General features: G+C 43.3%; 17 protein-coding genes and 1 pseudogene across 33 annotated transcripts; 11 read left to right on the top strand and 7 right to left on the bottom strand.

Moving 5' to 3' along the window:
* The first annotated feature begins 7,292 nt into the window (after positions 1 to 7,292).
* On the top strand, positions 7,293 to 16,062 carry LOC139379318 (probable polypeptide N-acetylgalactosaminyltransferase 8). Its single transcript, XM_071122122.1, has 11 exons — positions 7,293 to 7,488; positions 12,681 to 12,927; positions 13,378 to 13,544; positions 13,676 to 13,859; positions 13,942 to 14,139; positions 14,343 to 14,457; positions 14,638 to 14,823; positions 15,087 to 15,224; positions 15,391 to 15,486; positions 15,641 to 15,805; positions 15,928 to 16,062. The coding sequence occupies exons 1-11, from the start codon at positions 7,293 to 7,295 to the stop codon at positions 16,060 to 16,062; spliced, it is 1,827 nt and encodes a 608-aa protein (XP_070978223.1).
* A 14,052-nt stretch (positions 16,063 to 30,114) lies between these two features.
* Positions 30,115 to 34,099, top strand: LOC139378563 (probable polypeptide N-acetylgalactosaminyltransferase 8). The gene is made up of 11 exons (XM_071120850.1): positions 30,115 to 30,307; positions 30,942 to 31,188; positions 31,432 to 31,598; positions 31,730 to 31,913; positions 31,998 to 32,195; positions 32,399 to 32,513; positions 32,624 to 32,809; positions 33,059 to 33,196; positions 33,378 to 33,473; positions 33,627 to 33,791; positions 33,964 to 34,099. Exons 1-11 carry the CDS (start codon positions 30,115 to 30,117, stop codon positions 34,096 to 34,098), a joined length of 1,824 nt encoding a protein of 607 aa, XP_070976951.1. The 3' UTR covers position 34,099.
* A 415-nt stretch (positions 34,100 to 34,514) lies between these two features.
* LOC139378564 (adenosine deaminase 2b) lies at positions 34,515 to 38,477 on the bottom strand. The gene is made up of 10 exons (XM_071120851.1): positions 38,116 to 38,477; positions 37,098 to 37,488; positions 36,758 to 36,977; positions 36,418 to 36,628; positions 36,137 to 36,264; positions 35,928 to 36,018; positions 35,634 to 35,742; positions 35,276 to 35,433; positions 34,872 to 35,074; positions 34,515 to 34,626 (listed from the first exon to the last, which is right to left on the bottom strand). The coding sequence occupies exons 2-10, from the start codon at positions 37,471 to 37,473 to the stop codon at positions 34,527 to 34,529; spliced, it is 1,596 nt and encodes a 531-aa protein (XP_070976952.1). The 5' UTR covers positions 37,474 to 37,488; positions 38,116 to 38,477; the 3' UTR covers positions 34,515 to 34,526.
* A 115-nt stretch (positions 38,478 to 38,592) lies between these two features.
* On the bottom strand, positions 38,593 to 42,264 carry LOC139378566 (V-type proton ATPase subunit E 1-like). Its single transcript, XM_071120852.1, has 10 exons — positions 42,146 to 42,264; positions 41,994 to 42,053; positions 41,265 to 41,330; positions 40,850 to 40,959; positions 40,513 to 40,579; positions 40,300 to 40,389; positions 39,799 to 39,867; positions 39,604 to 39,698; positions 39,345 to 39,432; positions 38,593 to 39,072 (listed from the first exon to the last, which is right to left on the bottom strand). Exons 2-10 carry the CDS (start codon positions 42,024 to 42,026, stop codon positions 39,010 to 39,012), a joined length of 681 nt encoding a protein of 226 aa, XP_070976953.1. The 5' UTR covers positions 42,027 to 42,053; positions 42,146 to 42,264; the 3' UTR covers positions 38,593 to 39,009.
* A 3,101-nt stretch (positions 42,265 to 45,365) lies between these two features.
* On the top strand, positions 45,366 to 52,608 carry LOC139378562 (bcl-2-like protein 13). The gene is made up of 2 exons (XM_071120849.1): positions 45,366 to 45,603; positions 51,380 to 52,608. The coding sequence occupies exon 2, from the start codon at positions 51,581 to 51,583 to the stop codon at positions 52,343 to 52,345; it is 765 nt and encodes a 254-aa protein (XP_070976950.1). The 5' UTR covers positions 45,366 to 45,603; positions 51,380 to 51,580; the 3' UTR covers positions 52,346 to 52,608.
* A 4,739-nt stretch (positions 52,609 to 57,347) lies between these two features.
* On the top strand, positions 57,348 to 59,331 carry LOC139379317 (Spi-C transcription factor (Spi-1/PU.1 related)). Of its 2 annotated transcripts, none has more exons than XM_071122120.1 (5): positions 57,348 to 57,389; positions 57,545 to 57,632; positions 57,829 to 57,932; positions 58,093 to 58,192; positions 58,407 to 59,331. In XM_071122120.1, the coding sequence occupies exons 1-5, from the start codon at positions 57,387 to 57,389 to the stop codon at positions 58,904 to 58,906; spliced, it is 795 nt and encodes a 264-aa protein (XP_070978221.1). In that variant the 5' UTR covers positions 57,348 to 57,386; the 3' UTR covers positions 58,907 to 59,331. The 2 variants fall into 2 exon arrangements, with proteins under 2 accessions (XP_070978221.1, XP_070978222.1); XM_071122121.1 differs by having other exon boundaries at positions 57,357 to 57,389; positions 57,572 to 57,632.
* Positions 59,332 to 59,770: 439 nt separating this feature from the next.
* On the top strand, positions 59,771 to 61,505 carry LOC139379603 (Spi-2 proto-oncogene). The gene is made up of 3 exons (XM_071122398.1): positions 59,771 to 59,902; positions 60,206 to 60,299; positions 61,195 to 61,505. Exons 1-3 carry the CDS (start codon positions 59,771 to 59,773, stop codon positions 61,503 to 61,505), a joined length of 537 nt encoding a protein of 178 aa, XP_070978499.1.
* Positions 61,506 to 68,131: 6,626 nt separating this feature from the next.
* LOC139378561 (myosin-binding protein C, slow-type-like) lies at positions 68,132 to 105,990 on the top strand. 11 transcript variants are annotated; one of them, XM_071120841.1, is made up of 33 exons: positions 68,136 to 68,419; positions 74,256 to 74,279; positions 75,610 to 75,687; positions 79,956 to 80,150; positions 80,902 to 81,264; positions 82,346 to 82,396; positions 84,299 to 84,340; positions 84,950 to 84,991; positions 85,942 to 86,052; positions 86,366 to 86,514; positions 86,616 to 86,733; positions 86,836 to 86,884; positions 87,674 to 87,730; positions 89,816 to 89,979; positions 90,132 to 90,264; positions 93,469 to 93,593; positions 93,759 to 93,864; positions 94,159 to 94,325; positions 94,452 to 94,617; positions 94,883 to 94,989; positions 95,082 to 95,218; positions 96,622 to 96,886; positions 96,971 to 97,159; positions 97,802 to 97,936; positions 98,082 to 98,249; positions 99,923 to 100,011; positions 100,113 to 100,308; positions 100,609 to 100,748; positions 100,908 to 101,067; positions 101,547 to 101,683; positions 103,083 to 103,269; positions 104,022 to 104,060; positions 105,100 to 105,990. In XM_071120841.1, exons 1-32 carry the CDS (start codon positions 68,398 to 68,400, stop codon positions 104,036 to 104,038), a joined length of 4,089 nt encoding a protein of 1,362 aa, XP_070976942.1. In that variant the 5' UTR covers positions 68,136 to 68,397; the 3' UTR covers positions 104,039 to 104,060; positions 105,100 to 105,990. The 11 variants fall into 11 exon arrangements, with proteins under 11 accessions (XP_070976940.1, XP_070976938.1, XP_070976939.1 ...); XM_071120837.1 differs by lacking the exon at positions 104,022 to 104,060 and having other exon boundaries at positions 68,134 to 68,419; XM_071120839.1 differs by lacking the exons at positions 87,674 to 87,730; positions 104,022 to 104,060 and having other exon boundaries at positions 68,132 to 68,419.
* A 233-nt stretch (positions 105,991 to 106,223) lies between these two features.
* On the top strand, positions 106,224 to 119,729 carry LOC139378559 (cholinephosphotransferase 1-like). The gene is made up of 8 exons (XM_071120836.1): positions 106,224 to 106,666; positions 112,904 to 113,051; positions 113,325 to 113,466; positions 113,626 to 113,710; positions 114,282 to 114,413; positions 117,160 to 117,318; positions 117,612 to 117,737; positions 117,952 to 119,729. Exons 1-8 carry the CDS (start codon positions 106,427 to 106,429, stop codon positions 118,066 to 118,068), a joined length of 1,149 nt encoding a protein of 382 aa, XP_070976937.1. The 5' UTR covers positions 106,224 to 106,426; the 3' UTR covers positions 118,069 to 119,729.
* Positions 119,723 to 139,877, bottom strand: LOC139378558 (N-acetylglucosamine-1-phosphotransferase subunits alpha/beta-like). The gene is made up of 21 exons (XM_071120835.1): positions 139,590 to 139,877; positions 139,123 to 139,208; positions 138,856 to 138,975; positions 138,431 to 138,481; positions 137,756 to 137,958; positions 137,499 to 137,563; positions 137,161 to 137,295; positions 131,741 to 131,902; positions 131,255 to 131,434; positions 130,933 to 131,103; positions 130,633 to 130,756; positions 130,308 to 130,505; positions 128,613 to 129,787; positions 128,168 to 128,367; positions 127,592 to 127,811; positions 127,277 to 127,390; positions 127,092 to 127,177; positions 125,688 to 125,786; positions 125,149 to 125,316; positions 122,212 to 122,302; positions 119,723 to 121,462 (listed from the first exon to the last, which is right to left on the bottom strand). Exons 1-21 carry the CDS (start codon positions 139,719 to 139,721, stop codon positions 121,391 to 121,393), a joined length of 3,852 nt encoding a protein of 1,283 aa, XP_070976936.1. The 5' UTR covers positions 139,722 to 139,877; the 3' UTR covers positions 119,723 to 121,390.
* A 2,047-nt stretch (positions 139,878 to 141,924) lies between these two features.
* On the top strand, positions 141,925 to 147,610 carry LOC139378557 (DNA damage-regulated autophagy modulator protein 1-like). The gene is made up of 7 exons (XM_071120834.1): positions 141,925 to 142,442; positions 143,181 to 143,248; positions 144,036 to 144,178; positions 144,584 to 144,761; positions 144,854 to 144,912; positions 145,056 to 145,148; positions 145,250 to 147,610. The coding sequence occupies exons 1-7, from the start codon at positions 142,312 to 142,314 to the stop codon at positions 145,292 to 145,294; spliced, it is 717 nt and encodes a 238-aa protein (XP_070976935.1). The 5' UTR covers positions 141,925 to 142,311; the 3' UTR covers positions 145,295 to 147,610.
* Positions 144,784 to 151,816, bottom strand: LOC139378556 (WASH complex subunit 3). 2 transcript variants are annotated; one of them, XM_071120832.1, is made up of 7 exons: positions 151,600 to 151,785; positions 151,209 to 151,373; positions 150,912 to 151,052; positions 149,454 to 149,561; positions 149,304 to 149,368; positions 149,065 to 149,138; positions 144,784 to 144,888 (listed from the first exon to the last, which is right to left on the bottom strand). In XM_071120832.1, the coding sequence occupies exons 1-7, from the start codon at positions 151,648 to 151,650 to the stop codon at positions 144,839 to 144,841; spliced, it is 654 nt and encodes a 217-aa protein (XP_070976933.1). In that variant the 5' UTR covers positions 151,651 to 151,785; the 3' UTR covers positions 144,784 to 144,838. The 2 variants fall into 2 exon arrangements, with proteins under 2 accessions (XP_070976933.1, XP_070976934.1); XM_071120833.1 differs by lacking the exon at positions 144,784 to 144,888 and having other exon boundaries at positions 147,600 to 149,138; positions 151,600 to 151,816.
* Positions 151,817 to 159,187: 7,371 nt separating this feature from the next.
* Positions 159,188 to 179,072, top strand: LOC139378555 (insulin-like growth factor 1). 4 transcript variants are annotated; one of them, XM_071120830.1, is made up of 5 exons: positions 159,231 to 159,510; positions 161,002 to 161,161; positions 171,861 to 172,042; positions 173,881 to 173,916; positions 175,650 to 179,072. In XM_071120830.1, the coding sequence occupies exons 1-5, from the start codon at positions 159,463 to 159,465 to the stop codon at positions 175,707 to 175,709; spliced, it is 486 nt and encodes a 161-aa protein (XP_070976931.1). In that variant the 5' UTR covers positions 159,231 to 159,462; the 3' UTR covers positions 175,710 to 179,072. The 4 variants fall into 4 exon arrangements, with proteins under 4 accessions (XP_070976932.1, XP_070976930.1, XP_070976931.1 ...); XM_071120827.1 differs by having other exon boundaries at positions 159,236 to 159,510; positions 171,861 to 172,123; XM_071120831.1 differs by lacking the exon at positions 173,881 to 173,916 and having other exon boundaries at positions 159,188 to 159,510.
* Positions 179,073 to 189,226: 10,154 nt separating this feature from the next.
* LOC139378554 (pro-MCH 2-like) lies at positions 189,227 to 190,739 on the top strand. Its single transcript, XM_071120826.1, has 3 exons — positions 189,227 to 189,513; positions 190,192 to 190,333; positions 190,690 to 190,739. The coding sequence occupies exons 1-3, from the start codon at positions 189,271 to 189,273 to the stop codon at positions 190,737 to 190,739; spliced, it is 435 nt and encodes a 144-aa protein (XP_070976927.1). The 5' UTR covers positions 189,227 to 189,270.
* Positions 190,740 to 191,404: 665 nt separating this feature from the next.
* LOC139378551 (PCNA-interacting partner-like) lies at positions 191,405 to 200,970 on the bottom strand (annotated as a pseudogene).
* A 1,170-nt stretch (positions 200,971 to 202,140) lies between these two features.
* On the top strand, positions 202,141 to 213,267 carry LOC139378552 (nucleoporin 37). 2 transcript variants are annotated; one of them, XM_071120825.1, is made up of 10 exons: positions 202,141 to 202,456; positions 204,644 to 204,856; positions 205,066 to 205,190; positions 207,649 to 207,721; positions 207,982 to 208,076; positions 211,940 to 212,030; positions 212,131 to 212,312; positions 212,448 to 212,498; positions 212,782 to 212,875; positions 213,034 to 213,267. In XM_071120825.1, exons 2-10 carry the CDS (start codon positions 204,707 to 204,709, stop codon positions 213,145 to 213,147), a joined length of 975 nt encoding a protein of 324 aa, XP_070976926.1. In that variant the 5' UTR covers positions 202,141 to 202,456; positions 204,644 to 204,706; the 3' UTR covers positions 213,148 to 213,267. The 2 variants fall into 2 exon arrangements, with proteins under 2 accessions (XP_070976926.1, XP_070976925.1); XM_071120824.1 differs by having other exon boundaries at positions 202,141 to 202,544.
* A 4,316-nt stretch (positions 213,268 to 217,583) lies between these two features.
* Positions 217,584 to 228,049, bottom strand: LOC139378549 (tyrosine 3-monooxygenase-like). The gene is made up of 12 exons (XM_071120822.1): positions 227,408 to 228,049; positions 227,089 to 227,266; positions 226,868 to 226,956; positions 226,640 to 226,707; positions 226,435 to 226,485; positions 226,137 to 226,282; positions 225,653 to 225,788; positions 225,397 to 225,466; positions 225,218 to 225,274; positions 224,894 to 224,989; positions 224,603 to 224,736; positions 217,584 to 218,130 (listed from the first exon to the last, which is right to left on the bottom strand). The coding sequence occupies exons 1-12, from the start codon at positions 227,633 to 227,635 to the stop codon at positions 217,971 to 217,973; spliced, it is 1,413 nt and encodes a 470-aa protein (XP_070976923.1). The 5' UTR covers positions 227,636 to 228,049; the 3' UTR covers positions 217,584 to 217,970.
* Positions 228,050 to 228,193: 144 nt separating this feature from the next.
* On the bottom strand, positions 228,194 to 246,458 carry LOC139378550 (phenylalanine-4-hydroxylase-like). Its single transcript, XM_071120823.1, has 13 exons — positions 246,045 to 246,458; positions 244,709 to 244,825; positions 239,375 to 239,558; positions 238,103 to 238,191; positions 237,451 to 237,518; positions 236,798 to 236,994; positions 236,564 to 236,699; positions 236,223 to 236,292; positions 234,322 to 234,378; positions 234,117 to 234,212; positions 229,764 to 229,897; positions 229,504 to 229,619; positions 228,194 to 229,069 (listed from the first exon to the last, which is right to left on the bottom strand). Exons 1-13 carry the CDS (start codon positions 246,102 to 246,104, stop codon positions 229,026 to 229,028), a joined length of 1,368 nt encoding a protein of 455 aa, XP_070976924.1. The 5' UTR covers positions 246,105 to 246,458; the 3' UTR covers positions 228,194 to 229,025.
* Between the last annotated feature and the right edge of the window lie 21,465 nt (positions 246,459 to 267,923).

Raw genomic sequence — 267,923 nt, 5'->3', positions numbered from 1 at the left:
TGCAACAAAACATTATTTACAAAAATATGTCCTTAAATATGTTTTTGAACACTATAATTTTTGTACAAACATGATATCTGTACTTACAGTTTATGGTTGATGCAGCTTCTTGGCTCTTAGCCTATCTTAGTTTCTCAATGAGTTCAATGCATGTGAATGCATCCAACTGGTATTTACGACTTCACAACTGGTAATTACCACCTTCCCACTTTGTTATGAACACATCAATATCATCATGCTTTGAAAAGCTGGTGGTCAGCAGTGGTCAGCAGTGAGATGACTGTGTAATCTTAGTGATCTATTGGTTTTACATATTTTCATGGGGACAGATGCACAGTTTCTTCACAGAATGTGGAATGCTATTGAGCTGTGTTCTCCTTGGTCCTGAATGTAAATGCAAAGAAATAATAAATATTATTCCTGTATTTATGCTAATTTGTAGTTTCTTATTGATTTTCACCAAAGAAGGTCAATGAATATTTGTCTGCATTGACATCATATAGAGCTGAATTGACATCAGTGTAGTTTTGATGAAGTTCCGTCCTCAACTGCTCAGGGATTTCTCTATGAGTTCTCGGAGATGAACTTATTCCACATCCTCTGCCGCATGGCCAGCCCTCTCTCCATCAACTGTGATGGCTGTGAGCTATATCTATGGTAAAGTCACGGTTTCTAGGACATATAACTACAACTCACAGACAAACACCTCATAGAATTCATATGAGTGCCCAGCGTGCCATATAAAAACTGGAGATTTGAGGGCAAAAGGACTGTATTTAAGTTTAGTTAAGGGGCGGCAGGTAGCCTAGTGGTTAGAGCGTTGGGTGGATCGAATCTCCGAGCTGACAAGGTAAAAATCTGTCATTCTGTCTCTGAACAAGACAGTTAACCCACTGTTCCTAGGCCATCATTGTAAATAATAATTAGTCCTCAACTTACTTGCCTAGTTAAATAAAAAGTTGGTTTCCTTCTTTTTACTGTTTCAGACAGCCATTAAATATGGAGTGAATGCGATGTTTTTGATCCTCTGTATTTTCAAGTATTGCCGTGGCAGCATCATGTTAAGAGTATGCTTGTCATAAGCAGGGACTGGGGAGTTTATACAAAAGGGCTATGTTGTATCTTGACTCTTCGGATTAACTTTAGACTTGGGAATGGGGACCGAGACTGATACATCGTTTTAGATGCAACGAGTGTTTTATTGAAAAGTTATGTGTCTTACATTACTTCAGGAAGTCCCTTTAACAACCGACTTCAATACCCATAATGCTTAGCATTAGAACTACGGCTTCAGAAACCCACATAGTACATAAATAGTTAGTCCCAATATATAAAATACAGTATTTCCTCCCGCTTAAATGGCATATCCACATTAACATAAGCAAACTAAGCTTTCTCTTACTTGTGAGAGAGGGTAGACTGCCTCAACATCCCTCTAAACCCAAAGATGAGTATTATGCCCCTTGCTTCCAGGGTTAGCACTATGTATAACATTCAGGAGGTTTTCTTTCTCTAGGTCGGTTGCGACATAACCCGGGATCAGGCTTAGTCACAGGCTGGTGTAGCCTCTGTTGGCGGCAGTGAAGAAGAAGCTGGTGCGGTTGCTGACTTGTTCTGGTGGTGTGTCAGCTCGTCTGTGAAGGCACCTCTGCTTCAGGGATTGAAGCTGCAGGTTCTCGTGGGAGCAACTGGTTAACATGTCTCTGCCAGGTCTGGTTGTCTTGGGTGCAGACTGTATGAGGCAGGCCAAGTCTTTTGAGAACAGTTGCGGGTGGCCACCTTTCTGTAGTGGTGTAGTTGCGTGTGAGGACTGGATCTTCAACAGTGAACTGTCTGTCTTTATACCATTTAGCTGGCTGGTTGACTTGGTCTTGCTGCTTGTTTTACACCAACGTTTTGGTGGGCATGTCTTTTCATGAGCAGATAGGCAGGGGACGTTCCAGTTGTTGCATGAGTGGTATTACAATACTTTAGTGGTGCTTCACTTCTGGACGCCTTGAGTGCATGTTTGTCTGAACCCTTCACTCTTCAAGTCTATGAGTGGATGGATGATAAGGACTTGAGAGGATGTGTTTGATTCCATTGCTCTGGAGGAAATGTCCATCTCCTTGGAAACAAAAGATTGCCATTGTCCGTGACTATCTGCTCAGGCATTCCGAGACATCCAAACATCTCCAAACAGGTAGGTGATCCCGAAGATAAGATAATAAGGGTATTTCAGTCCTTGACGTGAAAGCAATGGGCTTCTCCTGCAGATGTGCTGTCAGACACGATGGCCCGAACTCCATATAGGGAAGCGTTGCAGGCCAGTGGAATTGGCAAGAACAGGTCAAAGTGAGTCAACACCTTTTCAATCAATGCTGCCTTTCTTGAAAGTAGTGTCACACTTTGTAAACAACCAGGATTTGCTCTCTCTCATTACCTCATGCAAAGGCTTCAGCTGCAGGATGAACTCATCGTAGTCATTCAGGACACCAAGGAAAGGCCGCAGCTGGCCGACTTTCTCTGGAGTAGGAGGATCTACAATGACTGTCACTTTCGATGGGGCTGTGTGGAGACCGCCAGCATCAATCAAATGGCCTAAGGACTCCACTGCGTGCTTGAAAAAGTTGCACTTCTCGAATTGCAAACACGTAAGCCTTACTCTTCAAGTCGATTTAAGGCAGATTTTTCACTTAGTTGGCTTGGGGATTCAAACCTGCAACCTTTCGGTTACTGGTCCAACACTGTTAACCACTAAGCTACCTTCCGCCCTACCTGCCACCCTTTTAAAGGTTCAGCAGTTGCTCCTCGCCATCCTTTCCTGTGATGAGGATTTCATCAAGGTAACAATATGACCTAGGGTGGTCGCTCAGGACCTGATCCATGGACCTCTGGAACAAGGCAGATGCCAACGTGATTCCAAAAGGCAAGTGGCGGTATCAGTAGAGTCCCATGTGGGTAGTGATGGTGAGGTACTTTTGTGACTCTTCATCTACATGCAGCTGCAGGAAGACTTTGTTGAGATCAATCTTGCAGTACTTTCCACCAGCCTACCTTACGCGTAGTTCCTCGATAATTGGAGGAAGCGGGTATTGTTCCACCATCAGTACAGGATTAATGTTCACCTTTATCTCCACACAGGGGAATGGAGCCAGTTCATCCTTAAAAACAGCTGCATGTCGAGTCTGCACAGCTGACAACCCTGTTTCTTCAACTGTCACCGATTCACCTTCGCCCAGTCCAGACAAATCTTTTCAAACCGTGGTCGGCATATCAGCACCTTGACCACATAGATGGGAAGTTTGGCTTTTTATCAGTTTAGTTCCAGCATGATTTCTGCCATTCCGTCATGGGGACAATCTCTCAGTGTGAATTTTTGCATGTGTCTGTGAAAGGTGGTTCAGCCTTATTTTTTATCGTTTTTCTGACATAAGTGAGACAGCTGCTCCAGTATCGATGTACATCTTTTTTGATTGTCCTCCCTATGGTGTTGTGACACCGTTGGCTGTAGAGTGTCCTTTTACTGTCAATTCCTTGATCAGTAGCTCCTCCACAGAGTCTATGCCACTGTTGCATGACTGGTCCTGCTTCACAGCATGCAGGTGTTTCTTCTTGGGGTGCAGCTGGCTGTGTTTCCTTTTCCAGATATTTCCTTATAGCTGTCCTTTGCTGGTTTCTCTCTATTTCTTTTACAAGTTCGCTCAATGTGTCCTTTCTTTTCACAATGGCGTCATGTCAGCTCCTTTGCTCAGCATTCAGATGGGTGATGACCCTGCTTTCCATGGTGCAACCTTTTTTTCTATCCTGCACTGCTGCTGCTCTGTGCACTCTTGATACAGCCCCCAGCTGTTGTGCTTATTTGCAGCTAGCTCCATTGATTCAGTGAGTAGGCACTTCTGTATTGCCTCACTCCTTAAGCCACACACAAGCCGATCGAGTGTCATTCAATGTTGCATTAAACTCAATGTTCAGTTAGTCTTTTTTATATATATTTTTAGAATTCCTTATTATGTGTCCAATTCTTTCATCTTAACAAACTTAAATCGGGGTGGGGATTTTCTCTCCCAGCACATGTTAAATAGGGTCACATGCTTCTAATCAAGGGGCGTAATCATTAGTCCAAAACATTTTGCAACAAAATTAAGAGTTTACAATGGACAAATTCAGGTAGGTCCCTCCCTGTTTCGTTCCGTTTTGGTTCAATTGAGTTCCTAGTGAATACACCCATGGTTGCTACCTAATGGACTGAGTATGGAGTGTTTGGAGATGTTTAATGTGTGATCTAGTTAATAGATGGGTTGACTGTTTAGCAACCAACCCATGTTCAACTATTGGGCAAAACAGACGGGGTTGGCTTAGATTGTTGACAACATTTCAACTATATTTCATCTCTAATGTTTATTGAAAACATAAATACAGTTGCACAATGAGCACTTGTTGCCTCTTAAATACATTGTTACAGTTGTTGTTTAGCTAGCCAAACCATTTTATCCATATTAGCATAAACCTAACCTCACTAATGTACTTTCACATACAGCTTGCATAAGAAAAGTTAGAGGAGTTACTTTCAACTATTCCATTTTATTTAGGTAGTCTACCCCAATGAGTATGGAAGCTGATCAATGTGTAAATGTGTTGAAATGATAGTCACTGAAGCGGACACAGCTTGTTTCGAAATTTAAGCAGGGTACAAAGAGGTAGACATCTGGATGGTAGAATTGTTCTCACTGAGGTGCATTACCTCTCATATGTGACCAACCTCTGTGACGCCCTGACCTTAGAGAGCCTTTTATTTCTCTATTTTTGGTTAGGTCAGGGTGTGATTAGGATGGGCATTGTAGATTTTTTGTTTCTATGTTTTCTATTTCTTTGTTGTTTTTGCCATGTGTGGTTCCCAATCAGAGGCAGCTGTCTATCATTGTCTCTGATTGGGGATCATATATAAGTTGTGACTTTCCGTTTGGGTTTTGTGGGGAGTTATTTTCTGTTTAGCTGTTTTGCCTGACAGAACTGTGCGCTTTTCGTTTTTTTTCTACTTTGTTATTTTGTTGCAGTGTTCAGTTTATTAAAAATCATGAACGCGTACCACGCTGCACCTTGGTCTCCTTCTTCAACCCACGAGAGTAATAACAACCTCCTTGATTCGGTCTTATGTAGCAACATTTCAAAGGGTCTTTTTTACATTGGAAAAAGTAGAGACTCGGAGCTACAGAATGGTATATCATACACTGGAGTTGAGGGACAGGTGTGTGCCTTTCCATAAAGACAGCTGTGTGCCTTTCCAAATTATGCCCAATCGATTGAATGTACCACAGGTGGACTCCAATCCAGTTGTAGAAACATCTCAAGGATAATCAATGGAAACAGGATGCTCCTAAGCTCAATTTCGAATCTCACAGCAAAGGGTCTGAATACTTATGTAAATAAGGTATTTATTTTAATACATTTGCAAAAGGGGGATACCTAGTCAGTTGTACAACTGAATGCCTTCAACTGAAATGTGTCTTCCGCATTTAACCCAACCCTTCTGAATCAGAGAGGTGTGGGGGTCGCCTTACTCAACATCCACGTCTACGGCGCCCGGGGAACATTGGGTTAACTGCCTTGCTCAGGGGCAGAAAGACAGATTTTTACCTTGTCGGCTTGGGAATTCCATCCAGCAACCTTTCGGTCACTGGCCCAATGCTCTAAACACTTGGCTACCTGCCGCCCGAGGTAGCCTATTATTATTTACCAGTTTCTCACAAAAGGGAGTGGTTACTGAAGCGTCATTTCAACCACACAATATAACTGAATAAAATAAAACATTTTTTACATTTCTACCTGGAATTTTCAACGCAATTGCAACGTATACATAGTTTTGATGATTATGTTGTAATCAGATGATTGATGTAGCAACCTGTTAGTCAGGTTAAGTCAATGTATTTAAGTTAAAGTTTTACCATAATTTCAATGCTTACAACACTGGTTGAAATGAGATGGACAGTACTGGTTGATTACTTTTTTCAAATCCAATGTGTTTTCCACTTTGATTCCACATCATAATACGTTGACAAATGACGTTGAAACAACGTTGATTCAACCAGTGTGTGCTCAGTAGGTAGCGACTGTATCTAGAGTTTCATTTAACATAAGAGGAACTTTATTGTCCCCAAACTGAAATACCCTACAGTGCTGATGTTTTATTGAATCAATGGGAATTAGTGATATTATGATGAGTACTAACAGACAATGTGGCATTTACCTGGTTTGAGATGATGCAGACTTCCAGGCCCTGTTTCCCTTCCTGGAGAGCTCCTTTGCATACCCATGCCAAATACGTTGGGTGTTGAACAGTAGGGCATTCAGATTTTTGTTCATCCACTTCAGTGCCCACCTTGTCTGCGTAAGTATGCATGTTTGATGTATCTCATAATAGCCTAGTTAATCATAGTTTATATATTTTTCAGGACAAAAGGCTATAAAGTTACAAGGTAAACATTCATGGGCCAAAGGCAAATATAAGTGACTGCGCTTCCATGCACTTTTCCTCAGAAATGCGCACTGTGTTTTATGCATTATCTATATGACAATTTGCTAGTTGTCACATCGACCCAAACTCCAGGACCAGAGACAGTGAGTGATTGACAGCCTAGGGGAGGCGAGTGACGAGAAACTCACATCCACTGAGTGCCAGCCAGCCAGGATGGTGCACCTCAGCAACAGTATAATGGGAATATTTAAGATGACTGAAGTTCATATTTAATTTAGAATGATCAACACAATGTTTAGCATATTTGAAGTTTGTGTAAAAAACGTGATTTCCAGTGTTTGGTTTGTAACACTTGGGTTGATGGTCACGAGACTAGAGGCTGTATGTTATGGATTAAACTCATAACTGCTGATAAGGTTGACGCCAGACTGGAAGTACAAGGACAGAGGATACACTGATCATTATTATATTGTGTGAAACAATGTGATTCTGTAGCTGCTGACAAAGTCACTGCCTTCTGTTTTGACTTCCTACAAGCCTGTCGGGCTGGTGTTTACAGAACATTTGTATGCTGATTAGGATATAAGGGTGTTCCCAGAGAAGGCCAGTTAGACATTTTCTCTGCTTCTATGCTGGAGGTTTCTCCCTGTTGCAACTTGTAATAAACCAAATAGATTTTTGATTGACTATCCTCGACTGCTTTTCTCCTTTGTTCAATTTATTTTACATCACCCCGCCCTCCTTTCAGGTGAACCTGAATCTCAGTGAGAGAGTGAGAGAGTGAGAGAGGAAGGCCATCCTGTCTGTATCCCCAGGCTGAGCACTCACACGCAGAGGGATGATGAGGCTAGGCTGGGTTCGAGGGCTGGCCCCGTTGTTGGCCATGGCTGCTGGAATACTCTACATCACATCCATTAAGCGGGAGGTTCATTCTCATGGGGAGAGACTGCAGGGGGCCCATCAGAATGAATCGGCCAGGGGCCAGGACATTCTCAAGAGGCTGGAGAAGATGGAGGCTCACATCGAGAAGCTGTGTAAGTCTCAATCTCCTTCATTTACCTCTGATTTACCTGGAAGGTAATTGGCAGTAGCTCTGTCCACGTACTGTACCTGGACTGCAATCTGCCACTGTTCTAGATAGTAGGGCAGATTTAGAGGGGAGAATTTGAGAACACATTAGAATCTAACCTGAGCTTACATGTAGAGTTGATCCCAGAAAAAGGTATTTCACACTTCACAGTGATTATTGTAAAAGGGAATTTGTACCCAGTTAATTAAAGGGTTTAAATAAACTAATAAAGGATGAAATAAAATATGCCCATAATAATTTTCGATTGTTCTTTAATCCTGTATACTGTTGCTTGCTGAACAACATTTGTTACATTTTGATCTACCAACTTCTGTGTGCCAAAGTTTACCACAATGTTTACTATAAAAATACAAATATATATTTTTACATCAGTTACTTCCAGGTAATTCTCCAAGGCAGATCAAACATTGTTAATCACCTTTTTCAAAAACACACATGCAAATAGTGACTGAAGCTCCTAACCAACTGTGCTATTTTGTTCGTTTTTCTGTGTTGTTTGTAACTTGTGTTTTTACTTATTTTGTACATAATGTTGCTGCTACCGTCTCTTATGACATAAAATAACTTTTGGACATCAGAACAGTGATTACTCACCTCAAACTGAACTAAGATTTTTTTCTGTAACAATTCTGACTCGAAGGATATACTGCTTTCTCGGGAACGAGACCAAATCCCAGGCATTTGCGTGAAGAAAAGGAGAAAAGGGGGCAGAGGTCGGGCAGCCTTCTGTGAATTTGTAGGAGAGTGAGTAAACCTCCACTACCATCTGTTCTATTGGCCAACGTGCAATCATTGGAAAACAAAATGGATGATATACGATCAAGGCTATCCTAACAACCGACGTTAAAAACTGTAATATCTTATGTTTCCTCAAGTCGTGGCTGAACGACGACACGGATAATATAGAGCTGGCGGGATTTTTCATGCATCGGCAGGACAGAGAACCTACGTCTGGTAAGACGAGGGGCAGCGGTGTGTGTCTTTTGTCAATAAATGCTGGTGACAGATGTCACCAGGTAGAGAACCTTATGATAAGCTGTGGACCACACTATCTACTAAGAGAGTTCTCATTATTCATAACCGTCTATTTCCCACCACAAACCGATGCTGACACTAAGACCGCACTCAACGAGCAGTATAAGGCCCATAAGAAAACTAGAAAATGCTCATCCAGAAGTGGAGCTCCTAGTGGCTGGGGACTTTAATGCAGGCAAACTTAAATCCGTTTTACCCCATTTCTACCAGCATGTCACATGTGCAACCAAAGGAAATACAGTGCCTTGCGAAAGTATTCGGCCCCCTTGAACTTTGCGACCTTTTGCCACATTTCAGGCTTCAAACATAAAGATATAAAACTGTATTTTTTTGTGAAGAATCAACAACAAGTGGGACACAATCATGAAGTGGAACGACATTTATTGGATATTTCAAACTTTTTTAACAAATCAAAAACTGAAAAATTGGGCGTGCAAAATTATTCAGCCCCTTTACTTTCAGTGCAGCAAACTCTCTCCAGAAGTTCAGTGAGGATCTCTGAATGATCCAATGTTGACCTAAATGACTAATGATGATAAATACAATCCACCTGTGTGTAATCAAGTCTCCGTATAAATGCACCTGCACTGTGATAGTCTCAGAGGTCCGTTAAAACCTCAGAGAGCATCATGAAGAACAAGGAACACACCAGGCAGGTCCGAGATACTGTTGTGAAGAAGTTTAAAGCCGGATTTGGATACAAAAAGATTTCCCAAACTTTAAACATCCCAAAGAGCACTGTGCAAGCGATAATATTGAAATGGAAGGAGTATCAGACCACTGCAAATCTACCAAGACCTGGCCGTCCCTCTAAACGTTCAGCTCATACAAGGCGAAGACTGATCAGAGATGCAGCCAAGAGGCCCATGATCACTCTGGATGAACTGCAGAGATCTACAGCTGAGGTGGGAGACTCTGTCCATAGGACAACAATCAGTCGTATATTGCACAAATCTGGCCTTTATGGAAGAGTGGCAAGAAGAAAGCCATTTCTTAAAGATATCCATAAAAAGTGTAGTTTAAAGTTTGCCACAAGCCACCTGGGAGACACACCAAACATGTGAAAGAAGGTGCTCTGGTCAGATGAAACCAAAATTGAACTTTTTGGCAACAATGCAAAACGTTATGTTTGGCGTAAAAGCAACACAGCTCATCACCCTGAACACACCATCCCCACTGTCAAACATGGTGGTGGCAGCATCATGGTTTGGGCCTGCTTTTCTTCAGCAGGGACAGGGAAGATGGTTAAAATTGATGGGAAGATCGATGGAGCCAAATACAGGACCATTCTGGAAGAAAACCTGATGGAGTCTGCAAAAGACCTGAGACTGGGACGGAGATTTGTCTTCCAACAAGACAATGATCCAAAACATAAAGCAAAATCTACAATGGAATGGTTCAAAAATAAACATATCCAGGTGTAAGAATGGCCAAGTCAAAGTCCAGAACTGAATCCAATCGAGAATCTGTGGAAAGAACTGAAAACTGCTGTTCACAAATGCTCTCCATCCAACCTCACTGAGCTCAAGCTGTTTTGCAAGGAGGAATGGGAAAAAATTTCAGTCTCTCGATGTGCAAAACTGATAGAGACATACCCCAAGCGACTTACAGCTGTAATCGCAGCAAAAGGTGGCGCTACAAAGTATTAACTTAAGGGGGCTGAATAATTTTGCACGCCCAATGTTTCAGTTTTTGATTTGTTAAAAAAGTTTGAAATATCCCATAAATGTCGTTCCACTTCATGATTGTGTCCCACTTGTTGTTGATTCTTCACAAAAAAATACAGTTTTATATCTTTATGTTTGAAGACTGAAATGTGGCAAAAGGTCGCAAAGTTCAAGGGGGCCGAATACTTTCGCAAGGCACTGTATAACTCACCTTTACTCCACACACAGAGCCGCATACAAAGCTCTCCCTCACCCTACATTTGGCAAATCTGACCATAATTATATCCTCTTGATTCCTGTTTACAAGCAAAAACTAAAGCAGGAAGTAACAGTGACTTGCTCAATACGGAAGTGATCAGATGACGCACATGCTACACTATAGGACTATTTTGCGAGCACAGACTGGATTATGTTCCGGGATTCATCCAATAGCATTGAGGAGTATACCACCTCAGACATCGGCTTCATCAATAAGTGCATTGACGACGTCGTACCCACAGTGACTGTACGTTCATATCCCAACCAGAAGCCATGGATTAAAGGGAACATCTGCATCGAGCTAAAGGCTAGAGCTGCCGCTTTCAAGGAGCGGGACATTAATAAGACGGACCATGAAACAGGCAAAGCGTCTATACAGGATTAAGATTGAATCCTACTACACCAGCTCTGATGCTCGTCAGATGTGGCAAGGCTTGAAAACTATTACGGACTACAAAGGGAAACCCAGCCGTGAGCTGCCCAGTGACACGAGCCTACCAGACAAGCTAAATGCCTTTTATAATCGACTCATGTCGGTAGCCATGAAGTGCTTTGAAATGCTGGTCATGGCTAACATCAACAGCATCATCCCGTATACCCTAGACCCAATATAATTTGCAAACCACCCCAACAGAGACCTGGCAGTGTGGTGCCAGTACAACAACCTCTCCCTCAATGTGAGCAAGACAAAAGAGCTGATCGTGGACTACATAAACAGGGCTGTATTGGAGCGGGTCGAGAGTTTCAAGTTCCTTGGTGTCCACATCATCAACAAACTATCATTGTCCAAACACACCAAGACAGTCGTGAAGAGGGCACGACAGAGGCCTCCAGGGTGGCGCAGTGGTTAAGGGCGCTGTACTGCAGCGCCAGCTGTGCCATCAGAGTCCCTGGGTTCACGCCCAGGCTCTGTCGTAACCGGCCGCGACCGGGAGGTCCGTGGGGCGACACACAATTGGCCTAGCATCGCCCGGGTTAGGGAGGGCTTGGTCGGTAGGGGTGTCCTTGTCTCATCGCGCACCAGCGACTCCTGTGTGCGCTAACCAAGGTGGCCAGGTGCACAGTGTTTCCTCCGACACATTGGTGCGGCTGGTTTCCGGGTTAGATGCGCGCTGTGTTAAGAAGCAGTGCGGCTTGGTTGGGTTGTGTATCGGAGGACGCATGACTTTCAACCTTCGTCTCTCCCGAGCCCGTACGGGAGTTGTAGCGATGAGACAAGATAGTAGCTACTACAACAATTGGATACCACGAAATTGGGGAGAAAAAGGGGTCAAATTCAACAACAAAAAAAAGAACAAAAAAAAAAATAAGAAGAGGGCACGACAACACCGTTTCCCCCTCAGGAGACTAAAAATATTGTCACATTGGCATCGGTCCCCAGATCAACAAAAATGTATACAGCTGCACCATCGAGAGCATCCTGACCGGTTGCATCACCACCTGGTATGGCAAATTCTCTGCATCTGATTGTAAGGCGCTAAAGAGGGTAGTGAGTATGGGCCAGTACATCACTGGGGCCAAGCTTCCTGCCATCCAGGACCTATATACTAGGTGCTGTCAGAGGAAAGACCAAAAAATTGGCAAAGACTCCAGTCACCCAAGTCAAAGACTGTTCTCTCTGCTATCGCATGGCAATCGGTTTCGGAACGCCAAGTCTAGGACCAAAAGACTCCTTAACAGCTTCTACCCCCAAGCCATAAGACTGCTGAACAATTAATCAAATGGCCACCAGGACTATTTACATTGACCCCCCCATTTGTTTTTACACTGCTGCTACTCACTGTTTATTATCTATGCATAGTCACTTTACCCCTACCTACATGTACAAATTACATTGACTGACCTGTACCCCCGCACATTCACTCAGTACCGGTATCCCCTGTATATAGCCTCGTTACTGCTATTTTATTGTGTTACTTTTGATTATTTTTTACTTTAGTTTATTTGGTAAATATTTTCTTAATTAACTCGCTTGTAAGTAAGCATTTCATAGTAAGGTTGTACCTGTTGTATTCATACTTGTTGTATTCGGCGCATGTGACAAATAAAGTTTGATTTGTTTTGATTTTAAATTAGATCCTGCTCTGTTTGTATCAAAAGGAGTGACTCATGTTGATTTTGGCAGCCTTAACACATTTATTACAATTTGATGAACAGCTGTCATGTGTGTCCACAGTGAATACAATCAACGACGGGAGCAGTCTGAAAGAGGGGCAGGCTGTGAAGGCTCCCGAGGTCAAGAAGGAGAGGAAGGTGGTGAAGAAGGTGTACCCCAACTCAGCTCTGTTCACAAGCTGGGGTGATGAGCTCTCAGAGGAGGAGCAGAAAGAGGCAGAGGGGCTGTTTCAGATGTATGGATACAACGCCTTCCTGAGTGACAGACTACCCCTGAACAGGGAAATCCCTGATACTCGCGATCCTAAGTAAATCATTTTCCTAATCTCTCCGCCACCTCAACACAGCAAATGATGGATCCGCTGAAAACTTCTGAATTCTAACCACTCTGTTGCATTGCGGCCATCCAAGGTCAATTCCATCTCCAGCACTGTGAATTAAATTTGAGCAATTGTGACCTTAGAACTAGAAGGTTCTACCTGTAAAAAGATGATTCTAAGATAACTGGATCCTAAGCCATTTTTATCATGTATTATTTTAAACTCAACAACATGGATTGGGGTTTTAGAGTACTATATAGGTAGAAAACATTGAACAGAACATGGCTATGTCAATATATACATTTTGACCGAAATGCAGATAGAACCTTATAACTCAAAGCTCTCGCAATGACATTGAAGTTGACAAGTGAAACAGCAGCTTTGGTGAAGTGAATGAATGATATGAGGTGGACCAAATGTGTTTGTTGTGCCTGTTAGGTGTGCTAAGCACCAGTATCCCCATGACCTGCCCACCATCAGCGTGGTGTTGATCTACTTGGACGAGGCCCTGTCAATCATCAAGAGAGCCGTCCGCAGCATCATAGACAAGACCCCCCGACACCTGCTTAAAGACATTATACTGGTGGATGACCACAGCTCCAATGGTTTGCCTAATTGGTCAACGCTCTCCGCATATAAACATTTGAAATTACAATTGTTAACATTTAGATTGAACATATGTGTGGCTTTCAACTTTCCTTAGGTACCACTGATTTGCAAGTGTGTGCTTTCACAGAGGATCTAAAGGAGAAGTTGGATGCCTACATCAGCTTCATCCATGAAGAGCGTCCCGGCCTGGTGAAGAGAGTGAGACACGCAGAGCAGCTCGGTCTCACACAGGCCCGCCTCTCAGGGTGGAGGGAAGCTGAAGGAGATGTGGTGGCCATCTTGGATGCCCACATAGAGGTCCATGTGGAATGGTAGTCTAAATGAAATATCTCAGTGAGATGTTTTGAATCCCCCCCCCAACATGGTGTTTTGACTCTGTGTTTGTGTGAACAGGGCTGAGCCTCTGTTAGCTCGGATAAAGGAGGACCGCACGTTGGTGTTGACACCGGTGTTTGACAAAGTCCAATTCGATGACTTGACAGTCACACGTTATGTGCCTGCTGCAGATGCCTTTGACTGGGCCCTGTGGTGTATGTATGAGTCCTTCAGACCTGAGTGGTATGCCTTGAAAGACGAGTCACAGCCAGGAAAGTGAGTTGGTTGTGATTTCATCATCGGATGATAGTCCAGTTTCACAAATCTGTTTGAATAGGCGATAAGGAAAGCACAGCATGGGGAGGAAAATCATACCTAATATTTACACCTGGACTATTATTTTGCATTATATATTCATTAAATGAATGTCACTTCTCCCAATGTGGAAATGACCATGATTTGTACTGTATGTTTGTCAGGAGCCCCTCCATTATGGCCATACTAGTGGTTGATCGCCTGTTCTTTGGGGAAATTGGTGCTCTGGATGGTGGTATGAAGATCTATGGAGGGGAAAATGTTGAACTGGGTATCCGGGTAAGCCCCTCTGCTACAGTTTCTAAATAAATGTTTGAAATCAAAGCAGACTTGTGTTTGCAGAATTACTTTTTGTTCTTGAGTCATTCATTTTGAACAAACCAATCTACGTCCAACATTCAGACACTTCAGTCCATATCTATAAACTCTTCCTTCTCTCTTGGTGTTTGGTGTGTCGAGGTGTGGCTATGTGGTGGAAGTGTCGAGGTCATACCTTGTTCTAAAATAGCCCACATCGAGAGGGCCCATAAACCCTATCTCCCCGACCTGAGCATTACAATGAAGAGGAATGCTCTGAGAGTGGCTGAGGTCTGGATGGATGACTACAAACATAATGTCAACATTGCCTGGAACATCCCACTGAAGGTACTGTACACAACAAACCAATCAAACAGTAGGTTTTGTTCAGCTGTTCCTATAGAATAGCAATGATTGCTGTTTTGCATGCCTTGTGTTTGAAAATAAGTAGACTAGACAGTCCATATTATTTTAAAAATGGTCTATTACTCAATGCCACAATAAAGATCATAGGATCCATGTAAAATGATGGCAGTAAGCAAAAGTGGATAATAGGTGGATTGCTCACATGGCCTGTGTTTCTGATTTAGAAATCTTCTTTCTCACCACAGGATCACGGCATAGACATTGGGGATGTTTCAGAGAGGAAGAAGTTGAGAAAGAGACTAAACTGCAAACCCTTCCAGTGGTATCTGGATAACGTGTATCCCATGTTAGACCCCCTGGGTGACTTGCTTGGTTATGGAGCTGTGAGTGATGCTAAAATGTTACAGTTGTTACAGTTGGAACTTTTTCCTCACGAACTGTGTTTAGTGGCATATATGGCATCCTTTTTTCAATAGGATGCAGGGTCATAAATCAGGATAGGAATCTGCACTTTTATAACTGTTTAATCTCTGTCCATAAAATCAACAGCTGGTCAATGACCAGAAGACGGATCTCTGTATAGATCAAGGCCCAGTTCCGGGGAACACACCTATTTTATATGGATGCCATTATTTTGGTCCACAGGTTTGTAGAAACATTGCTTAGTATCTTAGAATTTAACTACATGTATAATATGGTGCATCCCATGGCAAACTTGGGATTCAATCCACGCCACAATGCAAAGTACTGTCAATACCACAGACTCAGAAAAGCCTAAATATCTATACTCTCTGTCCAGAGCTGTTATTATCGAGCCAGTGGGGAGATCTACATTGGAGGCATCAAGTCTCACAAGTACAACAGTAATCGCTGTCTGGTGGACACCGGCACTCGAACCCCAGGACTGTATGAGTGCAAGGTGGCCCAGCAGAAGAGATTCCACATGCTCTGGGAATTTCAACAGGTAAGCACTCTAACATGATTTAGGGAAGTTGATGCTTAAAAATTGTTGGAAACAACAGAGATGTCTTTGACTTTTTTTATTATTGTGATGCTGTACAGTAGAATCTTTGCTGTGTTTTATAGGGAAAAGCGATCCAGAACAGACAGACAAAGAGATGTCTGGAGATTGCCCCAGGGGAGGACACTTACTACCAGCTCATCATTCAGGAGTGCAGTGGGCAGCACTGGAACATACAGAATCTGATTAAAGACTTCTAATACACTGAGATAGTTAGGCATACCAGAGACAATACAAGTGGGAAGGTGGTATTTACCACATACGACTGGTAAAAGACCACTTGAACGTCCCTCCAACTGGTAATTACTAGTGGGAAACTTGTCTATCATACCTGAGCTCCGACTTCTCCCACATGCTGACCTCTGACATCATCTACTAAGGAAATTACTTTTTTAACAGCTTTTCAGCACTTCAATGCAACAAAACATTCTTTACAAAAATCTATCTATAAATATGTTTTTGAACACTATAATTTAACAAACATGATAGCTGAACTCATAGCTTATGGTTGACGCAACTTGTTGGCCATTAGCCAATCGGCTTTTCTCAAATAGTTCAAAGCACGTGAATGCATCCAACTAGTATTTATGATTTCACAACTGGTAATTACCACCTTCCCACTTTGTTATGAACACACCACTATCATCATTCTTTGAAAATCCTATCTTAGTCAGCAGTGAGATGACTGTGATCTTAGTAAGCTGTTGGTTGTATACAGTGGCGACGAGTCATTCAGGGCAGGTGTTTTGTGCCCCCCTTGTTTATCCAAAAAATATAACATATACAGTACCAGTCAAAGTGTCACGGCTTCTATGAGTAGTGGGTGGAGAAGTCAGGCGCAGAGAGCAGGGTAGTTCACAAGATGTGGATTTTTATTTTCCAAAAACCCAGAGAGACGGTCACGCCACACACACAAGGGCGCGTAAAGACCCAGTCCAAACAACAGGACGAAACTGACCGGAAAAATAAATACCACAAAATAATCACACACCATAAACAGAAAAGCAAGCCCGCACAAAAGCCGGCGGGCCTACCGGGTTTAAATAGCCCAAAACCACAACCTAAACAAGAAACAGGTGCAACTAATCAGACAACACTAAATGAAACAGAAAAGGGGATCGGTGGCAGCTAGTAGGCCGGCGACGACGACCGCCGAGCGCCGCCCGAACAGGAAGAGGCACCATCTTCGGCGAGGTTCGTGACACAAAGGTTGGACACACCTACTCTTTCAAGGGTTTTTCTTTATTTTTAATATTTTCTACATTGTAGAATAATAGTGAAGACATCAAAACTATGAAATAACACATGGAATCGTTTAGTAAGCAAAAAAGTGTTGGAACAAATCAAAATATATCTTATATTTGAGATTCTTCAAAGTAGCCACCCTTTGCCTTGATGACAGCTTTGCACACTCTTGGAATTCTCTAAGATAGCTTCACCTGGAATTATTTTCTAACAGTCTTGAAGGAGTTCCCACATACGCTGAGCACTTGTTGGCTACTTTTCCATCACTCTGCGGTCCAACTCATCCCAAACCATCTCAATTGGGTTGAGGTCAGGTCATTGTGAAGGCTAGATCATCTGATGCAGCCCTCCATCACTCTCCTTCTTGGTCAAATAGCCCTTACATAGCCTGGATGTGTATTGGGTCATTGGTCCTGTTTAAAAATAAATGAAAGTCCCACTAAGTGCAAACCAGATGGGATGACGTATCGCTGCAGAATGCTATGGTAGAGCCATGCTGGTTAAGTGTGCCTTAAATTCAAAATAAATCACAGACAGTGTCACAAGCAAAGCACCCCCCACCATCACACCTCCTCCTCCATGCTTCACAGTGGGAACTACACATGCAGAGATCATCCGTTCACCTACTCTGCGTCTCACAAAGACACGATGGTTGGAACCAAAAATTTCTAATTTGGACTCATCAGACCAAAGCACAGATTTCCACTTGTCTAATATCCATTGCTCATGTTTATTGGTCAAAGCAAATCTATTCTTCTTATTGGTGTCCTTTTTTGATGGTTTTGTTGCAGCAGTTCGACCATGAAGGTCCGATTCACACAGTCTCCTCTGAACACTTGATGTTGTGTAGTGAAGAATTTATTTGGGCTGCAATCTGTGGTGCAGTTATGAACTTATCCTCTGCAGCCGAGGTAACTCTGGGTCTTCCTTTCCTGTGGTGGTCCTCTTGAGAGCCAGTTTCATCATAGAGGTTGATAGTTTTTGTGACTGCACTTGAAGAAACTTTCAAAGTTCTTGAAATGTTCAGTATTGACTGACCATCATGTCTTCATGTAATGATGTCCTGTCATTTCTCTTTGCTTATTTGAGCTTGTCTTGCCATAATATGGACTTGGTATTTGATTAAATAGGGCTATCTTCTGTATACCACCCCTACCTTGTCACCACACAACTGATTGGTTCAAACGCATTAAGAAATAAATAATTCCACAAAATAACTTTTAACAAGGCACATCTGTTAATTGAAAAGCATTCCAGGTGACTACCTCATGAAGCTGGTTGAGAGAATACCAAGAGTGTGCAAAGCTGTCATTAAGGCAAATGGTGGCTACTTTGAAAAATCTCAAATATAAAATATATTTGGATTTGTTTAACACTTTTTTGGTTACTACATGATTCCATATGTGTTATTTCATAGTTTTGATGTCTTCACTATTATTCTACAATGTAGAAAATAGTAAAAATAAAGAAAAACCCTTGAATGAGTAGGAATGTCCAAACTTGACTGGTACTGTATATATATATTTTTGTGCCTGTTTTGCATGTTATTTTGGAATTAATACGTGTCACATATCAGTTGGCAAACAATGTAAAAAAAATATATACACTGCTCAAAAAAATAAAGGGAACACTTAAACAACACAATGTAACTCCAAGTCAATCACACTTCTGTGAAATCACACTGTCCACTTAGGAAGCAACACTGATTGACAATAAATTTCACATGCTGTTGTGCAAATGGTATAGACAACAGGTGGAAATTATAGGCAATTAGCAAGACACCCCCAATAAAGGAGTGGTTCTGCAGGTGATAACCACAGACCACTTCTCAGTTCCCATGCTTCCTGGCTGATGTTTTGGTCATTTTTTAATGCTGGCGGTGCTTTCACTCTAGTGGTAGCATGAGATGGAGTCTACAACCCACACAAGTGGCTCAGGTAGTGCAGCTCATCCAGGATGACACATCAATGCGAGCTGTGGCAAGAAGGTTTGCTGTGTCTGTCAGCGTAGTGTCCAGAGTATGGAGGCGCTACCAGGAGACAGGCCAGTACATCAGTAGACGTGGAAGAGGCCATAGGAGGGCAACAACCCAGCAGCAGGACCGCTACCTCCGCCTTTGTGCAAGGAGGAGGAGGAGGAGCACTGCCAGAGCCCTGCAAAATGGCCTCCAGCAGGCCACAAATGTGCATGTGTCTGCTCAAACGGTCAGAAACAGACTCCATGAGGGTGGTATGAGGGCCCGACGTCCACAGGTGGGGGTTGTGCTTACAGCCCAACACCGTGCAGGACGTTTGGCATTTGCCAGAGAACACCAAGATTGGCAAATTTGCCACTGGCGTCCTGTGCTCTTCACAGATGAAAACAGGTTCACACTGAGCACGTGACAGACGTGACAGTCTGGAGACGCCTTGGAGAATGTTTTGCTGCCTATAACAGCATGACCGGTTTGGCGGTGGGTCAGTCATGGTGTGGGGTGGCATTTCTTTGGGGGGCCGCACAGCACTCTATGTGCTTGCCAGAGGTAGCCTGACTGCCATTAGGTACCGAGATGAGATCCTCAGACCCCTTGTGAGACCATATGCTGGTGCGGTTGGCCCTGGGTTCCTCCTAATGCAAGACAATGCTAGACCTCATGTGGCTGGAGTGTGTCAGCAGTTCCTGCAAGAGGAAGGCATTGGTGCTATGGACTGGCCCGCCCGTTCCCCAGACCTGAATCCAATTGAGCGCATCTGGGACATCATGTCTCACTCCATCCACCAACAGACCACAGACTGTCCAGGAGTTGGCGGATGCTTTAGTCCAGGTCTGGGAGGAGATCCCTCAGGAGACCATCCGCCACCTCATCAGGAGCATGCCCAGGCATTGTAGGGAGGTCATACAGGCACGTGGAGGCCACACACACTACTGAGCCTCATTTTGACTTGTTTTAAGGACTTTACATCAAAGTTGGATCAGCCTGTAGTGTGGTTTTCCACTTTAATTTTGAGTGTGACTCCAAATCCAGACCTCCATGGGTTGATAAATTTGATTTCCATTGATAATTTTTGTGTGATTTTGTTGTCAGCACATTCAACTATGTAAAGAAAAAAAGTATTTAATAAGAATATTTCATTCATTCAGATTATTTTAGTGTTCCCTTTATTTTTTTTAGCAGTGTATATTGAGTTATTAAAGTTGCATACAAACATGGTCTCTTTTTTGCTTTCTTGATTAAGGCAGCTCCAAAATGCAGGTGTTTCATCCTAGATCAGTGCTTTCTGTGGTGGTAGGGCAGCAGGCGGAAAAACAGTGCTTCGGGATAGGTAATGTTCTCTAGTTGTGCCGTGATTGGCTCAGTGTTCTGTCACTCATTTGGACACTATGTCACCGCAAAATCTATGGGGACAGTTTGAAAATTCAATTCCCTTTGGTGCTGCCATAGAGTTACATTAGAGGCGCCCATCCAATAAGTTTCAAGGTCATTGGTCACAGATAAAATTACGTCAAATCACGTTACATCTACAGTAGCTTTGATTGGACTGATCATGTCATCATCATACTTTCAAAATCTTAGCTAGCAAGCTAGCAGTCATCACCATGAATCAAGTCTGTAATCTACTGTCAAATCCTTTTCAATCCTTGTCATGTGAAGTAAAATTAGATATAAAACATCTCTGTGCGCATCAGCCATTGGACATAAACATTACACAACACGTCGCAAATTCAACAATGAGTGGTTTGGAAGGACGCAGTGCTAGCGTTGCAAAGCAATCACTATTTTGCTCCCCCTGCCTGCTATTCAGTGGAGAGGGTGTGCGGTCCAAGTCTGGGTTTAAGGATTTAAAATAAATTAAACGTGGCTCAGCTATACACCGCAGATAGACGAGCCATCGACCTCCACAACCAACAAACGAAGGAGAATAGGTAGGTGCTTGCCAAAATTATAGCATTCATTAAATTGTGGGGCCATGACGAGTTGGCCAACACCTTGAACCCAGGCGTTTTCAGGTGTATTTTTGAGATGCGTGAAGGAGATTACAGGCAACAAAGGCACTATGACGACCAACCAATTTTTAAGGGCACATCAGGCATGATCCAATACTAACTTTTGGATTGTATGTATGACGTGTACAGAGAAGCTATAGCTAAGGGGGTGTCTGAGACTCCTTTTGCGTCTGTACAAACAGACGAGACCACTGACATCTCCTGTAAATCACAGATGGTAATAGTGCTGTGCTATATGTTACCAGACAACAGTGTGTGTGAGAGGTTTTGTAGAGTACAAAACTGGTGTTGGCCTCTCCAACACCATCAAACAAGTCCTAGCGCAACTGAATGTCAAGGAGAAGCTGTTTGCACAAACCTACAACAGGTGATGAGTGGTAATGTACAAACGCTACAGAAGGATTTCTTTCCGATCACAGAACTCCAGTGTGTTACCAAGCTATGACCTGTGGGCAACCAGGAGAAGTTGAAAAGGGAGCTGTTCACTGTCTACCGGCATCCTGAGCTGCACACTGGAAACACAGCCCTTCTTTATTGAAATCAATCTATGAGAACCACCTGCAGATGGTCTCTCTTCTCAAAGTCCTCATCACAAGTCAGGGAGAAACTTTTCCCCCCTTAAATGGATAAAAACCTTCATACACAACTCCGTAGGCTAGAAAAGGTTAAATGCATTGGCCATGCTGTCAATCCAGCATGACTTCATCCAGAGAATGACAGACTTTGATGACATCAACATTTACCTGTATTGTGGCAATTGTGATCGAATCAAAGCAATATTAGCCATTAGCAACATACCAAAACAAAACAAACAATGCAAAATAGTTTTTGGTAGGCAGAACACACCAGAGTAGGATTCTATTGCATTGACACACACTACTCAGCCTCTATGCTACACAGACTGGTGCGGCATAAACAAATCTGAGCTGCAGTATACATGCAAATAGACCATTGCCATATGGATCTGTGCCATTTACTTTGAACTGGACTGTATTTACAGCATGAGCGGTCGTGTGTAGATTTTGAGATCACAACAAGGGCTGCATGTAGCCAAATGTGCATACTTTGTTCATATCCTTTGCTAGTTATTGAGTTATTATCCCAGTTATAGACCATGTGTAGTCAGCAAACGGGAGTGATTGCTTCCTACAAGAGCACAAAACATATACATTTCTAGACATCTTTGAAATGCGAGTCAGGTAAAGAGCTGTTTTTGTCTTAAAGGGGCAGTGTTGTATTTTGAGACAGGCTTGAATAAGCTAAGAAACCAATAGGCAGAGGGTAGCATAATTTGTCTAATTCTCTGTAATATTGGTATGGGAATAATAATTTATTTATTTTGTAAAGTGGTTTCTTGCATCAAACAACATAACAACATTTTCAATCACCTCCTTGTCTGAAGGACAAGTGGATGAAAATATTAATGTCCCTGCATGTTTTTTTCCAAAGTATCATGGAATGTAGGCCTACATTGAACACCACACATTAGCTACTACTGTAGGCTGAATGATAGAAAAGCTATTTCCATGTAAAAATGCATGGATGCATTTTCTCCATTGTTTTTGATGGTAGGCCACTCTGGTAGGCCTATATTATGATCAAATAGCCACAGAAACCTACATGGCCACTATTAAAACCGTAACTTAAAGCGAGTACAGCCTCAGTGTTCACAGTAAACATGCGCACAACATTTCACAACGTTGAAGTTTGCACACATTTTTTTTTGAGGGAACATTGGGTAAGTGCCTTGCTCAAAGGCACGTCCACAGATTTTTCATTTAGTCGGCTAGGAGATTCAAACCAGCGAACTTTCGGTTATTGGTCCAACGCTCTTAACCGCTAGGCTACCTGCCGTCAAACCTGCCACAATTTTCAAGGTTCAGCAGATGCTCCTCGTCATCCTTTCCGGTACCAAGGATGTCATCAAGGTAACACTGTGACCTAGGGAGGTCGCTCAAAACCTGATCAATGGCCCTTTGGAACAAGACAGGTGCCGACATGATTCCAAAAGGCAAGTGGTGGTATCTGTAGAGTCCCATGTGGGTAGTGATGGTGAGGTACTTTTGTGACTCTTCATCTACATGCATCTTAAGCACTATGAAAGTTGGTTGTTAGAGGTACTTCCTTAAAACCTCTTGAAGCAAGGGGGCAGTATTTAGATGTTTGGATAAAAAACGTCCCAAAGTAAACTGCCTATTTCTCAGGCCCAGAAGCTAGAATATGCATATAATTGGCAGATTAGGATAGAAAACACTCAACATATTGTCTGTGAGTATAACAGAACTGATATTGCAGGCAAAAACCTGAGGAAAATCCAACCAGGAAGTGCTGTTTTTCTGAAACTACTCTGTTCCATTGCAAGCCTATCCTCCATTTAAAGGGATATCAACCAGATTCCTTTCCCTATGGCTTCCACAGGGTGTGAAGTCTTTAGACATAGTTTCAGGCTTTTATTCTGAAAAATTAGCGAGAATGATCACATCATGTCAGTGGATAGCTAGGTGTCCGCAGATTTGTGCATGTGCGAGCGCCTGGAGCGAGACCTTTTCTCTCTCTCTCCTATTGAAAAGGCTACCGTCCGGTTGAAATATTATCTATTATTTATTGTAAAAACAACCTGAGTATTGATTATAAAAAACGTTTGACATGTTTCTACGAACTTTACGGATACTATTTGGAATTTTCGCCTGCCCGTCGTGACCTGCACGAGTCTGTGGATTACTAAACAAAACGTGCCAACCAAATGGAGGGTTTTTGGATATAAATGAAAGAAAACAAACATTTATTGTGTAACTGGGAGTCTCGTGAGTGCAAACATAAGAAGGTAAACCTTACCTTCATCAAATGTAAGCGATTAATTTTATTGCTTTTCTGTCTTTCGTGACCAATTTACTTTGCTGCTAGCTGTTTGTAATGTTTTGTCTGCTGAAAGTTGTCCTCACATAATCGCATGGTTTGCTTTCACCGTAAAGCTTTTTTGGAATCTGACACGCCAGGTGGATTAAGTGTTAGAACTATGAATGCAGAAACCCACATAACGTTGAATACTTAGTCCAATTCTTAACAGAGCAAAGCCCAGGTAAAAAGTCAGTGTAGAAAATTCCATGTCAACCAGTCAGCCCCATTTCCATGTTCCTGCAAGAGTGGGACTTCTTCTTCTTCTTCTGTGGTTTTTAAATAGCGGTTGGCAGCCAAAAGTTGCATTACTGCCACCAACTGGACAGGGTTGAAAAATGATGGGGGAAAACTAACTTAATCCACACAACTAAAAATACTACATAAACAAAGTCCCACTTCTTCCTTCCTTCAAATCTCCATATATCTCCCTTCTTGTGCTCTGGGAGGGTGGTACGGCACATGACAATACTCCATGCAACTCCTCCGCCAAGAAGTCATTCAGTCCTTTCTGCCGACAACACAATGATGTCTATTTTCCTGGACTTCCTCTCCACTTTGGCAGTGCAATTAACCACCATAGCTATAAATGCTACAAAGTCCACCTTCTTGACGTGTAACATTTCTGGATCCTTCTGGTGAGAGGCAACCCCTGCCGCCTGCAGAGAAGCCCTATCCACCACCATGAACTCTTCAGGACCACTCAATCCCTCAACCCTTCTCACTGCTTCTGCATATGAGATGCTCTGACTAGCCCTGACTCTAGCCACCTCTTTCATCTTCATCCTCGTCGGACACTTCAAAGCCGTTCCTTCATGGTTCCCACCACAATTTCAACACTCCACATTCTCCTCACTTCTACAACACATTCAATTATCACCTCCACAACTAGGACATCTCGGTTTTCCCCCTCTTAAAAACACTTTCCACATGTCCAAACGCTTTACAGTCATCACACTGCATCAGTCTTTGGATAAACCCTCTAACACGGTAATTAATGTAAACCAGCTTTACCTGGGTATGTAAGGACTGCATTTCAATAAACAAAAACACTTTCTTTCCGTTCACCACATGATTTGTCCACCGAGCATCAATCACTCCCGGGATACTTTTAATTTCTTCTACATCGACTTCCCACGGCACGTCAGATACTATCCCCTTAAGAGGTGCCCTGCTCAGAAGAGCAACGCATGACACAGCAACCTTCTCGAATCGGGTGAGACCCAACACACACTTCTTCTGTTCCTCAGAAGTATACTGAACAAAAATATTAACACAACATGTAAAGTGTTGGTCCCATGTTTCATGAGCTGAAATAAAAGATCCAAGATATGTTCCACTGGAGAGCTCTTCTTTGTCTACACCTATTCAGCATCGTTCACACCCTCTTAAGCCTTAGCCGCACCAATCTTTTTAAGGATTCACATGTGAGGCCATGTGCTAAACAGAGGTAGTGTAGTAAACAACCAAAGATTTCAAGACTAAAAGTTATTTAAGTAGTAGCCTACAATAAGGAACAACTCCAGGTAAAAATATACTTTATCTAGTCCTTAGCCAATATCCTAATCTGTCTTTTAAAGTGTCCAGATGAAAATATTGTACAAATATTTAATAATTATTAGATGATGCTTACCCAGACACTTGTCTAAATTGATGGGTCATCAATTAGCTAAGTGGATGATGGGTCATCACCTAGCTAAGTGGATGAGTCACTATTGTCTAGACATCCACACATGTTTATGATTTAAAATAGATGGCCGTAATCACCCCGAGACACACCTGGCTAACTTGATGGGTCGTGAAATCATTCTCTTGTGAAGTGGAGTCTTTTGTTAAGACATGTAGCTAGCTGGCTAGCTAGATAAACAATTAACCTTAACCCCAACCCATAGTTACAGTACAAACGGATTGTCATAGCTAGCCATAGCTAGCCATTAATTACTGGAGTATGAATCTGCAGGTAGCTAAAGCTAACCAACTAGGTTCAATGTTAGTTAGCTAGCTAACATTAAGCTATAACTACCAATGCAAATGGCTTTCTCAGATACTAATAATATTACTACACAGATCATACACGTAATGTTAGCTAGCAAGCCAGCAAGCTAATGTTCGCTAGCTATCTAACAGTACGCTTTAACTTGCAATGAAAACAACTTTCTGACCAAATTTGATATGTATAATATCTGAAAATGTAGCTAGACTCTTAATGAAGCGCTCATACATGGATGAGCGCTTCATGGCAGCATGTCTTTTCTGATTGTTTTGTAGCTAGCTACAGCTTGTTTGGCCCGTTGTTGTGTCAAGTCACTCTGGTCCACACTGACCGTGTGCAGAAAGTAGTCCATCACACATTTTTCACACTGATATTTATTGATAGCACCTGCTAAATTCTGGTTAGCAATGTTGTTGAGAGCAGTAGTAACACTTTTGCAGTTCTCCATGGCTGACATTATATCTTTCAAAAAAGCTGTGGTAGCAAGGATATCTCCACATACTGAGCAGCTCATGTTAGACCAAACCATACTCATATCTCGGCATATCCAGCCCAATCCATTATCTCAGCCAATCATAGCTAGTGGGAAGGTTCCTGTTTTTTTCTGTGGCTAAACCAACTGTCATTTTTCAATTTTTATCTGTATTTACAGATGCTTTAAAATGTTGTTATTAAGACATTTAAAGTTCACATGTTCCAGAATGCATTTCTCCCCAAAAATGCATTTTGAAGTAGTGATGTAGTGACGTATGACATACGCCTAGCTTCTTGAAACGGGTCACATATTCCAGTAGGAGTCACTGTTCAGGCAAGAATAGTTGCAATGTGGCTTCACATTTTATTTTAATATACCTATTTATTTTGGTTGATGGCATGATGTTGAAAGAATGATGCTGCTTCAAACATAGCATTTAACTATCAGCATTGAAACAAGGTAAATATATAATCAATAATCAATATATAATAATTTATAATCAAATATACATTTCTAATTTCATGGACCTCTACAATGCCTTGCGAAAGTATTCGGCCCCCTTGTACTTTGCGACCTTTTGCCACATTTCAGGCTTCAAACATAAAGATATAAAACTGTATTTTTTGGTGAAGAATCAACAACAAGTGGGACACAATCATGAAGTGGAACGACATTTATTGGATATTTCAAACTTTTTTAACAAATCAAAAACTGAAAAATTGGGCGTGCAAAATTATTCAGCCCCCTTAAGTTAATACTTTGTAGCGCCACCTTTTGCTGCGATTACAGCTGTAAGTCGCTTGGGGTATGTCTCTATCAGTTTTGCACATCGAGAGACTGAAATTTTTTCCCATTCCTCCTTGCAAAACAGCTCGAGCTCAGTGAGGTTGGATGGAGAGCATTTGTGAACAGCAGTTTTCAGTTCTTTCCACAGATTCTCGATTGGATTCAGGTCTGGACTTTGACTTGGCCATTCTAACACCTGGATATGTTTATTTTTGAACCATTCCATTGTAGATTTTGCTTTATGTTTTGGATCATTGTCTTGTTGGAAGACAAATCTCCGTCCCAGTCTCAGGTCTTTTGCAGACTCCATCAGGTTTTCTTCCAGAATGGTCCTGTATTTGGCTCCATCCATCTTCCCATCAATTTTAACCATCTTCCCTGTCCCTGCTGAAGAAAAGTAGGCCCAAACCATGATGCTGCCACCACCATGTTTGACAGTGGGGATGGTGTGTTCAGGGTGATGAGCTGTGTTGCTTTTACGCCAAACATAACGTTTTGCATTGTTGCCAAAAAGTTCAATTTTGGTTTCATCTGACCAGAGCACCTTCTTCCACATGTTTGGTGTGTCTCCCAGGTGGCTTGTGGCAAACTTTAAATGACACTTTTTATGGATATCTTTAAGAAATGGCTATCTTCTTGCCGCTCTTCCATAAAGGCCAGATTTGTGCAATATACGACTGATTGTTGTCCTATGGACAGAGTCTCCCACCTCAGCTGTAGATCTCTGCAGTTCATCCAGAGTGATCATGGGCCTCTTGGCTGCATCTCTGATCAGTCTTCTCCTTGTATGAGCTGAAAGTTTAGAGGGACGGCCAGGTCTTGGTAGATTTGCAGTGGTCTGATACTCCTTCCATTTCAATATTATCGCTTGCACAGTGCTCCTTGGGATGTTTAAAGCTTGGGAAATCCTTTTGTATCCAAATCCGGCTTTAAACTTCTTCACAACAGTATCTCGGACCTGCCTGGTGTGTTCCTTGTTCTTCATGATGCTCTCTGCGCTTTTAACGGACCTCTGAGACTATCACAGTGCAGGTGCATTTATACGGAGACTTGATTACACACAGGTGGATTGTATTTATCATCATTAGTCATTTAGGTCAACATTGGATCATTCAGAGATCCTCACTGAACTTCTGGAGAGAGTTTGCTGCACTGAAAGTAAAGGGGCTGAATAATTTTGCACGCCCAATTTTTCAGTTTTTGATTTGTTAAAAAAGTTTGAAATATCCAATAAATGTCATTCCACTTCATGATTGTGTCCCACTTGTTGTTGATTCTTCACAAAAACATACAGTTTTATATCTTTTTGTTTGAAGCCTGAAATGTTTCAAAAGGTCTCAAAGTTCAAGGGGGACGAATACTTTCGCAAGGCACTGTATGTGGGCATCCAAGATGGCCACCAATATAATTTCAACCACCCAATATAACGGAATATGATAAATAAAATAAAACATGTTTCTACCTGGAATTTTCTATGTAATTTCAACGTATACATAGCTCTGATGATTATGTTGAAATTAGATTGATGTAACAACCTGATAGTCAGGTTAAGTCAATGTATTTAGGTTGAAGTCTTACCCTAATTTCAATGTTTACAACGCTGGTTGAAATGAGATGAAAACCGCACTGGTTGAATACTTTTTTCAAATCAAAAGTATTTTGCACGTTGATTCCACGTCATCATACGTTGGCAAATTACGATTCAACCAGTGTGTGCCCAGTGGGTAGCGACTGTGTCTGTAGAGTTTTAGTTAAGTTAAGAGGAACTTTATTGTCCCCAAACTGAAATACCCAACAGTGCTGATGTTTTATTGAATCAATGGGAATTAGTTATATTATTACAGGTGCTGACAGACAACGTGGCATTTACCTAGTTTGAGATGACGCAAACTTCCAGGCCTCGTTTCCCTTCTCTTACATCCGCTTCAGTGCCCACCTGGTCTGCGCAAGTATGTATGTTTGATGTATCTCATTATAACCTAGTTTATCATTGTTGATATATTTTTCAGGACTAAAGGCTATAAAGTTAGGAACACGTTCATGGACCTAAGACAAATATAAGGGACTGTTTGCTTCAGTGCATGTTTCTTCTGAAAAGCCCTGTGTTTTACACATTTACACATCATTTTGCCAATTATCATATTGACCAAAACTCCAGGACCAGGGACAGTGAGTGATTGACAGCAAGGAGAGGTCCACTGGTCTAGGGGAGGAGAGTGACGAGAAACTCACACCCACTGAGTGCCAGCCAGGTATGGTGCACCTCACCTGTAATGGGAATATTTAAGATGACAAAAGTTCATATTTAAATTAGAGGGCTCAACAAAAATGTTAGTATATTTGGAGTTTGTGTTATACATGTAATTTCCAGTGTTCTGTTTGTAACACTTGGGTTGATGGTCACGAGACTAGAGGCTGTATGTTATGGATTAAACTCATAACTGCTGATAAGGTTGACGCCAGACTGGAGGTACAAGGACAGAGGATACACTGATTATTATTATATTGTGTGAAACAATGTGATTCTGTAGCTGCTGACAAAGTCACTGCCTTCTGTTTTGACTTCCTACAAGCCTGTCGGGCTGGTGTTTACAGAACATTTGTACGCTGATTAGGATATAAGGGTGTTCTCAGAGAAGGCCAGTTAGACATTTTCTCTGCTTCTATCCTGGAGGTTTCTCCTTGTTGCAACTTGTATTAAACAAAATACATTTTTGATTGACTATCTGCAACTGCTCTTCTCTTTTGTTCACTTGGAAATGTCTTACATCACCCCTCCCTCCTTTCAGGGGAGCCTGGATCTCAGTGAGAGAGTGAGAGAGGAAGGCTATCCTGTCTGTATCCCCAGGCTGAGCACTCACACGCTGAGGGACGATGAGGCTAGGCTGGGTTCGAGGGCTGGCCCCGTTGTTGGCCATGGCTGCTGGAATACTCTACATCACATCCATTAAGTGGGAGGTTCATTCTCATGAGGAGAGACTGAAGGGGGCCCATCAGAATGAATCGGCCAGAGGCCAGGACATTCTCAAGAGGCTGGAGAAGATGGAGGCTCACATCGAGAAGCTGGGTGAGTCTCAATATCCTTAATTTAACTGTGACTTACCTGGAAGGGAATTGGCAGTAGCTCTGTCCACGTACTGTACCTGGACTGCAGTCTGCCACTGTTCTAGATAGTAGGGCAGATTTAGAGGGAAGGATTTGAGAACATATTAGAATCTAGACTAAACCAACATGTAGAGTTGATCCCAGAAAAAGTTATCTCACACTTCACAGTGATGATTGTAGAAGGGAATCTGTTCCCAATTAAATAAAGAGTTTAAATAAACTAATAAAGAATTAAATAAAATTACCATTTTAGATTGTTCTTTAATCCTGTATACTGTTGATTGTTGCACAAAACTTGTTACATTTTTCTATCAACGTCTGTGTGCCAAAGTTTTCCGCAATGTTTACTTTTACTTTTACAGTTATGTCAAGGTAATCCTCCGAGGCAGATCAAGCCTTATTCATCAACTTTTAAAAAGCTAATGCAAACAGTGCAAATAAGTTCATGCTTTGTTTGTACAGTATCAAAAGGAGTGACTCATGTGGCTCAACTAGTCACCTGAATTTCATTGATTTGGCAGCCTTAAACAATCGGAATTATTCAGTAATAACCAATTAATTTTAGTTTGATGAGCAGCTGTCATGTGTGTCCACAGTGAAGTCAATCGACAACGGGATCAGTCCGAAAGAGGGGCAGGCTGTGAAGGCTCCCGAGGTCAAGAAGGAGAGGAAGGTGGTGAAGAAGTTGTACCCCAACTCAGCTCTGTTTACAAGCTGGGGTGATGAGCTCTCAGAGGAGGAGCAGAAAGAGGCAGAGGGGCTGTTTCAGATGTATGGTTACAATGCCTTCCTGAGTGACCGACTACCCCTGAACAGGGAAATCCCTGATACTCGCGATCCTAAGTAAATCATTTTCCTCATTCCTCCACCACCTCTACACAGCAAATTATGTTTGACTCAAGACTTCTGAATTCTAACCACAGTCTGTTGCATCCGAGGTCATCAGAGGTCAATTCCATCTCCAGCACTTTTAATGCAGTTTGACAAATGACATTGAAATTGACTAACTTTAAGAGTGAAGCAGCAGCTTTGGTGAAGTGAATGAATGATATGAGGTGGACCAAATGTGTTTGTTGTGCCTGTTAGGTGTGCTAAGCACCAGTATCCCCATGACCTGCCCACCATCAGCGTGGTGTTGATCTACTTGGACGAGGCCCTGTCAATCATCAAGAGAGCTGTCCGCAGCATCATAGACAAGACCCCCCAACGCCTGCTCAAAGACATTATACTGGTGGATGACCACAGCTCCAATGGTTTGCCTAATTGGTCAACGCTCTCCGCATATAAACATTTGAAATTACAATTGTTAACATTTAGATTGAACATATGTGTGGCTTTCAACTTTCCTTAGGTACCACTGATTTGCAAGTGTGTGCTTTCACAGAGGATCTAAAGGAGAAGTTGGATGCCTACATCAGCTTCATCCATGAAGAGCGTCCAGGCCTGGTGAAGAGAGTGAGACACAAAGAGCAGCTCGGTCTCACACAGGCCCGCCTCTCAGGGTGGAGGGAAGCTGAAGGAGATGTGGTGGCCATCTTGGATGCCCACATAGAGGCCCATGTGGAATGGTAGTCTAAATGAAATATCTCAGTGAGACGTTTTGAATCCCCCCCCCCCAACATGGTGTTTTGACTCTGTGTTTGTGTGAACAGGGCGGAGCCTCTGTTAGCTCGGATAAAGGAGGACCGCACGTTGGTGTTGACACCGGTGTTTGACAAAGTCCAATTCGATGACTTGACAGTCACACGTTATGGGCCTGCTGCAGACACCTTTGACTGGGCCCTGTGGTGTATGTACGAGCCCTTCAAACCTGAGTGGTATGCCTTGAAAGACGAGTCACAGCCAGGAAAGTGAGTTGTTCGTGATTTCAGTATAGGATGATAGTCCAGTTTCACAAATCTGTTTGAATAGACGATAAGGAAAGCACAGCATTGGGATGAAAATCATACCTAATATTTACACCTGGATTATTATTTTGCATTATATATTCATTAAATGAATGTCACTTCTCCCAATGTGGAAATGACCATGATTTGTACTGTATGTTTGTCAGGAGCCCCTCCATTATGGGCATACTAGTGGTTGATCGCCTGTTCTTTGGGGAAATTGGTGCTCTGGATGGTGGTATGAAGATCTATGGAGGGGAAAATGTTGAACTGGGTATCCGGGTAAGCCCCTCTGCTACAGTTTCTAAATAAATGTTTGAAATCAAAGCAGACTTGTGTTTGCAGAATTATCTATAAACTCTTCCTTCTCTCTTGGTGTTTGGTGTGTCGAGGTGTGGCTATGTGGTGGAAGTGTCGAGGTCATACCTTGTTCTAAAATAGCCCACATCGAGAGGGCTCATAAACCCTATCTCCCCGACCTGAGCATTACAATGAAGAGGAATGCTCTGAGAGTGGCTGAGGTCTGGATGGATGACTACAAACATAATGTCAACATTGCCTGGAACATCCCACTGAAGGTACACTCTAAGAAAAAGGGTTCCAAAATATAGAATAACAATCGCCACTGTTATTGCAGCTTGAAAGAAGACTAGACAGTCAGAATTAGCACTTAGTGTGAAACGTTTACATTATTCAATGCCACAATAAGGATATTGAAGTATGATCTATGTAAATATCTGGAGGGTAAAAAAAGTAGGTGGATAATAGGTGGATTGCTCAAATGGCCTGTGTTTCGGATTTAGAAATCTTCCTCTTTCTCACCACAGGATCACGGCATAGACATTGGGGATGTTTCAGAGAGGAAGAAGTTGAGAAAGAGGCTGAACTGCAAACCCTTCCAGTGGTATCTGGATAACGTGTATCCCATGTTAGACCCCCTGGGTGACTTGCTTGGTTATGGAGCTGTGAGTGATGCTGAAACATGTATCATTGTTCTTCGCACAGACACACACACAGTCCACTCTGCAGTTCTATTATGTACTATTAATTCAACTACGCGACCAAGACACTACACACTTTTTATTGGTACCAGGATTATAATCTGCACTTTTATAACTGTTTAATCTCTGTCCATAAAATCAACAGCTGGTCAATGACCAGAAGACGGATCTCTGTATAGATCAAGGCCCATTTCCAGGGAACACACCTATTTTATATGGATGCCATTATTATGGTCCACAGGTTTGTAGAAACATTGCTTAGTATTTTGTATTTAACTACATGTATAATATGGTTCATCCCATGGCAGACTTGGGATTCAACCCATACCACAATGCAAAGTACTGTCAATACCACAGACTCAGAAAAGCCTAAATATCTATCCTCTCTGTCCAGAACTGTTATTATCGAGCCAGTAGGGAGATCTACATTGGAGGCATTAGGTCTCATAAGTACGACAGTAATCGCTGTCTGGTGGACACTGGCACTCAAACCCCAGGACTGTATGAGTGCAAGGTGGCCCAGCAGAAGGGATTCCACATGCTCTGGGACTTCCAACAGGTGAGTATTACAACACTCTGTAAATAGAAAAATGTATACTAATAAGCATATTGAAACACAGTGAATTTCAAAGGCAACATGCACAAAACCATGGCTAAAAGAACTGTAATTTACAATAGAGTGTTTTTTATTGTGGGATGCTGTACAGTAGAACGTTTGTTGTATTTTACAGGGAAAAGCCATCCAGAACAGACAGACAAAGAGATGTCTGGAGATTGCCCCAGGGGAGGACACCTACTACCAGCTCATCATTCAGGAGTGTAGTGGGCAGCACTGGAACATACAGAATCTGATTAAAGACTTCTGATATACTGAGATAGTTAGGCCTACTGTACCAGAGACAATACAGCGGGACTATAGGAGTTATTATCAACTGGTAATTACCACCTTCCCACTTTGTTATGAACACATCATTATCATCATGCTTTGAAAAGCTGGTGGTCAGCAGTGGTCAGCAGTGAGATGACTGTGTAATCTTAGTGAGCTGTTGGTTGTACATAGCTTCATGGGGACATTCCTCACATAATGTGAAATGCTATTGAGCTGTGTTCTCCTTGGTCCGGAATGTAAATGCAAACAAAGAATAAACATGATTCCTGTATTTTCCGCTCATTTGTGGTTTGTTATTGATTCACTGTAGATTTTCACCAGAGGGTCATAGAATATATGTCTGCATTGACATCATATAGAGCTGAGTTGACATTGTGGCTTTGAAGAAGTCCCGTCCTCGACTGCTCAGGGATTACTGTATGAGTTCTCAGAGATGAATTTATCCCACGTCCTCTGCCACATGGCCAGCCCTCTCTCCTTCAACTGTGATGGCAGTGAGCTATATCTATGGTAGAGTCGTGGTTACTAGGACATATAACTACAACTTTGTCAAACATACTTTTCATGACTACAAATTAAGCAGTTGGTAATCTCTGAACCCAATCACCCATACGCTAGCTAGCTATGTTAACAGTCATGAGAGATGAAACACTTATTATCCAGAGCAAACAGAGGTAATACCATAAAGATACATGAAAGGTACATGAAATACTATTACATTTAAATTCTCTAAACAACTCTTGACCTCACCTTATGGAGTTGATGGCCAGCTCCTTGAGAGTGCCCAGGTTAGCCCTCAAGCCACCGATGCCCACATACACCTCATAGAAGTCATAGGAAAGCCCAGTGGTCCCAAACAGGGACGGGTCATCAGAGCTGACCACCATGGGGTGGCCCTCAGACATCAGCACAGCTGCAGGGTGGTTCCTTAGGTCGGACACCAGCTTCAGCACCTGGTCATAGACACACAAGGAATCAGGGACGTCAACACTGATTTAACTCAATGGACTAATGACAACTGACACAGAGATATCTAGAGTTACAGTTAAGATTAACTTTATTCCATCCAACTGAAATACCCTACAGTGCTGCTTTTTTATTTAACCAATGGGAATTAGTTGTATTATGATGAGTACTGACAATATGGCATTTACCTGGTTTGAGATGGGGCATACTTCCACGGCCACATTTCCATTCCTGGAGAGCTCCTTTGCCAGTGGGTGGTGTGCCAAGGCATACCCATGCCCAATACGTGTGGTGTTGAACAGTAGGGCATCCAGAATGTTTTCATCCACTTCAGTGCCCTCGTGGTCTGCGCAAGTATGAATGCGTACACACAGACACACACAGACACACACACACACACACACACACACACACACACACACACACACACACACACACACACACACGTTATACTATAAGTACATCACAATAATGTGTACATGTATATACCGTGGATTTGTTTTTGTTAATTACACAATTGTTTTAAATCAATCATCCTATGCTTACCAGTCTCTCCTGCATGAAAGAAGTATGGCAGCGTGACTCCAAGCTCTGCAGGTAGAGATAAGGCCTCCCTGAAGAACCAGAGAGGTCTTCCCCTGTCCTCCCTGCCAACCTAATACCAAAAAAGAACAGTTTATTTTGCAATGTGTGTCGAATAGATGCAATAATAATAATAATAATAATAATAATAATAAATAATAATTATGTCAATGTGTTAAGTCATGAAATTGTTTGTGTATTTATTTTCAGTAATGAGTGGGCATAATGATTGGTTCTACCCCTCAAGAGAATTCTCACCAGGTCGAATCCTGCAACAAACTCTGGGAAATCATTCTGCATCTGAATGGCCTCTTTTACAGCTGCTTTAACATCAGACACACTTAGAAGCCTAAGGTGCACACAAGGGCAGTGCCAATCATTCTATTGTTTCCATTGCAACAGGCAAGCACAATCAAGCACAGATAGTGTCCGAAATGATTTATAAATAGTATTTGTCTGTACTGTACCTATGGACGGAAATTATGAGTCGAGCTCCCAGAAAGCCAGGGTGTTCAGCCACAAACTGTTGAGTGACTTCCTGATAAGTCCTCAGGGACCAGGCTTTATCATGGATGCTTCCATCCAGCTCATATGTCTGCAGGATGTGCAGAATAAAAACAGGCAAAACACATCACCAAAAACCCTTGGGGGGAAAAAGAATCTAGGTATCTAATATAGCCTAGGCAACATGTAATTCCAGCTCACTACATTGCCCAATATACTTTCGATTAAGGCCCACAGTACTAACCCTTGATAGTCCAGTTCTTAGTTCCAGGTACATGATGTTGTCATGAAACAGCTGTTCTAAGCCCTTGTAGAGAAAGTCTTTAAACACAGGAGCGTAGGTGACCAGCCCAGCTATGGCCACGAATACCATCTCAAACCTCTCCCACACTGCATCCTGGCTCGGGTAGGTAGTGTCTGGATCCTCAGTGAACAGAGTGAGGTTCTGCATCAAGCTGGAAAAAACATCCAAAAAGACAATTAACTACCCTTCCATGAATAAGAAAGTTGTCTTTTTGCTACTACATGTGTTAATTCAAAGACGCCTATTTGAATTGCTTGGCTCTAATGATATAGTGGAATACCTGTAGTCAAAGTCTGTAGGATCCACCATGTTGGCTCTCAAGGTCTTCAACAGTTGCCAGTAGAGGCAGTCCCAGGTAGGGAAGGGCCGGCGACTAGAGAAGACAAACCGTACAGACCTGCCCCATGTGAAGCAGATGTAACAATGGGGCCTGTATGTAATGTTCTTCACCAGCCAATCAACACTCACCAGGGATGAGCTGTGGATGTGGAGAGCTGCCCCTGTGACCCAGTATCGAGAATGTACTAAATGCAGTTAAATTGATGGTAAACATATTTATAAGGTGAGTCAAGGTGCTCCTCAGCTGCACTAGGGCAGTGGGACTGTATTACTTGTCTTACCTTTGGGCATCCTTTGCAGCAGGCTAAATATGGGACTCTTATGGATGAGGGGCCGTGCCTTGAAGAAGTGAAAGGCAGGAGGGAACTGGGCCGCAGCCATCTCTTGTTCTTTTAGCTTGCGAAGGTGTGCGTCGAGCCGCTGTTCTGCACCTGTCAGATGCACACGACCCCCTATCTGTCTGGAGGCCTCCTGGTGCATCATCGTCTCCCTCTGACGGGGGTCAGGGGTCCCGCCGCATACCGTCACACAGCACATCACAGCTGCCAACTGGAGGGTGATGGTATACCTCCCTCTAGAGGGCAAAACCACCTTGTTCTGCAGTGTCATTGGAGGTTGGAAGAACCAGCTGTGGAAATCCTTCTTGAGGCCACTCATTCAACTGAATACTAGCTTTAATTCAACAATGAACAAAGAGTTTTTCAGAGATTGTAACTTAGAACACAAGGTACTACTGCAAACATATGCAACTAGAGAAAATGGTGCCGACGGGTAGGGCTGCCATGCTTCAAGTTCTTAGGAAACTTAGCAGTATTTTGCTTTTTTACGTATAATTTATTACATTATTAGCCCAGGACTTTTTTTGTGTTATTACATACAGCCGGGAAGAACTTTTGGATATCAGAGCGGCAGTAACTCACCAGCATTACAACTAGGAATACGAGTCACTTTAATAACGTTTACATATTTTGCATTACTCATCTCATATGTATATACGGTATTCTATCCTTTTCTACTGTATCTTAATCTATGCCGCTCCGACATTGCTCCTCCAAATATTTATACATTCCTTCAATTTAGATTGTGTGTATTGTTAGATGTTACTGCACTGTTGGAGCTGGAAACACAAGTATTTCACCCGCAATAACATCTGCTATACACATGTATGTGACAAATAAAATTGGATTTCTAAGAACAATGAAACACAGCCCTGAACAGGAATGTTGAGATAATCATACAATTTGAATCAGACAATTGAATTCAACCAAAGTTTACATTAATAAAATAAAGCATACTTACAAATGAAAAGCAACAGAAGCAAAGAATTCTACCCTTTTCCTTATTCCCTTTTTCCTTCTCAAGTGTGCAAACCTTTCTCAATAAAACTACCCCAGTACTATGCTATTTAGTCTGACTTGACGGGGTCACAATACCATTGTGTTATACCCACTTAGTTAATGGCTGTTGCTAGTCAGAAGAATGCAGCCCAAAAATGTAACATGTCATGAGATTCTCTGGAGGGGCCATGGATGATTCAATTTAATAAATAACAAGAGACTATAGAGCAACTCCTTTGTCAGACAAAAAATGCATTGTATTACGATACGATAAGAGAAAAATGTGTAGGTCAAAAAAGAGCAGGCAACTGATACTATCGATTTATACTTATAACCTCTTCAGATGGAAATATTGACCCTTCCTTCTGTTTCATGATACAACAGCAGACATTACATCAATAAATTAATTGGATTCAATAAGGACATAGTTGGTCTTCAATGTTTTGATAGATAGATGGGAGCAAATAGCTACGGGTGAGTCAATGCTCCATGCAACTTTTTATTATATTTTTTCATGAGAGGAAGATATTATTAGCCTGAAGCAATCAGACTGAAATTATTACTGTCCAGCCAATCATAATAAAGATGACTGAGGTGTGTAAACCAAGATCCCCAGGGGGAGCAGCAGATCCATTACCACTGTGCAAAAGTTGCTCCTCCTACTCACATCTGCAATGAAGTTCAACTTTTATACTGTCCCAAGATGCAAAGAAATACAACAATACATGACAAAACAGCAAATGTTGTCTTTTCCATTTTTAACTGTGTTTTTGGAATTCTTCTCACAGACACAGGAATGGTAACTTTCACACAACAGAAATAAATAACTCCTCTTCAAGACGATGGATGGAGACACTCAGTCCAAAAACTTGCGGTTCTGGTTCTGACCAAAGAGAGCCACTCGAATCTCAGGCATCATCTGAGCAGAAAGACAGACACTGGATTAGTGCCAAGCTGAACCTCATGAAAAACCACAGAGTAAGGGGCCAAACTACATCTGAGAATTTGCAGTACAATCATGTGCAAAACTTCACACAGTGTATACATCTAAAGAATGATGGTAAGCCGATAGCTTTATGCGAGGATATTCACACTGTTGGTTGTTTATATAGGACAACTGTCAATGAACTAGATGTGCTAGCTGTTCATAGTACAATTATAGTTCCTGTGAGACTGTCCCTGTGCCCTTACCTGCTGAGCCATGAGGTCCAGTCTGCTCTCTAGGGTGTTGGACACCTTGATCTTCCCATCAGCGTTGTAGATTTCAATACCTCCTGAACTGAAGGAGACATACAAACCACTTTGAATTAACTCATGAACCCTTGACTGACACCTTAGAAAGACCACAGAAGACATTTTTTTTCAATGATGTGTTAATCAATACTAATTCAAAGTAAAAACCTATTTGAAATGAATGGGTTCACATTGAGACAAGGCACTGTCTTCTTACATGTCTGGAGACAGGAAGTTGTCCTGGTCGATGCGAACCTCAATATTGTTCTTCACTGCTGCTTTATAGACGGGAATGGTCTTCTGGATAGCCGCCTGAAAAGGAATAAAACATATGAATCATGCATCAACCCTGTATAAAAGGAAATGCACTTGAACAACATTGAACTGTTAGAGTGAAAAGGATCATTCTGACCTTAAGCACCTGCAGGTCCTGTTTACGACAGCGGATGGTCACTTTGGTCTCAAGAAGCTGATAGAAACCCTAATATTAAACAACAGAGCAACAGACACATTAAAAACATTTGCTTTAAATCAAATCAAAAACTCACCGCACAGCGCCTTTGACCTAAATAACATGCAGGCCTATGTACAGCATACTGATATGTATGCAGGACTGTATAACTGATAAACTATACTGAATGTAACATATGAATGTAGGCCTAAAGTAATAGTTATCTCTGTTTCTCTCAGCGTTGTCCCAGTACAGGACCTTTTTAAGTTCTGTTGGTCTTATTTTCCACGCATGTAGTTCTCCTTCAGCGGTTCTTGTCGATTCATGTTCAGTATTATGTCATGTGTTCTGTGTGGACGCCAGGAAGAGTAGCTGATGCTTTAGCAATTCATATGGGAATCCTAATAAAACACTAAAACTGTGTCAGTGACAAGTATTGCATTATTACAAAAAAGGCCTCACCTGCAGAACCAGCCCGTCCATCAGTGCTGGGTACCTGGCTGGGTCCTTGGCTACGTTGGCCAGCCGTTGACGCGCCTCGCTCAACATTTCCTGAGTGCACACATTGAGAGGGTTAGCCTATTATTTACATAGAATGCGGTGCTATAGCAGAACATCATGCCACTGCCGGTGTTTGAACAAAATAATATGCCAGCCAAGACAAATTAAACTTACTGAAATCATGTCGTCACGAGCCTTTAACACCTTCAGACGAGCCTGGTTCATCAGGTTAGACATTTGACTGTAGAGGAAGAGAGGTAAGTAAACAAGAGGCTGTGGCACAGGACCACATCACAAGTCCAAGCAGGTGTAAGCCATAGCACATATACTGTGCTTCTTATAATGAATGAGCGGTTGGATGTGACTTCAAATTTAGAATATAAAAGACTTAAAGGACATTGTGTGTCAGACAGATTCCTCTTTAGAGAAAGAAGAGATTGAGGAAGTCTCTGAGGGAGCTAAGAGACTAGCAGCAACACTGCCTGAGCTGTAAAGAAAAAGAGTGACTAACATTTTCTTCTGCTGCTCGATCTGCTTCTCTTTCTTCTCGTAATACTCCATGATCTTCAACCTCTGGGTCTGCACCAGACGGCCCTTCTCGATGTTGAACTCCTCTTCCGCCTGCAGGGGGAGACACTTGTCACTCAGAGCATGCAATGAGGAGGCCCTGTCTTTATGATGGTAGGGTCATTCCTCACGATTGAGGATACATTTTAAGAAGCATTGAACCAGTAGAACAGTTAAAGGTACAGCTAAAATGATTGATTTAATTGAGTAAATTCTCATTATATCTTAGAGGAGGGATCATGCCTTCTTATTTCAGTTGAATGTGCCTATGCAAATCTTTTGAGTTTTTATTTGTTGAAAACACACAAAATGTGTGTGTGCGCTGAACTATGCCAGTCACTTGTGAATAAGCACTGTACCTTGGCATCAATTTCCTCTGCCTTCTCATTGGCCTCCTGCTCAATGAAGGCCATCATGTGTTTGATCTATAGAGTGGGAAAAAACAGTGGGAGTTAGAGATGAGTTGACAGTAAAAGACTCACCACATTAGGCATGCTTTCCAAGTCATATTTCATGCTGAAGAGAGTCAAGAGGCTGACTTAAAAAGCTTCATTACCCTGTACATTAATTAACTTGTCTCTTTTGGTTCCACCATGTGGTGTGGAATGTGTCTGCCTGGTGTATAGCTTACGTTTCTGTTCCATAATTTTCCATGTAATGTTCATCTAACAAAACATGTTTCTAAACCATAAACTACAGAGGGAACTGTAATTATGAAGCCTCCTAATCAATTCTACTGTATATACAGTGCATGATAAGGGTTGGCGAGATAAGACAACTGGACATAGGACTCCTCAGCTGACCATGGGTTTTACCATCATGTGACCATATATTGCATCTCTCCCTCACAAATACCGTACTGAGTAAATGTATTGTGCAATTAGATGTCTAAATCATACTAGACATTGTGATTGTATTTTAGTAGTATTTCAGATTTTTTTCAATGACAACCTTGGCATGATACAATCACAATTCTGCTCCTTACAAATATATAGTTGCCATAATTTATGATAAGAAAGAAAAAAGGCCTAAATTGAGCAGCAGATGGATAGACGGGTGAAGGTTAAAAGGCTGTAGTTGCAATGTACCTGCTTCTGAACGTCGGCATCGCTGAGCGCCATGGTTGCAGCAGTCTAGGATCTTGTTTCCTTGAAAATATAAACACCGTGATTTCAATACAATAATTGCAACATGCTTTAAAATATTGTAAAACCTTTAGTGCGATGTATCAATTAATTACCAGAGAAATACAGCCAGGAATGTATGAATTAACCGTTGTAGTCGTGACTAAAGATGTCTACACTTGATCATCTGATTTTCAACGTCACATGATGTTTACTTCCGGTCTCACCCACCATTAAAATGTGTGACGACGGGTACTGTATGCTACGTTGGGTTAGGGGGATATATTATATATTTACAAAAACGAGTGAGTGCAGTGGATACATTTGTAAAATATATAATAAACAGTGTTGGAAAAAGTACACAATTGTCATACTTGAGTAAAAGTAAAGATACCTTATTAGAAAATGACTCAAGAAAAAGTGAAAGTCACCCAGTAAAATACTACTTGAGTAAAAGTAGACGCCATCATTTTCTTTTACACTCCGACACCACCATAATTTACAAATAAAGCATTTGTGTATGTTTAGCGAGTCTGCCAGATCAGAGGCAGTCGGGATGACCAGGGAGACTATCTTGATAAGTGCCTGAATTTGACAAGTTTCCTGTCCTGCTAAGCATTCAAAATGTAATAAGTACATTTGGGTCTTAGGGAAAATGTATGGAGTAAAAAATTACATTATTTTCTTCATGAATGTAGTGAAGTAAAAGTAGTCAAAAATATAAATAGTAAAGTAAAGTACAGATACCCAAAACCCCTTTGTTTTGTAAGGCTAAATAAGTTGAGGAGTAAACATTTGCTTAACAAGTTACATAATAAATTGCATGGACTCACTGTGTGCAATAATAGTGTTTAACATGATTTTTGAATGACTACCTAATCTCTATATCCCACACATACAGTTATCTGTAATGTCCCTCAGCCGAGCAGTGAATTTCAAACACAGATTCCACAAATACCAGGGAGGTTTTCCAATGCCTCGCACGGAAGGGCACCTATTGGTAGATGGGTATTTAAAAAAGCAGACATTTAATATCTCTTTGAGCAAAGTGAAGTTATTATTTAAACTTTGGATGGTGTACTACCCAGTCACTACCCAGTGAATTGTGGTCAATGGTAAAGCTTAGCCTCAAACCTTTCCTAACTTAATCAGCTTCTACCCAGCTTCTAAAAAGCTTTCCATGTGTAGCCGGTCACTACAAAGATACAGGCTTCCTTCCTAACTCAGTTGCCGGAGAGGAAGGAAACCGCTCAGGGATTTCACCACAAGGCCAATGGTGAACTGTTGGAAAACTGTTAAGAGTTTAATGGCTGTGACAGGAGAAAACTGTAGATGGATCAACATTGTAGTTTCTAACACAGTACTAACCTAAATGACAGAGTGAAAAGAAGGAAGCATGTACAGAATAAAAATATTCTATATAATATAAAAAAACATTGCATCCTGTTTGCAATAAGGCACTCAAGTAAAACTGCAAAGAAAATAACATTATGTCCTGAATACAAATCTTTATGTTACGGGCAAATCCAATACAACACATCCCTAAATACTATTCATATTTTCAAGCATGGTGGTGGCTGCATCATGTTATGGTATGCCTGTCCTCAGCAAGGACTCGGGAGCTTTTTAGGATAAAACAAAAACAAAATAGAGCTAAGCACAGGTAAAAAAAAAAAAAACGAAAAAAACACAACGCCAAATATACACTGGAGTTGCTAGTTTTGACTTAAATCGGTGTAACGTTCGTCGTTAAGGGTAGACGAAGGCACAGCGTGATTTGGGTTCATCATATTTATTTAAAATGTGAACCAGAAGAAAAAAACAAGAAACGATACAACGAAAGAAAAGCTTTGTCGTGCAAAATAGATGCAACCAAACAAGGACAAGATCCCACAACTGAAGGTGGGTAAAAGGGCTGCCTAAGTATGATCCCCAATCAGAGACAACTATAGGCAGCTGCCTCTGATTGGGAACCATACTAGGCTAACAAAGAAAAAGAAAACATAGATATACAAAAACTAGAGTACCCACCCTAGTCACACCCTGACCTAACCAAAATATAGAGAATAAACAGGGATCTCTAAGGTCAGGGCGTGACAATCGGCTTGAAAATCTATGGCAAGACCTGAAAATGGCTGTCTAGCAATGATCAACAAACAACTTGACAGAGCTTAAAGAATTTTTAAATGAATAATTCTCAAATAGTTTACAATCCAGGTGTGCAAAGCTCTTAGAGACTTACCCAGAAAGACTCCCAGCTGTAATCGCTGCCAAAGGTGATTGTAACATGTATTGACTTAGGGTTTGAATACTAATGTAAATTTGATATTTCTATATTTCATCATCAATACATTTGCAAAAATGTCAAAAAACCTGTTTTCACTTTGTCTTTATGGGATATTGTATGTAAATGGGTGAGAGAAAAATAAATATTTAATCCATTTTGAATTCAGGCTGTAACAACAAAATGTGGTCAAGGGGTATGAATACTTTCTGAATGCTTGTATTAAATTAATTAAAGCTGTCAAACACGGACTTCTCAATGAATATCTTTCTCAAATGTTAATATTTTAATTAGAAGGAAATCAATTGCGGATAATGTCAACATCAGAGGAGACTGGTGGGAGGAGCTATAGGAGGATGGGCTCATTGTAATGGCTGGAATGGAATAAAAGGAACAAGATCAAACATATGGAAACCACATGTTTGACTCTGTCCCATTTATTCCATTCCATCCATTACAATGAGCCCATCCTCCTGTAGCTCCTCCCACCAGCCTTCTCTGGTCAACATTTATTTAAAGTATTTTTGTAATAATCCTCAGAAGTAAATTGTCTGTTCAGACTGACTATGTAGTCAATGATGCAGACCATGGTGCTGCAGACCATATATGGGCCTTGCCAGTAGATGACACTAGAGGGTTAGAGGAATTCCATAAAAATAGCACAGAGTTTCTATTCTGGTTCTGACTCAGTCTGCATTCTTTCCTTCGACAGCACAGTGAATGACTGTCTGCCATCTGGAAGTGTGTCAGAAAACTTTTGGCCAACTGCCTGTGACAGCTCTAACCTCTGCCTCCTCTGTACTGTTAATTATTATGTCACTCAGAGGTTTTTTACTGACTTACAGCTAGTTATGTCTGCCCAGTGCAAGACAGTAGGCATAATAGAAGGCAGAGCTATTTTACCAAGCTAGCACAATGATGAAGTATTCAATCACTTTGCATGCTGCAATTCTATAGCAGCCTCTTACAAATGGAACATGTTTATTTTTCCCTCCATAAAACATGCATGGCCACATTGTAGCCAACTGTTACATCATAGTCTGGGCACTGGACAGGGGATGAAGAAAGAGAGACACTGGAAGAGTGAGATAGAGATAGAGAGAGAGGGAGGGAGGGGGGCTCCTGCGTTCTGTGGAGCAGCTGGTAGTCCATTGCTAACTACAGCGTGTATGTCACCCTCTCTGTCACTGTGTCCTCAGCCCTGACTTTCTGTCCGAGTGCACGTCTCTTACTCTATTTCAACATCTCTCTCTCGCCTACGACTTTCAACACTTTACAGAGAGGAGCCAGGTAAGAAAGACACTTATTTTACTCTGATCTTAATTAATGGAATGCAAGGCCGCATCACAGGATATCTTGTTGTTGTTTTAGGGCAGGGCTCTCCAACCCTGTTCTTTGAAAGCTACCATCCTGTAGGTTTTTATTCCAACCCTGATCGAGCGCACCTCAATCGAATAATTCGCTGGTTGATATGATGAATCAAGTTAGTTACAACTTGGGTTGGAGCGAAAAATCTACAGGAGGGTACCTCTCTAGGAACAGGGTTGGAGAGCCCAGTTGTAAGGGAATTGTGGTGTGTGGGTGTATAGTACTGTAGTTGTATTAGTAGTACATAATAGTACACACACGTAGTAGTAATATATGTAGTTGAGGGGAGAGGGCCTTGTAAAAGCTTGCTTTGTTAAATCAATATAGAAGGCGTCTATATCAGCCATCATGGAGCTCTTTGATGTTATGAAGGGCACAACTCCAAGAGGTTTTAACCTTGTGTACCACCTGTCAACATAAAGAAGTCTGTTTCTCCGGGTGTTGTTTGGTGGTTGTCATTAGTTACTAATTAAATCAACAGGGACAGGATTATGTGCGAAGTCTTGTGTCCAGCTAACTTGTCATTGACATCGGAAAAAACTAGCCTTATGTGCAGCCTATCTTCAAGTGTGTGTGTCTGTGTCCGTACGTCCCTGTGTGTATGTTTGTGTGTGCATGTGCGTGTGTGTGTGTCTGTTGTCATGTGTCTGTTTCTAGAAATCCAATCGGATAAGATCATCAGATGGTTCACGAGGGGCTGAGAATGTGTGGTTTCCTCTGTCTGACATTCAGACTGACCTTTTATCTCTGGGGCTCTGATATCATGACCATGAGTCTCTGACATCACTACCATGGGTATCTGATACTATTGGGAAGAGAACAAACCTGGGTTCAAAATCATTTCAAATACTTTATCTGGGTTTGAATGAACTTGCCTGGCACAATGGAACCAATAGAATAGTCACAAAAGAAGTGCAAACCCCATCTATCTGGCACTCCAGACAGACTAGGCCAAACACTAAATGTATCTGAAAGATTTCAAATAGTAATTGAATCCAGGTCTGGAAAGGAGTAGGACTCCACATTATAGGGATTCGTTTTAATTCAACTCTGTGGGGGTTAAAAGCCATTGTCAGGGGGTGGCTCATTGGGAAACCTATAACTAAAATAGGGTAATAAGTGAATGAGTCTTGTTGGACAGACTAAGCAATTAATATGCTTTAGAACAGGTACTGTACAGTACCATTCCACATAAACAAGTTTGTGGATATCTGCCTATAAGCCTGCTCTGTGCCTTGCAGGGAGAGCGTGATCACCATGTCACTGCTTCCCCTTGTGCCAAAATGCCTAGTAACATACACCTGGCAGGCCTCGATGTTAGAGAGAGGGCAGCTTTCTCGGCACGCTGCACTGGTCACATGACAGCTGGTTAGTCACTGCATTTGTCACATGCGGAAGGTTATGTGACTTCTATTCCATGGCTCACTCTTTCAAGCTAAACAGTTTGGGAATGATGGGAAATAGGGTAGGGTTGTAAGAAATTAGTGGCTACTTGGAAACTGATGAGAATTTGTTTTGCCTGTAATGACAGTGACATGAGTTCCAGATGTGTGGAGGCTGGTGCCATCAGTGATGATTTTCATAAAATGACTCAACTATTACACAAGTGTGCTTCTTGTTGGGTGCACTGCAAACACTAAGTCCAATGTATAAGATATTCTAGGTATTTAAAATGATTCCCCCACCCAAACAGCTTGCACTCAGCTTTAGCCAACAGATATTTAATCCACGGTCTCTGCTGATGTGCCTCTCAGAGACAGTAGATCTCAGGATAAACACACAATGCGTTCTGTAACTGTACAGAGGAACACAAGTAGCACGGCACAAGTGCATGAGCTGTTTGATCATTCAATATTGATCAAATCAGGAAATAGTTATCGTAAACATGGATGAAGGTGACCGATATAAATGTCCTCTGTCACTGTGGTTCTATGCTTATTCATTATGTAATGAATGGCTCTGACTTGATCTCAGTGTTTTGACTCTGTGCCTGGGATGAGATTACACGCATGCACAATGATTAATCAGGGTCACTCAATGATGGACAGATGCATTCCATCTCAATATACAAGGAATGAACAAATACATACAGTGACATTTGAATAGAAAGGATGGACTGAAAGACAAGGGTACAATGAGAGGATGAAGAGTGCTGCCACAATCTAAAATGGATTTAAAAAACATTCTACACACAATACCCCATAATGACAAATATGTTATTTACATAAGTATTCAGACCCTTTGCTACGAGACCTGAATTTTGAGTTCAGGTGCATCTTGTTTCCATTGATCATCCTTGAGATGTTTCTACAGCTTGTTTGGAGTCCACCTGTGGTAAATACAATTGATTGGACATGATTTGGAAATGCATACACCTGTCTATATAAAGTCCCACAGTTGACAGTGCATGTCAGAGCAAAAACCAAGCCATGAGGTCGAAGGAATTGTCCGTAGAGCTCCGAGACAGGATTGTGTCGAGGCACAGATCTGGGGAAGGGTACCAAAAAAATTCTGCAGCATTGAAGGTCACCAAGAACACAGTGGCCTCCATCATTCTTAAATGGAAGAAGTTTGGAATCAGCAAGACTCTTCCGAGAGCTGGCTGCCATTCCAAACTGAGCAATCGGGGGAGAAGGGCCTTGGTCAGGGAGGTGACCAAGGACCCCAAAGGTCACTGACAGAGATCTAGAGTTCCTCTGTAGAGATGGGAGAACCTTCCAGAAGGATAACCATCTCTGCAGTACTCCACCAATCAGGCCTTTATGGTAGAGTGGCCAGACGGAAGCCACTCCTCAATAAAAGGCACATGACAGGCTGCTTGGAGTTTGCAAAAAGGCACCTAAAGACTCTAAGACCACGAGAAACAAGATACTCTGGACTGATGAAACCAAGATTGAACTATTTTGCCTGAATGCCAAGAGACACGTCTGAAGGAAACCTGGCACCGTCCCGAAGGTGAAGCATATTGGTGGCAGAATCATGCTGTGGGGATGTTTTTCAGCGGCAGGGACTGGGAGACTAGCCAGGGTCGAGGCAAAGATGAATGGAGCAAAGTACAGAGAGATCCTTGATGAAAACCTGCTCCAGAGCGCGCAGGACCTCAGACTGGGGCAAAGGTTCACCTTCCAACAGGACAACAACCCTAAGCACACAGCCAAGACAACGCAGGAGTGGCTTCGGTACAAGTCCCTGAATGTCCTTACAGTGCCTTGCAAAAGGATTCACCCCGCTTGGCGTTTTTCCTATTTTGTTGCATTGAAACCTGTAATTTAAATTGATTTTTTTTTGGATTTCATGTAATGGACATACACAAAATAGTCTAAATTGGTGAAGTGAAATTTTAAAAATTAAAAAATTAAAAACAACGGAAAAGTGTTGTGTGCATATGTATTCACCCCCTTTGCTATGAAGCCTCTAAATAAGATCTGGTTCAACCAGTTACCTTCAGAAGTCACATAATTAATTAAATTAAGTCCACCTGTGTGCAAGCTAAGTGTCACATGATCTGTCACATGATCTCAGTATATATACACCTTTTCTGAAAGGCCCCAGAGTCTGCAACGCCACTAAGCAAGGGGCACCACCAAACAAGTGGCACTATGAAGACCAAGGAGCTCTCCAAACAGGTCAGGGACAAAGTTGTGGAGAAGTACAGATCAGGGTTGGGTATTAAAAATATCAGAAAATTTGAACATCCCACAATTTTTTTATAATCCATTATAAAAAAATTGAAAGAATATGGCACCACAACAAACCTTCCAAGAGAGGGCCACCCACCAAAACCCACAGGCCAGGCAAGGAGGGCATTAATCAGAGAGGCAACAAAGAGACCAAAGATAACCCTGAAGAAGCTGCAAAGCTCCACAGCAGAGATTGGAGTATCTGTCCATAGGACCACTTTAAGCTGTACATTCCAAAGAGCTGGGCTTTAAGCAAGAGTGGCAAGAAAAAAGCCATTGCTTAAAGAAAAAAATAAGAAAATATGTTTGGTGTTCACCAAAAGTCATGTGGGAGACTCCCCAAACATATGAAAGAAGGTACTCTGGTCAGATGAGACTAAAATGCAGCTTTTTGATCATCAAGGAAAATGCTATGTCTGGTGCAAACCCAACACCTCTCATCACCCCGAGAACACCATCCCCACAGTGAAGCATGGTGGTGGCAGCATCATGCTGTGGGGATGTTTTTCATCAACAGGGACTGGGAAACTGGTCAGAATTGAAGGAATGATGGATGGCGCTAAATACAGGGAAATTCTTGAGGGAAACCTGTTTCATTCTTCCAGAGATTTGAGACTGGGGCGAAGCTTCACCTTCCAGCAAGACAATGACCCTAAGCATACTGCTAAAGCAACACTCGAGTGGTTTAAGGGGAAACATTTAAATGTCTTGGAATGGCCTAGTAAAAGCCCAGACCTCAATCCAATTGAGAATCTGTGGTATGACTTAAAGATTGCTGTACACCAGCGGAACCCATACAACTTGAAGGTGCTGGAGCAGTTTTGCCTTGAAGAATGCGCAAAAATAGAGCTTATAGAGACATACCCCAAGAGACTTGCAGCTGTAATTGCTGCAAAAGGTGGCTCAACAAAGTATTGACTTTGGGGGGGTGAATAGTTATGCACGCTCAAGTTTTCCGTTTTTTTTGTATTATTTCTTGTTTTTTTCACAATAAAAAATGTTTTGCATCTTCAAAGTGGTAGGCATGTTGTGTAAATCAAATGATACAAACCCCTCAAAAATCAATTTTAATTCCAGGTTGTAAGGCAACAAAATAGGAAAAATGCCAAGGGAAGTGAATACTTTCGCAAGCCACTGTAAGTGGCCGAGCTAAAGCATGGACTTAAACCAGATCAAACATCTTTGGAGAGGCCTGAAAATAGCTGCCCAGCGACACTCCCCATCCAACCTGACAGAGCTTGAGAGGTTCTTGAGGCTGTAATTGCTGCCAACGGTGCTTCAACAAAGTACTGAGTAAAGGGTCTGAATACTTATGTAAATGTGATATTTCATTTTTTTAAATATAAATTAGCAAACATTTCTAAAAAGCTGTTTTTGCTTATTATGGGGTATTGTGTGTAGATTGATGAGGGGGGAAAACAATTTAGAAATAGATTTTAACATTACAACATGTTGAAAAAGTCAAGGGGTCTGAATACTTTTCGAATGGACTGTATTTTTCTTATAGTAACGTTTTGCGCAAGTGCAATGTCCTCTGGCTGAAATGGAAATACATATATAGGGCTTATACATAGTCAGACATGTGAGGGCCAGGCTATATATAGAAAAGAATGCTGCAACACGGAGCAGAGGGTGCTACTTTTTCCACACAGAACTTGATCAGTCCACGTCACTGAAGGACATCTTCTAATATATTGGTTAACCTTTTCCAGGGACCACAGCTATGAGATAGCCTAGTCCCAGAACGGTGTGTGCTCTTGCCAACTCTATTGCTGCCATTTTCAAGCCAAACAATTCCATAAGCAGTTGGCAAGAGATCAGAAACAGACGCTATGAGATTTTGTGTCATAAAAACACACAATCATTCTAGCAACTATTAAGTAGTTATAAAGGTTTTATATTCAACTCAATATAGTTGATTCATTTATTGTTGATTTTAGGAATTAAATTTATTTTCTGAACAATATTATCCTATATGTTTTCATGTTAATGGTTGGTTGTCTGTTGTGTCTCTCTAGTGGCCAGGTTTCAGGCTGGAGGGCAAGGTCCCAGCAGTGTCCAGAGGGGGGGACAGTGGTGAGGTCAGTTCCCTGTCTGGAGAGCAGAAGCCTGATTGGCTGGGCCCCGCCACGTTACAGCTGAGCCAGGGAGACAGTGGCGGGTCTGGCCCCTGGCAGACAGAGAGCAGCCTGGCTGAGTCCTGGTCCACCGTGGGAGACATGATGGACCCCGAGGACACCAAGAGCCTGGACAGCAGCTACGGAGTGGTCCACCTAGCTGAGGAGCGCAGCGAGAACCACTCCTCCATCTCCGACATGGTCCACCTAGAGCGGGAGGAGAAGATACTTGCGGAGGAGGAGGAGGACGGGAGCCTGGGGGAAGAGGAGGAGCTGCAGGCCTGTGTGATGAGTGTGCTTGGGGGAGGAGGAGACATGTCTGAGTTCAGGGAAGAGGAGCTGGATACCCAGGAATTATTACCTTCATCTGAGGTGTCAGCTGACCACCAAGAGACTATGGATTTAATTATGTCTGTGGCTGAGGAGCTATTTGTCCAGGAGGAGCCTGTTGAAGTATCCCACGCCACCACTGCCTCTATGCCCATGCCAGTTTGGAAGCTAGAGCCCCCCTCTGCCTCCTCTACTCCTGTCCCCTCAATACCTACACTAGCTGAGTTACATTCAGAGCTCCAATACTCTATGCAGGAGCAGCTCCACCCTCCCCCGGTCCTAGGACCAGGAGCACCACAGCCACCAGACCAGAGCCAAACTAACAGCCAACCAGAGTCCTTGGCCTCGCTCCACACTGCCCAGGAGACACAGGAAATCCCACCAGTGACACAGGAGGTTCCACCAGAAAAGACAGAGGCTGAGCTTGCTACATCGCTCCATGCCACTGAGCTACCTGTGCTGCTGTGTGGGGGCGCTGCAATGGTGGCTATTGTGGGAGTATTAGCTTATGGGGCTGTGGCTTACTGCAGAAAGTAGCAAACCCCTATCCTGTGAGCCCCAGCAGCCATATAACCCAGGTCTTTTAAAATCTACTCTAAACTATTCCACCAAGTACATACTGGATTTTACACAATGCGTTTCTTTGCATCTAAGTAGTATTATAAAGGTTGGTTACATTTTTTATCTATTTCCTGTGCTACCTCAGTCCACGTAAGAGCTCAGGAGATTTGTAAGAGCAAGAATATTTGTTTCTCTGTAAATTCACAGGAAATTACACTTTTAAAACATCTTAAAAATCAGATCTTTGTTTGTTGTTTATTTTTTGTCCCTGTCAATGCACTATAAAATAACACACACGCATGCACGCCCACGCACACACACACACACACACACACTAATTATGACTATAGTTGAGCCACTTCAAGGGGTATTGTATAATGGCTTGTTCTGTGTCACTGTGGGCAAACTCAGTGACTATGTTAGTTTTTGATCAAATGTATTAGTGGATATTAATCTGTATAGTGACTCAGCTGCAAATCAGCAAAGGGCCAAAGCTTGTATAGCAGGTGTGGATATCTGGAGTTACAGTAACCACACAGCACTGCCCTCTGTTGCTCAGTTTTCTGTAATACAGAACAACAACTACTATTTGTCTACAAACCCTAGAGATTGATTTCCTGTTCAACATGGCAAATAAATAGAGGTCTTCTGCAAGCCCTAAAGAATTGAATGCACTCAGATTGTGCTCTGTGCTCCAATATTTTCCGACATTGGCTGCTGTGGGGGAAATAGATTTGATAAGAAAAGGTCCCTTTGACATTTTTATTCCTTGCGAAACACACATTGGTTACTCAGCAAACATTCCCAGCCTTAATTCTCGCTCTGTTATAAACAATTATAAATGTTAATGTTACTTTCTATGAAGTACATACATAAACCGTTTTTTTCTTTGAACTGAAGGATTGACTAAATTAGATGTATTATTATAATTTTCTGACATGGTGTGATGTCAGTCTTTACTACTTCCTAGTGGCCATGTGTGGAACAGTAAAAAATACAAAATAAATGTAAAAAATATGTGGAACAGTTTTTTCCTGTTGTGGATATATTTTTATTTTTGATTTTATTTAACCTTTATTTAACTAGGCAGGATAAGTCAGGATATATTTATAAGTGACTCATATTCACAAGTCCATGCCCATGAATTCACTGGCTATAACTTCAAATGGAAAAAGTATAAATTAAGTTATTCATTCTGTATTATTTCATTTGAAATTATATCTAAAACAATCTCAGAGATATACATCATATTTTTTTTCTAAATAGTACTTGTGGTTACATTTTCTCTAACCACAAGCCAAAGGCTATCTAAACTGTTAACATTGACTGTCTCAAATTAACATGTATTCATACTCCGTTAATAGGAACCAGTGGCATCTACAATTACTTTGATATAGTGAGAAAAAAATACATTCTTAAAGAACAACAATTAAACAAAATAACAAAAACAAAAGAAACTCAACATGCAACATCCACATCCACAACTCAGACCATAACATGATCTCACTGATATAGTTTTACAATGCTGTGGCCTCACAAACTTTATTCCACTGATCTAATCTGTGTCAGTGCCTTTGGTACTTCTTGATTTTCATTGAGTGGCAGTAAATAAAGAAGTTGAATCGGTGTCGACCGTGTTGCGGTTACACTGCCCTTCCCTCATTGGTGTTGATATAAACAGACCTTTTCAATAGAGCCTGCAGAGAAGGGGAAGAAAAATGCTTCTTTGTTTGAAGAGATAAAGCAGCCCGCACGGCTGCTTTATGGGTAAATGTAAACACCTTGGCACAGACACGCACTCATACACACCCACGCATGCACAGACCGCTCTCAGGTAAATATGTCAACCTACCCATCCAGGCAAGATATCCGCTGTATTCACACTCAGCGAACCTGAAAGGGGAACTTCAGGAGTCAGTCCGTTGATATTTAAAACGTGTCGGCAGCTTCTAATAAATGAACTTCTCAAAAATCCCTTGTTTATTTGGAGAGGGAGGAGTTGGGATTTGCAGACAAGACAAATACATATACTTGAACTATGAATCATTAACGATAGCTTTTATGACTCAGGTCAAAAATCTGACCCATAATGCATAGGTCAGTTCCAGTTAAGCAACACATATCTATTTACTAAAATTTGTGATATCTGTACAACATATGGTTGCAACAGTGACTAGACGGTGTGGCTCACATTGATTTACTGAAATATTTAATAATTACGTTAATCATCTCAAAAAGGTAAAATTTATGTAATCGACTCACAGCAAGTTATAGTTACGGTACTTGTGTATTGTATTTTTTTCATCATCACCTAGTTTGTTTAATGCTTTGAAGTATCGAGTGTGAAAATGAAATCAACAAATGCTGTTAAAAATATAGAAACTGCGATGTGTACATTAGCAATCCCTAGTGGTTCAGAAGGTGCAATCAAGTTACACAAGGTTTTTTTAACAGGTGCAGATGATTCCATCATTAGAATTAGGGAAGTATGGTTTTTAATCATCTACTTTTCAGTCTCCTGCTGAAATCAACACTCACCATGCACACCTTATTGTGTTTGTCTTAGGCATACAGTAATATCCATTACAAGTCAGGATAAATCAGCAACATTCTATCAATTCTAAAACCAACAGATTGCTAATCTACTGAAATACAGATCAACTATTTACCAGACATGATGCAACACTTTTCACTATGTTCACTACTTCACTACACCATCTCCACTGTGTCCATAATAACTAGAAAGGAAAACTAATAGGGTTTTTATCACTTGATGTCAACGACTGCAGTTTGGTTACAGATACAGTGCCTATAGAAAATCTACACCCCCTTGGATTTTCTTCATATTTTAATATATTACAAAGTGGGACAAAAATGTATTTAATTGTACTTTTTTTGTCAACGATCTACACAACACAACACAAAAAAAAAGGTGAATGAAAAATGAAAACACTAATATAGCTTGATTAGATAAGTATTCACCCCCCTGAGTCAATACATGACACACCTCTGGCAGCGATTACATAAGAGCTTTGCACATCTGGATTGTGCAATATTCACCTATTATTCTTTTCACAATTCTTCAAGCTCTGTCAAGGTATTGGGGATCATGGCTAGACAGCAATTTTAAAGTCTTGCCATAGGTTTTCAAGCAGATTTAAGTCAAAACATTCACTGTCTTCTTGGTAAGCAACTTCAGTGTAGATTTGACTTTGTGTTGTTGGTTATTGTCCATCTGAAAGGTGAATTCCTCTCCCAGTGTCTGGTGGAAAGCAGATGAAGCAGGTTTTCCTCTAGGATTTTGCCTGTGCTTAGCTCCATCCAGTTTATTTTCATCCTGAAAAACATCCCAGTTTTTGCTGATGTCAAGCATACCCATACCATGATGCAGACACCACCATGCTTGAAAATAAGGAGGCAGTTACTCAGTGATGTGTTGTGTTGGATTTCCACCAAACATAAGGCTTTGCATTTAGGCCAAAGGTGTATTTTTTTTACTTTAGTGAATACAGGATATCCTGCATATTCTGTATATTTTTATTCTTCTTTTCACTCTGCTGTTTAGGTAATTATTCTAGAGTCACTACAATGTTTGTAAGGGTTGCGGAACTGGTGCCAGTGAAGTCAGACGCAGGAGAGCAGAAATAGGTAATAGCCGGAGCAGTTTAATTTCAAAAACCAACGCCAATAAAAAAATAACCTACATGGGTACAAAACCCGACGCGCACCAGTAACATAGTGCACAGGCACTTACAAACAAACAATTCCACACAAGGACATGGGGGGAACAGAGGGTTAAATATACAACACTTAATGAGGAAAATGGAAACCAGGTGTGTAGGAAAACAAGACAAAACAAATGGAAAATGAAAAGTGGATCGACGATGGCTAGAAGACCAGTGACGCTGACCGCCGAACACCGCCCGAACAAGGAGAGGAAACGACTTCAGTGGAAGTCGTGACAATGTTGTTCATCCTGTTTTCTCCCATCACAGCCGTTGAACTCTGTAGCTGTTTTAAAAATCATCAATGGCCTCGTGGTGACATCCCTAAGCAGTTTCCTTCCTGTCCTGCAGCTCAGTTCAGAAGGACGACTGCATTTTTGATGTGTATGGGTGATTTAATACATCATCCACAACATAATTATTAACTTGACCATGCTTAAAGATATATTCAATGTTTGATTTGTTATTGTTACCCAAAAATCAACCACTATTATTTCCCATAGAGTGAGCCCATGTAACTTATTATGTGATTTGTTAAGCCAAATTTGACATCTGAATTAATTTAGGCTTGCCTAAACAAAGGAGATGAAAACTTACGTAACGACTATATTTTAGTTATTACATTTTTATTAATTTGTAAAAATGTGTAGAATTTTCTTTTCACTTTGACATTATGGAGTATTTTGCCTAGATCAATGACAAAAAAATTACAAATACATCTATTTCAACCCCACTTTGTAACGCATCAAAGGGGGTGTAGATATTCTATAGGCTCTGTAAGTGTTAGCCACGTCAGACAATACACTTAAAACCCTGTAAAACAATATAATGGAAATTATATAGACATATCCCTCAGCAGTTCAAGGGTCTCAGATTTCAATTTACAGTAAAGTCTATATTTACTGAAGAGCATTTATGGTAAGATAATATGCATGTTTATAAATATCTACCCAAAAATGCTAATTAGAATGCTATTGAAGGACATTCCTGGATAAATGAAGTCATAAGAGAGGTTATTATTATTCATGTGATCTGATCTAGTAACAGTGTGAAAGAGTGATTGTGGGAAGTGTATCTGATCTGCTCTTCCAAAAAGAGAAGTATTGCCAACCACGAATTGACATTGACACATTTAAATCAACCAATCTCTTTTCTGACACTTCGTTTTAGCCGAAAGGTGAATATTGGGGGCTTACACCACTATATATACACCTGCACAAGTACATCCATCTCACACAGACAGTGGTCAGACACTGCTTGCCTTGTCTGAAGTTTACACTCAAATATACAAAATGGTGAGTCATGACAGATTGAAGATCAATTTAGTTTTTATTTTAAATACATTCCATGTTGTTTTAGAATAAGGCATTTATTCCTATTCATTTTGTAGCTTAACTTTTCTCCTAATTACGACATTGTAGTTGATTGCACGTAATTGATGTTTTCCTAGATCTCCCTGGATAATGACATCAACCAGCACTTCCAGGATGCAATTGATGTGATTCAACGGCACTCTGACGATCCGTATTGTGATACAGGTAAACTTACACTTCAACACTCATGCCAGAAAACCAGATTTAAATCTGAAAGCTAACAATCATTATTGTACAGACATTATTGTTTATACTTTCTTTGTATTGAGCATGCCTGAAAAATGATTCAATACATTTTAGTCTCATTGGTTCTGGCAGTGAAGACTGTATTGAATGACTATATTTTTCTCCCACTACTTAGAGTATAAGTACTTTGAGCCTCCAACGCGATCGAGCATAATGTGCTGCTACCCCATCACCCACCCTTCTGATGTGCCAGGTCCATATGACTGGAATGAGCAGACGGTGAGCGTACAGAACAAGTGGTTGTATTTTACCAGTATAGTACTATTGACTGACTTCTCCAAGTTTGCACAACTGTGATGTAAGGTTACAGTACATGTATGTGTCATGTCTCATGTGGATGTGACTGACCTGACCAGTTTTTCTCTCCTCGTCCTGCCAGTCATGGCCTCATGTTGTTCCTTACGACTCACTGGGTCCATCTGTAACTGTGGAGTACCCCCAGTTCTACTCCATCGCACCGCCACCGAGGAACGGCAAAGGTGAGCAGTGTTTGGCCACCAGTGATGAGTGATGACAATGTCTGTAAGAGATGTGAGAGAGTACAACTACACACGCTAGAATTGAACATGTTTCTAATACTTTAGTATTCTATTGCTTCAGATTTTTGATTGCCAAGTATCAAATTGACATCATTACAACTGAAATCTCTGCCTGTTTATGATTTTATTATAGTCAACCTTTTAATCTCATCAGGTCGCAAGAAGCTGCGTCTTTATGAGTACCTGCATGAGGCTCTGGGCGATCCCAACATGGCTGACTCCATCCAGTGGACGGACCGTGGCAGCAGCACCTTCCACTTCATCTCCAAGAACAAAGAGAAGTTGGCCGAGTGCTGGGGCAAGCGCAAGGGCAACCGCAAGACCATGACCTATCAGAAGATGGCACGGGCGCTGCGCAACTACAGCCGAACGGGCGAAATCGTAAAGGTGCGCCGCAAACTCACCTACCAGTTCAACCCGTCGATCATCCAGAGGCTTGGGGGCATCAGTCACGTCATTCCCCCTGCCGGGCACCCCGAGGCTGGCCACCCTGGGCGGGAGGTGCTCCTCCACCAGCAGCATGCCCCAGCTGAACAGGCTTACTATGGCTCTGCTGCTGCACCTGACTGGCACAGCTGGTATGAACATTACTCCCTCCAGGGAGACTGTGATCTTGCCACAAGCTTCACTTCATCCACAGTCACCAAGTTATGAACTCAGGTAATGTCACTGTGGAAAATAACAGAGGTTAAAAGCTGCTTTAGCTAGCTGTCAATTCATACTGTTACTCCTGCATTCTTCTGCGGGGGCCTACAACTGGGCCTTGTTATGCAGCCATTGTGTTATGGGGGTCAGGAAACGTAACAGTCATGGTAAAGAAAATTAAAAAATGTTTACTCTCGGTTAGTCAGCACCTTTTGCCATTTAAAAAAAATGTAATGACCATTGATCAGGTATTGTGGATCATTGAATATGTAAATAATGAAAATATTTTCACTTTTTTTTTTACCTATGAGAACTGTGAACCAGTTATAAGCCTTTGGTGTGGGTACTGTACATGTAAAGGGAAAGAATTACAAGGTTTGTTTCAAATACGAACATGTATTACTGCATGTCATTTTGTAAATAATGAATTGAAATCCTTTGTATCTCACACACATTGATGTATTTTAATAAATCACTTTTGTATAATTTGTATTTGTACTGTGTATACGGTTTTATTTTAGGCAATTAATTATTCAACACTGCATCAACACTGACTTCAATACTGATTTCAACACTGACTTCATAACCGTGCCATTCTTGCTTACCTAACAATGGTGAAAATGTCATGAGTTCCAACAAGTGTCCCATCCTTGTTGTGTCCGAGGAAAAAAAGAGGGGAAAAAAAAGAGAAAACCATGAACTTTGTTGAATGAGCCAAATATGTCTGCTTGTGCAACGGCAATAACAACACTGTCTACCCCTCACTCACAATTCCCCATCAATCCACACTCTGTAAGACATGAACACAAGGTGTATCGCTATCCCAAAAGGCAAACCATTGTGATAAGTGCTGTTTTCCTGTCAAGAGAGCCCATGGCTGCTCTTATCTTGCCCAGCGGTGAGGATGTGGTCTGTCCTGGGAGACAGTGCTTCTCTGGTGGTGGGCTTTGTGGGGTGGTGGTCATTGTTCCTGTGGTGAAAGTTTATTACGGTAGCCTAGTTGTGGTGAGTAGTGCAGGCCAGGCGATAAGCAAGGCAGCCCCAACTGGCTGTCATGTTGCGGAGGCATAATAAAAGCCTGGGTGTCACACAGTTCCTTCATGCATTTCATCTAACACACAACTCTGTGAAAAACCTGGGATCAGGACCTGTGACTGCAGCAATCTACGAGCATCCGACAACGATGGTAAATATGAGACCGTTATAAGCTTAAGGATAACTGCACAGTGATGTATATTGACGTCACACTTTCAAACTGAACTGTATGTGTGAGTCTGCTGTACAATTTGAATCGGTTATCTTTGTCAGAATTCTTTCGAAGATAACCAGACAGATCTGGAGGTGATTTTGGACTTTCTGGAGGAACACTACAGACAGGGCACTGGAGATGGCGGAGAAAAAGGTTGTTCTCTATTAGCGTTATGAATCACACAAATAAATTGATTATTGTATATTTTTAATGCCACCTCTTTTTCCACACTATTGCAGTGGGAGGTGTCTGTGCTTTGCCTACACCAGTGACAATGGAAGGAAACTATGGTGAAACTTGTTGTGATCACTGGTGCCATGAGGAAGAGGTATGCATTCAATTATATATATATATTTATTTTTTATTTTTTTATTTGACCTTTATTTAACTATGCAAGTCAGTTACTGACAAATTATTACTTTCAATGACGGCCTAGGTACAGTGGGTTAACTGCCTTGTTCAGGGGCAAAATGACAGATATAAGCCTCCCCATGATGCTTAGGTCAGCATGTCATAGACAGCACTTTGATCTTTGAAAGATACACAGTATAGGGCTATAGTTTATTGGGTGATGTTCTGCTTGTCTCAGTCATACAACTCAGTTGGTTAAAAAAAAAAATATGTTTTTCAGGCTATGCAATCACACGGTGGCTACACAACAACACTACTGGACCAAAACACCACTACGTCTGAGAAAGGGACAGACCACACTTTGCCACATACTATGCCAGCAAGACCAGCACCCACACACCACATTGGACCTGGTGAAAGAGGCAAGTTCCCTTTTTGTGGTTAGTAGATACTGCCACTGGAACTCATTCTGCCCTGAGGGACCAATGCCTAAAGAGACCTGCCTTTAACTGTAAAAGACAATGGTCCCATACTCCGCTTATCTCTCTCTGTATGTTTTACATACATATCAAATGAGCTAAATGTTTACAACTTTAAAACTGAACACCATCACAGCTGGTCATCTCACAAAGGGATTTTTATCATCAATTATGACGGGATATTGTTAACCGCTCCATCATTGTTACTGTGGTTACAGGTAGAAAGGTGCGTCTGTTTCACTTCTTGTTTGAGATGCTGGAGAACCTTGGCATGGCCCACTGCGTTTCCTGGGTGCCAGCGGCAGCAGACGGAGTGTTCCGCTTCTCTTCCCGGAACAAGGAACAGGTAGCAGCACTCTGGGGGCAGAGAAAAGGCAACAGGAGGCCCATGACCTACCAGAAGATGTCCAGGGCGCTGAGGAACTACGCCCGGTCTGGAGAGATCTTCAAGGTGAAGATGAAACTGACCTATCAGTTCAGCAGAGCGACCTTGAGTGCCTTGAGGAAGTGTCATCAGGGAAAACTGTAAAGGACACATTTTCACATGAAAAACTGTAATCTATTGTAAATATCAATCATCAATTCGATCATCATCAAATCAATCATCAATAATTTGAAGACTGACTTGATTTAGTCTGTAGATTTTTATCAGTAGCTAGGCCTGCAGTGTGATATTTTACACAGACAGAGGTATATGACTGGCATGTTGTGTAGGCTTCTGCTATAGGATACTAAACTGACTGTACAAAACATTAAGGACACCTGCTCTATCCATGACAGGCTGACCAGTTGAATCCAGGTGAAAGCTATGATCCCTTATTGGTGTCACTTGTTAAATCCACTTCAATCAGTGTAGATGAAGGGGAGGAGACAGTTTAAAGAATACTTTTTACGTGGATTTAACAGGTTACACCAATAAGGGATCATAGCTTTCACCTGGATTCAACTGGTCAGTCTGTCATAGATAGAGCAGGTGTCCTTAATGTTTTGTAAATTCAGTGTAGTATCCTATAGCAAAAGCCTACACTACATGCCAGTCATATACAGTTGAAGTCGGAAGTTTACATACACCTTAGCCAAATACATTTAAACTAAGTTTTTCACAATTCCCAACATTCAATCCTAGTAAAAATTCCCTGTCTTAGGTCAGATAGGATCACCACTTTATTTTAAGAATGTGAAATGTCAGAATAATAGTAGAGAGAATGATTTATTTCAGCTTTTATTTCTTTCATCACATTCACAGTGGGTCAGAAGTTTACATCCACTCAATTAGTATTTGGTAGCATTGCCTTTAAATTGTTTAACTTGGGTCAAATGTTTTGGGTAGCCTTCCACAAGCTTCCCACAATAAATTTTGTGAATTTTGGCCCATTCCTCCTGACAGATCTGGTGTAACTGACTAAGGTTTGTAGGCCTCCTTGCTAGCACACGCTTTTTCAGTTCTGCCCACAGATTTTCTATAGGATTGAAGTCAGGGCTTTGTAATGGCCACTCCAATACCTTGACTTTGTTGTCCTTTAGCCATTTTGCTACAATTTTGGAAGTATGCTTGGGGTCAATGTCCATTTGGAAGACCCATTTCCAACCAAGCTTTAACATCCTGACTGATGTTGCTTCAATATACCCACATAATTGTCCTCCCTCATGATGCCATGTATTTTGTGAAGTGCACCAGTCCCTCCTGCAGCAAAGCACCCCCACAACATGATGCTGCCACCCCCGTGCTTCATGTTTGGGATGGTGTTCTTCGGCTTGCAAGCTTTCCCTTTTTCCTCCAAACATAACGATGGTCATTATGGCCAAACAGTTATATTTTTGTTTCATCAGACTAGAGGACATTTCTCCAAAAAGTACGATCTTTGTCCCCATGAGCAGTTGCAAACCGTAGTCTGGCTTTTTTATGGTGGTTTTGGAGTAGTGGCTTCTTCCTTGCTGAGAGGCCTTTCAGGTTATGTTGATATAGGACTCGTTTTACTGTGGATACACATACTTTTGTACCTGTTTCCTCCAGCATCTTCACAAGGTCCTTTGCTGTTGTTTTGGGATTGATTTGCACTTTTCGTACACCAAAGTACGTTCATCTCTAGGAGACAGAACGCGTCTCCTTCCTGAGCGGTATGACGGCTGCGTGGTCCCATGGTGTTTATACTTGCGTACTATTGTTTGTACAGATGACCGTGGTACGTTCAGGCGTTTGGAAATTGCTCCCAAGGATGAACAAGACTTGTGGAGGTCTACAATTTTTTTTCTGAGTTCTTGGCTGATTTCTTTTGATTTTCCCATGATGTCAAGCAAAGAGGCACTGATATTGAAGGTAGGCCTTGAAATGCATCCACAGGTACACCTCCAATTGACTCAAATAGTGTCCAATAGTCTATCAGAAGCTTATAAAGCCATGACTTAATTTTCTGGAATTTTCAAAGCTGTTTAAAGGCACAGTCAACTTAGTGTATGTAATCTTCTGACACACTGGAATTGTGATACAGTAAATTATAAGTGAAATAATCTGTCTGTAAACAATTGTTGGAAAAAGTACTTGTGTCATGCACAAAGTAGATTTCCTAACCGACTTGCCAAAACTATAGTTTGTTAACAAGAAATTTGTGGAGAGGTTGAAAAACTAGTTTTAATGACTCCAACCTAAGTGTATGTAAACTTCCGACTGTACCTGTAAAATCTCAAACAGCAGGCATAGGTACTGTTAAAAATCTATAGCCTAAATCAATTATTTTTTTATATACTCAGTGTACATTTGGGCAATATTGTCAGAGGGGGTGTAGTATATGGCTAATATACCATGGCTATGGGCTGTTCTTAGGCAAGACGCAACCCTGGATACAGCCCTTAGCCGTGGTATATTGGCTATATAACACAAATCCCCCGAGGTGCCTTATTGCTATTATAAACTGGTTACCAATGTAATTAGAAGAGTAAAAATAAATATTTTGTCATACCCTTGGTATAAGGCTTGTTGTTATAAAGTGGGGAGTTCGAGCCCTGAATGCTGACTGGCTGGAAGGCTTGGTATTTCAGACCATATACCATGGGTATGACAAAACATTTATTTTTAATGCTCCAATTACGTTGGTAGCCAGTTTATAATAGCAATAAGGCACCTCAGGGGTTTGTGATATATGGCCAATATACCATGGCTAAGGGCAGTGTCCTAGCACTCCACCTTGCGTCGCCTAAGAACAGCCCTTAGCTGTGGTTTATTGGCCATATAGAGTACCACACCCCCCCAGGCATTATTGCATAAATATACCACGGCTTTGAGCCAATCAGCATTAAGGGCTCGGACCACCCCAGTTTATAATATATATTTTATAATATTTATGTTTCATAATGTTTACTTGTGTTTTTTTCTTGTTAAATGTTAATCAAGTCTAATAAAAATAATGAAAAATAATGTAATTGTAACAAATACCCAGATCACGTGACCATGTCGGGGGACTAGTCTGGTATTGATGCATTTTCAATTAATGTAATTAATTACATAATCCATTCAGTTTTTCAACTAAATGTAATTATGTCTCGACATTTGCATGATGGGAACTAAATACACCGCAGGAAAAATCCGAGGCCGCTGTGGAGCGCGTGCATAATTATTCATTTTACCTGTCCAGCTGTTGACACCACTGAGGTGTCATACGAACGGTTGACACGATCGAGAGATGCCATGTTTCCACCTTATAAACACCATGTAAACGTTTATTTGAAAAAGTATGTAGGCCTATTTCTTATACATAAAAACCAGTTGAGACAACGCTGCAGAGTGCCTAGGTGAGTTCGGGCTACTGCATTTTCTTTCATAGGCCAATATTTTGTTCAAGGAAATGTTCCGTTTTAGTTGTTTGTGAAGAGTCAGTGTATTCATTCCGCCAGTAGCAAAACGAAACGAGTTTCTATTGGACACATTCAGGTATGTCCCTCCCGGTTTCGTTCCGTTTGCTTCGGTTTAAGAAACGTTTTGAAAGAGAATCAGCGGAATGAATATGCCCCTACAGGAAGCGTATAAAGTTATCGAGCCAACTGACTGAATACAAATATTTAGGTTGGCTGTTAGCCGAATTGCTACAGATGTGTTCTATTAGGCCTACAACGGTTGGCTGTTCCTAGGTGTCATTTTACTATACTACCTATACAATAGCCATAAACAGTGCCAAATGCTGTTGGTTCGAGGGGCCCATATTGCAGGAAAATATTTCAAGGCTATACATAAATATTAGGATATCATTTAGGCAGTATACCTATTATGTTACTACAGTAGGCATAGTAAAGCTTTTTTTTTTTTGTCATTCAAGCTCTATATTTTTTGGCACATGAACTGGAGAGCTGGAGGGTTCTGGAAATTTTCGTCAACCAGTCCAGAGAGGTTCATATGCTCTCAGGAATGCCTCTTGGGCCCAGTTTTCCCAAAGTTATCCATCTGTATTTCGCCTATCGGCTAGGATTAAATGCATAAAAATAGAATGAATGAATCATTGACTTGAATGGGGACCCCTGTTCTTTTCATTCAATTTCTTTGCATTTAATCCTATCCGATAGCCAAAATCCGGAGAGATAACCTTTAAAAAATTGGACCCTGAAGTCAGAGAGACATTTGATCAGAGCATGGAGAGTTCCATCACCATAAGGAGGTAGGAGTGAGTCTATTTACAGTCTACTTTCCATGCTACCCTCAACGTTTAAAATGGGCCATTCTCCTATGGGAACAGAATTATGCAGTAATGAGCGTCACTGTAATAGCAGTCTCTTGGCTGAGTGTGATACTTTGCCTGGTCTGTGTGATCTCTCCTTTTGTGTGAGGTTAACAATTTCATGTAATCATTGACTAGAGTATGTCTACATACTGCATGTGTACATGCCAGGAAACATGTCATGTGTATGTGTTGGTGTTAGTTTCATCATGTGTTTAATGGGTAGAAAGGTAAGAGCTGTTATGTTCTTGTGTGACCAGCAGGGGTCAGTGTAGCTCCTCGGAGGGGCACTGTTTCCCCCTGGTTGTCCCTATCAGCTCTCAAGGGTGACCTCATGGTTAAATCTCCCCTGGGATGCCAACTCCTGCCCAGACCAGGCAATTCCAAATGGTTTTGTGTTCTCTTTGTAGCAGACCCACATGATACTGCCCTAAGCCTTGCATTTACAACTGGAGCCCACTCTGAGTTATAAATGGGGTACAGAGCATGTGTGTGTCTGTTACCAAGAAAGGCCACATACTTCAAAACTATCTGTGAAGGCAGTCACCTAACACTAGGCCTAAGTAAGGACATGTTTTTTTCTTCATGAAATCTGTCTGGTGTGAATCATTAAAGTCTTCCACGTCATTAGGAGACAATGTGCATAGTAGGTGTGCAGTATCATATGTAGAGATTCAACAAATTAGTTGCAGGGTTTCTTTATGAAGGGTTTTACTATCCCATTTCAATAGGATAGCCTGAAAGGCTGCAGACAGAGATGTTGTTTCAGATACAGTAAACAGTCTTCTGTGGTCTTTTGTGTTCAATGGACAGGGGCAGCACTGCGCTGATATTGGCCACATCTGGGTATGTTGTTGATACAGTGAATGATAGCACAAGATGCAGTGGAACAGTTTTCAGGAACAACTGAAGTGTTGGGGAAATGGGATCCTGGTGTTGAGTGGTTATGTTATGTTAAGTCTCAGCAGGAGCCTGGGACTGCTCACAATAAGAAGCCCTCATTGTGTTTTATAAAAGCACCAAGATGACCTCTCCTTTTAAGTCCCAACAGCTTTAAGCCTTGTTGGCCGAATCGTCACAGCCTCACTAGAGACCACTGCCTGATTTATCACTCACCCGACGTGCTAAAAGGTTAATTAGCCTCCTAGCAACCGCACCAATCTCAAAATTCTCTATCAAACCCCCTTTCCATGTCGGATATGTCAAATGTCAAGGTTCATGACAGCTTTCTAAGTATAGGCCATATAACCACCGCCAGGGCAGCTCTCCAGTATTTATTGGCCCCGCAGGCAGGCCTACTTACTTGGACAGCATCCCTCGAGGATTACACAGATCTCTGACACTTGGCATAACGTCTATATAAGCTAGTCTTCTCAATCTTTTTATGTGCAGCGAACCCACAAAGTCACTCAAATAGCTCTTGGTATAGGCCTAACGAATGTGACTGAATCATCAGGAACTATCAGATTAATCTCACACCCGAAATGTCTCATTGGCTTTTATTCCCTATTTACCACTCTTCATAACTGACCAGTCTCCTCCCTCATTGCCTTATTTTGGGTTGCAAAATTCCTGGAACGTTCAATCAATTCCCAGTTTTTCCAGAAATCCTGGTTTGAGGGTTCCAAATGTCCTGCTTATTACCGCCTGACTCTGGGAATCCTCCAACCGGGATTCCGGGAAAAACAGGGAATTTATTGAGAGTTCCAGAAATTTTGCAACCCTACGATGTTTTGCCCCACCCACACAATGTCCATCTCATTCAGGGTTGATAGCCTGGGCAATGGTGGCATCCAGTTCACAGAACACTAAATAAATCCACAAAGTGTTGTACTCCCAAAGTGCTGTTTATTTTGATACTGTATAGGCAATGGATGGTCCAAGAGCCTCTGTCTGCCTTCTATATATTACAATAATGAATTAAGCCACAGTTGAAATGTTCTGTACCAATTCTGTTTTTTGAACGTGCATACATGTATTACTCCTAAAAGTGTATCTATTTCACAAACAGTGTGTTATCTGTTCTGGTTTTGATATGGTATTTTAGAGTTCTAGGATAGTAGCGTATGTACCCGTATCAGACCTGTACAGAAAGACATTTGATGTCACACAGCCCTGAGGGGCCAGTGTGAAATTCAAAGTAAACTGGCGGCTGGCCAGTTATGTGCGTCATAGTGCTAACCTCAGCATCCTTTCATCTGACAACCTTCAGGAAGTCATCAGAAACCAATAATTTGGATCCACCACTGTTTGGACGAGGAATCAGAGCCTTTAGAATAAGAACCACACCTCTGCCAGAGTCTCCCCACCCAGCACCACACCGAATCCCTGGGAGAGCAGCCTATAGAGCTGGCATAGAGGCCAGTGAGGACAGTGATGCTAGGGGCAGGATGGAGCTGTACTGTCAGCTAGAGAGAGGAGGGGACTGCTGCCATGCTATATAAAGACATGAAGCCCATCTCCTAGATGTCACAGTGCCGCCTCTCCCCCATTGAGATTCCCATACTGTCCCACACTGTGCCCTCCTCATCTCTTCCAATCACTCTGGTCTGTGGGTCCCAGAGAATTTCCCTGGTGGTTGCCCATCTTTATCTCTCACCCTCTGGACTGAGGGCTCCCACGCTCCACCTGGCCTCCCATACAATCACGCTGATCTGAAGGCACCTACCGGCCTGCAGCTTTTCATTCGTTGACGCTTTTCTTGGGACCCGGCTCAAGATGCCAGAGCCCACAAAAAAAGGTAGGAGCGCCCCTGTTCTCCTCACTGAGTGTACAGAAAGGGTTTCAGCAAACTACTGTACAACCTTTCCTGAAGCAAGGCTTTGTTAGAATTTCAGACTGCATCTAGGATCCTGCTTGTTTAATGTATGAACAACAGCTGATAATGCATATGTTATTTTACTTTCATGTTGTAATAATTCGTTGATTTTCTCTACTGGCATATAATATGAGGAAAAGTTCCATTAACCCGTAATTCCTTTTTCTTGTTGTGTAAATATTAGGCTAACGGCCAACCAAAATATGATTATTTTGGTGTTTTTTTTGTTCGTTTGTTGGCATTGAGTAGTCATTTAGCATTAGACAAAATAAGTTCTCTAAACTATACTTTGAGAGTTCCCAGGAATTTGCTCACGGTAATTGAGAAAGTGACTTTGGTGACACCAGTATTGTATTTCTGCTTGGATGTTTCTACCTCATCTGTGGAGATGGAGATTCAGGAGGTTTATAAAAAAAACTGTTGTTGTTGCTGCTGTTAGCATGATGGACAGTGGTCTCATGGTGATTAGGAGCCCCCTGGAGGGAGACGTGATGAGCACTGGTGGAGGAATGTTAATGATCCCTGGTGCTTTGCTGAGCTGGACACCAGCGAAGAAGACCCCTGAAGGGTGATGCAATCTGGATGGACTCTTGGGATCGTGTTGGAATGAAGATGCCTTCCGGGTGATGGATACATTCTGTCCTCGGTCTTGCTGATGACTGATGAATCGATGGCAGGGTGGATGACATGTTATTGTGCAGCAGAAGCCAAACAAGATTCCTCAAACCCATCCCCCATATTCAACTCCATATTACTCTCCCTCCTCCTTTCTATGGCAGAGCCCTCAATAGCATATCACTGCTAGTCTGCATAGACTTAATCACTCTGTGTCTGTCTTGTTTGTAATTCCGCTATTCTAGTACTTCCTCCCTCTCCATTAGTTCAGGTCTTTGGGGACTTTGCTCAATAGTAAGACATTCCCATGTACAGGAACAGAACAGTATATTCATCAATAGAACACCACCACAACGGAGTGAATAACAAGTTTTCTTCTAAACCGTTCATCTTCTGGTGGACCGTAGCTTTATCTGCAGCAGTACTCGCACATCAGGAATGGCACACACTCTCTTCTCTCCACACATACATCCAGACCACTCTGCCGGTGTATTCTCTCCCCTGCAGGACCATGGAGCTTATAGGCTAGAGTGGGAGGGCTTTGCAAGATTGCTTTCATGGGAATGATTCAATAAATATGTTGGCAATACATTTTGGGACTAGACCAGGTATGCAGCAACCGGTCCAATCCACCTTTTGTCATCTTTAAAAAGTCAGCTGTGAGCACAAAAACACTTTACTGGCCTCATTCGGGTTTCAGTACCAGTTTGTTTGCCTGTGTTGCTTTGATAGGGCTCTTAATAAATGTCAACATCTCAATGTAGTGTAGGAGAGGCTGGGTGAGCTAGAAGTGTAACATCTACAACGTCGCTTTGGGGTGAGGCACCATGACACTGTTGGACAGCTTAGCTTCCTCTTGTACACATAACACACAGCACTACAATAAAGTGGGTTTTATTAGTACAGGAGAGATGGCTCCAGAAAGTTCATCCAGCATAATAAACATTCATCATCCCGTTGGAGACAAACACACAGGGAAAGGGGAGGCAGTTGCATGCCAGTCCACACACAACCGCCTCCCATAAATTGCTGCTCTGTTGCAGAAGACTAGATAAATGACTGTGAAAAAAAGTATTGTTGTTATAAATGACTCTGAACAGCTGAAGAGGAGGAGGCTGCTGGATGTGGTGTGGGTTTAGACTGCAGACCCAAGTCTTTAAAAAGCAGGATGAGAGATGACAGACTGACTGGCTGGCTGGCTGGCTGAGTGGCCCTTGGAGCTCTTGGGACCTGGATTCCTTGGTCCCTGAAATAGTTCATAATGAGCAGACTTTTAATCCTCTCTCGGTCGCTGTTTCTCGCTCTCTCTCTCTTGTGCTCTCACCACCCGCCATTGTCACACCATCATTTTAGATGATGATTCACTCAGGGCACTAAGGAGTCAGACGTACGGTCATTAAAACTCCCATCCAGAGTCAAATGACCAGCATCATCCACTACACCCACTGTGCCTGCTCTCAGCAAAAGTTTTGGGTTTCAGTGGGAAGAAAGCCCACATCCTCACCTCTGTATATTTACAACCGCTCAGCCCCCATCATTCTCCCTGCTCCGTTACCTCAGACAGCATGGTCGTCGCTTTCCGAATACCACTCCACATAAATCAAGCCCTTAGGTAAACAACACAGGGAGACCCTGTTGGCTGCTAATCACCAAACCACAGCCCCACATCCACACTGAGGTCGTCAGCAGTTCCTTTCTGTGGCCTTTTCACTTCTAGCAGCACTCATTCTCAGCGCTCCTAGGAATCAAGAGTTTGTCATTCTGCAACGAACGAACACTATCCCTTATGTGGACCGCCGGTCCGACTGACACACAATAGTCACAAAGAAGGGGTGTTGATAAAAGGTGTGCATTCAAAAGTTCTGGTGTCTATATTAAGAAGAGACGGCAGCTTGGCTCTCTTTGGGATCACCATGAGCCCATCTGTCTGCACAGCAGCAAGGGCGACAGCTGAACATACCTGCAGCGTGATCAGCTGCACTGGGGAGTTCACTGAGGTGAAACAAAACCTTTCTCTGCGCTCATGATCTCCACGAGGAGACAAATAATGCCTCCCTGTAGTGCACATTGATGTGTGTGTTTGTGAGACCCTATAGGATTCTGATGTGATGAGCCAACGCCAAGTTTTTGGTGAGGTGTGTCAATGTCTAAATCTGAACTGGAGTGTCCGGTAGGAATCACAAAGGAGTGGCTGGACAACAGGGGTTTTGGCTGTGTTGCAGACTGGAGAGTAGAGTGGTTGGGAAGTCATTATGGGTCTAATAGTGTATGGACTTTGGATTACAGTATGTACAGTATTACTGTAATTAAGCACACAGGGATTTAGGAATGAAAGATGGATGGGAGTTACTGTATATTAAAAAGACAGAGGAAATTGTCAAAGGCAATAGATGTGAAGAGAGAGGGGAGAGGACAGAGAAGTCACAATGGGGCATGGCAGACAGTCTTACAGAGAGAGAGAGACAGGAATGGCACTGTAATGCACAGTATTTCTCCAGATCATTAACAAAGGACCCGTCGTGCCTGGCACAGTGCAGCGTGGCAAGGCTGGCAACCCTGCAGAATTCACAGGCTGTTGTGCCAGGCCTAGTGCTCATCGCTGAGTGCCACTCTGTGGAAATGGACAGGCTAGCAACAGAGCTATGGAAGTACACTGTCATCACCTTCCAAAAATTCCCCCTACACCCCCTCTCTTTTTCCTCTCCTTCCCTTACTCAGTCAGCGTCCGTGTCCGAAATCTGGCTTGCCTACTACTTACTTAAACTGCGTTCTGTGTACTAATCGTACTACATACTATTTAGCACGCACTGTTTAGTAAAAAGTATGCAGTATGCCACGGCCGAAATGTACTACTTTTGGTCCGTTCAAGACAACTGGGAATACGGAAACAAAACAAGGTCAGACTGGGAAAAATCAGAACGTCGGTGATCTTCAGAGCAGAGAAGTCAAAGCTCAAAGTTGATGCCTTTCTGACTTGTAATTCCGAGTGGGATGACCGTTCAAAAATTATTTTCCCAATCGTAGCAGTTTCTTTCCCCCCAAGTTCCCCGCTGTCTTGAAAGCACCGTCAGTTACATCTTCATATGAACCGGAAATGATCATCTGTAGACCCACCCAGTGACCTTTCCGTGTTGTTGTTTTGGGTTTACGTTTGCTAAAAAGTTAGCATTTGGAACAATGTATTTGGAGTAAATTTAGGTGTACCGTAGGCCTATGCATGTATTAATGGAAGAGTCACCTGAAGCTTGAAAGTAATGACAGATGCAGTAGAGGAATGCAGTACTGAGGCAGATGGCTCGTAATGAGGACGACTGGCTACTACTCGGGTGGTGAGATTTCTGGCACCCAGAGCTGCTGAGGCATCACTCAAGTGGGTGCTATACATTGTGAAGGAAGTCCAGTAGCTACCCGACTCCCAGAGCAGCCCACAACAAGATCGTCATCAGACTCCATCTTCATCAACCATGTCCCTGACCACCTTCCTCTGATCAAGCCATGAACTGTCCCTCCACCTTTGGAGGATACATGCACTCAGACTTGGTTGACCTAGCTAACTAAAGCTAGGCTACTCATGATCTATTGCTTCTTTGTTTTTTACTTTTGATGCCCTTTGAGATTATGAAAGCGCTATTGAAATGTAATCAATTATTATACAAAATATGGTTTATTTAGTTTAGTAGAGCAAAAAGCTCTGATGAAGGCCAAGAGACCGACACGTAAGCTTCAATAAAAAAGTGCTACTAGCGAGAGCAGTGTGCAGGTTTATTTTTTCATCATAAACAACAGTGATACTAGTGAGAGCAGTGTGCAGGTTTCTCTTTTCATAATAAACAACAGTGATACTGGCGAGAGCAGTGTGTGGGTTTCCCTTATCTTTCAACTTATCAATTGTTACCATGCACCTGGAACTTAACTCCTGAAAAATATGGAAAAGTATAGCTTTCAGCATCAAACATATTACATGTCAAAGCCTGTAAAAGGTATTATGCCAATTGCAGTATATTTCTCTGGAATACTTGCACTTTTCTGAAATGTATATCGTCACACTTACAGAACATCAATGTGCCGGTGAAGCATAGGAAATAGACGTGTTGTTGCGGACACGGCATTCGGGTATTTAGACACGGCCACTCTCATTTTTCCTTTTGTCAATGACTAAGACTCCACCATTCTAAAATCATCCTATCTACTTTGTGTGATGCCAGTAAAATGCCTGTGTTTTCTTGTACTGTATGCAAATGTGAGTGGTATAACCGTGGTTATCAGGCTCAAGATATACTTCTGTTATTATTGATGCCAAAGTCCCTGTGGATTGATATCGGTCTTGGGGTAAGTGCTCTTCTTGTACCCTCTATCTGTCACTGTCTGCTGGGGTCTCCATGTCTGTGTTTGCCTGTTACTGTGTAATCCATCCTCAGTCTACCAGGCTAATGTGACGATTGGGTGGAATCCCCTTTACTCCAGTCTGCATATTGACACATGACATGAGAATGGAACTTTGTGAAACTTGCATTGACTTTCAATAGGAAGAGGAAAGAGGAAGAACCACTGTGTTGCGCAAAAGTGGAGATTTTCAATCTAACCTTCTGGTAAGGACCAGACGAGAACACACGTGACTCTGTTTCACTAGCCCATTAATAACACACAAGGTAAACGTTCAAACCCGATAGGCTAGGGCGTACCAAGGGATGTATAGAGACGTTGATCCACTGAGGCCTAGCTTTAGGTCCCTTTAATAGGTTTAGATTGTAGTGTTCAAATAGGTGCCATGACCCGCTGTGCAGGTTTGATCAGTCCAGACAGTGCAGAGTTCAAACAACATGTGTCAATTGGTACCTTTTATAATCAGTTACTACTATATAGTGTCCAGACACAAGGTGCTGTGCACCCCAGGGATGATGTGGCTCACTGGGGACATAAGACATAGGCTTATAGCAGTAGCATCCTAGTCATGATACTATACATTAAACTGTGTAACATGTATACATCCAACCTTCTCAATACTTTTAGAAAAATGGTCACATGCTGCTTTGATGTGTCCACTTACAGTATCAATATTTTGATAGTTGCTGTGGCGCGCAACAAATTTACTAAATCAAAAATGCCCACTTTTGAATTGTTCTCTTTTGTCTCTGTTTTGCAGATGAGACACCCAATGGTGAAAAAGGTCAGTAAAGGGTGATGCCGAACAATGTTCTTTCACCTCACACAGCACTGGCTTTGAGCAGAGAAGTTGGTATGAGAGAATTATTATGGTAAACATTGGTTATGTCATGCAGGAGAGAATGTATCCCATATTAGGTTGGCAGTTTTGGTCTATTGGATGGTAGAAACCATGTTTGTGCAAATGTGAAATCACATTAAGGTACGACTGAGGCTGTATGTGATGTGACTACTCCACCTCGACTTCAGTGTGAATGTGGAAACACGGTCGCTGGTTTAAACACTGTAAAAGTGTAAATGTCTACATGTCCTTGGCAATATAACTGTTGTATTGCTGTGGCTCAGTGGTCAGTGGTGACGACCGAGTGGTCAGAATCTACACATTCCCCCGGCGGACCGGCTGATCCAGGCCTGTTGATTCAGCTGACGCTCCTGCCCCCCCATGTGACCAGGGCGCTGGCATGTTATTGGCCGCCTGCCAGCACCAGGCTTTGACCTTGGGAGCAGCGTCTTGGGCCTGGGGCTTCGTACAGTGGGGGGAATAGCTCTGCTCACACACAGGTTTAGGCTAAATGTATCCCTGGCCGGGCACTGATTTGATTTTACGTACTTCTCTGAAAGTATTAAATCGTAATTGTGCCATAAATATCGCAATTGTGCTTCAGAATGAGAATTGTCTCAGATTTGATAGTGTAGTTTAAAGTCAAAAGTAAGAATACTCTAGAAAAATTTGGACAAAATTAATTCTGAATAAACCTGTCATACAGTAAGTGAAGGACACATTTGAACCCTGTAATGTATTTCATCCATCAACTTTTGGGCGGCAGGTAGCCTAGAACGTTGGGCCAGTAACCGAAAGGTTGCTGAATCGAATCCCAGAGCTGACAAGGTAAAAATCTGTCGTTCTGCCCCTGAACAAGGCAGTTAACCCACTGTTCCGAGGCCGTCATTGTATATAAGAATTTGTTCTTAACTGACTTGCCTAGTTAAGTAAAGGTTACATTTTCAAAAATTTAAAAAACATTTAAACATTCCCTCAAGCACACCAAAACAATGAATCTGGTTCAGCCAAATGGCTGTAAAAAATCTTGAAGGGAAAATTTGTTAATCTACACTCAGAAAATATCCCACTTGATATTGTGCATGCATATGTACGAATGAATTCAGTGGATTTACTGTATGTGTGACTGAGTGGAAAATGGCGAGGGAGGTCGGGCATACAGTGAGTTAGTATGCCCATTGGTGTGAGAGTGATTATGTTAAAGACTAGGTGTGGAGACTTTGCGCTATTAAATGCAGCTCTTCCATCCCTGCTATATTTGTCACATACTCAGAGAGTGTTGCCACAGACAGTAGTGAGGCGCCAATGCCCACACCTGAGATATCCCTCGAGGTCTCACCTCCACCCCCAGGTGGGTAACCATGCACTGGTGTCATGCCCCTCTTTTCTCCCCTTCCCCACTCTTCCCAGGTGATTAATTTGCACACCACACTGATAACACGCGTGTTTGTTGTTGTGTGTCCACCGTTTTTGTTTTTCTTGTTTTGTAATGAGATTTCTCACTGTTCCTCGACGACACACACGTTCACATGCAAACATAACGCATATAAGTCAAAATAGTCTATGTGCGATCCGAATAAATCAACTTCCTGATAAACAGCACATATGATGCACATAATTCTGTAGTTGCACTGCTGCTACTGTAACACACTCCCGTGCTCACGTTGCTGTGATGCTTTGTCCCCAATACTGGCTTGTGCTTGTTCTACCAAGTGTGTGTGTGTGTGTGTGTGTGTGTGTGTGTGTGTGTGTGTGTGTGTGTGTGTGTGTGTGTGTGTGTGTGTGTGTGTGTGTGTGTGTGTGTGTGTATATGAGGTACTGAAGTATTGTATTGGAATATGGAATCATCCACAGGAAGTACATTCATTGTGAATGAGGAAGTATAGGTTTAATTGTTACATTCAGCAGGTAGCCATCATTAGACTTATAATAGATTCCGTTGACCATGTCACGTTCAAATTTCTGGGAACTGTTATGATTTGCTATGTGAAATAATGAAAATCGTTTTTTTAGAGCTTGTGGTACATTGCAATTAAGTCTTGTACAAGCTTGCTGAATAAGTAAAACTATACTTCCTTGAAGCCTCCAGGACTACCTGACCAGACTACCTGTGTGTGTGTGTGTGTATATGGGGAGAACAAGTATTTGATACACTGCCGATTTTGCAGGTTATCAAATACTTGTTCTCCCCATATACACACACACACACACAGTGGGGAGAACAAATATTTGATACACTGCCGATTTTTGCAGGTTTTCCTACTTACAAAGCATGTAGAGGTCTATAATTTTTTATTATAGGTACACTTCAACTGTGAGAGGCGGAATCTAAAACAAAAATCCAGAAAATCACATTGTATGATTTATAAGTAATTCATTTGCATTTTATTGCATGACATAAGTATTTGATCACCTACAAACCAGCAAGAATTCCGGCTCTCACAGACCTGTTAGGTTTTCTTTAAGAATCTCTCCTGTTCTCCACTCATTACCTGTAACTGCACCTGTTTGAACTCGTTACCTGTATAAAAGACACCTGTCCACACACTCAATCAAACAGACTCCAACCTCTCCACAAAGGCCAAGACCAGAAGGCTGTGTAAGGACATCAGGGATAAAATTGTAAACCTGCACAAGGCTGGGATGGGCTACAGGACAATAGGCAAGCAGCTTGGTGAGAAGGCAACAATTATTAGAAAATGGAAGAAGTTCAAGATGACGGTCAATCACCCTCGGTCTGGGGCTCCATGCAAGATCTCACCTCGTGGGGCATCAATGATCATGAGGAAGGTGAGGGATCAGCCCAGAACTACACGGCAGGACCTGGTCAATGACCTGAAGAGAGCTGGGACCACAGTCTCAAAGAAAACCATTAGTAACACACTACGCCGTCATGGATTAAAATCCTGCAGCGCACGCAAGGTCCCCCTGCTCAAGCCAGAGCATGTCCAGGCCCATCTGAAGTTTGCCAATGACCATCTGGATGATCCAGAGGAGGAATGGGAGAAGGTCATGTGGTCTGATGAGACAAAAATATAGCTTTTTGGTCTAAACTCCACTCGCTGTGTTTGGAGGAAGAAGAAGGACAACCCCAAGAACACCATCCCAACCGTGAAGCATGGAGGTGGAAACATCATTCTTTGGGATGCTTTTCTGCAAAGGGGACAGGATGACTGCACCGTATTGTGGGGAGGATGGATGGGGCCATGTATCGCGAGATCTTGGCCAACAACCTCCTTCCCTCAGTAAGAGCATTGAAGATGGGTCGTGGCTGGGTCTTCCAGCATGACAACGACCTGAAACACACAGCCAGGGAAACTAAGAAGTGGCTCCGTAAGAAGCATCTCAAGGTCCTGGAGTGGCCTAGCCAGTCTCCAGACCTGAACCCAATAGAAAATCTTTGGAGGGAGCTGAAAGTCCGTATTTCCGAGCGACAGCCCCGAAACCTGAAGGATCTGGAGAGGGTCTGTATGGAGGAGTGGGCCAAAATCCCTGCTGCAGTGTGTGCAAACCTGGTCAAGAACTACAGGAAACGTATGATCTCTGTAATTGCAAACAAAGGTTTCTGTACCAAATATTAAGTTCTGCTTTTCTTATGTATCAAATACTTATGTCATGAAATAAAATGCAAATTAATTACTTAAAAATCATACAATGTGATTTTCTGGATTTTTGTTTTAGATTCCGTCTCTCATAGTTGAAGTGTACCTATGATAGAAATTACAGACCTCTGTCCTACTTGCTTTGTAAGTAGGAAAACCTGCAAAATCGGCAGTGTATCAAATACTTGTTCTCCCCACTGTGTGTGTGTGTGTGTGTGTATATATATATATATATATATATATATATATATATATATATATATATATACAGTGCCTTGCGAAAGTATTCGGCCCCCTTGAACTTTGCGACCTTTTGCCACATTTCAGGCTTCAAACATAAAGATATAAAACTGTATTTTTTTGTGAAGAATCAACAACAAGTGGGACACAATCATGAAGTGGAACGACATTTATTAGATATTTCAAACTTTTTTTTAACAAATCAAAAACTGAAAAATGGGCATGCAAAATTATTCAGCCCCCTTAAGTTAATACTTTGTAGCGCCACCTTTTGCTGCGATTACAGCTGTAAGTCGCTTGGGGTATGTCTATCAGTTTTGCACATCGAGAGACTGAATTTTTTTCCCATTCCTCCTTGCAAAACAGCTCGAGCTCAGTGAGGTTGGATGGAGAGCATTTGTGAACAGCAGTTGTCAGTTCTTTCCACAGATTTTCGATTGGATTCAGGTCTGGACTTTGACTTGGCCATTCTAACACCTGGATATGTTTATTTTTGAACCATTCCATTGTAGATTTTGCTTTATGTTTTGGATCATTGTCTTGTTGGAAGACAAATCTCCGTCCCAGTCTCAGGTCTTTTGCAGACTCCATCAGGTTTTCTTCCAGAATGGTCCTGTATTTGGCTCCATCCATCTTCCCATCAATTTTAACCATCTTCCCTGTCCCTGCTGAAGAAAAGCAGGCCCAAACCATGATGCTGCCACCACCATGTTTGACAGTGGGGATGTTGTGTTCAGCTGTGTTGCTTTTACGCCAAACATAACGTTTTGCATTGTTGCAAAAAAGTTCAATTTTGATTTCATCTGACCAGAGCACCTTCTTCCACATGTTTGGTGTGTCTCCCAGGTGGCTTGTGGCAAACTTTAAACGACACTTTTTATGGATATCTTTAAGAAATGGCTTTCTTCTTGCCACTCCTCCATAAAGGCCAGATTTGTGCAATATACGACTGATTGTTGTCCTATGGACAGAGTCTCCCACCTCAGCTGTAGATCTCTGCAGTTCATCCAGAGTGATCATGGGCCTCTTGGCTGCATCTCTGATCAGTCTTCTCCTTGTATGAGCTGAAAGTTTAGAGGGACGGCCAGGTCTTGGTAGATTTGCAGTGGTCTGATACTCCTTCCATTTCAATATTATCGCTTGCACAGTGCTCCTTGGGATGTTTAAAGCTTGGGAAATCTTTTTGTATCCAAATCCGGCTTTAAACTTCTTCACAACAGTATCTCGGACCTGCCTGTTGTGTTCCTTGTTCTTCATGATGCTCTCTGTGCTTTTGACGGACCTCTGAGACTATCACAGTGCAGGTGCATTTATACGGAGACTTGATTACACACAGGTGGATTGTATTTATCATCATTAGTCATTTAGGTCAACATTGGATCATTCAGAGATCCTCACTGAACTTCTGGAGAGTGTTTGCTGCACTGAAAGTAAAGGGGCTGAATAATTTTGCACGCCCAATTTTTCAGTTTTTGATGTGTTAAAAAAGTTTGAAATATCCAATAAATGTCGTTCCACTTCATGATTGTGTCCCACTTGTTGTTGATTCTTCACAAAAAAATACAGTTTTCTATCTTTATGTTTGAAGCCTGAAATGTGGCAAAAGGTCGCAAAGTTCAAGGGGGCCGAATACTTTCGCAAGGCACTGTATATATATAATGTATGTATGTGTGTGTGTGTATGTATATATATATATATATACTGCAGTTTTGAGAGGCTGCCAGTGCTTTTGCTCAAGGCATGCTGCTCCAGCCTGGCACTGTTATCTGCTGTACAGAACAACCGGTAGAGACTGAGGGGAAGGATCCACAGCCCATAGAGGTGATTAAGCCTGTACAGCCAGAACCAGTAGAGAATGGGTCTAAAGAACCAGAACCAGAGGCGGTTGTGGTCAGGGCTAAAGAGCAAGTCGAGTCTGTGAACTCTGAAGTAAAGGAGGAGGCCCAGTCCCCTTGCTCACCCCCACTGCCTGGTAAGTCAAATTCACTCAGTCTCAAGCCATTCACAGTAAAAGCGCATGCTGTTTACTATAACGGAAGGCCCAGCGTTTTTCCTGATCAGGTCATGTGGTTAGGAAAAACTCCAGGCCATACTCATAAATAGTAACAAGCGCGTCCGTTCAGTTGTCCCACTCTCAAACCATTGATTGAAGCAGTTTGACTCTAGTCTGTAATAGAGTTAGATCCATAGTGCTGGTCTTTGCAAAGGCCCTTTATCTTCTCCCAATAGATCATATGGGCCAAAGTTCCATTCAAATCAGGCAATGGACTGATAGAATCTGTATGAATCAGGGTTTTATTTGGATTGAAGCGCTGTTTGTAATGACAGACAGAGACACCTTTTGCCTCAATGGCTGCTATGACCCAATGTGATGAACTTCATTGGCATTTACACAACAACAGCCATACATTGGTTCATGCTTTGCTTTCTGCAGATTGTTGACTAGTGCATTTTTATATACAGTAAGTTCAAATTCTTCTAAGACGAAAGTGCCCCCAAAGTCGTGTCTGATAGCTTTGTCATGGTTAAACAGCACATATAGGCTACTTGTAAATGCAGCGTGTCTGCTGTGTGCACAGTTCAGTACGACAACTTTACGGCACATACAGTTGGAGTTAGCCGTTTGTTTGTATTAGAAATTGATGACTGAAAGAAACTTAGTACTGTGTGAGTGGAGGAGATGGACGGTAACTTTAATCTGTGAGAGCCTTGTCCCAATTCAGCAACCGTGAAGGAGGAAGCAGAGCCAGTTGTTACGGAGGTTAACCAACCGCCAGAGCCTGTTGTTACAGTGGTTACCCCACCACCACCCCCACCTCCAGAACGAGTTGTTACAGATGTTACCCAACCGCCAGAGCCTGTTGTTACAGTGGTTACCCCACCACCACATCCAGAACCAGTTGTTACGGAGGTTACCCAACTGCCAGAGCCTGTTGTTACAGTGGTTACCCCACCACCACAACCAGTTGTTACGGAGGTTACCCAACCACCAGAGCCTGTTGTTACATTGGTTACCCCACCACCACCACCCCCACCTCCAGAACCAGTTGTTACGGTGCAGGTTACCCCACCCCCACCTCCAGCAGGTCTGGAAGAGTGTGTGTGTCTGTGCAAATGCACGAACATGTGTATGTGCATATGCAAGAACGTGTGTGTGTATATAGGTAGGCTACGTTTATGTGCGTATGCACAAACATGTGTTGATGTGTGTATGTTTGTGTGTGTATTATTGTGTGCGTTGCGTGTGTGTTTTCTGTGTCTATTCCTCTCAGTACAGTTTGCAAACTGTTTATAGCTGAGGGTCTAGGTTTCATAGTGAGGCTATACTGTAGCAACAAGCACAGTGCTGTTGACAGCCGCAGCAGCAGCTGCTGATCTAGACGTATGGAAGGTTATATCTCTCCGCAGTTGGCACTCATCACTCAGCATTGCTCCAGTGCCTTTTTACCACAACAAAGGTCAGTTTCATATGTACCTTCTGTTTTGCTCAACCCCCACCCCCCTTGAACGCTCTCTCTATCACACCCTTATTTTTAAGAAATAGCACCCCTTGTGTGGACTTCCGGTAATACCGTATACCCCGGTGTGGTACAGAAACAGGATGAAAATCTGGATACCGCCCAACACTACTCTCTATAACGTCTCTGGAGGTGGAGCTGAGCTCAGTTACTCTTTTGATCGACAACAAGTTTCTAAGTAACAGGGCTTATCTTGGATAGTTAGGTCTTTAATCTTTCATATCCCTTGTGGACATTCGTGTGTTCTTCTGGCCGCTGCTTGTCAACTTCAATCTCTCTCTTCCTCTCACAGTGCTTCTCACTTGCGCTTCCAGCTTTCCTAAACCAAGCTTGTGGTGTTACGCATAATTCCTTTATCTTACGTACACGTGTGATCTCTTACATCACCGTCCACTCCCATCTCATAGATACTGGTGTGATCTCTCACAGGACACGCTTCGATCTCACGATCAACACGTTTGTGGTCTCATACACTTCATCTATCCATTTCAAAGACATGCATATGTGGTGGTGTTGTGTCGTGTCGGTCCCATGTTCTGTCTTGTCTTGCATGCTTTGTCTTGTGGCTTGTCTTGTTGGCCTGCCTTGCCGGTGATGGACTTGGAGCTTTTTGATAGGTGGGTCTGTGTCAATCACACCTTTATTGCAGATAAAGATGATGACGCTACAACCAACACCCCATCACCACCGCCCCCACCAGGTTGGTAACCATGACAAACCATCCTCATTTCTCCCCCCTTTCCCATCTTGTCAAGTCGGTTACCATGGAGACTCCACTATAGGACAGGGCTCCCATCAACACCCCAAAAGTACATTTTGCAGGAGACAGTTACTGTGGGGAAGACCTGATATACCTATATTCCTGATATGCGTTTAATACTGGCACATGGCATTTTGCTGGTTAGAATATTCAGGATCAGCTCCTAAACTATTGTAATATATGTTTGTGCATATCACATATGTTGTTTACATGCATGCCAATTCAAAAATGACAAAGTATAATTCCTACAAGCACACAAACCTTTATTTATTATAATACTCAAATAAAGGTATGGATGTGAAGATCACATCTGACATGTATACTGTATATATACACACACACAATGCCTTCAGAAAGTATTCACACACCTTGACTTTTTCTACATTTTGTTGTCTTACCGCCTGAATTTAAAATGGATTAAATTGAGATTTTGTGTCACTGGCCTATACACAATGATGTCAAAGTTGAATGATGTTTTTTGAAATGTTTACAAATTACTTAAAAATGAAAAACTGAAATATCTTGAGTCAATAAGTATTCAACCACTTTGTCATGGAAAGCCCAAATAAGTTCAGGAGTAAGAATGTGCCTAACAAGTCACATAAGAAGTTGCAGGGAGTCGCTCTGTGTGTAATGACAGTGTTTAACATGATTTTTGAATGACTACCTCATCTCTGTACCCAACCATGCAATTATCTTTAAGGTCCCTCAGTCCAGCAGCGAATTTCAAACACAGATTCAGCTACAAAGACCAGGGAGGTTTTCCAATACCTTACAAAGAAGGGCACCTATTAGATGGGTAAAAAAAGACTGAATATCCTTTTTAGCATGGTGAAGTTACTAATTACACTTTGGATGGTGTATCAATAGTGCACTGTCGCTACAAAGATACAGGCGTCCTTCCTAACTCAGTTGCCCGGTGAGAAAGGAAACCGCTCAGGGATTTCACCATGAGGCCAATGGTAACTTTAAAACAGTTACAGAGTTGAATGGCTGTGATAGGAAAAAATGGAGGATGAATCAACACCATTGTAGTTACTCCACAATACTAACATAAATGACAGAGTGAAAAGAAGGAAGCCTGTACATAATAAAAATATATTCCAAAACACGCATCCTGTTTGCAATAAGGGAGTAAAGTAAAACTGTTAAACATGTGGCAAAGACTAGGGAGGTTTTTTTTAAGGATAAAAAGAAACGGAATAGAGCTAAACACAGGCAAAATCCTAGAGGAAAACCTGGTTCAGTCTGCTTTCCAACAGATACTGGGAGACAAATGCACCTTTCAGCAGGACAATAACCTAAAACACAAGGCCAAACATACACTGGAGTTGTTTTCACTTTGTCATTATGAGGTATTGTGTGTAGATGGGTGAGAGGGGAAAAAACTATTTAATCCATTTTGAATTTAGGCTGTAACACAACAAAATGTGGAATAAGTCAAGGGGTGTGAAAACTTTCTGAAGGCTTGGAATATACACACCAGTACCATTCATGCCACGTATGCTCATCATGTATACTGTATGTATATTATATGTTATGTGTGTATATATATGATGATATTATACATGTTTTGGTTTGTCCTAGACCTCAATTATGTTGATACCATACCGGTTCTCTTGTCTTGAATTGTGTTATATTAATTCATTGGAAATTGTTGGTATAAGTAATTGGAGGTTTCATTTAATATTTTTTCTGATTACAAGGCCATGAGGACAATTTGTCATACTACTTTTGTGAATCATCACAAAGAGTCAATCGAAATATTCCTCACCAGAGTCAAATCAATTGACTAGTTAAAAACACAAATTAATACCAGTAATGCTATGCTTTCTTTCACAGAGGATGCCAATACAGCCAAGAAACTGTCTATTGAGCTGCCTAGTAAGATCTTTCTGTTAATCCTACAACTATAGCTCTGACCAAACTAGTCGTTTTGATCAGAATGTTACAACTGCCTGGATGTAGGAAACATGTTCGGAGACATGTTTATTTCTAGAAGGTGTTTTGTGTGATTTTTTTTAAGTTAGTTATTTTTCCAACCTTAGATTGTCAACAGTGCAAAAACACCATAATAGATTTTTATGAAAAATAAATGATAAGAATTTAAAGATTTTAAGGGTCTCCTTTTCTGCAATTTTCTGTCTGGCACATGCATGTTAGACATTTATGTCAACACATTTGGAATTCTGATCGTAATGCAAAAATACAGTTTGTATAAAACTTTATTTTAAGAAATACAAAGGCATGAAAGAAGATTCAAAACTGATTCTCCTCACTGGTGAAACCTAACAATATACAACAATGTACATAGTTACAGCTTTTGATTGGCAGATTGCATCATTATGTCAGAATTCGTCAGGGCTCAGCTTGCTTAATGTTCGATGTCTTGTATTGCTTGCTGGTCCTGAATGTTTGTGTGTGCTTGCTTCTGTGGACTTTACAGTACTATTTCTTATAATATGCTGTAAATTTCTCTCTGTCTTTGTTCAGATGATAGCGTCCATGTGTCAGCCATGGGGAGAAAAGACTCAGGTAATACTATGTAACAAAAGCCGTAATAACCATCCTATTAGAAGGTTAGTTTTCAGTAGCAGAGCTCCAGAATAGCAGTATCCTCTCTGGAGCAAGCCCACTCACGAATAGTGTTAGTCTCTTAGCTGGCTCTTTTCATTTTCCCCGATTAGCTGTTCCAATGGGACCTGGCTTGGCATTCTTTAAAAGCTCAGGTTCATTTGGACTATGATCTGCTCCATGAAAAATACTGGTTTCCTAAAATGTCATAGTTCAACTGCCACGTTCCTCTCCAATGCTTGTAGGAAGCTATGGGGCTTCTCAACATCTTTATATTTTTCAAACATCATGGGATAATGAATGACATTTCACGTAAGTAAGAAGTCAATTAAATGACTAAGTGACCTAGTTGAATGTTAGTCTTTGAGTCAGAGATGACGTAAACTGGGTGAGGGTAGCTAGGTCTTTGCAGTAGGTAGCGAGGGGTGGGGCTGAAGGAACTCCCTGTGTAGGTCTGTCTATAGTAGTTTCATCACATGTTGGGCATGGCGACTGCTGACATAAGTCCTAGTCCACTCAGATCTCAAAGAAGACCGGAGCATTTAGAAATGGAAGAACGTATCAAACGATACACTTTTGCACACAGCAAAGGTGTCCCCTCCGATATGGTATTCATTCAAAACCCGTAACGCTTTTCCCAGTACAGGTATTTGTTCTATGTTCCATGTTCTTATGCTTTCCATGTTGTAAAATGTTATGCTTTCCATGTTGCAGCTGCCATGAACAGCTGAGGAACCGTGTGAATGTATTTCTGTCTGTCTATCTACCTTTGGAAGTATATCACTTTCAGATGAATACAGAGAAGTGTGCTGACAGATTGTTGAAGCCATTGAGTACAGTATACAAGGAGTGTGTTGGTCTGTTGGTGTTGATGGTGTGATGGTGTGTGTCCGTCTCTCCTGATCGAACAGTGTGGTCTCTGGGAGAGGGACAGGCTCCAGAGGACCTTGACAAGCCCGTAGACACCCCACCGCTGTCCAGCCTGCTCATAGAAAGACCCCAGGGCGGATCCATCACTGTGGGTGAGTGCCTGCTGAGTGAGCTCTCCTCTCACAGCTGCTGTAGACCAGAGATGATATACTCATAGAGACATTTTAAAACCCTTACATGTATTATATTTGTACTGGTCAAGGTCTTTTAGATTTGTCTCTCTACCTTGTTATGATGAAAGATAGCCTCTCTCTCTCTGCCTCTCTCTCTCCTTCTCTGCCTCTCTCTCACTATTGTATTTAATTCTCTCCAAGAGAAGGAACCTCTGGCAACCATGTGTAGTACATCTTTCCACCTCAAAGGCTATTCCCACCATGGACATGCTGTGTTTTACATGTTCACAAGGTGGAGACATCTCCTTTGTTGCCAAGGTGGAGGCCCAAGACCTGCTCCGTAAACCCACCATCAAGTGGTTCAAAGGGAAATGGATGGACCTGGCCAGCAAGACCGGAAAGCACTTGCAACTGAAAGAAACCTTTGACCGACGCACCAAGGTAGACACCCTCCCATGTATAGCTCTATGTACTGTATGTTAACACACACACGCACATTGGTCCCCTAGCTGTCCTTCCAATACCTATGTATCACCCTGCAGATTCACACATTTGAGATGCATATCATCAAGGCCAAAGACAACTATGCTGGAAACTACAGGTGTGAGGTCACCTACAAGGACAAATTTGACAGCTGCTCTTTTGACCTGGAAGTGAAAGGTTTGTTGCACTGTTCGAGTCTCAGTCATACAGCAAAGAACACACACTGAAACACGAGCAATAATACAATATACTGTGTTATTGTTTTGCATTGTCTTTCAGAACTGGAACAGTCACAGAGTGTTGATATTCGATCAGCTTTCAAAAGAAGGTAATGAGAGCAACACAATCTGACCTCGTTATTTAGATTTTTTTAAACAGACAGTTAGTAGACTGGTTTTCAGAGTCAACAAAAGAGTGATATTTTTACAGTTAGTGGTTAGATTGAGCATTTGACTAATGCATATCCTTTTTTTCTCATAATGATAAATATGACAATAGTAACATTAAACACAAACTTCACTGGTTTCGAGCAAGATTCAATACACATGGCAAATAAACCTGAAAATGTACATTTGAACATCAGATACATGGGACATTGTGGCTCAGTAGGAAAACCATGGCTCTTATCACAAACCAACATGAGAACATAGTGTCTGAAACATAATGACCATGAAATCAGATGTGATTAACCTTTATTAAGGTCATTACCAATCAACGTGTTGAACAGCACAAAGGCCAATGCTTGCATTTGAAACTCCCTCCCAACAATGTGTCAGAAAGCAACGCAAAACATCCCAGCCCCATAGCATTATCCCAACGTAGCTGCTCAGTGATGCTCCTGCAACACAGCAGAAACATTGTGGAAATGTTTTCATATGCTGGTAGGGATCGCTCTCGATACTCCTTACACAAACCAGTTCATTAGAAGCATTTAATTGGAAATGAACCGAAAGGGTTTTTGTGTAAGCCACCAATCATGTGTTAGTCTGAACCTAATGCATTTGATTGAAGTCAGTAGCCGCTGCTTTGCGTTGTTCTTTTAGCATTGTTTATCTAGTTGCCTGTTACTGTTTCTACTCTGATTAAATCTCCATTAATCTCTTCTTGTTAACAACAGCAGTGAAGGACACGAGGATGCAGGGGATCTTGACTTTAGTGGTCTTCTTAAACATAGGTGAGAGTCACTGCCCGTCCTCAAGGGGACATTCTTATTTTTGTATTTTTTTTACAATGCCCTTGTTTTGGGTGTTTACCTCTTTTCTCTTTATTTTTTATTTTGCCCCAGCAACCACCATTAAATCTTTGACCCTCTTTTGACTCTTTTTTGTTATCACATGGTATATATATGCATTACAATAGAGCATAATATATTAAAGAGTGCAGTATATTAGTTAGAACATAGGTGAAGTACCATGTACTGTAAGAGTACATCATTTCATTCATATCAGGAGTTACAGTGAATCGCATATACTATCTAGTGCACTATCTACTCTCACATATTGATAACTGTATTTTTGAGTTTCTTTTTTCGTTTGTAAATACAAATCTACATTTTTTTCTTGGTTCAGACAACAGCATGTTTTTTTCAATGTACTGCAATGAGTACAATAGACCTAATCAGACCGTGACACTTCACTGAGGTAAAATTACACATTTATTTGGGCTTGTCTCTTCTTCTTCCCTACACATTCAGAAACCAAAGGTTAGTAGAGAGAATAACCTAGGTAATTAAACGATTAGACCTTACTGCGGGGTAAGTACTATAATCCTGTAGCGTCCCCAGCATGGAATGTAGCTCTAGGATCTGGAACAAGCAAGAGTGTTGGCCTACTGTAGCAAGGTAACACTTCATTTACAGCCGACATTCTCAAATGCGCCATTAACAATCAGTAAGGATAGAAATGGACTTTGCATCATAAAGTCTCTCTACTGTTGGGGATGACCACTTTTTTGATCAACAGTAGAGTACAGTAATATTGTGTTTATGAGGCCAAAGGACTCCCATTTCGGATCATTAGTGAGCTGCTCGTGGATCATTTATGAATGATGCTGTGAAATAGTGTTATCGCTACAATGTCATTTTATTTCAACTTAGAAATACAAGGCACATATCACAATGTTTATTTCAGTATACACAGTAATTGCCTGAAAATAAACAAGAAGAGAGATGCATAAGAATGAAATAATAATTCCATGCTTTTTTACCTCCAAAGCTTTCCGACATTTGGGAAAATGTCCATGAAAGAACGGACTGATTGAATGATCTTTATTTAGCTGCCTAATGGATCTACTCACGCCCAGGGCAACATGCTTATTAACCTGGATCTCACAGATCTAACATCCCCTATGGACGCCTAGCCTTCCATCTCTAACACGGTCAGAGCGCCTCTGTAGTGGTGATGAGTGAACATACTGAGACACAAGGCAAAGGGATGGGCAATGTGAATAGAAAGAGAAGGAATGTAGACTTAATCAGCAGCACATCTTGGAGTAAGATCTCCCTATATTCCTGCATGCAGCACCTAGATCAGTAGTTCTTTCCCAAATTGTTTCATTCTGTTTACCCCCCCTTCCCCAAGGAACAAAAGTAGCCTAATAGCATTAGTTTATGACCTTTTTACTGTTATTCATTAATACAGCACTGGCTAAAATGTATTTTCTCTTGCAAAATCTCACCCTAAAGGCAAGTAACAATGTCCAGACTTAAAGAACTCAACCCTGGTCAAAACCCCTACCTGAAACATATTCAACTCCCTTGTAATAATCTGATCCCTCTACTTGCCTCAGCAGTAAAACCTTTCCTATAGGATATAATAGACTAGCCACCCCCTCTCCTCCTGTAACACCCCATCCAGAGATGATGTCAAAGGACAGGTACAAGGCTTCAGACCACGCCCATCCCTTTGTGTGACATGTCCTGAGGAACTCTGTAGGGAGAGTGAGAAGGGAGGGAGAGAACGTGTGTCTGATATAAGGAGAGAGAAGAAGAGAAATGACTAGAAACACAGCAGATCAGTAGCATAGCGGAGGGAAAACACTCTTGAAAACTAATTTAGTAGGTAGTCCCTATCTACAGTAGATACAACACAGAGTAGTCTTCCTTCAGCGCAGTCACTGCCCCTTTTATAGTATCCTCTCCCCTTTCCAGAACCTCCTTCCCCACCCAATACCCCCCATAGGGATCAGTTCCTCAGGACACGTCGCGATAGCCCAGAGCGTGGCCCCAGCCCTCACACCCTCCCCTCGTGTCCTGCCCCAGGGAGCCCAAGCAGGATGAGACCCCCGAAGTGGACGTGTGGGAGATCCTGAAGTCGGCCAGGCCAGACCAGTACGAGAAGATCGCCTTTGAGTACGGCATAACAGACCTGCGGGGTCTGCTCAAGAGGTTGAAGAAGACCAAGAAAGAGGAGAAGAAGAGTGAAGGTGCTGAATTGACTGTTTGTCCATGTGACTGTGTGTCACTGTTGGGATTATGATGCACTAATCTGTGATTATTCAGGGGAAAGGCACACATTTCACTGGTTTTCTATAGGATGCATAACCATTGTCATGGGATATTGTCTTTTTTGACAAAGCTTTTGCCAAGAAGTTGGATCCAGCATACCAGGCTGACAAAGGAGGGAAGATCCGCTTAATGGTGGATCTTGCAGACCCCACAGTAGAGCTGAAATGGTACAAGAACGGCCAGGAGATCCGTCCAACTCCAAAGTATGTCAAGCTTTTTCTTCTTTCTCCATGTGTTAGTCTTCTGTATGTTTTTTTTCTCAATTTCGTCTTCTCACAAATGAAAGGCATTTTTGGGAGTTCCTCATAAAATGTGTTTCATTCGTGATTTGGTCCTCATTGCCAGTCCCCTGGCACTTGTAGTTTTTATCTGTTCCTTGTCTCTCAGCATTGAAAAGCAATGGTTCACATGCTAGTGTTTCTGATGGTCTCGCGGTGTACACAAGCAAGCAAGGACGCATACACCCAAACTTCAAAACATCAAAACACACATTGTTTTACACCAATAATTGCTTTCACATAATGACACACACATACAGCCCTGTGTGACCCTGTTATGAACAGGGTCTACTGCCTCAGACCTTGTAAACCAGGGACAAGTCTGACCCTACATGCCCTTCACACCCATACAGAGCTCCCATTGTGCCCAGACACACACACAGCTACATGACCAGCCCAGATCTCTGCACTGTAAACCATTGCCAGCTGATGCCCAGTGAACAAATAACATTCTCTCAACACTAATGTGGTGTTGATAAGATACCACCTGCATCTCACCAACGCATCAAGAACGTTATTTGTTTGCTGGGCAGTGCGTGGCACTGAGCTACATTTGAGTGGAAATGCACTGTTTGATGTTTTAAATAATGGTCCTTTGCTATTAACTACAGGTCCTTCTCTGTACAGGGAAATGGCAGTACCTTCTCCACAGGTCTTTAACTGACTCTGGCTTTGTAACAGTCAATGGATGATCTATTATTTTGATAGCTGTGTACCCCACCAATGTTAGTGTACCATAAATATAATATGGCGTAGTTTAAGTGTATTGATCTTACCACATCGTTTTATCAACCTGTCAATAATGGGAATGTATAACGAAAAGTGACTATTTTCTTACCTCTCTCTGGAAATCATTTGTATAATTAAGTGATAATGCCCGAGAAGCCAGTGTTTCGAGGATATATTAGCACGGGTGTTGTGCAAACCATGCCAATATATCCTCCAAACACCGGCTTCGAGGGCATTATCACTTTTATACAATGGGTTACCAACCTATTCAAATAATGATTGACATAATTTCCTTTTCAACTTTATTTTGATGAATTTATTCATACTATTTCATCCTTCCACAATATATAATCCCAACACAAATCTAGGGTTGCTACCCAAGCCGGCTGGTCGTTCGTTCTATTGGTTCGGTTGCCAGAAACGCGACCCAGTTGATCGGTCTTTTTGTTCTGTATCTATGGACGTGACCCAGTTGTTCGTTCTAAATGTTCCATTGCCATACTGTCTGGCAACGTTCTTATCCCTTGCTTGCTAACTAGCCAACTACGGCTAACTTACTGTCACGTCAAACAGGGCAGTCAGAATAACATCAAAGTAGCTGCATTTGCATTTGTTTAAGCTGTTTTCTAGTGACATTTATTTGGATACATCCATAACACTGAGCTAATGAGGCGCGATTTCGCCTGGAATTGAAAATGTGCTCTCTCGTCAGGCCACTTGTTCAGAGGAGCTAGCCAACAACAGACTGCAAACTAGCTGCACTTCATTGACATTTCTTTGTATACATCCATAAAAATTATGCCAGCTAATTCATGATTTCAACTGGCTAAGAAACGCTGCCTGCCTGTCTCTCTTGTCTCGACTCGTTCATTACTATGCGACAACTGGAGATTGTTTCAATATTCAAATTCTATGTCGCAAATGTCGGAGAGACAGTATGGTTTATACACATCTCTGCTGTTAAAAACTAAATGTTAGTCTAAAAGAAATGTGAGATAATGTCTAGATGCTTTTTATAGTGGAGATCAAATTTATAAAGTGCCTGGCTGGGCTGATGAGACAGCGGATTGCGCAGTCAGATGGAACAGTTAACAAATTCCATCACATGAAACAAAATTCTCTGGTCTGATGAAACCAAGATTGAACTCTTTGGCCTGAATGCCAAGGTTGCAAGAAAAATACATATTTTCAACTTTGACTTTCACCCAAAACAAACGCAGATTGGATGTCGGGCATAATCTTATTTTCAACATCTGTTCAACAACATTTTGCTAGGTAGGATAGCCCAATGTCAAAACACAGTTTGAACGTGTCCAAATCGATAACCAATATGCAGAAAACTTCAACATAAAATGTAGTAAAATGACAAACATGCCACAACAATAATCATATTTGGCCGTTGGTAACTTGTGGAATAGACACCGGCTGGAATTAGACTCACCCGTGTGTATTAACAGTAGTTATACAATACTTTTGAAAGTTAATCTCATCACTCAATCTAACATCTGTATTACTCAATGTTACAAGACCTCTATGTACCCTCAAAAAGTGTGTACTTAGATTCTAAAAAGGGAAGGGTCAATCTCAGGCTTCTCTCTCAGTAGAGGTTGTTCAAAGCCAAGCCGAGTTAAAGCCATCTGGGAGGTTATTGCAGTTTTCTGTGCCCTGGTCTCCGGTGGTGTATTTCCCAGGATTCCCTGTTATGAAGATCTCTCTCTCTCTCTCCCTCTCAATTTTTTGTAACACTATTGGCTGTTACAGCCCCCTCCTCTAGCCTTCTGTCCTACCTGTCTGTCCTACCTGTCTGTCTGTCCTACCTTTCTGTCTGTCCTACCTGTCTGTCTGTCCTATCTGTCTGTCTGTCTGTCCATGCCATGCCATGCCATGGTGCTCATCCTTTTTCTCTGCTATAACTACTTCTTCCTCTGGCTCCATTCCGGCTCCACTGCTGACCTTAAGTCAAAGGAAGTAAGTCCACCCGTCCTACATCCCTGACCTCTGGTGTGACCCCATCCCTCTGTCTACTCTATTCCTCTGGGTGTGCACTGACAACCCACGCTGATGCATGTTGGGATGTGTTTGTTTGTGAATGGGGGCGGGTCTCTGTATATGAATTTGGCTGTATATCTTCACATTACAATGACTTCAATGACAAAGGTTTTTGATTAATAAACTAGCACAACTTTTCTTTAAAAAATAATAAAATACTACATCTATTTCTGCTTTTGGAAGACACAAGTAAGCAAAGGCAACTGTCTGTAGCTCAGTGGATGATATGAAGTCTTGAAATAATTGGCATTCACAAGCATATATGGTATACTATAACTTTATCTCCAAGCACATATAGTCATAGTATGTGGATATCCAGTGATTTGATTGATTGATGCACTTGCTGCATAGGTTTATCTTTGAGCAAAAGGGCACGCAGCGGATCCTGGTCATCAACAATTGCGGCCTGAATGATGATGCTGCTTATTCCGTAGCTGCGGGAGAAGAGAAGTGCACCACAGAGCTGTTTGTCAAAGGTAACCCTCTCCACTCGATCATCCTTCTCTCTTCATTTTAATGTCTCTTTGAGGTATTAGTGGGACCAGAATGTGGTCTCTACACAATTTCACACTCCACTGTTTCTAATTATATTGATGCCTGCCCCTCTATGATTTTATGATTTGTATCTTACCTTTCTGCAGAGTTACCAGTGAAGATTACTAAAGAGATTGAGGCGGTGAAAACGACAGTGAACGAGAGGATTGAGTTGGAGTGTGAAGTGTCTGAAGAAGGAGCTCAAGTAAAATGGTAGGGCCATGTCAACTTATTGTGTGTGTGTGTGTGTGTGTGTGTTTTTTCCCTTTGTGTGTGTGTGTGTATGCTTGTGTATTTTTCCCATATATATATATATATATATATATATATATATATATATATATATATATATATATATATATATATATATATATATGTATGTGTGTGTGTGTGTGTGTGTGTGTGTGTGTGTGTGTGTGTGTGTGTGTGTGTGTGTTTTCCCTTGTGTCCTTTGTGTGTGTGTGTGTGAGTGCCTCTGAGCCTCTAACCTTTCGTCTTCCCCCTCAGGTGTAAGAATGGCGTGGAGGTACCGACCGGGCCCCGGTCACGCTACCGTGTCAAGTCTGAGGGGCTGAAACACTGGCTAATCATTGACGATGCCTCAAAGGAGGACACTGGAACCTTCTCCCTAATGGCCTCTGGGGGCACCTCTGAAGCCAAAGTCCAGGTTGAATGTGTGTATTTCACTTCCCTCTCTTTTCCTCACACTTTCTCTCTTACCTAGAAACTGTAGATCAACTATATTGATGACTATTTTTACTTTTTTCTATCCTCTTTCTTTCTGTTCTTCCCTTCATCAGTGAAGCCACTGAAGATTATTCAGGATTTGCAGGACATGACAGTGCTTTTGGGCCAGCCGCTGAAGATGCACTGTGAGATCTTCCCTGGGAATGTTCCAGGTCGCTGGTACAGGAACGGACAGTTGATCCAGTCCAACGACCGCATCAACATCCTGCAAAGAGCCAAGTACGTCACCTCCCTCCCACTCGCCCATCTCCTCAGCCCCATACCTGTGTTCATGGGGGTTTCATACCTGGTCAAGTCGCAGAGGCAAAAATTCTGGGCCCAAATCATGATTCATCATTAGGCCCATGTAACCTGAGCAAGAAAAACTCAGGGTCTTAGCCCTTCCCTCTGTCCTCCTGCTGGTCTCTAGTGTATTTTTCATATTGTTTAAGCTGTCTTCTCAGGAGCAAGCCTACAGTATTCACTTGTTTTCTTGTTTTGACAGGAACCACCGATTAGAAATTGTGAACAGCACCATTCACGATGCCGGGGATTATACCTTTGTGCCAGAGGGATACTCTCAGAGCCTCTGTGCCAAAATTCATATCGTTGGTACAGTCATTTTAATGATACAAAACCATCCGTGGGTTGATAGGAATATTATAGAGCACTTACTTGTTTTCTTTCTTGTCCCGTTCCTACAGATCCTCCCAGGGTGCACCTGGAGAGCTTGAACTTCCCTGACAACACAGTGACCATTGTGGCAGGAAATAAACTCCGTGTGGAGATCCCCATCAGTGGAGAACCAGCACCCAGAGTGGTGTGGATGAAGGGAGAGAGGGTGAGTGCTGACCTGGGTCAAAATAGGCTTCATTGTGCTTAATTGTTGTCGGAAGTAAAGTATACAGTCGTGGCCAAAAGTCTTGAGAATGACACAAATATACATTTTCACAAAGTCTGCTGCCTCAGTGTCTTTAGATATTTTTGTCAGGTGTTACTATGGAATACTGAAGTATAATTACGAGCATCAAAGGCTTTTATTACAATTGTCAATTACAAGCATCAAAGGCTTTTATTACAATTGTCAATTGACAATTACAATTGTCAAAGGCTTTTATTGACAATTACATGAAGTTGATGCAAAGAGTCAATATTTGCAGTGTTGACCCTTCTTTTTCAAGACCTCTGCAATCTGCCCTGGCATGCTGTCAATTAACTTCTGTGCCACTGATGGCAGCCCATTCTTGCATAATCAATGCTTGGAGTTTGTCAGAATTTGTGGGTTTTTGTTTGTCCACCCTTGAGGATTGACCACAAGTTCTCAATGGGATTAAGGTCTGGGGAGTTTCCTGGCCATGGACCCAAAATATAGATGTTTTGTTCCCCGAGCCACTTAGTTATCACTTTTGCCTTATGGCAAGGTGCTCCATCATGCTGAAAAAGGCATTGTTCGTCACCAAACTGTTCCTGGATGGTTGGGAGAAGTTGCTCTCGGAGGATGTGTTGGTACCATTCTTTATTCATGGCTGTGTTCTTAGGCAAAATTGTGAGTGAGCCCACTCCCTTGGCTGAGTAGCAACCCCACACATGAATGGTCTCAGGATGCTTTACTGTTGGTTGGCATGACACAGGACTGATGTTAGCGCTCACCTTGGTCTTCTCCGGACAAGCTTTTTTCCGGATGCCCCAAACAATCGGAAAGGGGATTCATCAGAGAAAATGACTTTACCCCAGTCCTGCAATCTTACCGGCAGCAATATCCTTGCCTGTGAAGACCTTTTTGTGCAAAGCAATGATGACGGCACGTGTTTCCTTGCAGGTAACCATGGTTGACAGAGGAAGAACAATGATTCCAAGCACCACTTTTTGAAGCTTCCAGTCTGTTATTCAAACTCAATGAGCATGACAGAGTGATCTCCAGCCTTGTCCTTGTCAACACTTACACCTGTGTTAACGAGAGAATCACTGACATGATGTCAGCTGGTCCTTTTGTGGCAGGGCTGAAATGCAGTGGAAATGTTTTTTGGGGATTCAGTTAATTTGCATGGCAAAGAGGGACTGCAATTAATTGCAATTCATCTGATCACTCTTCATAACATTTTGAAGTATATTCAAATTACCATCATACAAACTGAGGCAGCAGACTTTGTGAAAATGTATATTTGTGTCATTCTGAAAACTTTTGGCCACGACTGTACATACTGAATGTATGGGTACAGTACAATCTACTATTTGCCATCATAGGTAATCCTTGACTCGGGCCACCGTGTGCGAGCTGAAACCTTCTCGGACCACACCAGTCTTACCATCGACATCGCAGAGAAGGAAGACACAGGAAACTACAAGATAGTCCTGCAGAATGAGGCTGGGGAAGCAGGGGCTAGTGTCAAAGTCAAGGTGGTGGATATCCCAGACCCTCCTGAAGTTCCCCTGGTCACGGAGGTGGGAGGAGACTGGTGCTCTATGACATGGGAACCCCCGATCTATGACGGAGGCTCACCCATCTTAGGTAGGTCTGTGTGGGTGGTTTTATGCTAACAAGTTGGATATTCTGGTGTGTGTATATGATATAGAACTATGCTTTTCCCCAAAGGCTACTTCATCGAAAGGAAGAAGAAGCAGAGTTCCAGATGGATGAGGCTGAACTTTGACCTGAACAAAGAGACCACATTTGAGCCTAAAAAGATGATTGAGGGTGTCCCATACGAGGTGCGCGTCTTTGCTGTGAATGCCATCGGTGTGTCCAAACCCAGCGAGCCATCCAAAGCCTTTGTGCCCCTGGGTGAGTTCTGAGTACGCAATGTTCGCTTGGCAATGTAAATCTTTGTGACAAAGCCAGTGAGGTGACACTTACAGTACAAAGGCGTTATCCTCTTATGTAAAGCCAATACAGTTTATCCTGTGGTTATATCATATCACAATAGTGGGAGAAAAATGAAATACTGTGTGATAGTGCAGGCCATTGCGTGGGCTGCCCTTCCCCTTTAAAACTGTTCCTCTGATACCCCACTATTCCAAGCATTCCGCATTCTGACTGTGACCTCCACTGGACGTGGCCGGGGCTTTAGGAGATATTAAATATGTCTTTATAATGGCTGCCAAATCATCTAGGGCTTATAGGTTTAGGAGATCAGCCTCCCACAGGGTTCAATAGGAGTTAAACTTGATGCAGAATGTAAGAATAGACGTTAAGAGCCGCCCCTAATGAGATCTGATGAACAGATTGATGGCATACCAGTGCCAGCTAGAGGGGTGTCCCACTCACATGGGCATGGAGGTGTTTCTTAGGTATACTACATTGTATGCGTCATACTGTTCTTATGGCAATTGGAGATCCACTTTTGACAAGGCATGAGACATACTATACATGCAAGGAAATGTTTGTGTGACGTTCAACCTTTGTAACAATCTCACACTCACTCAGCTGTGACCAGCGAGCCCACCATGCTGGTGGTGGATGATGTCACAGACACCACGGTGACCATGAAGTGGCGTCCCCCAGACACCATTGGAGCTGCAGGCTTAGACGGCTACCTGGTGGAGTATTGCATCGAAGGAAGTAAGAAGCATTCGATTGACATGCCTCCATCGACGAATAGACTTTTATAACTAGAACCCACTTGACTTTTCATGATCAGGAGAAACTCCTGGCTTGTTAATAAGTATTACCTGCTGTGTTAAGTCTATGGACATGTTCTCCACAGCTGATGACTGGAGAGTAACCAATAAGGAGCTGACAGAGAAGACTAAGTATACCATCACTGGCCTCCCTCCAGAGGCTAAGATTCTGGTAAGGGTAAGGGCCATCAATGCTGCCGGCGCCAGCACTCCCAGAACACTTCAGCACTCTATCCTGGTCAAAGAGGTCATCGGTGAGTCCTAGCCACTCTCCACTTCTCTTTTTGATGTCTGTATTTATTATTTATTAGCAAGGCTTAAGCAACAGGGCTAGGAACATGACATTTGAAACACAAGTCCAAAGGACAGGTGTTCATGAAAGATTTACAGTGCCTTCGGAAAGTATTCAGACCCCTTGACGTTTTCCACATTTTGTTACGTTGCAGCCTTATTCTAAAATGGATTTAAAAAATCAGCGATCTATACAGAATATTCCACAATGACAAAGTGAAAACAAGTTTTCAGAAAAATGTGCAAATGTATTAATATAAAAAAACAGAAATACCTTATTTGCATAAGTATTCAGACCCTTTGCTATGACCCTCGAATTGAGCTCAGGTGAAGCCTGTTTCCATTGATCATCCTTGAGATGTTTATACAACTAGATTGGAGTCCACCTGTGGTAAGTTCAATTGATTGGACATGATTTGGAAAGGCACACATCTGTCTATATAAGGTCCCACAGTTGACAGTGCATGTCATGGCAAAAACCAAGCCATGAGGTCGATGAATTGTCCGTAGAGCTCCGAGACAGGATTGTGTTGAGGTACAGATCTGGGGAAGGGTACCAAAAAATGTCTGCAGCATTGAAAGTCCCCAAGAACACAGTGGCCTCCATCATTCTTAAATGGAAGAAATTTGCTTTTCCTAAAGCTGGCCGCCCGGCCAAACTGAGCAATCGGGGGAGAAGGGCCTTGGTCAGGGAGGTGACCAAGAACCTGATGGTCACTCTGGCAGAGCTCTAGAGTTTCTCTGTGGAGATGGGAGAACATTCCAGAAGGACAACCATCTCTGCAGCACTCCACAAATCAGGCCTTTGTGGTTAAGTGGCCAGACGGAAGCCACTACTCAGTAGAAGGCACATAACAGCCCGCTCTGAGTTTGCCAAAAGGCACCTAACGACTCTCAGACCACGAGAAACAAGATTATCTGGTCTAATGAAACCAAGAGTGAACTCTTTGGCTTTAATGCTAAGTGTCACGTCTGGAGGAAACCTGGCACCATCCCTACGGTGTAGCATGGTGGTGGCAGCATCATGCTGTGGGGATGTTTTTCAGAAGCAGGGACTGGGAGACAAGTCAGGATCAATGTAAAGATGAACAGAGCAAAGTACAGAGATCCTTGATGTAAACCTGCTCCAGAGCACTGAGGACCTCAGACTGTGGCGAAATGTCACCTTCCAACAGGACAACAACCTGAAAATAGCTGTACAGCAACCTTTCCCATCCAACCTGACAGAGCTTGAGAGGATTTGCAGAGAAAAATGGGCGAAACTCACCATATACAGATGTTCCAAGCTTGTAGTGTCATACTCAAAAAGACTCAATGCTGTAATCGCTGCAAACAAAGTACTGAGTAGAGGGTCTGAATACTTATGTAAATGTAATATTTCAGATGTATTTTTATAAATTAGCAACAAATTCTGAACCTGTTTTTGCTTTGTCATTATGGGGTATTGTGAGTAGATTGATGAGGATATTTTTTTTTTTAAATACATTTTAGAATAAGACTGTAACGTAAAAGAAAATGTGGAAAGTCAATGGGTCTGAATAATTTCTGAAGGCACTGTAGATAAAAAAATTAAAAGTATAATTTTCTTTAACGGAAATCACATTCCATCCACTTATCTGACCTGTCCTCTTCCCAGAACCACCTAAGATCCGCATCCCTCGTCACTTGAAGCAGACGTACACTCGTAAAGTCGGAGAAGCCGTCAATCTCGTTATTCCATTCATGGTAAGGCAATAACAGAAAATGGCTGAACCACCTCCAGTAAAAGCCTTTTAGTAAATCATATTTAGTTAGATTTATGCTCCTATGCGATATGTGACATGTAGGGAAAGCCCAGGCCAAAGGTGAGCTGGCTGAAGGAGGGTGAGACGGTGGACCCCACGCAGGTCACTATCCGCAACACAGACTGTGACAGCATCATCTTCATCCGCAAAGCAGAGAGGAAGCACTCTGGGAAGTACGATATGAAGGTGGAGGTGGAGAACCACGTGGACACGGCCATCGTAGACATCCAGATAGTAGGTGGGTCAAAGGAAACTGACAGGAAGGATATCCTGATCTCACTTACAGATAAAGTTGTTTAGGCATAGATCAATTAAGCACTTGTATCAGTCATTTTTACAGATTTAATCAAACAGGAAGTAGAAAAAAATACTATAAGAAGGAAAGATCTCATAGTAAAGAGTTGATCGAGTTGAATGTTTTTAGTGTTGTTCTGCCCTTTATTCCCTACCAAATTTTTCACCGCAGCTAATGTCTAGAACATGCCAATAAGACCCATACTGATGTTAATGATGTTAACGGATTCATCTCTCCACTCAGACCTCCCAGGGCCTCCACAGTGTGTGAAGATAGATGAGGTCTGGGGGGGAAACGTGGCTCTGGACTGGACCCCTCCAAAGGACAATGGCAACGCCGCCATTACAGGCTACACCATCCAGAAAGCAGACAAGAAGACCATGGTATGAGTCTGCTGAATGCATCACTTAGTACTGTACTGTATGGAATCAGTATGAGGGAGAGATTTACCTCTGTATGTACTCTGCATATGGAATCCAGGTGTTTGTGCTAATCAATGTTATCCCCTGCATGTTTAAACTAATCTGCTTTCTGTGTGACAGGAGTGGTACACGTGTATTGAGCACTACCACCGCACCTGCATCACCATCACCGAGCTGGTGGTGGGGAACGAGTACTACTTCAGAATCTACTCTGAGAACATGGTGGGTCTGAGCGAGGGTGCCACCCAGACCAAGGACAGCGCCCTCATTGTTAAAGAAGGTATGTGTGAGCTCCTCTGTGGGGGGGGGGGGGGTGTACCCTATGGAGAGCAATGAAAAATATGGGGGGGAGGTACCGTATGGAGAGCAATGAAAAATATGACCCGTATGTCATCCCCCTCTACTTTCTAATATTATGAACCAACACATTTGAAAAGCAGTCCAGCCCCCCGTGAACCTCAGTCACTTCTTTTTTCATTTTCTTCTTTGTCTTTTGTCACAAAAGGTAACGATACAGTGATAAAATATACATTTTTACAGAATTGGACCAGTTGCTTTCATTCAGAGATGGCGTATACACTACATATCATGTTTCATTGTACTGTACTGTTAATGCGGATGTTGCTGTTTCTGACCACAGATGATGAATTCAAATACTGTCTCTCCTTCAATCATGATCACAAGGGAAATTCCCCCATGATACAGCTCAGCGCCTGTATCATGTACAACCCCATTCTTCCTCCCTTCCTCCCTCTGCAGGCATGCAACTGAAGAACCCAGAGTACATCGACCACGACTTCAAAGAGCCTCCCAAGTTCACCCAGCCCCTCATCAACACCTTTGCCATCGCTGGTTACAATGCCACCCTCAACTGCAGCGTCCGTGCCAACCCACGGGTAGGTGTAGCCCAGGTCCCAGATCTGTTTGTGCTGTCTTGCCAACTCCATTTTATCAATTGGAGTTCGCAAGACGGCACAACAGATCTGGGACTCAGGCTAGGGTAGGTGAGTAGGACTGTACTTAGACAGTGCCTACACCAACCCTCTGGGAATGTTCTGTCCAGCTAAACTCCTGGACATGGTTGTGGTATCATTGCTGCTGATGTTCAGTCCTGCCTATTAATTAGTGATTGATTTAGACATGGGAAACCAAGTATGTCTTCTCTATTGACTCTGGCCAATCAATGACATGAATTGATGAATTAGGAGCCAACCCCAAAGACTGTGCAGCCTTGAAGCCCTGAGGCTGGGACTTCCAATGCCCTGGCCTAGTGGGTCATCTTAGGCCTTTAGGCAGCCTGTTCCCCATACCCCTCCGGCCTGTTCCCCATACCCCTCCGGCCTGTTCCCCATACCCCTCCCGGCCTGTTCCCCATACCTCTCCCGGCCTGTTCCCCATACCCCTCCCGGCCTGTTCCCCATACCCCTCCCGGCCTGTTCCCCATACCCCTCCCGGCCTGTTCCCCATACCTCTCCCGGCCTGTTCCCCATACCTCTCCCGGCCTGTTCCCCATACCTCTCCCGGCCTGTTCCCCATACCCCTCCGGCCTGTTCCCCATACCCCTCCGGCCTGTTCCCCATACCCCTCCCGGCCTGTTCCCCATACCCCTCCCGGCCTGTTCCCCATACCTCTCCGGCCTGTTCCCCATACCCCTCCAGTCTGTCCCCCATACCCCTCCAGCCTGTTCCCCATACCCCTCCAGGATGGACTAGGTCCAAATGGTCCAGGCCCCCAGCTGTATACTGAAAGCTTTACACCTGCAGCCTGCTCTTTCTGACCGCCTCTCAATCACGGCAGCCTTTACACCTGACAACTATCCTCTCTCTAACAACACATCTCTAGTCAGCTGCCTGAAATGTTTTTGTTCAGAGGTTAAAAAACTGATTAAATAAACAGACAGAGGACATTTGTTTAACACATGTGCCTTATTACCATGGGCACTATGTAAATATAAGGGTTTATCTGATTAATGCACTCTTGGTTATAAGATATGACTGTTCATACACTGTTCTGATTAGGTTATCTCTAACTTGAACAGTGTATTGGCCCTCTCACTGAGAAAATAGTGCAAATCCACAGACCAGTAAAACATTGCAATGTATTGAATGCTTTTGAAATAATGTACTACAACATATTGAGTTGACAAATGTTTTAATGATACAGTAGCGATGCCTTTTATACTACTTGATAAACATTATGGGGAGTAACTTGCGAAACATCCCTAACTTAATTGAGTATGGATATTTTAGGGGCTTCTCTAGTAAACGGGCTAACCTTCTCTGTTTTTGACTTCAGCCCAAAGTGATTTGGATGAAGAATAAGATAGCCATCATTGACGACCCGCGCTACCGCATGTTTAGCAACCAAGGGGTCTGCACCCTGGAGATCCGGAAACCCAGTCCCTACGACGGGGGCATGTACTCCTGCAAGGCCATTAATGACCTGGGTGATGCACTAGTGGAGTGTAAGCTGGAGGTTAAAGGTCAGTTTTGGCTGGAGGGGTACCTGGTAACCTGCGGTGTATGTTATCCACCTGTGTACAGTGTTAGGTGTCTAGACTCTATGGTGACGTAGATCAGTACATAGTTTGTTTCAGTGACTACACCACCAGGAGCCCGTCCATATCAGCTGTGGTCCTGTAAGTATTCGCGGTACATATATCGTAGATGATATATGCTTATATTGTCATATATAACATCCAGGGGGTTGTCATTACATCACCCCTGCTACTCCAATGCGGAACAATGTATTACATCCTGTGGCTGAACTCAATCTATGCATTTCCTTCTCATTTTAGACAATTGTGAACATGTTCATCCAGTTACAGGTGTTCATACAAGACTTCAGTAATGTCACTTGTGTTCAGCCGAATCCTGTACATCCCACTACCACTGTTGAATTTCCTACCACAACTTCAAAGTCACAAAGTCAAATGTAGCATGCTTCACCATTACAGCATGGTTCAATTCTTCCTAAGCGACATCATACACCAACACCTCATAACTCAAACACACGTCAATACGTATTGTTCTAGATGTAGTTCCCTTGTTAGATGAATACTATCTTGTGGCTCCATGTTTTAATGTTTCCCCTCAACAGATGGTGATGTTCCTTCAATTACGTGTTTAACTCCTCATATAAAATTAGTTCAATAACTGACCAGTATTCCCTGGAGAACACATAACTCCCCCATGTAAACATTTGGATAACCCCTCTTCTCTTCTCTCCCCCCAGTCCCCACTCAGGATTAGTGAATGTATGTTCTCATCCAAGGTAAGCTTTCATATGGTTTTGGCATATGAAGCTTATGTCATTCATTCTGCATCTGTCAAATGCCAATAATACAGCTTTTCTCAGCAGTAATAGGTGGTCTATTTAAGTTCACGCCCACCCGTCTGAAAGAGTACCAAGGGAAGGAATGCAAGAGTTCAGGGCTTGCCTGCTTTAGTTCAAATGGATGTGTGATATGTACAGTAACATAATAGATTATTGTGTATGTGGCTCTAGACACTTTATGGGCAGTGTTCATTGGAGCCAGTTACTTTCCAATAACACTCTAGGGTTGCTGTCTAGGGTGGCTGTCTAAAGTCAAGCGTACCCCTAACATTTCAGAAGTCTATTTTAATGGTTGGTGTGACTTGACTGCTTGTATGACCTGTGTTTACCTGGTAACCGTGTCTGTTCCTTATCTAACATATGCCACACACAAAAGGTGAGTAACCTTCAAACTAGTGCAAATGGCCTGATTGTGACATCAGAGTAAATACCAACATCTGCAGAGCATGGCTCTTTATTGAAGATTAAAGGTTGACATTATGTTTACAGTATTTTCCAGAAGTCGTTACTCCAGGATGGTGTCCTGTACATACGTGTTATGATATTGACTGGGGTGATAAGATAAAATTCATACATAGATCACTTTCTGCTGATTAATACATAGATGATATATCTATAGTAGGCCTATATTTGACACAATAGGCCTAGGCAGATATAGATTTACTCACAGACGCAAAAGTGACGTCTTGCACCTTTCCTTTACTGACACTCTCTATTTTCTCTCCTCTCACTGCTGTCCACTTTGGTATCTCTTATTTTTTGTACTGTATTGTGTCTCTCTTCTGTTTCTTTGTTTCAGACTCGCCCTCTTTTCGCTGTTTCAGTGTCTGTTTCAATGTTGCACACTGACCCTCCGCTTTTGCCGTTGGACTATTACGATCTTCTCTCTGTTAAAAATGGATAGTCTTCTCTCTCTCTTTCACTTTCTCTCTATACCTCCTAACAACAAATTGAGCGTCTCTCCTTTCTCCCCCAGGGGGCTTTACCTTCTCTGAGCTCATGCAGCGTGGAGTGCCTTTACACCTGATCGATAAGTACATGAGCGAGACCAAGGCCGTGGAGCAGCCAGAGAAGTAGTAGGACTGAGCAACCGCTGATACGCCTAGGCTGCCCGGAACCTGTCGTCACACCACTAGTGATCTGCCTCTCACCAGCAGTCGAGGGAGGGGCTGGAGGGGGAGGGAGGGTTGTACTGGACTTTGGCATGCTGTGTGCAGGTATGGAGCTAGTTACCATAGAAGAAGCCAATTCATCACCAGCTTTGTGTCATCTCCTAGTATTCAAAAGGCTCTGTTTAAGCTCAGTTGCATGTTGGCAGTGTTTTGGCTGTAGCTTTTTATTTTAGATGAGTAGTGCGGGAATATATGGTAGGACAAACTGTAATTTCCACCTATGTGGACATGTTTTGTCTCTGTTGGGATGGGAACTGTGTTTGGGGGAGGGGGCGAATGTTGAAATGTATAAACAATGTGGCTTGATGTCTGTAATGCAATGTCTTGTGATTAAAGATTTAACTTCAGAAGATACAAATATTAAAACATTTCTGATCAGGTGATTTGCAATGAGAATTTACAGTATTTCATCAGTCCCTTTAAAATGCTTCACATTAGGATTTTCTGATTTCATTTTCTGTTCTTGGAGTATGAAAAGTATAGTTGTCTGACTAATGTTGAGATTTGGGCTTTCAAACAGACCGTTATCCATCTTTTTGTTTAAGCTTTACACTGCATGACACATTGTGCTTTCTGTGCTCATACTGTACTTCAGGCTTGAGTGTATTCTTAGCCGTCAGGCCATCTGCGCATGTTTTAATCTTCAATTTGTAATGTATGACTACTGGAATAAAATAAAAACATGTAACATATCATCCTTTATGTGTAATATATACTTTCAAAAAAAGGTTTATACAGTACATAATAGGAAAAAAATACTTTAAGATGCTTAAAGAACACGCTGTATTCACTTCAGAGCGCACTCAGAAATTTTGCAACTACAGAATAAAATGTTACGTTCAAAGGAGCCATGAAGCTGTAGAAACCTGCTCCTAGCGGTCAATGGACTACATTTCATTTGAAATTCCCGGCCTCAATTCCCTTCCGGAGACTTGCTTCCTGCTGAAACGCAATTCTCAATCACAAACATTCGTGGTTCCGCTCTAGAAAAATGACTGTTCACACGTAACTGCCAAATGAACAAGTATTTTCTGGTTGGTCGCGAGAAGATATCAGTGCCTGAAACACACAAGCACGTCAAGAGTATCGCTGGGTGATAGGCTACTTTTCGTAGCGCCGAAGCTGAAAACAATGCCACATTTCTTGTGGCCGGAGCCGCTGTCAGCCGCACAACTCAAGCGGCTAGAGGAGCACAAATATAGCGCTTCGGGTCGATCCCTTTTCGAACCTCCTTGTCAGATATATTGGAATTGGCTGGTCCAACAAATTCCAACTTGGGTAGCGCCTAATACTCTGACTATAATTGGACTGGTAATAAATATAGTCACAACTGTAGTGTTGGTGTTTTACTGTCCAACGGCAACAGAGGAGGTAGGTGCTTTGCGACCTTGGGGTGGGTGGGAGAAACTTTCGAGTAGCCATGTAGCAACACCCCATGACAGCATTGTAACTCTCTGAGATAATGTGTAACATTGTTGCAACTCGAATACATTTACAGCGCTGTTGTTACTTTACAACCGAGAACTTGTTCTCAACTGGCCTACCTGGTTAAATAAACTACTCAAAGCATCAGCATATTGGTTGGAAAATGTGCACAGTCCACTAATATTTTGTTCCTCGAAAGTTTGTCTAATAGCCTATTATTGTTGTCTTTGTCAAAGTTGCCACCATGTTTGCTCAGCCACTCAAATCAAGCGAATAGTAATTTAAGGTAACTGGGAGTAAGTGTGGCTGAATGTTTATTCAAGGAAAGGTAAAGTTAATATTACTTTAGTTGTCGCAAGTTTGTTTGGATCATGTAAATTAAGCAAATACAGTTGAAGTCGGAAGTTTACATACACTTAGGTTGTAGTCATTAAAAGTCGTTTTTCAACCACTCCACAAATTTCTTGTTAACCAGCTTTAGTTTTGGCCATTCGGTTAGGACATCTACTTTAATTTTTCCAACAATTGTTTACGGACAGATTATTTCACTTGTAATTAACTGTATCACAATTCCAGTGGGTCAGAAGTTTACATACACTAAGTTGACTGTGGCTTGGAAAATTCCAGAAAATTATGTCATGGCTTTAGAAGATTCTGATAGGCTAATTGACATCAGTTGAGTTAATTGGAGGTGTACCTGTGGATGTATTTCAAGGCCTACAGTCAAACTAATTTCCTCTTTGCTTGACTTCATGGGAAAATCAAAATGAATCAGCCAAGACCTCAGAATAAAAGGTAGACCACAAGTCTGGTTCATCCTTGGCAGCAATTTCGAAACGCCTGAAGGTAACCTGTTCATCAGTACAAACAATAGTATGCAAGTATAAACACCATGGGACCGCTCAGAAAGGAGACGCGTTCTGTCTCCTTGAGATGAACGTACTTTGGTGCGAGAAGTGCAAATCTATCCCAGAACAACAGCTAAGGTTCTTGTGAAGATGCTGGAGGAAACCGGTACAAAAGTATCTACATCCACAGTAAAACGAGTCCTATACCAACATAACCTGAAAGGCCGCTCAGCAAGGAAGAAGCCTCTGCTCCAAAACTGCCATTAAAAAAGCCAGACTACGGTTTGCAACTGCACTAGGGGACCAAGATTGTACTTATTGGAGAAATTTAATCTGGTCTGATGAAACAAAAATATAACTTTGGCCATAATGACCATTGTTATGTTTGGAGGAAAAAGGGGGAGGCTTGCAAGCCGAAGAACACCATCCCAACCATGAAGCGCGGGGGTGGCAGCATCATTTTGTGGGGGTGCTTTGCTGCAGGAGGGGCTGGTGCACTTCACAAAATAGGTGGCATCATGAGGAGGGTAAAATTGTGGATATATTGAAGCAACATCTCAAGACATCAGTCAGGAAGTTAAAGCTTGGTCGCAAATGGGTCTTCCAAATGGACAATGAGCACAAGCATACTTCCAAAGTTGTGGCAAAATGGCTTAAGGACAACAAAGTCAAGGTATTGGAGTGGCCATCACAACACCCTGACCTCAATCCCATAGAACATTTGTGGGTAGAACTGAAAAGCGTGAGCGAGCAAGGAGACCTACAAACCTGACTCAGTTACACCAGCTCTGTCAGGAGGAATGGGCCAAAATTCACACAACTTATTGTGGAAGCTTGTGGAAGGCTACCTGAAACATTTGACCCAAGTAAAACAATGTAAAGGCAATGCTACCAAATACTAATTGAGTGTATGTAAATGTCTGACCCACTGAGAATGTGATGAAAAATAAAAGCTGAAATAAGTGTCACTCTACTATTATTCTGACATTTCACATTCTTAAAATAAAGTGGTGATCCTAACTGACCTAAGACGGGGCATTTTTACTAGGATTAAATGTTGAATTGTGAAAAACTGAGTTTACATTTATTTTGCTAAGGTGTCTGTAAACGTCAGACTTCAACTGTAGATAACAATAGGCATACAACTTCAACCATAGTCAGCAAATCATTAACAGGTGGAATACCTAGGTTTTAACCATGCCACGTGTTCATACCACATGTCATCCGCTTAGGTTGATTCCCTGAAGAGAGAGAGAAAGAGGGTGTGTGAACCTACCCCTTTTGGCTATTTGGCTTCTTTTCCTTCCTTTGTATAGTTTGCGTTCAGGCACGTGCCTGTCAGGTATTCAGAGATGTTACAATATGTTTATTGGTTCTACACCTTTGTCCACCCATCCCACAGTACAGATTGGAATCTCACCACTGACACAAAGTCCAGATTCCATCAAGCTCCAGGCAGGTTTGTGCAGCAGACAATTCAACAAGCGCATTTTATATGCAGCATAAGCTGTTGTGTCAATGCAGCCATGGACTCACATGTAACCTGTCGCCATCTGCAATCTGTATGTACAGTACAGCTTTGAATAACTAGATGAAAGGGCTGCCTGGCCTTGACATAAACTGCAGCATACACTACTGTCACTGACCAACTGAAAATATGTCAAGGGTGACCCTGTACGCCTATACTCAATACAGAACTTGCCTGAGAGCCATGTGACTAAGATGACTACCTGTATACAGAAAGGGCTTTTTAGGGCAGGGGTTACTGAAGAGCAGTTTGTTGTTGGTAGAGGAAGGGACTGGAAAACAGCAGGATATCTAGAAAGAGAAACACTACTGTCAAAATAGTTGTCGTGGACAAACCAATGGGACAAGCACACAGTTAGGCCAATACAGTAGTGTTGTGTTGAGTACACCCGTTGGGCAAGTACTGTGCAGACAGAACAGTTGTGCAGAGAGAAGAGTTAGGCCAGTACAGTACATTGCAACCGGTGGGCCTGGGCCCAACTACTGGAAAGCCATGCCCATCGACTCAGATTGGGGAACAAAAAAATGAAATAATTATGCCCTCTACATGTCAGTGTTCCAAACGGGACATTATTTGTCTTTTTACCTAAACATGCAAACACCATCAGATAGAATTCATAGCAAGCAGTGCACTGGAATGGCATTTAGATTAAGTGGAATGACATTCTCTCATGGGATGGGTGGTCAAAAATCACTAACTGAAAGCCACACCCCCAATAAGCCAGGAATATGACTGCATTAAGGCCTATGTCACTGTGCTTATATGGCTATACAGTGCATTTGGAAAGTATTCAGACCCCTTGACTTTTCCACACTTTCTAAAATGTATTAACACTTCTTCTCATCAATCTACACACAAATGACAAAGCAAAAACAGATTTTTAGAAATGCTTGCACATTTCTATAAAAAATAAAAACATACATTTTATTATTTACATAACTATTCAGACCCTTTGCTGTGAGACTCGAAATTGAGCTCCGGTGCATCCTGTTTCCATTGATCAGCCTTGAGATATTTCTTCAGCTTGATTGGACTTGATTCTTCAACTTGATTGGACACCTGTGGTAAATTCAATTGATTGGACATGATTTGGAAAGGCACACACCTGTCTATGTAAGTGCATGTCAGAGCAAAAACCAAGCCATGAGGTCGAAGGAATTGTCCGTAGAGCTCCGCGATAGGATTGTGTCTAGGCACAGATCTGGGGAAGGGTACCAAAACATTTCTGCAGCATTGAAGGTCCCCTAGAACACAGTGGCCTCCATCATTCTTAAATGGAAGAAGTTTGGAACCACCAAGACTCTTCCTAGAGCTCCAGAGTTCCTCTGTGGAGTTGGTTGTCCTTCTGGAAGGTTCTCCCATCTCTGCAGCACTCCACCAATCAGGCTTTTATGGTAGAGTGGCCAGACGGAAGCTGTGGGGATTAATTTTTTTTAGCGGCAGGGACTGGAAGACTGGTCAGGATCGAGGCAAAGATGAGCGGAGCAAAGTACAGAGAAATCCTTTATGAAAACCTGCTCCAGAGCGCTCCGGACCGGATCGTTGTCCTGTTGGAAGGTTCACCTTCCAACAGGACAACGACCCTAAGCACACAGCCAAGACAACGCAGGAGTGGCTTTGGGACAAGTCTCAATGTCCTTGAGTGGCCCAGCCACTCTCCACTCTCTGGAGAGACCGGAAAATAGCTGTGCAGCAACGCTCCCCATCCAACCTGAGAGCTTGAGAGGATCTTCAGAGAAGAATGGGAGAAACTCCCCAAATACACCATGCCACTGCCACCTTTATTTGTTCATTTAGCAAACAACACCGCTCATAGTCCAGTGCCTTTTATCACAGTCAACACACCTATATTTTATCTTTTAATTAACTTAACAAATACTACATTCTCTGAGTCTCATGGCAAAATGTGTAGAATAACATGGAGCTTCAAAACAGCACATTTTCCTCTGCCCCATGGAAAAATGTGTAGAATTGCAGGAAATGTGCTTTAAAACAGCAGTTTTCTCTTTGCCCCATGGTAACATTTTGTAGAGTTTCAGAAAGTTAACTTTATTTTGATTTATTTAGGAAAACGGCTGTCTTTATTTATAGAAGAACAATTGTCATACCCAAATTTCTTGGGGCTCACCCACCAACAAATTTCTGGACTACTCGTACATTGTTGTATGGAGAGATGATAAACACTGATTGTTGGCTCACCCCTAATGTCCAGATAGCTGGTAATACTTCAAGTCCCAGTGTTAGGAACTTACCCAGTCAGGTCATCTACTTTCCTTTACCATACTTCACTTTTTTTTTCTTACACACTCACGTGTGTGTGTGTGTGTGTGTGGTGGGGGTTGGGAGGGTCATTCAAATGAATGTCAATTAAATATTTCTTTATTGCGTTATCAGGGAAGATGTGTGCAAAGAGAGCATCGCTGTCTTGAAAGAGTACAACTTGTCCTGATACTTCCAGGCGAAGCATGCAGAGAAATATAGGAATGTCTTCTGAGCAGAGGGCAAGTGCATTGAAACAGTTGCTTTCTCTTTTCACAAAACTGCATTCAGCAAACGACGGAATTGAGAGCTAGCTACTGTCCCACAAAATTGCTAAACATAGCAAGCCATTCGATGAGGGCAAATTTATTGAAGAATGTTAATTGACTCTGCAGTATACTGCAGTATACTGGTATACCAGTATACTGGGTGAAGAACATTCACAAATCTCTTCCAATACACATTGCCTGTGAGCATCAGAGGTGAACCAGTTGCATACACAGCTCGGGTAAGACATTCATCAGCATTTCTCTGACTACGTTCCTCCATTGAGTCATAATGGACCTCCCGGTCGCGGCCAGCTGCGACAGAGCCTGGGCTCGAACCCAGAGTCCCTGGTGGCACAGCTAGCACCACCCGGGAGGCCGTGAACAGACATTTTCAGTGATGAAATATAACAAGTCAGCTCTTACTGACTCTTAGCAATCCTGCGCATAGCATCAAACTATAGCTGACATCACTGCTCTAGTCAATGCCCATCAGAGACTTCACTCCTCACACTGAATATTTTAAATGTAATTTTGAGCTCTCTGGTGTTTTTCGTGCATACCCGTTAACAAGAGTTCTGTCCGTGGTGCTGAATGCACAGTGCTTTTCCCTCCGTGTAGTTCATTGCATGTTTAATAATGAAAATATCTACCAAAAGGAGAACACGGATGTGGTTTATTTCTGTGCATGTTAAAAAATTAAAATAAGTAGCATATCTGGACATGATTTACAGTAGATACATCTACTGTCAACATAGTCATTCCCATGATGTACATCCTGTAATATGCCTCTGGCCGGCGATGGCAAAAATATATTCTAATGTGGCCCTCTGTGGAAAATAATTGCCCAGGCCTGCATTACACTGTTTTGCCTTTCAAATCATTTTCTACAAAACAGCTGTAGTAAGCATACATTTTAGACAACGTATTATAAGATGTCTGTTAGAGAACAAACCCGTGTTGAGGTAAATAGTCTAACATCTCAACTTGTCAAACAAAAGCAACTCTGTTTTGCAAGAAGTGACTCAATATAAGATAAACAACCTTCCCCAATGTGTGTCGTGGCTTTCTTCAATCTTCACTGATTTGGTAATACACCCTGCATCTCATGTAAACAAGTCTGTTTGTTTACACAGAAGACAAAGACCGAGACCATTCCCTTCAACGGGGGATGGTGGAGGAAAAGTTTGTCCTAGTTGAAATAGAAACCAGGTCATTCCATCCCCTTGTTTTAATCAAATTTCTCTCCCTCCTTTCTCCTCCCCTCCCTTCCTCTTTCCAGGCTCCAGCATGGGCCTTCATCCTGAGTGCGTTGGGCCTGTTCATCTATCAGTCGCTGGATGCCATCGATGGGAAGCAGGCCCGGAGGACAAACAGCAGCTCTGCGCTGGGGGAGCTCTTTGACCACGGCTGTGATGCTGTCTCCACAGGTGCGGCCCCCCCCCAAAAAATGTGCCTGTTAATTTGTGGTGCTTTACAGTACCTGACCAAGTGTGTATTTCAAGCAGTGGGGCTTCCCTGTACTTTTGTCTAGAGTCTGGACTAGACTGCATTTAATGTTTAGAGTCATAGCAACCAGTGTGTCATATTGATTGACAACATACATTGTACTATGCCTCAGAAATATGACACATTGTTACTCATTAGTTCTCATCTCGTCTCTCTCTCTCTCTCTCTCTCTCTGTTTGTCTCTCTGTCTGCAGTGTTTGTTTCTGTGGGAACATGTATATCCTGTGGGGTAGGAAGCTACCCTGATTGGATGTTCTTCTGTGGCTTTGTGGGGATGTTCATGTTCTTCTGTGCACACTGGCAAACCTATGTTTCTGGAACGCTGCGCTTTGGCCTGTAAGTAGGAATGATGCCCAATTATATTATTTGGTTACCTGTTGCTGTGCAGATAACAACTGTTTGTTTTTGACGTAGTACTTAAGTCTAGTCCATCATGCTTCATAAAATATACAGTCTGGTTCTGACCTATGAGTTCTATAAATTCTATCCACCCAGGGTTGATGTGACAGAGGTCCAGATTGCCATCGTTGTCATGTATGTGATGTCAGCTTTTGGTGGAGTGGCCCTTTGGGACTACAGGGTATGGCTTCAATACATTTATCCATCCATGCACACAAACCTAACACACACTCCCATACCCACTCATACACTCTCTCTCTTTCCTTTTCTGTCAACTAAGCTATAGGATTTGGAGACTTGGACGTTTTACACCAACATTTGCCACTATGTGACGACACACATTTTACACCAACACTTGGCACCATAAGACAACACAACCAATCCTTAACATGTACTGTATAACCACTCAACCAACCAACCCCACAACAACAATCTACTAGTAATTAAATAGTCCTTTTGTTTCACTTTCACTCTGTGCAGCCTGTGGAGGCTTAACGACTAAACGCCACAATCAGAAGTGAGAAGAAGGTAATTATGGGTAGCTAATCCACCGCGGCAGAGACATGATCACATGATCAGGCTAGAAAAAAAGCTGATGTCACCACGCAATATTATTGTCTTCTCCTCCCATCATGGCCTCAGCAGCATGCTTCGCCCACCCACAGCTTATTGGTGTAAACAACGCTAGCTGTTGTGACAGAAGTTGATTAGTTCTGTTAACTGAAACTCTTGGTCGTTTTACCCTTTTGTAGTTACCTGTCCTTGGGGTGAAGCTGTATGCCTTCCCCATCTTGGGCATCATAGGGGGAGCCGTGTACTCCTGCTATAACTACTTCCACGTCATCCTCAACGGGGGCGTCGGCAAGAACGGCTCCACCGTGGCTGTAAGTATTATTATGTAATTACGTTTTTGGGTTGATTAGTGTTTTTTTTATTACACTTAATCCTAAACAGCTGGCGTGGTAGTAAGATGTTGCATATACAGTGTCTTCAGAAAGTATTCATACTCCTTGACTTATTCCACATTTTGTGTTACAATTAATTCAAAAAACGTTTTCACATTTTTGCTAATGTGTTGAAAATGAAATGCAGAAATATCTCATTTACATAAGTATTCACATAAGTATTCGCGCCCCTGAGTCATTACTTTGTCAACATTTGCCCATTTTATGATTTTTTAAATTCTCCAAGCTCTACCAAATTGGTTGTTTATCATTGCTAGACAACCATTTTCAGGGCTTGCTATAGATATAAGTCAAAACTGTAAGTCGGCCACTCGGGAACATTCACGGTCTTCTCGGTAAGCACCTCCAGTGTAGAGGTCGACTGATTATGATTTTTCCACGCCGATACCGATTATTGGAGGACCAAAAAAAGCCGATACCGATTATTGGAGGACCAAAAAAAGCCGATACCGATTATTGGAGGACCAAAAAAAAGCCGATACCGATTATTGGAGGACCCAAAAAAAGCCGATACAAATTATTGGAGTATCAAAAAAAAAGCCAATACCGATTAATCTGCCAATTTTTAAAAATGTTTTTATTATCATTTTTATTTAACTTATTTATTTGTAATAATGACAATTACAACAAAACTGAATGAACACTTTTTTTTTTTTACTTAATATAATACAGAAATAAAATCGATTTAGTCTCAAATAAATAATGAAACATGCTCAATTTGGTTTAAATAATGCAAAAACACAGTGTTGGAGAAGAAAGTAAAAGTGCAATATGTGCCATGTAAAAAAAGCTAACGTTTAAGTTCCTTGCTCAGAACATATGAAAGTTGGTGGTTCAATATTCCCAGTTAAGAAGTTTTAGGTTGTAGTTATTATAGGAATTATGACGCGTAGACTATTTCTCTCTATACCAATTGTATTTCATATACCTTTGACTATTGGATGTTCTAATAGGAACTTTTTAGTATTGCCAGCCTAATCTCAGGAGTTGATAGGCTTGAAGTCATAAACAGCGCTGTGAATCAAGCATTGCTAAGAGCTGCCGGCAAACGCAGTAAAGCTTGAATGAATGCTTATGAGCCTGCTGCTGCCTACCACCGCTCAGTCAGACTTCTCTATCAAATCATAGATTTAATTATAATATAATAAACACAGAAAAACGAGCCTTAGGTCATTAATATGGTCAAATCCGGAAACTATCATTTCGAAAACAAAACGTTTATTCTTTCAGTGAAATAAGGAACCGTTCCGTATTTTATCAAACGGCTGGCAACCCTAAGTCTAAATATTGTTGTTACATTGCACAACCTTCAATGTTATGTCATCATTATGTAAACTTCTGGCAAATTAGTTCTCAACTAGCCAGGCGGCCCAAACTGTTGCATATACCCTAAATCTGCGTGCAATGAACGCAAGAGAAGTGACACAATTTCACCTGGTTAATATTGCCTGCTGACGTGAATTTATTTGACCTAAATATGCAGGTTTAAAAATATATATACTTCTGTGTATTGATTTTAAGAAAGGCATTGATGTTTATGGTTGGGTACATTCGTGCAACGATTGTGCTTTTGTTAAATCATCACCCGTTTGGCTGTGATTCGATGATAAACTAACAGGCACCGCATTGATTATATGCAATGCATGACAAGCTATTTAACCTAGTAATATCATCAACCATGTGTAGTTAACTAGCGATTATGTGAAGATTGATTGATTTGTTTTTTTATCAGATAAGTTTAATGCTAGCTTTCAACTTACCTTGGTTCCTTGCCGCACTCGCGTAACAGGTGGCCAGCCTGCCACACAGTTTCCTCTTGGAATGCTATGTAATCGGCGTCCAAAAATGACCGATTGTTATGAAAACTTGAAATTGACCATGATTAATCGGTCGACCTCTACTCCAGTTTATTATGTTATTCTGAAATGGACTCCATATCATGTTTCTTTAGACATGTCTAAAATAAATAATGGAATTATTGTGAAGGTGTAGGCTATATTACATGGATTTATTAGACTATTTAAAATGTAGATGTTCCAAAGGTGGCTTATGTGGAAGCCAGGGGATACTTGTGTGGAAGCCAGGAGATACTAAATGTGTTTGTTAATTAACAGTCAACTGCAGGTCTCACGGGAATTATTTGCTTGACAATCACCGGCTGACGAAATTTCGTAGTGACTAAATGTGGAAAAACTCAACGGGTGTCAATGTTTTCTGAGTGTTTTCAAGTTATGTACCCAGTAGGTCCCTCGGGTCCTCTGGCACTTGGCTTTGAACTATCCCAAAGCCTAGGATCAAGAGGCATGGAGAGGCAGCCTTTAGTTATGTGCCCCCAGCCTCTGGAATAGCCTGTCTGAGGGGGGCTGAAACTGTGGACATATTTAAGAGGTCTGAAACCATATTTTTAGCTTTGCTTTTTCTCAGGGTGATTTTTAGTTGTTCAGTTTGTTTGTTGTGTAGTAAATATTTCAGCTTTTATTTTCATTGTTTGTTTATTCATTGTTTTTTTTTACTGTAATTTACATTACGTTGCATTCCTTGTCTGAAATGTGCTGTATAAATAGTTTGATTTCATTTGAAGGCACTGTACATTTTAGGACAATCAACGATTTTTTTTGGCTTCTATTCTAGGTTAACAATTATTATTTTTCTGTGTGTCCCTTAGGACACCAGTGTTCTGGCACCAGGTATGCACATCGGCCTCATCCTCACACTGGCCTTCATCATCTTCAAGAAGTCATCCAACAAGCTTTTTGAACTGCACCCCTGTCTCTACATCCTAACTTTCGGCATGGTCGTCGCCAAGATCGCCAACAAGCTAGTTGTGAGAGCTCCATTTAATATAATAGTCTTCACTTTCTTACTTTGCTGTCATCTCTCAATCTATTAATATCTCTAGTCTACTGACTCTACTGCCTGAAGGGAAATTCATTAAAAAATATATATTTGTCTGGAGTGTCTTATCAAGCAAGCAATGAATACTTTTCCCCTCTCATAAATGGGACCTCCATATGTAACAGCAAAAGCCTTACCAGTGTTTACCTTAGCTCATTCATTAGCTTTGCTCCTCCTCCAATATCTGTATGTTCTTTGTGTGTTCCTCTGTCCTTGTGTCAGGTGGCCCACATGACCAAGAGTGAGCTTTATCTCCCAGACACGGCTTTCATCGGGCCTGGCCTCCTTTTCCTCAACCAGTACTTCAACAGCTTCATCGACGAGCACATAGTCCTCTGGATCGCAATGGTGAGTTCTCACCCCAGATTTGTCTTTACGATTCTGTAGTTCTGTCATCAAAACAATGTTTTAGTTCAGGTCTGGTGTCATTTTCAACCCATTTCAGTTGTCTTCCATATAGATAGGACCAGGAGTTTCCCCTAACCACAAACTGACGGGGAACAACTCTAGGCCCCATGTGCATCAAGTACATTTCTCATGCCAGTCCTTATTTCCTCCCCAGGTCCTGTCGTTGATTGACTTGACGCGCTACTGCACAGGCGTGTGCATCCAGATCGCCTCTCACCTGCGCATTCACGTGTTCAGCATCACGGCGCAAGCTGCCCCCAAACACGACTGACGTTTTGCCCGGAGGAAGGAGGCGGGGGAGGCAGAGGACGCCGCCCCGCTCTTGAAAGCAGATGAAGAGGTCCCCTCCACCCCAAACCACAGCAGCCTTGACACAGTGACCACCTCTGACTAAAGGTTGTCTGTAATAACACAACCACCCGAGTAGAGCCATCGTCAAGGGTAACACACTGGTCTGTATCTCACTGGATGAGTGCAGAGTAGCTGGCATGGAAATAAGTTGGTTGGTTTTTCTTTGTCTCCATTTTGGAAGTAAATCACTACCTGAGGTAATCTGAGATTCAGTAAATGTCAGACAGGTTTTAACATCCAAAGCACACCATTTGCCATTATTTCCAGCTCATTCAAATCATACACTATGGGTAACAGCTACAATACATTTTTTGGCAAAGATCAAATAATGTTTCTCAGTGATCAGATGGTTGCTTTGTATTTTTCCCTCTTGAATTTGTTTTCTCAATTGATACATATTCCTAACTAATTGACCTATATTCAATGCTGTAAAGTTAGAGGCTACAGTACGAGACTCATTCACAGCCTCTTGTTAAAAACAATGTGATAACTCAACATGTTTGATCATTGCCCAAATTGATATTGTTGCTCTTGAAATCATTCATTAGTCATGTTTATTTATTTAATGAATGAATGAGACCCAATCTGACATGAAATTAACTTAATCAGGGCTAGGAAATACAAAATAAATCAACCTTTCAACCTCATAACTTCTAAAATGAAGTTTGAAGTAGAATGAGACATTCCTAATGAGGTATGGTAAGCTAATTGTCAAGGACTGCAGGTTAAGGGGCAAGGGTCTGGGTTAACGCTGAAAACAGTGACATTTCTTCTACATGGGCTTCCATCTGACTGTGAATCCCCCTCCAGTGTATCCAACACCCTCTGTAACCTCAACTCTACTCCAGTTGAAGTCATGTTGATGATGCGTTAACACCAGAGTCCGGTCTGCTTTCAACGTTCTTCTCCCTAAAGGGCTAATTCTTTCAATCCTTTTGTTTCATTTTAAACATGTCTGAATATTTTAAGAACAAGTTCTAAAATGTGTCTTTTCTGCATCATTATGAAACCAGTATTTATGGTTGAAGTATTAGACAATATGTAACACTGATGTTTTACTGGAATTTATTTTACTATAATTCTGTACTGGAAGCCATCTTTTTTCATCACACATTTAGAATATGTATAGGTGAATGAATGCATTTGGGTACATTAAATTCAATGATTTGTGATTGTTGAATGGTATGTTTTGGGGCATAGCTGAATGGTCATTGCTCAACAACTTTAGGATAGAAAGACAAAGGGATGCAACGGTGTGGATGTTTCGCCCCTGTGGTCATGTTTATGTAACAAAGAAAATCAAGAACCCTTACTCTAGGAATATGGCCCTAAAAAGGACATTTTGATATATTGGTGGGTCGAATTCCAATGAGAGCCTTCAGATTGACATTTCAATGACTTTGTCTGGACATGTTAGCCACCTGTTTTTGTTCAATCAGGGTTCGAACTCAAGGTGAACTTTGAAACTATGCATTGAAAAGGCCACATGGTATTGTACTGTTCACTACAAGTAAAACATCTTTATACTAACAAGTTAAATTATTGTAATAAATAAATATTTTCCATTCAAGAAATTCAGTTTCATGACTAGGCCAGTCAGGTTTATTTTTGATTTTGGGATGAGCCAAAGTGATGACTAAACAAAAAAATGTGAATTTGACACACCACCCATTGTTGTAATTCAACCTGGTCTCAGAGCATGTTGTATTCTGTACATAAATCCGTGGCACTCCATTTAGTATGGTATGTAATTAATTTGTAGCTAGCACTAACGTTAGCTGGGGTTAGCAAAGTAGCTACAAATTTCTTAAATTGTCTGATGAGATCCAAACACACAACCTTTGGGTTGCTAGATATATGCTCACGCTCCTAATATTTGCCTTAAGTGATCTTGCTACGTTTGGTTACATATACTAGTGAGTGTGCCAGACTGAGACCAGGCTGTGTAATCTGGCACACTGCATACCACAGTACACCAACACTACAAATATTCAGTAATAGTAGGGCAGCAAAACATTATCATGGTTCTACTGCTGCTAGCAATCATTCACATTTTATCACAATGCACCGCTTGTAAACGGAGGGGAGAGCTACCAAATTCAGGCATGGAAGGCTCAACAGAGAGACCATAGAATCAGAAAAGAACTGAGGGTCAGTAGTAGAACACTTGTGGAGCTAAATTAACATTCCGTGGCATTCATTAGGAACGCATTCACTGAACAACACAATCAGACATTACAGAGCATGCTGAAGAGATCTGAATTTCAGACACTAGCAGAGCTATACTTAAAGTATCCCACAGGGACACATTCTGTGTGGATGGCTGATCGCTGCGTGGTCTACTGTGTGAAACATTCACGATTTTAAAAAACAACCGGTGTGGCATTTTTCACCCAGAACCCCCATGCCTTTGAAAGAAATCACTTATGACATGTAAATACCAAATCCAACCAAGACATTTAAAAGGCAAGCAGGGACAATGGGTAAACAAGGTCATACAGTCTAACTGGAATACTTCTGGCACCACTCTTTAAAATAAGGCACTTGTGTTGAATGTAGACATTGACCAGGAGTGACAAGGTGAAACAGGTCAAATGGCATCATTCCTGTAATTCTGATTAACCCCGCCCCTCCCCGATCCCTTTTTTCCTTCTGTGGAATAAAGGTTCAATTTTAAAAAATAAAATAGTGTCCAACCTAACCTCTGGAATGCGTCGCAAGGTTTCAGCTCTCACGGTTAAGGTGCTGTAAACCCACACCACAGATGGTGTCTCCCGCCAATCGCTTCCAGATCATGGTTTTAACAGTACATCAATCACACTGCCCACACTGACTGGACTGGAGCAGTTTAGCACATAGTTGGCTCAGTCAGTGTCCTTCTCCACAGCCTGGTGTGTTGTTGGCGTGTGGGCGATAAGTCCCTCTGGCACCCCTGGTGGAAGAGAAGAGAAGTGTCTGGTTTCTGGCTTCTTCTACTGGCACGACATCACTCCAGCATCTCCCAGCCAGGTGATGCCCGTCAATCATCTTACCCACCACACATGATTGACGTTGTTTACAAGAGTCCCTCTCTCCTTGAGCCATGCTGATGCAATCCCAGATGAGGACGTTTCGAGATATAGGGATAGCCCTCCTCGCTCACCACCTACCCCTGCATGGCCTTCAATTTGAACTCAAGGAGGGAGGGGACAGGTAGGAGGGTGGATGCAGAGAGGAGGATTAGGACGTCTTTCCCTCGTTCTTCACACGCGCTCTGGGTTGACATCGTTGCTGACCCTGCGTCTGGGAAACAGCTTGCGCTTCAGTAGAATCAGCTGAGGGAAGAAGAAAATACCACAAAGGACTGCGTCACAAAACACACAAACACTGAAAGACGAGTGGAAAAAGAGGGAAGCGACATTCCTCTGTCAGCATGTGGCTCTGAGCGGGAGCTTTTTGCTCTATTTTTCTTGCCTTTGAACAGATCAGGGCAACAGCATTTCGGGAGAGTCAACATAAGTCCTGTAAAGTCACCAGAAGGTGGTTTATTGGTCCAGGCCTGAGCCGATAAACCACAGAGATGTAAACAGCTCTCCAACTTCAAGAGGCAGTTTACAAACAAAGCACCAGATGCCTAGGAAAAGGAAGGAGGAGTGGAGCCTTAAGCCTGAGGAGAGGGATGATTCTTGGTACAAAAACAAGCTGGCTCCCTCAGATTCCTCCATGTCCCAATGGCCCAGTGCACAGTGTGGATTGCCCGTTCCTCCACGGTCGCTCTGGCGATTAACCTTTATTAGGAGAAACTTTACCCCGACCCCCTCAGATCTGACAGGTGCCATGATCAACAATAAAAAACATTCAGCCACCACCCACTGCTCACGGTCCAACATGGACAGGTTTCAGTCTCATTTCAGTGACACCATTTCAGTCATTCCAAAGCTCAACCGATAGTGAGGGATACGTGCCCCTGTAGAGCTCCCTCTATGGAGCCCTGGAGCTAACTAAGTGCTAAATCACAAGCAACAAGTGTGCTGTTTACATTAGCGAGGCGGAAATATACATGACAGTGTAAAGTCCTACTGACCTGCTCTGCAAAGAAGGAGACGACAGTAAAGATCACCAGAGTCACCAATACACAGTGGGTCCAGAACTTCAGCTTGTCCCGATATACTCGCCTGTAAGACAGAGACAGTAAGACAGCAAAAATAAACAAACTATTTTTGTGTCATCAATGAACACATGACAAGGCAGATAACTCTCTGAAAGTCATCCCTCTCATATTCTGATCCTAGGCTCCAGTATGACAATTGATTGGGTGATTGACAGGGTGAAATGTTTTTGGGAAGTATCAATGAATACAAAACAGAAACTCGACTACCATATTCAGAGTCCAGTCTCAATTATGAAATATTTTAGGCTTGGGTGACAGGGTTAAAGGTCATAATGAAATGCCTGTGGTTCCAGGGGAGAGGGCGACAGGGTAAAGGGGTGACAATGTGACATCAGGGGACCTCTGCTACCACCCGCCTGTCACTTCACTAACACCCTTGTGACTCTTGGAGTGTCATGTGTGTGGCTCATACGAGTCTAATTTTAAAGTCTCGGTATCTGGATAGATTCCTCCAGCTCAGGCCTGGCGCTATAAGAGCAGGATCCCACTATAACCCCCTTGGATTCCCAGCGATCATTTACGGCAGTGCTGCACTCGGAGGTGCTGACAGCTAGGATCCTTCATTCTTCTCTGGGAGAAATGGGGAGAGACCTCTGTCTCACATGGCACTAATACAGTTAAATAACATATCTTTCCATCTATAATTTAGGACAGACACTACGATTGACAAAAGTATCTGCACAGGCATCTTGTACTGTGTGCACATTGTGCTTCTGCACTGCCACCAATTAATGGTATAATGAAAAAAGAATGTAACTAAATGCAGATCACATATTCAACTGATAAACTCCAATATATCCTTTCAACTATAGTATAAACTACCCCAGTCCTACCATTCCCCTTTCTCTCTAGTATAAACCACCCCAGTCCTACCATTCCCCTCTCTAGTATAAACCACCCCAGTCCTACCATTCCCCTCTCTCTCTAGTATAAACTACCCCAGTCCTACCATTCCCCTTTCTCTCTAGTATAAACCACCCCAGTCCTACCATTCCCCTCTCTAGTATAAACCACCCCAGTCCTACCATTCCCCTCTCTAGTATAAACCACCCCGGTCCTACCATTCCCCTCTCTCTCTAGTATTAACCACCCCAGTCCTACCATTCCCCTCTCTAGTATAAACCACCCCGGTCCTACCATTCCCCTCTCTAGTATAAACTACCCCAGTCCTACCATTCCCCTCTCTAGTATAAACCACCCCGGTCCTACCATTCCCCTCTCTAGTATAAACCACCCCAGTCCTACCATTCCCCTCTCTAGTATAAACCACCCCAGTCCTACCATTCCCCTCTCTAGTATAAACCACCCCGGTCCTACCATTCCCCTCTCTAGTATTAACCACCCCAGTCCTACCATTCCCCTCTCTAGTATAAACCACCCCGGTCCTACCATTCCCCTCTCTAGTATTAACCACCCCAGTCCTACCATTCCCCTCTCTCTAGTATAAACCACCCCGGTCCTACCATTCCCCTCTCTAGTATTAACCACCCCAGTCCTACCATTCCCGTCTCTAGTATAAACCACCCCGGTCCTACCATTCCCCTGTCTCTAGTATAAACCACCCCGGTCCTACCATTCCCCTCTCTAGTATTAACCACCCCAGTCCTACCATTCCCCTCTCTCTCTAGTATAAACCACCCCGGTCCTACCATTCCCCTCTCTCTAGTATAAACCACCCCAGTCCTACCATTTCCCTCTCTAGTATTAACCACCCCAGTCCTACCATTCCCATCTCTCTCTAGTATAAACCACCCCGGTCCTACCATTCCCCTCTCTAGTATTAACCACCCCAGTCCTACCATTCCCCTCTCTCTCTAGTATAAACCACCCCAGTCCTACCATTCCCCTTTCTCTCTAGTATAAACCACCCCAGTCCTACCATTCCCCTCTCTCTAGTATTAACCACCCCAGTCCTACCATTCCCATCTCTCTCTAGTATAAACCACCCCGGTCCTACCATTCCCCTCTCTAGTATAAACTACCCCAGTCCTACCATTCCCATCTCTCTCTAGTATAAACCACCCCAGTCCTACCATTCCCCTCTCTCTCTAGTATAAACCACCCCAGTCCTACCATTCCCCTCTCTCTCTAGTATAAACCACCCCAGTCCTACCATTCCCCTCTCTCTCTAGTATTAACCACCCCAGTCCTACCATTCCCCTCTCTAGTATTAACCACCCCAGTCCTACCATTCCCCTCTCTCTCTAGTATTAACCACCCCAGTCCTACCATTCCCCTCTCTAGTATTAACCACCCCAGTCCTACCATTCCCCTCTCTAGTATTAACCACCCCAGTCCTACCATTCCCCTCTCTCTCTAGTATAAACCACCCCAGTCCTACCATTCCCCTTTCTCTCTAGTATAAACCACCCCAGTCCTACCAATTCCCCTCTCTAGTATTAACCACCCCAGTCCTACCATTCCCCTCTCTAGTATTAACCACCCCAGTCCTACCATTCCCCTCTAGTATTAACCACCCCAGTCCTACCATTCCCCTCTAGTATTAACCACCCCAGTCCTACCATTCCCCTCTCTAGTATAAACCACCCCAGTCCTACCATTCCCCTCTCTAGTATAAACCACCCCAGTCCTACCATTCCCCTCTCTAGTATAAACCACCCCAGTCCTACCATTCCCCTCTCTCTAGTATAAACCACCCCAGTCCTACCATTCCCCTCTCTCTAGTATAAACCACCCCAGTTCTACCATTCCCCTCTCTCTAGTATAAACCACCCCAGTTCTACCATTCCCCTCTAGTATAAACCACCCCAGTCCTACCATTCCCCTGTCTAGTATAAACCACCCCAGTCCTACCATTCCCCTGTCTAGTATAAACCACTCCAGTCCTACCATTCCTGGAGCTCTCCCATGTGGAGGAAGCGATTGCGGTATTCTCTGGGCAACTCGAACTGGGAGGTCAGGGGGAACATGGACTCATAGAAGTCCCTCAGCACCGCCTTAACAGTCCCTGCGTCTTTATGGCTGTGGTCAATGTTGTCGTTTAGACATATGAACTTCCTGTGAGGAAACACAGTGATGTGGTCAAATCATAATCAACAACATCATGGTCAAATGGTCATATGAAAAGGTAGTATAACAATAAAACAGGAAGTAGTAGTACATATTAATTAGGCAGGCACTAGGCTGGACACCTACAGAAAATACAGAGGTAATGCTAAAAAAATATATAATGCTCATCTTTGTTCTGTTACACACAAGTGTGTAATGAAATGTGTCTTTCATATCCCAACTCCCCGAGACACCGGTAGGGAGTGGTGTCAAGGCCAGGGTCACTATTGTACAGCGCCCCTGGACAGATCTTTCACCTCAGCCACTCCGGTGTTCAAACCAGTGATCTTTCGGTTACTGGCCCAACTCTCTAACCTCACCTGGGGTTCTTCCTGATGTCATCCAGCTGGCCCACCACATGGGACACGTTGGTCCGCACCATCTTAAAGGCTATCTCCTCCTCGCCCATTATCTCAAACCTGTCAAAGGAGAGGTTTCCATGTTTACTGTGATCTTAAATCAGATCAGGATATCCAGAGAAAATGTAGGATGGGTGATATATATAGTTAAAACCTCTTGGTACTAGGGGGCAGTATTTTCTTTTTAGGAAAAAAAACGTTCCAGTTTTAAACGGGATATTTTGTCAGGACAAGATGCTAGAATATGCATATAATTGACAGCTTTGGATAGAAAACACTAACGTTTCCAAAACTGTAAAGATATTGTCTGTGAGTATAACAGAACAGATGTTGCAGGCGAAAGCCTGAGACAAATCCAATCCGGAAGTGCCCCAGGTTTTGAAAGCGCTGCGTTCCAATGAGTCCCTATTGAACTGTGAGTATGCTATGAACATGTTACCGCTTTCTACGTATTCCCCAAGGTGTCTACAGCTTTGTGACGTAGTTTTACGCATTTATGTTGAAGAATAGCCGTAGGCGGCCACATTGCGTAAGTGGTCACATGGTGGCTCCGAGAGAGATTCTCGCGTAAAATACAGAGGTAGCCATTACTCCAATCGGTCCTAATTAAAAACTAATTGTCCCGACTGATATATTATCGAATAGATATTAGAAAAACACCTTGAGGATGGATTATAAACAACGTTTGCCATGTTTCTGTCGATATTATGGAGCTAATTTGGAATATTTTTTGCCGTTTTCGTGACTGCAATTTCCGGTTGATTTCTCAGCCAAACGTGAAGAACAAACGGAGCTATTTCGCCTACAAAAATAATCTTTTGGGAAAAAAATGAACTTTGGCTATCTACCTGGGAGTCTCATGAGTGAAAACATCAGAAGTTCAAAGGTAAACGATTTAATTTGATTGCTTTTCTGATTTGTGACAAGGTTGCCTGCTGCTAGCAAGGCATAATGCTATGCTAGGCTATCGATAAATTTACACAAATGCTTGTCTAGCTTTGGCTGTAAAGCATATTTTGAAAATCTGAGATGATAGGGTGATTAACAAAAGGCTAAGCTGTCTCTCACTATATTTCATTTGTGATTTTCATGAATAGGAATATTTCTAGGGATATTTATGTCCGTTACGTTATGCTAATTATTGTCAGGCGATGATTACGCTCCCGGATCCGGGATGGGGAATATCAAGAGTTAAAGACCGTGGATGATGGTAGAGAACAGGACTTGATTTTTTATTTTTTATAGACCCAACCACCGCCTCTTCAGAGGACAAAAATAAATGTTTTTACAGAATTTTAATTTGTTGTTACACACATTTGACATAGATTTGTTTTTTTACATATCATTTTTTAGAACAGGACTTACTTGTACTTGTTCTGGTCTTTGAAGGCCTTGTGGATGCGCTCCGTGACGGCTTTACAGTGGACCACCAGACCTTTAGTGACGGGAGGCTGTGGATTCAAATGCATGAATCAGTCTCTGCACCTCAAGTCTACCACAGCTTATAAATGTTGTTGGGACACAGGACAGAGGCAGTGTAGAGTAGTCACCATGCTGGCTTCGTAGTATGCCTCCTGTGTAGGGCTAACGATATGTAGCTGGGTCAGGTTGGTGGGCAGCGTCTTAGAACAGTTGATCAGCAGCTGCTCCAGACCTGTCAGATCCTGCAACCCGCCACACGCTAACACATTAACCTCACTGTACCACTGGTTTGAGATCAGCTTTTAAAACAGGAGTAAACCAAGGTCGGTATTCATAAAGTGTCTCAGAGTAGACGTGCCGATCTATGATCACTTTGGCCTTCGATGATAGACAACATGGACACGCGGGGACCTGATCTTCTAGACCCAGACTTCTCTACTGACCTGTAAGTTGAGGGGGAGCTCATGGATGCGAGTGGCCAGCGTTCGGATCTCGCGGTCAGAGAGAACGCCGGAGTGGTCCGTGTCGATCTCGTCAAACACCTGCGAGACGTTGAGCGGCTGCAGGGCCGACATCAGGAAGTAGAAGTAGGAGAATGAAAACTGCATGTCCTCCGGGTGACGCACGCGGTGAGACGACGTCAGGTCAAACGCCTGTGGGAATCTGAAAGGTGGAGACATTCACATATCAGTTTGTTCAGCAACGGCAGGTCAAACGCCTGTGGGAATCTGAAAGGTGGAGACATTCACATATCAGTTTGTTCAGCAACGGCAGGTAGCCTTATGACAGGGTAAAAATCTGTCGTTCTGCCCCTGAACAAGGCAGTTAACCCACTGTTCCTAGGCCGTCAATGAAAATAAGAATTTGTTCTTAACGGACTTGCCTAGTAAAATAAAAAAACTAATTATCTATAACGAGGTAAACAAATGAGTGCTCCTGTTAGACAAGCACTCACAACAGCTACTTCGGTATATTACTAACCCAGTATTTCCCATATGACATAATTTCCTGTTACTCACATGTCCTGGAGCTCCTGCATGATGAGCCTGTCGATCATGTGGGGCATGTGGGCGGGGACCTTGCGGGAGGTGAAGCCAAACTGGCCGTTGAGTAGCTTGTTGACGTAGCGGAGGGAGTCGGCGAAGGTGTCCTGCAGCTTCCGGCCAGCGGCGGCGCTGTCTGCCTGGTACGCCAGCTCTCCCTCCAGACGCTCCTCCTCCTATAGCAGCCATAGAAAGAGCCAGAAAGCAATAAGAGAACACACAATTAACATTCTGATCAAATTCAGATAACATTCAGATTCCCATTTACATTTGGAACATTAAAAAGTTAAACCGTTTCTGAGTAAAGTGTTTGCGATTCAATCCAATGCACGGTTGTTCTCGATTCTATGTTCTTCATCTCAAGAGCCAGGATTTTTCCTGACTGACCTTGTGACATTATTACAACCCAACCCCAGCTCACCTCCAGCAGGTCCTGGAAGTACTTCCGTCTCTCCCAGGGCAGGAAGCCTCTGTCTGTGGCGGTGTAGTGGTGCAGCTTCCTGCCCACAGGAAGCCACCGGGCGCCCTCTGCTCCTTCCTTCGGTCCCTTCTCGGCCCCTGCCTGCTGCGATTGGCCCTCTGAGCCCTTGGCTTTGGACATGCTGCCCACCAGGGTGCTCAGCAGCTTGGAGGACGGTGGAGGTTTCTCTGTGGGGGTGGTGTCCTGGGCTTTAGTGGCTTTCGGAAACTCACCATCCACTAGAACTGGGATGGGGGTTGCTGGAGTCTTTTGTGCTTTCTGTTTCTCTTTCTCACCAACGATGCTCGACTTGGGCACCTCCTCTGGTGCCTCGGTTCCCTCTGGCTCTTTGGTCTTCTCTGCTCCGTTTCTTTCTGGAGTGTGTTGTTCTTCTGGGTTAGCCTCCACTAGCTGTGGTGTGTCTGCCTCTCTCCTCACCACATGTCCTACTAGGTCTTTAAAAGGGTTGTCCTGGGGTTTGATCTGGTCAGCTGGTGTTAACCTGGGACCCCGATTGGCCAGAGCCTTGTACGGCCCTAGCAGTATAGCCTTGGTGAGGTTATAACCTTTCATAGTGATGTCACCCAACAGGAGCTTTCCTTGCAGCCTCTGAAGCTCACTCTGCAAGGCCGCCGGTAGCAGGGACACATTTAGCGCAGGCACATCCACAATCACCTCATTTTCCCCAGGTGGCATCTTCAGGACTCGAGGACCTTGTTTCTCCAGAGGGACATCCTCGAAAGGGACCTCAGGCTCTGCGGTGGCGGTGGTGGGCTTGGCCTCTTTGGATCCGTCTTTGTGGAGTGGGTCGGACACGGACACGTTGGGCTGGGGGAGCTGGCGGGTGTCCACAGCCACGCTGAAGGTCAGGGAGAACTCCTTGTCGTCATCCCTTTGGACAGTGAGGTTGTAGTGGACCAGCGAGGCATTGTGGCCCGAGTGGAGGAGCAGGTGGACCGTCTTCCACTTGTTGGCCACCGAGGTATGGCGCACGGCCGGGTTGTCGCTGACCTGGGCCTCGGTCACCCGGCGAGCCACGCCTGCAAAGCTGAAGTATGGCCTGGTCTCACCCACCGGTAGGGTGTACAGGGTCCTGTTCTTCAGCAGGGTGACACTGTAGAGCTGGTTAAAGTGATCTACAACACACACACAAACACACGATGCATGATTATCACTGCTCTTCCACCTCACTGGATGAGCTAACATGACCAGATCAGGAAAAACACTTGGCCGACATTCTGCACATTTTCTCATCAATGAAACATTAGATCTTAGAGTCTTCTCTTCACAAAAGTAGAATCTGTTACGAACAAATTGCAATAAGTTTTGTAGACTTGACACTGTGCCAATGTTTTTTTATTACGTTGTTTAAAAGGAGTGCAAGGGTCGAATTGAGTTATTGTACATGCGCACTTCAAGGAATAGGCGTTCCCTCACAAAACATATGTAAATGCATGTTAAATAGGATCTGGCTAGCTCGTGCTTGGCACTGCCCATCTCTTTGCTTGTTCTTTCCACTGTGCTCATTTTCTCCCATTGTAAACGGCACATAACGCATCTTGGGTTAGTCATCAATATCTTTGCTATAAATAAAGCACAGAGTTTGAGGTCAGGTGATTAAGAAAAACTCCTGGCCCTACTTCAGATCACACTCACCTTGTCCACAGTCGCCCACGTCGAAGCCACAGGAGAGCACGTTGCAGGCCTGGTCGCAGAACTTGTCTGCCAGCCAGGAGTTGGCACAGCCTTGGTTACAGCTGGACACGCCCCCGATGCCACCTAGACCTCCTGCAAACTGCCAGGGCTGATTACCCACTCCGCCCACAGCGGTCCCAAACCGGCTGCCCCCAACTCCTGTGTGGTGGGATGGAGAACAGGAAGAATAGAAAGCTCAGTGAACGACGAGTTGTGACGGAGGAGAGAAGGGAAGAAGGAGAAGAGGCAAGACTGGTACAGGGAGGGATAAAGGAGAGATTGTCACCCAGGCAGTCGCCACCATCCCAGTCACAGGCGGAGTTGTTACAGGCCTTGTCACAGTAGCCATCTTTGATCCAGGAGCCTGGACAACCTTCAGCACAGTTAGGGACCGGCCAGGTGAGGTACACCTGTAGGGAGAGAGGACAGGCGAGGTACAGTAGGGATGTTAAGACAATATTACAAAATAGCAGAACTAACCCAATCTCATGCTAGCGAGGTATTTAGATGAAATGATCATGAGTCTACATTAGCATAAACTTGAGCTGAATTCAAATCTAGTAACACTTGAAGTCTAGACCCAGACCTTCTGTCCTTTGGAGTGACTGAAGAAGTCATCAGGCCACACGTCCTTCCCAAACATGACGTCGTCGTTGAGGTAGATGAACTTCTGAGACAGGCCTGGGATTCGGTGAATGTGGGTCTCAATGGCAGGGGAACTGAAGGTGGGCAGGTGGGTGTGGTTCTGGAAGACATCCTACACAGGAGAGACAATCATATGGCAACTTGGATTTTTTTCTCCTAACTACAGGCCCAGAATTCTTCCTGCTCCGGTCACAACATCCCTTATTTTCTGTTATTGTCAACAATCATATCTGTGAGAGTAGTACTGTAGGTCTCAGGTGTACCTGGTGTGTTACCACGGTGACGCGGGGGTTGTCCAGGTTCAGCCAGGAGGGGATCTGCCCATTGGTCACGATGAAGATGTGCCGCACCCAGGGGGCGTGTCTCTCCACCGAGCGCAACGAATAGCGCAGTTCCTCGTTGTCCTCGAAGCGACTGGCCGAAACGTCCTCGTCCTGCTTGGACTGGGGGGGGGGCAGAGAGCAGATCAGAGTGGTCTGAGACATGCTTTTACTATGCTCTGAAAAGAGACCAATCCAAAATGTTTGCACTACATGTCACTGTATTTTATCCTCACGGTCAAATAGGTAAAAAAACAATGGAAGTTCTCAGTCCAGCAGTTTAGTTTCACTCAGTGATAACTACTACACCCTGAATGAACAGTGTAACTGCATTAAACAAGAGTTAGAGCTCCTCTTCACCTTGACATACACAGTTGATCTTCCTTGATAGATAGTGGGTGATGGGACAGAGGCAGAGTGAGGTCCTACCTGTGTGATGGCAGTCAGGTCCCAGAAAAGATAAGCAGCGCTGATGCTCAGCTCTTTCCCGTCCAGGGTCAGGTTCTTTTTGGCCTGCTGGGTCAGGTCAGTAAAGTCCTGAGGGCTGTTCAGATGGAGCAGGGCGATACTGGCCTCCGTATACAGCTGGAACTATGTGTGTGTGTGTGTGTGTGAGAGTGAGAGAGTGAGAGAGAGACATATGTCAGTGTGGCAACAGAGACAACAGATGCTACTCAGCATAGCAGCGCCATGAGAAAACAACTAAAATATCACAGCCTTTATTTGGAGCCAAGGACACAACCTCCACAACAAGACAAACAGACATCAAGCCAGATATATTTTTATGAACCACTTTAAGCGTAGTGGCCATGTCAAAGGTTATATGACGCAGGGCCTAAAATCCATTATTGTGACTTTGGTTACCGCTCCTGTCCCTGGGAATAATTCTGTGTGAACGTGAGCCGGATTCAAAGCAATTTGATTTTGATGTTGACCTATAACTTCTGACCCGTAGCCAGTTTAAAGGATGGACCACATCCAAGCAGAGGACTCGTCCCCACCAACCACTGTACCCTTCAAGAGGTACTAAACAATATCATGGCTGTGTGGATATGGGAACGAGAGTGAGTGTGAGGGAGTGTGCGTGTGTGGCAGGGAGGGAGGGGGGTCTTGGAAAGTTCTGTGATGTCATTTCTGTGTGGGGGAGCTGGTATTGATCTCAGGGTTGGAATGGAAGGCATGGCTCGGTATCATTGCGTGTGCACATGTCATCTCAGTCGTTGCCTCTCATGACCATCGATCCCGACTCCCTCATCTCCTTAGTCCCTAGCCTTCCAGGCAGCACACAAACCACTGAGCCAGAACCCAAACACCTTCCTGCTGCATGTCTCCCTCTCAGCTATTGACATGCTTTTTCCTCTGCTCCTGTTGTTATATAAATCCCTAAGATGAGGCAGGGACAGCCAACTAGAGATCACATTTCCATTTTTATTAGCCCCTTTTATATTATTAACACACAGCTCCATGTGTCTGTACAAGTGCACGCACACACACACACACCTCCATGTCACGGTAACACAAAGACAATAGTAAACATGGCTTTATATAGCTTTACTCGGAAAGGCATTGGCTATTGGCAGTAACATCAACATTCTCGTCCACATCTGCCCGTCAGCAGCCCATCAAAAGACGCAGGCGTTTAGTTGAGGTATTTAAGGTCCTGTCATACCCGTTATCATGAGCCAATGTCAATAGTGACCAGAGGATCCAAACATCAGCTGTTTTTCCTACTCCTGACATTTAAAACTATTTCATTACTGTTTAAAAACGTCATTAGTCAGCTGAGACAAAGGTGTATACGTACAAACCACAAATACACTAAAACCTTGAACCACATGCTCTGGAAGGAAAAGGCTGAAGCCTAAAATATACCTAATCTGGGTAGCCCAAACCAAATCTTGTGTGTGTCACAAGAGTCTAACACACACCAGAGCCTAGTAAATATTTTACCATGTGCGCGAACACATGGTAAATATTCTCACACAACTAAAAAAAGAGTCTGAGCAAGACGTCACAGTAGTGTTGAGTGAGGAGGGGAGGCTTCATAATGTCATACGATCATCGATCCATCACCGCCCCGGGTCTCAGACTCTACAGCAGGGATCATCAACTAGATTCAGCTGATTTTGTTCTTGGGAGGATGGCTGGCGGGCCAAAACATAATTACAAATCATTTGTAGACTGCAAATAGACCGGAAGGAGCCCAAACAGATGTAATATTTGACTAAAACATCATTATAAACCTTGCTTACGTTTGTATACGATCACGTGTCTCTATTAAGCGTGGGAACAAGTTTCCCCAAATTAAAAAACACTTGGAGTTCCTTTCCTGCTGTTTTAACAGTATTTTCTGTCCAACAAGAAATTCTTTAAAAAATGATATAATATTTTGGAGGACACCAGTCGGGAAGAACTGGCCTACAATATAACCAGGGGGTCATTCCAGTCATATGATGAAGGCCAGTGAGGTGAACGGGGAAATGATGCGTCTATGGATTCCCCGTGGCCTGGCTGGTCTAGCGATAATGCCGCAGCTCCTGGCACACGCCTCCCACAACAGCACGGGGTTTGAACCCAGTCTACTGCCCTTTGATAAAATCTCTCTCCATCTTTCCCCACGGTCATTATCTCGCACCATCTGTTCAATACAGAATCTGAAAGACCTAAAAAGGACACACATAAACAAAGAAACGTAAGGAATTCCCACCAAAATAGTACTCCTGTGTGACTATCATGGCTTTGAATGTAGCTGTACTTTACGGCTTCGATTGATTTACTATTTTAGTCTATTCTCTACAGACACACTAGCTGCACATTCTAACCTCGAGTACATAAACGACAGGCTATCCTATACAAGTTAGCTATAAATGAATAACACACAACACGTGTGGATGGCAACATGCCAGTTAGAGGAGCACACAAACGGAGGGCAGTATTTTCTAGGCGACAGTGTGAGCAGATGGGGGTCGTGGGGCAGCTTTCATCACCATCCCACTCAGTTTAACACCGTCTATAAATACTGTCCATCTCTCAGCACCACCACCCTGCCCATCCCTCTCTCCCCCTCCGTCTCTCTGCATTCTGCCCATCCCTCTCTCCCCCACAGTCTCTCTGCATTCTGCCCATCCCTCTCTCCCCCACAGTCTCTCTGCATTCTGCCCATCCCTCTCTCCCCCACAATCTCTCTGCATTCTGCCCATCCCTCTCTCCCCCTCCGTCTCTCTGCATTCTGCCCATCCCTCTCTCCCCCTCCGTCTCTCTGCATTCTGCCCATCCCTCTCTCCCCCTCCGTCTCTCTGCATTCTGCCCATCCCTCTCTCCCCCTCCGTCTCTCTGCATTCTGCCCATCCCTCTCTCCCCCACAGTCTCTCTGCATTCTGCCCATCCCTCTCTCCCCCAGTCTCTCTGCATTCTGCCCATCCCTCTCTCCCCCACAGTCTCTCTGCATTCTGCCCATCCCTCTCTCCCCCTCCGTCTCTCTGCATTCTGCCCATCCCTCTCTCCCCCACAGTCTCTCTGCATTCTGCTCATCCCTCTCTCCCCCACAGTCTCTCTGCATTCTGCTCATTCCTCTCTCCCCCTCCATCTCTCTGCATTCTGCCCATCCCTCTCTCCCCCACAGTCTCTCTGCATTCTGCCCATCCCTCTCTCCCCCACAGTCTCTCTGCATTCTGCCCATCCCTCTCTCCCCCAGTCTCTCTGCATTCTGCCCATCCCTCTCTCCCCCTCAGTCTCTCTGCATTCTGCCCATCCCTCTCTCCCCCTCAGTCTCTCTGCATTCTGCCCATCCCTCTCTCCCCCTCCGTCTCTCTGCATTCTGCCCATCCCTCTCTCCCCCACAGTTTCTCTGCATTCTGCCCATCCCTCTCTCCCCCACAGTCTCTCTGCATTCTGCTCATCCCTCTCTCCCCCACAGTCTCTCTGCATTCTGCTCATCCCTCTTCACAGAATCGGCCCGACAGCACCAGGAAGACCACTGAAACTGGATCCCTGCATTGTGCTACTGACAGACGGATGGACCCCCCACCCACCCACCCAGCCTTCCTGAACCTCCTGTCCCCATACACTCTGCTTATAAAGGCTACCTCACCTGTGAGGGCTGTAGAAAGGTCTATGTGAGACAGAAGGAGTGAGTGGGTGGAATAGAAAGAGGAAACAGAGGGGGATAGAGAAGGGAAGGTCAGTAAAATCCTGGTGACCTTTCAGTGTGCTGCCTGCCACCACGCCACCCAAAACAGTTGTTCTAATGTTAACCCCCTTGGCCGCTCCCCAAGATAGGGTTTCACCCTAATACCCTTCTGTTGTCACATGACCCCCGATGAGACAGAGAGAGACAGAGAAAGAGAAGAGAGAAGGAGAGAGGCAGTAGGGGGTGGATAAGGAGAGCTCACTGTAGGAGTCTGCAGATCACAGACACTTTCTGTTGTAGTGTAGGTTGACCAAGACCTTTTTTATTCAGTGATAATTATTGTCCCAGCAGCACCAGAGTGACCATTTCTGATGTGCATTAGGCTGTTCAATTCCATACAGACAAAAGTACTTTTATGGATGTAATGTGACATGTTGGCCCAGTGTTATTAGAAAAAGGCTGATATACACTGAGTGGACAAAACATTAGGAACATCTGCTCTTTCCATGACAGGCTGACCAAGTGAATCCAGGTGAAAGCTATGATCCCTTATTGATGTCAATCGTTAAATCCACTTCTATCAGTGTAGATGAAGGGGAGAAGACAGGTTAAAGATGGAATTTTAAGGCTCGAGACAATTGAGACATTGAATTGTCTCAACAAAAGATTTAAGTGCCTTTGAACAGGGTATGGTAGTAGGTGCCAGGCGCACCAGTTTGAGAGTGTCAAGAACTGCAATGCTGCTGGGTGTTTCACGCTCAACAGTTTCCCGTGTGTATCAGCAATAGTTCACCACCCAAAGAACATCCAGCCAACTTGACAACTGTGGGAAGCACTGTTGAGTCCATGTCGAGTCCATGCCCCCAACTGATAGGCTGTTCTGAGGGCAAAGGGAGGTGCAACTCAACATTTGGAAGGTGTTCCTAATGTTTTGTATACTCAGTGTAGCTTTGTATGGATATAGTCTAACTATGCCTGTGGTGAGACAGAACTACAGTAGTCTTTTTTTTTTTACAGTAGTTAACCATCATTGGATTGTTTTATTTTATTATCTCAGAGTAATCTGGCTTGTTACTGGCATTCCTCCTCCCAAAATATCTCAGAGTTCTGATTAGAGAAAATTATTAGATTGACAATCCGTGGCCAAACTAAACCAGGGTTCTTTACTACCATAATATCGGTTTAAAATAGATGGAGACCTCTTCTGCTTAAGTGTTACTAATTTAATTTGGTATAGTTATATTGTTTAAGGTCTGTGGTTATGGCAGACAGACAGTGTCCGTGTTCAGTTTGAACACAATAGATTCTGTCTGGATCCTGTCTGATATACAAACGTTTGGAGCACGGCAATGACTAGCCTATCTTTCAAATCATGATTCTGAGGTACAGCAAGGGTGACATCTTGTGGCTGGCTATACGAATGTAGTTACATATTATATCTTATATTATTATATCCTGGAATTGTACATTCTTTTTGACTAAAATCTGCATTTCTCATTAAATGTAAATAAAGTATGTTGTGGCATATCTGTGCCTGGTTAAGAAAACAACGAACGTGTTCATATGATAAAATGCCATACTGTATTTTGTGAAACACTGCCCTCTAGTGAAATAACAGATACAGCACCCTGTCTAAAATAATACAGTATTTGACTTAGCACTGTGTTTTCCTGATAGATTATGTCATTTGTTTTCCTTTTTCCATCTAGGTTAGTCTTACCTGTTTGATCTTGCCAGTGACAACAGATGGCAGTTTGACTCTGAGCTGCTCTGTCTCCTTGAAGGATGCTGGGAAGCCACTGAGGTAGGCCAGGCTCTGCATGCGGACCAGACCTGGTGCTTCCTTATCTGTTGTCTACAGGAGGAACAACAGCACAATAGCTTATTGTTACCATATGACTCTGTCCATTGCTTATTCATCCTTAAGTAAGGACCAGTGTATCCAATTGGGGTAAATGCTCAATCATATAATTGTGCTGGAATCAGAAAGGACTAGGAAGTGTTGATTACGTCTGGTGCAACAGAACTTCTAATAGCAGAGAGAGTCAGGTAACTCACCAGGTAACATCTAGAGACAGAGCGCTTCAGGGCCTCACGGGGTGCGTCTGTGTAGGCCTTGTCCGCTATGGGAGGGAGAATAAGAGAGAGCCATACAGACAGAGCCATACAGACAGAGCCATACAGACAGAGCCATAGAGAAAGAGCGAGAGATTTTGCTGTGATGACATGATTGTACTGAGTGGGTAGCAGAACTGTGAACTGAAATAGCGTGTGTAGAGTGCCAGTTGGGAGTGTTTGTTTCAATGACTCTCTACCATCAGCCTGAGAGTGAAAGACGACCACAGACACCGTGGTGGAGGGGTGGAGGGGCTTGGCCACTTGCAGCAGCAGCTTGGCGGCGGAGAAGGAGGGCGAAAGCGACGGCAGCTCCTTCAGAGTGATGTTGCCTGGCAGAGCCGGGTCCAGGGCTAGCATGGGCGCTGTGATACAATGGGACAGCAGACATTCTGGCTTCACACTGCAAACAGAAACACAGACATATATAAAGAGAAAGAAAAAAAGGTCACAAAACATCAAGATGGTGTCCACAACTCCAGTCCAACATCACTACTTCCACCAGACCACTATGGCTAGTGCAAAACCCTGCTCTGTCTTGCTGTAGTTTGTACCACTTGCACAAGGCTTCCTTTGTGCTGTGGTTGCATCTCACGCCTTAATGTCTGTGGTCATAAGCCACCTGTTGTTGCAGATTGGTCGACAACACTGAGACCCGTTCTCACAAACACTCAGTTGAGAGAGAAACAGGAAATACCCGCAATGATGTCAAAACCCTTGATCTTAGACGACCGTAGTTTGTGTCTCAATAAGATGTTTCATCATCAACTCCCTGCCCTTTTGGAAGCATCCATATTGAGCTAGATATGTAAAGACTGTGTGAAAACCACAGTATATCTACAGTAATGTACAGGTGTTTCTATCTTATCACTCACCTGTCCTTTGGCAATTCAGTCGGATCACTTGCATTCTTTCCCAGCCGTGCCCTATGGTGAGAAACAGTCCAGAAAGTCAACGCACTGATCCCGTTACCGCATGGAATGTTTTGTTGGGGAATGTTCTAGTATTGTGATTGGAAATCGACCTTTGAGCTAACAGAATCTCCCTCTGGCAATATTAGTTAACTACATATTTGGTCCCCTAGTCTACACAACAGGATGAATGGGAACGATTCAATCATGTAATGTGAATAAGTACCCGCTTGCTTTACGTGCTAATAACATTCAGCGGACCACAGTAACCCTCTATCCGTCAGCCATTTACTAAAACAAATATGTTCAGCTTGCAATCACGTAATACTATTTCTGTAGCCTTAACGTGTGTGACGTGCAACTCAAGTCCCAGTGACCATGTGCAGTACCTCAGTGTTCTCTGCTCTTCCTCCAGCTGCTCTCTCACACCGCGTAGCTGCTTCATCAGGTCTGTGTCCGTGCCATTCACCCAGGTGTACACCACATCTATGGGCATGGGCAGGCACAACCTACAGCGGCACAACACCATAGAGAAGATACACATCCATTTCAAATCAGTAAATAGACAAAAGGAAGGATATGGAGTAGTGAATTGAGACAGTGAAACACTGGTTATCCCCGTAGTGGATAGCACTTGGGCAGAGAGGGTTACTCACCGAGTCTGGAATGATTTCCCAGCTACATTGTCTCTATATGAGTCAAACAGTACATGGTACTGATCCCTACTCCACTCTACCACCACCTACACACAGAGAGGGGGATGATATTATTAACCACTGAATGTATTGTATACTTCAACATAACCAGCCAGAACAGGCCGTGCCTTACTTCACTTAGTGTAACATCACACACACACTTACTTCACTTAGTGTAACATCACACACACACACACTTACTTCACTTAGTGTAACACACACACACACACACACACACACACACACACACACACACACACACACACACACACACACACACACACACACACACACACACACACACACACACACACACACACACACACACACACACACACACACACACACACACACACACACACACACACACACACACAGCATCATTGCGTTTGACAAGGGTTAGCTTGTTAGCTAGCTAAGCTACTTACTTCTCCAAACTGGAAGGCAGAGACGATCATGAGGACTATCCCTCCAAAGCAGAGGTACAGTCCATAGCGATGGGACAGACAGGTGTAGGTCTGTCTCTGCAAGAGTTTCAGTACTGAATTGATTATCACCATGGTTCTCCTTTGCAATCCATATCTCTTCAGTCATTCACCGAAGACGCAGGAGCATATCGGAGTTAATATAAAATAAACACTACAAAACGAAAGATGTCTTCTTTGTCACATGACACCTAGCAAAAACTGTCAAAGCACATAATCAAACATTGCACTTCCTTTATGGTGATGATGCGCCTTGACTCAAATGTTCCGGGTGCTGCTTTAAAAAAAACTCTATAACGCCCTCTATCGACTAGGAGGAGTTGTGCTATACATTTTGCGTGGTGTGTCCTATGCACAGAAATACACTGAATGTACCAAACATTAGGAACACCTTCCTAATATTGAGTTAATTCCCCCGTTTGCCCTCAAAACAACCTAAATTAATCAGGGCATGAACTCTTTTATTTATTGTTGTTTATTTTATCAGTTAAGTTGACTGAGAACACATTCTCATTCACAGCAACAACCTGGGGTATAGTAACAGGGGAGAGGAGTGGGGATGAATGAGCCAATTGAAAGCTGCGATGATTAAGTGGCGATGATGGTACGAGGGCTAAAGAGGGGAATTTAGCAACCACCGAGAGTCAGGACACCCGTTTAACGTCCCAACCCGAAAGACGGCACCCTACACAGGGCAATGTCACCAATCACTGACCTGGGGCATTGGGATATTTTTTTTGACAAAGGAAAGAGTGTATCCTACTGGTCCTCCAACACCACTTCATGCAGCATCTGGTCTCCCATCCAGGACCAACCCTGCTTAGCTTCTACAACATCAACAACACAAAGGAGCTGATCATGGACTTCAGCAGACAGCAAAAGGAGCACGCCCCCATCCACATCGATGGGACCCCATTGGAGAAGGTGAAAAGCTTCAAGTTCCTCGGGGTACACATCACTGACAATCTGCACCGCCCGCAACCACAGGGCTCTCCAGAGGGTGGTGCGGTCAGCCCAACGCATCACTGGGAGTACACTGCCTGACCTTCAGGACATCTACAGCACCCGGTGTAACAGGAAGGCCAAGAAGACCATCAAGGACCTCAGCCACCCGAGCCACGGCCTGTTCGCCCCGCTATCATCCAGCGAGTTCAGTACAGGTGCATCAAAGCTGGGACAGAGAGAATGAAAAACAGCTTCTATCTCAAGGCCATCAGACTGTTAAATAGCCATCACGAGCCGGCCTCCACCCAGTACCCTGCCCTGAACTTAGTCACTGTCACTAGCAGGCTACCACCCAGTTACTCAACCCTACACCTTAGAGGTTGCTGCTCTATGTACATAGACGTGGAATACTGCTCACTTTAATAATGTTTACATACTGTTTTACACATTTCATATGTACTGTATATTCTGTATTCTAGTCAAGGCCATCCTATTCAACTAGTGCTGTACATGTACTATTCTATCGACATATTCTTCAGATATACTACATATTCTCTCCACATACTGTCCATAATGTCTATACTCCGGACTCCGATATTGCTCATCCAAATATTTATATATTTCTTAATTCCAATATTTTACTTGTAGATGTGTGTGTATTGTTGTGTATAGTTAGATGTTACTGCACTGTTGGAGCAAGGAACACAAGCATTTTGCTACACCCATAATAACATCTGCTAAATATGTGTATGCAACCAATACAATTTGATTTGATTTGACAAGGTGATGAAAGCATTCCGCAGAGTGCTGCTGGGCCATTTTGACTCGATTGCTTCCCACAGTTGTGTCAAGTTGGCTGGATGTCCTTTGGGTGGTGGACCATTCTTGATACACACAGAACACTGTTGAGCGTGAAACACCCAGCAGCGTTGCAGTTCTTGACTCAAACCGGTGTGCCTGGCACCTACTACTATACCCAGCTCAAAAGCACAATCTTTTGTCTTGCCCATTCACCCTCTGAATGGCACCCAAACACAATTGATGCATCAATTGTCTGAATGCTAAAACATCCTTCTTTAACCTGTCTCCTCCCCTTCATATACACTGATTGGAGTGGATTTAACAAGTGACATCAGTAAGGGATCATAGCTTTCACCTGGATTCACCTGGTGTCATGGAAAGAGCAGGTGTCCTTAATACTCAGTGTAGAATGGATGCATCTCTCTGCAGGCCTACCCACTCAGATTAGAATGAATAATGAACAATGAAGTTGAACGAAAGAAAGAAAGAAAGAAAGAAAGAAAGAAAGAAAGAAAGAAAGAAAGAAAGAAAGACAGACATTTTGGTTCAGAAGAGGAGGACAAAAAAAATGGTGTTCGTGTGTGTGTAGCCATTTTATGTAAAGCTGTGCGTCTTATTTTCTGTTACATGCGGAAATGATCGGAAGAGGTACCGACGTCAGCCCACACTCAATTTGACTGAAGTGCAATACTGTCTAGACCACGTGATTGCAAAATACCAGTTTACAGTATAGTTTACAGTAAGAGATGTCACTTTTTAGGTGGCCGATTAGACAAATTCTAATATTACTTCAAATCTAAACTCTGAGAAATATTGACAGAGGGATTTTACCTGTCAGTATTCTGCATCGCATTTATTCTTTATAACTTGCACAAAGGTCGGTCTGTCTGCGTGGTAACTTTTCCTTATTGCTGACAAAATGTTTTGGTTCTTGGAGGGAACATGCTTTTTACCAACTTTTTTGGGCATCTGGTCATCAAGCACGTTTATTGTTTCCTACCTAATTGCATTGTTCGAGCATGATGTGGATGTTATCTTCCCCTATATAAGGTAAGATTATGAATATTTATCAGCAGCCTGAGCATTTTTATTTTCCACGAACTTGCCGTAATAATAGCGTTTACTTATTATAATTTAAATCAGTGGGGGTATTGGAAATGATGTTTCTTTATTTCCACTCATCAAAACCGGCGGTATTAACGGAAATCATATCGCATTTTGGCAACAAAAATAAATCAGTTTCGTTTTCCCCACCACAAGTTGAATGCTGTATTTGGCTGGTTCCCAGTTCCCAGCTGTGTAGTCTACAGCGTGGGGGCCTGTGAACCCCTTAATGTCCGGTGTGTGTCCTCACTTGACATTTAAACAGCTTTGTTTATTGAGCAGATAGACATTTAACACATATGCAAACTAAACATTACTAGGCATAGATAATGAATAATGGTTTTACTAATTAGCGCTCAATTCAAACGATCAAAGCCCTCTATTCAGTAATATTTTCTGTAGATATACCCGAATTATTTGTTTGTCATCAAATGGTATGGTTTCACAATTGAAATGCAATTTTCTATTTGGTTAATATATTATGCCAATGGTATGATTTTGCTTTGATTACATTTTTTGATTTAATTTAATAACAAATGATATCACTTTCTGTTCAGTTATAATTCAATATGTATAATGATTTTTTTTATATAATGTATAGTTTAAATTAAATCCAAATTATTTAAAAGGACTTCCAGACATGGCATTAATACACACATTAAACTTGAACTATTCTTTCATTAGTGACACTGGGGCTGAACCCCCAGAGAGCTGTGTCTTTGGCTTGATGACGGTCATCACTGCATTTGCAGGTGAGCACAGAAATACACTAAAACCACGAAAGGGCTTTTTGTCTTAGTGTATCGGGATAGTTCAGCCAAATTACATATTTGGTTTCCTTACCCTGGAAACAGTCTATGAACCAACCATGTATGACAGCAATCCATGCTTTGGTTTAGTTTCCTTGGCACTGTTTCCACATGCTAATGTCATGGGACGATATTAGCATTTTTTCATGTATCATGTTCAAATCATCTATAAGTGAATTTGTTGAGCTTCACACTTAGTTTTAGATACTTCTGGATGATTTGGACATGACACCGGAAAAATACTAATATTGGTCCCATGATTTGAATGGGATTTGTGCCACAAATGCTAAAACATTAGCATGTGGAAACGGTGCTAGAGGAACTAAACCAAAGCATGATTTGCTGTCATACCTTGTCCATAGACTGCTTACAAGGTAAGGAAACCAATGTGTTATTTTGTCATTTGGGTGAACAATCCCTGTGAGAAACTCCAATGGGTTTTTCCAGGTCAGAGACAATGCCAAGAGCTTTATTCACACTTCCCATTTTTTAGAAAATGAAAGCAGAAATGCATGGTCAGACGGGGATAAATGGTATGATATTCTATTATTAGGTTTCACTTCACTATGTTTGTCTTTCTTTTTTACCTATTTTTTAAGGTGCAAATAAATAAATATTGCAGCAGGTTTTTACATATACCTACAATAGCCTACTGTGAGCTTATACTGTCTAAATGTGAAAAGTGCTAATAAAAACGTTCACTCCATGTGCCATGACAATTCCTCTACAGGTATGGCCACCATGTATGCCAGATACAAGTTTGTGGAGAAGCTCAATGAGACAGCAGGTGGTGTGCCCCCAATACTGAACCAGGCTGCTTTCTGGATTGGAATGCTTTCTTGTTTGGGGATGTGTTTTGTCGCTACTTTCCAGGTAGGTTGCCACGGTGCACAAACGTCAGTTCAACAACTAATTTTTATTCACATTTGGCTGAGTTGTCAACTGACTTGAATTCAACAAAAAATGTCACCATCCCATTGGGCACAGAAGTCCATTCAATTTGCCTATTCAACTTTGATTCAACCAGTGTGTGCCCAGTAGGATGTAATTGGATTTAAGATAAAAGTTGGGTGAAATCCAATCAGTTTTCCATGTTTATTCAATATCATCACATTGAATTTCATTATTTAAAATTATATGTAAACAACATTGATTAAACCAGTTTTTGCCAAGTGGGTTGTCACCCCTTTAGTGAGAAGATGGGGGGGGGGGGGGTTACCATTAAGTGACAGTGTGATATTATATACATGATCTCTCTGGCATGTTATTTTTCCCCAGGAGACAACGATTACGATAGTTCATGATGCAGGTGCAATACTCTTCTTCGTTTCTGGTGTTCTGTACACCATCCTCCAGTCCATCATATCCTATATGGCCTTCCCCTATGGGTGTTCCTTGGCCTTGTGTCGTGTGCGCACAGGAATTGCAACCATCGCCTTCCTGGCAGTTTTCCCCAGTATCCTTGAAAACAATAGTAACCCTGATCGATTTTAATCATGAATGATCATTGTTTTATCAAAGAAAATAACTCCTTCATTTACCATCCAGCTGTTGTCTGTGCTGTCTTCGTGACACAAACCACACTGCATAGAAAAACAGAAGACGAGGTACAGTATGAGCACATCTTTACCAAGAACACCACTCACAAACAACAAAGATGGACGATATTCTGGATCCATATAGGCTTCATAGGCCAGAGAATCTATACGTGACAATATCAGTCTCTATCTGACTCTCCCCGTCATTACAGGACTATGTGTTCCATCTGGTGAGTGCTGTGAGTGAGTGGATCGTGGCCTTCAGCTTCATCTTCTTCTTCTTCACCTACATCCACGACTTTAAAGTGAGTTTTCAGTCACCGCTCTGTCATTGTGGTGGGAATGATTCTCCTTTTCTTCTCCTTTGTTTGAGTGTTTTTATTTCTCTTTGTCCTGTTTCTTACAGAAGTTTACTCTGAAGCTGAGAACACAGTTTGTGGACTATTCCTGATGAAGCATTGATTTGAACCTTTTAATCTAAAATATTTACAAAATCAAATGTATTTTTTCTACTTTTATAAAGCAAATGGATATGAGATTATCTGAATGGTATGATTTATTTTTTTATACTGTATCCATTGCAACATAGCCTCAGTCTTAGCGGTTATCCACAAAACAAACACATCCTGTGACATCCTGGGTTAACGAAAGCGTTAACCCATTGTTCATCCTCTGGTGGTACATAGGTCAGTATTGCGCAAGAAAATCACAAGATCAAGTTGATATAGAAACTTAATTTCACCCATCACCAGTTTATGGATAGAGGCTGTATGTACTCTTACCTACTCCAATGTTAATCGTTTGATACTACTATGTACATATTTTTCTAGTTAGGTATTTTGCTCAAGAAATGCCTCAATACCATGAGAAAGAGGTTATCTATGGTATACCTTTGTAATAAAGTAACTCGGAATACATACAGGGCTACTGTATGTCTGACGTATTTCTATGTTACAAACACAGTGTTTGAATAAGGCGGCCACATATCTTAAGCCAAAATGTGTTATTTATTTTTCAGGCTAAACTGCATAAACACTACAGGCCATACTTGTGAACGTTAGAAAAAGTTTCAGTTCAAGGTTGAGTTTAAGCATCAGCCAATGAATCTCTTTGACATAGTGGCAAGTGATCAACGTCTACATATTACCTGTTCCCATTACATACAGTAAGTTTGCACGTTTTGCACTATGCTAACCTCACCAGGTGGCTGTGATAGTTTCCTGTAGGACATTCCCAATCAGCCAATTCAAATCGTTGATGGAGTTGGACGTGTTCCAACACTTGTTCATGGAAGTGTCCTTAACAGAAGTACAACAGCACTTACTGATAATCAAAGAAACTACATCACAAGTGTTTGACTGACTGGTCAAATTGCTCTCTGTGTAGATTTGTGGCAAGGGCTCAAATCTCACTCAAGTTCTTGTCCGCCTTTGAAATGTAGCATTACATTTATTGGGTTAGCGTGTTGAGAATGGACATAGCCTACAGCCAACAGCTTGAAAAGGAATATGAATAATAATAATTAATAATTCATGATTGCACTCTCCTTATCATCCTACAGGTGGCTCTATGGCAGTTATTTAAAATAAGTTTGTCATGATTCCAGACTCGAGCCCACGCTACAGTCTTTAATTAACAGAGGAAGACACTTGACTGTATCCGTATCAGATTGGGAATTATTTATATTTGAAAAGGTCATCTAACTCTCTGGTTCGCATTTTATGTACTATAGGAACTCAATAATATAGCTATAGCCTACATTCATTCACATCAGTTAGTATCCGCCTTTTGCTATATAACCTATTAATGCACATGTAACTTTGTATGGTATACTTCAATTAGACAATGTTTGCGGTAGGCTATTTGTGAAATCGATGAATTTAATGTAAAAATGCAGACCGGCACATAGGCTACTGGCACTGCTACATACATAATCATCACGACTATAGTGTAGGCCAGTGGCGCAACCTTCACTGTATCACATGTATCCCCCACATTCTGAAATTTCCTTTTTGCCCCACCGTCTGTCACATGAGTATCCCCCTGGTGGCTGACCTGCTGTACACCACAATATATATTATGTCCCCCTCCACTTCGAAAAGCAATGTTGCGTCCCTGGTATAGGCTAGATTACATACATGTGTAGCAGTGGAGCCTCCTCGGAGGAGGAAGGGGAGGACCATTTCAAAAGTTAGAATTTTGAGTGAAAACTACTCAATATAATCACGTCACCACATAATTGAGACTATTTTGCAAAGGTCTACAGTAGCCTCAACAGCAAAACCTAGGAGGTTCACGGTTCTCACCCCCTTCCATAGACCTACACAGTAATGACAACTTCCGGAGGATGTCATTGCAACATAACCTCAGTCTTAACAGTTAACCACAAAACAAAACATATCCTGTGACCAGCAATTCGAGAATTTATTGGGTTAAGGAAATATGTAACCCATTGTTCATCAGCCAGGTGGTACAAAGGTCAGTATTGCGCAAGAAAATCACAAGATATAGAAACTTAATTTCACCCATCACAAGTTTATGGAAAGAGGCTGTATGTACACTTACCTACTCCAATGTTTTATATTAGAATGGGTATTTTGCTCAAGAAAAACTCTCATGGTATTGAGGCATATCTATGGTATACCTTTGTAATAAAGTAACTCAAAATACATACAGGGCTACTGTATGTGTGAAGTACTTCTATGTTCCAAACACAAAACCCAAATAGTGTTTGAATAAAATGATGTCCACATATCTTGAGGCAAAATGTGTTCTTTATTTTTCAGGCTAAACGGCGTAAACACTCAGATATCAATGCTGCTTGTCTTGCGCTTGTGAACAAAGTGCTTTCCAGTCTAACACCGCTCCATCTACCCTCTTCCATAATCAATTGAAAAACTCCCATCACTGCAGTGTTCTGTCCAGAGACGACTACAAACAATGTGAATATGATTTGGATCTCTGAGCACTTGGATAAAAAGGGATGTAGTATAAAACTATTGGACTTAAAGGCCAAGGCATAATGCCTTCACAACAGTGGGAATCAAGGGCCTGAAAGGCTTGCTAACATGGTTAGTCACACATGGTTAAATCTGGGATTGAGATGCATCATTTTAGAAGATTGAGGTGAATTCCCATTAGGTATTACTGTTAATTTAGTCTACACGCTACCATTGCAATTGACACATTGCTCACAACTAGTGGTGTTTTTTTTCCATGATATATTTCTCCAAAAGTGCAATTTCCTTAATTTGTTCTTCACATTGTTCCTGGAGTGAACAGTTACAGTTCACAGCTTAATGTCTCAATTAAAAGTGACGAATCGGCCAGAGAACAGTCCTCAACATTTCTGTAGGACATCCTTCATACAGCAGTTGTAGTGTAAAATAGTACCCATCAAATGTTCTCACAAAAATGATTATGGACATGAGATACAACATATCACCCTCTCACAAGTGTAACATGCAGACATTACTGTCAAAATAAAACAAATGTGACTAAAGCACAATTACATTTTTGTCTTTTAGCAGACACTTATCCAGAGTGACTTACAGGGGCAATAAGTGCCTTGCTCAAAGGCAAAAAGATTTTTCACCTAATCGACTCGGGGACTCCAACCAGCAACATTCCGCTTACTGACCCAACTCTCTCAACCGCTAGGCTACCTGCTGCCCCACAATCTCTTTCAGGCATTGGAATGTTCACATGATATTGACAAAGGGGCAGAGGCATGTTGGCCCAGTGCAGTCTAAAGAAAATAATGATCAATTACTAATCGATTATCTGGTTGATACTTTCCATGGTTGTCATTCCATCTGTTTTACTGCTAAACGACATAAAGAAACACCCTGTCCATGACCAATCAAATGTTTCAGGAGAAGAAATGGAAACAAAAATATAACATCCACACGATCAGCGGCTGACCTGGATACAGACATTATCAACTGTCTCGTTTACATTCACTCAATCTACAATGCATTTCAGATACTTAATCTGCCTGCTTTTGTAAGTCCCATGCATCCCTGGAGATCATCCACAGAAGTGGGACTTTGTCTGGTAGCACTGTAGTTCTGCCTGTCAAGCACACACTGGCATCTAGTCCTTCTGTGCCCCTGCAGCAGCACAGTGGAAAAGGCCTGGCGCACAGGTGACAGGGAAGGAAGTTCCCTATAGGCAGCTTCATGGCTAAGACAGCAGATCAATCGCTGAAAGATGACTCACTGCCATCGTCACCGTCATCATCTTGATCTAGTGTGTTCTTTTTGACGGCATCAGGCACAGGTGCATCGGGTGTGCTGCAAACAGAAACATGTAGGAATCGCCATTGTTACTTCGAATACATGTAGGACCACCATTTTATGACATCAGAAAGATTCAGATGTGGGGTATAAATCAAAACGTATTGGTTTACGAGGTATGAGAATACAGATATTACTAAGACGTAATGTAAGCACACTCACTCAAGCAGGTTGGGATCCAAACCTTCCTGGACCATTTTATTCTTTATCGCCATAACTGGAACACCCTGTTTTTGAATAGTTTTCTAAATTACGGATTTCATTGAACAGATGTCATATTCTGTAGAAATGTGAAAATGTAGAGAGACCCACCACTTGCACCATCTTGAGATATCTGGCATAGCGTGGGTCCTTGGCCACAGTCATCCTACGGTCTCCTGCTGCCTCCGCTGCTCTTGGGTCTGGTATGTTTGGAGAGGCCTACAAGGAGAGTCAACACTGCAATTCAGTATTTCCATCATGCACAAATATACTAAGTCTTTAAGTTATTGTTCCATCAACATGGATATGTTGAAATCCCAGGAGGTTGGTGGCACCTTAACTGGGGAGGACAGGCTCGTGGTAACGGCTGGAGCGAAATCAGTGGAATGGTATCAAATACATCAAACATGGTTTCCAGGTGTTTGATGCCGTTCCATTTTCTCCCATTCTCCCTTCCAGATTTTCTCAAGTTCTGTTAAGTTAGATGGGGAGTGGCGGTGAACCGCAATCTTCACGTCTTTCCACAGATGTAATGGTATTCAAGTCTCGTCTTTGGCTGGGCCACTCAAGTACTTGGACTGTATGCTTAGGGTCATTGACCTGTTGGAACGTAAATCGTTGCCCCAGTCTAAGGCCGTTTGCAGGTCGTCCACCATGCTTCACAGTAGGGATGGTGTTAGACAGGTGATGAGCTGTGCCTGGTTCACTCCAGACATAGCGCTTTGCATTTAGGCCAAATAGTTACATTTGTCTCAGATCACATAATCTTTAATCTTATGACTGCAGTCTTTCAGGTGCCTTTTTGCAAACTCAAGGTGTGCTGTCATGTGCCTTTTTCTCAGGAGTGGCTTCCGTCTGGCCAGATTGGTGAAGTGCTGTAGAGACTTGTCCTTCTGACAAGTTCTCCCATCTCAAGCAAGGAACTATGTAGTTCTAGCAGCGTTGTCATTTGGTTCTTGTGACCTCCCTGGCCAAGGTCCTCCTTGCCCGTTTGGTCGGACGACCAGCTCTAGGCAGAGTCTTGGTAGTTCCATATTTTTTAAATTTCCCAATTATGGAGACCACTGTACTGTTGAAAACTTTCGACACTCTAGAAACAGTTTCATACCCTTCCCCAGATATATGACTCATCACAATTATATCTTGGAGCTCTATGGACTTCATGGTACAGTTCCTGCTCTGACATGCACTGTCAAATGTTGACCCTTACATAGACAGGTGTGTTTCTTTCTAAATCACGTCCAAACAATTCAATTGGCCGCAGGTGGACTCCAATCAAGTTACTGCCATCTCAAGGATTGGCTGCACCGGAGCTCAATTTGGAGTGTCATAGCAAAAGGGGGAGAATACTTACGTAAATGAGATATTTCTGTATTAAATTTCCAATAAATTATCAAACATTTCCAAAAACATGTTTTCACTTTGTCATTATGGAGTATTGTGTGTAGGTGCATGAGAATTTGTATTTTATTAAATCCATTTGGAATTCAAGCTGTAACACAAAATGTGAAATAAGTCAAGATGTATGAATACTTTCTGAAGGCAATGTACGTGTGTGGAGGGGGGTACCTCAGGAGGTTGCAATGGCACAGCCACAGCTATAGGGGTCTCTGGTTGACTTGGGACCAGGACTGGACCGTTGACTTCCGTAGCTGGCCGCTGACCAACACCCTCCACCCTGACATCCTCCAAACCAGGAATAGAGGATAGCTACATAGAACAAAATCAGCACGTACTGACATTATCATATTGGTATGCCCAGAGCAGCAAAGCACATAATACAACAACAAAGTAATACAACAACAAAGACATAGTAAAGTCCCATCGTATTGTATACAAAACACATACAGGAGCTGGGTTACCTACCTTTGCTTCCAAAATGCTGAGGGTAGTTTCAATCTGCTGTATCCGAAGAGATATGCATGCAAGTTTCTCTTCGCAAACTGTCGAAAAACGATTGAGGAACCGAACAGTGTGCACAATGAACTGGTTGAGATAGGCAACGACTCTCCTCTGTTGTATGGCTGGGACCTGTGACCATATCATTCAGTATCATGGAAAAACTGCAATGTTTATTTACTTACAGAGATGGGGAGTTCAAACACATTTACTACACATACTCATTAGATACAACAATTACTTGATTACATTATTTGGCTGGGAGTCATTCAGCTTGTTAACAAAACAAGCTAAAGCTATCAAGGCTAATTTAGCTACAGTAGCCACCAAGATATCTTCGGCTACGGAAAACACTCACCTTGGTCAGATCTATTCCCGATCCCACAATCGGTAAACCGTCCTCGTCCATGTTTTTATCGTTTTGGCAAACTATCGGTTAACTCGCGATTACTTTGTTTAATAGTAATATTTTACTGACAATCTGCAAAAGAGAGATGGGAATTGTAATACGCTTCATGTGACTTCACAGTGATCCAAAACGGACGTCATTGTTATTCTGCTCTTCCGGGTATATCAGCCAATGAGGTGCTTAGTTTTTCTTCTTCTTTATTGGAAATCAAAATGAACCCAAGGTTGAAGGTGCATACCTCCATCACCTGAACTGGAGGGTTAACAGTTCATTGCCACAAATGCAGTGTGTTCAATGCACCACAAGGAGGGAGTACAGTATAATGGTTAATAAATGTGCAGCGTCTCAAAACAAGCCCCAATTATGTTGATCCAAGGATGACTTAGTTACCGTAATATGGTTTGCAGAGATGATGAGTTAATGGATAAAGCCGTCAACACAAATTATTTGACAACTTCATTTTGATGATGATTCAGATGCTATAGTCTTTTGGAGACAACCCACAATGTGAGTTGCTTTGGATCATGCCTGATTAGTTGTGAACTATTACTACATAGGAGAGCAGCAGAACCAATGAAAAACAAAACACAGGAAACCAAAAATGCTTTCCAACTTGACCTCAATCTGAACTAGATTCCAACCGTTTGATTTGAATGGACTTGTCTGAAATAAGAGCCCCTTAAACTTGATGTCAGCCAGAAATGAAACCCTCTAACCTGACCTAAGAGCAAACTGAAGCCATAGCCCATGCCTAGTACTGCCCACCTGATCGTAAACAAGTCTGAAAGCCCAGTCCATGCCAATTCAACCTAGTTCAACAGGCAGGAAGAGTCTCTGCCCAGTATCAAACAAAATTGTTATGATGCTTCTACACCTGCATTGCTTGCTGTTTGTGGTTTTAGGATGAGTTTCTGTATAGCACTATGAGATATCAGCTGATGTAAGAATGGCTTTATAAATACATTTGATTTGATTTGATTTATGAAGAACTCAACAAAAAAATTAAGCTGACCTCCTGAGTCAGACCCTATCCAGAGAGTGTTGGGAGCAGATCACTTTTTAAACCAGCAGCATATTGATTTATATGGGACTGTAATTGCTTCAGTGTGTCCTGGATGACTCCCCCATAATTGAGGCCTGGCAGAGCCTCTTCCCTGGACATACTCTGAGCCAGGCAGCGGGCAGAGGAGTACCGCACCCACTCCCCTCCCCTCCCCTACCCTCCGCCAGTGAGTGAGCAGTGGATGGTTACCCCCTTACCCCCAAGCCACTCTATCATATCGTGAGGAGTGAACTGCTCTGTCAGAGCTTCCTGTGCTTGGCCCTCCTATATTGAACATAATAAACGGCTCCCTATCCACCGGATGTGTACCAAACTTACTAAAAGTGTCAGTAATAAAGCCTCTCTTGAAAAAGCCAATCCTTGACCCAGAAAATATAAAAACTATCTGCCTATATCGAATCTCCCATTCCTCTCAAAAATGTTAGAAAAAACTGTTGAACAGCAACTCACTGCCTTCCTGAAGACAAACAATGTATACAAAACGCTTCAGTCTGGTTTTAGACCCCATCATAGCACTGAGACTGCACTCATGAAGAGGGTAAATTACCTTTTAATGGCGTTAGACCAAGGCTCTGCATCTGTCCTCGTGCTCCTAGACCTTAGTGCTGTTTTTGACACCATTGATCATTACAGTCTTTTGGAGAGATTGGAAACCCAAATTGGTCTACACGGACAAGTTCTGGCCTGGTTTAGATCTTATCCGTTGGAAAGACATCAATTTGTCTCTGTGGATGGTTTGTCCTCTGACACATCAACTGTATGTTTCGGTGTTCCTCAAGGTTCCGTTTTAGGACTACTGTAGTTTCCACTATATATTTTAACTCTTGGTGATGTAATTCGGAAACATAATGTTAACCTTCACTGCTATGTGGACAATACACAGCTGTACATTTCAATGAAACATGGTGAAGCCCCAAAATTGCCCTCCCTGGAAGCCTGTGTTTCAGACATAAAAGGAAGTGGATGGCGGCAAATGTTTTACTTTTAAACATGGACAAAACCGAGATGCTAGTTCTAGGTCCCAAGAAACAAAGAGATATTCTGTTGGATCTGACAATTAATCTTGATGGTTGTACAGTCGTCTCAAATAAAACTGTGAAGGACCTCGGCGTTACTCTGGACCCTGATCTTTCTTTTGATGAACATATCAAAACTATTTCAAGGACAGCTTTATTCCATCTTCGTAACATTACAAAAATTAGAAATGTTCTGTCCAAAAATTATGCAGAAATGTTAATCCATGCTTTTGTCACTTCTAGATTAAACTTCTGCAGTGCTCAACTTTCCGGCTACCCAGATAAAGCACAAAATAAACTTCAGTTAGTGCTAAACATGGCTGCTAGAATCTTGACTAGAACCAAAAAAATTGATATTACTCCAATACTAGTGTCTTTACACTGACTTCCTGTATAGGCTAGGGCTGATTTCAAGGTTTTACTGCTAATCTACAAAGCATTACGTGGGCTTGCTCCTACCTATCTCTCAGATTTGGTCCTGCCGTACATACCTACACGTACACTATGGTCACAAGACGCAGGCCTCCTTATTGTCCCTAGAATTTCTAAGCATATAGCTAGAGGCAGGGCTTTCTCCTATAGAGCTAAATTTTTATGGAATGGTCTGCCTATCCATGTGAGAGACGCAGACTCGGTCTCAACCTTTAAGTCTTTATTGAAGACTCATCTCTTCAGTAGGTCCTATGACTGAGTGTAGTCTGGCCCAGGGGTGTGAAGGTGAACGGAAAGACCTTGGAGCAACGAACCGCCCTTGCTGTCTCTGCCTGGCCGGTTCCCCTCTCTCCACCAGGATTCTCTGCCTCTAACCCTATTATGGGGACTGAGTCACTGGCTTACGGGTGCTGTTCCATCCCGTCCCTAGGAAGGGTGCGTCACTTGAGTGGGTTGAGTCACTGACGTGATCTTCCTGTCCGGGTTTGGCGCCCCCCTCGGGTTCGTGCCGTGGGGGAGATCTTCGTGGGCTATACTCAGCCTTGTCTCAGGGTAGTAAGTTAGTGGTTTGAAGATATCCCTATTGTGGTGTGGGAGCTGTACTTTGACAAAGTGGGTAGGGTTATATCCTGCCTGGTTGGCCCCGTCCGGGGGTATTGTCGGGCGGGGCCACAGTGTCTCCCGACCCCTCTTGTCTCAGCCTCCAGTATTTATGCTGCAATAGTTTATGTGTTGGGGGGGCTAGGGTCAGTCTGTTATGTCTGGAGTATTTCTCCTGTCTTATCCGGTGTCCGGTGTGAATTTAAGTATGCTCCCTCTAATTCTCTCTCACTCCCTCTCCCCCCTCCCAGAGGACCTGAGCCCTCGGACCATGTCTCAGGACTACCTGGCCTGATGACTCCTTGCTGTCCCCAGTCCACCTGGTCATGCTGCTGCTCCAGTTTCAACTGTTCTGCCTGTGGCTATGGAACCCTGACCTGTTCACCGGACCTGCTACCTTGTCCCGGGCCTGCTGTTTTCGACTCTCTCTCTCTACCGCACCTGCTGTCTCTAACTCTGAATGCTCGGCTATGAAAAGCCAACAGACATTTACTCCTGAGTTACTGACCTGTTGCATCCTCTACAACCACTGTGATTATTATTTGACCTTGCTGGTCATCTATGAATGTTTGAACATCTTGGCCATGTACTGTTATATTCTCAACCCGGCACAGCCAGAAGAGGACTGGCCACCCCTCAGAGCCTGGTTCCTCTCTAGGTTTCTGCCTTTCTAGGGAGTTTTTCCTAGCCAACGTGCTTCTACATCTGCATTGCTTGCTGTTTGGGGTTTTAGGCTGGGTTTCTGTATAGCACTTTGTGACATCGGCTGATGTAAAAAGGGCTTTATAAACATATTTGATTGAGAGCTTCCCATACATGTTTCACACAAACACGTTCAACACGTTGCTGACAGGGATTTCTGCAGGAGGGAGTACTTCTCTACAGGGATACTTACAGAATTAACAGGTTTCTTACTTAGAGGGGTCCTCTGAGAGTGTAGTGTGGTGGGGCATAGACAGCTTACGGTAATTAAAAAGCTATGTTTCTCAGGGTTTTTCCTACATCAAGAGCACTCGCTGAACTACTGGCAACTTGTGCATACTTGAATTGTATTGGTATGATTGCATCACCCAGGATTTGCATAGTGTTCACTGTTTTGACAGAATCCTGTGTCTGTAAGCACGTTGACACTGTGGAACTTTCCTAAAAGACAGAGTTTGGGAATTTTGACAATGATTAAATAATGACAGCATTATTAAACATTGATAATAAATACATGGCTCTTAATAATAGAACTGCAATCCTGCAAGTTGAGAAATAGCTTTCTCCTGTATCACAATTCCCATAGATGACTGTAGTCACTACTTGACCTGATACACTGGTAGCTTGGTAATATTTGCTTTGATAACAAGATTTCTGAATGTCTTCTGAGTAGGGTTTTATAATTCCAGGAACTTTCAATAAATTCCTTGGTTCTTCAGAAATCCTGGTTGGAGGATTACGGACTTCCTGCTTATTCCCTCCTGACTCCAGGAATCCTCTGACCAGAATTTTCAGAAAACCAGGGAATTTATTGAAAGTTCGTGGAATTTGGCAACCCTACTTCTGAGCACACAAGGCTATTTCTGCAAACGTTCTCTTACTGGAATCCAGCATGTTCATCAATCTGACACAGATAGTTAAACTATCATAGAACAGTATTTAAATTGGGATTTGATCATCAACAGGCGCCATGGAATTTCCTGCCCACTTCACCGAAACATTTGTGACCCCTACATGTTGCTGCGGCAACGGCAAGTATCAAAACAAGCACCCCTCTCGCTCTGCTGCTCCATGACGCACCTTTATTTCTTCCATATGAACAGACATGGTATGGCACCGAAATATGTTTTTGATAACACATGCACACACATCAGCACACCCCTCTTTTTCAATGAAACCCACTCCACATCACTGAGTAGATTAAATACTGGGATAAAAAAACGAACTTACCCCATCTCTCACACAATGAATAGCTTAGTTTGCCTAGTTCATATGAATATTTTTGGGTTGAAATCACTGATCAGAAAAGAACAGCCTAACTCACAAGAGCCATCTCAAACTAATCAAGAGGGAATAGTTCACCCCAATTAAGATCAATGCTATGAAGGAGTAGAATGAAACAGGGTTGAGAGCACAGAGTCTAACTGCTCTCTCAGCCCCCTGTGTGTCCTCATGTGAACTTAAAATGCTTATCTTTCTCATATACTCATCTGTATGCTGGACCATTGTATTTACCTCTGGCCTGGCTGTTTGGCAGGTCAGTCCAGACAGAGGACGCTGTCAGCACCTCTTCCCTGTCCAGAATCCCTGTGAGTGAAAACAAGCCTTTTCCTGGTCAATGAGTTCAAGGGGGCGGAAGAGACAGAGAGAGAGAGACAGAGAAAGAGAGAGAGAGAGGAGAGCGAGGGAGAGAGAGAGAGAGAGAGAGAGGGACAGGGCAAGAGAGAGAGAGAGAGAGAGAGAGAGAGAAGGGCAGACAGACAGAAAGAAAGGGAGAATAAGAGAGGCAGAGAATAAGAGACAGAGAGTGAGAGAGAGAGAGAGAGAGAGAGATAGAGAGAGAGAGAGAGAGAGAGAGAGAGAGAGAGAGAGAGAGAGAGAGAGCTGGCAGAGGTACAACCCTGAATGCTGCATATTGGAGTGGGCAGGAGAAGGTCAGTCTACTACTGCATTGGGGGATAATCAGACAAGAAGAGGCCATCATTATAGCCATACCCCAGTAGTAATGATAACAGTAATATTTGTCATAATTCATGGAAGTGGGACTTATAATCACCTGAGAAGATGGTTGCCAAATTAGATAAGCTTTTCATCAGAAAACACTGATTTATAGCGAGGTTTCTGTACGTTTCTTAGAACCAGAGGAGTTTTATTTTGATTTCCCTGATTTGACAAGGTCAGCTCAAGCAGCTTTGTCTTTAATTAGGGGTGCATCATTGTTTACTATTATATGGTTACTCGTTACCACGACACAATACACAGCAGGGAGTGAAAATGTGTATGGTGCATTGTGCTCCTGTTTTGTGCCATTCAGCATATTGGATGATAATGCCCCAATGTTATGAACTGAAGACAGAGACAATGACTTAATGGTTATGACAATGCACCCAATCTGCTGGAGCTGTAGCTAAGCCAGGGGCAGGGAGGACCTTTGGAGGCAGTAGGCTTTGGGGTGGATAGGATGTTGGTCTTGATCATAGTTATCGAGGCATCTTGAAACCTTTTATATTCCCTGCTGGGCTCATCCACTTAACACTGGTAATAGTTTTATGCATAACATATTGCATTGGGTGAAAACTGTATATGAATGTAGTCACTATCTGCCCATGTTAGGTTTAAATAGGTGAATTGAATGTCCTCATACACCCTGTGACGTCTTTGAATGTGCTTGCATGTTATGACCCACTTTGGTGGCATTATAAGGTGTCATCTTTGCCTGTTTGTGTCCACTCACTGCCTTCTCTGGATGCGTCCTTGATTATGTGATGCGCTGACACTGTCTGAGCTAACTGGAGCTGTGCTGCTGATGTCCTGCTTTATGATTGGGTCAGCACTGATCTCCTGTTTAGTGATTGGATCAGTGCTGGCGAAATCAACCCTCTTTAAGCCCTGGGACAATTAGGCAGTGGTCTTTCAAAACACTGCCCTTTATTGGAAAAAAGAGGATTGTCCTATTCAAGGGCATACATCTTTTCCATGGAAAGGGTGCTGTTGTCAACAGATACTGGGACACATGTCAATTCAAGGGGAGAGCAAGGTGCAGATTCCCAGATTGGGAAAAAGCCCACACTTGGGATGTCAAGTGGCAATACATTGTTCAGTGACAAACACTGAGTGGTCAAAATATTTGCAATAAATATGATTTATTGCCATGGTGTGCACGGATAGACCTGACAAGAGGACATTTAAAACTACATGTATAAAACTACATGAATAATCAGGTGGTTAGATGTAAGATTTTAATCCTGATGACCTGAGGACAGGGATGATATTCACATATAGGAATATAAACGTATATGAATTGTATGAAAAAAGAGACCAATGTGCAAGCTATCCATTAAAACTGTTGACTGTGTGTGCACTGTACATAAACACTCAAATATTCTAGTTTATGAACATCTTTAAATCATGATGATGAATCAGCCCACTAAATCAAAAGTTGGAGATAGATATGTATGTAATAGATGATGAATATGAAGACACATAGCCTACATGTGCCACATAAATTATGCACGAGCGCTTCGTGGACAATAATTATATTTTCCAACGCCTATAACAACTCATCCATGAGATTTCTACACATAACAAGATTTGAGAAGAGCGGGTGGTATGAGTCTTGTTCTATCTTGAACTACTAACCAAGCCTTAAAGAGATCAAAATTCAATCCCATTCTAAGAAAAGTATAAACGATGACGTTATTTGAATATGTGCCCAAAATCCTTAATGAATAACTTAGGATGAGGAGAAGGCAAATGCTGCCCCAGCTGTTTCCTGTTGAAAATGTCTGTGTAATGTAGATAGATACATGTGAGGGATTTTCTCTCTAAATCCGTCTCCTGTTCGCTAAATCTCACTTCTCCAAAACGAGCCTGCGCAATGGAACAAAGTCGGAATATTGAGATGTGACATTGCCTGCATCTTATCCACTTTCTCACTGTTTTTAATGACTTCAAACAAGTTCATTTTTGCTGGGCTTTGTCGTGCGGAGACCCGTGGGGATGTCTAGCGGTCATTTCTTCCAGTGGCATTTATGTGATGTCTTCAAGGTAACTTTAAATTATTTCCTTTGACACCAGATGGTCACCTTACTTACTCTTTCTTTGTTTAGTTTTTTTTGTTGCAAGAACCAAACTGATTTATTTGCAGTATCAAAACACAAATGAATAAAGACCCATGTTTGATTATAGCATATGATTTTAGTTCAGGGATTTAATTAATTAATTAAGGTACAAATCGGTTTTATTATAGACTATTTCAAAATGACTATCAGAACATGTCAGCAGGTAGATGTGCATGCATTTTCTGTGAGTGCACGTTTGACTGTTTTCACATAGACATTCTTTGTAGCCTAGCTATATCATTTACTTTAATTGACTTTACGAAAATAAGGTTATGGTGGCATGTCTGCGTGCATGAGTTAACACACTCGTGTGGATGTTTCAATGCGTTTCCAGCATGTGTTCGACACGTTTGCGCAGTGCGCGCTGACCGGTGCCGTTTCCATGAATATAAACCACTAATGTTGCTGCATACGTTACTGAACTTTCAAAGTAATTTCTGCTGACTCCGCATTTGGATACCACATTGGATTGTAGGAAAACAAACAATAAGGAAGGGTTTAAGGCGTCTAAGAAGGCACCCTTTGGGCAGGATGACTATGTGGTAGCGGTTGTGATGTATATGAATCCTGTGTAAATTATCTTTATTATGTAAATTTGTCCCGTTATGCTTCATCTGCTGGGTTTGGCGCGTGAACCGTTTTCCATCTTATGTTTGGATAGGCAAGATCCTTGGCTCTGTGGCTCCTGTCCTGAACGATCGTTTTTGGAGCTGAGAATGAGAGAAACCAAGGGCATCATTGCATTATCTTAAAACTAAGCCTACTTAAGAAGATAAACCACTGTTTGTGAACAAACGATTTTAAAGATATCTTATCGCATTGATTTATTTCTGCATTAGTTTTATGCATACCTTTCTCTCTCTGTGACTAATTCCTATGCAATTGTTATTTATTATAACACCCCAAAAGTTTGATTATCGGGTTGTGAAACATAACTGTCTGATGGCTGCGGGAATATTATCAGTGAAATAGACTACAGACAAGATAATGACGTATATGAGCTTCGAACCGGGAAAGCACTCTCTCCTCAGGAAGCGGCTCGTGCAGTCACCGCTCCATACATCCTAACATGCTTGTAAGGGTTAATACACTTCAAGGGCCATACGTGACCAAAACTCATAGACTGGTATTATTGTAGGCTCTTTGTATTATGATTGTGTGATTGTTTTGGACGTCGCGGTTCCATAGACACCTGTTCCTTCACTTATTGTGAACCTATTAGAAAACCTAGCTATATATTTCGCAAATGTATAGTAATCAAAATGACGAGGATGTTGAAATAGGCTGGTGAAGGCATATGAAATCACTGCCATCAAGTTCTACTGACACTGGTGAAATAGGATATGGAAGGTGAGATTGACGACATTCTCTGCCTGCCATGCCCTACTAACTGTGCCCTTCTCCCCATTGAACGCAGAGTGCGATGTGCTGTGTCTCCTGTACCCACACCCTCTCACTGCTGCTGTGCGTCCTAACCCTGACTTCGGCGGCAACAGGGGCGGGGCCCGAGACCCTGTGTGGGGCGGAGCTGGTGGACACGCTGCAGTTTGTGTGTGGAGAGAGAGGATTTTATTTCAGTAAGTGCACCTTTTATTTATTCATAAAGAATTGCTGCTGCTCCATTCTCCCAAAGCGCTAATGCCGCAACCTCATAAATTAAACAGTATCAGATCTCTCTCATCTGGCCTTCACTTTCTAATAACCATTCCCTCCGTCTTTTTCCTCACTCCTATTAAACATTTCAGCTGTAGACTTATCAGATTTGAAAGAGTTGATAAGTATAGAAGCCAATGTATATTTAGTCTCTATCCATGATTGTGATGGACTACTGACTTAGACGAATGGAATATATAGAATCACATGATGCAATGCCCTTGAAGCAGGAGTGAGGTTCTGGGGGTTGCTGAGAGGTAAATGAAGTATAGAATGATGTTAAACAGCTATATGTATATTATGCTCATTGAAACGGCTGCTGGGTCTATGGGGATGGGGTTTTAAGTGGAATTGAGGCTGACTATCTGTAAGAAGGAGGAGGGAGAGACATAAATGTTGCAGTGAACTTTTTTTCCACCAGAAATGGGGAATGCTACCCAAAGAAAACCATCCGCTAAGAATCCAGGACTTAAATCTCCTATTTTCCATTGGAGGCACAAAGGCCAGAACAAGATGCAATATATGGCAGTGCTGAGCTGTGTCAAGGTGTTGCGTTCTCCCACTCAGCAGTAGCCAGTGTTCCTATGACATGGACCCTGATCCTTCCCTCAGGGGACTAGTTCTTCCCATTAGAACCATGGAAAGGTTCTCAGAAAGGTTGTGGTTTGGCTCATTAGTGCCATATACTGAATGTGGTGCCTTGAGGCTCCCTAGCTGACATTGAATGAAATCACTGCACATTCAAGTGTCAAGTCTCTCTTTACCACCTCTCCAAGGCTAAACAATTATTGTGCACCATCTTTTTGTATCTCTGACATTGACATATCAATACAGCTCAGAGATGTCAATCATCTTGAAAGAGGCTCTATGCTCCAACTTAATCAGACTTAATTGAAAGTTCTCCTGAGGGGGTGTTTTTTTTTTTGACTAGTTGTGACAGAGTTGAGAATATTTGAGTGATTACAATTCTTCTGGGAACTTGATGAAATATTGAATATGTGTCAATACTTTTGATGAGGTGGGAGACGATCTGGGAGATTTGATGATGTGAAACTGTGAAAGGGGTTTATGTGTTCTCTGAGTGTTTAAGGGATTTCTGAACCATTTTATCAATCAGGCTACTTCACATGGCCTATGGAATATAATCTTGAATTGCCCGACCTTGCTGCATTGCCTTGTATTTGGAATAGAACTGTATCTTCAACAAGATTATTCTATGATGATTAATTGATGAACTGAACAATGGACATAAATAGCAAATCATTCCTATCATGAACTCACAGACCTCAGATAGACCTTATCTGGCTCTGGGAATTCAATCTGTCAAGGTTTGGAACTAGACTGCATACCTCCATGTGACTATATACTGTGCTGTGCGATCATTAAGCTGCAAAGTGCCCATCCATCAATGCCTTGTTCTCGTGTTAAAAAAGGTACATTGAGTCGAGGACATTTCAGGCACACTCCATCCTTTCTGGAAAGGAACATTGAGGTATGTACAGCAGGTGGCTCGCTGTGTGGACAGTATGTCTCTCTCTCCTGCTGTCAGATGGAACCACATGTATAACAATGAGTCTTTAGGTGAGATATCTGGGTTATCCATTTTCGTCTCTGTCGTCTCTTGCACTGGGAAGTGTGACAACTCTGTGCGGTCGTCATGTCTGGTCTGCTCCCGACCTGAACTCTTCTCCTCCAGTCTGCTGCACCATGTTGAACTTGGTAGCCACCATAGTGATGATGTGTCCCCAGAGTGTTGCAGCAACACTGGGTTTTCTGCAGGCTGAGAAGCAGGGCCAATCCACCTTACCCACCATGTCACTGCTAAAGTAGCCTCACTTGCATTTCAAGACTTCAGATTTCATTACCTTGACAGAAATGTGAAATACTACTCGGTGGAAAAATATTTTATTGAAACAAAATGTGGTCTAAAGAAGAAAAACTAAATCCACAACCGTAGTCAGTTTTTCCAATTATTAGCCTGACCTAGAAATCCTCAGTTGTCTTAGTAATGCTTTAGCAGGCAAACTCCTCCCAGGTTGAGTGGAGTAGAGTGGATATACAGACATACCGTGAATCTGGTCTTCGTGGGGGTCTTTTGGACAGAATCTGGGTAACCCCAGCTTGCAAATAGGAACACTGGACGACAGGGAAATTGGGAGGAATATCGGTAGGAACATTCTCTGATCAGTGGGGTACTGTAGATTCTCTGGAAGACATGAATCAACTCTTCCTGAGCTTTTATTCTAGATCACACCCACTTCCTGTAATGTACTCTGGATGAAGCTGGTTATTCTATTCTGAAGAATGTCCTCTCACAGTCTAAAAGTGAACCCCTATGAAGCACCTACACTCCAGAGCACTAGGATGTGGAAAATTACAACTAACTAAAATGAAAAAGGACTTCTATGGCACACCACACCACTTTTCTCTTAGTAACTCCATAAATACAATGTCATGGCATATACCAAATCTCTAATGTGGATGATGCTGGGAGTATTCGTAAATGTATTAGTGATATACATTTTAATCAGAAGGAACCATGTCAGGGTCAGAGATAAACCTATTCAGAAAAAGGCACAGAGATTCTGCAACACAGGGCAATAGACAAACCAGTCTTGTCCTTTTTGTCTCATAATGCCATCATGTCATAAGCCACTAGCTCAGAGAGAGTTGTACATGAGATACATTTATAGTTGAGATGAAAACGAATTCAGATTGGCACTGTGCCATCGCCCTCCCAAAAGCATGTAGTTTAAACAGAATGAGCAACAGAGGGGAGGGAGTAAATTGCTTTTAAGCAGCCATTGATGAGCCATCCTATCCTTTCTCAGCCTTGTTTGTCTCTCTGTGTCTATTCTATTTGAAGCAGCTGGAGTAGGAGAGTGGAGAACGTGTAAACAGCACATCAGCCTCACTACACACACAGCTAGGCCTTGTCCCGGAGCAGCAGGGGATTATGGGGGATTACAGGATGATCAGGATGCCCCCCTCCCCTCCACCTCCCCACCTCTCTAGTTTTACACACTGGACCTGAACACACACACACTCAGCAGAAGGCACTCAGCACTAAAGAAAGAAAGGCCTCCTGCTGGCACTTTGTGTGCACTTTGTCACTGTGAAAAGGTGTTGTTTTTCCATGGAGTGCTGAAATGAGAATGTTGACCCTCCTCACTAAAGAACTACTCTGCAGAACAAAGAGACATCTCAGGAAAAGGACAGGATGGGGATGTTAGATTTGAGTTCTGTCAGTTTGGAGTCAAGGCACAAAGGTTTGAGTTGAAATAAACCTGTTCTATTGGAGATGTTGGCCAGGCTTGACCAGAAAGAACTCGTACAGATATTGTGCCCACATTATTATAGCCTACAGTTTCATCTGAGGCCTCTACTTAGGTCTAAAACCGAAACTTAAACCCTGGTAAATTGTTCCTAGACTGTAACTAGCCAGAGCTAGCCAAGCTTGCTATGTCACATCATTTTGAACTGCCTGGCCCATCCAGTTTATCCCATCCCATGAGACCCTAACTCACTGAGTTAGGATCCTAAATGCTCTTACATACTGGCTTTTAATTGCCTAACAAAAGCAGACAAAACCTCAGTTGAAAATGTGAGGGAAATTTAGCTAGGCTATAAACTCTTTGTGGTACCAGTGATAAAGAGGTAGTTTCCAGGTCTATAGCAGCTTTCGTAGACCCCGACAAACCATAAACTCCCTGACACTCCACAAGCAGTGCGCTGCACCAGTTCCAAGAATTCACTGTTTCTTACTATCCACAGCGAGGCTGTAAAACTCAGATCCTTTCTGTGCCCACTCTGGAGGAGAGCCTTGTCTTTTCAGCCTTACCCGTTTGAGGAATGTGAGCTATGTGCTGCAGTGTCTCCAGTAAAGCTTTATCCAAGTAGCAGGATGGAGCAGTGAGTGTCCTGCCTCTTTGACTTTTGTCTCAGAGGTCATTCAAATATACTGAACAAAAATATAAACGCAACATGTCAAGTTTTGGTCCCATGTTTCATGAACTGTAATAAAAGATCACAGACATTTTCCATAAGCACAAAAAACCTTATTTCTCTCCAATTTTGTGTACACATTTGTTTACATGCTTGTTCGAGAGCATCACTCTTTGCCAAGATAATCCATCCACCTGACAGGTGTGGCATATCAAGAAGCTGATTAAACAGCATGTTCATTACAAAGGCGCACCTTGTGCTGGGGACAATAAAAGGCCACACTGAAATGTGCAGTTTTGTCACACAAGACAATGCCAGAGATTTGTTGTCCCTCAGTTTTGAGGGAGCGTGCAATTGGCATGCTGACTGTAGGAAGGTCCATCAGAGCTGTTGCCAGATCATTTAATGTTAATTTCTCTAAGATAAGCCGCCTAACAATGCCAGCCCAGGGCCTTCTTCACCTGCGGGATCGTCTGATACCAGCCACCCAGACAGCTGATGAAACTGAGGAGTATTTCTGTCTGTAATATAGCCATTTTTTGGGGAAAAACTCATTCTTATTGGCCGGCTTATCCCCTCCCAGGCCCACCCATGGCTGCGCCACCTGCCCAGTCATGAAATCCATAGATTAGATCCTAATGAATTTACTTCAATTGACTGATTTCCTTAAATGAACTGTAATTCAGTAAAATCATTGAAATTGTTGCATGTTGCGTTTATATTCTTTACTTTGGAAAGTATTCAGACCCCTTGACTTTTTCTACATTTTGTTACATTACAGCCTTATTATAAAATTGATTAAATATTTTTTTTCCCTCATCAATCTACACACAATACCCCATAATGACAAAGCAAAAAATTAACTGAAATATGCCATTTACATAAGTATTCAGACCCTTTACTTAGTGCTTTGGTGAAGCACCTTCGGCAGCGATTACAGTCTTGAGTCTTCTTGGGTATGACGCCACAAGCTTGACACACCTCTTCTCCGCAGATCCTCTCAAGCTCTGTCAGTTTGGATGGGGAGCGTTGCTGCACAGCTATTTTCAGGTCTCCAGAGATGTTAGATTGGGTTCAAGTCCGGGCTCTGGCTGGGCCACTCAAGGACTTCAGAGACTTGTTCAGAAGCCATTCCTACGTTGTCTTGGCTGTGTGCTTAGGGTCGTTGTCCTGTTGGAAGGTGAACCTTCGCCCCAGTCTGAGGTTCTGAGCGCTCTGGAGCAGGTTTTCATTATGTACTATGCACTGTTTATCTTTGCCTCAATCCTGACTAGTCTCCCAGTCCCTGCTGCTGAAAAACATCCCCACATCATAATGCTGCCACCACCATGCTTCACAGTAGGCATGGTGCCAGGTTTCTTCCAGATGTGATGCTTGGTATTCAGGACAAAGAGTTTAATATTGGTTTCACCAGACCAGAGAATCTTGTTTTTTATCGTCTGAGAGTCCTTTAGGTGCCTCCAACTCCAAGCGGGCTGTTATGTGCCTTTTACTGAGGAGTGGCTTGTGTCTGGCCACTCTACCATAAAGGCCTGATTGGTGGAGTGCTGCAGAGATGGTTGACCTTCTGGAAGGTTCTCCCATCTCCACAGCGAAACTCTTGAGGTGGCTACAAACTTCTTCCATTTAAGAATGATGGTGGCCACTGTGTTCTTAGGGACCTTCAATGCTGCAGAAATGTTTTGGTGCCCTTCCCCAGATCTGTGCCTCGACACAATCCAGTCTCAGTACTCTACGAACAATACCTTCGACCTCATGGCTTGGTTTTTGCTCTGACATGCACTGTAAACTGTGAGACCTTATATAGACAGGTGTGTGCCTTTCCAAATCATGTCCAATCAATTGAATTTACCACAGGTGGACTCCAATCAAGTTGTAGAAACATCTCAAGGATGATCAATGGAAACAGGATGTACCTGAGCTTCATTTTGAGTCTGAATACTTATGTAAATAAGGTATTTATGTTTTACATTTGCAAAATGTTCTAAAAAATTATTTTCGCTTTGTCATTATGGGGTATTGTGTGTAAATTGATGAGGATTTGTATTAATTTAATCAATTTTAGAATAAGGCTGTAACGTAACAAAATGTGGAAAAAGGGAAGGGGTCTGAATACTTCACGAATGCACTGAACATAACAAATAAAATCTCATAGCAACTTCAGCATGATCATGAGCACAATAATGGTAGTTAAAGGTACGGTTTATATTCCAACCCATGCCTCTCTGCTGTTGTGGCACTACCATCATGCTGTGGGCGGTAAGTAGCCTAGTGGTTAGGGCGTTGGGCCAGTAACTGAAAGGTTGCTAGATCGAATCCCCAAGCTGACAATAATCTGTCGTTCTGCCCCTGAACAAGGCAGTTAACCCACTGTTCCTAGGCTGTCATTGTAAATAAAAACGTGTTTTTAACTGACTTGCCTAGTTAAATAAAGTTTTTTTTTAAAATAGACTGCCAAAAGGTCAATGCTGCTTGATGAAAAGATCCCTCTAGCTTGTGTGCATCTCAGACAGGTTTATTTTAACAGGCTGCCTTGCTCTTCAGCTAAGACATTGTTGACTGACCTGACAAAGATCCCAGTGGGATCAAAACCTTGTCTTGTTTGCATCTTAATAAACCACTGGGGAGCATTACAGAGTTGCAGACATTCCTTCTTTCAAGTCATGATGGAGCCTCTCTCTACGCAGCCAAACAGTTGTTATGCAGCACTTAGTCTCAATCTAATCTATTCAAACTCATTCACCCTACCAAAAGGGGGCACATGGGCCCCCTTCCATCCAATAGATGCATGCAACAACACACAACACCAAAACAAAACTGCACCCTAATCTGTAGTAGTGGGTGTCTGTCTACGACACAGTGACACAAACAAAAGACGTGTAGCCTACCACTAATCTGCCGTGCCCTGAATGTCTGTGACCAAACTCCAAAACAATAGCCTTTACCAATCACCACGGATCCCCCTTCTCAAACAGCCTCTGTTTCTCACACTGTCCACCGACCGGGCTGGATGTCCACACCACACGGCAGGCAGGAGAAGGTGGTTTGTCTGAGTTTGTTTACGACAACAGCACACAGGACGCCAACTCTTTGTTCACGGGGGATTACAGTCAGTTATCCCTTGAAACGTGGCACTTAAAACCTTCCAAAACCTATTCCACCTGATTACTGATGCTTTCTGCGTTTTACAACCAGCTACAGCTGATTCTTCTACATGTTAAAATCTGCATCCAGATGATTTTTCTCTCCTCTCCAGCTGTTTGTTTAGAAGGTTACAGGTTATATTGAGAATAATAGCGGATGTTCATTTGGAGGGCCTTATTGGGAGGGATTGGAAAACAGGGCCAGCACAGTCGACTCCTGGCTCACAATACAACCTGTCTGATTGAATAATCAGAAGCTTGGCCTCGCAAGAAGATTTCCCTCGTCATGAAAATTCCTTGTTATACGTCAGCAACAATGGTTAAGTGACAATTTATCATGGTTTATTCTGGCTTAATTACAACATACCATTCAGTAAACGGGGGTTAAAGATGCACTCCGCGATCTTAAGCACAACAGATTGCATGAATTGGATTTGTAACATATCAAACAAAATGGATGACATAGTATATATATATATTTTTAAATATTGTCACATACACTGGATAGGTTCAGTGAAATGTGTTGTTTTAGAGGGTCAGCCATAGTAGCATGGCGCCCCTGGAGCAAATTAGGGTTAAGTGCCCTGCTCAAGGGCACATCGACAGATTTTTTACATTGTCGGCTCAGGTATTCAAACCAGCGACCTTTCGGTTACTGATAAAAATACTCTAACCGCTAGGCTACCTGCCGCCCTACACAATGGAATGACGTGGTACACAAAAAACAGGGACCCGTTTAGGCTCGTGAGCGCCACTATCAATACTACTGGCTGAAATTATACGAAAGTTAGAGAGTGCATCTTTAACTGGGCCCAGCTGAGGACACAAAGAAAGATGAAGTTATGAAAGTCCTAAAATAGTCTTCAAACAATAAGACCTGCTACCTTTCATTCTCAAGGTGAAAACTGGTGTATTCCACGTGCAGTTCTCATTGTAAAGAGGCTATAACATGGCCGGATTCCTTATAGCCTACATTTTGGTGGTCAAATCCTCAAAAAAATGATTGACCTTGTTGACCTGGACATATTTCAAGCTCATCATACAGGGGATGTCTGGGGTCTATAACTATAGACCTTGGGTGAGAACTAGCTCTTTGTACTCTAAGACTCCTTGCCTGCTGAATCAACTATTCTTGCTGTCCAGTGCAGCAACTTCAACCTTTTAGCCAGTATAGAACCATCTCATCTTCAACCTTTTAGCAAGTATAGAACCATCTCACCTTCAACCTTTTAGCTAGTATAGAACCCTCCTACCTTCAACCTTTTAGCCAGTATAGAACCATCTCACCTTCAACCTTTTAGCAAGTATAGAACCATCTCACCTTCAACCTTTTAGCTAGTATAGAACCCTCCTACCTTCAACCTTTTAGCCAGTATAGAACCATCTCACCTTCAACCTTTTAGCCAGTATAGAACCCTCACACCTTCAACCTTTTAGCCAGTATAGAACCATCTCACATTCAACCTTTTAGCCAGTATAAAACCCTCTCACCTTCAACATTTTAGCCAGTATAGAACCCTCTCATTTTCAACATTTTAGTCAGTATAGAACCCTCACACCTTCAACCTTTAAGCCAGTATAGAACCCTCACACCTTCAACCTTTAAGCCAGTATAGAACCCTCTCACCTTCAACTATCCATGAACACACACTGTATCTCATCATCTGACTTGAGATCAGTGTTTTCTCTCACACAGTACAACTCCCTCCATAATCTTTCTTCACACTGTACCCAGGGTCCTGACTGAGAACTGTGGAGAGATGCATCTGTTTCTGAATTGGAGCTCCTCTCTGTCCAAAACAACATTGTCAAGATAAGGAAGGCATAGAGCAGAAGTTAATGCACTTTGTCAGCACTGGCAGGCTCCCAGGCCAAGAGCTATTAACTCTGAAAGGGAAAGGCATTTCCTCCTTGTAAATGCCATATTACATTATTATTATTTCATTTGGTAACAGGGAAAAGCCTATCAAGGCTATATTGCCCGAGGTGAGCAGGGAATTGTAAATGGAGAGTGGGATATTTTTTTAACGGCCACTGAAAGAAAGTGGGTTTGGAGAGAGAGAGTCGAAAGATGTTGGAATTCAGGTGTCAAAACAACTTCCTCCTCCCTTCCACTCACATCACTGTACAAGGTGACTTGGGTTCTCAGAGAAGTGCTCAGATTCCGATTCATACTGAAGAGCACCAGACCTCCAAGTGAGCCTCTCTGGCTTTTCCCCACTGGAGGCTGGTGAGGGGAGGACGACTCATAATAATGGCTAGAATGGAGTGAATGGACTGATATCGAACACATAGAAACCATGTGTGTGATGTGTTTGATACCATTTCCTTTATTCTCTTCCTGCCATTACTATGACCCCCCCACACAATTTAGGTGTCAACAACTGTCTGTCTTTTGCATGTATGGGAACTATGGGTCTAGTCATGGTTCAGGAAAGCCATATATATTGTTAGTAAACAACAGCATGGCTGCATTGTAACAGCATCCGCAGTATCCAGAGTCCAACTGGCTCTGAGATTGTCAGCAATAAAGGGCTGCTGGGTTGCCAGGTGAAAATGTGAATGAAACGACCTACCCGTACGCCAGAGGGTGTGACTTAGGCCTGGGCCTACTTTCTCTACAGGCTGATTGGGCCCCGAGGGGTTGAGGTTTGGCCTAATGGGTCTAAAATGTCCGAACGTGATATTCTCAATGTTACGGTGACCGTGACCTTTTTTTTAATGCCTCATGGCTGCCAAAAAGGGTCCGCACAGTGCAATGGGATACCCTGTAAATTTTGCAGGGAAGAAATCAATGTCATTAACACTGTCCATATATCTGAATAATCAAGTCCACAACCATGCCGTTAGCACTCAGCTATTACAGGGCCCAGGTCCTGGCGCACAGCCACACATGATTACAGCTTTTTAGATTCATTCAGCTCACAGATATAAAACCTTCCAGGACATCTGCACTAAAGAAGTTGGTCCATATCCAAGACTGTAATGGGTTATGTTGTATATGATTCCATTGGCTCTTTTAAAGCACCTGTGGTTGACTTAACATACCCGTGACACAACACTTAACATGCCTATGACCTCTACTTTTACCTCAACGTTTAACTTCGACCTATAACATGAAGACAAACATACACGGAGGTCCAAAAATTATAATCCTAAGCAACAAGTTCTCTTTTTTATTTACTTACAGAACAAACTGGAAGATAGCTATCCTTGCTCTTTATATGCTCTCTGCATGCTCTCTACATGCTCTTTACATGCTCTCTGCATGCTCTCTACATGCTCTCTACATGCTCTCTGCATGCTCTCTGCATGCTCTCTGCATGCTCTTTACATGCTCTCTGCATGCTCTCTACATGCTCTTTACATGCTCTCTACATGCTCTCTACATGCTCTCTGCATGCTCTCTGCATGCTCTCTACATGCTCTGTACATGCTCTCTACATGCTCTCTACATACTCTCTACATGCTCTTTACATGCTATTTACGTCTTCACATGTAGTAACACAAAATCTTCTTCCTTTCCGTCCCTCAGGTAAACCAACGGGCTATGGCCCCAGTTCACGGCGGTCACATAACCGTGGTATTGTGGACGAGTGCTGCTTCCAGAGTTGCGAGCTGAGGCGGCTCGAAATGTACTGTGCCCCTGTCAAGTCTGGCAAGGCAGCTCGCTCTGTGCGCGCACAGCGCCACACAGACATGCCAAGAACACCTAAGGTTAGTACTGCAGTGCAAAACGTGGACAGAGGCACAGAGCGTAGGACAGCACAGCACCCAGACAAGACAAAAACCAAGAAGGTGAGCACAGCACCAAACAGATATACATTGTAAGAGGATGCACAGTTGACATCATCGAAACAGAATGGACATAGATATAGAACATTGTAGTGGGTCTTTCAGTATATTTGATTTTTTAGATCATACAGTGCATTCAGACCACTTTACTTTTTCTACATTTTGTTATGTTACAGACTTATTATAAAATTAATTAAATTGTTTTCTCTCATTAATCTACACACAATACCCCATAATGAAATATAAAACTAAAATATCCCATTTACATAAGTATTCAGACCCTTTACTCAGTACTTTGTTGAAGCACATTTGGCAGCGATTACAGGCTTGTGTCTTCTTGGGTATGATGCTACAAGCTTGGCACACCTGTATTTGTTTCTCCCATTCCTCTCAGCAGGTCCTCTCAAGCTCTGGTTGGATGGGGAGCATTGCTGCACAGTTATTTTCAGGTCTCTTCAGAGATGTTTGATCGGGTTCAAGTCTGGGCTCTGGCTGTGCCACTCAATGACATTCAGAGACTTGTCCCAAAGCCACTCCTGCTTTCTATTGGCTGTGTGCTTAGGGTCGTTGTCCTGTTGGAAGATGAACCTTCGCCCCAGTCTGAAGTCCTGAGCTCTCTGGAGCAGGTTTTCATCAAGGATCTCTCTGAACTTTGTTCCGTTCATCTTTGCCTCGATCCTGACTAGTCTCCCAGTCCATGTCGCTGAAAAACATCCCCACAGCATGATGCTGCCACCACCATACTTCACCGTATGAAGTATGATACTTCACCGTACGGCCCTTCTCCCCTATTACTATTTGGCCGGGCAACCAGCTCTAATAAGAGTCTTCCTGGTTCCAAACGTCTTCCATTTAAGAATGATGGAGGCCACTGTGTTATTTTTAAATTATCTTATTTAACCTTTGTTTAACTAGGCAAGTCAGTTAAAAACAAATACTTATTTTACAATGACGGCCTACCCTAGCCAAACCCTCCCCTAACCCGGACGATGCTGGGCCAATTGTGCGCCGCCCTATGGGACTCTTGATCACGGTCGGTTGTGATACAGCCAGGGACCAAACCAGGGTCTGTAGTGACGCCTCTAGCACTGAGATGCAGTGCCTTAGACCACTGTGCCACTCGGGAGTATTGAAGGTTCTTGGGGATCTTCAATGCTACATTTTTTGGTACCCTTCCCCAGATCTGTGCCTCAACACAACCCTGTCTCGTAGCTCTACGGACAATTCCTTTGACCTCATGGCTTGGTTTTTGTTCTGACATGCACTGTCAACTGTGTGACCTTATATAGACATACGTGTGCCTTTCCAAATCATGTCCAATCAATTGAATTTATCACAGGTGGACTCCAATCTAGTTATAGAAACATCTCAAGGATGATCAATGGAAACAGGATGCACCTGAGCTCAATTTTGAGTCTCATAGCAAAGGGTCTGAATATTTATGTAAATAACGTACTTCTGTTTTTCATTTTGTATACATTTGCAAACATTTATAAAAGCCTGTTTTTGCTTTGGCATTATGGGGTATTGTGTGTAGATTGTGGAGAATGCTTTTCGAAGACACTATGTGTCAGGCTTTTTCCAAAGCATGCACTCCAAGTTAAGATGTTAAGGCTATGGCTTGCTGATGAGGACAGAAAACACCAGTAACTGACTTTTACCCCTTAGAGAGTGGCTAACTATTCCATTGTGGACAATAAATTACCACAGTGGAAAGCACATGTCTCATATCTCAACGGTTTTATTATTTTTCCTGACAGAAACCTTTATCTGGGCATAGTCACCCATCTTGCAAGGTAGGCTGTTTGTCCTTCACTACTGCAGTGGTACTTTCCTACTATAACTACACAGAACAAAAAAATAAATGCAACATGCAACAATTTCTAAGACTTAACTCAAGAGTTACAATTTATATAAGGAAATAAGTCAATTGAAATAAATAAATTAGGCCCTAATCTATGGATATCATATGACTGGGAATACAGATATCCTAAAGAAAAGGTAGGGGTGTGGATCAGAAAACCAGTCAGTATCTGGTGTGACCAAGATTTGCCTCATGCAACATCTCCTTCGCATAAAGTTGTGATTGTGGCCTGTGGAATGTTGTCCCACTCTTCTTTAATGGCTGTGCGAAGTTGCTGGATATTGTCGGGAACTGGAACATGCTGTGGTACACGTCAATCCAGAGCATCCGAAACTGCTCAATGGGTGACATGTCTTATGAGTATATGCAGGCCATGGAAAAACTGGGACATTTCAGCTTCCAGGAATTGTGTACAGATCCTTGCATCATGGGGTCATAGATTATCATGCTGAAACATAAGGTCATGGCGGTAGATGAATGGCACATAACAACGTTGACATCAGCGCAAACAGCTCACCCACACTTCTGCCCAGTACAGTTGAAACCGGGATTAATCCGTGAAGAGCACACTTTTCCAGCCAATGGCCATCATTGGTGACAATTTTACCACTGAGGTCGGTTACGATGCCAAACTGCAGTCAGGTCAAGACCCTGGTGAGGACGAAGAGCAAGCAGATGAGCTTCCCTGAAACGGTTTCTGATAGTTGTGCAGAAATTCTTTGGTTGTGCAAACCCACAGTTTCATCAGCTGTCCGGGTGGCCGCAGGTGAAGAAGCCAGATATGGATGTCCTGGGCTGGCATGGTTACACGTGGTCTGCGGTTGCGAGGCCGGTTGGACATACTGCCAAATTTTCTAAAGAGGAATAATTTGAGAAATTAACATGACTACCATCATATGCGATGCATACTTGTCTTTGTTATAAGTAGCCGTTTATACCTTTGTTTAGTAGATACACAGTCAATGACTCCTTGGCCAGGTTACAACAGAATACAGTCAGCATATATTGACTTCTTTGTGAGAGGGAAGGAAATACAAGCACAGAATTTAATTAGTAATCAATCCCAGTCCAAACGAAGTAGTCAACCCAACCAGAATAAACTTTTCTTTCCTTAGTTTCCCAATTCCACCTGTGTGTCCATGTCGTCCTTTTAAGCTTGGACTTGGTGCATTTTACAACTCTCCTCAAAAAAAGAAAGCCATTAGCGAAGGGGCGGAGGACTAAGTGGTTTTTGTGGTAGACCCATGGGCACTCTCTCCCCCAGACAGATTCTACTTTCATACTGTACATTTTGTGCTGAAACCCTGGTCCTCAGATTGCAACAGATTTGTGGCATGCTAGTTACAGAGGGTAACGGCATGCATATAATCACATTGATTTATTCATGTGCAGAGGGACAGTGTGTTGAATGTCAGTGCCGCTCTGGTGGCTTGTGGTTTGAATATGACCTATCAGCTCTGGTAGGGAGGATACTCGATACTGTACTGTTTGTGGCTCTTTCACTATAGCAAAAGGTTATGAAATCATCACCCATTAATTGTACAGCTGTGTTGTTCTAGGCACAGGCACTGGGTTTTGACCCAAAGCTGTTTATCTCCCACTCTCCTAATCCACTTATCTAATGTTTCTCCTCCTAAAAATCTGTTCCCCCTCCGCCCTTTTCAGGAGGTACATCAGAAGAACTCAAGTCGAGGAAACACAGGGGGAAGAAACTACCGAATGTAGAAGACAGAAGCTAACGGACAGGCGGACACGGATGAGAGAAGGGTGGGCCCATACCTGGTGCCCCTGTGGAATGGTCCACTGTAAAACAACAAAAGGTGGATAATGGTACAATGCTAATGGTAATAAGCTTTGTGTGTAATGTCTCTAGCTGAGAGTTGAAGTGCTGGGGTTAAATGAGAGGTATTTTTATTATTTTATACACTGCACCATTTCATATTGGAAGGAATTATATTCCATGTCAAACCAATGTAACAGACTAGTTTAGCTGCTTACACATCAAAGAGCTTCTTCTTCTTATACCTCCATGTGTGAGCTGAGCAATAGTGTCCCTACTGGCCTCTGATAGGCTCTGTGCTACATACAGCCAATAGGAGGGCAGCCAGCAGTTTTGTCTGTCTGTCTATGGGAGCCAATGGTCCATCCTCTTTACCTGAACTCTGAAAGAGTTCAAGCTTTACACTGAGAGGTTGGGCCATGCAAAGTAGTCGGGCTATTGGATAAGTAATCCCCCCCATTCTCATCTAACAACCACTGCTTTGATAATATATTAGAACCTCAATAAGAATGTTATTTCAGCGTCAGTCAGTTCTGGCCAAAAGATGATGTCACAGTTGTCACGTGTTTCATTAAGGCTATTTATTTACTATTGTCTACTTCAACAGACAGTAAGCGTATTACATGCAAACATACCATAAGAACCTGGCTTTGAGGCAACGACATGACCAGAGACCTATTCTGATGACACAATCATCTTGTACTGCTAAGCCATTCTAGTGAAACTGACAGTAATATTATATTCTGTACTGTAAACAGAAAGTTTTGAGGAGATTCAATGTATATTTAATTTGTAAAGACTCACCGTAGATTCTCTGGGTCTAATATCTGGTCTGATTAAAAATGGATTCTAATGCAGAGGACAGGACAGAGGGGCGCTAAAAATAGCCAGCTACAGGAAGACGATTAATGATTGATTTCACTTGGCCTGCATTCTTTTATTTTGTCAGCTTAGGGAGGGACCTTTGCTTCTTCAGTATGAACATGGACTGCATGGATTTTTCATAAAAAAGCGATAAAATGAACAGCAACACATACAGTTCACTCAAGTGAATGATATGCAACTCAAATACTGTTAGAAACACAGCAACACACACCTGCAAATAAACAGGACTGCAGTTGAAAAATGCTGTGCACACACACACACACACACACACACAGTCCGTTTTGTGGCTAAGCCACTCTGCTACTGTGAGCAAGGTTCACACACTGGTTCCATCAGACCACGTTCTGAGAATTCCTGTGTTTGCGTCAGGATTACAGAGAGTAATGGCTGTTTGCACAATCTGGATGCCTGACAGTCTTACTGTACCATTTCAGCAACCTGACAACCCATCACATCTCTTCCTCCTCTGTGAGTGTATAATCAACCAATACTCCCATTTATGTTATCCTATGCATTCTTCTACTATTATTGTACATGATGGTATCATATAGCAAAACCGTATTAAGAAAATCCTATCCACTGTATAATGGTGCTATTTTGTAGTTTGTTACTTGCAGCGGTGGGCTAAAACAGGAAGAGAAAGAGAGATGGCAAAGCTTATCGTTGGAGGTCGTCCCTTTTGCACAGCCTTGTGGCCACCATTTTATTAATAGTGTTTTTATTTGTATGCGATTTCAATAAGGTAGTAGTATAAGCGAGCAAATGTCTTTGTGTGAAATCTGTGAATGCATGAAAAAAAAGTATCATATTGTGGTCCCAAGAAGGCAAAACGCTATTTTTTCTACTGTTTTTAAATTATTGTTACTCAATATAGATCCCTATGCCAAATAACTTGACAAAAAGCACTGTGAACTGTGATCCTTCAATAATATTAAGGTGTTAAAAGTCATAGTGCACTTTTGTTTGTCCTGAACGAAATGTATGTAAACGCACCACATTGATGATCAGAAAGCCAAGGCATTGATGCATACTAATATGTATGATTGAGGTTGAACGATTTGTTTTGTAAAACCATGCCCATGTGTTAAAGAGCTTAAGTGACACAGTGAATCAGATCTGGTTCTCAGCTCCCCACAAAGTAAGACATGTTTCATTTATTACAACCTTTTACAATTTTGGGCTGTTGATGCATTCGGACATCAATAAAAATGGGATAGAAATGATCCAAAAAAAGTATTAAAATGACAGTCTGACCTAAAGTATTAATGTGGTACTTATATCCTTACATCTATCAGCAACCCACAGCTGTAATCATCAACACATACAATACAATGTAGTTGTTGTGTAGTGGTTAAGATTAGGCCTCCATCTTGTCCATTCACATATAGCTACGGACGATATTGCCAGGTGAATTGAAAGCCAGGATGACCTCTATGGCCACATCCCATTTGACCCTCCGTGAGATGCATGTATGTGGTTTTAAAACCTATTATCAGCACGATTGTCCTTCAGTGCCATATCACCAGACTGATACCAAAGATCTCAGCTAAATTAAGACACAATCTAATTCAACTTGCATTGTCAGCTTTGTATTTAATGAAAGACAGTTTAGGTAAACTGACAACTGTCAATCATAAGCTATCACATTTGATCGATGTCTCCATCCATCTGATCAGCTATGCTAATGCTGCTTGAGTAATACAAGTGTAGGTTTCATTCATCCCCTGAAGCATACGCTGGTCAGACTGACCCCAGTTCAGTTCTACACTCTTAGGCTTCGGCTGTCCCCACAGGAGAACCCTTTTTGGTTCCAGGTAGAACCCTCTGTGAAAAGTTTTTTTTGTGGAAACAAAAGGGTTCTACCTGGAACCAAAAAGGGTTCTTCATTGGGTTAACCTATGGAGACACCCGGAGAACTCTTTTAGGTTCTAGATAGCACCTTTTTTTCTAAGAGTGTAGTTCTCCCTGAAACAAAGCTGAAGATGGAAGTTTACCATGTGGGACTTTGTGGGACTGTCAATATGCAGGCATAAAGGATAATAATGGTGGCCTCTTGAGGGGCAGCAACAGAGGAAAGCTATGAGCATGATAGAATCTAGATTTTTAATCCAGTTATCTGACTCCCAAAACACTCTTTTGACTGATTCTTTGTCACCATTTATCTCACAATTAGCAGATACAATGTCACAAACAGGAATGAAAACTGTTTTTTGAATTACATATAGGAACTTGACTCTATCAAGCGCTCTAGAATAGGAAAACATTTGAATTGATTGCCATGGGATTCCAAAGCTCACCATCATCTAAGAAACTGTTTAATTACAGCGCTGTTATTTCTGGTGCTCGATTGCCTTCTGTAGAAAATGTTTAAATACTGACAGATTGTTCACCATTCCTGCTGAATAAACCACTTGTCAACATTATGACAACGTCTGGGCACTTATTTCATACCATTTGTCATGCTCATGTCAGAATGTTCTGCAGGCACGTTTGAGAAACCTTTGAATACCCTCCATTAATAAAATAACATGAAGGTGTTTTTACCACTGTTACTTGGCAAGCAAACATAAGAAGAAAAACATAAACAGCCAGGTGAACAGTTTTCTTTCTTGTATCAGTATTTGGAGTGTAATTGATCACCATGTCCCTCTCGCTTGATGCAAGGGAAAACCAACCAATGAACGTCAAGTATGAATATCCAATGGATGTAATGAAACAGAGAGGTCCAGGAGACATTCTACAGCAATGCATCTTATTAACACACAATTCTGCCTACTTTGTAATTATAGCACAGTAAGCTATCCACAGCAAGGTCAGACCTGCAAAATAAACCTTGGTGTCACTGACATAGACATTAGTGTTGCATTGTAACAAAGCTCACTTTTGTCTCTCTGAGCATGTGCAAAAACTATACAAATCAATTATGTCTGTCGGCTGTATGTCAACACACGATTCAGATTGGAGATCATTTCCCCATCAGTCTGAAACTGAATACACGCTGGATGACAAAGTGATACTTCCTAAAAGATGGCATGTTCCACCAAGGCAAACAGAGTCGGTGTGGGTTCACTGAGGGGAGAGCTGTGCCTGTGTTTTCAGCTTTTTAGAGGACGGACGGCTCTGCAGTGACAGGACAAAGCTTTCATTCGCTGTCAGCACTTTTTTATGAATATATAACCAAACATTTAAGTCATTTTCACAGATAAATTGGCCTTCTGGCTTCCATTCAGCAGACATAACAGTTTCAAGTGTGGAGCAGGGAGTTGGAAGTGTCTGGCCCGGCAATCCTGGATGGTCTCTCAATGACTAATACAAGATCAATTATTAGGCCCGAATAGACAAATTGCAGTTTGCAAGCTTGCACGATTTAGAGTTGAAATAAATCTCCAAGAAACCTCTGACGGATACAAGAGGCTGGGTATTGGGGTAACTGCATGGAGTGGTTTGGACCACAATGACCACACCATACCAAATCCGTTTATCATCATAATTAACTTTTATACTTCATAGTAAACTACTGATTCCTTACAAAATGAAATGTTCCTCAATGCTGTATTATGTTTAAAAAAATATTTAACATCTGCGGTCTAATTCCTGATTTGTAATTCTGTAATATCATAACTAATCGTGAATTTCTCCATTGCACCTCTGCAACACCAGCAGAAAGATTCTGGAAGGAGCAGTCTCAAGTATCTATTTCCCATATTTATCAGATGGACTCTATGTGCTCTGGGCTTAGTGCACCTAAGGACACCGATTTTGGATCAGCCCTGAAGTGGAAGCTCCAAAACCCTACTACAACTACATACGCTATTGTCTTTTAAATGACCTTGTGGTTTATTTTAATACACTCCAATTTCACTATTTTTCCTCTTGGTTGTTTTAGGGGGAGGGATGATTTGTGTTAGTCTGGCAAAATTCTACGAAGTTTTCATTTAATAATAAACTGGGTATCAATTACTTTTACAGTAGTACGAAGGACTGGCAATTGCAATTATTGTTCTCACTGTATATTAGTCCTTCAACTCAGCATCTTTCCCCATCACTACTGTTTCCTGTCTTTCTTCTCTCCTTAGGACACCAGCAAATGTGACAGTAACTTTGTATATCATTGGATTATGCATTTCCATTTCAAACTGAAACTCTCAATTTGAACTTCTAGCCATACCTGGGTGTAGAAGGGGAAGGGACCCATGCCCATAGGGGCTTCTCTGTCTTATTTTTCCTCCATTTCCCTCAGCAGTGGAAATTCACTGAGTACTGATTATGGCAGGAGAGTGTTGGCTCAGCTGTGTGCTTTAAGAACCCATGATGTCAGACCCATATTTTCCTTGGAGAGCCTCTCATCAGCTGCATTGTTCCAGGAAACCATGGTTTGTTCTCTGGGCAACAAAGAGGCCTGCCCAATCGTAGCCCCTTACACCCACAACTCTGCCTGCTGCAAGACAGTCCTAAAGGCCCCCACTTCCAAGCATCCACCCCCACACCAGACAGACTTCAAGGCCCCCACCTTCATCTTCACAACAACAGAAATCTGTACACAGTGAGCATCCTGGAGCTCCCAGCATTACGTACTCCTCTCCCAGCTCTGTACTGTTTTTACTATAGGAGTTGAGGGTCGGCGATGAAAAGCAGCGTGTTAGAACAGGACAAGGAAATAATATGTTGCTCCACAGAGAACCATAACATGATGCTGCTGATGGTGTCATCTGGCGAGGTCTTCAGAGGGTTTCGGTTCTGACTGAAAGATGTATTTGACCGGATTACAACACCGCCCCCTGACAGGTGACGCAAGCAGCAGCGAGAGATGATGGGAAAACTGTCCCCACAGCCAGCCATCTCTCTAAGTTTTGATGGGCAATTAAGCTGTCAAACCCAGAGGGAAACTTTTAACCAAGATAGCAAACATTAAGGCAGTAGCGGCATACTGTGACAAGTCAATCAACAGTTTCATATATCTGATATATTTTGGCATACATGTCATTATTAGAAGTCATTATTCCCAAAAATAAAGATATCACCAGTGCCCTGTTTTTGTTCCACATAACATACACACTTATTTACCTCTCCTGATCCCTATGTTTGAGTTGTTTACTACCCAATTGAAATGTTTCATGATGTATTGGCTGAGCCAATAAAAATCATCAGAACAAGGTGCACAGATTCTCTGATCCAACAACTGAAGATTGGAAACGCTCATGTTCAACTCTCCCTCTGACTTCAAAGGAGATCAAACAAATATGACCGGAGAACACAAAGGACATCTTGCTCCTTTAAGATTATTTAGCTATTCCCTTTTATGTTAATGTGCTTTAGTTGTAGAATTATGATAATGTTTTCCTAGAAATGTAACTCAGGGGAAAACAGCAAAACCCCCAGATAAAGAGCCTGAGCCTCACCATCTCAAAGGTCATTGAAGAAAGGAGGGGGTTCATCCACGTATGCTTTAACTGCAGGGTCTTCCAAGATTAACAAGCAGGGCTGATATAAGACAAATTTATATCAATTGTGTTTTTGCGTGCTAAAATACAAAAAATACCACAGGACTGTTCACATTTGGAGAGAGAGAGAGAGACAGAGCAGATGAGAGCAGATGAGCTCCTGCATTTTTCAGCATGCTTTTACAAAAAGATAGATACAGTACATTCGGTAAAATCTTTAAACAGGTCGACATTCACAAGGCCACAGGGCCAGATGGATTACCATTACGTGTAGTCTGAGCATGCTGGCAAATGTCTTCACTGACATCCTCGACCTGTCCCTGACCGAGTCTGTAATACCAACATGTTTTAAGCAGACCACCATAGTCCTTGTGCCCAAGAACACCAAGGTAACCTGCCTAAATGGCTACCAACCCGTAGCACTCACGTCGATAGCCACAAAGTTCTTTGAAAGGCTGGTCATGGCTCACATCAACAACATTATTCCAGAAACATTAGACCCACTCCAATTTGCATACCGCCCCAACAGATCCACAGATGATGAAATCTCTATTGCACTCCACACTGCCCTTTCACACCTGGACAAAAGGAACACCTATATGAGAATTCTATTCATTGATTACAGCTCAACGTTCAACACCATAGTGCCCTCAAAGCTCATCACTAAGCTAAGGACCCTAGGACTAAATTCCTCCCTCTGCATCTGGATCCTAGACTTCCTGACGGGCCGCCCCCAGGTGGAAAGGGTAGGTAACAATACATCTGCCAGGCAGATGAGGCCCCTCAGGGGTGCGTGCTCAGTCCCCTCCTGTACTCCCTGTTCACCCATGACTGCATGACCAACACCATCATTAAGTTTGCCGACAACACAGCAGTGATCACCAACAACAACCTTTCCCTCAACGTGATCAAGACAAAGGAGATGATTGTCGACAACAGGAAACGGAGGACCGAGCACGCACCCCATTCTCATCGACGGGGCTGTAGTGGAGCAGGTTGAGAGCTTCAAGTTCCTTGGTGTCCACATCACCAACAAACTGTCATGGTCCAAACACATCACATGTAGAGGACACGACAATGCCTTTTCCTCCTCAGGAAACTGAAAAGATTTGGAATGGGTCCTCAGATCCTCAAAAAGTTATACAGCTGCACCATCGAGAACATGCTGACTGGTTGCATCACCTCCTGGTATGGCAACTGCGTACGGCCCAGTACATCACTGGGGCCAAGCTTCCTGCCATCCAGGACCTCTATACCAGGCGATGTCAGCGGAAGGCCCAACAAATTGCCAAAGACTCCAGCCACCGTAGTCATTTACTGTTCTCTTTGCTACCGCATGGCAAGCGGTACCGGAGCGCCAAGTTTAGGTCCAAAAGGCTTCTTAATAACAACTTCTACCCCCAAGTCATAAGACTCCTGAACAGCTAATCAAATGGCTACCCGGACTATTTGCAATGTCCCCACTCCCATGTTTACGCTGCTGCTACTCTGTTTATTACCCATGCATAGTCACGTTACCTCTACCTACATGTACATATTACCTCAATTACCTCGACTATCCGGTGCCCCTGCACATTGACTCTGTACCCGTACCCCTTGTATATAGCCTCGCTACTGTTCTTTTTTTTGTTGCTCTTTAATTATTTATTTTTCTTATTTTCATTTTATTCCTTTTTAACTTCAGTTAATTTTTTTCTTACATCTGTATTGTTGGTTAAAGGCTTGTAAGTAAGCATTTCACTGTAAGGTCTACACCTGTTTTATTCGGCGCATGTGACAAATAATAATATATATATATATATATATATATATATATATATATTTTTCCGGCAATGACATATGTAGGATAATACACTCCAAAACATAACCTTCACTCCAAATCAAAACCGGATTTTGGACAAAATTACCTGGAAGGATTCCTACTACCAAAGATTCTTATTTCCAAGCAATACACCAAATGCTCTGACAAACAAACAACAGAAACCTGAAAACACCATCCAACCTAGAATGGAGTTATTAATGTTTAGTCTGAAGCTACTTTTAAAGTCAAGAAGAAAAACACATTACAATGATATATTTTACTTTATTAGGACTGAATGCTCAGGCTACCAAACTATGCTAGGACAGAACATATCGGACTTCAACTTCAATTAGCACTGAGGTGGGAAGTGAGAGGTGTCTAAGCCAATGAGCCCAACAATGGCAGGAGAGTTTCACAGCCTACCCCACCCAAATGCAGAGCCCTTTAAAGTCCCCTCCTGCTGTTCAGAGGTCATTACAATACAGTACTCTCCTGATGTAAAACAATGAAAGGCACAAAAAGAGTACAAAAAGAAGCTCCTTCTGGAAAATCAAAATACTATTTTTGCTGACTACTATAAAAATGGGAACATAAGCAAATTAATCTTCCACATAGACCATCCCCTGGCATTGCACAGTGCTATATTAACACACTACCCCTCTGTTAAGGGGGGGTGTTAGCGATGGGTAGAAACTCTGGTTATTAGACAAAGAGGACTCTGAGTCAGCCAATGTTAACCTGTACAAGTCTGGAACAGTAATGGTAGGCGGCAACCCCAAACAGTTTCAGCTGGACTTTCACATAATCAAAGAGATAGCTCAGCAGGATAAGCTCTCTCTTGAGAAAGAGACCCAGAGTCTTTCAGAGCGTTCACAGTCAGCCCACTGACACCCGTATAAGATCACAGCAAAATCAGTCTTCTTGAACAGAGCAATACTCAATAATGAGGCATCAAAGCCAAAGGAACTGAATACAATTAAGAAATGCTATAGATGGAAGGAAAGTACTGTGGAAACCTACTAAACAGTATATTTGACCTACAAGCTTCCCTATCAAATAAAAAAATGTCAAACAGAAAACCGAAGAACAAACCAACAATGAAAAAAGGTTTGATGAAGAATGCAAAATCCTAAGAAAAGAAATGGAGAAACCTGTCCAACCAAAAACATAGAGACCTAGAAAATCTGAGCCTACACCTTCACTATGGTGAATCACTAAAACAATACAGAAATACACTGCGGAAAAAGAAGGAACAGCAAGTCAGAAATCAGATCAATGTAATTGAAGAATCGATAGACTCTAACCAGTTCTGGGAAATTTGGAAAACAAACAACAACATGAAGAGCTATCTATCCAAAATGGAGATGTTTGTGTAAACCACTTCTCCAATCTTTTTGGCCCTAGAACAAAGAACAAACAGCAACAAATAATACATGATCAAATACAAATCTTAGAATTAATGATTAAAGACTACCAGAACCCACTGGATTCTCCAATTACATTGAATGAACTACAGGACAAAATACAAACCCTCCAACCCAAAAGGGCCTGTGGTGTTGATGGTAACCTCAATGAAATTATCAAATATACAGACCACAAATTCCCATTTTAAACTCTTTAACATCATCATTAGCTCTGGCATCTTCCCCAATATTTGGTAACAAGGACTGATCACCTTAATCCACAAAAGTGGAGACAAATTTGACCCCAATAACTATCGTGGGATATGCATCAATCGCAACCTTGGGAAAATCCTCTGCATTACCGTACATTTCCTCAGTGAAAACAATGTACTGAGCAAATGTCAAATTGGCTTTTTACCAAATTACAGTACGACAGACCACAAGTTCACCCTGCACACCATAATAAAAAAGAAAAAAAAGTAAAGTCTGCTCATGCTTTGTTGATTTCAAAAAAGCGTTTGACTCAATTTGGCACGAGGGTCTGCTATACACATTGATGGAAAGTGGTGTTGGGGGGGAAAAACATACAATATTATAAAACCCATGCACACAAACAACAAGTGAATGGTTAAAATTGTAAAAAAATACACACATTTCTTCCCACATGGCCGTGGGGTGAGACAGGGATACAGCTTAAGCCCCACCCTCTTCAACATATATATCAACGAATTGGTGAGGACACTAGAACAGTCTGCAGCACACGGCCTCAACCGACTAGAATCTGAAGTCAAATGTCTACTTTTTGCTGATGATCTGGTGCTTCTGTCACCAACCAAGGAGGGCCTACAGCAGCACCTATATCTTCTGTACAGATTCTGCCAGACCTGGGCCCTGACAGTAATCTCAGTAAGACAAAAATAATGGTGTTCCAAAAAAGATCCAGTTTCCAGGACCACAAACAAAAATTCCATCTAGACACTGTTGCCCTAGAGCACACACAAAACTACACATACCTCGGCCTAAACATCAGCGCCACAGGTAACTTCCACAAAGATGTGAAAGATCTGAGAGACAAGGCAAGAAGGCCCTTCTATGCCATTAAAAGCAACATAAAATTCAACATACCAATTAGGATCTGGCTAAAAATACTTGAATCAGTTATAGAACCCATTGCCCTTTATGGTTGTGAAGTCTGGGGTCTGCTCACCAACCAAGAATCCACAAAATGGGACAAAAAACAAATTGAGACACTGCATGCAGAATTCTGATAAAAATATCCTCCTTGGGGCCTCCCAGGTGGCGCAGTGGTCTAGGGCACTGCATCGCAGAGCCCAGAGACTCTGGCTGCGCGCCCAGGCTCTGTCGCAGCCGGCCGCGACCGGGAGGTCCATGGGGCAATGCACAATTCGCCTAGCGTCGTCCGGGTTAGGGAGGTTTTGGCCGGTAGGGATATCCTTGTCTCATCGCGCACTAGCGACTCCTGTGGCGGGCCGGGCGCACGGTGTTTCCTCCGACACATTGGTGCGGCTGCGCGCTGTGTTAAGAAGCAGTGCGGCTTGGTTGGGTTGTGTTTCGGAGGACGCATGGCATTCGACCTTCGTCTTTCCCAAGCCCGTACGGGAGTTGTAGCGATGAGACAAGATAGTAACTACTAACAATTGGAAACCATGAAATTGGGGAGAAAAGGGGGTAAAAAAAAAAAGTATATATATATATATATATAAATATATATATATGCTCCTTCTACAATGTAAAACACCAAATAATGCATGAAGAGCAGAATTAGGCCGATACCCGCTAATTATCGAAATCCAGAAAAAAGCAGTTAAATTCTACAACCACCTAAAAGGAAAGTATTCTCAAACCTTCCATAACAAAGCCTGGCCTGAACCTGGCCACAAAATTAGGTGGAAACTGAGCTGCACCTCCTACCAAATGTATGACTATACTGTATAAGAGACACATATTTTCCTTAGATTACACAGACCCACAAAGAATTAAAAATCAAATCAAATTTTGGTAAACTTCCATATCTATTGTGTGAAATACCACAGTGAGCAATCGCAGCAGCAAGGTTTGTGACCTGTTGCCACAATAAAAGGGAAACCAGTGAAGAACACCATTGTAAATACAACCTGTTTATTTTCAATTTTGTACTTTCACTATTTGCACATTATTACAACACTGTAAATAGACATAATATGACATCTGAAATGTCTTTATTATTTTGTAACTTTTGTGAGTGTAATGTTTACTGTTTATTTTGTATTGTTTATTTCACTTTGGTTTATTTTACTTGATATGGCAATGTAAACATGTGTTTCCCATGCCAATAAAACCCCTTCAATTGGAAATTGAATTGAGAGGGGGAGATAGAGTGAGCGAGATAGATAGATAGAGAGCGGGATAGAGATAGAGAGAGCGAGATAGATAGATTGAGAGCGAGAGTGGAATAGAGATGGAGAGATAGAGAGAGCGAGATAGATTGAGAGCGAGAGTGGGATAGAGATAGAGAGAGCAAGATAGATAGATTGAGAGCGAGAGTGGGATAGAGATAGAGAGAGCGAGATAGATTGAGAGTGAGAGTGGGATAGAGAGATAGAGAGAATAGGTTAAAACAATAGATCTTGAAGCTCCCAGGTTGAGTTGTGCTGCTCCTGGAACAGTTGGGCCCCTGTGGACCAGTTCAGTCCTTCACTAGAGTCCGTCAGCCTCCAACAAAAATACTCACAAAATAAAGGCTGTGAACTCCAAGAACAATCACTTCAGCTGAGTTCAATAACTATTATTCATGTCCCATTTCTCCATCCCTCTGCTGTAGCTACTGTGATGTTAATAAGGTAAGCCCTTGTCTGTTTTCCTAACTGAACTGAAGAGGAGCTTGGGAGAGCTATGTCAACAAGGCCTTTAGTTTTGGTTTGTAAAACTATTCCACGCTCATTTCCATAAACTCATAGCCATTACCCTTGTTAACATGATGTGATCAGCCATGTAAGCCACAGATGGCGGTCAATGGGCTTCTCATTATGGGCAGGGCCTAGTCCTGGGGCAATGAAGCTAACACCCAAGGTTCTAATGACTAGAACCCAGAGTTTTTCCTGACCTGTGACCGTGGGATCAGAACAGAATAAACTATTGTTACATAGCCTATAACTAGCACCTGGAGTATCCTTTAGGTTATGTCAGGAAAGTCAGAGATTTCCTCCCACCTACTGTAATACCCAACCGGTAAGGGTGTATACCCAATCACCAATAGGTCAGTTCGGTTGATGCTACCTGGGTCTGTTTTCATTCTCTATGGGTCTTGTTGAAGTCTGATGACATGACCTTAGTGACCCAGCCTCTATTCATACCAGGACTGTTCACCCTGGATGATATTCTCTCCCCACAGAGCATTGATAACTGTAGCCATTGATGTAGTTTGGTGATGATAACTCATTGTAGGCAATCTGTTGGTTTCTTTCAGATTTCACAGTAGGCATATGTTCCACCGTTTACTTTCCACCTTTGAAAGTGGACAGCATTGAGAAGTGAGACCAATTTGAGACCTATGATCTTTGAGGGGCCCGAGGAGACCCCTCTACAGGAGGGAAAAGATGACTGTGGAAAAGATGTTGCCCCCCTCTTCCAAATCCAGCATGTCCTTACATCTGACAGTAATCCAGCTATTATTCACCTACCCTGCCTTCTGATTAGACTACATAAAGGAGCTATACAAATTGGCTATGACCTTTGACATGTCACCCTTTTCTATGATGATATGGGCCAAGCTAAGCAGGAGACTTCAAATCTCCTCTACGCACATATTTGACGGCTTTGTTACAATGGTTAAAAAAAAAAAACAGTTTTGTCTTTTCGTGATATAAAAAGAGCTGATGGGCCACTGATCAACAGTCATCACAGGGTGAGCGCAACTAAAGTCCACTCTCAATTACCCTCGCAAGGCCGTTAGGACCAAGATAATATAGTAGGAATCATGATCTCCCTATACTCTGTTATATTCACACTGGTGCTGTTCTCTGAGTTTAACACCCGCTCAGTCGTCTTTGCTGTACAGACAGGCAAGCTGGACGAGGGTAGGACAGAGCAGGAGAGCCTGCGATCGATACTAGGCGAAGACATGATGAGCGACAACGCTCTGGCTGCCCCGAGGTTCAGACGGGACCTCATCCTGGACAACGGACTGGACGACAGCAACACAAAGATCATCATTCTTTCAGTAAGTATCCTCCGTCATCCATGTCCATCATCACACTAACCTTCCTCATTTTACATTTGCTCAAACTTGAGCCATCATCAAACAAAGATGAAAAGGATAGGTGTTTATCTTTATTAGATTCCCACAGTGGCAAAATCTACGATAATGTCTCCGCTCCATCAAAGGTTTGGCAGGCATGTGGAGTGATTCAGTTTCTGGCATCTGTATGTCATGCAAGTCATGGACATGGTTATCTCTGATGTACTGGAACAGGAGAGAGTGATGAGAGGTTATAAAGCCACTTGGGCAGATTAGATGTCTGGATAACTGGGGCCCCTCTCGTACAGGTTTCATATGGCCTCGCTCAGGACCAGACTCCAGAAGGCCGGGGTTTGAGACCCAGACGATCTGTGCCGCTTCTTAAATGTCCATCTGGCAAATGGCATGCATCAATCCCAAATGAATGGAAAGGAAAAACACCATCCCAAAGTCCAATTAATTTTGACATGGGATTCTATAGCCCTTTCATGTGTATTGTTATATGTTTGTTGTATCATGCAAGCTAGATAACCTTCGGGTTTGGCTCACCAAATCTGATTTTGCAATAGAATCATCAGTGGATAGAGAATACTAATGTAGAGGCTGGCTGATCCACTAAAGGAAGCCTGCCAGACAGTGACCTAGCCTTCTGTCCCACAGGACATTGGACTGAAAGGGCACACCAGACGTGGCATGAACACAGCTTTCTCCCGAGCCCTTCCTGTCCTCCCCGACCGAGCCACAGATCACTCTCCTGCTGAATATAGCCTGAAAGTAGAGCGCAGGGAGGCCGACCTTGAGAGTAAGTATCGACCAGCGACTTCCCTTTGTTATTTCTTCTTCTACGGTTCCTGTATCCTTTCAATCGTGGGCATTAGAAAGATCCAGGTCACCGTCATTCAGCATGTCAAATGGGTGACTTGATGACACGATACCGGCATTAAAACCATCAATGAGGGTGTTGACACTTTTCACCATGATATTCCATTCATTACTTGGAACAAGAGTTTTATCAGCTGGACTTCTGACATTTCAGACATATAAAAGAAACAAACTGAAGACTGTTGAAGGTTATGACATCACTATTAAAAACAGTTTAATGCTTAAATTACTATTATTTTTTAATCACTGCAATTCTACCAATTTTATTCCCTCCAGTGCTGCGATGCATGATCGGACGAGTGTACCGACCCTGTTCGCAAGCATAAGAGTGTGGTGGATCCTACACTGCTGCCCTGCCGCCTGTCAATCTCCTGCAAAACATGACACACTTTCCTTATGTGTTCCTTACCCCTGTGGCATGGTTCTAAAACACAAACCATGTATAAAACAACTATTAAAAATGTTTTGAGAAACCTGAAAACAATTGTACATGTCAATTCTGGGTCACATAATATAGCTACATTTGGAAAGTCACCATTGTTCAGGTGAAGAAAATAGGAAATTCTATACCGTTTATGATAGTAGTAGGGAAGATGCATGTGAGAGAGGAGAAGTGTCTAGCGGTGGGCCTTTTGTCTTAGAGGGAGATAAACTGCAGGCCAAGCCTCCGCAGATCGGCTATCAAACAGATCTGCTTGGGTTTTAACCACTCTCAGACTTTCCACATTGCCTCAACAGCTCTTCTGCATCATTGCATTACACTCTCCCACAGACGCACGACAGCTGGCGATCTTTCTTTCAAAATGATGATGTCTGTCAATTGTTGGAAAGCACAACAGAGGCAAAAAATAAATAGAAAGTACAATAAAGCCTCTGAAATCAGGCCAAACTCCACTGGGGGAAAACAAGTGCAATTGATTACAGGAACATTCAGCTTCAAAGAAGACAGACCATTGATTAAATAAAACAACATTACTAGTACTGCATTCTCCTTCAACACGACAATGAATAGTTTACAATCTGAAGAAGCTGGTGAGCTTGCCCTGTCCGGCAATCAGTTTCTTCTTACTTGGGGCTTTCTTCCCTGACAATTTGGTTGATGTTACAGTGGTGGAGGGGTTTCTTCAGAGGGAGCTGGTTCTCTGACCCACAATGTTCGCTACAATCCACCAGCTTCCGTTTACAGGCCTTGCTGCTTCCTTCTGTCTGGATGTTGGTCTTCAGACCGCCCCCGCCTGCTCCACTCCTGGGCCCCAGCGCTGTGGCAACCCCCCGGGTCGTGCCTCCTCGCTGGGCCTCTTTCCTCTCAGCCTCTGGGTAAACCTCCACTGGAGAGAGGAAACAGTAATAGAGCTTAACAATTGGGGTCGAAAAAAATTGACATAAGAGAGGAAGGAAAAAGGGGAAAGAAAAAAAAAAAACGGATAAAATTGCTGACGTTAGCCTGCAGTTTAACAGCCAGAGTGTTTATTCTAGCGGGCTGAAAGTGAACATTTGTCATGTAAACCGATGGCGTAGAGCCTGGATTCCCACAGAAAGAAGGCGGGGGGGGGGGGGGGGGGGGGGGGGGGTGTTAGGTTTTTACTACAGATGTGGGGGCGGCCAGGTTTTATAAAATGGGGAATCATTTAAAGGTTGATCGTAAGTACCAGTCCCAGGGCTGGGACTGGGCAGGGTTCGAGGCCAGGGCTGGGAAGGTGGGTCTGGGCATCGATCCGAATCTGTGGCGTCAGAGGGAATAGAAGCCAATCCCTGAAGGGGGGGGTGTATGTAACTGCGCTGCACTATATGTGAGGAAATCTGGAGCAGTTCACCAGCATGCATGCAGATTAGTACATGTAGTTACAGGTCTCTGAGAAAGGGAGAATGATGCCACAACTAGACATTTTTACCTCTGCTGTCGAGGAGCTGGGCAGAGGTGGAGTCCACAGTAGTGAGGGTCCACTTGGGAGCCTGTTGCACACAGGTGGGGCCCTGGATGATGCTGCGGAAGTCCAGCACGCGGTGGCTTCGAGTCGTCCTGGTACGTGCAGGCAAACTGAGATCGGATGGTTCGCTCTCTGGCCTAAAAACAAAAAATCAAAGAGAAACTATCACGGCTCTTCAACCCTGTTCCTGGAGAGGTACCCTCCTGTAGGTTTTCAATCCAACCCCAGTTGTAACCATCCCAATTCAGCTTATCAACCAGCTAATTATTAGGGTCAGGTGCACTAGATTAGGGTTGGAGTGAATATACAAGATGGTAGATCTCCAGGAACAGGCTTGTTAATCTAAACTATTTTGTTGCAAGTTCTGGAGGAAAAACTTCTTTACGTCACAATTTCTCAGCCAAGCCGCCATTAGACAATGAACCTAGAAGCCCATTATTATTATTTTTTTTAAATCATTCAAGTACCAAACTGAGCAATCAGGGGAGAAATGCCTTGGTCTGGGAGGTGACCAAGAACCTGATGGTCACTCTGACAGAGCTCCAGAGTTCCTCTGTGCAGATGGGAGAAGTTGTTCAGAAGTACAACCATCTCTGCAGCATTCCACCAATCAGGCCTTTATGGTGGGGGACCAGACGGAAGCCACTCAGGAAAAGCCACAGGACAGCCCACTTTGAGTTTGCCAAAAGGCACCTAAAGACTCTCAGACCACAAAAAAACAAGATTCTCTGGCCTGATGAAACCAAGATTGAACTCTATGGCCTGAATGCCAAGCGTCAAGTCTGGAGGAAACCTGGCACAATCCGCACGGTGAAGCATGGTGGTGGCAGCATCATGCCGTGGGGATGTTTTTCAGCAGCAGGGACTGATAGACTAGTCAGGATTGAGGGAAAGATGAATGGAGCAAAGCACAGAAGTGGCTTCGTGACAAGTCTCGAAATGTCCTTGAGTGGCCCAGCCAGAGCCTGGACTTGAACCCGATCAAACATCTCTGGAGAGACCTGAAACTAGCTGTGCAGACACACTCACCATCCAACCTGACAGAGCTTGAGAGGATCTGCAAAGAAGAATGGGAGGAACTCCCCAAATGCAGATGTGCCAAGCTTGTAGCATCATACCCAAGAAGACTCGAGGCTGTAATCACTGCCAAAGGTGCTTCAACAAAGTACTGAGTAAAGGGTCTGAATACTTATGTAAATGTAATATTTCATCTGTTTAATTTCTTCAATTTGCCAAAACTTGAGAAAAAAACAAAACAGTTTTTGCTTTGACATTATGGAATATTGTGTTCAGATTGATGATGGGGGAAACAATATAATCCAATTTAGAATAAGGCTGTAACATAACAAAATAAGGAAAAAGCCAAGGGGTCTGAAAACTTTCCAAATGCACTGTAAACATTACATAGGAAATCGCAAATTCAACAATAAGTGGTTTGGAAGGAATCAATGGCTAACTGCAAGGGCTAGCCTGCTATTCAATGGAGAGGGTGTGGTCCAAGTCTGGGTATCTTTCACAAGCTTAAAAGGATAAAACATTCACATGCAACATCATGGTCCAGAAAAGGTTGAATACATTTTGAATACATATTGCCCATGTTCTGAATTCTGCCGCTGTACATTTGAAAAGTGCTGAAATAGACTAGTCTTAACTCGCTCATTAAAAGTCTTACTCAAAATTGAAGATTGCCTCATCCGCTCATCATTCCCTTATGCCATAGTTTGAACATCTCAATTGTCAGTAGAAACCACATTTGTTTAAGCAAGTCAGCCATATCAGATGTTTTTTTTAAAGGCAGTAAATGAGGCTGAATTAACTGTTTCGCAGCCAAACAAGGCTCCACTGATATCCAGGTGAAGTGGTGGTAAAGGTTAACTCCATGGTGCTAAAAGAAAACTCTGCTGTTGGGAAAGCTTTATGTGGGCCCTAACAGCTTGTGGGCACCGTTTGTCATAGTTATAGTGCAATCCATGTATTGTTTAGTGTTGTGTAGTGAGTGGCTTTGCTGGCATGCACTTAAAAAGAAAAAAACGATTGGGTTAGTTAGCCCCACCAATACTTACATGCTAAAACTGCCAATGGAACTGGCTCTCTCGAGTTGAACAAAGTGACCCCGTTAACGTCTCAAACCACGTACGTAGATAGGGCTCATGGACCGGTTCCTCAAAAGCATCTTAAAGCTACATTCATTGTTAGAACCTTCGTAGGAGTAGCGTTAAATCTGTCTCGTTAACGTTGCACTTGAAAACGCTCGTAATCTAACGCCTGCCTCACACTCGTAGAACAGCTAAGTGCGCCAGGTGCTTTTTTGCCCTCCCGCATCACTTTATATACAGATCCCCGCAAATCACATGGTTTATCCGTCTGACCACGGATAACATAATTACCAAGTTGTCTTTGCAATTGACAAACAAGCGACATATAAAAATATGCTACAAATGAAAATTGAGATAACATGTATAACTCAATTGATTGAACATAACATGTATATTTCAATGTTATGTTCAATCAATTGAGTTATACATGTTTCTACTTGTAGGCTACTCTGTATAATTTCAATACATTGCATGGTGTGTAGCCTACTGTATCATGTGCCAAATCTGCGATTTAAATGAATTTTTATTGGGTAGGCATTACAATAAACCGTGTCAAAATATGGGGCAATGGGTTGTAATATCTCTCGGGCTGATCTGTTGTCAGTATTTTGAAATAACTTTTTATAATTAAGGAAATATTTGAATGGAGAAAGCGGATCCGAGAGCAGCGCTCCCATCATCCTTGACACATGCTCCAAGATGCACTTCACGACCCTTCTCTCTGCGTTGTGTTTTGGGAGACGCCTAAAACGGCTAAATATGTAACATGCAAGAGTCATCGTTAAAAACACCCGTAAGCCTAAATTCCATCACTATCGGGAAACCGGGCCCTGGCTGATCCACTCCTTTATCCCCTGTTTGATCTTGGCCTGCTGGGGATTATCACAACTCAAAGATTTCTCCCTCCAGGCCAGCAGCAGAACCGCAGTAGGGAAGGAGGAATCCAGTGGAGAAAAAAGAACGGTGTGCAAAACTGGGTGGGACTGTAAAGCAAAGGGGGGAAATTAAAGTCCAGAGAGAAGGCTATTCAAAGAACTCAAAATAACTTCTCAAACGAGCACCTAAAACAACATTTAACCCTCGCATCACCAAGCATGAAATGTACACGTACCCTCGTTACATGCTGATAAAAACGCCTCGCTAAAGCCAGAAATAATGACGGACAGGGGAGAACATAACGCAGGCAAAGAGGTAAAAGACTGACATGACGTCCTCCTGACATACAGCTCACACTTAATCCAATTACAGCAGCTGGAAAGAGCAGCATCTAGTTCTATTACAGGGAGAGGATGACAGGGGGGGGGGCACCGCTTCTGAGGCTGTCCTAAAACAACCTCTATAGACTGGTTGGCCTGGCCAGGCTAAGGTAAGCCCATCCTCCAGGAACAGCAGGTGCAAGCAATTGCTCTGTTCTCGGGTCTGGTGTTTGTTTTTGAATGCACGCACACAAGCCCAATAGCCCACCTGCAAGATCAGGATATTAGGTGAGGAGTTGGCAGACACATTGTGTTCTTATGGCAGCTCCTCTTATGATGAGCCAGCTTTCATTTCATGGGGAAGAGGAATAAGTCAAAGCATTGAAAGGCATCTTGTTACAGAGATCAAATTATCACAGAGACGTCAATCAATAATGTATCATACTATTCATCCAAATTATGCAATTCAATACATCATTAAGCTCACTTAACTTGCTGTGTTTAATCTGTCTGAAACAGACACAAAAGCATGGAAAAAAGAACCACAATGCAAAAACTCAAATGTGACCATCCGCACGTGTGCCAGGTGACTGCCGTCAGCGTATGATGAAACTATTGGACAGGGGCCCGGGTTGATAAAGACATTCAGCAGACAACAACCATTCAAGTTTCCCTTACTAGTCGAGTTAAGTGACTGATATGGCATCTTTAAAGTGAAGTGGATGCAGAAAGCTTCCGCCCGCCGAGTTCAGGAAGCGGTGAGCCGCCCAGGGACCATTACAGTGCACTCACAGGAAGACGGCCAGAATGTGGGGAGCTAAAGTGACATCTGCTAGCGCAATCAAATAAAGGAGCCCATTTCCACAAAATGTGTTTAGCACACATGTTTGAAATGGGTTCAAGCAGTCTTTCATGTAGAGACAGAACAACCGAGCCCCTTTAAATCTCAAACTGTCATTGTTTTTAGAGGAGTAAGCAGTTTCTACATCCAGGTTGTATTTACGGAACGGTATACTTGTTACTGACGAGCACAGCATGTTAGCACCAGGTCTCAATTCTACTAGCGCATCGTGGAAACAGCAAACATGTACACGGAGGCAAGTCGATAAGCCCACAGCCTTCCAGGCTGCAAACACCACACTGCTAACTGAGAATCTCTCCACATCCGCTGGTTATATCAATCCGTTTATATCCAGATAATTTGGGCCGATACCAGTATAGTATCGTGGCAAGGAAAGAAACAAAAAACATGAAGCGGGTTCCACTTTAGGAAAAGAACCCAAATGCTGGAAACAAACATGTTGTTTGTCACATTTTTTTCTTTCTCCAAGCTACAGCAGACAACCTGTATCCTTTAAAAATATATATTTTTTAAAAGGACCAAAGAATTTTGCTTTGTGTTTTCATTTTTGCTATGTAAAAATATTGCGATACTGGTATTGTCCCAGGCCTACTGATAATGACTGAAAAGAGAACACATCTAGGGATGCTATACAATGACCACAGTAAACAGGCAAAACCTCAGAGGGATAGACAAAAACAGAAGAGTAGAGCATCTTCTGACCAGCTACTTATCAAACCAAGAGGGTGGAGCCCTGTTGAGAAGCATTACAAAACGTGTCACTGGGAGGTTGCCGGTTTGAATCCCTGATTGTAGAGGAGTAGTTCTATACCCCAGACTCAACTCAGAGCAACACACTGGATTAACGGGAGCAAAAACACAGCTGTACAAATGTGAACGTGTAGAAGCCAGTTATAAGATGAGGGGCGTCAACTGAGCAAATAAATAATACAATACCGGGGAGAAATTACAGAACGTAAAGACATTATTTTTCAATGTTTGGACATCTGATTCGATGTTTCGTATTCGGGTCTCCTGGTCCTACTTGGAGGGTGGGCGGGCTGTGTGTACCTTGGGTTTGAGTTGATCTTGTCGCTCCTGGACGTGGGGCTGCAGGGGTTTTGGAGAGGAGCCCGTGGGAACCTCAGGGGATCTGAGGACACAGAAGCAAATCAGACTGAAAGCAGCTGTTTATGAGTTAGGAGTTAGAGAGGCTGTGAAAACCTATGAATTATTAGCATATTAAGCATTGATTAGTGTGTGTGCGTGCGAGATGAGGCTTACCGGAACAGTAACAGCATGCAGGTCCCCTCCTCCCCACTGAGGACAGCCTGATCTGCAGAGAGTAAGACTGCCTTGTTCCTGAATGGCGGTGCCAAAGCATCTTCATCCAGCAATGCTATCAGGACCTTCAGTCTCCCGACCTCCATAAGCAGTGGTGTGGTTAATAGCATGGTATCTAGGCTGAAGAGGATATACACAAAACCATATAGTGTTAAGATGATGGCGTTCATGTATATGTCAAGGCCCTTTTTGTTTGATCCACATGTAGGCTGAGAGAGGTTGGATCCGTTGGCCCAGAAAGGCGTCATACCCTGGCTGGGCTGATCCCTGTCCCACTAGCCGACTGCAGTCTGTGGGACAGGTGGATCTGAGCAATCTGCTCTTTGAGGTTCTTGGCGGTCTCATTGTGTATGCTGCAGCTGACATCTCCACTGGCCCACCCCTTCAACAGAGCTGCCCTGATACTGGTCACCAGACGAACGCCAGCAATATAGAGAAAAACAGGTGTACCTAAAATATAATAAAACATTTGTAATTATCTAATCCATTATGAAGACAAGTCAAGCAGCCTTCTACTTATAGGCCTCGGGTAGAAAGATGATAAAGACGCTCCCTTTTTCTAAGGGTTCACTCATCACTTTTTTATTTCACCTTTATTTATTCATTCACCACTGACCATGAAGTGACTGCAACATTATTGGGGTGTGTGAAAAGAACAGCAAGTGTCAACACTGTAGCAAGGTGGGGTGGAGAAGGAGCAGGCTAGATTCCCTGACCCAGCTATGATGAGGGGAGTGAGTCTCTGGAAGAGAATCATCTGGGATACCAGATGTTAGCTGAACAAGAGGCCCTGAACCCTTCAGAGAAGGTGTTTGTGTGTGGAAATACAGTACTCCACTGAGGGTGTGAAGGGGGAGGTAGGGGTGCAGGCTGTTGAAAGAGCCATTCTGGCATCAGATCAGTCCAGTGTCCCATCAGAGAGGCACCACAGCAGAGCAGGGAGAAAATCCTCAGTCATAAACACCCAGAAGGCCCCTGCTATGAGGGAACTGGGACAATACATCCAATATCATGGACTCTACAGCTATATATCTGAGTGCCAAGGTGTCAATCATCTAGCGCTGTAGTTGCTACTGCAATTCAGGGGAAATGAGGCCTTGTTGTGACACAGCATGGCTTCTCCCATTGCATTAGATCAAAGTTCAGTCCACACGTTTTCATCGAATGACCAAACAATCTCTTAACCACATTTGTGGCACTGCCAAACGCTTGATGGAGAAAACCTGAATCAATCTGTAATTATACACAGGCCATGAAAGTGATCAATGAAATCTTAAAGTTTGATGATAATTTAACTAAGTAATCAAACCAAGGAAGGAACATATTATCTTTTGACTTTTAGTCAATTTTACTTTGATGTAGCCGAGATAAACATGTTTTAGTAATTTACATGTTATCATGAGAACCTGGGGAAGAAGTCATTAGGGGAAAATCAGATCTGTACACAGCATAAGGCAGGTGGGATTTGATGACAAGGGTAAGCAGAGATGGAGTCTGCCAGGCCAGGGTGGTATTCATTAGGCACCAAACAGAAGAAAACAGACAAACCAGGAGGGACTACAGTACAAAAACATATCCATTAATAAAGGTTGGGTTTTACCTTCCATTCCAAAACATTTTGCTACAATGTGCACTAATGAATACAACCAAGCTGGTTGAGTACCTTGGGTTAGGGTTGTCTCCCAATATCTCCTCCAGATTGTCTGTGAAATGGACAAAGTCTGACAGGCCTTTAACATGTTTCCTCAGGTCAGACTCAACAGGGGCATAGCCCTTTCCTCCCAGCTGGACTGCTCTGGCAAATGATGTCGCAGCCTGCAATATATAGATGATTAACATTACGAGATCATAGGATTGTCATGTTGTCAACATTCATTGGCTAAACCCATACGTCAGTGTAATGATAGGAAACAGACACGGAAAGTGTAGAGGCCATTTTGTCATTCTTACCAAGAAGAGTGACATGTTCTTGCTCCGTGCTTCAGGTCAGTAAAAGCTACACGTCCGAGCGATCTGCCAGGGGTGTCAAGGGTGTGCGCTAGGGCCATGTCGTTCTTGGAGTTGACCAGCTGATCCAGATAGGAGCAGAAGACCCTCCTCGCCACCTTTCCTACCCATTGGGGATTTAGCAGCCTTTAAAAACAACAGCCGATGCCACAAACTACACACACACGGCCCGATTTAAAGTCAGAACACCATCTTCAACCCAACATTTCAAAAACCTCGTCATCCCCAGGCAGTATTACAGTAGCAACCCGTATTCTACCCACTCATAAATCAGACAGTTGACAGGGCAGCAGCCTGGAGAGAGCAGCGCATGTCCTAGCCCACAATGTCTGTTGTGTTTTAAAACATCTGCCTGGTAATTTAATTCACATTTCGCTCTTAAATCTGAGTGATATGATTTAAAGTTCCTGTTAATAAGAGCGAGACAGATTCCAGTGCCTGAGAAAGACTGGAAAAGCTAAGAGAGAATGAAAGGCTTGCCAGGCTGACTGGGAAAAGGAGAGGGAAGAGTGAAAGAAAGTACCTTGGTTGCACAACGATATGAGCCAATGTAACATTTAATATTCTGGCCAAACCACCTTCTCTTATGTGAGGAGAGAATGGAGAGTCAGTTTGCTTACACTATGCTGACATGTTCATACATGCTTATGACATATCTGCTTACCTGTGTGCTGCATGGCTTTGACTTGCTTGATGAGTCGAGGGGACCTGGGACAGGGAATCCCTCACCTCATAGGTCTCCATGTTACTGGACTGAAACAGCTGGACCTTGGCAACAACATGAACACAGATTTGGCAGTTAGCGAAACTGGCCTTCGAGACTATATCAAACAGCTGACTAGGTCATTCATCCTAGTTTCAATCAGGCCTAATACTCACTGAGCTCAGAGGCTCCTCAGGGTCCCGGATCAACCCTCAGCTGTTTGTACATAGAGCGGATATCAATCAAGTCCATAGTGTTGGTGCGCTTCAGAAAGGAGTCGTATTCTTTCCTGATGATGTCATAGTTTTCTGGTCAGGAAGAGTCATTGTAAAGGGGCAGGTGAAGTTTGTCTAATAGTAAGTGTTTCCAGGCCATCAGGACGTCGCTCAGGGCAACAGTGAACTCTCCACTCTCCTGTCAGAAGAGAGCAAAAGCAGATGGCTTAAAGCCATGACTGCTGCCTGTGAAGGGAATCAGAATGCATAGTTCATGGTGAATTATCCTCCCATACAGTCTGGTGGGACCAAGGGTGGGACAAATTATGTTATTATTATAGGGTCAGGAGTCTTTCCTGACCATGTGATCAGGGGAAACCAGGCCCAAATGGCTATAATAGGGGTGCAGATAAACTCATTGCCTTAATGGCGTAACTCCAAAACGTGTTGTCACTAAACGTTATGACTTTGATCCCAGCGTCTGTTAGGACCACAGTCACTGGCGTACCACAGCAGGCTTGGGGGGCCTACGTGGTACGCAAGAATGGTACACCAGAATGGACATGAAGCTTCTTCTGATGGGATAAAGACCAGCCATTTGGGTCAACCATGGTTTACCAGTGCTGTGATAAAGATGGTGTAAAATAATGAATGGGAAAAATGTCTGCACTGTATGTTGTTTGTTAGATAGCCAGCTTTAGATTAATGATTCCATAAAAATAATATTAAAAAAATTAACTGCCACTATTACAGTCAAACAATGCAGTCAATCCACAGCTATAAACTAGTTGAAATCAGTAGATGCTAGGTTGTAAATGCAACAAGTACTGATATTGTAGCATATACATGGTCCCCAATAGAATATGAACACATTATAAGCCATATCAAATATGCTAAGAATAACAGGAAATTAGCTGTAAAACTGCAAAAAATAAAAAATCTCAGCCTCATGGCAAAATGTGTAGAATAGCAGGAAATTAGCTTAAAAAAATGACAAATTCTCAGCCTCATTGCAGAATGGTATGAGTAGCTATAAAAACCACCATTTTCCTTTGCCCCATGGCATAAAGTGTAGAATTCTAGTAAGTTAACAGATCCCCCCCCCCCGATTGTCCATGTGAAGATGATAAACAAGACTGTTTAGTTATATGTACTGAAACCCTAAAAACGGCAATGTAACCAATACAAACGAAGTACTGTATGACGGCTTATAACAATGTATTAGTTAGAATGTTTAACTTTAATTAAAGTGGATATAAGATCTACAAGAATACAGATGTAGGTTGCTGGTAGCTAGTGAAAATATAAAACACCATTAAACACATACTTACCTAAACAAATGTTACAGCCTCAAACAGGGGCGTATGTAGTAAGCGTATCGCCAAAATACATTCTTCACCCACGTAGCCAATGCACAGGCAGCTGATGCGTTGACATTTTTTAAATTCTGCAAAATAACCACTCTGACCAATCAGATTCTGTGTCATCATTTAACCACGCCCATGTTGTTTCAATCGCTAGCTGTGGATCATTATCACAGAACCCAATATTGTTTTTAGCATGTCTGACTATGTTTCGTGTGAGAACGTTTATTAATTATTATTTTATAACGTGTTTTTAATATAGCAATAGTGTGTAACGTGTCAAAGCGCTGAACCATTGCGTTTTTAATCTCAGTGTGGTCCCCCTAGAATTGAAGAATAAAATGGCCTGGTACGTTCCAACACGGACATCAACTGGGGAACAAATGCATTTTTGGGGGGGCAGAAGTTGTAGCTAACATGCTGAAAGGCGCGCGTAGGTATGGTTATGAATGAGCTATATGCTAGTTAAAATGCCGCGTTATTTGTTTAAATATTTTGTATTATATTGTCATCACTTTTAATCGCTGTAGTGTGTTGTAGGCTGCTAGCGTTTGAGTAGTTTCCCTGACTGACATTAGCTGTCTATCAGCTAACAAGCGTCGTGTTTAGACGTTAATAGCTAGTTAGCAAGCGCTGCTATATTGCAAGCTAGCTTTTACAACAGTGGGGCTGCTAGTTACATAGCATTTTACAATGTTACATTATCAGAGCATGTCCTGAAGCCAAGGCTACCACCTTTCTGGTGGTTACAAGGAAGATAGTTCGCGGCCGATAGCTAGGTAGACTAAGTATTCTAGCTAGCTACAGTACTGACCGTTTGTGCACTGTTGAGCTAGCAATAGCCAGGGCATGCCTCATTGACCCTAACCTACTAACTATATGCCTGTCTTCTATGTGTAACATATATATATTTGGATTGGTCATGCCTATCCAGACATATTTTAACTCCTGAGATACGGGGTTATCTAAAACATTTTGGAACGAACTAAGTCCAGTACGTTAACTAAAGTAATTAGCTGGCCTGCTTAAAAGGGCAATTTGAAGTTACAATCATTTTTAGACCTTTTCAATATTTTTTTGTTTGTTGCATACCCATTGATTATTGAATAATATAACTCGTAGATGCCTCGTGAGCTTAGTTCAACTGTCATACCCCAATCAGAACCCACAATGTAAGCTTGTTTTTTTATTACTGTATAGCTTCAAAATCTGATTAATCCTATACTTTTGATATAGATCAGGGGTAGGTAACCCTGTTACTGGATGGAATGTCACAGATACTACAGGATGTTGTCCCAACTAGGCACCACACTGAGTTAGTTACTTAGTTAATTGATCAGTTCCCTGATTGCCTAAATTCAACACACCTGGTCTTCCAGGTCAGTTAAATCAAAAACATGAAGTGCCTGTGGCATTCTAGGACCAAGGTTGCCTACCCCTGTCATAGATGGTCAGTACTTCCATCCATAGCTCTGTCCATGAATTTGAGTGGTTGCATTTCTCAAGCCCCATCCCGCAACCAAATCAGTGGCAGTGTGGTCCGCTCTGTAATTGTTCAAACTGCACATTGCCCCTTTAAGACTGCAATCAATGACACTTGAGACTGAATGATCCAGTGTAGTGAAATGGTGTTCTGTTGCCTTCACTTGGTGGATCCCCCTAGCTGTTAACCTTGAGTCCAATAGCCCAGTGGTTTTCAAACTGGGGGTTAGTGCATTGTCAGTTTTCTTCTTGTCATGTCAATCATTGCATACCTATTTATAACTTATCAGAAATGTCCAGATCAACTAGCCCATGTCAGCTAATGTTTTTTTGCTCATAGATTTTGTAATGTTTGAGTCACTCAATTCACATGAATGCACGTTAGTGCTTTAAAACAGCAACATTTTCTCTCTGCCAACAAGAGGGGTGAACAGTTTGTGTCATGAACAGTGCTTATGCCCATAGAAATGGACGTGGCACCTGCAGGGGGATGTTCCCCAATGCTGGAAGTGGGGTCTGAGTGAAAAGTTTTGGGAACGTACAGTTTGGGAACCTACAGCCTACATGATGTCAGTACAACAGCAAGAATGATGTCCCATTATGTGATCACTGACATCTGTCACCTATGACCTTTCACACAATTAAAACACTTCCATCTAAACAACCTCCCCGACCCACATGTGCCGGAAGAAGGGTGTTTCACCGCACCCTTCCTAGAAAAGCCGGGCAAGTCTGTGTTTCTGGTATATCTCTCCTAGTCAAATTGTAGCAAGGGATCTATATGACTGGTTTTGCATTTAGGGAAGTTCTGATCTCATGGTTATCTTATTGTCACTCCCTAAAGTGATTTCCTCAGTGACTACCACAGAAATTAAACAGGCACATTAAGGTTTAGGCTATATGAATCCCCCTCAACGAGTTAGCCCAATACTGGAGAATCTAAGCTTTGGCTCGCTTGAGTATGCATACGGAAGTATTATTTTTGGCTTTCAATACAGATGTGCTGTTTCTGTATCAGGAAGTTAATATTAACCCCTCTTCAATCCTGATGCAGGTGGTAAAGTCAAACCAAAGAGTAAATACACCGGACACAAACATCACCAAAAATACATTTAGCATGGAGGACTCTGGTCGAGGAGCCAGCTACACAGTGCCCTGTGACGACTACGTCCATGTGGTGGAGTTCAGCCCCTTTGACAGTGGCTCAGCTGCCCTCCTGGCCTATGGAGGAAACCAGTATGTGGTGGTTGGCACCTGCCGCTTCCAGGTGAGTGGTATCATGCCAGATTCCTCTTCCTCATGTCCTCTCTTCTAGCCTCCCTTCTCAAAATGAATCTGAAGAGAAGATCCTCCCAAGGTTCTTCTCTGAGGAGGCATGGATAGGGGACACAAGGAAATTAGAAACGGTCTGTGTTTTGGTGCCATGTGTGATGTAAACCACTGCTGTATGTGTGACGTTAACCACTGTTTGTGCAGGAGGAGGACATGGAGGTAGAGGGGGTTGAATTCACCACACTGCGTGTTTTCCATCATGCGTTACGTGTGGATTGCCTCGCATGGAGCCCTGAGTCTCGGCTGGACAAGCTGCCCCAACTCATCAGGTAGCCTACCTTAAACCTTTTAGTTCTTACAGCTGTCTTCTGTCTTTACATCAGGGTGTCTGGTCCCGGAGTGCTGCTGGTTGTTTCAGGCTTTCTTTCCAGCCCTGCAGTAAGTAACAGCTTATTCAGCTCATGTTGCAGACTGAAGACTTGGTTAGTTGGTTATTTGGACCAGCCACCGCTGTGGGTTGAAGCTGCACTACTGTTTTTTTTTCATCTTTGCTACGTAAAATGTATTTATAAAGCCCCTTTTTATATCAGCAGATGTCACATAGTTCTTAAACACAAACCCAGCCTAAAAGCCCAAAGAGCGAGCAAGCAAGCAGGAGAGGGCGAGAGGGATACTTAAGATCACACAGGACTCCAATCAGACAGGAGAAAAACGTCAGATTAGGACCGACCCACCCGGTAGGTAGACTATTGCAGCATATATATTAGGGACTGAGACGGAGGGGTCGGGGGACACTGTGGCCCTCTCCCATGATACCCCTGGACAGGGCCACACACTTTGCAAAAGCACAGCCTCCACACCACCAGAGGGATATCAACAGACCACGAGTATAGCCTGTGGAGATCTCCCCCATCACATGAGCCCGAGGGGGCGCAAGACCAGACAGGAAGATAATATCAGTGACTCAACCCACTCAAGTTGAGTATAGCGAAAAGAGCCTGGCAAGACGTGATGCACCCGTCCTACTGACGGCATCAGAGAGCACAAGCAAGCCACTTACTCAGCCCCCGTAATAGGGTCAGTGGAGAGAATCCCAGTGGAGAGAGGGGAGCCGGCCAGGCAGAGACAGCAAGGGTGGTTCATCACTCCAATGCGTTGCTATTCACCTTTGCACCCCTGGTTCCAGACTACACTCAATCATAGGACCTACTGAAGAGATGGGAATTCAGTAAATAATTAAATGTGGAGACCGTTTCTGCATCTCTCATATGGATCGGCAGACTATTCCATAAAAAGGGAGCTCTGCCCTGCCTCCAGCCGTTTGCTTAGAAATTCTAGGAACAATGAGGCCTGCCTCTTGTGAACGTTGGGTACGTGTAGGTATGTACGGCTTGACCACCTGCTTATCCCAGAGCCATAGATTTATCTAACTATGTCTCTGGGTCATCCATCTACACCACCTCTGTGTCAGTCAGTGGTATGAAACCCTCAGTAGTCTTGGCCCAGCTGTATTCCTCATTCACCAACCGTATGAAGCTCAGTCATCATTCTAGTCTGTGGCCCATTGTAGCGGTGGAATACCAACCCAGTTATTTCAGGTGTGGTTTGATTAAAAAAAGGAAGTTGAACGTTATTACATAGAAAGCAACGTTTTCCTCTTAATTGGAATGGTGGATGGGAATGCTGTAATCCCGCGGGAGATGTTTCCAAGTTTCTTTAATTGAAAGGGAAAGATAGCGATACTTCCTGGCCTTCCGTGGTTAAGTCTGCAGGGCCCTGGGGCCGGCGTGTGACGTGCGCACGTGTTATTACACTGATGGCTCCTCCGCTCAAGTTCCGTCCCTCCCCTAGTTTTGCACGTAGTTATGCCTTCCAGGAAAAGCACAGTGTTCTCACTGGCGTGCCTGAGACAGGGGCCGGCGAGGGTGCTAAGGAGGAGGAGGGGGTAGGGGGCTTACGCTGGGAGGATCCCAGATTCTACCAGGCCATCCATGTGAGGTCCAGTCAGCAACCTCCTGGTAGATTCTGGGGAACTGTCAGGAACACTTCCCCAGCATCAATCAGCTCAGGGCCAAAACAGACCCAGTCATTAGTCAACCCTGTGACATTGACAACTCTTTGAAGATTGTCTCATGAAGAAATGTTCTCCCACTTGGCACTTGTTCTTTCATTGACAATATTCCTGCAGCGTAGGCTAAATCTTGATAGCCTAGTTCGTATTGCAAGACTGAAGTATGTATTGAATTAGAGGTTTGAGTTGAAAGAAGGGTGAAATGCCCTCCACAATTTGCTAACTACTAGGCTATGTATCAGTTGTTGGTATACTCACCTGTACCAGTTGCTTGGGGGAATATTCTGGCTGTGTATCGTGACATCATGCCAAATCCGTCTGTTCCTGTGACTGCAAATGTGTGTGATGTGTTTTTCTTGTAAGTGAGATAGTGTAATTGTAAGTAATTGCAGGCGCTGGTATATACTACAACTGATTAGAGGCAAAGTCGTCTCCCAGGCGTTAGCAATGCTCAAATGGCATGAGGAATCTTTGTTTTTCTCCATGTTTATCTTCGCACTTAGAATCTCCCTGGCAGTGTTTCCATTGATCCATGTCCAAGTTTTTACCACACACACACATCCAAAGGTGTCAGCCCACGCTGCAGTGCAGTCAGACACAAGCATAGACATGGACGTGTGCCAGGGTGCGTGTGCGTTCGCGTGTCTTATAGTAGGATGGGCTCTGTTTTGATGTTCTCTTTCTTTGTTTGTTTTTCTCTCCGTCTTTCCCTCCAGATTTTGCACTGCTGCAGCAGACAGAAAAGTGAGGCTGTTGACTTCTGATCTTCATAATCAACATGAAGTCAAGGTAAAGTACTGGAGCCCCTGCCCTCACGACTAGATCCCACTGGAACTACTGCACCTGTCAGTTCAGTTGGCTTCTGGTTTCTTTAAATCAAGCAGTTTGTATATAGCACACTGACAGTAGGCACTTAGTGAATGGCTTTTTATTTTAGTCTAATCAAGAACCTAGCACATAAGGAGCCAGGGAACTGTCTTACAGGCTCGCACCAAATGCAGTGTTTTGTTAATTGTATCTTCTGTGGTGATGTCTGTGTGGTTGTCTAGGTGATGGAGGGTCACACCAGCTACATCAACCACTTAGTGTTTGAACCCACGGAGGGGAAACAAATCGCTTCGGTCAGTGATGACCATACATGCAGGTCAGTCCGAACCTCCTCCCGGTCTCATTCAGCAAGAATAATATGAGTGTGTCTTCCCCAGCTCTTGGATCTGCGTTCTGTTCTCTGTTAATGGTGCAGAAAGTCCTGACTGTTTGTAAAATGAAACCCAATGCTTATCACAACACACACCGGTGTTGCCGTGCGGAATCACACCGCTGCTTCTCCAGCTTTTCAAAGTAATTGGTTAAATATGTAAATCCAATTAGCTGTAGTACTGGTGGAGGTTGTTCCCCTCCTTAGGGTTGACTCTTAACAAGGTCCCCCAATGTGGCCTATCAATCAGTAGCTAGGTAGTGGAGCAAGGAAGGAAAGAGTGTGTTGTTAGCCAAAGGTGTAACCATGGGGTAACCTGGCACAGGAGGTTGGTGGTACCTTAATTGGGGAGAACGAGCTTGTGGTAATGACTGGAGCGGAATCAGTGGAATGGTATCAAATACATGGTTACCCGGTGTTTGCTATTCCATTAGCTCCGTTCCGGCCATTATTATGAGCCGTTCTCCCCTCAGCAGCCTCCACTGAACCTGAGGGTCCTCCTGTTACCTTAGTAACTAGGGTTGTAGCTAGGGTCCAGACAGGGCGAAAGCCTGGCCCAAATCCTACTTCCTCTTTGCCCCTTCCCACACAATGTGAGCTCTTATTGTTTGACCTGTGATTGATGGGGGAGAACGTTTAATCAAGTTAGCAGCTTAGAAATGAATGACTGGCCCCTACTTTTCTCTCCGCTAGAGCCTGAAAGAGCACGTCTCTCATATCCATCTTTAAACCCAAAGCTCCCTGGATGAGAAACACACCTGCTTTCTATTCATAAACTCATAATTTCAGGAGCCTGGAGCTCGCGGTTACACTTCCAGTCATCAAATACAGGCCATGGTTGAATTATCTCCTCAATCTCCTTCCGCCCTGCTTAAATGCTCTAAAGTGTTGGTTAGGATGAGGGCTGTGGGGAGAGAGCGGCCTCAGCTCGGGCTGGTGATGAAGCTCTGCTACTGCGAGAAACATCAGTGAACAGTTCTCCCTCAGCCTCCCTCTATAATGGTCTGGCCAGAGAAAACGGGTACGCTTGCTCGGCTCCATCTGCAGAAAGATTTAAATTCTGTCACGTTGAAAAAATATAGGACGCAGGAGGAAGAGTAAGGTGGAACTAGGGAAAGATCAAGTTAACAGGAGAGGGGCCTTCCAGGCAGCCCACAGAAACCGAGACCCCTGATAGGGTGAGAGAAAAGAACAGTGGACCGTCTTCTCTACTTGGCAGGTTGCACTACCATAACTCTGCTGTACTCTTTGTCAGCACTGTCCTTTCCGTCGTGGGAACTTTACTCCAGCCGGAGTAGCCACCTGTAGCAGCTAGAAGGTCGCAGCCTCCCACGGAGGTCAGCGTGTCTGCTAGAGGTCCTAACCTCTCTGGGGTTGGCTCCCATTGTCTGTTAGCTTCCAGTTGGATTTGCAGTAGGTATGTTTCTGTTGAGTGAGATGAATTCCTCAGTTCAGCCAGCTCTGGTTTCGTGTTGACATGGATCAGCAGAATACAGCTTACTCAAGGGGCTTGAACAGAGACACCTGCTGCAACTATTTGTGCGGGATCTCAACTATTTGTTTTGTGTATGATCTACTCTGTGTCATCCTTTTGGGAAGTATTTCTGAGGCGTTATTGCAATAGTTTGAGACTTTCTCCCCCCTCTAGCCCATCAGTCAAGTTATCTGTCAGTTAGTATGTCCATGTCCACTCTACAACATTCCGGTCTTTCATCTCTTCTTTTCTCCTTTTCTTCTCATGTTCTCACACTTTCTTTTTGCTCTGTTCTAGGGGATCCCATCATCAACTCTAGCGAGAGGAGCAAACTGATCCAATAAAAATGACAAATGGCCGAGATAATTATTTCAACAGTCCAAATGTCTGCTAAAGAACGTGTTATTGTTCAAGACACTTGAGCAGGTCTGATCAAGATGGATGTTGGTGTGGTTTCGGGGAGGGGAGGACGGCGTGCTGTGCACCTCTGCCTGGACTCCCCTGTGAGGCTCTGAGGCGGGATTACTGTTTGTCTTTCTCAACCCTCGTTCCAGCCGAGTGTCGCCAAAGTTATTTACCCTGCACACTCTCATAATTTAGTTCACACGGTGCACACTACGTTTCCCATTTCCTCCGCTCATTTGGAAAACGTTGACCGAAATGAAAAAGTGTGGCTGCTGTTTCTCACTCACATCTACACAGACTTCAAATGCAGTCTCGCCTTTCAACTCTATTGTACATGAAGCCCAGTGTTATTGCTTGATGTCACGTCAGCTGTAGTGTTATGCAATTACACATCTCTTTGTCAGTGTTGGTTTCAGTCTTGTTTCTTGCCCCCTTTCACCTTGTTCAGCAAGGATTACATTTTTAAAAATATATATAATTTTTAAATCATAATCTTTCCCCATTTGAAGGGCAAAGTGGTGGACCACAACTTGGCCGGATGCGGCGTAGCGTGCGATTGAACTCTGCTTGGCGAGTGGTCTGAGAAGAGAGGGTTTATGCTTGTTTGCCTGCGGTGGTCTGAGGTTTCCAACCCTGCTCATGCTCTATGGAGGAGGGTCTGCACCTCACTCTACACAGGGCCATTCTGACATTACTTGTCGAGTCATGATGCAAAAGCTCTCATGGAGAAACGTGAGGGTGTTTTATCCTCTGCAGGGAAGACACAGGAAAAGTTTGTTTACTGAGGTTATCATCTGGGATGGGGCATAATCATATCCTCTCCTCCGCGCCACTGCAGACATCTCTCCAACATGTTTGACATTTAGATGGGCTTTGGGCCTTTATTAGATGTCTTCTGCATGACCTCATCAGTCAGCGCATTCACATCGCTCCCAACCATAGTCCTTTAAAAAAAAATATTGTAAAAAATAAATAAATCGCTTGCATGTTTATTCCTCCCTGGTTCAGGGGAATGTTTTGTGAGATTCGAGGCCTTGTGTTCGCTGAGGAGGGCTCTCCGATGTGGTTGAAGAGTAGATCCTGGTCTTGGGAGCAACCTGTCCTCTCCAAGTGATTTATTACATCCGTGCGCACGTTTGCCTTGTGTCCTCGGCCTTCTCGCTCGTCAGCACATGGCCCCGCCCTCCTGTCTTCACAGCTCAAGGGGGAGATTACGACCAAGATCCCTTTTTCCCTGAAAGAAGGGTGGTACTATTGAGGCTCTGTGTCCGCATCTCTTGGACAACTGACAGAAGTTAGATAAATTACACACAGGCATTACGTGCTTTCAGAAAAACACTGGCATCACTACAGGCCTGGTGTGTGCTACTCAGTCATTAGAGTACATTCCGAAGAGCGTCTGAGACGCCTGGGGAAAGGTGGGTTTGGATGGAGGCTTGTAACTTCGCTTTTTTGACATGGATCCTGTGAGACAAAAACAGCCAGCCAGCCATGATGTCTTTGTTATTTTTGATATTTTTAGCTGCCATTTAGCGTGTGTAATCCTTTGTTTTGTGTGCTGTCAGCACCAAGGCATCTGCCTGCGCTGTGCTGCGCGTCATCGCCTCTCCCCTCCCCACACGGGGTGGCTGGACTCCGGAAGCTATTTTTTAACACTGCCGCGCATCCAACTCCAGTACAGCTAATTGAGTGCCTATTAATCTTGTTTTTTGGATTTGACATTTTTGACAGGACCTGTTTTCAGCCCCTGTTGTTTTTGAATCGCAGACTTCCTGTCTCAGGTTGTTTTCTAAACGGGTAGTTGAGGACAGGAGAATCATTTTCTTACGGTCCTTAAACGGTTCATTTCCCCTGAGCACAACCCCTCTCTGACCATCCTGTAGTGTCCAGCTAGTGCCCTTTCATGCTAGATGGCCTCTTGTCCCCACAGGGTGTGGGACCTGGAGGGGAATGAAACCACTACATTTAGACTACGCTCTCCTGGTGTCAGTGTGTGCTGGCATCCTGAAGATGCCTTCAAGGTACGTACAGTAACAGTGCTCTCCAGTTTCATAATGAGAGTTTAAATACTTAGTGCGAGTGAAAAGAGCTTGTGATACTAAAACTTTGTCCTCTATACAGCTGATGGTGGCCGAGAAAAAGGGGACGATACGGTTCTATGACCTGGTTACCCAGCAGGCCATTCTTTCTCTGGATTGCGGCCAGTCGCCGCTCATGTCGGCTGACTGGTGCCTCACCAACACCATCAAGGTGGGCGCGGTGACGGGCAGCGACTGGGTCATCTGGGATATTACCCGCTCCAGGTGAGTGTCTGGACAGATGCTTGTGACCGACTGGGTTTGAACCCAGACAAGGTTACCCATCACCTCCGTTACATGCTGTGTAACACTACTGTATGAAGACATGGGATTTGTTAATGGTTATTTGTCTGTTCATAGTTACCCACAAGAGAAGAGGCCTGCCCATGTAGAACGAGCAGGAAACTTCAGGTAACTGCTTTGTCCATGCTTCCAAAGTCCTTGCTATCTGGTATCCTTGGGATGTCCCTCCCCCATTGAAATTATGTTAAATGGTTAAGGTAAGGGTTATGGTTAAGGTAGGGATGTCCCAAGGATCCTGAATGCTTCCAATTCCTCTGACCTTCAGAGTTGTGTTGCATGTTGTGGTAGTCCGGCTGATACCGCTGCTGCCGACGACGTCCATGATAATGGCTGTGGTGATGATGATAATGGTGATGGCACTTACTGTAACCACGGGTGTCATGTCTTCCAGGTGGTCTCGGGTCAATGAGAATCTCTTCTCCACAACAGGATGTCCAGGCAAGATCAGCAGTCAGTTACTAGTGCATCACCTTGGTCACCCGCAGGTCAGTGAGCTGTGTGTTTGGCTGTTTGCATAGATACAGTGTGTCAGTTTCTGAGTAATAAAAGTGTGGGAATAATGTTCAGTAAGAGTGTTGGAAATGAGGATAACGTAACATGCGTCCTGAACTTGGTTTCTTACGTTTATATGGCGGGGTTGCAGCCCGTGATGATTGGATCAGCCACGGTGGGGGCGGGTCTAAGCTGGCACAGGTCCCTCCCACTCTGTGTCATTGGCGGTGACCGAAAGCTATCTTTTTGGATGACAGAAATGTAATGCAGTCACTCCCTATGGACATACGGGAGGCAATGCAAATGTACATTGAAACTGTTTGACATGAGGTGTGGTTGGATATTTCTATTTTCATAATTTTTCAATAAAGTATTTCATTTTCCATATTTTTGTTTGTTTTGACTTCTGAACTTAGTGTACACATCCTGGACTTTTGATGTTTATTTTAGAGTCCGACAACTGACCGCCCAGACAAACAGACAAACTGTCATACCCAGACAAACAGAAGGGTGGAACTTGGCTTCTGTGAAAAGCGGGGCTGGTTCTGTCTTTCTCAGAAGTTTTGTATCAGTGCTCGTTTGTTATGATGTTCTGCCAAGCGCCTCAGGGTGAGCTGCAGGTCACAGGAATGTGTGCGCTCAATGCTGCCAGCACTCTACTCTACCGGTCAACATCACAATCCCTCTACAGGTGCTCACTCTCTGTAAAACAGACACACACTCACCCATACACAATCTGTCTCACGCACACACACAGCTGTCACCACCCATGTGGGTCCTATAACACCTGTAGAGTGAGGCCTGGGAAGGCGAAAGACTAATGCATGCAGCCTGCTCCTGCTATTGGGTTATCCTTGAGATTATGACATGGGCAGGAAACTAAAAAGAGAGAAATACGGTTTTGGAAGAGAAGCTCAGGGAACTTGGAGTTAAGGTCTTTTCAGGTCAGATACTACTGGCTGGCAGAGGGGATGAGTGATTTGTCTCTCCAGAGAAGAGGGAGATGAAGAGAAAACACAAGAGCCACACATCTCATCGTTCTAGTGGGTGGGGACGATCAGTGATGCTGAGATGGAGCATGGGAGACATTGGACCATAAGCCAACAGACGCAGAGTACTCCATTAGAAACAAGGGCTCATTGTATCCTATTGGACGGCCCATGTGCGAGAATACCACTTACTAACTGCATTAGAACTACAAGAGGGCAAGCATTACATTTGATCATGAATCATATTTAGTGACAGCTAATCACTTGTTTCCACGGATGGATCTTTTTTAGTCCGAGGGCACAGTCCTTTGGATGGAGTTGTGTGTCTACAAGGATTAACACAGAACAGTTTATTTTACTCCATTAATGTATGTTTAAGGTGTGAAACAGTAGGTTTTATTGTGCACCGGTGTTGCTGCACGACAGCGTGAGGCAGGTATAGGGGAGGTGAGACCTCCACTCTTTCAATCCCGCTAGACAGGCCTGTATGTTTCTTGGAGCGTACGCACTAACCACCATCCACAATCATAACATGCTACCGCTCTCCTGGTCGACTCTTTGTTTGAACAAGTCCAATGTGGTCGGTGCCGTACGTTTGCAGTGTTGGACACAAGTGGTGCTCGAATGGCTATGTGAAACACAGAGAAATCAATGTTGGAGATCAAGACGCCGCAACCTCTCTTTGCACACACCACTGAACATTTTCCAAAGACTATAATATCCTCTTAGGGTGAATTAGAATTGCAAAGTGCAAGGTTTTTGTGAGAAATGTGAGTCATGAATCTCTCAATCAATCGTGTCTCCCAGAATCAAAGTGACCCAAGATCACCACCTGGTGGTCTCCCACCCCTGTTTCTAGTCTCTCTAGATCAGGGATGGGCAACTCCGGTACTATGGTGCTGGAGAGGTGTCACACTTTTCCCCCATCCCTAGAAAACACAGGTGATTGAACTAATTGTGTTATAAACAAAACAATCACAATTAGTTGATTATTGGAGTCGGATGTGCTGGCTGGGGCAAAAGTGACACCAATCAGATCCCCGGTGACTGGAGTTACCCATCCCTGTTCTGGACAGATGGCTTGCCTCCCACAATGTACAAATGGTCCATCTTAACACGTCTGGAAAGGAAAATTGGGATACCTAGTCAGTTGTACGACTGAATGCATTCAACTGAAATGTGTCTTCCGCATTTAACCCAACCCCTCTGATTCAGAGAGGTACGGTATGTATACAACGTAAGTTTGGCATAGAGGAAAGGAAAGTGTTGGTACATCCAGCTTTTTTAAGTCACTGCATTATACACTTCTTGCCCTATCGTAAACATCCCCTGGACACATAGTAGCTGGTAAGATGGAGTTCACAGGGGTTATTTTTAATGAGGGCATTTTTGCTAGTGGCTAGTTTGTATCAACTACCTTCACTAAAACTACAGCAAACGTTGGTTTCGATGTGTGTGTCTCGTGATTTTTTGGGGAGAGTTGTCTGTCTGAAGAGGACCCTCCCGGAACAACCAAGAGAATCTGTCATTAATCCCAGACCTGGTACTGTTGCTGCCCTAGATCTTGGATTTCAGAGACTGCTTTGTTACCTTCTTTGACATACCATGTAATTTTTGGCAAGTTAAACCAAGTGTAAACTGAGCTTGAAGCTTGCAGTATTAAAGTATCCATATTAGGTCATTCTCATGACCCTTAACCTCTTTATTGTTTTGTTTGAACAAGGAGATCCTTGGTTTGAAGTTGAACAGTAGGATAACCATGATAGAGCTATTTCTCATAGGCCAGAAAATGCTATCCTGGTTAGTAGGCCAATTTGGCTTCCAGCTTAATCTCCAGTTGTAATGTAATAACGAACGCAGAGAGGAATCAAAGAGAGATCAGACAGGTGTGAACTCTCCACCTCTCTCTCTGTAATCCCCTCCACCACTTCAGACAAGATGAGACCTTCAGCTAATTCCGCCCCAACCCACATATGCGAAGCCAGGGGCTCAAGAAAAAGAGAACAAATGCTTATAATGAGCAGTATTAGAGGAGAGAAAACAAAGGAAGAGATTAGAGGTTTTCTTTTGAGGTAAAAAAAATACTTTCCTTTAATCTCCTGGGGATTTTCTTAGGCCTACACGATGTAAAACCAGCCTGAAGTGGAAATGTGTTGATCTGGATGAGGGCAGTTGAGAGAAAAGGCTGCAAAGCATTACAATACAGACTAAATGTGACTACGATAAATCATTAGAGCACTCGGTACAGTGGGTTACACAAAATGTAAATTGGATCATTTTGGTCATTGTTTAATTTCAAGTGTCTCTGTGCAGTAATCATTGTGTTTAGCAGCATTTTTTTGTTTATGAATGCGGCAAAAAACAGTCCATGATCTGTGCTTCATCTATGTCTTCAGCGAGGACTCTGTGAACCCCAATGACCCATCCTTTTGAGTCTGGGGAGGCTAGCGTGCCAAGGTAACGATGGTCCATGACATTAGGAAACACTTAAATTCTGAAGGCAGGATGATACTGTACATCATTGGGGGATTTGTGGTTAGTATGTGAGGCAGGATAATTTTGCTTGGAACCAGTAGTGGTTATCGTATCGTCATGGCAACCCCTTTTGTGTTTAGGGGCCTCAGCAGATTTGGATCCCAGTGGTCTGTGATTTTCTGGGGGGGGGGGGGGGATTTTTGGATTCGAGCTGTGCTGGATGTAAGCTGAGAGATGCAAAATTATTAAGTGTTTGAATTTGGGTTAAGCAAGTGGATATGTGTGCACTGCTGCACTCAAGTCGAGCGGTATTGTAGATCAATCTTCGGCTCTGTGCACCATTTTCTCTCCAACCTCTCCAAGGTTGTGTTTCTCTGTGAGTAAAGTGAACCATGTTTGATTTACACTGGAATAATTGAACAGGAAGGCCTCCCACTCTAGGTGGTCGGAGGCTTTCACAGCCACTGTGTACATCATGATGTTTTACAGTCGGAGTAGATCTATGAAACAATTTGCGTTCTGGCTTTAAAATGAATACGGGTGAACTCTAGTGCAGACACATTGTCACTGATACAGAAACAAGGCATCTATTACCCCTTGAACCCACAGGTAGAGAGAGGAAGAGAGAGGAGATGGAGAGAGTTTATCATGCCAGTTGTGAAACCCTACTGACGGTGTAGTGTTATACTGTGAGGTCTGTGTGACCAGGTCCAGCTTTAGATCCACTGGGCCTCAGTACTGGCTCTGACAGTAGCCAGCTGAGGAAACATGATATTTAAATCATTCATAATTAGCTCCTTCCCTTTACTTAATAACACGTGAAGACAAATGGGTTCCAAGAATTTTCTAAATGGAAACAGTTGGTTTGGAATGGGAGGCAGTGGCACATGGGCTTATATTGTAGTACTCCCACCCTCTTTGATGTTCATGTTCCCTCTCGCTCTGTCTATTGCTCGCTTGCTCTCTCAAACGCAAATGCACAGACTTTGTATACTTTTTTGTCTCTTTCCTTGATCTCCCTCCATGCTCTCTTTCTGATCACTATTTTACACATGCTTTCTAAAGTTTTTCTCTGTAATCTCTCTTCTAAGATAAACATTCTCGGACATATTCAGCCTGTACATTTTCTACCCCCATGTGTGTGTCTCTCTCTTTCATGCCCTTTGTGATTGGACTGAAAAAAATAAAATGTATTACTTTGTACATTCTCCTCACAATACATGTATAACGTCACTGTACATATCAATACATGCACTCAACAAGGAAATATTAATGAATCTTGCATGTAAATATAAATTATGTTTTTCAGTTAACTAAATATATACACAGTATTTCACATCCATTTTTAAATGCTAAATCTAGTTTAGTCTCTAAAAAATACAATAATATTAATGCAAGTATTAGCCCAGCAGGATTGAAGAGGTGGATATTCAACTGATTGCCTTAAATGGAACTACTGTATTTTGTGCAATTTGAGCATTGATTGTTTGTGCATTTGGCCCCATGGCCACACAGAGAAATGACAGATTGCACTTTTAAAGACCCAAAATGGCTTCCCCTTTCCACCCCTCCAGAGGTATGTATCAGTTTCACTCCCTGAGTCTCTGGCTCAGTGTTGAGGCCCTCAGCCCAGTTTCTCCAGGGCACTTTGGAGTATCTTCAGGTCGTCTCTCATCTGGCCTAGGGCATGCTGGATCTTACTGGGTTGGTCCAGAACCTCCAGGCTGCAAGTGAATGGGTCGTACCGGACAGAGAAGGGCCGTTGGATGGACGACGAGTACCGCCTGCAGGTAGAACAATATGGTTTTAAAACATTGGGTCCATATTTGCGAATAAGCAACCATTTAATTTTAAACAGTTCTCTGACATCAAATGCATATCAGCCAATTCAAATCCGTGATTTATTTGCATGTAACAGAAAGCTAAATTCAAAATCAAATGTTATTTGTCACATGCGCCAAATACAACAGGTATCTTACATTGCAATGCAGGTACCTTACATTGCAATGCTTACTTACAAGCCCTTAACCAACAATGCGGTTTTAAGAAAATACCCCCCAAAAAGTAAGAGATAAGAATAACAAATAATTAAAGAGCAGCAGTAAATAACAATAGCGGGGCTATATACAGAGGGTACCGGTACAGGCACAATGTGTAGGGGCACCGGTTAGTCAAGGTAACAGGTAATATGTATATTGAGGTAATATGTACATGTAGGTAGAGTTATTAAAGTGACTATGCATAGATAATAACAGAGTAGCAGCAGTGTAGAAGGGGGGCATTGCAAATAGGCTGGGTAGCATTTCATTAGATGTTTAGGAGTCTTATGGCTTGGGGGGGGGTGGAAGCTGTTTAGAAGCCTCTTGGACCTAGACTTGGACCTGCGCTCCGGTACCGCTTGCCGTGCGGTAGCAGAGAGAACAGTCTATGACTAGGGTGGCAATTTTTAGGGCCTTCCTCTGACACCACCTGGTATAGAGGTCCTGGATGGCAGGAAGCTTGGCCCCGGTGATGTACTGGGCCGTACGCACTACCCTCTATAGTGCCTTGCGGTCGGAGGCCAAGCAGTTACCATACCAGGCAGTAATGCAACCATGCTCTCGATGGTGCAGCTGTAGAACCTTTTGAGGATCTGAGGACCCATGCCAAATCTTTTCAGTCTCCTGAGGTGGAATAGATTTTGTCATGCCCTCTTCACAACTGTCTTGGTGTGCTTGGACCATGTTAGTTTGTTGGTGATGTGGACGCCAAGGAACTTGAACCTCTCAACCTGCTCCACTACAGCCCCGTTGATGAGAATGGGGGCGTGTTCAGTCCTCCTTTTCCTGTAGTCCACAATCATCTCCTTTGTCTTGATCACATTGAGGGAGAGGTTGTTGTCCTTGCACCACACGTCAGGTCTCTGACCTCCTCCCTATAGGCTGTCTCATCGTTGTCGATGATCAGGCCTACCACTGTTGTGTCATCGGCAAACTTAATGATGGTGTTGGGAGTCGTGCCTGGCCGTGCACCCATGAGTGAACAGGGAGTACAGGAGGGGACTGAGCACGCACCCCTGTTGATGTGAGCCATGACCAACCTTTCAAAGCATTTCATGGCTACAGACGTTAGTGCTATAGGTCGGTGGTCATTTAGGCAGCTTACCTTAGTGTTCTTGGGCACAGGGACTATGGTGGTCTGCTTGAATATGTTGGTATTACAGACTCAGACAGGGAGAGGTCGAAAATGACAGGAACAGGAACATACTCCGGAACATATTCCATTCTGTGCTAGCAAAACAGTCCTGTAGTTTAGCATCTACTTCATCTGACCACTTTTTTATAGACCGAGTCACTGGTGCTTCCTGCTTAAATTTTTGCTTGTAAGCAGGTATCAGGAGGATAGAATTATGGTCAGATTTGCCAAATGGAGGGCGAGGGAGAGCTTTGTACGCGTCTCTGTATGAGGAGTAAAGGTGGTCTAGAGTTTTTTTCCCCCCTGGTTGCACATTGAACATGCTGATAGACATGAGGTAAAACTGATTCAAGTTTCCCTGCATGTATACAGCTCATTGAGTGGGGTTTTAGTGCCAGCATCAGTCTGTGGTGGTATTTAGACAGCTACGAAAAATACAGAAACTCTCTAGGTAGATAGTTTGGTCTACAGCTTATCATGAGATACTCTACCTCAGGCGAGCAAAACCTCGAGACTTCCTTTGATACCGTGCACTAGCTGTTGTTTACAAATATGCACAGGCCCCCGCCCTGTGTCTTACCAGAGGCTGCTGTTCTATGTTGCCGATAGAGTGTATAATCCGCCAGCTTTATGTTATTAATGTCGTCGTTCAGCCACAACTCGGTGAAACATAAGATATTGCAGTTTTAAATGTCCTGTTGGTAGGATATATGTGCTTTCAGTTCGTCACATTTTATTTTCCAGCGATTAAATGTTAGCTAACAGTACTGATGGCAAAGGCAGATTAGCCACTCGTCGCCTGATCCTCACAAGGCACCCCTTTAAGTGAAATCTCAGTTTCTTTCTCCAGCGAATGACGGGGAAACTGGGCCTGTTTGGGTGTTTGGAGTATATCCTTCCCGTCCGACTCATTAAAGACAAATTATTCATCCAATTCGAGGTGAGTAATCGCTGTTCTGATGTCCAGAAGCTATTTACGGTCATAAGAGACGGTAGCAGCAACATTATGTACAAAATACGTTACAAACAATGCAATAATTATTTTTTACAAAATAGCACAGTTGGTTCAGAGCCAATAAAACAGCAGCCATCCCCTCCGGCACCATCACAATTGTTGCTGGTCCCATCAGATTTATTCTTCATCAGCCTATCAAAGATCTTAGACTTATATCCACCAACCAATGGCATAAAATAGGTCAATCCTGGCCACTAGAGGGATATTTTAAACCTACAGGAAGAGAGGCCCAACTCGCAGAAAATCTGTCTCCTTCCAGTGGGTGACGTTGTTTCATTCACCCAGGCAAGGAGTTTTTGTATGGAAGTCAATGAACGTCGAATTTGGTCAACAAAACAATTAATAGCTTATTTGCTACAAGAGGTTTATTTGATCGAATGGAAGTTTCGTAATGCTTAATTAAGTTGTTATGAGTGTACTGATATAAGCAGGACACGTGACATCCCAATAACTTTGAGGAAAAAACACTTAATGTTGGAGTTGTCTCGAGATAGCTATACATATTCATGGCATGAAGCTGGTAGCGTAGCATTTTTTTTTTTTGGTAGCATAGCATCTCTCTCCATTGAATACAGGCGGTTGACGTCAACAACTCTCATCGAATATTCAAAAAATATTACAATTATGAGATGTATACACAAAAAGGATAGGAGGGAGCAAGACAGCCTGCCGTGCCGTTTTCTAGACAACTACCACCATTGTTAGGGCAGAGGGCCATGTATCTTGTCATTATATCCACAATCTTTGCTGTTCTGTTGGTCTGTATAGTTGTGAGCCAATATTGCATTGACGCATCCTCGACTACGCTACTAGCTAGTACTAACAATAGACATGTTCATGTTTTTGCATTTATGACAAAATCCCACGTTTCTGTTTCACACACATCCATGTGCTTTTATGGAAGAATGATGAGGTCCTTACAACGTGTACGTTTATCGTACATCGTAAAACCCAAAAAACGGAGAGTCTTATGGATTTGTCAAATAGCATGTAAAAAAAAATAGCAATAAAAAATGTTTCTGAGTAATCCATTTATATTCAAGTGCCATCCTTAGCGCTCAACAGCCACACTTGAAATTGGCACACACTATCATTATTGCCTCAAGGTGGCACACTGCTAAAACGGTTGGCTTGAAATCAGTAGCTCACCGTGGGTTCGAGTCACTCTCCTGGCAAGCTTTTTTGTTGAGGAAAACACTGTTCACTGCAGGTCCTTGATGCTCAATTCAAAACGCATTTGACCAAGTGGATGATTATAATAATGCATAGCCTACAAAACGTTGTAGGCCTGGTTGTAAGTGTAGCCTACCTACATAAGAATATACTCATGACAGCCAAGTGTGATAAACTTATTTTAAAATGACTGCAATACTGCCATCTGTAGGATGATAATGATACTAACTACAATCCTACTGTACACTGTAATGTTCATCCTCCTCGAGTCAAATAACGCATATGTGACAAAGTAGATGATTGTAAATATGCATATAACAAATTGTAGGCCTACATTTGTGTTCATGTCCATGTAATATAGTCCATGTAATATAGCCTATGCCATATACTTATTAGGCCATAGCAGTGCGTTTGTCTGCAAGGCTGAAGAAATAGTTATCTCCTTATTCAATTATTTAATCATCTTCCCTTTCAAGCTGTTGGCGTCCCTTTTCAGCACCCTAAAACAGTATATATACATTTCAAAGGGGAGGAAACTCGTGAAATTCGAACCCTTGCCGCAATCTACGACAATTTCGTGGACTTGGCACTTAACACAAGAGAGCAATTTGACCAGTCAGTCAAATACATGTGACGGTTGCTTTGATGATCGGAGCATCCTGTTGGACTGGGGTGTGTTAAGGATGCTTCCATGAACAAGAGTTGGAACACGTCCAATCACGATGACAATTGTAATTGGCTGATGCATAATTTGTGCCAGGATATAATCAGTGCCACCTGGTGAGGTTAGCATAGGGCTAACGTGTGCCATGTTATCGGATGGGACCAGCTACAATTTAGTGTTCTGTCACGTGCAAGTAAATCGACAAGTTTAATTGGTTGATATGGATTTTGTGCCAGAGAACCTGTTTAAAAAAAACTAAAATCGATGTCCGTGCCCCCGCGGAAATCTAATTATCATAATAAAAAAATCATCATACGAATCTGTCAGTTTAAACAATAGATATCTGTTTTTTGCATTGGATGAGGCATCCATTGCATCCGCCTATGTAACACCGCATTTGCGGTCAAATGTGACAGCGTGGTGTTTGTCAGATTCATTTATTTTATTTAACCTTTATTTATACCGTTTTCTAACATCTCTTTTCCTAGCGAGACCTGGTCCAATAGCATATGATGAGATGATGACATTCTGAAAATCGTCTTCTAAGGGGTTAATAAATTGTTGTTTTTTGATACTTCAAGGGGTCTCCAGATTCAAAATCAAATAGCAAAATTATCCTTGGTATGACCTTAAAACAATTCCATATAGCTTAGTAGTACCCCCTCCCCTGGCTTTGACAGGGCTTAAAACTCTTATGGGTTAAATTTAAATGTTCGCAAGTATGGACTCAGAGTGTCTCCTCAGGTCATCTCATCTCTCTCATGAGGTCACCCGTCCAGCATCACTACTCTGGATGGTTCTGACTTAGAATATGTGGACGACTACAAATACCTAGGTGTCATGTTACACTGTAAACTCTCCTTCCAGACTCACATTAAGCATCTCCAATCCAAAATGTAATATTGAATCGGCTTCCTATTTCGTAAAAAATCATCCTTCACTCATGCTGCCAAGTAAAACTGACTATCCTACCGATCCTTGACTTTGGCGATGTAATTTACAAAATTGCCTCCAACACTCTACTCAGCAAATTGGATGCAGTCTATCACAGTGCCATCTGTTTTGTCACCAAAGCCCCATATACTACCCACTACTGCGACCTGTATGCTCTCTCGTTGGCTGGCCCTCACTTCATATCCGTCGCCAAACCCACTGGTTCCAGGTCATCTATAAGTCGTTGCTAGGTAAAGCCCCACCTTATCTCAGCTCACTGGTCACCATAGCAGCACCCACCCACAGCACGCGTTCCCGCAGGTATATTTCACTGGTCACCCCAAAGCCAATTCCTCCTTCAGCTGCCTTTCCTTCCAATTCACTGCTGCCAATGACTGGAACGAACTGAAAAAATCACTGAAGCTGGACACTCATATCTCCCTCACTAGCTTTAAGCACCAACTGTCAGAGCAGCGCACAGATCGCTGCACCTGTATATAGCCAATCTGTAAATAGCCCATCCAACTACCTCATCACCATATTGTTATTTATTGTATTTATTTTGCTCCTTTGCACCCAAGTACCTCTACTTGCACACTCATCTTCTGCATATTTATCACCCCAGTGTTTAATTTGCCATACTGTAATAATTTAGCCACTATGGCCTATTTATTACCTCACCCCCCTTATCCTACCTCATTTGCACACTCTGTATATAGACTTTCTCCATTGTATTATTGACTGTATGTTTGTTTATTCCATGTGTAACTCTGTTGTTTGTGTCGCACTGCTTTGCTTTATCTTGGCCAGGTCGCAGTTGTAAATGAGAACTTGTTCTCAACTAGCCTACCTGGTTAACTAAAGGTGAAATAAATGTGTTCACTAACACACCTGACTCCAATAATCAACTAACCATGATCTTCAATTTAGAATGGAATTAGGTTACTCAGCTGTTTGTGCTAGGGATGGGGTAAAAGTGTGACACCACTCTGGCCCCCAAGGACTGGAGTTGCCCATGTCCATCCATACTCTGCTCATTCAGATTACATTAATATATTACAAAACGTAATATGCTAATTACGAGTAACTCCTAAACAGCTGCCTTCAGTCTGATTTGCTTCTGTGTCCTCAGATCCTCTGAGGTTCCCACTGGCTCCTCTCCAAAACCCCTGCAGCCCCACGTCCAGGAGCAACAAGATCAACTCAAATCCAAGGTATACGCCACATGTTACACATTTCCTGTGACTTACTGAAGTGCTCACATATAGACATTCACCACTTGTATGCATTGATGTACCTCATCTTAATCTTGGCATCCTCAAAGCTTTCTGAGACAAAGTAGACAGGTTGGAAAGTCTGGTCCTGGTAAGGCTGGATTGCTGTCTCCTCTGGGTTGAATGGCTTGTACTCAGGTTCGTTAGAGAGAGCATACTGAAAGATGGAAGTAAGAGATAAGTGATTAGCTATCATTTTAGACTCCTTCAGAAATGATTAGTGGCATGTTATATGAAAACAGAGATAATAAATTAGGAATTAGTCCCCTCTATCAGTACAATTCTACAGAGTACCAATGTAAAATACTACTCACAATGAGTTCTCCATATGAGGACAGGAGCCCGGCACCATATGCCTTCACAGTTCCATTCTGCTTACACAGTCCAAACTCCACCGTGAACCAGTACAACTGTCGGAGGGACGGCAACAAGTGATGAGGAAATGATAAGGCTCCGTTTCACCCCTGACAACACATTCATCAAATGGTCAGATTGGTCAGAATTTTATATTTTCCACTAGATGGCAGCAAAGGTCCGTAATTTGCAGTCCAACACCCAACCTCAGTGCAGTATCTAATGTTTTACATCTGATTGGTAACTGCTTATTTTGAAATGAAAGCTCAAAGGTCAGCTCTTACAGTTGAGAGTCTCTCAATATCCTCGTCTGATGCTCCCAGTGAGGCTAGGCCAATTTCCTGCAAATGACAAACATTTGTGATCGTTGCGCACTGATAAGACAATTTATGTGTTATTATAATGGATGTATTATTACGCCGAAGCATCATATGAACCATATTACAAGTCTAAATGTTTTTACCTGGGAAAACTGGGCAAATTCTTTGTCTGCAAGCATAGGAATATGGCCGAGTAACTCATGACAGCAATCTCTGAGAGAAGGAAGCGAAAGAGCAGTGACTACATGACACACATGAATATGTCCATTGATTAGACTGATTATCATGATACACATGAATCATACATATGTTATTATTTATGATCAGTTAGTAAACTGAATATTATGACACACATTATTTCGAGTGATTCTACTATGTCAATGACACCATTTGACGTACGGCTCCGGGGAGTGCATGGGTGCGGAGGCGTGGCGGATGTACTGGGTACACTGGAACACTCTGAAGGCCAGGCTAGCTAGGAAGTCTCTGGCGGAGAGTAGCCCTGCCACCGGACGCAGCTGGAAGCCTGTCTTCTCTGGACAAACAAGAACACAGCGCAAGGCACCACTGTCAGAGACATATTCACCGCATGGATGCTGATGTTCATACATGGTGAACAGTGACTGCCTGTAGTGTTTCTGCAGTACGAGAACAATCCCTAATGGTGTTATTACTGTTGTAAGCAATCTACAATAAAATATCGAGGCATAATCAATCTAATAAGGTGCCCACTGCGCACAGTCATCGACCAGAATTAGTCATTCAATGGAAAGTCATGGGCATGCTGGATTTGCCTCTGTCCATGTTTATTCTATTCCTTGAAGCTGGGCATAGTGCTGCTATTGCTCTGTCCCTCAGGCAGAGATAGGCTGCTGGGCCTCACCTCTGAGGAAGGCAGAGACCTCCCGGAGCTGGGGGATACTGTCCTCTCCATAGCCACACTCTCTCTCCAGCTGCTGCAGCCCACCCAGGAACTGTCTGCATGCCAGGTCAGGGTAGATGGTCCTCAGGGTCCGGTACACCTCTTTCCTGTTAAATGACAGCAGCAGCAGAGTCATTAGAACACTGTCATTCCAACTCCACAGGTATACTGACTGTAGACTATTATCATTATGAAAGAAGTCTATTAGGATGGTATGATGTCCATCTCCAGTATACTATACATCAGCTGTTATTCTCACCATGTGGCCACCTCCTCTGGTGTGTACTCCACTCTGGGTAATGGTTCCCCCCTGTGGAACAGAGATGGATGCATCAATCATTCCTTTACGAATGCATTTCTACAATGGCATGCCTTTGTTCCAATGATGCAGTGCTGGCACCTAAGATCGACTGACTACATGGGAATATCTTTTTTGAAAGGTGAGAATGATGAGATCAATTTACTGTCTGTAATTTGCTGCAAGTTCAGCGATGAAGCACCTTCTTTTTCTGTATTCTGGATCACTGAATCCCTGAAAAAGGAATCATACCAATTAGTTAACCATTACATTTTTAGTTTGTTATCCTTTTTGATAGTTGGGTATTATTTCTAACAATCCAATGAATTATACAAGTATTGTATCAATGCCATATAAATGGAAGCCTAGCAATATTGCTAAGGTAAACACTAACTGGGTGATCCTGGTCCATATCTGGGTCATATTTCGTTATCAACAGGTTGCATTTATCCAGATCTCTGATCTTTCTGGGGAACCAGGGAACTAAATAAAACAAGGAAACAGGAAAATATGTCAGAGCATAATTATTTCACACAATTTAAATGATTAGATAATAAAAACGTTACTATTATTAGAAAAGTGTGATTTATTATTTCATTCAAATGGTATTATAACCTTTTTCCTCTGGGATGGTGCGTACGTCGTCGGCGACTCTCTTGAGTGAGTTGATGAAGATGTCTGTGTCCGAGATGTGCACTTCACACCTCATAAAGAACTCCAGATCATCACAGCCACTGTTCTTAGACTTCCTCCCTGGTCGGCTCTCAATATGCAGAAGCTTAGCTTCAAACGTCTGAATCCATGGTAAAGACATACATATCATATATAAGAAAACACATGTATATTTTATCACGTTGATTCGATGCCGTAGACCTGATTTTATTGAAGCTCTCCATCTGCAACTCATATCTAATGGTGAACATGTTTTCCTTACCTCAAAGACTTTGCCAGTTTTAAAGAACCCTGCATTCTTCTCATGGCTGAGTGCGAAAAGAATGTTCAGTGTCACTGTTCCTTCCTTTTCCTCAAACACAAAGTTTTCACCGCCCCGCGATGGGCCAGGGGAAGATGAACCGCTGGCGCGCTCTTTCCGGGCATCTTCGATCAGACTTCGCTTTCTGCCGACGAACGGAATGTTTTGCGCCACACTCTCTGTCTTCATTGAACTTATGTCAATTTTTATCGTTGACTGTCTTAAAAATAATATTGCAGAGTTGCTATGATTTGTTTGATCGAATAGTCTATATAGGCCTATTACCGGATACTGAGACTCTCCGAGGCAGTGTCTGAAGCTGTGCTATCAGCAGAGAGACAGGTTTATATCCCAGTGCCACACAATTATTTATGGAAATGAGTTACGCAAATGCACACGTCTCACTTTTAGGTGTTATGCGTCATAACAGCCAATCAGTCACCTTTTAATGGAATAAAACACAGTTTATGAAAGCACGTATAGGCCTAATATATTGAGAGAGAAAAACGTTTTGTAGCCTACAAAATAAGATTATGAATATTGAGTTTTACTTACATTTATTCTAGGCTATATATTTTTCTTTCTATTGATTTGTAACAGGTGCAACAGGACATTTATTTCCCCCTGACTTGGGATGCTCTCCAAGGTGCTGAAACGCACTTTGACAGACTCCAATACAAAATATGTCCTCACAACCAATTATAGCCTAATAATAAAACACAATTATTTTGAGAATTGATCTGAAAGAACCTTTTAAGCATACATTTATTTGGCAAGTTAATAACACATATTATACAAACACGTGATAGTAAAGAATGGAAAAACAGTCGATCATTTGGATTAATCCGAATTCAGGATATAATCAAACACATTCTCTAACATGCTGGACATACACATTGCATTTCCTTATTGTGTCATATAGGCCTAGCTATTTCTAGCATAATGCAAGGATGTATTTTTGTTATTTGCGATTTAACCAATATAAATAGAATACTCAAGTGCGAATTAGATCGTCTTCAAAGCCTGAGCTAATAGTTCTGGAACGGCACTCTTCCAATGTAATCCCTCTCAGCTGGTTAGAGAAAATGGCATCGGTTAACCTATCAATACTGTAGTGGCGGTGTTGGATTTCTAGAACATACTGAAAAGGGTATGTTAAAATAATACTTCTCCTTGTTGGTGTTAACAAAAATCTAACGAAAAACTCACTCACTTATCGAATAATTCATTTAAAGTTAATACTTGTTTTATGTAACTTCATATTTACAATGAGTGACTCATTTCGATGTGCATTTTCATTGGCTAGTAGTATGTCTGTGTGATTCATTGAGCGAGTGCTCCTCTAATATTGACGACTAAAATGAAAATGTTCTACTTAAAATGACTAGTGTCTGGGATGCAGTAGGTATTTATGAATAATTTATATAAAGATGAAGCAGAATGCATTAGATTTTATAATGGACAAGCACACAGATTATAAATACAAAGAGTATAATGGAAATCTACAAGATTGATGAAATGCATTGAGATTCTATCATTGCGCACGTCAGTATTGAAGGATGTCTCCAAAGTGGTCTCCTTACTCCATCTTCCGCAGGGCATTGCACAAGATCCCAATTTCCCCTAAAATAAAAGCAACATGATAACATTAGGTAGTTAATCTGTGGAAGATTAAGAAACATTAAATTCCAGTAGGAGTTGGGCATTCATACCGATATTGTATTGCATTAAACTGTTTTCAATTTGTAAAAGGCAAGACAAAAATAAATCCTAGTGTGGTCTTCTATAGCTCAGTTGGTAGATGATGGTGCTTGCAATGCCAGAGTACTGGGTTTGATTCCCAGGACCACCCTTATGTAAAATGTATGCCTGCATGACTGTAAGCCGCTTTGAATAAAAGTGTACGCTAAATAGCATATACTCCACACAGTGTATATAAATGACAATTGGTAGAAAATCTAATTTGAATCCATTTCCAATAGTGCTTGATGTTGGTATTTGCATAAGGGGTTATTGAGAAGTTAGTTTTATGAGGACTCCATAGAAATGTCACACACCACTGATGTTGTCAGCCAGGTTTCTCAGCTGCTGGGTGTTATCCAAGACTTCAATGCTTTGGGTGTACGCATTGTAGCGCACTGAGAAAGGCCTGGGGATGGTGTCGGCAAATTTCCTGTATAAAGAGTCATAACATAGGACTTTCAATTGAAAATGTGAATCTATATATTGCGATATAAAGATCCAGAGTTCCAAAGCAAATGCAGTGAATGAATGTGACATAATTAACGTTTAATATTGTGCAGATGTTAAATATTACCTGACTCTCTCTTTGGCGTCATCAAAGCTCTCTGCAACAAAGTAAACGGGTTGGAACTCAGTGATTGGGTACTTCTGGAGGCTGGTCTTTGCAGGGTCAAATGGTTGAATCTTGGGCTTGTCTGTCAAAGAGTACTGTAAAACAATTCAAAACAGTCAAATGTTATTCCAGAGTTTGACTCCAACTCTAATCCCCACTTATGGGAGATGCACCACTGTCATGGGAGATGCACCACTGTCATGAATCAATCTACAATGAGCAGAATCCAGGTTACAAGTCCTCATTTGGTGTTTTGAGGTCACGGACCACTAGCAGTGTGCAATTCCTCAATGACATTCTGTGCGCCTAGGTAGCAGTAAACAGGAAGTGCAGTGTGAATGGCATCCTGCTGTGATATGACTCAGCTAACTGCTCATCCTCTGATGACAATATCTGATGTAACTGGTGACTTAAGATATGAATTCGGTCTCTGCCCCCTACTTCTCCAGTGAACCACTAACCCACTCCTCACCAGTTTCCCCCAGTGACACATTTAGCCTGAGCCCTGGGTGGACCACTAACAAACTGATTGACAGCTGTATCGCATTAGTGGAAACCAAGATTGGTATCAGGGCAGGTCTGACGGTTTTGACTAGTGGAAGTTACTTTTCGTAGCAGGTTAGGAGAACTTACCTGGCAGGTTTGGAGAATTAGGTTAAGATTAGAACTGTCCCGACATATCTAGCTACAACCAGGTCTGCCCTGAGAACAGTCTTCAATTTGACTAATGCGATGCTGCTGACTGACAGCCCACTGGGCTACCTCATAGGGATTTGTTTATATTAGAACTGCAGAAAGGAGGCCTGCGCACGTGGGCATAAAAACAGGCCATGAAAGACACCCTCGCAAAAATAGCCACATGGCTAAATGGCAACCAAATCAAATTTTATTTGTCACATACACATGGTTAGCAGATGTTAATGTGAGTGTAGCGAAATGTTTGTGCTTCTAGTTCCAACAATGCAGTAATAACCAACGAGTAATCTAACCTCACAATTTCACAACAACTACCTTATACACACACAAGTGTAAAGGAATGAAGAATATGTACATAAAAATATGAGTGATGGTACAGAATGGCATAGGCAAGATGCAGTAGATGGTGGTATCGGGTACAGTATATACATATGAGATGAGTAATGTAGGGTATGTAAACATTATATGAAGTGGCAATGTTTAAAGTGGCTAGTGATACATTTTTCATAAATTTTTACATTATTAAAGTGGCTGGAGTTGAGTCAGTGTGTTGGCAGTAGCCACTCACTGTTAGTGGTGGCTGTTTAACAGTCTGATGGCCTTGAGATTGAAGCTGTTTTTCAGTCTCTCGGTCCCTGCTTTGATGCACCTGTACTGACCTCGCCTTCTGGATGATAGCGGGGTGAACAGGCAGTGGCTCGGGTGGTTGTTGATCCTTATGGCCTTCCTGTGACATCGGGTGGTGTAGGTGTCCTGGAGGGCAGGTAGTTTGCCCTCGGTGATGTGTTGTGCAGACCTCACTACCCTTTGGAGAGCCTTACAGTTGTGGGTGGAGCAGTTGCCGTACCAGGCGGTAATATAGCCCGACAGGATGCTCTCGATTGTGCATCTGTAAAGTTTGTGTGCTTTTGGTGACAAGCCAAATTTCTTCAGCCTACTGAGGTTGAAGAGGCGCCTCTGCGCCTTCTTCACCACGCTGTCTGTGTGGGTGGATCAATTCAGTTTGTCCGTGATGTGTACGCCAAGGAACTTAACTTACTACCTTCTCCACTACTGTCCCGTCAATGTGGATAGGGGGGTGCACCCTCTGCTGTTTCCTGAAGTCCACGATCATCTCCTTTGTTTTGTTGACGTTGAGTGTGGGGTTATTTTCCTGACACCACATTCAGAGGGCCCTCACCTCCTCCCTGTAGGCCGTCTCGTCGTTGTTGGTAATCAAGCCTACCACTGTAGTGTCATCTGCTAACTTGATGATTGAGTTGGAGGCGTGCATTGCCACGCAGTTGTGGGTGAACAGGGAGTACAGGAGAGGTCTCAGAACGCACCCTTGTGGGGCCCCAGTGTTGAGGATCAGCGGGGTGGAGATGTTGTTACCTACCTTCACCACCTGGGGGCGGCCCGTCAGGAAGTCCAGTACCCCGTTGCACAGGGCGGGGTCGAGACCCAGGATCTCGAGCTTGATGACGAGTTTGGAGGGTACTGTGGTGTTAAATGCTGAGCTGTAGTCGATGAACTGCATTCTCACAAAGGTATTCCTCTTGTCCAGATGGGTTAGGGCAGTGTGCAGTGTGGTTGCGATTGCGTCGTCTGTTGACCTATTGGGGCGTTAAGCAAATTGGAGTGGGTCTAGGGTGTCAGGTAGGGTGGAGGTGAAATGGTCCTTGACTAGTCTCTCAAAACACTTAATGATGACGGAAGTGAGTGCTAAGGGGGGCGGTAGTCGTTTAGCTCAGTTACCTTGGCTTTCTTGGGAACAGGAACAATGGTGTCCCTCTTGAAGCATGTGGGAACAGCAGACTGGGATAAGGATTGATTGGACATGTCCGTACACACACCAGCCAGCTGGTCTGCGCATGCTCTGAGGACGCTGCTGGGGATGCCGTCTGGGCCTGCAGCCTTGCGAGGGTTAACACGTTTAAATATTTTACTCACGTCGTCTGCAGTGAAGAAGAGTCCGCAGGTTTTGGTAGTGGGCCGTGTCAGTGGCACTGTATTGTCCTCAAAGCGAGTAAAGAAGTTGTTTAGTCTGTCTGGGAGCAAGACATCTGGTCCGCGACTGGGCTGGTTTTTGTTTTGTAATCCGTGATTGACTGTAGACCCTGCCACATATCTCTTGTGTCTGAGCCGTTGAATTGCGACTCTACTTTGTCTCTACTGACGCTTAGCTTGTTTGATTGCCTTGCAGAGGGAATAGCTACACTGTTTGTATTCGGTCATGTTTCCGGTCACCTTGCCCTGATTAAAAGCAATGGTTTGCGCTTTCAGTTTCACGCAAATGCTGCCATCAATCTACTGTTTCTGGTTTGGGAATATTTTAATAGTTGCTGTGGGTACGACATCGCCGATGCACTTGCTAATAAATTTGCTCACAGAATCAGCATATTCGTCAATGTTGTTGTTTGACGCAATGCGGAACATATCCCAGTCCACGTGATCGAAGCAATCTTGAAGCATGGAATCAGATTGGCCGGACCAGCGTTGAACAGACCTCAGTGCGGGAGCTTCCTATTTTAGTTTCTGTCTATAGGCTGGAAGCAACAAAATGGAGTCGTGGTCAGCTTTTCCGAAAGGAGGGTGGGGGAGGGTCTTATATGCGTTGCGGAAGTTAAAATAACAATGATCCAGGGTTTTACCAGCCCTGGTTGCACAATCGATATGCTGATAGAATTTAGGCAGTCTTGTTTTCAGATTAGTCTTGTTCTAATCCCCAGCTACAATGAATGCAGCCTCAGGATATGTGGTTTCCAGTTTACATAGAGTCAAATGAAGTTCGTTCAGGGCCATCGATGTGTCTGCTTGGGGGGGAATATATACGGCTGTGATTATAATCGAAGATAATTCTCTTGGTAGATAATGCGGTCGACATTTGATTGTGAGGAATTCTAAATCAGGTGAACAGAAGGACTTGAGTTCCTGTATGTTGTTATGATCACACCACGTCTCGTTAATCATAAGGCATACCCCCCGCCCTTCTTCTTACCAGAAAGATGCTTGTTTCTGTCAGCGCGATGCATGAAGAAACTAGCTGGCTGTACCGACTCCGATAGCGTGTCTCGAGTGAGCCATGTTTCCGTGAAGCAAAGAACGTTAGTCTCTTATGTCTCTCTGGAATGCTACCCTTTCTTGGATTTCATCTACTTTGTTGTCAAGAGACTGGACATTGGCCAGTAGTATGCTCGGGAGCAGTGCGCGATGTGCCGGTCTCCGGAGCCTGACCAGAAGACTGCTTCGTCTGCCCCTTTTACGGCGTCATTGCTTTGGTTCGCCGGCTGGGATCCGATCCATTGTCCTGGGTGGTGGGCAAAACTGAGGATCTGCTTCGGGAAAGTCGTATTCCTGGTCGTAATGATGGTGAGTTGACGTTGCTCTTATATCCAATAGTTCCTCCCGACTGTATGTAATAAAACCTAAGATTACCTGGGGTCCCAAGGTAAGAAATAACACGTAAAAAAACAAAATACTACATAGTTTCCTAGGAACGCGAAGCGAGGCGGCCATCTCTGTCGGCGCCAGAATTGTTCTGTTGTGAAGATGCCCAACATGTGACCACTATGGCTGCTTCTAGCATCTATTTGTCATTGTAAGTCGCTCTGGAAGGTGTAAATGCAATGTAAATACCTGCAGCTCTCCAAATGATGAGAGAAGGCCAGCTCCATAGGCCTTGATCTCAGAGCCCTGCTTGCAGAGGCCAAACTCCACTGTGAACCAATAGACCTGTGGACAGGCAGACACAAGGGCTCATCACACATTCAATATTGTTTTGCCTTCCTCTGGTATCAGGAGTTGTCTCACAACATCAACTACAGCCGTCCGAGATACTTACAGTAGCAAGCCTCTCAATGTACTCGTCGGGGGCACCCAGGGAAGCCAGACCGATTTCCTGTTCAGAATGGCGTCAAATAAATCATGTTATTGTTCATACAGTTGACGTCGGAAGTTTACATACACCTTAGCCAAATACATTTTAAACTCAGTTACACAATTCCTGACATTTAATCCTAGTAAAAATTCCCTGTCTTAGGTCAGTTAGAATCACCACCTTATTATAAGAATGTGAAATGTCAGAATAATAGTAGTATATTTAGTAGCAATAGTTATTTATTTCAGCTTTTATTTCTTTCATCACATTCCCAGTGTGTCAGAACTTTACATACACTCAATTAGTATTTGGTACCATTGCCTTTAAATTGTTTAACTTGGGTCAAATGTTTCAGGTAGCCTTCCATAAGCTTCCCACAATAAGTTGGTTGAATTTTGGCCCATTTCTACTGACAGAGCTGGTGTAACTGAGTCAGATTTGCAGGCCTACTTGCTTGCACACTCTTTTTCAGTTCTACCCACAAATTGTCTATAGGATTGAGGTCAGGGCTTTGTTATGGCCACTCCAATACCTTGACATTGTTGCCCTTAAGCCATTTTGCCACAACTTTGGAAGTATGCTTGGGGTCATTGTCCATTTGGAAGACCCATTTGCGACCAAGCTTTAACTTCCTGACTGATGTCTTGAGATGTTGCTTCAATATATCCACATAATTATCCTTCCTCATGATGCCATCTATTTTGTGAAGTGCACCAGTCCCTCCTGCAGCAAAGCACCCCCACAACATGATGCTGCCACCCCCGTGCTTCATGGTTGGGATGGTGTTCTTCGACTTGCAAGCCTCCCCCTTTTTCCTTCAAACATAGCAATGGTCATTATGGCCAAACAGTTCTATTTTTGTTTCATCAGACCAGATGACATTTCTCCAAAAAGTTGCAGTTGCAAACCATAGTCTGGCTTTTTTTATGGCGGTTTTGGAGCGGTGGCTTCTTCCTTGCTGAGCAGCCTTTCAGGTTATGTCAATATAGGACTCGTTTTACTGTGGATAAAGATGCTTTTGCACCTGTTTCCTCCAGCATCTTCACAAGGTCCTTTGCTGTTGTTCTGGGATTGATTTGCACTTTTCGCACTAAAGTACGTTCATCTCTAGGAGACATAATGCGTCTCCTTCCTGAGCGGTGTGACGGCTGCGTGGTCCCATGGTGTTTATACTTGCGTACTATTGTTTGTACAGATGAACGTGGTACCTTCAGGCGTTTGGAAATTGCTCCCAAGGATGAACCAGAATTGTGGAGGTCCACCATTTCTTTTCTGAGGTCTTGGCTGATTTCTTTTGATTTTCCCATGATGTCAAGCAAAGAGGCACTGAGTTTGAAGGTAGGCCTTGAAATACATCCACAGGTACACCTCCAATTGACTCAAATGATGTCAATTAGCCTACCAGAAGCTTCTAAAGCCATGACATCATTTTCTGGAATTTTCCAAGCTATTTATTTAAAGGCACAGTCATTTTAGTGTATGTAAACTTCTGACCCACTGGAATTGTGATACAGTGAAATAATCTGTCTGTAAACAATTGTTGGAAAAACTACTTGTGTCATGCACAAAGTAGATGTCCTAACAGACTTGCAAAAACTATAGTTTGTTTACAAGAAATTTGTGGAGTGGTTGAAAAACGAGTTTTAATGACTCCAACCTAAGTGTATGTAAACTTCTGACTTCAACTGACACATGCAGTACAGTTGCATGGCATTCTCCTCAATCCTCTTCAACATTATGACTAGCATGACTGTGTTTGAAGCTGATCTTTAAAGTGGTGCCCTTTTTCACGCCAACGATAAGTTCTCTGAAGTTATGATACCAGCAGGGGTTAAAGAAAGTTAATGTCCTCTTGTGTTCTTTACCTGTGAGAATTGGGCAAAGGTGGGGTCAGCAAACAGAGGAACATGGCCCAGGAGTTCATGGCAGATATCACTGTGGAGAGATGTAAGTCAATGACTGTAGAACATATTCAACTGGTCCCAAGGTGGGGTGTGATACCTATATAAAGGCACAGACACAACAGTGGCGTTTGCCGGCCGAAAATACTTAACAGGGTGCCGTAATTTGCAAACCGAGTACCAACCGATTCTATATGTGTGGAAACGGGCGAAAATGATGAAAATCAGACGGTCCATAAAACATACCATGGCAATGTTATGTTTTTGATGTTTTTCCCCCTTAAAATGATGAGGGTGACACTTACGGCTCAGGTGTGTACATGGGCTTGGATTGGTGCCGGATGTACTGTGTAGAGTGGAAGACTCGGAAGGCCAGACCAGCCAGGAAATCCCGAGAGGAGAGCAGGCCAGCCACTGGGCGCAGCCGAAAACCTGTGCACGCTAAAACAGAGAGGAGGGGAGGGTACCATGTCAGTGTATGTGGGACGCTGATAGAAGCAGAGGAAGTGGGGCACTTGGGCACGATCGGTTGTCTTTACACTGCAGGTAGCGTGAGATGTCCTCCAGCTGGGGGATGTTGTCCTGCCTATAGCCGCAGTACTGCTCCAGCAGGGGGAACACACGGTTGTGCTCGCGGCAGGCGTGCGTGGGGTACAGAGTCTTCAGCTCATTGAACACTGTGCTCCATGTGGCCTTCTCCTCTGCTGTGTACTCCACCTTGGGAATGACCTGGCCACTGAAACAGAGCGACACACTGTTGTTAAAACACACTTGTGTGTAATATGTTATTCTATACACAGACACACAGTCCCTATTTGGTGAGGGAGGATGGATGGGGGGGATCAGTGAGTGGATTCACTTCATTATTCTACCAAGGTCCCACTGCTATGTAAATGTGAGCTTCCTGTGAGGGCGTTTTCATTGGGGCTGGCGCTCTTTGTAGTTCCTAGGAATAATGAAGTCTCAATTATGCGAACAAAGCTAGAGGCTTCAAATCCACCACTCCCCCCTTCTGTAAGTTGTCCCTTTTTGTTTGTGGTCATTTTCAATAAAAGGCCAAGCGGGGACTGAAATGAGGCTGGAGGAGAGGGACATAGATCACTTCTAGTAGGTTCTAGAAGCTAGAACCCAAGAAAAAAAGTTCTAGAGCCCAAGAGAAAAAGTATTCTAGTCTGGATGGATGGATAGTTACTGTCTGTAGCTGTAGGCAATGTCGGCAAACTCCTTCCTCCTGGTTCTGTACACTGGGTCTGTGAAGCCCTGGAGTGAAAGACAGAAGTAATCAATGTTAGATCTCATTTATGATCACTGCCTGGCCCTGTATATAGTGTGTAAATCCTCAGCTAGGACTACTTGGACTTCTTTGACAGCATCATACTCTCCCACTCTGCTGAGAGCCCTGGCTGGAAACACATATTCAAATGAGGCCTTTGTAGAATGTATGCTGCTCATGAGGAATACATTTCACTTTAAAGGCGGTGGCAAAAGGGAGCAATTATCTATAATTATAGGGGCTCAATTAAAGCAATGACATCAATTTGGGGCCCTAGAGAGTTTCCATTAGAATAGATAGCAGAGTGGGGACTCATCACGATTTGAGTCTTTCATAAAACACACGTGTGGGTGCACATGCACACACACATGTACATACGTATGTACACGCACACACACAAATCAAATGAAATAGTAATTGTCACACGCTTCGTATAACAAGTGTGACCTAACAGTGAAATGTTAACTTACGGGCCCTTCCCAACAATGCAGATACACATACAATACAAAGCAGACACCCAGTACACAGTGTGTAGGATGTAAACAGACAGTAATAAATGGTTGATCCTTACAGGGTGATCAGAATCCAGCTCAGATCCGTAGCTCAGAATCTGGTTGGCAAAGCGATCCAAGTCCTGGATGTCATTGGGGAACCATGGAACTGTGGGACGGGGGCATCTCCTCATTATCCAGTTCAGGTGAATATGACAAATAGATATATACATGGCCAAAACAGACCAGAGTAAAACCAGTCGAAACAGTGGTGCATAACTTCTTGAGATGTAGACAACTACAATTTAGTCATATTTACAATTGTCTGTAGTATATATGCCTTGTGTTCAATGTCCAGTTCCAAAATGTAAATGGATTGAAACAAGTGAAGCCCAAATGAATATTGATGTGGATGGCTTTGTGGGGGATTTGCCTGCAGGGTGCTTTGTATTGGGATAGAACACTATCCAGTAACCATGTTGACAGTGAACAGAGCACCAGAGGAGGTCACCCATTGGCTCATTTATGACAGTTAGAAGTACTGGACGTCGACCATTAATCTAAATCGAGGCCGTGTGGTCCAGCCTGAGGCTAGGAGAACAATGGGACTCCACCAAACTCCTCTCAAAACCGCCTGTCTCCGTCTCAGACCATAAATATCTCTAATATCCACCAATCACACATTAACCTGTCGCCCTGTCCAGTAGACGATAGGGCTAGGCAGAGGGGGCTTGGTGGTGGCCCTGTCTATCTGTCCGGGATGAGCGATGACCCTGTCCTCTGGGTCTGTGATAGAGGCAGTCTGTTCTGTGACAGTCGGTGACACTGGGCTCCTCTGTTTGCAGCCAGGCCAGTTGGTGCCCAGTAACTAAACTAATGTCATTGTGGAAACAACTAATAAAGGAGGCTGGATGTGAGGGACAGGCCATCCGTCTCCGCGGCGACGCTCATCACCTCATTAGACAGTCTGGCTGGTGGCCTGCTAAAGCGCCACCCAAAGTTCAGATCATGTGACACACACACACACACAGGCTTTGTCTACTTCCCCCTTCTCCCTCCTAGACACAAATATATCATCATATAATTATTGTTAAGTACACTTAAAATAATGATTTAATAGTCATGATTTTAATCAGTCAAGGTTTTTAAAACTTTCAGTCATGGTTTCTAATATGTCATATGCATATCTAGATTGATAATATCTTTCTATATACATACACTCATACACACCAGGATTAGGATGAATTCCATTTCAACTCTAGTCAATTCAAAAAGTAATTATGTATTCCAAATATTCCTAATGAAAAAGCGTTGCCGAGAGTTGGAATTAACCCCAATCCTGATACACACACCTGTGTCCTTCTGTTTGTTGCGTGAGAGCTCGTGCACGTGGCCACTGATCTCGGTGCGCAGGCCGTCGATGACCTCGTCCAGGGACTTGGAGTAGCTGGTGTCCACGCTGATGAAGAACTCAAACTCCTGGTTGTTCAGTCGCGACGGGCGAGACTCGATGTGCATCAGGTTGATGCCCTTCTCCTGTTGAGTCAGAGACAGAGGAGAAGCCATGTAGCTCTGTAAATTCTGTGTGACAGCTGGGTGGTTCATTCCTGCTATTAGATCTTGTAAATCACTTTATTTCTTTGGTTATTTTGTTTTGTATATTTACTTTAAAAGCATTATTGTATTATTGACAATAAAAGTTAGGTTACATCTTTGAAAAACGAGTTTAAAAACCTGTGATTCAACTCATGACGATCCAGCACTGGAAATACTGTGTGTGGACTCAGCATACCGCTAGAGGGCGCCAAGTGCACATCCAAACAGTGGTCATTTGACAGGCTTTGTGGAGTCGACCATGCCCTTAGGACAGAACAGTACACCACTAAACAATCACCCAGATAATTAACTGTGGGCTGGATGTTATAGAACCGACTAGAGCCAGGACGTGAGCTGTGGTAGCATTTGAAAGGGCTTGCACAACAACAATATGAATCTGCTGTTGTTTCAACATCCAACAGCATTTAGTTACAAAACAACGCTCCAAAATATGCCCCCCGCCCAGTTAATGTGGACCCAGGGCCTCTATGGGTCGTTTGGGTAGATTTGTGTACTTCCTAGGGATGTCGCTATGCTCCTGGTGACTTTTGAAGTGGAATGAATGTCTACTACAAGGCCTCGTGTGAGTGACATTAATCCTTCCCGTGCCCTGGATGGGCTAAGGCCTTGGTCCGGTCATGACAAGCTTACTGATGCTAGGAATTAACTCCTCACATGTCATCCAACCCACATCACATGGGCTGGCGTTTCAGAGGGATAAACAGGGAGTTAGTGAGATGCAGCTGGGGACTGGAACTGCATAGGAGGACTTCTTGACTCCAAATGAATACTGTAAATGTACGTAAGTGTACATGGGTATGAATGATGCTGATTATGCAGCTGGTAATATGGATATATGTATTCGGTCCTTCCTACTTGAGCTGTCATTTTCAGGTTCTCACATTCAAATGATGATGGTTTCTACTTGGATGCCTTCCATGTTTCACTCCACATACATAAAGCCATATGGGAACATTGTATTCCTAAACCATGCATATGATCCTGTCTTCCCACTGATGACTGAGAGGTGCTCTACAGGGGGGGGTGCCAACTGATGTTGATGGTTTTCAGGGTAACGTGGCCTGTTTTTATAGAAAAGGAGGGTGTGGATGCTGGAAAGTGATTGGACTAAAACTTGGTCTGATGGTGGGGAGGTTTTGGGTTTTACAGGGAGATGGGGGCGGAGTAGGGGGTGGATCTGGGGAATGAGAGCTCATAGGTGCAGAGGAGCTTCTCATGTTTACATTGGAAGATACTTATTTATCTCACACATCTCCACAAACACGCATTAAGAATTTTTATTTTAATCTGTAGGGGAGAGTGGGGTAAGTTGAGCTGTTATTTACATTCAGCATCACAACATCAAGGGAAATATAGTATTCTTTCTAACAAAGATATCTACATATATTTCAGGATGGTGTGTGTCCCTGGAAATAATCAGAATTCATAACAGTTCTGAAAACGGCTTGCCCCCCCTCAAAAAAGTGGTCTCTTGGCATAACTTACCCTGGGCAGGTTGAAAATAGGGACAGGGTGAGTGGGTGATGGGAATGGAAGGTCAAAGTTTAATTCATGGAATGGGGATGTGGTATATTGTATATTTAAATGTATGCCTACTTTCAGATATAGATCTCTCTGTACAAAATCACTAACCCTTCCATTTCTTGACTAGTTGTTTGGGACAGGGATGTTGTTTCCATGTACCAATTCGTAGGCAAGTTCTTTTGAGGCGATTAGGCCCATGAAACTGTTCTGCGAAATTCTTGATATGTTTATCAAGCTCAGCCTCCATGTCAATCAGATAAGACCTCGTGTGCCTCTGCTACTCTCTCATAGCCTCTCTTTCACAAGGAACATGTTTGTTTTCTTTTTTTGTCAATGTACCTCTTCAGTGTCATTCAGTCTATTTTTTTCCCATCCATTGCTGCTGATCGAATGGACTTCTTCCCCTCTCTCACTCCGTTGGCTGCTCTCTCAAGAACCTCAAGGGGGCTAGACCCCTGATTGTTTTGCAGTTGTATACACGGGACATGAGGATGTCTGCTCTGTAACAATACAAATGCAATATCTTGAGTTCATATGCATGACCTATTGCGGGCATATTATGCATACAACTGACCAACTTGAATCATTTGTATGGAGAATGGTAACCATTGGCTCTACTTATCCTACGTCCATTTTCTCAACTTACTCCAAGGCAAACATTTTGTCTATATTAGCCAACATAGCTACAAGGATGAACTTTCAAGCTAGGTTTAGAACCTCGTGTGAAGTTTATAGAGACCCCAACTGATGTATAAAACCATCTACTTTGGTTTCGATTCAAGCATCATGAAACGTATAGCACACTAAATTAATTTATTTTCAGTTTTTTGGACCTAACTTGCCACTTTTTCCATGTGGTTTCTTCCTTCACAAGACTCCATGAAATGATGACCTCTTCCTAAATATTTGGTCAGATGATTAATTGTGTGTATGGTTTCTTAGAAACAAGGGGTGGCTCAACTAACCCTTTGACACAACTTACCCCGCTCTCCCTTACAAGTGAGGCACAAGACAATCCAATTCTGTTTTGACCACTAGGACATTAAACTTTGATAGCACTTCATCGTCGAAGGTGAAACAATGGATGTGCTGCTGAACAGTCCTGACTGCGTGCTACGAAGTACACAGTCGTTTAAGTCAACACAAAATAAAAAAAACAATGCACCTTGGTACAGGGTCAACTGTTGCTGGTGGCAACAACACAACATGGTTAAATGAATTTAGTAGCCATAACTGGTGACCATTTTGGGGTCGGATGGGTGTCTTCCAGTCTGTTTGACTGCTTCAAAAACAGAAACCTCAGCCTGCATTGTGGATCAAAGAGTGGCCTGGAACGATTGTGTCCACAGCTGCTCCCGTAGATATCTAAGATAAAGATGTCATCACACTAACAGTTACCATAGAGCCGTAAATCTACACTGTCAGGCTTACATCCCCTCAACTCTAAATTCAGTAACCTACATTAACAACATTGGCTACTAATACATTGGGCAACCAGCACATTGGACAAAGACGTCAGATCAACAACCACATTTTGGTTAATATTTGATTGAGTCAACAAACTCAAAATATTTCAAATAGACCAAACCTTGAACCCTGGTTGAAAGGTCTTGGGTTAAAGTGACACAGCAATGTTCAACATGTATGTGTTAAGACAGCTACAGCATCATCCATGATGGTGCAATGGTATCCTTTTGATTCCGAAATAACAAGGAAACAATGTTGACAAACACTTTTTGCCCAGAGGTAGAGGGAACCTACTGCACCAACCTAAAGCCTGGGACTTGAATGATACATTATGTACCTCCAACTCCTTCACACCCTGCTGGAAACTCTCCACTAACATTTGGCTAGTTAAATGTTCATGTAAATTCTGCCCCAGGGAAATGTCCAGTATTCATACTTCATAGGGGTGCAGTAGTTACCGTACAGTGCATTTACTGGTAGCATCTAATGGTGGAGCAGGAGCCTGCATAGAGATTTAACCAACTTGTCTATATGTATGAGAGAGCCTGTTTCAATCGGACACAGAGCTGTACACATTAAAATACAGCAGGCTCTAGGGTAGGATATACTCCTACTGGGGGGAACTATGTACTGTATTCAGCCAGACACGGGTTCTTTACCGAGGCAGGTACCCGGATGCAGGAGGATGGTCAGTAACCTCGAACATCTGGAGCTAACTGGAAACATGCTGTCTTATGAAGCGTGTTTGGTTGCGTACCTTGTAAATTCTTACATGGCTGGAGAGAAGGGAAACGAGGGAAGGTCTGGAAAACTCAGTGTGAAGCCCTGGCTGTCTCTTTAAATTGGTCCCCTGGACTGACAAATGGCAGCTAGTAAACCTCTGTCTGATCTTTTAGTCTCTCTGATTTTTATGGGCATGATCGTTACCTCCCTAAAGTTGCTAGTGATAAATGGTCCCGTGGAGCTCATTGGTAGAGCATGGCGCTTGCAACATCAGGGTTGTGGGTTGGATTCCCACAGGAAACCAATATGAAAGCATGTATGAAAATGTATTCCCTCGCTACTGTAAAAGGCTCTGGATTAGAGTGTCTGCTGAATGACTCCAATGTAAAAAAAATAACTGTCCTCCTGAAGGAGTGACGAAGCCGTTTTCCTGGTCCAGGACACAGCTGTGAAGTTGACTCTCTGAAGATACTGTGGATTAGTCTTTTTCCATCTGTTTTATTCATATTTGGTACGCATGGTATGACATGGATAAAAACACCTGATCGTTTGCTTATAGCCTGTTGTTGTGCTTGTACTGAACAACAGCCTCATACTCACCTCTCTTTCTCACCTACAGAAACTATTTCAACATCTAGCTTTTAAAGTTAAATACAGATTAAATAAATAATAATAAAGCTATTTCAGGTTTTACAGCTATTTTAGCTTTTACAGCTTTTTCAGCTTTTACTGCTTTTTCAGCTTTTACAGCTTTTTCAGCTTTTACAGCTTTTACAGCTATTTCAGCTTTTACAGCTATTTCAGCTTTTACAGCTATTTAAGCTTTTACAGCTTTTTCAGCTTTTGCAGCTTTTACAGCTTTTGCAGCTTTTACAGCTATTTCAGCTAGCTATTTCAGCTATTACAGCTTTTACAGCTATTTCAACTTTTTCAGCTTTTACAGCTATTTCAGCTTTTACAGCTATTTAAGCTTTTACAGCCTTTTCAGCTTTTACAGCTTTTACAGCTATTTCAGCTATTTCAGCTTTTTGCAGCTTTTACAGCTATTTCAGCTATTTCAGCTTTTTACAGCTTTTGCAGCTTTTACAGCTATTACTGCTTTCACAGCTTTTTCAGCTACTACTGCTTTCAGCTTTTAATTTCTTTTTTTTAGCTTTCCAGGTTTTTTACTTCTTATTTGTCCTTGACCCATGACTCATTGGACCCATGACTCATTGGACAAACACATCAGAGCATTTCAGAATAAAGATTGAACACTACTTTGCATGTGTGTGACTACAGTACATTACTGCACATGTAAGATTGTTTGTTTATACTGTGTACATTCATGTTCACGGTTATGTTGAGTGATTTACCTCAAACAGCCTGAGGGCTTTGGCCAGCGCCCCAACCTCCTCCTTCAGGGAGAAGAAGCAGGACAGCACCCCCGCCTTGGCACTGGTCTCTTCCTCCAGGTACATGGAGCCTTTCCTCTGCAACCAGACAAGACTCACAGCAATTTGACTTATGACCCCCGGGGCTGGACCTTACCACTGCACACATTACAGGGGGCAACCTTCTGTAGCGTGGTGACCCTTGGCATTACCTCAACTACACGGCTATTTCTCTTCCTTTATGCCCTCTCACTCTTTCGCTCTCTGATTAGCCGAACCGCAAACACGTCGCCCACTCCCTAATGACTGAGCCTCCACAATCTGACCCACAAACCTGATTGGAATCCAGGTAGATCAAACAGTTGAACAAATATGCATTATATCATTAGGATTGTGTTAATTTAATCCATGAATGAAAGTATCACTCACAATGAAAAATCATGTTTGGTGTTTGTGTGTGGGCTGTGGTTATAGAACCCAGGTTATTTTGCGTATTCTAAAAGACTTACCTCTTAAAGCGCAAAGCTTTCACACCTTTCCCCTCTGACCTTTTGTAGTAATGACCCCTGACACCATCTCATCCAAATCGACTATTTATCTCTACTCAGCACAAATACCTCGACGTCCACAATTCCTTGAACTTCGCTGTTTATTGGGATTCTATCCATTTAGAATCTCCACAGTCCGTTATTGTGATGAATTAACAAACAATAAACATTTTATCATTACCTCTCAAGCAAAAGCTGATGTTAAACTGTGCACCCCTTTTCTAGATCAGATTAAAAACATCTATACATATTTTATCACACACATTCCTGCATGGATTCATAGTCACTGACCTTTTAACATGATTCACAATGACTATGAGATGTTTACAATAGTCTAGTCTGTGTTGCCATTCCGCCGACTAGAAAATTCCATCCACAGTGAACAACATACAGTAGCTGGACAATGAACAACATAGCTGCCATTCTAATAGCCGTTTCACCAAATGACACTGTGACTTCATACAATAGCACGTTTTAAAGGGGGTTTGTCCAATGCCAAATATACCTGTTCCCTTCCCTATCTCGTGACATGGAATTTACTGCACAATAATAATGATATGGCTATATTAAATGAATAGAATCATAAAACCCTCAGTTATCATCATTCTAGTATTATAAGTCAATAAGTTTATAAATGTATATTACTCATTCAACATTATAACATATTGTCATCACCATTATATTATTAGTGAAAAACAAGTTCATAAATGTATGTTGTTAAACATTTAATATGATTGTTTACACTAGATTTTATGTTTAATATTGCTTACCTCTTTGCCATTGTCCGGTGTGGGATAGTCCCCGTTAATATTTTTGTATGCCGCGTCCATCCTCCAGTCTTCTCGTTGCGCAGGTATGTAACTACCGATGCTGAATGTGTGTGCTTTGGTCGAATTTGTTTGAGCAGCTCAAGTTCAACTTCAGCCATTCATCTTGTCCCACCTGACACCACACCCCCTTATGGTTTGTATCCCTGTCACGCGAATGAGTATAGCCCTATGGAGCTATGACGTTATGAAACTGCTATATTGGCACATTTTGTTCTTTGCTATATTGGCACACCTGGTTCTTATTGTCTAGCGCTGGGGTAGAGGTGGCTGAGTAAATGTTCAGAGAATCAACGTTTCGTAACCATAACCAAGCCTCCACCCACAGGACTTCCCTGCGATGTAACAGATGAATATGACTTAGGTATATTGATGAAGAGGATAGTCAATGCATTCCTATACTGTGACGCATGCTCATAATTGGACATTAGACCACCATAATGACCCTAAAATCAATAAAGTTGTGTAGCTGCTACTCATATAAGGCTACGTTATGACAGTAAACGACGCAACTTGTATCGATCAAAAGTTTGTTGTAGTTTTTTTTAGGTATTTTGTGTTATGAATGTTTTGGGGTCGGTTTTGCTTGCTTGGCCCCTCTTTCCAGCATCCAGTGGTGTGATGGTGCTCCTAAAAGCCACAAGGTGGCGCCGAACAACCGGTTAAAACAGGTTGTAGCTGATGTTCAATACAGCGCCACTTCAGCGGCCTGCCTACATCAACTGGTGAATGAGCCGTAAGTATTTTACATTTCACATGACTCTAATTTAAAATGTTAAAACAGCTATTTAAATAAATTGTCATACAGCTCCATCCTTTCTGCCTAGACATGTAGGCCTATCAATAATGTACCCAGAATTCTCCTCTACAACAACAATGAAGGTGGGCCTATCAATAATATACCCAGAATTCTCCTCTACAACAATGAAGGTGGGCCTATCAATAATATACCCATAATTCTCCTCTACAACAATGAAGATAGGCCTATCAATAATATACCCAGAATTCTCCTCTACAACAATGAAGGTAGGCCTATCAATAATATACCCAGAATTCTCCTCTACAACAATGAAGGTAGGCCTATCAATAATATACCCAGAATTCTCCTCTACAACAATGAAGGTAGGCCTATCAATAATATACCCAGAATTCTCCTCTACAACAATGAAGGTAGGCCTATCAATAATATACCCAGAATTCTCCTCTACAACAATGAAGGTAGGCCTATCAATAATATACCCAGAATTCTCCTCTACGACAATGAAGGTAGGCCTATCAATAATATACCCAGAATTCTCCTCTACAACAATGAAGGTAGGCCTATCAATAATATACCCAGAATTCTCCTCTACAACAATGAAGGTAGGCCTATCAATAATATACCCAGAATTCTCCTCTACAACAATGAAGGTAGGCCTATCAATAATATACCCAGAATTCTCCTCTACGACAATGAAGGTAGGCCTATCAATAATATACCCAGAATTCTCCTCTACAACATTGAAGGTAGGCCTATCAATAATATACCCAGAATTCTCCTCTACAACAATGAAGGTAGGCCTATTAATAATATACCCAGAATTCTCCTCTACAACAATGAAGGTAGGCCTATCAATAATATACCCAGAATTCTCCTCTACAACATTGAAGATAGGCCTATCAATAATATACCCAGAATTCTCCTCTACAACAATGAAGGTAGGCCTATCAATAATATACCCATACAACAATTAGGCTCCTCTACAACAATGAAGGTAGGCCTATTAATAATATACCCAGAATTCTCCTCTACAACAATGAAGGTGGGCCTATCAATAATATACCCAGAATTCTCCTCTACAACATTGAAGGTAGGCCTATTAATAATATACCCAGAATTCTCCTCTACAACAATGAAGGTAGGCCTATCAATAATATACCCAGAATTCTCTACAACAAAGAAGGTAGGCCTATCTACCTCTCCTTGTTAAAAGAGACCACAAACAAGCATTTGATAGAATAGGCCTACTCCTCACAATTCAACAATGTGGTATTAACAATGAGAACACACCCAACCCACTCATGGTCATTATGGATAGTGACACGATGATAAATGTATGCAAGGAGAGGGTCTGACCTCTACTTGACCTCCTGTATAAGAGCATTCATTTCTTCAGACTGCACATATGTCATCTCACTGTATATCAGTGACTACACACTTGTCTCCTATACCAATGACTGCTGTTGGATTCCATTGCATAGCTGCACAGATAGTCAATGCTGTAATAACGGTGTCATTAAACCTCATTAATGTGCCTGTCCGCTTCCTCAATGTGTTCTTCACACTGTACATCAGATCGGGGACTCACTGCGTCATTAACGGTGATGGAGACAATTGCTCGTTCTTCATGTGAAGTGGCCAAGTGTGTGCGGACAACGGCCTGTTCCAAAGAGCCTCAGTCCTCTTCTCTCTGTCTCACACAGAGCATCTGTTCTCACTAAGTACTCCTTGGGTCAAATGTGTTCTGGGGCATTTTGTCATTTGGATGCTTCATGTGAAAAATAGTGAGGAATGAGCATTTAGCCTGTCTCAGGACCCATTCCCTGAATGTTTCCCACATGTATTCCAGCTGTTGTGAGTTTCTTAGACCTTTTGTGAGTCATTCTCTGCACTATCATTATGCAACACAGACCTCGGATTCAATTATGTTGTTGTGGTGTTCGTCTGAATAACTGCAGAGTCTGTGTGATTGTAGAGACTAGACTAGGAAGCTGGGTTGGGACAAGACAGATGACAGGGGGGGCATTATAGAGTTGTGAGGCTTAATTGTGTCTTCACGAGAGATGCCGTTGATTTATGGCCTGATTGACGGCAGTCCTGTGAATCGGGCCCACATGTGCACTGTCTCCCAGCCCCAGCCCAGTGTCCACAGGGGTGCTGAAGAATCTACTCTGGGTTTCCACTGGCATTGTGCAAAACTCTTTTTGAACTGAGTGAGAGAGAGGGAGAGAGATTGAAGGGGGGAGGGGGGGATAAAGAATTAAACTTTGAGGCTTTCAGCAGGGCTGTTGTAAAGAGAGTGAAAGGGGAATGGGGGCTGTGTGGCCAGCCACATGGGCTGTTCTCACTCGGATAATGGAGCTCTTTCTGTGGCACTTAACCCCCTCGCCGCACGCTGGGAACAGGCAGCCGTGCGCCCACCGCGTCTCAACAGACACGCTCAGACACGCTCACCCGCTGCATAATTGAATTTTACACCCAGGAAAGTCACCCCCGGCCACCTCCCTGCTACACGTGGCCCTGACAGCAACTCTCCCAGGATCACAGCACATCTCACCCAGGCCAGCACAGAGAGGATGCAGGCCCAATGTCGGTAGGCCCATTGGGAGAACGGTGGATAGAGAGTAATAACTACTCCATGTGATGGGAGACCGTGGTCTACTTTACTGTAGAATCTGGGTTGAAGTGTTTGGTGGACTTATGCAGGTTTTTCTGGACACCATTCAGTTGTCTCTCTGACTTCATATAATATCTGATTCTGAAATGTCAGTTTTAGGGGTAGTGCAGTGTTTGTATTAGGAAACTACCATGATACCATCGAAAGTTGTTGGAGTCACAGGAAGAGAGGCAGATATAATCTCAAAAGTGTAGATTTTTATTTAGACTGAAAGAGGAAGTCTGTCTGTCACCAGTCCAAGTAGAACTGACCTCAAATGGAACTGGCCTAACTGATGAGATACGTTTTAGCCTTAGGGTTTGTTTCCACAACATAAAAGGGTACTGGTGGAGAGGGGTTTGGTTATGTCTCTAACCTGGCAGTTGGTGACCCAAGGGTGTGTGTGTGTGGGGGGGGGGGTTAAACGATGGGGTAAAGAGAGTGAGTTAAACCGACCCCTCAGTCCATTAAAGGCCCCTGGGTGTGGAGGCTGGCTGACGATCTCGTCTTTAGGAGGGACGCGGGCGGCTGAGCAGGCCCTATCTCTCTGCTCCGGCTCTCTGCCCTCTTGACCAAACACAATAAGTGTTTCCTCCCCATGACTTGGTCACTTTCACCTGTCACTCAGACTTTCTCCTGTCCCCCAGGGCTGTGTTCCTCTCTCTCTCTGTGGGTCTGAGGAGAACGGCTCCAGGTGAGAGTCCATGTGTGGCAGGCTGCTCCTCCTCAGCAGTGACTGTGTGCACTGTGAAGCCAGACCCCCCTCTCTCACTCCCCCAGACCCTTTGTTCTACACAACTCTCAGTATCACCACCCATCCTATCTCTACCTTTTATATACATAGTATTATTTACAGAAATATCCCTCCAATCTGAGCTCCATGAAATCACCAGAGACATGAAAGTATAATGGTCACCCATGTTTGTTTGTCTCGAAGTTTGTCTGTCTGAGTGGGTGAACGACCCAGCCAGGAGACTGAGTTTCTTTGGTTCGTTCATTGTTCATCATCTGCTAAATAGCATGTTATTTCATTCCAAGTTAATGAGAGAACCTATTAATGTAACTTAATGCGTGGTAACTTACCAGTGAAGCTGATGGGGTGACAGAGTCCAACTTAAAGCCCAGTGTTGTTTGCTCCTGTGTTCATTGACGGTTTCAATACTTCCTGCCTCCAGCCGCTGGCTGATGCATTCATCAGGTCCATTGTGAACTCCCACACACGCCTTTCAAGCGGCGCTGAAGCCTGTGTTTACATGGTGGTGATCATAGGCAGACTGCACAGCGTTTGTACCTGTGTGCCTTAATTAGATCCCTGTGATGGACCGACATCCTCCTGCTCTCTGTCACACAATATACCAGTCTCACTGTGCTGCCCACACAGACAGGACATCACTTCACAGCAGCTAATCAGCCACTACAGTCACGTTCACTACATTGGTCAGCTTTCCTGGCTGTTGCATGACGTCAATGAAAGCCTTAAAATGAGCTCCACACAAACCTCGGCGAGTTTACATTTTGGCATTAGCATTCCACAAGAATAGCTCAGAGGTTATTTATAGGGCCAAGAGTTTTTCCTGACCACATGATCTGCCCAGGAACACTTTTCGACCTGTATTCAACATTGTGATGTGCTGACATACAGTTTCCTCCACCAGAGGACACCATTCTCTGAGAAACCCTTCCTCTGGTCTCCCCGGGCAACCTCCTCCTCTTCGCCTGTCGCTGTGGCCCCTCCCTTCAAAGGCATAACCTCTCCTAATCCCCCTCCCCCGGTTTCCGTGGAGACGGCCCAGACGAGCAGGTGACGCATTGACAGGGAGCAGATGGTTGCCCGTGGAGGTAAGCATGGCTGAACAATGCCCCCATATTCATCATACAGCCTCTCTCTCTCAACTTCACTCTCTGTATTCTCAACCACACACACACACACACACACACATCAGGATAAACTCCATAACTCCCCTCTTGAAAAGCTGATTTTTACACAGATGCATGTACACACAGGCACACACACATACACAAACAGTAACAATTATTAAACCTTTCAAAGAATGTTGGTATCTTGGCCCAGGGGACATTCTGATGGACTAGTCCTGGACTGTATTTTTAGAGGACTGAAGGGTGGATAGGGATTGTGATGGACAGTAGAATATTACAGTATTGTTGTGGGGGCTACAATACATTGAGGGATTGACATGAGGTTGGGGTATACTGAAGTTTTGGAAGAGGGCCGGTAGCACAGTTAGATAAACAATGGGACCTCCTTGCCCTGGCCTCTGCGCGTGCCTGTCCCCTTGCAGGTGTTTGTGGGGCCCTCGGCGCAGTAACTCACTTCTCTAACGAAGCTCATTCGTTACTCTCCGTCTCCCCTGGAGATAAAGTACAGACATCCCTCTCCCTTCCTCTCTTTCTTTCGTCCAACTCCAGAATAATCCAGCAACAATACAGGGGCTTGAAGGTGGTGTGCAGCGATTCGCCGGAGGCCTGACTTGTTTTGAGGCGGCGGCGGCGGGGGGGGGGGGCATTATGGAGATCAGCTACTGCATGTAGAACGCTGGCGAAGAAAGTGTGCGCCTGTACAATGGAGTCCTCTTTAGTGGCTTCAGAGCGCTGTGCTTAACCCACCACACCTGGAGCTCAGGGTGCGAGAGTACCCCAACACACCCCACTTCACCCCCACCTCTCCACCTCATCCCACCCCACTTCACCCCCACCTCGCTCCACCTCGGCCACCACCACACCTCCAGCACCTATCTATACAGTCTGAGGAGCTGGGCTCGGGGTGGAGGAGGGGGGGGGCTGCCTGCATTCAGGGCCTGACTATGATAAAGACGCACAGTGAGGAGCCATTGAAGAGCCCTGTGCCTAAAATGGAGTCACTAATAGGTGCCTATTCAGCAAGGAAAGGGTTTTCTGAAAGAAAAAAAAGTTTTTGGGGGAAGCAACAATCACTATGCCCTGCTACCTTGTATATGTCAAATTTATACAGTCCTCAGCCTACCCCCTTTTAGCTATTTAAGAGAATCACCATTGAAGAGATTCCATGTATAATTTGGAGTCTCCTTTTCTTACTTGGAAATGAATTGAATAGTCTGTTTCTAAAGTGAGTCCAATCGAGTGGCATGGTTCTCCAAAGAGAGACACGCTCTCTCTCTCTTCTCTTTTCTCTCTTTTTATCTCCCTCTCTCCCTGATTGTTACCCCCATACACATGTGTCCAACTTGTACTGAATAGGTGAGGGCCTGTTGACCAGCATTTTGGGTTTCTTGAATACCACTCTTTCTTATAGGCCTACTTTGTGCCAGTGTGCCAGTTTTGCACGTGCATGCACCAGCTGTTTCCTTGATAGGGACACTCACAGAATAGTTTTTGAAGATGTCATTTTGACCCAGAACATTATGGGTGTTATTGCATGCAGCTTTGTGTATTGATGAATATAGACTCTAGTGAATAGTGACCCAGTCTATGAGGAGGATGTGCATGGCTGTGGATTGTATTGTTGGTTGTTACTAGGCAGAACAGGGGCCTTGCCCAGTGGGAGAGAGGTCATTAATATAGAAATGCTGGGGCCATATTGAGAGAGAGGGCACTAATGGAGGAATATGGGGACCATATTGTGCAGTGCGTCACAGGGCTAAGCTGACAGATTGATGAGATGAGGGAAAAAAGGTTGGTACCGGAGGGGGGGCCCGGTGTGGTGCCCCAGGCTGAGCGGGGACCAGGGGTTGGAGTGAGCCCGGGTAGCAGGGTTCCCCTCAGTCCTGCTGGGCAGACCCAGCCCAGGTCATAGCCCCCCTTTGATTCACAGCCCTGCTGCCAACAATGGGCAGCACAGAGTGGGCAGGTCTCTCTCCCTTAGAACAGTATTTGGTATTTTTATTGGGCTTTGTCAGCTTTGTGTGTTTGCGCGTGTAATGTTTTGTGAGTGAATGTGCTGGGGATGCTATTGCCTTAGCAACTCTTTATTTGACATCTGTTTCTAAACAGGTTATAAACATTATTATAAACTGGGTGGTTCGAGCCCTGAAGGCTGATTGGCTGACAGCCGTGGTATATCAGACCGTATACCACGGGTATGACAAAACAGTTATTTCTGCTGCTCTTATTACGTTGGTAACCAGTTTATAATAGCAATAAGGCACCTCTTGGGTTTGTGATATATGGCCAATATACCACGGCTAAGGTCTGTATCCTTAGCCGTGGTATATTGACCATATACCACAACCCTCGGGCCTTATTGCTTAATTACCTCATTTGTTTTAAACCATTGCATTAAGTCAATTCATAAGGCGTGTTGTTTAGCATTTCTATATGCTTTCAGGTTCTTTTAATAAGGGGTTTAGGAACAGAACAGTACATGACAAAGTGGTAATAATGCTGTAACAGCAGGTATAGGGTTGTAATGGTTCATCCAGTATACAGGCAGACCGTCAAAATGAAGTGTTACCCCATTAGTTCAACACTTAACCTGTGGATTGCAATGGAGTATCAATCTTGGTATGGATCTGACGTCAGATCAGTTGTGGTGTCATTTAGAAGAAAATACTGTAGTTCAATTCGGGGCATTCAGACAAGCATAATATAAGGGTAATATAACTATAATAATGATATAAGCTATATCAAAGAAAATGACTCATTATCGTAAAAAAGTGTTGAGACAACACGAAACAGACTGCCAGTGACTTATCCCAGGCTGTGCTTCCCTTTACAATGCATTTCCAAGCAGTGTCTTAGCAACTGGCATTGTGACATCTGGATTACCCAAGGTGCATTGCAGAGACCCCTGTTGGGCAGAACGGAGGGAGCCAAGGGGAGAGTGTGCTTTAGGAAGGGACCTGTATAGGCAGGGTCAGGAGCTGAGATACACCCATGAAGCTTTAGTCTGTCCGAAACAACTCATTTCCTTATTGAGTTCATATGGGAAAAGACTTTTGTCTAATATGTAAACTTTTACAAAGTTAATGGACTGTAAAGGAAAACAGCTTTACAAGAACTTGTTACATTTTTCAGCTTTTCATCAGCTTGGAAAGCTTCTACTAGACATACAATTCAGACAGGCTGTCAAAGATATCAAACAACCTTAAAGAAAGCTTGTGTGTGTCAGTGTGTGTTACGGTGTTGCCTCTTGTCACTGGGGACAACGGTTACCGTTACTCTCTGGTTTGGGTTTTGTTAATATGTCACTACTGTCTTTTATTTTTTACAAAATGTCCCCTCAAAACAAATTCTAAGTTAAAAAACATCCAACTGAAGACGGACACACTCTAGAGAATAACCTTTGATTGATAGGTCTCTGTTTAGAACGAACACAGGCACACACACATGTACACATTCACACTAATGAGGTCTGATTTGGGGAATTGATATATTCAGGGGATATAATTGATATATCCCCTGTAATGTAATTATGGCTAGGAGACTTATGCTCTAGCGTTATAGCAGCCCAGAACGTGATCCATGACTATTCTCTGTATTTGGGCTGAAAACCCTCTGTCCAGCTGTTTGTATTTTCTGGTCTGGCCTCTGTGTGTGTGTGGTTTGGTTTGGGGCGATCTTCATTCATGGCTTTGGAGGATCACGGGCCCGCCTGACCCAAATGTGAAGGACATATAAGAGAACATGAAAGGTGTTTTTGTGTGTAAATGTGCCTCAAAGTTATGACGAAAAGGAACTCTGCGTTCGTTAGTATTGTATTACATTCATCTGTTTTTACTTAGGGAATATCATGCACCAGAGACTTAGACTGGTTTAACAAGGTGTTCATTATGAACAGCAATAATCCACGTATGAAAACACAGTTTCAGTCCCCCACAGGAAGGTATTTCATTCTCTTCCTCCCCATGTCTATTCAGTCACTGCAAGAGTGAGGTAGCTATATCAACATCATGGAGAAAGAGCATATTTTGTAGTATGAGACATATGAATTGACTTGTAGATGTCACATTGTCCTCTCACTCAGTGGGGCGACAGAGAGGGAATGTAATGTACAGTTTAATAGAGAGGTCGGAGAGATTAGTTCAGGGGACATGTGGGTCATTGAGAACGGGCGAGGGCCAGAGCCTTGCTGGGGGAACAGACTGGACAGAGAACAGCAGCACCAGAATAACCATCCTACCAGGCTCCTGGCCCGGCCCAGACGTCCAGTCAACATCACCACCTGGCATCATGGCTCCTGCTCAGCACTCCACCAGGACAGGGTGAGTCTGGCCACCGAGCCCTCCTCTTAATCAACAGCAGAATGGACTGAAGCCGGACCTCTCCCATATCCCAAATGAAAAACACGTCAAACTATGTTCAATGAGTCCCACGGTGAGAACATGAGAGAGAAGAGCTGTAAGACCTGAGCATCTGTTCACCTCTTTGACACTAATGAATGTTAAGTAGGTTAGCCGGTGGTGTGCCACCGTCCCAGAGGTCATTGTGACCGGGGTGGCAGAGGGATGCTGGCTTTGTGTCCGTGCGCCAGCCACCTGGTGAGCAGCCGAAAATGTCTGGAACGCTAACTCCTGCTCACACAATCACCAGCGCCGATGGTAGCCATATTGATCCTCTGTACTACCAGATTAAAGTATAAAGAGAGCCCTGTCCTGCCAGTGGGGGTCCCCTCTGACTCCCAGAGGTCATTTCGGGGTCACGGATCCCTTGCAGCCCCCTGACCCACAACCAAATGTGTACACACACCAGAGGCAGGACACAGACCTTGCGGGGATGAACCCCATTAAACAGGACCGGTTGGATGCTCACATTCAGCTCTCATTATAGCTGACCCTGGGCTTTCTCTTTTGGATCCGGCTGCTCTCTGGTTTTGTCTCTAATTTGAACCTGGTCCGGTCCATGCTGGGGAGCTAACCCTGCTCTTTTGTGTGGCCGTAATAGGTTTGCCGTGTGCATGATTGTCTTCTGAACCCGATCTCCTCGTCCGCGGTTCCATCTTGCGTCGTATAATGCTCCCATTGTATTCCGACACCTGTGGTTCCTCCGGTGTGCGCTTAGCGTGTTGTTCTTGTTCTTTGTGTTTCTATGGTAGTCCTTTGTTGGAGTGTGCGACATTGCTGAATTGAGTGGGTGACATTGCTGAATTGAGTGGGTGACATTGCTGAATTGAGTGGGTGACATTGCTGAATTGAGTGTGCGACATTGCTGAATTGAGTGTGCGACATTGCTGAATTGAGTGGGTGACATTGCTGAATTGAGTGTGCGACATTGCTGAATTGAGTGGGTGACATTGCTGAATTGAGTGGGTGACATTGCTGAATTGAGTGTGCGACATTGCTGAATTGAGTGGGTGACATTGCTGAATTGAGTGTGCGACATTGCTGAATTGAGTGGGCGACATTGCTGAATTGAGTGTGCGACATTGCTGAATTGAGTGTGCGACATTGCTGAATTGAGTGTGCGACATTGCTGAATTGAGTGGGCGACATTGCTGAATTGAGTGGGTGACATTGCTGAATTGAGTGGGTGACATTGCTGAATTGAGTGGGCGACATTGCTGAATTGAGTGGGCGACATTGCTGAATTGAGTGTGCGACATTGCTGAATTGAGTGGGCGACATTGCTGAATTGAGTGGGCGACATTGCTGAATTGAGTGGGCGACATTGCTGAATTGAGTGGGCGACATTGCTGAATTGAGTGGGCGACATTGCTGAATTGAGTGGGCGACATTGCTGAATTGAGTGGGCGACATTGCTGAATTGAGTGTGCGACATTGCTGAATTGAGTGGGCGACATTGCTGAATTGAGTGTGCGACATTGCTGAATTGAGTGGGCGACATTGCTGAATTGAGTGGGCGACATTGCTGAATTGAGTGGGCGACATTGCTGAATTGAGTGGGCGACATTGCTGAATTGAGTGGGCGACATTGCTGAATTGAGTGGGTGACATTGCTGAATTGAGTGGGCGACATTGCTGAATTGAGTGGGCGACATTGCTGAATTGAGTGGGCGACATTGCTGAATTGAGTGTGCGACATTGCTGAATTGAGTGGGTGACATTGCTGAATTGAGTGGGTGACATTGCTGAATTGAGTGGGTGACATTGCTGAATTGAGTGGGTGACATTGCTGAATTGAGTGGGTGACATTGCTGAATTGAGTGGGTGACATTGCTGAATTGAGTGGGTGACATTGCTGAATTGAGTGTGCGACATTGCTGAATTGAGTGTGCGACATTGCTGAATTGAGTGTGCGACATTGCTGAATTGAGTGTGCGACATTGCTGAATTGAGTGGGCGACATTGCTGAATTGAGTGGGCGACATTGCTGAATTGAGTGGGCGACATTGCTGAATTGAGTGGGCGACATTGCTGAATTGAGTGTGCGACATTGCTGAATTGAGTGTGCGACATTGCTGAATTGAGTGGGCGACATTGCTGAATTGAGTGTGCGACATTGCTGAATTGAGTGGGCGACATTGCTGAATTGAGTGGGCGACATTGCTGAATTGAGTGGGCGACATTGCTGAATTGAGTGGGCGACATTGCTGAATTGAGTGGGCGACATTGCTGAATTGAGTGTGCGACATTGCTGAATTGAGTGTGCGACATTGCTGAATTGAGTGGGCGACATTGCTGAATTGAGTGGGCGACATTGCTGAATTGAGTGTGCGACATTGCTGAATTGAGTGTGCGACATTGCTGAATTGAGTGGGCGACATTGCTGAATTGAGTGGGTGACATTGCTGAATTGAGTGTGTGACATTGCTGAATTGAGTGGGCGACATTGCTGAATTGAGTGGGCGACATTGCTGAATTGAGTGTGTGACATTGCTGAATTGAGTGGGCGACATTGCTGAATTGAGTGTGCGACATTGCTGAATTGAGTGTGCGACATTGCTGAATTGCTGCAGCGTGTATTTACAATATTATTTTGCGTCTCTGTCTGTAGTATCAGTTCTCATGAGGCTTGTTATGTGTGTGCGTGTTCCCTAATGCAATCATATGTCCCTGTATTGGCCCTTTATTGCTGACCTGAACAGGATGCTCTGACCAGGATGCTCTGATCCCTGGTTCCCGGTTCGCTGTGCTGCAGGCTTGATTAAACGTTGATGAAATGCCTATTAATGTACGCTGGCTCACAGAGAGGGTGTAATCAGGTGAAAGTGAATTAATAAAACATCCCGTCTAGTACTCAGGAGAGAAAGGGATCCCCTGAGAAACACAGGCAGATGGCCACGAAAATATGAGAGGACAAGGGAAAGTGGGATGGGAGAAAGAGGGTAGAGAGGAGACAGAGAGGGTAGAGGGAGCGAGACCAGCCACCACTTTGGCGATTAGCCCTTAATTGGTAATTTGATCTCCCCTTTTCCACCTACTCGTTATTGATAAGCTCCCAACATATTTCCCCTGTCACTGCCCCTGGACCAGCAAGTCTGCATTTCCTGCCCTCTGAGGCCAGGAGCCTGGCAGCCCACGCTGCGGCCGTGCAACGGTAAACAGCGCCCCCCTGGCAGGAAGGGCCTGATGTCGGTGGAGAGGAGGGGTGGTGGGCCGTCCTTGAGACACAAACTTGTGGAAACTCCATCTGCCGGTAATCTACCTAATCTCATCATCTGAATTGGACAAGGAAAATGGAACGCCAATCACTTTAGACAACCCTCACCGGGATTATGTGTTTTGTGATGACGGGTCAATTATGATGAAATGGCATCAACAAGTAAATTAGGAGGGGGTGCTGGGTGACGCAGCGGTCAAAAGCACTGCACCGCAGTGCGGAGGCGCCACTACAACTTAGGGTTTGATTCCAGGCTGTGCCACAACCGGCCGTGACTGGGAGTCCCATAGGCCCAGGGCCGTCCAGGGTAGGGGAGGGTTTGTTCGGTGGTGCTTTCCTTGGCTCATCGTGCTCTGGCAACTCCTTGTGACAGAGCCGGGTGCCTGCAAGCTGACTCCGGTCGTCAGTTGAACGGTGTTTCCTCCGACACATTGGTGCGGCTGACATCTGGGTTAAGCGAGCATTGTGATAAGAAGTAGTCAACCAGGCGATCATGTTTCAGAGGACGCATGACTCCACCTTCGCAATCGCCTCTCCTGAGCCCATTGAGGAGTTGCAGAGATGAGCCAAGGGATCTAATTCAGGGAGGAAACAGGGTAAAAAAAATATGCTTGTGGCCATACTACCCTGAACATGCTTGGTTAGTGCTGGGACTAAAATAAATAAATAATATAAACGTAAATTATGAAGAAGATAGATTGATCGGATTGGAATGACCCCACTTCCCTGCCATGTTCACTGGGGTGTAGTTTTACACCATTAATATGACATGTAATTACTGTCTGTGTGCCCTCTTGCCCTCTGGCTCAACTCTCATGTTTAGTAACAGGCTCAGGGCTCAGGGCCTCTCCCAGCAGCACCTTTCATGACTGGGAATGAGTTCTGGTCCTTATTCATCACAGCACTGGTTGGGCAGTTTGGTGAAATAGGACATATTTGGTAGCTGTGCAAAAGGAGTCTGGGTAAAACACTGAACATCCACATTCAATGTGTAATTAGTGACAACAAGGTCATTGTGTCCTAACTAAGACACTCACAATTTATGAGGAAATTGGTCCTTGTCCATCTCCTGGACAAGTTATTCAGATGGTCCGCCATTAATGGCTGAGCATATTGTGGTGTGTTTTTCTAATAAGTGGACTTGTTTAAAATATATTGTCCGACATAATGTCTGTAATTATCTATAGAGGTGATGTTCATTGTTGCACAGAGGAGGAGAGGCTCATACATACAAAGGTAACTTGTCACTCCAGGTCTTGTTGATGGGCAGACCCGACGCTGCCCTGTAACTCCAGGTCTTGTTGATGGGCAGACCCGACACTGCCCTGTAACTCCAGGTCTTGTTGATGGGCAGACCCAACGCTGCCCTGTAACTCCAGGTCTTGTTGATGGGCAGACCCGACACTGCCCTGTATCTCCAGGTCTTGTTGATGGGCAGACCGGATGCTGCCTTGTAACTCCAGGTCTTGGAGATGGGCAGACCCGACGCTGCCCTGTAACTCCAGGTCTTGGAGATGGGCAGACCCGACACTGCCCTGTATCTCCAGGTCTTGTTGATGGGCAGACCCGACGCTGCCCTGTAACTCCAGGTCTTGTTGATGGGCAGACCCGACACTGCCCTGTAACTCCTGGTCTTGTTGATGGGCAGACCGGATGCTGCCTTGTAACTCCAGGTCTTGGAGATGGGCAGACCTGACGCTGCCCTGTAACTCCAGGTCTTGGAGATGGGCAGACCCGATGCTGCCTTGTAACTCCAGGTCTTGGAGATGGGCAGACCCGACACTGCCCTGTATCTCCAGGTCTTGTTGATGGGCAGACCGGATGCTGCCTTGTAACTCCAGGTCTTGTTGATGGGCAGACCCGACGCTGCCCTGTAACTCCAGGTCTTGTTGATGGGCAGACCGGATGCTGCCTTGTAACTCCAGGTCTTGGAGATGGGCAGACCCGACGCTGCCCTGTAACTCCAGGTCTTGGAGATGGGCAGACCCGACGCTGCCCTGTAACTCCAGGTCTTGGAGATGGGCAGACCCGATGCTGCCTTGTAACTCCAGGTCTTGTTGATGGGCAGACCCGACACTGCCCTGTAACTCCTGGTCTTGTTGATGGGCAGACCCGACGCTGCCCTGTAACTCCAGGTCTTGTTGATGGGCAGACCCGACGCTGCCCTGTAACTCCAGGTCTTGGAGATGGGCAGACCCGACGCTGCCCTGTAACTCCAGGTCTTGGAGATGGGCAGACCCGATGCTGCCTTGTAGCCACTTGCTGCATCAAAGAATGGGTTGGTTAATTTAACATTTCATTTCCCATCTTGAGAGCAGACTGGCACAAGCTGGCACCGGTCAGGAAGGTCCACCACACAGCTCTCAAAGGGGGGCTGGGGGTCAGAGCAGTCCTCTCACAAGGCAAGTTCCATTGTACTCCTCCTTCTGAAGCCCTTGTGCCCGTCACCCACTCCGGTGCGGGGTTACAGCCCATGAATGAGGGGTGAGACCTGGGACGATCTCCCCTCTCACACCCTGGAGTGGCCCAGGCCTTGAGCTGACTCAGGGGCTCTGGGAGCTGCCACCCGCTGCAAAGAGAGATGGATGAGCTCCACTGGGGACTGCGGCTGGGTTTCCGATGGGATGTGTGCATGTCTCTTGGTGATTGATGAGCTTAACATAGTGCCCCATGCCCCATGGGTCAGACTGATGGACACACCCAGACACTGTGCTGTCCATCCCATGGAGTCGAGCTGGTAAAAGAAGGGCTGTTAAGTCACACATGGACCAAAAAGTGTCAAACCAAAAGCAGTCTGATAACTGAACAGATAGAGCAAAGATGTGTTTTAATGGAGACATTACAATTGGCTTTCACTATGATGAAGTGTCCAGTCTGTGCTACAGTAGAGCCCCACTGCTGGAGCCTGGAGTAGTGGAATAGTGGTACAGACCGCTCATTATAGAGACAGAGGGGCGATTGATGCACCAGGAGGGGTTTCACAGGGATGTCTCTGTGTCTCTCTCTGTCTCTCTGTATCTCTGTCTCTCTGTCTCTCTATCAATTCAATTCAATTTGCTTTATTGGCATGATGTAACAATGTACATATTTCCAAAGCTTACTTTGGATATTTACAATATGAAAATAATAAGAATCAAAATTGTCAATGGGACCCAACAATAACCAAGGGTCAAAATAACCATAACCTTCTCTCTCTCGCGCTGTCTCTCTGTGTCTCTCTGTCTCTCTCTCTGTCTCTGTCTCTGTCTCTGTGTCTCTCTCTCTCTGTCTCTCTCTCTTTCTGTCTTTCTGTCTAGCTCTCTCTCTCTCTCTCTCCGTGTCTCTGTCTATCTCTCTCTCTCTCTCTCTCTCTATCTCTCTCTCTCTCTCTGTGTCTCTGTCTATCTCTCTCTCTCTCTCCGTGTCTCCTTCGATCTCTCTCTCTCTCTCTCTCTCTCTCTCTCTCTCTCTCTCTCCGTGTCTCCGTCGATCTCTCTCTCTCTCTCTCTCTCCGTGTCTCTGTCTATCTCTCTCTCTCTCCGTGTCTCCGTCTATCTCTCTCTCTCTCCGTGTCTCCGTCTATCGCTCTCTCTCTCCGTGTCTCCGTCTATCTCTCTCTCTCTCTCTCTCCGTGTCTCTGTCTATCTCTCTCTCTCTCTCCGTGTCTCCGTCTATCTCTCTCTCTCTCTCTCCGTGTCTCTGTCTAGCTCTCTCTCTCTCTCTCTCTCTCTGTGTGTCTCTGTCTAGCTCTCTCTCTCTCTCTCTCGTGTCTCCGTCGATCTCTCTCTCTCTCTCCGTGTCTCTGTCTAGCTCTCTCTCTCTCTCTCTCCGTGTCTCCGTCTATCTCTCTCTCTCTCTCTCTCTCTCTCTCCGTGTCTCTGTCTATCTCTCTCTCTCTCTTTCTCTCCGTGTCTCTGTCTATGTCCATCTCTGTCTCTATGTCCATCTCTGTCTCTATGTCCGTCTGTCTGTCTGTGTCTGTGTCTGTCTCTCTCTCTGTCTTTGCATTGGTTTTGTTTGCTGTAGCCATTGTTATTGGCCGGGCCCCACTGAGTGATATAGATAGTCTTCCTTTGAAAGCAGTTCATCTCAACACTCTCTCCATCAGCATTAGTTCATCTAAAGTTGATACATTTGTCTTGGTCTACAGTAGTGTTTCTATACTTTTTCTGCACTCTTTGCAATTGAGAAATGACCTGAAATGATTGGACCTGCCATGTGTTCTGTGTCTGTTTGTGTTCATTGATATTTGTTCTCTCTGTTTCCCAGACACCTTTACAATGTTGAATGTTCCTTTCGGTCAGGTTTAAGAATGGCCTGAGATGATTTGGTATGCCTTGTTCTGTGTGTTTGTGTGTTGTGTTCACTGATGTCTGTTGTCCTGTCTGTTTCCCAGGCACCTTGTTATCTGTCCTTTGTCAGTAAGGCCATCTTGTGGGATCGAGGACTCTACCACTACACAGTGAGAGTCAAAATACAACTCTAACTATACACAGCACATGTACAGATATGTAGAGTAACACAACCACAATCTGTATAAGGTGAACAAACACTGTTACATTACACACAAAAGACTGCAAACATACACACTGGCATGCATAATACACACCCGCAAACAAACCTGCAAACCCACACACACACAAACACACACACATGCTTGTCCCCACCTCTCCCCTTCTCTCTAAAGAGCTCTGTGAGTAGTTGTGCCACAATTAACAGTGGGGTTGCCATGGGGACAGCAGAGTTGTGTGGGCTGGCTTCCTGTCTTGGCCTCTGGTTAAACAAACAAGTGAAAAGGAGGGACAAAGACATTCGCTGGTCCTTACAGCCTCATTTACATCTTCAACTGCCTTCAGCACTTCTGTATTGACCAAGTTTATCAGCCCGGCATCACCCTGCTCTCATTATCTCTCCTCTCTATGCACTGGAAATACCTGATAAATCATCGGGGTGTAACGAGTAACGGTCAACAGCTCCTGTCTGACGGTGACAATTCAACTCCACACTGAACTATATGGGCCTTCCCAGTCCAAACAGGCCCATTGGACAGGCCAAGCAGACAGGCTGTTGAACCAGTGGTCCACCACTCCCCCGATGCTTCCGATCTCCCACTACTGTCACCCAGGACACGATGCTTCCGATCTCCCACTACTGTCACCCAGGACACAATGCTTCCGATCTCCCACTACTGTCACCCAGGACACGATGCTTCCGATCTCCCACTACTGTCACCCAGGACACGATGCTTCCGATCTCCCACTACTGTCACCCAGGACACGATGCTTCCGATCTCCCACTACTGTCACCCAGGACACGATGCTTCCGATCTCCCACTACTGTCACCCAGGACACGATGCTTCCGATCTCCCACTACTGTCACCCAGGACACGATGCTTCCGATCTCCCACTACTGTCACCCAGGACACGATGCTTCCGATCTCCCACTACTGTCACCCAGGACACGATGCTTCCGATCTCCCACTACTGTCACCCAGGACACGATGCTTCCGATCTCCCACTACTGTCACCCAGGACACGATGCTTCCGATCTCCCACTACTGTCACCCAGGACACGATGCTTCCGACCTCCCACTACTGTCACCCAGGACACGATGCTTCCGATCTCCCACTACTGTCACCCAGGACACGGGGAGTACCGAGACAGTAGGCTGCAGAATGCACAGGGATACAAACCAACCACAGGTGCTCAAACAAGAGCACTGGTTCCAGGATAGGTTATTTATACACATGGGTGTTTACAGAAGGAGTTAGCTGTCAGTTTAATAGTTCCAGGATCTGTCTTGTATAGTGTTCAGTTGTCTCAGGCTCTGCCAGTGGTTGCAGTAGTATTGCCCTCTCTGCATACCAGGGCCTGGTGTTGCTGAATCAGTGTAACCAGTGACCACACCGTTGGACTAACACTGATCATTATGCCAAGACGTAATGCCAAAGCTTGGCCCTTGTTCTTTATTGTTCTATTCTACCATGCCCGCTTTGTACTGTTGTGTTGTTGTGTTGAGGTAGTGGGCCTGTCGTGTTGGGGTAGTGGGCCTGTCATGTTGGCGTAGTGGGCCTGTCATGTTGGGGTAGTGGGCCTGTCATGTTGGCGTAGTGGGCCTGTCGTGTTGGGGTAGTGGGCCTGTCATGTTGGCGTAGTGGGCCTGTCATGTTGGGGTAGTGGGCCTGTCATGTTGGCGTAGTGGGCCTGTCATGTTGGGGTAGTGGGCCTGTCGTGTTGGGGTAGTGGGCCTGTCGTGTTGGCGTAGTGGGCCTGTCATGTTGGGGTAGTGGGCCTGTTGTGTTGGGGTAGTGGGCCTGTCGTGTTGGCGTAGTGGGCCTGTTGTGTTGCGGTAGTGGGCCTGTTGTGTTGCAGTAGTGGGCCTGTTGTGTTGCAGTAGTGGGCCTGTTGTGTTGGGGTAGTGGGCCTGTTGTGTTGGGGTAGTGGGCCTGTCGTGTTGGGGTAGTGGGCCTGCCGTGTTGTTGTGTTGGGGTAGTGGGCTTGTTGTGTTGGGGTAGTGGGCCTGTCGTGTTGGGGTAGTGGGCCTGTTGTGTTAGGGTAGTGGGCCTGTCGTGTTGGGGTAGTGGGCCTGCCGTGTTGTTGTGTTGGGGTAGTGGGCCTGTCGTGTTGTTGTGTTGGGGTAGTGGGCCTGTTGTGCCAGGCATGTATGGTGGATGTGGGGTTAGAGTTGGCGGGGCCACTGGGACTACTGCAGAGGCCTGAGAAGCAAAGCAGGGTCATTGTCTCTCAGTGAATGTAGACAGTTGCTCTGAATGCTAAGCTGCATCTGAGCCTGGCTTCTGACACGAGCTGATAATCAGATTTACTCCGCTGAATCCGCTGGACTCCACAATGCGCTCCACTGTCATCCCCCCTCTGCCCCCCACAAACCTCCCCCACCCCAAACTTATCCTCTACCAGAGCAAAGCTAATTACACCCCGCAGAAACACAAATCTCCATCATTTAAAAAGTCACTCTTTTTCATGGGTTTAACCTTGTTAGAGCCTAAGCCTGGCTTTCTTATACGCCAGGCTCTCTGTGAGGAATTCTCTGTTCCTCCTCTAGACAGACACACACAGCACAGAAACACACTTCTGTTTCGCCTCGAGTCGTCTCCCTGTCAGTGGGTTCACTCAGAGGCAGTGCAATTAAGTGTGTTTGAGTGTGAGCTTGTGCGTTAGCGTGTGTGTGTTTGGAGGGGGTCGAGAGCGCACGCCGGCCTCTCCTCTGCAGGCCATCTGGGACTCTGACTAATAGACTTCCTACATTCATCTTCCAGTGCTTGTACATCCCCATCAGGGAGCTGTTGACCACAAACAGGCCCGTAATGACATTAGCCAGGGCTGGCTTTGGGCTGTTCTGTGTGAGGTCGGCGTGTGGGCTGCCTGACGCCAGGAGGTCAGGCTGTTTCCTGGGGCCCTGCAGGAGCCCAGAGGACTCCTAGGTGCAGTCATAGGCTCTACTCTGTTGCTCTGAGAAGATCAACCAGAATGGGGTGGGCCGTCAGGGTGTGTCAGAGTGGGCCGCCAGAGTGGGTCGTCAGGGTGTGTCAGAGTGGGCCGCCAGAGTGGGTCGTCAGGGTGTGTCAGAGTGTGCCGTCAGGGTGTGTCAGAGTGGGTGTGTCAGAGTGGGCCGTCAGGGTGTGTCAGAGTGGGTGTGTCAGAGTGTGAGGCTGCTTGAAATACCAATACTGAGTGAACCTCAACATGGTTGAGTAAAACCAATCTAGCTGTGCAGGTGTGTGAAAGTGGTAATGTTGTGTGTTGCTGATGAAAAATACCAGGACAACTACAGCTTTGGGAGTCAGGTACACCCCCCCCCCCCCCCCCAAAAAAGAAAATACCATGTTTACTAGGAGAGGTAGTTTAAGGCGGACTTAGAAGGTGAGGCGTGTGTTTGTGGGGTTGTAATGGCAGGGTCCTGCTGTAAAAGGCGTGTTGAGACCTGCCCTCTGACAGGTTGTGGGCTGGATGACACCCTTCTCACCTCATAAAGCTCTTCAGTGGGTGGGAGTGGGGGGAGATGGAGGGAGTGAGGAAGAGGAGTGAGGAGGAGGGCGTGCTCCTGGACCTTTGTTCTCTTGTTCTTCTACCTCACTTATTCCTCTTTTCTTCACAAGAATGCAAATGTGTAAACCCTCAGATCAGAGGAGAGGGAATGAGTGTAGATGGTGGAGGGATTTAAGGCTGATCCTCCCTGTGTGAGTCAGACAGTCAGTCTTTCTCTCTGTGTCTGAGGGGTACTGAGGGCTCACCGCTGAGAGCTCATCTCCACACACTCCCTGGCATACTGTGTGTGTGCGTAGTCATGCCTGCATCTGTGGTTGTGTGTTTATGTGCATATGTGTTTAGGGTTTAGGGATAGAACTGGCGAAGGTGAAAGACGAGGTGAACTTTGTTTAGGTGTCTCAGATGTAGTCGAAATCCAAGACCAATAGATGTCCTCTCTCCGTGTGTGTGTGTGTGTCAGTGGGTATTGTATTACATTTGGGTGTTTGTTCTCTAAAGGCCAGAGAGGGAGTGAATTAGTCCCTGGCACTGAGTCTGTGGGCTGAGTAATTTCCCTTGTCGTGCAGCGGGTAGCGTGGCGTGTACAGCCCCACCCCCCTCCTTGTTTAAATAGCAATAGGACCATGTCCTGTGTGCTCAAAGAATCTTTATCGTCCTCACAGAAGTGTGTGTCTGTGTGTGTGGGTGTGTGTGTGGGTGGCTGTGTGTGTGGGTGGGTTGCTGGGTGTGTGTGTGGGTGGCTGGGTGTGTGGGTGTGTGGGTGTGGGTGGCTGGGTGTGTGTGTGGGTGGGTGGCTGGGTGTGTGTGAGTGGCTGGGTGTGTGTGTGGGTGGCTGGGTGTGTGTGTGGGTGGCTGGGTGTGTGTGTGGGTGGCTGGGTGTGTGTGTGGGTGGCTGGGTGTGTGTGTGGGTATCTGGCTGGGTGTATG

The sequence above is a fragment of the Oncorhynchus clarkii genome, chromosome 21, assembly GCF_045791955.1.
Source record: "Oncorhynchus clarkii lewisi isolate Uvic-CL-2024 chromosome 21, UVic_Ocla_1.0, whole genome shotgun sequence".
Lineage (NCBI taxonomy): Eukaryota > Metazoa > Chordata > Actinopteri > Salmoniformes > Salmonidae > Oncorhynchus > Oncorhynchus clarkii.
This window is presented reverse-complemented; position numbering and strand designations above follow the sequence as displayed.

What these genes read in the sequence shown, in the direction of transcription:
- LOC139379318 (XM_071122122.1), top strand. Translation starts at nt 7,293, where the DNA reads ATGATGAGGCTAGGCTGGGTTCGAGGGCTGGCCCCGTTGTTGGCCATG. An exon ending in GGCTCACATCGAGAAGCTGT is followed by an intron (nt 7,489 to 12,680) that starts GTAAGTCTCAAT and finishes GTGTGTCCACAG; the next exon opens with TGAATACAATCAACGACGGG. An exon ending in CCTGGAACATCCCACTGAAG is followed by an intron (nt 14,824 to 15,086) that starts GTACTGTACACA and finishes TTCTCACCACAG; the next exon opens with GATCACGGCATAGACATTGG.
- LOC139378563 (XM_071120850.1), top strand. Translation starts at nt 30,115, where the DNA reads ATGAGGCTAGGCTGGGTTCGAGGGCTGGCCCCGTTGTTGGCCATGGCT. An exon ending in CCTGATACTCGCGATCCTAA is followed by an intron (nt 31,189 to 31,431) that starts GTAAATCATTTT and finishes TGTGCCTGTTAG; the next exon opens with GTGTGCTAAGCACCAGTATC. An exon ending in ATGTTGAACTGGGTATCCGG is followed by an intron (nt 32,514 to 32,623) that starts GTAAGCCCCTCT and finishes TGGTGTGTCGAG; the next exon opens with GTGTGGCTATGTGGTGGAAG.
- LOC139378564 (XM_071120851.1), bottom strand. Translation starts at nt 37,473, where the DNA reads ATGAGTGGCCTCAAGAAGGATTTCCACAGCTGGTTCTTCCAACCTCCA. An exon ending in TAAGAACTGGACTATCAAGG is followed by an intron (nt 36,265 to 36,417) that starts GTTAGTACTGTG and finishes CACATCCTGCAG; the next exon opens with ACATATGAGCTGGATGGAAG. An exon ending in CTGGCCATCAACTCCATAAG is followed by an intron (nt 34,627 to 34,871) that starts GTGAGGTCAAGA and finishes ACTCTACCATAG; the next exon opens with ATATAGCTCACTGCCATCAC.
- LOC139378566 (XM_071120852.1), bottom strand. Translation starts at nt 42,026, where the DNA reads ATGGCGCTCAGCGATGCCGACGTTCAGAAGCAG. An exon ending in ATGCCGACGTTCAGAAGCAG is followed by an intron (nt 41,331 to 41,993) that starts GTACATTGCAAC and finishes CCCACTCTATAG; the next exon opens with ATCAAACACATGATGGCCTT. An exon ending in AACTTCCTGTCTCCAGACAT is followed by an intron (nt 39,433 to 39,603) that starts GTAAGAAGACAG and finishes TGTCTCCTTCAG; the next exon opens with TTCAGGAGGTATTGAAATCT.
- LOC139378562 (XM_071120849.1), top strand. Translation starts at nt 51,581, where the DNA reads ATGATGGACCCCGAGGACACCAAGAGCCTGGACAGCAGCTACGGAGTG.
- LOC139379317 (XM_071122120.1), top strand. An exon ending in ATGACTGGAATGAGCAGACG is followed by an intron (nt 57,933 to 58,092) that starts GTGAGCGTACAG and finishes TCGTCCTGCCAG; the next exon opens with TCATGGCCTCATGTTGTTCC. An exon ending in GCCACCGAGGAACGGCAAAG is followed by an intron (nt 58,193 to 58,406) that starts GTGAGCAGTGTT and finishes TAATCTCATCAG; the next exon opens with GTCGCAAGAAGCTGCGTCTT.
- LOC139379603 (XM_071122398.1), top strand. Translation starts at nt 59,771, where the DNA reads ATGGCTGCTCTTATCTTGCCCAGCGGTGAGGATGTGGTCTGTCCTGGG. An exon ending in ATTACGGTAGCCTAGTTGTG is followed by an intron (nt 59,903 to 60,205) that starts GTGAGTAGTGCA and finishes TATCTTTGTCAG; the next exon opens with AATTCTTTCGAAGATAACCA. An exon ending in TGGAGATGGCGGAGAAAAAG is followed by an intron (nt 60,300 to 61,194) that starts GTTGTTCTCTAT and finishes CTGTGGTTACAG; the next exon opens with GTAGAAAGGTGCGTCTGTTT.
- LOC139378561 (XM_071120837.1), top strand. Translation starts at nt 68,398, where the DNA reads ATGCCAGAGCCCACAAAAAAAG. An exon ending in GAAGGAGCTCAAGTAAAATG is followed by an intron (nt 93,865 to 94,158) that starts GTAGGGCCATGT and finishes CTTCCCCCTCAG; the next exon opens with GTGTAAGAATGGCGTGGAGG. An exon ending in AACATCCTGCAAAGAGCCAA is followed by an intron (nt 94,618 to 94,882) that starts GTACGTCACCTC and finishes TTGTTTTGACAG; the next exon opens with GAACCACCGATTAGAAATTG.
- LOC139378559 (XM_071120836.1), top strand. Translation starts at nt 106,427, where the DNA reads ATGCCACATTTCTTGTGGCCGGAGCCGCTGTCAGCCGCACAACTCAAG. An exon ending in AGATCGCCAACAAGCTAGTT is followed by an intron (nt 117,319 to 117,611) that starts GTGAGAGCTCCA and finishes TCCTTGTGTCAG; the next exon opens with GTGGCCCACATGACCAAGAG. An exon ending in TAGTCCTCTGGATCGCAATG is followed by an intron (nt 117,738 to 117,951) that starts GTGAGTTCTCAC and finishes TTTCCTCCCCAG; the next exon opens with GTCCTGTCGTTGATTGACTT.
- LOC139378558 (XM_071120835.1), bottom strand. Translation starts at nt 139,721, where the DNA reads ATGGTGATAATCAATTCAGTACTGAAACTCTTGCAGAGACAGACCTAC. An exon ending in ACTGAATTGCCAAAGGACAG is followed by an intron (nt 137,959 to 138,430) that starts GTGAGTGATAAG and finishes TTCTGTTTGCAG; the next exon opens with TGTGAAGCCAGAATGTCTGC. An exon ending in ACCTGACTGCCATCACACAG is followed by an intron (nt 131,435 to 131,740) that starts GTAGGACCTCAC and finishes CCCCCCCCCCAG; the next exon opens with TCCAAGCAGGACGAGGACGT.
- LOC139378557 (XM_071120834.1), top strand. Translation starts at nt 142,312, where the DNA reads ATGTTTTGGTTCTTGGAGGGAACATGCTTTTTACCAACTTTTTTGGGC. An exon ending in GGTCATCACTGCATTTGCAG is followed by an intron (nt 143,249 to 144,035) that starts GTGAGCACAGAA and finishes ATTCCTCTACAG; the next exon opens with GTATGGCCACCATGTATGCC. An exon ending in GTTTTGTCGCTACTTTCCAG is followed by an intron (nt 144,179 to 144,583) that starts GTAGGTTGCCAC and finishes ATTTTTCCCCAG; the next exon opens with GAGACAACGATTACGATAGT.
- LOC139378556 (XM_071120832.1), bottom strand. Translation starts at nt 151,650, where the DNA reads ATGGACGAGGACGGTTTACCGATTGTGGGATCGGGAATAGATCTGACC. An exon ending in TCAGCATTTTGGAAGCAAAG is followed by an intron (nt 151,053 to 151,208) that starts GTAGGTAACCCA and finishes TGTTCTATGTAG; the next exon opens with CTATCCTCTATTCCTGGTTT. An exon ending in TTGGATCCCAACCTGCTTGA is followed by an intron (nt 149,139 to 149,303) that starts GTGAGTGTGCTT and finishes TTCTGTTTGCAG; the next exon opens with CACACCCGATGCACCTGTGC.
- LOC139378555 (XM_071120827.1), top strand. Translation starts at nt 159,463, where the DNA reads ATGTCTAGCGGTCATTTCTTCCAGTGGCATTTATGTGATGTCTTCAAG. An exon ending in ATTTATGTGATGTCTTCAAG is followed by an intron (nt 159,511 to 161,001) that starts GTAACTTTAAAT and finishes CATTGAACGCAG; the next exon opens with AGTGCGATGTGCTGTGTCTC. An exon ending in ATAGTCACCCATCTTGCAAG is followed by an intron (nt 173,917 to 175,649) that starts GTAGGCTGTTTG and finishes CGCCCTTTTCAG; the next exon opens with GAGGTACATCAGAAGAACTC.
- LOC139378554 (XM_071120826.1), top strand. Translation starts at nt 189,271, where the DNA reads ATGATCTCCCTATACTCTGTTATATTCACACTGGTGCTGTTCTCTGAG. An exon ending in CAAAGATCATCATTCTTTCA is followed by an intron (nt 189,514 to 190,191) that starts GTAAGTATCCTC and finishes TCTGTCCCACAG; the next exon opens with GACATTGGACTGAAAGGGCA. An exon ending in CAGGGAGGCCGACCTTGAGA is followed by an intron (nt 190,334 to 190,689) that starts GTAAGTATCGAC and finishes TATTCCCTCCAG; the next exon opens with TGCTGCGATGCATGATCGGA.
- LOC139378552 (XM_071120825.1), top strand. Translation starts at nt 204,707, where the DNA reads ATGGAGGACTCTGGTCGAGGAGCCAGCTACACAGTGCCCTGTGACGAC. An exon ending in ATAATCAACATGAAGTCAAG is followed by an intron (nt 207,722 to 207,981) that starts GTAAAGTACTGG and finishes GTGGTTGTCTAG; the next exon opens with GTGATGGAGGGTCACACCAG. An exon ending in ATCCTGAAGATGCCTTCAAG is followed by an intron (nt 212,031 to 212,130) that starts GTACGTACAGTA and finishes TCCTCTATACAG; the next exon opens with CTGATGGTGGCCGAGAAAAA.
- LOC139378549 (XM_071120822.1), bottom strand. Translation starts at nt 227,635, where the DNA reads ATGAAGACAGAGAGTGTGGCGCAAAACATTCCGTTCGTCGGCAGAAAG. An exon ending in CTTGCAGCAAATTACAGACA is followed by an intron (nt 226,486 to 226,639) that starts GTAAATTGATCT and finishes TCTGTTCCACAG; the next exon opens with GGGGGAACCATTACCCAGAG. An exon ending in AATTTGCCCAGTTTTCCCAG is followed by an intron (nt 225,275 to 225,396) that starts GTAAAAACATTT and finishes TGTCATTTGCAG; the next exon opens with GAAATTGGCCTAGCCTCACT.
- LOC139378550 (XM_071120823.1), bottom strand. Translation starts at nt 246,104, where the DNA reads ATGGACGCGGCATACAAAAATATTAACGGGGACTATCCCACACCGGAC. An exon ending in AGCTGGATTCTGATCACCCT is followed by an intron (nt 237,519 to 238,102) that starts GTAAGGATCAAC and finishes CTTTCACTCCAG; the next exon opens with GGCTTCACAGACCCAGTGTA. An exon ending in ACATTGAGAGGCTTGCTACT is followed by an intron (nt 234,213 to 234,321) that starts GTAAGTATCTCG and finishes GCCTGTCCACAG; the next exon opens with GTCTATTGGTTCACAGTGGA.